At 41.8% G+C, this 288,358-nt stretch overlaps 1 protein-coding gene across 6 annotated transcripts; it reads left to right on the top strand.

Annotated features, from left to right (window-relative positions):
- Nucleotides 1-79,019: 79,019 nt before the first annotated feature.
- FSTL4 (follistatin like 4) lies at nucleotides 79,020-287,941 on the top strand. 6 transcript variants are annotated; one of them, XM_071443205.1, is made up of 17 exons: nucleotides 79,020-79,305; nucleotides 83,643-83,778; nucleotides 93,737-93,770; nucleotides 128,127-128,213; nucleotides 145,745-145,993; nucleotides 188,375-188,565; nucleotides 191,973-192,093; nucleotides 249,267-249,433; nucleotides 260,331-260,451; nucleotides 266,657-266,818; nucleotides 267,845-267,979; nucleotides 269,515-269,541; nucleotides 274,686-274,804; nucleotides 277,431-277,580; nucleotides 278,171-278,278; nucleotides 281,248-281,357; nucleotides 284,570-287,941. In XM_071443205.1, the coding sequence occupies exons 1-17, from the start codon at nucleotides 79,022-79,024 to the stop codon at nucleotides 285,270-285,272; spliced, it is 2,904 nt and encodes a 967-aa protein (XP_071299306.1). In that variant the 5' UTR covers nucleotides 79,020-79,021; the 3' UTR covers nucleotides 285,273-287,941. The 6 variants fall into 6 exon arrangements, with proteins under 6 accessions (XP_071299306.1, XP_071299308.1, XP_071299307.1 ...); XM_071443209.1 differs by lacking the exon at nucleotides 79,020-79,305 and adding an exon at nucleotides 79,322-79,488; XM_071443210.1 differs by lacking the exon at nucleotides 79,020-79,305 and adding an exon at nucleotides 80,992-81,095.
- The last annotated feature ends 417 nt before the right edge of the window (nucleotides 287,942-288,358 follow it).

Genomic DNA, 288,358 nt, shown 5'->3' with positions numbered 1-288,358 from the left:
GCCTGGCAATCACTATTTACAACAGTCAGCACAAAACTATCAGTCTGGAACTTTGAAGGCATTAAGGCAATTAACTTCTCATTTTGTGCTCAAAAGGAATCAGACACTGTTAATGAAATCCTAAATCTATGTTTAAAACTCTCCTCTTGCATGGAGACATGGTATTTGGTGCAAATATCTCTCCCAATTCTTCTGTATATATAGTGCAATGCCTACCTGAGGCTATCTGTGCATAAATCCAGCCTCCCCAGGACTTTTGGCACAGCACCATCCCCTAAATAAGTGGTTACTCTGGATATCCTCATTTCAAATGCAATTTACCCTGAGTGCAGCCCAGATGATGCCTGCAGGACTTGGTGATGTGCTGAAATACAATGAACATTTTTCTTGCATCTGCTGGTTGTTACCCCAGCTCCTCTTGGTCTGCCTTACACAAAATTGGAATTTGGTCCAGAGAAGTGGAAGGTCAGGCCAACTTCTACCAAGCAGATGTTGTAAAGGGCTTGTTTTATCTTCTCAGCCTGTGTGAGTTTGAAAAGAACAAGTTGTGAGTTTTAGGGGTTCTCTAAAAGAGCTCTGTGAGGTGCTGATGAAGAGCATGTTGATGTGTTGAACACATGGAGAGTGCCTCTTATTCTGATGTACATTGCATGTGGTTACTGTGTTTTCAGGCTTCGTCCCTTACATAACCAAGCCATGAGCTGCTCAAGTGGCCACTAGCATGGACAATTTCTAGCTGGCTGTTGTTTTGTATGCACAACTCCATGCCTAAGTTAAATGTTGGGCAGAGTTTTAGTACATCAACAAACACGATGGCCCCTCCTGAGCCATCCACAAACCCTTCCTCCTGTTGGTGCAGATAGCAGCAAGCACAGTATTCCTCTGGATGGACAATTTGCATGGTCTGTCATCTGTGAAAGTGAGAAGATTTAAAATGCTCCATAGTAAATTATTGGAGAACTCAGGCATTGATGCTGTGGGACTGCTGGGACTTTGTTGGGTGTAGTTGATCTCCCCACTGCTTCACTTATCTTCCCAAGCACATCTGCTCAAAATTCATCTCTTCTGAGTGTGCATTTTTGTTCCGTGACTTGTCAGATTCACTAATGTTGATCACATACTTCCATTAATGTCAAGACAACATCTATTGACACAACTGGACAGACACGTCACTGCAATTGGCCAAACCATCTCAGAAATGTAGGCATTTTTCTAGAACTGTTCTAATAAAATATTATTCAGGTTTGCGTCAAGAATGTAGAAACAAGAAAACCATTTACCTTGATCTTGCAGAGATTTTGACTAAGGGATACCATTAGGGTTGAGGAAAGTGGTTAACCACAAAGATTTATTCACTGTGGCATTTCAGTACTTAAAAAAGAGGGGTTATAAAAAAGAGAGAGTGACATTTTACACAGGAGGATAGTCATAGGACAGTGGGGAATAGTTTAAAAACTAAAAGAGGAGAGATTAGATGTTAAGAGGAAATTCTTGACTATGAGGGTGGCGAGGCCCTGGCACAGGTTGCCCAGAGAAGCTGTGGCTGCCCCATCCCTGGAAGTGTCCAAGGCCAGGCTGGACAGGGCCCTGAGCATTCTGGTCCAGTTGAAGGTGTCCCTGCCCATGACAGGGGGCTGGGACTAGATGGTCTTTAATGTCCCTTCCTACCCAAACAGGTCTGTGCTATACTCCATTAGATGTTAAAATTTTGTTGTTATAATTTTTAATACTTCAGGTTTTATTGGTTTTCTGTGAAGTTCTTTATTTGTGAGATACATATACTTCTGAGATGTTCTAAAACTTGAAAAAATGCACTTGCTCTGTCATGGCTAAATGTTTGTCCTACTAATCCAAACAACATGGATGTTTTACTGATTACAGTTCATGCTCTAGGAAGCAGGGAGAAGCTCTGTCTCCAGATGTCATGGTTTGGGTGAGAGGGTGTTGCTGGGTTTTAAGTACAGCTAAAGGTGCAATGAAAACCCTTTTCTGTTGTGTACATGGCCACAGAAAGCTGGATAGAGCCTAGAAACTCCTCTGACTGCTCTGCAAATAATCATGGCTTGCAATGTTTTTTTATTGCAGACCTATGGACTAAAATTTTCAAAAGCAAGTCAGGCTCTTGAACCTGTGCCCTGATGGGTCACTAGGATATAGTCTCCATAATTCTCAAGGGCCATTGCTTTAAAGGTGGGAAGTCAGGGGAAATCTGGCCCATAAAAGCTTGTAAAGCTCTGGCCAGCACCAGTTTTGAAAACACTCGAGTGCTGGAGTGAATTATACTGATACACTGACAGGCAACACAGTTCTGCCTCCCATCCCCACCCACACAATAAAGAGAGCTGTTAATTTTCATATGCCAATTTGTGAACTGTGATTTCCTGGGAGCTGCTACACGTTCATTTCATGGGAGCACAAAGCCATGGGCGGGCAGGGTTCAGAGTGAGCAGCAGGAGCTGGCTCAGCCCTTGCAGTAAAATCATCCACCATTCCTGAACCCACACCAGAACATTGCTTAGCATATGCCCTGGACTGCAAACAAATGTGTGAGCTCTCTTATTGCATCCCAAAGCACTCCCTTTCCTGCTAGTTTTAGTTCTTGGTGTTTTAATTATATTTTTGCAGTTTTATTCTACCCCAAATAGCCACACCATCATTATTACAATAAATGGAAACAAGCATGCTCAATGCTGTATGCTTTTTAATCAATATGGAGTCACTTCTACTTGCAAAATTTTTGTTGTTGTTGTCAAGAGCTAAGCCAGCAATCCATGATTATAATGGAAAGACTAACTGTAATAACTGGGCATTGTATCACACTGAATGGCTTTCATTTACAAAAACAAGCAGCAATTCAGTGATATAGATGCTGGAGTTGCTTTGAAACACGGCCAGACCTGAGGGATAAATAAATATCTCAAAAGAATTGTGGATTATTTCACTTGCAATACCTACAACAAAGGAAGGAGCAGAAATGGTTGGGGTTTTAAAAAGCCTGGTGCTTGGTCAGGGAAGGCATCCTGCTCCACCTGGTAGAGTTGTGGTGCAGAAGGGGCAGACTGTGGCAATCTCCCAGCAGATCTTACATTGTTGCACACGGTAGAGTCTTCTGTAACAAGACTTTGAAAAAGCAATTTTAAAAATTTCTGCAGAGAAGTGTTATGAGCACACTATGCTGTTATTTCCCTAGCAAGCCCAGGTGCTTGATTTGGCATGCAGTGTGGGCATTGGTACTAAAGCCATTTTGTGCAGTCTCTACATCGTGGGTTGCCCCATGTTCATGGTTTGGGCTGGAAGGGACCTTGAAGATTGATTTGTTCCAACCCCTCTGCCACAGGCAGGGACACCTTCCTCTAGAACATGTTGTTTCAGGCTCCATCCAGCCTGGCCTTGAACACCTCCTGGAATTAAATGTGATCAACTCCTTCACCCCTGTGAAAGAGCAGATGGATGGCATGGAATTTAAGGCAGCTTTGTTACCTCAGAGAGATGAATGTTGAGACCTACAGTGCAGCTGTTATGGCCTAGCACATTGTTTTTTCTATTGGCACATTCTTCTCAGTGATAAGACCTGTAATATTTGGTGAAGGAATGAGGTTAAAATCTGACTCATTTTCTAATAGTTGCTACATGCATAAAAACAGAGTGAGGGGGGGAAAAAGAAAGGGGTTGGTTTTACTGAAGTGTTTAAGGGAATTTATGTCAGGGGTGGGGAGTTTCAGCAGATGAAAATGGAAACTGAAGTCTGAGAAGGTCCAGCTTAGCCAGCAGGTTGTCATAGACTTCTCTCACAGATGAGGCTGACGTGCAGCCACATCACTGTCACTGCCTGTTTCTGCTGCGCTGCCTCACTGCCCTCAGCCCATATCAATCATCCCCACACACCAACAGCAGCAAATTCCCTCCACCAGTGCTTCCTCCGTGGGCTGGAATGAGGAGGAAAGGCTGTGAAGCTCCAAGGGATGCGTTGCATGAACAAAGCTCAGTACAATTAAATTAACCTCCATGTTGCTTAAATTAATGATGCTCTTGATGGTGACAAGCCAAGGTAAACTGGAAAGGTTCACCTTTCCTAAACAGGAGCGCACATTGTGCTTTTTAGATCTGTGAACTGGAAAATTAATGTGAGGTTTTACAATCTCCTGTTGTACTTGGAAATGTAGGGCTTTGATGTGCTTCTCAGAAATACATATTTTTAAAATTATACTTTGAAAGTATTGATTTCTTCAAAAGAACTCTTTATGTCATAATGATTTTTGCTATACACTTTATGTAAGTGTATAAATAATGTTTACAGAATGATAGGATATTTTATAATGTCATATATAGGCCAGTATTCCCCAAAAGCATCTTCAGAGCAGAATGAAAATTGTTATTACTATATGAGCTCTTCACTTGTACACATAAATCTACCTTCCACGTGGGTTTTTCGTACCCTGATGGGGTTGCTGCATTTAACTTCTTTCTCAGTCTCAATGTACCTTAATTTCAATTGGGAATAATAAATTATCATGGTAATTTGAATTATTCTCAGGCGCAGATTTACAAATAGCAGGAGGTAATCAACATTGTTTGTTACTCACACTGGAAAGAGGCCCGAGATGATGATGGTGTAAGGAAACTTGAAGAAAAGTGAATTATGTGCTGCATGTGAATTAGAGATGTGACAATCAGGAAAAAAAAACCTTAAAAGGCATCTGCTTTTTCCAAGGAAGGTAAATGTGACACAGACACACAAACTAGAGAGGAAAATGACAAACAGAAGCTTGTCTGCACCCTCCAGTGCTTAGGAGTGCTTTCTCTAATGGCTTCCTGTATGATTTCGTTCTTCCACTAGTGATTATTTAAGTGACTATCAGGCCTAAATCTGATTTTAAAAAGCATTTTTCTGTCTTAAGTGGGGGGGGGGGGGGGGGGGGGGGGGAAGTGAATATTTGTCCAGGTTGTTTCTGATCTGTGCTTCCCTCTGAATTTCTAACATTTTTGCCCTGCAAAAATATGCACAGTTTAAGGACTTGGTATGAAAAAGAAAGAACAAATAGCCCGTTGTTAATGATACCTCATCTGTTATTCCACTATCTACCTAAATGGTTTATAGCTCCACCTGTTCCCCTATTGTACCTTTATTTCTGCTGCTACTAGACTAGAGGGTGAGGTAAACCTTTTAGCACTCTCCATTGACTTTAGAATAACAGTTATGTTGGGTTTGCTTGCTGTTCTTACACTTGTGCACATTCTGTACTGTTTTCAAGGAAATCTTTCCCTCCCTCTTTTTACCCGTCTTTTATCCCCCAGCATTCACTGTTCCCTTGCCTCCTGCATGCAGAAAATGAGAAGTCTGCCTTGATGTCTGCTAGATTGTGGGTTGCCAGTTTTCTTCTTCCAGTAATTTTCTAATGTACAGAGATGCAGGCGCTGGAAGAGCTTTGCTTGACTCCAGTTGCTGTCTCTTAGCCCAGTCAGGATCTCCATAAAGGTTTGCTATTCTATCTCCTGAGATAATCCACATTTAGCCTTTATCTTATGGAGGCAATTTTGTTGAGACTATCGATGGCTTTTTCAAAGTCGATAAAGTTAATGATGATGGGTGCACAATACTCCTCTGAAACCTTCTTGTTTTCCTCTTAGCTGCTTGTGTGTCTCTGATTTCACCTGCGATAAAAATATCCTCTAACCAAGTTTTTCCTGATGCTGACAGCAAGTCTATGCTGCACCAATGGGTACAATCTGTCAGATTACAGTAATTTGGCAGTTTGGCAATTAAAGCCATTTTCCAGTTGTTTGTTGCTTTCTTGCCTCTCTGCGTTTACTTGTGCTGGTTTAACAGCCCCACAGTTGTTTTCCTACATCCTCCTTTTATGGGCTATTTTGCCAGCCCCTAAATGGTTTCTGCTGCAGCCTCTACCTTCCTGACTGTGGAGAAACTCTTGGAAAGACTTTTCCTTCTTTACTAGTTCCTTATTCCAAATGTTGGCATATACCACAGGAAATCCTCCACTGGCAGTTTTTCCTTCATCTGCAACATTTTTCAGTCTCTCTATCAATTTTTTAAGGTTTTTTGTGGTGGTATTTCTCAGCCTGGCATGGGAGGACATCAGGCCCAACAGAATTACCACTGCTGTGGCATCTTTCTCAACAAAACAGATTTCATTCTGCTGAACTAAGACAGAACAGGCAATAATCAAGGGGGGCAGGGTAAGGAAGAAAATCACAGAGCCATAGAATGGTTTGGGTTGAGTGGATCCTTTAAAAATTATCCAATTCCAAACCCCTGCCATAGGCAGGAACACCTGTGACCAGGTTACTCCAAGTTCCCTCCAGCCTAACCTGGAACACTTCCAGGGATGAGACATCCACAGCTTCTCTGGGTAACCTGTGCCAGGGCCTCATCACCATAAATTTCCTGCTTTCTGCATCAGCTCTTATTTGATTAACACATAAAAGAAAGAGACAGAAATAGGGGAAAGGTTCCCTGAGTACAGGGAGAAATTCTCTCAGTGCAGGGTTTATTGTCTTACATCAAAAAGCACAAGCAAATATTTCTGCCTTCTTGTCACTGGATGTTTTGCTTTCTTAACCTCATTTGCTTCACCCCTGGAATCCACACAAGGATTAACATTACTCCTATGATACTGGAAAACCTTGTCCATCCTAAATAATGTTCTTGTTTCTCAGAAGGCTGCTGAGAGCTGAGGCTTTCTCCTTCCCCTCTGCTCCCTGACCACAGTTGTGACTGTCTCTCCTCTGGGTGCCTATGCTGCACCATGGGTGGTTTTCCCATTAATCTGACATTTGGGTGAGTGATTATAGTCTTTCTGTCCAGACTCAGTGGAATGGCTTTGTTCTGTGTGATTTTTTTATTGATGTAAATAAGTGATGTGGGTCCTTGTAAGTAGGATCCACACTTACGTATTCACTGACTATAAAACTGAGATCAGATCTTCCCTCATTTGTGAATTTAGCACATGCCTGATGCTTCAAAGGATCAAAAACCACACATAAAAGTCAAGTTGGAATTTCCTTCCTATTTTAGACTTGTACTAATATTACTTTAATTGCTGTTCTGGGGACCTGTGAATGCAAATGGGCAGTTAGACATTTTGGTGCTTATTAACACATGCTGGTCTACTAATGTCATGCAAATTGTTAAATCTGCATGGGAAGATTAGACAAATAGTAGCAGATGTATTTTTATATGCTGTGTTATGTGCTTGTTTTTTTTTTTTTTGAAAAACAAATATCCCTAGTGGGAGGACTGCCATATTTGAAATTCCTTTTTTATTCTTTTCTGAATGCTTGAGAAAGAAAGTTTTGGTATATCTCTCACAGTAACTACATCAAGGATGACTTAGGATCACTGCTAGACAGGAATACAGGCTGGTTTGAGCACAGAGACTTTACTGGATCCAATTCTAAAATATAACCAGATTATATTTCTTTGGGGATGAAAAGTGAGAAGGAGGCAATGCATCTATAAAATGCTTGGCATGGAAGAGAGAGCAGTTTTGGAAACAGTAATGATAGGAATGATGTAGAAATCTGTACAGAGAGTTTAAATAATAGAAGGAGTGGTGGCAGGACTGTGCAGAGCATCTTGATCACATAGAGATCATTGCCACTTATTATTTTGTTAACTTTTAAAACAAGTTCTTTCCCATGTCAGATTTTGATCTTGCACTAGAGTAAGGTGACTAAGCTACTGAGGAATTCAGAAGTTAATTGTAAACTTTGGTTTCACAGCTATGGATATAGACACACAGGCACACACCCATATAAATATCACATTTCCAACAGCTAAGGCATATATACAGAGAGATTTTCAGTAGCTTGACAAAAATCCTGGTAGACATTGCTCAAAGCAAGCAAAAATATAATTTTTCTTCTGAAAAACATGTAGCATGCTGATATCTAGGCTGATACCTGTTTTGTTTGAAAACAAGACAAAAATATAGATGGTAAATCCTTAAATATTTGAAGCCATGGCTTGTGGCAGCTGATCTGTGAGCAGGGAAAGGAGCTGCTTGTTTGTCCTTTGACTCAAGGGCTTTCTGCTGCAAGTGATGAGGGCTTAAATGTGACTGAGGATGAGATTTTGTCCAAAGTAGGTCAAGGGAAGAAAATCTTTCGTGTTTGCCCAGAGCCCATCTCATCCCTGGAACAGGAGAGACCAATGAGAACCACCAGCTTGTGGCCCCACAAACACAATTATTGTGCACTGTGTCTTCATTTGGATGCCACGCTCAGTTAATAACCAGATCCCCACCATACTTTTTTATTGCTTAGGCTGAAGGAGAAAGTAATTAAACTTAATAGGTATTGCCCTTGTTTTAAGGCCACTATACATTTTAAGCTGCCAGCAAAAGCAATTAATACTAATAGAAGTCATGATTCCTAAACAAAAACATTTGTATGCCAAGTAATCTACAACATGTACTTTTGGGAATTTTTTTTTTTCATTCCTATGCATGCTTATGACCATAAACTTGCTGCTTCATGGTGTTCATTCTTTCTCCAATTTTTAGTGAATTTTCTTTTTTTTTTTTGGTGTGTATCTCCAAATGTCAATTTCCCCCTAGGGTTTCTTAAGAGAACCTGTAAGTTCACCATCATTTGAAATAAAAACTATATTAACAATTTTTAATTTGAAGGCAAGTAGGAATTTAAAAATACTTATTTTGTATTGCAAGTTCTAATAATGCTGGGTAAGCATTGGGCATAGCTAATTGACCATATGGCTCGTTGATATCCACATGGTGGAAGATTTGTATCATCATTAGAAATATGATGATGTCAACATCTTCATGCAGCTCAGCAAAGAGGAGGGTACAGCCAGCTGAAATACCCATGTTCAGATGTGGCTATATGATCTTTGACTCATAATAGACAAGGTCTAACCTAGAATTAGTGCCCTGTTTTTCCATCATAAATCATTTTCTACTTACCTGCCAGACTTTGCTTGGTTGGCTGCTGCATGGGAAAAGATCAATTTTTGCATAGAAGGAAGACAGAAATTGCTTCTAATTGTTTTCTGGGGCAGCCATTAAATCATCCAAGTGAAACCTTGGTATATTTCCATGAACAACCCATTGCAATACTTTAATGACCCAATTATTTCAGTTCTTGAAAAAATGAACAAGTAACTCAACTCTCGCCAGCTTCCCAAGGACAAAGAGCCAGGTACGACACGTATTGTCTGTTCTGTCAGAAGGATGCCAGAATTCCAGTCTGCTGGGTGCAGAACTCCCTGCAGAGCTTGGCTTGCTTGTGCTGAGCAGCAGAGAATCAGCACAGCATCAAGTTGTGCAGAGAGGAGAGGAAAACTCTTCTCTGCAGCTCTGAAGCTTAAAAATTCTTAAGTGGCAAAAAGGGAAACACTCACCTTGGGTTACAAACCTTAATCAGTGCCAGGGAGCTGTAGGTTTTCTTTTGAGGGTGAGTTTGTCCACCTTCCAACACTAAATTGTCATTGTACCTTTTCCTCAATGTCAAATGTTCCCTAATACCAAACTTTCCTCTGTGTGTTTGCCACTATTCTGTGCTGCCCTTAGTCCAACTCAATGAGCTCAGCTCCAGGAGCTTCACACAGAAATAAAGATGTGCTTTATTTTTGTGCCACTGGGTACAATCTGAGTCCTTCTACTTTTTGGGTGTTTCTTGTAGTTTCTTCTCCAGGCCAGGCTGGGCAGGGCTTGGAGCAACCTGGTCTAGTAGAAGGTGTCCCAGCCCATGAGAGGGAATGAGATGAGCTTTAAGGTCCCTTCCAACCCAATCCATTTTGTGATTCATTGAGCTGTGAATCCTTCCATGTCCTTCTTGATGTGTGAACTCAGAAACTGAGCACATTTCACAGCAGTTTTCCTAATGTTGCTTTAGGAGCAGTATTACCAGTATGTCATACTTCCTGCCTGTTGCAATTTTCAGGGAACTGGGTAAGGATAGTCAGTCTCTGCTGGAAAAAAAACTTAGTGACAAATGCCCCTAATGTTGTTTTAGGTAATATGTTTTCTCTGTGAGGATATTGACCAAAAGGCCATTAAAAATTACTAGGCATCAAGAAGGTTACTGAAGGAAAACAAAGATCTATTGATTTCTTGCTTTACAAATATGCAACTTATCCTGTTTAGCAGTTGCAGTTTTGCAGCAATATTTCTTGTAAGGGCAATTACCAAACTCATGAAATTAGTTATCAGTGGCCAGGAAAATCCTATGGAGATGTGTATGAGGAGAGGGAAGGAAGGCAGGAAGCAGTCCTGTGGCTGCTGAGGAGTGTGCCTTCTGTCTGGCTGTGTGGAAACCATTTATCTCTGGAGGTGGTGTTGGGCTCCACTGTCTCCCTTTGATGTCTGAGTGCTGGATTCAGAGCTATTACTGTGAAAGCCTCTGCTCAAAGCTTTGCAACAGGGCCTCCTCATTTACCATGCACTTGTGTGTGTCTGTATGTGCCTACATGTACCCTCAGTCTTTATGAAAACAACAAACATGACTTTGAAGAAGACCCCTCCAAGCAGGACAAGATGCCATCTCTGTTTTGTTGTTTTCATTTAAGAATCACAGCATAGCCTGTTCTTGTTGCTGTCCTCCATCTCTTCTTCTCCATAGACTAACAGTGAAGTTCAGTTTAGGTTTGTCTTTGCAGTACTCTCCTCTCCTCTCCTCTCCTCTCCCAGTTTTGCCTTTTGAACACTGAAATAGATATGATAATGATTTCATATGACTTCTTACTTCTTATTTTTGTTTGTACCAAGCAAACAGATGGAATCAGAACACCCTCTCTGACATCACAAATCAATGAAACATGTAAAGGAAACTCCCAGAAGCTGCTCTAAGCAGAGTCCCATGAAAATCTCTCCAGATCTGCTACCAGAAATTTCAGAGCAAAGGAGATTGAAAGAATAATGAACTACTAGCTACTAGGTTGCTGGGATGTACATGAGCCTAAAATCAGTGGAAGCTCATGAACATGACTTTGATTTTTTCAGGAAGTAAACATTCCCAAGAGGAAGTGACTAGAACATGAATTTCTTCTGCTGGCAGGGTCCCACTGGCTCTGCCATCTGCCCCTGTGCCTGCTAACCCCCTCTCCAGCTTGGGGACAATCTGCCTCTCCACTGCCCTCTTAAAATTTGTTTTCTCCTTAGTGATCAATGTCTCTCAAATTCCTTCATAATGTAGTGTAAGCATTTAATTTTTAAAGACTTGTCTTTTTATTAAGTTCCTAATTAATTAGAGTTAATAATTCAGACCTTTCTTCTGTCTCTGCTGCTGGTGTCTGACAGGTTGTTTCATTGCCTCTTTTCACTTTCATGCTCTTCTGGGGTCTTCATCTCTCTGCCCTCCCTCCTTGACTTTTCCTCATAGCTTGAAAAATTTGACCCTGCTTTTAATATCTCTGCTGGCATTTCACTTAATGATCCTATTACAAATTCCTGAAGCCCTTTTCACTTAAGATTCTCAGGGCCCTACCAGTATCAATTAATTCCCAAACACCTACATTTTATCATGAAGATATTACACGTGGATAAATTGGGACATGGAAAAGTCAGACAGGGCTCAGCATCACAGCCAAAAGTAGCACAGCTTGAAAAGGGGGGTGATCTTCAGCACTGCTGAGCATCTCTGACTGTTGCAGGCTTCACTTGGGGCTCTAGGTGGTGAAATTCAAGCCGGGGTACATTTAATACTCTTGCACTTATCTGTTTCCTGTGTGTTGTTGGGAAGGAAGGATCTCTCTTGGTCTACACACTTGTAAAATGCATAGCTGAGGTTAGCATGCTATTAAACTCAAAGATGAGCTAGAGTGCAGGGTAATATTTAAGCTCCTCAGATAAATATCAGTGTCCCAAGCATCCAGTGACATAACATATAACATCAGGAAAGCCACTCTTATCATATCATTTTTGTCTCTTGTGCTTTATCTTTTTCAAACACATTTATCATGAATGTATTCATCATGACAGATCTGAAATTTGCCACCTCAGTACCAAAACCTTTAATGGCTTTTTCATGTGATGAGCACTGCAAAGGTCTTGTTTTGATGTACAACAAGATGGACATATAAATATAAATGCCTTCATCCTGACTCTTACTTATTCTTTTAGATTGAATTAATGAGTTTTCATGTCAATACAAATTAGATAAACAGCTGAAAGAACTTGTTAGACTGTTTCTGGTGGTTTGGATTTTTTAGTTTACTAGAATTGATTAGGCACTTGTTGACAAAGGCAAGGGAAAGAAAAAATCCATCACAATTATGCACATTTTGCTGCAAGGCTTGAAAGGGCAATTTGGAAATCAAATGATAAAATAGTTAAACAGATATATTAAAAAATTGCAGTGAAACAAAATGCCTGCATTTAAATTGTCAGGCAAGTGTTTATGCACTTGCTCTATGTATGTCATCAAATAAACAGCAAAAAATCTTCAGGTCCTAAAATGCCCAGCTGATATCTGGAGGTAACATGAGGGGTTCTCCTCAAATCCGTGCTGGGCCAGGCATGGCTTGGTGATGGGAAGGGGCTTGAATGGAATTCTGAGCTATTCCCTCCCATGCTGCTTGAAGTCAATGACAAAGCTGGTGGTGGTCAGCTGTGGCAGCCAGGGGCACCGAGGAGATCCACACTGGGGTGATGCTGAGGGTGAGCAGGGAGCAGGCACACAGCTGGTGACTCTGGATGCTGTGCAGAAGGAAAAAAGAGCAGCAGTTTTTCCTTCTTGTTTAAAAGCAGAATAATATGGACAGCCAACTTTATTCTCACACTTTGAGATAACAACTTATTTGCAAACAGTCAGCAACTGCCAATTAAAAACTAATGTGCAGCAAATCCGGTCACAGTGTGGCACCCACTTAACGAGCTCGTTCACCAGAGGTTTTGTGTTGTGGTCAGGGAAAATGCTCCTCAATTAGGACTTTCCTGCAGGAGGAGAAGGAAGTTCATGAAAATTAATTTGTCTCTGTGATCATTACCTTTTCTGACCATTCATAGTGCATGACACTCTCCCACTGATGGCATGTTTTTCTCGTGACCTTTCTCCAGCCCCGTCTGTGGAACTTCTGCCTGTGTTTCAAAGCTTGTTTTCAAGGTCTAACAAGGAGGGTGGCAGGATCTGAGCCAAACCCTCTGGTTGGAATCACTCAATGGAAAAGACATGTGCCCATTCATGCATATTTGATACACCTCTTCTAAAAATAAGAGGACTTTTTTTAATCAAAGAAGAATGGATTTTCCATTTTAAGTCAGAAATAAGTCAGGTGGCTCTGCTATGCTGAGCTGTGGTCATACACCTTTTTCTGCAGGGTTCAATTCTGAAACAATATCTACAGAAAAGGAGGGTAGATGTTGATTTTCAGCTTGTTGTGGGGATTTTTCCTTTTTTTTTTTTTTTCAGGATGTTGGGATTAGCCTGAAGGGAACAATGGGTTTTCCAAGTCCTATAAGAAAAAGTTGGAGGACACAGCAGAGCCTTGGAAAATAAACATAAAATTTCAATACTAAACATAAATTTTCACATCTTTCAGGTGCAGAGCAAGGGCCTCCTCTCCAAGAGCAGGTTCTCTTCCCCAGGCTGCTCTGAGTCTTTGTCTCTGGCAGCTTCAGGCAGTGACAGGGGCTCCTCTGTGCTGTGCCAGGCTGATGCCTTCATGTCTGCAGGTCGTTGTGCTGCCACCACAGCTTGCTGCTGAGCTACAGGAGACACAATAATTAAAAGAATTTATCTCCTCTTCCCATGATCCTGCCTACCACAGCAGAAAAACATCCCTAATAAAATAATCTAAATGGAATGGGAAGGAAAGGGAAAGCTCAGTGTTACTCCTCAGGGATTGCTCTTTTTTTGGGGTGAAAGTGAGCTTTGCTAGCCTGAACATCAGAAACTCGGGCTGAAACTCTGAGTTAAAATGAATTCATAAAGCAAGCTGAGTTAGGGGGCTGGCTCTGGCATTCCCACCATGCAGGAAGGACACTGTGTCACTGTGTTTCTCCTCTCTCTGCATGTATTTGTGCCCTTTTATTTTTCCTGTAATTGTAGAGAGAGGCTTTCTCTCTATTTTCCCCTCAATTCATAGAGATCTTGTAATTTATCTCGGGCCCCATAAAGGCACTTTTTCATGCTTGCTGACCCTGTAATGATGGTTTCTGATATGCAGGAGCTACTTTCTATCTGCTGCTGTACTCTGCTGCTTGTGGAAGGATTGATGCTGTTCATTTTTCTGCCACACACCACCATAAGGAGAAGCGATGGAAGGGGTTTCTTCCTGAGACACAGCTCCTGATTTCTTAATAGGAGAGCAATAAATACAATGTCTTCCAGGCATTAAGAGAAAGGGAAGAGAAAGCCAGAGCAGCATATTTTTTCTCCATCTGTTAGTGTGTTTTCTAGTTCTGAATTCCCTTTACCTGCACAAAGGGCTGAGTTGTGTCTTTGTGTGCATAAAAAATAAATGCAGATAATTCTGTTAAATTTAGCTTTTTTGTTTGGTTTTTTGTTTGTTTGTTTGGGGTTTTTTTTGCTTTTTTTTGCATTTGCCATACTTTGTCTGAACTCTTAGTTAAGCCTCTGCTCTTGGTTATTCCACTGTATTTTTTTATAGACTAAATAAAAAAAAAATCAGTTTATAGTGGCTGGCTCCAGCAGCATTGAGGGCAATCCTGGACTGACTGGTGCACAGTTTAGAAGGTTGCTAGAGAGGGCTGTAAATTATGTCATGTGTGGGTCATCAATTATATAGATAAAACTGTGAAGGAGAGTGGTTTGTCAGAAAAGATAAGAAAAGAGGGACTGAACCTAGATATATTTTCTGTGCTGATAATCTGGTCGTTTTTAGAAGTGAGAGGAGTCACTTGTAGAAGCCACTTAATAAATTTAATGACTATTGGAAGGGACAGGATAAAAAAAGAGCAAGGATAAAATGTTAAGTGTGCTTGCAATTGCAAAATCAGTGCCACTTTTCTTTAAGTTTGCTAATGACTGTAGGTGCTGTCTGGAAGGAAAGCAGGGCTTGAAGAGGATGTGGTTCCCCTCCTCTGGCAGAAGGGGAAGGGCCCTGTTTCAGGGATTTTGGCAGGGGTTTGGGCATCACTCAAGTGCTCCCAGGCTCATCAGGTGTTGTCTCAAGTGATTACACTGAAGATGTGACAAGATCAAGCACTTTCCCCCCGGGGTTATGGATGCTTCCAGATGTGAAGCAGCACAAGAAAAATGGGGACGTTTTTATCATTTTTCCTCCCTGTTCCAAATGGAAGTAGGAAGGAAGAAGAAGGCAATTTTCACATCCAAAAAAAAAAAATACACAGAAACATTTTGAAATATTGAACTGAGCTTGGTCTAGATTTATTGGCATTTCTCTTCTTCCTTTACCCAGAGGTGTCCCTTCACAATGGTGAAGGTGTGGGGCAGAGCCTTCAGTCCTCAAATGCAGCTTTAAAGAGAGGGAAGAACAAATCCCTCCTTCTACCTTGTTGTCCATCTGGGGTTTTCCAGAGCAGGAGACAGAATGACTTCCCATGTGTCAGTGACAGAAAGTCCTCAGAGCTGTACTAGGGAAGGGCCCTGGGCAGGGAGGAGATGAAAAATTTATACCAACCCTACTTTTACTAATACCCTTGAGAGTGCTTCTGCAAGTGACTGAAACCACTCACTCCCCACATGGGGGTTCTCCTGCACCAAGTTGCTCTACAGCTTTAAAAAAAAAAAAAAAAAAAAAAAAAAAAAAAAAAAAAAAAAAAAAAAGTGGGAATTGGAAGGAGGAAATGGGGAAGGCTGAAATGCACAGTTGTCTTTTCAGTTTTAGTAGGCTTCCTGTCCAGTCATTTAATGGTCCCATTTCTCATGGAAATTAATTGTAAAACTCGTGAATTCCATCCATGGGCTGTTTCACCAAGGCCCTTTGCCTTAAAATTCAACAACCTTCTTCCAACACCAGCCTAGTAATTATAAAAAATAAAGAACTTTGTGGCTTTACTTGCCAAAAGATGGCAATATTCAAACAGAAAATTTCACAAAGAGTGAGAATTAGAGGTTGTCCCTGCACTTTGACCACTGCCACCTCTGCTCTGTCCTGGAGGGAGGACACTGCCACCATCCAGGGGTGAATGGCATCGTTGTCACCAGGGTGCTCTCTGAAACCATTCAACATAAAAAGCTTTGCAAGCTCCCGTGTCTGAGGGAAGACTTCCATGGGCAGCTTTTCATTAACAGCAAATGTGTTTGAGAAAATTCACTTCTGCTGCAAATCTGCATGACTCTGTTGAAATTATATCAAGTTACATCCTCAGTCAATGTGGATTATTATTTGATTTTATGAATTGTATCAAGACAGTATTTTTTTTATATATTAAACCCAAGCATTTCCCTTCTCTTATTGCTGACAGAAGGCTCTCACACAGCAAAGTTTGCCTTTCATTTGTTCCTGTGTAATAACCATTAGGTCTGCTGAGAAATACCACGTTTCTTATGCAATGTCAACTCCTACTTCCATTTACTCTTTCTCTTCAGAAAACACAGCATGAATCCCAGATGCTGCAGCATGCTGGTGTCCTTGACCCATTGGATTGCTAAGAGAAAGTAATTAAAGGGAACAATTTGATGACTTTTTAAGGCTGGTAAAACATACAGCTTTTTGCTTTCTTTGTCCCTGTTGCAGTGGTGAAGTTCATAAGGCAAAGGGAGGTTGAAGGATTGCCAGGGGGGTCACAGACTCACTGTTGGCACTTCCCAAAGGCCAGAAGTCTGAATAAGTTTAGGAATTCTTAGTTTCATATTTTAAATTTACTTTTTGTAGTTTGAATCAAACAGACTGCAGAGACTTCCTCTGTTACTAAATAATTTTCTCGGCTTGGAGAGAAGATAGGCAAGGTTAAACAGGAAGATCCCGTCTAACATTTTTATCTAGGATGTTTACCAACTGAATCTGCCAGCAATTTGTTTTCATTTTTAACTCCTATCTTTAGATAAAAGTCCACAGTATTTTTTGTGGAATGTATCAAAGTCATGAGATGCATTTCAGGTACTTGAATAATTCAGGCACTGATGCATGCTACAGCTCATATTTCCATGATAAAGTAACACAGACATTATGCTCAGAGTTTTAAATTTTTTATTCCTGTGTGTTAATACAACAATGATTCTGAAAAACTCTTTCAGTCTCCTGTAGTGAAATCTCCAGTACTCCTCAAAATTTTCACAGTAATCGTCTGCCACGTCTGCAAATAAATCTGATGCAAACATATGGTTTGGGGGTTTCTTTAAAAATATACTCTAGCTTCAAGTTAGACTGATAACAGGTACAAGATAACTTCCAGAAGCTGCAAAACACAATTTCACCTAGAATTAATGTTTCTGGTTTTGGTATCTTTCTTTATTTTATCTTTTGTTAAATAAGGAAATAGGGCAGGGGCTCACAACCAACCATTTTGAACTTTGAAATTGCTGTGTGAGAAATCTTATTGGACCCCCAAAAAAATCATTAAATCTCTTATATCCTTCCCATCACAAGAGTTACTCAAAGCAACCAGAAAAGCTCTAATAAGCAGTCCTTCTGTATGTGCTGAAATGGATTTATGCCTTTCAGATTTCTTACTGACAGGTCCTTTAGGCTGCTGTAGCTCTGGCTTGATGGTGCTCAGCTGAAGGGGCAGCTTGGAGTGGAGCTGCTGCCAGGAGGACATCAGGGAGAGAGCAGAGGGAAGATGTGAGCCTCCTTGTAAAAATGGGAGCTGCAAAGGTGGGAGGGTGCAAGGGATATCAGGGGCTCATATTAAAACAGAAATCATTTGTAGGAATTATTGAATGAGGGAAAGGAAGGTTACTGGGGACTTTGTCTTATGTTGGAGGGGTTGGTTGCCCCTCCAATATGCCATGCTGGGAAGCTTGGGAAGTGAAGCAGAGGGAGCAGTTTCTGGAGGCAGAGGAGCTAAGGGGAGTCCTGGGGGTTTCTGTATAGTGAGAGGCTGCATGAATCAAATAAGCCCTGAGAACTGCCAAATACCAGGTGACAGTGAACAAAACTCAGTGGTGTGGGCTCAGAAACTGGGGAAACCAGGGGCTGGGGGTAGGCACAACTGGGAAATTGCCCCTTTTACCCAGGGGTTGTATCTGGGAAGCTGCTTGCTTTATGCAGGGGCTGTGGGTGGAGCAGGAAGCTGTGGGAACTCATTTCTGCCTTTCCATGCTGGTGGCAGGAGCAGTGGGGTCAGTTCTCCTTCCTGGCTGAATGTCCTTGTCCCACAAAGGGCTTCACCAGGCACATGCAGCTCTGGGCAAAGACCTGCTGTTGGTTTGGCTGAGATGTGCTGCTGAGACTTCAGATGTGGATTGTGGGCAGGTGACTCTGCAGAATGCTCCCTCTTGCATGTTAGAGATCCCCTATTGCAACCCCTTACTCTGCAGAAACGTGGCACTTCTGACCGTGACCTCCTGCCAGGAGTGCACAGGGAGGGTGCTGGGGCTCAGGGAGAACAGGGATAACAAGTGAGGTGCCAGAAAAGGTCATAGAATAAGAATGGAGACTTTCAGATGTAAATATTTTGTGTAGTGAATTAATATTGCAGATATGTCTATTATAAAACTAACTACAGCCATGGAGGAGAGCACTGACCAACAGATACTCAGCCTGACCTAACACTGATCAAAGGGGGTTTAAGCTCTGGTGCATAAACTAAAGCAGCTGATGTGTAGGCACTTGATTAAGCAGCACTTGGGTACATTTCTTGGTTAACTCACCAGGTGCTTGAGGAGGGTGACCTGTGCAACTTGCTCCAAAGTCATTCCCTAAGTCAGACAGGAAATTCAGAGCAGACCCCAGGAGTCTTCTTCACCCAGCCCAAGCAATGTCATTTACACCCTGCTCGGGACTTGCTCTAAATCAAGAGTAAGAAATTTTATATTTATATTGTACCATTTGTGTTTTTAATATGATTTAAAAGCTGGAATGTTATTTCCACTGAAGACTGGGGTTGAAAAGTCCCTTGAGCACTGAAGCAGTTAGCTTTCAACAAAATTTATGTCCTGAAGAAGAACCAAATTGCGTCAATTTAATTCCCAGGTCACTGGATTTCTCCTGGTTCAACCAAAGTAGCACAGAGTGTGTTTTTAGAATTTTCTCTAGTTCATTTGTTCATTAGTTTATTTTGGATTTGAGCCCACAGAAATCCCTCTGGAATGTGAACATTGCACAGCTTTTTATATTAAAATTCTGCTCTTTTTAGGACAGGTAAAATGAAGCCATTAATCACGTACCTTAGGACACATCAGTAAATGTAATATTTAATATGCACATCTTCCTATGCAATTACATTGAAAATTATGTGTACTTAAAGACCCTCATAAAACTGGTGGAGGAGAGAGTTGCTTTATGCCAGTAGGACATGGTAGGACATAAATACTTTGAAGTGAAATCCCGAGCAGACTACAGATGTAGTGCAATGGGCTTATTTCCCTGGAGGATCAGTGGCCATTAACCCAAATTGCAGAGTTTGTTCTGTACTCCCCAGAGCTGCTATATTAATGCACCTTTTGGGTTACCACCTCAGGTACTCTGGGGCTGGCTGGGAGGTGCAGAGCTTGTCCTTCAGCTGCTAAATGCTGTTTGAAGAGCTGCTCCAGGCACAGCACGTTAAGGAGCTCTCATCTAGGACAGGAGGCAATGACTTCCCACTGACAGAGGGCAGGTTCAGGTTGGGTACTGGGAGGAAATTTGTACTCTGAGGGGGCACTCTGGTTGCCCAGAGAAGCTGTGGCTGCCCCATCCCTGGAAGTGTTCAAGGCCAGGTTGGGCAGGGCCCAGAGAAACCTGGGACAGTGGCTTGGAGCAACCTGGAAGTCCCTGCCCACAGCAGGAGGCTGGAATGAGATGATCTTTGAGGTCCCTTTCAAACCAAACCATCCTGTGACTCAGTCTATAAAGCACCACCACGCATACAGACACCCATTAATTTATCTCCTCTTTCTTTCTCTCTACCTGGCTCCATTTTCCAAGCCATCCCCAGAGTGGACCAAGGATACTGAAGCTTGTGTGTTACATAGAAACATGTATAAATGGGCATTTGAAAGCCAGATGGGATATCTCTGCCTTGTATTTCATAGTTTTTTCTCACTCTTCCAAAGTAACAGAAATATTAGAGAAAGAAATAACCCCCATCATGGCCACATACAACCTGTCTGGGCATATCCCTCACATTGTAGGAAATATAAATATAAAACAAAAAAAAACCTGCCTGGACTTTTTTTATTTCCAGTGGGCAGTGATGCATTTCAGCCAGCCCTAATAAGGGTCTGGACTCTGGTGGGATCTCAGTGCTACTTTTCCTGTCACTAGGAAACTGAAGGGAGTTCTAACTTAAACCAAGCTATCTTCTGTTTCATAGCAAATTCAAAAGTCTGCAGTAAGGAAAGCATTCTAGGTTGAATGGTTAAGGAGAAAGGAAAGTCTTTTAATCCATTTCTATTGCATCTTTTGGAACAGTCTGAAGTCAAGACTTCAGACATTTTTCCAGCAATGAAACCTTTAAAGACTGTGCCTCATTCTCTAATTTTTTCCTTTCTATTTCATTCCCTAACACTGAATGTTAAGTAATGGAATTACTAAATTTGGGTGTTGGGACCCTGTCTATGAGTTTTGTGGTGTTTTTGCAGTAAATCAGTAAATTGACCTGGGGGTTCACAGGTATGGCTTGATGGAACAAGCGACCAAAGAATCTGACAGTCTGATCTTGAGGAGTTTTACAGGATGTTCTTGTGGCCAAGGACAGACCTTATAAAAATAGAAAGGACGATTGTAATTCAGGTCTCAAAGACAAACAGAGAATTACTGCTCCATTAAGTATTAAAATTCCTGCTCTCTATCTAGTCTATGCAGGGGTTTGGATGTGTATTTAGGTTAAAGATTTTCACATGTGAATTTCTAATTCTGAATATATTTTGGAGCACTCAGGGAACACTGAAGCCCATGGGACAGCTCAGTGTGGATTAAATCCTGCAGGCCCATATGTGGGGATGAGAGTCCATCAAAGGATCTTTTATTAGAGGAGGTCTTGGATAAGGATTTGTAGACTACATTTTTAGCTCAGCCACACACCTCATGTCCAGTCAGTCTGTTCCCTTTTTGCTAAAATAGGATGCATGTTTCCATTTGTCAGGAGTGGTATTAAGAAAACAAATCCAATAACTCTAAGTGTCTCAGATGCTGGTGATACAAAATGTCCAGCTGTTTGTGCAGAGAGTTGGGGTCACTAAAACCAAAAAGTTTTCACCTTCTGTCTTTAATTTCACCATATGAAAAGAAAAGGAGTATGTGAATGATACTCTAAACAGGAAAACAATTATATTGTTTGTTTTTCAAGCTCTCTTAATTTTACCTTTTTTTTTTTTTAACTTTCGTATATAGAAAAATCCCCAATGGAACTATCCAATATCTGTTATTTTTTGAAAGTATGTCTTGTTTGGCAGGTGTGTGTAAAAACTTGGATTTTGTGGAAGGTGTAAAGATTACTTTCTCTGCCTGGGCTTGGCTGATGCTCTACACCCACCTGAACCTCACTCGAGTGGCTGTGATGAGGGGGGAGGCAGCTGTGCCCTGCTTGGCTTTGGGTATAAAACACACTTCCCTGGGTGCCTCCCACTTGTTCAGTATTTGAGGTTTTCTCCACGGGGTCTGATTTTTCAGCATTACTCTTAGTCCTTAAGTCACCTTTCGTGCATTTTCAACTCTGCTGCCTTATTTTCTACATGTTAATGAAACATGGGCTGTTTGTTACCGTTCCCTAATCAAACTTCAGAACATCTGTGTGTTTAATGAGTAGTACTGCCAGTCTTAACTATTCAGGAAGGCTGGATGATGAAAACATTTAACTTTCTGATTGAGGTATATACAAGTCAAAGCTGTGCTTCAGCAGGGTGGAATTAAATCCAAGTGGTCTCTAGTGTTCCCAGACAACAATCCACTTCTCTTAGTTTTTAAATGTACATCTCAAACAGAGAAAGTTGAGGCAACCAAAAACTAATCACAGTCAAGGAACTGGCTTTAAAATTCATGATCAGCCCTGTACAAAGAGCTGTACACCATGGAAGATAATTGGGAGATGCAGGTTTAATGCAAGTGGAGGATCTGGTATTTGTGACCTTCTTATGGTTTCCTAACTTTACCTCTTTTATAACATACTGCAAAATTTTTGAATTTGAGATGCTCCAGGTGGTCCTGACCTGCCATCCCAGCTGGGGGATGGTGGCTGTGGTTGGGTGCATGACCTGGACTCTGACCTGGCCTGGCCAGGAGAGCCAGAACTATGGAAGATGAGATGGTATCATTCCTCAGAAATTCCAGAAAGAAAATATGAAATCAGAGGTGAAAGGTGGTTCAGGAAAGCTGAAAGGAAAGGAGCAGGACAGGCACTTTTTGATTGGATTTTCTACCAAAACATAGTGAAGGCTTCACATGTTCATAAAATGGTGTTTTAAAATATAATCTCTTCAGGCAAGAGAAGCAATGGAGGGGGCTCCTCTGTGATGGTAAATCAGGCTGGTGACAAGAGCCAGCAGGTCCCAGATCAGCTGGGCAGGAGCTCAATTTCCTTTTGGAGCCCGATTGCAAGCACAGAGGGATGTGTTCAAAGATACAGCTATGCTCCTAACTGAGCTTTGAAAATGTCCTTCCTAAATTTCAGTGCAATCTCCCTGCTCTTGGTAGATCATGAGAGAGTTTATAGTCTCCTTTTATGTTTACCTCCAGGTAAACACGGGGGAGAAACACCTTTTATTGCTGCAGATTACAGTGAAATGAGGCCATGGGATACTCAAGACTTATAACCAGGATTTCTGACTGATAGTTCCAAGAAGTTCATTACAATAACAGGATATCATCATCAACTGATGAGGGATAAACTGATCTGGTTAATGGGGTCCTCCCCTACTTGTGGCATCCCTGGATCACCTGCACCTGGGGGGCTGAATGGCTCTGGAAAACTTATGGCTGATGACTCTTACTGAGAAGGACAGATACTAGCTGAAAAAATTAGAATATTTGGCTTTATTGCATATAATTGAAGTTTTTGTTGGTTTTTTTTTATTCCATCTTGATAGGTGTTAACTCCCTCTTAAACTTTAAATATGCATATAAACATTGCTGAAATAAAGTTGCTGTATTTAACAATTCCCTCTACCCCCCATTTTCTTTCCAAGACAAAATGTTAGAGAACTTGTAAAGATCTTCAACAGTTTCATGTTATGAAAACATACAAAAGAGTTTTCAGCCCCCAAACAGGCAAAGTTCAAAGTTAAAGAAGATAAAACAGACACAAAGCAATTATTAATATTCAGATTTGCCTGTCAGACAGTTAATAAAGACAGTGATATTGAACATGGACTTTCCTGTATCAAGTAGCTGCATTGCCTGCTGTATGGTAGGACATAGTGATATCAAGGGTCTTTCTAACCTCTATAAGTCTATATAAACACATGAAAATCTAACAATATTAAAGAAAGACAAGAGCAATGCACTATATTTTTACTAGCACTTGGAGAATTCTGGATTAAAAGAAAAACCAAAATAAGCATCTTCTAGGGCCTGCTGTTTCCTGAGAGAAATCTATAACCAATCACCCCAAAAAACCATCCTCAGCATCTTCTGGCTTTGGTTTGATGATTTCCCTGTACTAACTCAACACTGAGGAAAGAGCAATTAACAAGAGTTGAGGTTGAAGAAGTTCAGATTTATGGAGGACACCTGACTAGCGCAGCCCCAAACCTGCTCTTCATTTTCAAGAATGATGCCGTTCCCTCTGCAGTTACCGCTAAACAGTGCTGCCAACAGGAGTTCATTCCAGGTGTGAAGGGCTGTCCTAACCCTAAGAGATGAAACATTACTGCAGAACCTCATGGGGTTTAAATTGAAGAGGTTTTAGTTGCAGGAAAATCTCTTAATGACTGGCATCAAGTAACATCTTGGAGCTGTCAGTAAGAGGCACCCGAGCTCCCTTTTGGGAATATTCTGGGAAGCTCCATTTCAACGAGGAGCTCCAGTTGTTGGTGAGAGAATGGGTAGGTCTTTTGATTAAAGTGGTTAAAGTAATCCTCTGATACAGAGATTTCTTATTTGATATGAGTCCTTCTATGATTATTTTAAGAGCAACTGTTTATTGGACTGAAGGGATTTGGTAATTTAGGGATTGCAGCCCTTGAACTCAGACCTCCTGTATTGCAGGGAGGGTGGTAATCACCATGCCACAGTGAATATTGCCCCCCTTTCTGTCTCTATTCCTCCTTCTTCTGCTTCTCTCAAAGTGTCTCGTTTCAATTATAATGCTAATTAAAATCCATTTGCATTTATTAAATGAATCTTTGTTTTCCAGCCTGTCCTAATCAAAACCCCAAGCCAGGCTCTGTTTCTGTACTTCTCTTTGGGGCTGATTTCACTTGTCTTTAAGGAGACTTGCTGCCATTGCAGCGTCCTCAAAGTGCTGGATATTTCAAACACCATTTTAACTTGCTGGAAGACCAGACAGTTTGAAATGCTTTAGCAGTTTTATCCAATCCTTCTGTGGTTGAATGATGTGTCCTTGAATTACACACATTTACCATAGACCCTCACTAAAAATATGAGATGTTTCTTGGATTTTCTCCAGAGATTTCACTCACTAGGAATACTGTTTCCTGTATATAGCTCTCAGTTGTCTCTCTGTCTTCCTATATGTTTACTCCTTGTCTGCAGTTTTGCCACTATTCAAGTTTATATCAGCTGCTGACACCATGATTTTTCCAGGTTTGAGGAGAGGAAGCAGTGTTGGTCTCCCTTCCCAGCCCCACCATTTTGATGCACAGTTAAGCAAAGCTAAAACTAGAAATTATTTCAGAGAAGCACATTGGAAAACATGGCAAGAAGGAGGCAGCTCGGTCCCTCATCCCTCCAGCGATGGAGTGACAGTTTCAACAGTGAACTTAATCCCTGCTTAATCCAATCTTCCCAAGTTAAATATTTCTTTGATCTTCAAAGAGAAAAATATGTCATTTTCTCAAATTCTTTATGTCAGAGGAAAATATTATCTGGAGATGAAGCCCCTCATGTCAGAAGGCCTCCATCAGCTATTGTTGCATTTTCCATCTTCCTTCTGTGGCCAGCTTTTCTCAGCCTCTTCCTTTTGTCAGTGTCCACCTGGAAGAAGCTGCTCCAGCAGATCTGTGATACAGAAATACTGATAGCTAATCTATGGCAAACAATGGTGTTGAAGTTATTCTGTGCTGTGCACTAGGCCAAAACCTAGAGGAACCAGGGTGTTCCCAGGTAAGCCATACCAAATTAGCTCTGGAAATGATGCTGTGTTGCTCACCAGGGGCTTATTTGCCAGATTTATTTTCTTTTCCTCACCTTGCTGCCATGATTGTGGAAATTATGCTGAGGGAGCAGGAACCCTGCTTTCTGGTCGTGAGGAATTGGGTTTGCTCCTAAAAGCTGAAGGGAAAAAAAACCTCCCTAGCACTTACTAGTTCTATTACAGGTCTAGAATTAAAAATAAGCAGGAACCAGAATAATATTCTGCCTTAGAACCAGAATAATATTCTGCCTTAGCTGGGGTCAAGTATTTTATTTCTTAAAAAAGATTTTAAATGTCCATAATATGATGCTTAGGATTTGGTTTTTTTTTTTTTTCCCATGAGTAATCTGCTCTACATAATAGGCAGCTGCACTTTGTATGGGGAAAAGTTCAATACAGTCTCACATGTGAAAATGAACCCTGTTTTTACCACGTCTGGCTGAACTATCTCCATGTTCATGGCATTGATATGGTCTTGACCTCAGACTGCAGGCTGGAGTTTGCTATTTAGAGTCATGTCAGTACAGTGACATTTAGATTTGACTTGCTTTGGTCACTCTGTTCCCTTATTGATCAAACCTGCTGTACTGTGAATGGGTTAGTCTCCTAAGCTGTATATTGTATTAATACTAGTGATAAGAGAGCATCTGTTGGTGCTATTACTGATATACATCTTTAGTCCATTAAAATGCAAATTTTAAGGTGTGCAGCAGTAGAAATCTCTGCAACTTAAAGCACCGAAAAGCCTGGCTAATTATGACTCCAACTATTTTTCAGATAAGTGAGCAGTAAGTCATTATAAAATTCGTAATGTGAATCCTTTTATTTCCCTTGTCCCCTGACTATAGAGCTGCAGATAATCTCATAAGGCAGTCTCAGTTTCCAGAATGAGTGCCCAAGGGTTTATTCATTATTCTAAATTTGAAAGCAAATAGAGCTATGAGAACCAACCCATAGTTCCTATTATTTGTCTAAAGCTACATAAATATATGCAGCCCCAAGATGTGTAATTTATATCAACAAGACCAAAGATCAAGGATTTTCTTATCATGTAACTATCAGATGCCTCTTCAGTTTTCAGAGATGATTTTTGGGCAGTCCTGTTTCTGGTGTCTTCTATTTCAAGTCTCTGCAAGTACTTAGAGATTTATGCCATTAAATATGACTCAAGGACAGATCTGGCCTCTTTGCCAGCACAGTTTTGCCCTTAGAGGACAGATATTTCAAAAGTTGCCTGAAACCCTTTCATACACAAGTACCCCATGGTCTCCCAGGAAATTCCTCCCTTGAGCACTTAACTCTGGTGAGCCATTGCACCACTGCAAACATGTCAGCAAAAGAACATGGTTTTATCATAATACAGTCAGAAATTTCCAGGATCATTTTTGCAATGGCATTTAGGTATGCTCAAGCCTGAACATCAATTTTTATATGTGTGAATACTCAGCAGGCAAAGTGTGCTATAGATTTCACTCCATCTGAATTTACTTTCCCACTGAAGCATCTCTTGATCTGGTTGTCTGGTATTTTTATAGTTATTCCTGTTTGAACACAGATGGCCCCATTGTGTTGCAGTCTACAGAATGAATGCAGTTGCTGTGATTAAATAAAGATACAGGAACAATTCAGCCTTCTACTTCACACTTATGATCTTCCCCTTTAATATGACATTTATGATGGCCATTTTTCTCATTTTCCCAGGTTCCAACTCTTTTGGCCAGGTGATTAACTGTGTATGTGTTAAGTCAAACATAAGCCCTTGGCAATATGGCAGAGTGGCTTTGTAATAAAGCAGGTCTCAGTATTTGCTCCAAACTGAAGAGAAAACTTTTCTTTGAGTTAAAGTTTAGTTAACTTTCCTCATGTCGATTTTTCTTTGACTCTATTTGAAGAGTCCACCTCCAGCTGGCTTTTGAGACGCAACCAAGATCTTTGAAAGATCAGCAGCTACATTAAAAGAAGAACAGAGAGCAGTGCCAATACAGCAGGTTAAACAGGAAAGTCAATGTCAGGGGCTTTAATTACAAAAATGACACTGTATGGCTGCACTGATGTACTTTGTGATAGTTATATGCAGCGCTGGAGAAAGGCAAGCCAGATAACCTCTGCATAGGGTGCAAACAGGGAGAGATTTATAAATGGCGCTTATTGTTCCAGCTCCTGCTGACTTTAGGGCACAGAAGGAAGCAGTCCTGAACCCCTTTTCAGTGGGGACTGGGGATCATGTATCATCAGTGTGGGTTTGGGGTCCTCTCCCACAAAAATATTCTCTGCCACTGGGACTCAGTGAGAGCTGGAAGGCAGCAGGCAAGGGCTCCTCGGCCACAGAACATTTGAACTCCTCTCAAAAGGCAAATTCAGTTCGATGGTCCTGGAAAAGGGACTCTTTAGCTCATTTGAGGGATGGGGGACTGGAGGGAAAAAAGAGTTTCTCTGTTAAAAAAATATGTTCTGGTTTTGAGGCATTTCCTAAATGTAATTGGACAAGTGCAGCTCCCTCAGCGACTGCTGCTGGAGACTTTACAAGCAGAGAACCAAACACTTTTATGCAAGATCCCCTTCCATGCACATAGCTGCTGGCCCACCTGCAGGGCCCTGTGTCCTGGCCTTCCAGGGTACCTTATGTAATGGGGATTTTTACTTTTAAGCTATAAAGTAACAGAATAGAAGTCTGGGCTGCAAATGCTTTTGCAAATTAAAAATAAAAATAAAAAGGCGGAGGGAAAAACCCATTCAGACCTCAATGCTGCTTCTGCATGGGTGAGTTGTTCCACAATTTGCACGTGGCCACTGCCTGGAGCCTTTGCCTGCAGGAGTGTGTGGGCTGGTACCAGTTCAGGATCTCTCCCTCCACTGGTTTTGGGAGCATTTGACTTTCAGATTTGAAGTGCCTGGCTTGAGTCCTGCTTTCTGAGACAAGCCTTTGGCGTGGAGTCGTTCTGGGGTGTGGGTGGCATTTCTCTTTGTGTTAAGCTATAGTGGAAGGGAGACAAGCTAATGCAGACAAAATTGGCTTTTTCTGCCCCTGGCCACTTCAGATCAATGAGAAGATCTATGGAAACCCTCAGCCTGGAGAAAATAAAGAAAAAACAAAGGGAGAAAAGAAAACCTTTCTCCTGAGTGATTGTTTAAATCCTTCTGACAGCCTTGGAAATGGAATTTCACTTTCTCCTCCACAATTCCAGCCCAGATTGTTTACTCTTATCTGCAAGCTTGTCTTCACTAGTTTTTCACATTCAGTTAATTGATTGATTGCCACAAGATCGTTAGTTACCACAATGGCAAATCTGCCTGGGTGCTCCCCAAGCACTTGTGGCAGTGCTGTTACCCTGAGCCATGTCCCCATGTTAACTCTGGAGAAGTATTTGAATAGAAAAACCTGCAGCATCTTTCTACCTGTTTGTCTGTTCCTGTATAATATCCACAGACAATCCCTAGATGTAACAAATATTGGGCCAGATTTGTGGCAGAGGAAGTAAAGGTGACCTTTCCTAATAAGTAAGGTCCTTGTAATTTTAGTAGCTGAAGTAAACCTTAGCAGGACTCAAGTAACATGTTAAAATACTGATTCCCACAGTGGAGATTGTTTGAATGTATGCTGAATAAAGCACAGGCAGCAGACTGTGGAGGAGCATCTTTAAATTAAAACTATAAGTTTAACTATGTCTTAGCAGAAAGCAATTACCCAGGCTGAAATTTGACCCAGCCATCAGAATTAATACACCATCATTCTTGAAGAAAAAGCCTTTGTATATTTAGATTTCATAAGCAGATAGAGGACTGGGTTTATATCTCAGGGGAAAAAGACAAATAGTAAATAGGAGTAGCTCTTGCAGTTGGCTTATTACAGAAAACTATTAAGATGTCATTCTTTGTATGGCTAGTGCCACATTTCCCATCACCTCTGTGGCACTTTACAGTGTGATTGCAGATGTGGTTAACACCTTTGCCCGTACAGCTATGACGTTTGCATGCATAATATAAAACATCTTGCCCATAAAACTTTTTTTTCTCCTATATAATTTGTTGTGCCTGCATACTGGTATATATTTTTATTCAATCTTCTACATATAAATGAGTTTTATTGAATAAATGTTGCCATTGTCCATCCTCCACACCATATTTTAGCTCTGTAACTTTAGTGAGTTTATGATTTGTCTTCGATTCTATTGCAGTAACAAGTTTGTTTATTGCTTTTTAAATCTCTTGCACTGACACTGTGTAAAATTAAGGACATGGTTAAATTCTTTATAGTTTCAGAGTGTTTTCAAAATTTCACATTTCCATAAAATTGGATGATCAGTGCCACAAATCAAACCCAAGATACCATGGCTAGGTAGGTCCGAGCTTGTGGCAAGTTACTGCACAGATTTAGTCAGAGGATTGAAGTACTGTATAAGCATTTTCATCTAGTTTTATTGTTTTTCTTTTGTTTTACAAGTCCACGTAAATCCAAGCTGGGAATCAGTGTGTGGTTGGCCATATTTGAAGATTTTCTGAGTAAACCAACCTAATTTCCTCTTGGAAGGCAGAGGATGTTTGTGTGTATATGAAACATTAATGCCAAGGCAGTGTGGATTTGAACAGGCTCGTCAGTTCCTATTATTGACAGAAACTAATTACACAGCCCAGTCTCAGGGCTAATACATGCACAAATAATGTAACTATAACAAGAGATGTCTGCAAACATTCAAAATAAAATGAAAAACCACAGGTCCTAATCCTCCTCTTCCTTAAATCAACAGGAGATTTGCCTTTTGGTGTGACAGGTTGTAGTGGTATTTGTAAACCAGCACCAGGTCTGAAAAGTGGTGAGGATAACTCTGTTCTCTGGCTGGTAGAGCTCAGGATGGGACTGCAGCAAACTGGGCTGGAATGGGCTGGGCAGAGCCCTCGTGGGCTGTTGGAACAATCCAATATCATGCTGAGGGCAAGGTCACATCTTCAGAGAGGACAAGCATTGTGCTACTTTCAAGTGTCCTATGCTGGATGCTGCTAGGACGCTTCATAGGCCATTTCCAGGATTTTTGTGTCATCCAGGTTTAATATAAAGTTAATTAAAATGTGATTTATCACAGATTTTCTAATTTAGAAAGGTGTGGGGTTTTTTTAATAGTGCCATAATGACTAAAATTGTGCTTGTATGTGCAAGCACAGAAATGTATTTGTGTATTTGTGTGCATCTCAGGTTTTGATGGCGAGACTTGTAATAGTCAAAATGTTGATTATTACAGGAAAACCCAAGACTTAGGCAAGTGAAAGGCTTTCAAACAGCCTTTTCAATAATGTAATGAACGCACATTCTTCCTTTTTAATTTTTGATCTAGTAAATGGGTGATGTGTCCATCCCTTTTATTGCAGCACTGGGGATATTTCTCAGCTTAAAAAGATCCTTGTGGCTATTTGGCTCTATTTCATTTGTGCTCTCTGAGCACAGAAATGCTCTGCCTGCTAAAGGTGGTTGTTGAACTCCTCTTGTGCTCTATAGCCTTTCCTACAAAGCTTTACATTACAGGGTCAAGAGAGAGGATATCAGATAAAAAATGAATCACAGCCCCTTTATTCTCAGGTAATTCAGTGTGTTAAGGAAATAGAGGAATTTCTATGGGAGTGAAATGGCAAATAAATACCCAGTGAAACTCATGGCAGGGCTCCCACTGCCTCAAATGGTGTGAGAGCCTGACCATAACTCAGGCACCACTACATTAGCACTGCTGTTCCAGGGAATGTGAGTGAGGTTAGTGACTGCTAGCACAGTGATAGGGAGGAATCCAGGGCCAGGAGAGATGAGCCAGGGTGAGAGGAAATAGCAGAACGAGTGAGTCCTTCTCTCTCAGCTGGGGAGTGAACAAAGGATTGGGAGCTGATTCCTGACTGAGGGCGATGGGGAAACAAATTAACTCCAGCAACAAGGCGGAGGTGAGTTTCTCCTTCTGCCTCCCCAGAGCATGAGAGAACCAGGACCTGAACTGCAGCAAGGATGGCTTGTGTCTGCTTCCTGTGTGAATGCTAATTTTGACAAAGCAATATTGGGAGTTTTTTAGGTGCTGAGCTTGCTTTTGTTTTTTATGTGCCTTAGCTTCAAAAATAAGGGCACTACATTAAACATCTATAGGTTGGATTCAGGTCTTTACACCTAGAGGTTGGATTCAGGTCTTTAAAATGAATCAAAGTGCATTTAAAAGCTTTGCTTAAAAATATAGATGCTAATTTCCACTTTTACATCATCCCTCTTGCTGCACTATCTGCGTTTCTTCCGTGCACTTTAAGTGTCGTGGCTAACATCCGACACGTGTTTCCTTCTTCCTATCATGCAGTATTTCAAAACCAACAGTAAATTCTTTGCATAATGTATGGGCTGCTTCCCTTGGAGGAATACTGAGACCTGCTTTCCCTGCTATGCTTCAGGGACCAGGCTCTGCCTGTGCTCAGCGATAAAGCCCTGCTCACAAACCCCAGCTCTGCTCCCTGGCGAAATGTTTCATGTCTATAAATGTGGGGATGCTTTATGAGGTCCACACTCAGCCTATGATCTAGACTGCTCCCCAGCTGCTTCTTTTGCTGTCTTTCCTAGAGATAAAGGTGTGTCTGAAGCCCTTGCAGGTAGATCCCAGTGGGCCGAGAGGTTGCTCAACTTGGCTAGCAGTGACTGCAGGGAGCTCTGAGAAATCTTTACTGACAATTCTTCCTCTGAAAATCTGCTGGGAATATAATTAGGTAGCAAGTCCAGGGTGAGTTGCATGCTGTCAGAGTCAGCCTAGTTTAACTAAATAGGTTATCCTGAGTGAGTGTAACCCCAGCTTTGGCACTGATGCAGTGGAGCGGTGTGGCCGATGGAGAACACGCCCAGGCTACAATGACCAGCCCGTCCCCAGCCTAAGGGGGCGCTTCCCAACCCGAAGCTGGGTATTGCGCCTAAGGCAATAACCTGCCTTCCGGACGGTGGCCGCTGTAAAACTCCCAGCCGCAGGATGAAGAGGCGTCTCTCAGTCTCTTTGGTTTTATCGGGTTTATTAGGTCCCGAAGCACCAAACACTCCCAATGGGGGTAGGGGAAGAGGGCCGGGAGCAGAGAGCTGAGAGCCCCGAGGGGTGAAAGACCCCGAGTTTTAAAGGAGATGGGAGGGGTGAGGGGTAACAAATCAGAAGAGGGAAGGGAAAGATACACTGGGGATTGACACAACAACAGAACCAATCATGTATAACTAAGGGAGGGGTCCCGGTCCCTGAGCCAATCACCCGACACCCTGGCCAGAAGCTTCTGGAAAAGGAGGCAGGGGAGCCGAGTGACAGGCAGGCAACCGGGGGTGGGGAATAAAAAGATACATTTGATAACCATAGAAACTGGGGAGGGGTTTGGGGATTGACAGTTAACCGGGATAGGGGCAGGACCTTTTAACATGAACAGTGGGGGTGAACAGAACAAACGAAAAACGAACCACAACAATGCAGGAATGCGATGGGAGTGCAGCCACGCATAGGGCAGTCGGGGGTGTGGGGCTGCAGCAGTATCCCAAGGATTCCTGCACTTGGCTCTATTGTAAGAGGAGAATGACATTGAAATTACTCATACAGAAACGACAGCTGCTGGGAGGATGCTTATTTGCAGTGTGTATGTAACCATATTTTGGAGCTGGCAAATGATGCTAGGTCAAATACTCCAGGGGTCAGGCCTAATTAAGATGTTGGGATCAGATTCCAAACTAATTATGCAGGGAAAGTGAGCTCTGTATCGTTATGTGTGAGTTGCTGCATTCAAAGGTAATGCACATGGGTTTGTGAAGTGGAGGGAGATGTGATCCATGGAGCAAGAGCTGTGCTGGGGCCAGAGCAGCCACCCAGCCTGAGCTGAGCAGCAGAGGGGCCGAGCAGCCTTGGTCAGTCAGAGCTACAAAAGCCAATTGATCACTGACTTACTTTTTTGGGAAACAGTGGTGTGCCAGAGGATGTTCCACAATCTGTTGGCTGCCTTGTTCATTGTAAATAATTGTAATAAATACTCTGGGAATTGTATCTGTGCACTGAGGGCCCTCTGCAGCCACCCTGCTGGGCATCCCCAGAGCACAGTGGCCACTGCATCCCACCAGCACCAAAACCACCACAGATTATTGAAACACTTTCTAGGAGTCCTTCCTCCAGCCTACAGCAGATACTTACACTGTGGTGATGCTACTCCTGTTGTAAAATTGCACCAAATATTTTACATTGAGCCACAGCTCATTTCTTTTGAGAAGTGGCATTTAATAATTATTCTTGCTCCCATGGACACATGTGGCCAGTTTCACTGAACCCATGAGCAGGTCTTAACTGGCATTGCTTAAAACAAGGGGCAGACAGTGAAGATAGAAATTATGAGTCTCTAAGGATGTAAAAGGTTGCTACAGAAAAGATTGGTATAATTCTTTTACCCTTGTATCAAGAAGAAACCGGTTCATACTGAAGGAGAGCAAGATTGGACATTAGGGAACAGCTTTTCTAATGTTGAAGAGAAGAAAAGGTGGGAATAGTGCTAAAACAAGACATCACCCTCCCCATGCAGTACATTTTAAAAGGCTTCAAAACTAGGTTAGACAAACATCTGGGACTATAACCCTGTGACAGCCATGGAAACAGTCTCTTTATTGCAACTCTTCCTCCTAATCTGTGGCTTTCCCTGCTGCAGTTTTACAAGCCCACATTCTTACACAAATTTCTCATAGCTCATCTTTGTAAATAACTAACAAGGGTTTGAAAGGGCAATTGTGTAAGGGTCTTTCCTACAGACTGGTATAGAATGAGAACTTCTGAAACTGCCATTGTACAAGGGACTGCTCAAATCCTAATGACATCATTTCAGCCAACAAATTTCTCCTCAGGCCAGTCAAATTTTGGAGTTACTGAGTAAGTTATTTGAACTCTCTGTGCTTCCTGGACGAGAAGACAGCTATGTACAAATGGAGAGCAGGACACTGTGTCCTGGTTTCACAGAGGCAGCCCATGTCACTGAGTGTGCTGTCCCTCTTGGTTTTCATCAGGGCATTAGAATGACCCAATTTTCCCCTGCTTTGCTATTATCCTCCCTTGCTTATAAGAACTGGTGAGATATAAAATCATCCTTCTTTGAAGACTGTCAACTGCTAAGACTTCAGGACAGGTAGTGGAAACTGCTCATAGAGAAAAGCTTCCAAAAAACCACAGTTTCTGGACTAAGTGATGTGGTTTTCTGTGGATAGGCTGCTTGGCTCATGTCCATGGTATGTTGCACAGGGCTCACTGCTTTCCAGGAGAAACAGTGAATAAACAGGCAAAGGGTCTGGGGAGGTGGCAGCCAAAATAAAGACATGGGTAACAACAGAGATTGTCACCATTACACATTTAGACCCCATCTAATACAAGGAAAAAAACCCAATACTGACATTGCATAAAAAATGCAATATAATCAGATGCTATTACAATCTAGGTCTGCTTGAAATTCATATGTTTTGGACTGAGGTTTACTTTATATATGCCTCTAAATAAGTTAATGTGTTCCCTACTTCCCCCTTACTCCTGTATCTTAATGAATAACAGGCTTAATCACTCCAGTATCAAGATAGCCTTTTTACAGCCATGCAAATGTTCTTTGGTGTATAATTTGTATATGCTTCACTCATCTATTATCATTGTTCTTTCTAAATGAGAAAATGCAAATGTTGCACCAAGGGCCTCATCTTCACAGCTTACCAAATGTAATTCCTGACAGTAACATGAAGTTGTTTAGCATAATTTTCCTGTTAATAAGCTGCCAATTACAGTAATTTAATTCTTAGTTTCCAAAGACCAAAAGGTATATGATGATTTCCAGTGCCCTCCCAATTAATGTCTCGGGTTATTATTTTGGTGTGTCTGAGAAAACAGAGAAATGGGGAGGACTCAGTTGTTTAAAGATAACACCAATGCAATTTCCTTTCAAATATTCAGAAGTTTTTCTTATCTAAGAAGCAAAACGTGATTTTGTGTTTGTGCAATCCCCCTTGCATGTGCACATTCATAGGTATAAAACAACTAAAACCAGCATCAGATATCTGTATTATATATGAATGTGAGTCAGCTTGAAAAACTACCAAACAAAACTTTGTAAAAGCTCTTAGAAACACCTGCCAGCAATGAAAAACTTTTTTCTTCTCCCAGTAACTTCTGTTTGTTGCTCAAATGCTTCCAAAACTCAGGTGATTATACAGCACTTTATTAAAGTCAGTGGGAAATACTGCAAGAGAGAAGGGGAAAGAATACTTAAAGAAATGTTTATAGTTGCTGGGAAAGATTGAGAAGTATTATGTTTAGAAGCAATTGCATTTGGAGCAGCTCTTCACATACACTGTTTTCTGCTCAGATCTCAACTTTTCTTATTAGACAGAATTTGCATGAAAACAGAATCCTTGTTTCTTAAAGAGTTTGTCTGCTCTTCCTGTTTATTTCCCATCTGCTCCTGACATCATCATTTTCCTGATACAACCATTTCTGAGGCAAGTCAGGCTGATTTTTAATTGAGGAGTAAGCAATAGAGAGTATCTTGGGAATTAAAGGTGCTATTTTCAGTGCAAGTATCTCAGTGAGTAAATGTGGGAAACAAATGGTTTGATTTAGGAGGAGTTGAAGGAAATAACTGAGGTGGATGGAGGCTTTCAGTTATCTTGCTTTGAGTGATGACTTTTCCCATCCTACTTGGAAGCAGTTAAGAACCTGTCCCATGTTTTCTGATGTATTATTTATTTCAAGAATACATTCACTGACTCTTTGAACAGATTCTGCAAATTTTGTCTTGCATAATTGCAGCTCAGTTAAAAAAAAACCTCACCAAAACTCCCTCCAAAATCTAAACCCCCAAACCCTAACAAACAAAAAAGGCAAGAAAGATTCCACCCTTCTCCCACTGTGGGATTTGCAATTGTAAGAACTTGGGTTGACCCTGCAGGAGGACAGAGGCAGGCAGCAAGTGATTAGACCCAAATGCAATATTTATTGGACATGCAGGAGTCAGGTTTGGCAAAGAAATTTCCATAAATTGTGCTGAAGTCTGTTCTGGTGTCTCCAAACACCTGGAGTCGGCTGTTTCAGCGTTGTTGTCACTGGTCCCTGTAATGAAAATGAATGAACTCCTGTGGAAGCATGGAGTTCCTTAAATTCCACCTTCCTGCAAGCTGTGTTCAGAGCACAAAGCCCAGGCAGTGCCATCACCAGGTAGTGGCATCTGCCCCATTCCCCTCTCAGGTGGATGCAGCACCCAGGAGCTCCATCAGCTGAACCCAAGCATTCCCTGTGCCTACAGAGCTGCCCAGGAGCTCCATCAGCTGAACCCAAGCATTCCCTGTGCCTACAGAGCTGCTCAGGAGCTCCATCAGCTCAACCCAAGCATTCCCTGTGCCTACAGAGCTGCTCAGGAGCTCCATCAGCTGAACCCAAGCATTCCCTGTGCTTACAGAGCTGCCCAGGAGCTCCATCAGCTGAACCCAAGCATTCCCTGTGCTTACAGAGCTGCCCAGGAGCTCCATCAGCTGAACCCAAGCATTCCCTGTGCTTACAGAGCTGCCCAGGAGCTCCATCAGCTGAACCCAGGCATTCCCTGTGCCTACAGAGCTGCCCCTGCCCCGTTTCTGTAGCCAGCAGAGCAGTTTGCTGGCCCAGCTGGCTCAGTGCAAGACCAGCAGAGGTAAGGGCTGTCCTTCACCCAGAGGTGGTGGCTGAATCCAGGGTCCTGAGGCATTTGCACAAGCACTGTGAGCTGGGGTTCCTCAGCCTGGGGAAGGGAAAGCCCTGGGAAGGCCTCAGAGCCCCTTCCAGGGCCTGCAGGGGCTATGGGAGAGCAGGAGAGGGACTATAGGCAAGGGCCTGAAGTGACAGGACAAGGGGTCTTCCCACTGCCAGAGGACATGGTTAGATTAGATCCTGGGAAGAAACCCTTGGCTGTGAGGGTGCTGAGGCCCTGGCACAGGTTGCCCAGAGAAGCTGTGGCTGCCCCATCCCTGGAAGTGTCCAAGGCCAGGTTCAATAAGACTTGGAGTAACCTGGTCTATGGAAGGTGTCCTGCCCAAGGCAGGGGGTGGTAGGAGATAAGCTTTAAGGACCCTTCCAAACTAAACTAAAATTTGATGATTAACACCAGGACAATCTTGCACAATCCAGTGTCTACATTAAGGCATGCTCGTTGCAAAGAAATTGCAATTCTTTTCTTTAAGGAAAAAAAATCCAAGTGAGCTTCTTGGGAGACTTTATTCAAACATGAAGCACATTACTAAGCTGGTTGCACATCTTTGATGTTGATGCTTGGCCAACTCCTCCCCAGTGTGAAGCCTCAGGCAAGGGCTCCAACAAGAGAGGTTCTTCCAATGCCCTGAAAGCTAAATTGAAACTAAGTTATTGAAGTTATTAAAATTTAAGAAGGTGCGAGTGCCTGTGCTAGCTAGGTACTTTTTGATAAGTATGTACTATTAATAGCACTTTAAAAATCCCAACTCAAGATCTGCAGTATAGGTACTTTTCAAGATGCTTTTGACTATTATGAGATTAATGGATATGGGGCAGTTTGAAACTGGTACATTAATTTTAATCACTTATCTCCGTTTGTATTAATGAGAGAGAAGTGGGCAAATCCTACAGAAAGACATGAGAATATATATACCTTATATACCTTAAAGGCACAGATGGTGCTTCTGCATTTTGGGTTCAAAATTTCTTGCTAAGCACAGTGGACATGGAATGACACAATGACAATGGATTTTTTCAGATATATGCAGCTGGGAAGGGCAGTGATATCTGTAATTGTGGCAGTGCCTCTTCTCTATTAGGTTAAGCAAATTCTGAAATAAATCTGGAGAATTAAATAATTGTATTTCTTCCTACTGAACACCTTCCTTATGTGGACATTGGGAGAGTGCTGGGGTATGTTTGCCTGTGTTTTTACTGTGAGTGCAGTTTTATGAGCATGTTATGGGTTTTTTTCACTCACTTGAGTGTGTTTGGCTGGTACTTAATAACTCAGATCAATCATATCACTTTCAAGTGCCTTTGATATAAATTTTATTTATTTCTTTTGGTTTATAGACTTGAGACTCTGTGCTGCTTCCTTGCTGGCCTTGAAGCTAGCAGGTGCTCCTCTTTTCCAGGCTGACCTCTCTGCCTTGCTCTCACTGTGAGCTCACTGCCACAGCCCGAGGCTGGAAAAGCTCGACAAGGGGCTGCCCTGGAACTGGTGTCAGGATATTAAATGGAACAAGGAAAGCACTTTGTACGGGAGTGACATCCATGTGAATCTGACCAGGGGCACCACCTCGCTGCCCACCCGCGTTAGGTCTGTGCTTTATCAGCCTGAGGAGCAGAACCCCGTGTCAGTCACTGCTAAGGATGCACCCAGTGCAGGGCAGGCTGAGGGCTGCTGCCATCCTGCTGGCTTTGTGCCTCCTCTTCAGGCAGCCCCGAGGTGATTTAGCACAATGGGATGGGATGAGTGCTCATCACTAGGAAGCCTGCAAATGTTTGTAGTTATAATTAGGAAATGTTCTAACACTCCTATTAACCTGATTGATGTGAAGTCTTGCTTAGGCAGAAAACTGATTTTTCCCCAAGTGACTCCAATAGAAGATCCATTTAGTTTGAAATGGAACTTAAAAGGAGTGCAAATTACTGCTGATCCCTGTAACCAATGAACAAATGATTGGTGCATCTTCAAGGGTTTGTAGTGATGGGAGGAACCCCAAAATGAGGATGTATGTTAAGAGAGGGTGACACTTTTTTACAGCACTGTCTGCATGAACATGTGCTCCATCCCACACCAGGCTGTGCCACTGGTCCAAAGCAAAGCTTGCTGACACTGCCCCATCCATACTCACTCTCTAATTTAGGACATGTCTGTCCTAAAAGGACAAGATCATTCTATAACTGAGCAGAAGAACCAAGTAAAAAGCTTAGGCTGGCTTTACCAGTGCACTGACAGAGGTGTGTCATTCAGGACCAGGCTGGTGTTTGTGTGGTGTTCAGCTGCCCTTGCCACCTTCGGTCAGTGCTATTTCTGATGCCTCTGTACCACCTTCCATGGGACCATGAAGATGTGCCCTTGCTGACCTAGCAGGGGGACAAAGAAATCTGCTTTCTTTTTAATATCATTCTAGGAGGAAATGGCTGCTTTTCAGAAATAGAATGGTTTCTGTTCAAGGTTTACCCAGTACAAATGCAATAGTGATGCAGCTGAAGCTGTGCTCTGGACCTCTGCACAATGCAGAGTTTCTGACCTAAAGCAAAGCTTGTGTGCCCAAAAGCATTTTTGTTCTTTAGGTGTATTCACTAGTTTAATAAAAGCTCATAACTCTCCATGCAAACCTTGCTGTCTATGACATGAATTAAACTCCTCTGTTCAAAAGAACTTGGCATTGACTGTAAAACCCCTAAAAACCTGTTAATTTTAGGCAGACTGAAGAAGATATGTAGAATCAGGGTGCATCATGCTTCCCTTGTAAACAGGCAAACAAAGTTCTGTAGTATAATGAAAGGACAAAAATGAGCTCTAAGTAGAGGCAATAGAGAGCCACAATGACAGTTATTTGACACCACTTTGTCCCATGATTATTTATGTATTAGTTGAAGCCACAATAATGTTAAAGTCACCCTCACTAAACATACAACACTTTGTATTTTGACAGCACTTCATAAACATTAATGAATTAAGCTGAAGTAAACACTTCTCTAAGATCAACCTTTCCTGAACAGAGCTGCAAAGGCAGATTAAAGGCAATGAGGAGCACATTGCAGTTCAAGCACATAAAACCACTCATCACCTGTTCAGAACTTGAGGGGAATAAATTTGGACCTTCTGTATGCTGCAGATTCATTAATGAAGTATCAGAAGTGACTTTTATGTGCCTTGTAATTTGAACATTACACTAACATAGGGTAGGAAGGGTCAGGATAAAACTATGGTTCAAAAGGACCTTGCAAATCTCAGTAATTTTGGACTTACAGAAATAATCTCTGCTTATGTGCTTGGGGGAAAAAAATGGAAGTTTTACCCCAAGAGAATCTTGTATCTCAATGGTTAGTTGTCAAAATCCAGGTGATGTCACCTTCAGGGTGTACATTCCTGTAAAAAACCCCAAGGTGTGAACCAGTGCAGCACAGCAGCCACTGATGTGAGTGATGTGGGGATGGTCAGCAAAACAGGGGGTTTTGATTTCTGTAAGGAAAGTATGCAGAGCTCTTTGCTGACCATGTGTCTGTTGGCAACAGCTGCTTTTTGGGTGACCCCTGTGCTCAGCAGAAGAGCACCCCTGTGTTTTCTTTGCCTGAAGCTGTGGTCCCCATTCTGAGCCTGGGGCTGCTCCCACCCATGGGCAGAGCCAGGGAGCACCAGACTGGCTGTAGGACGTGGAGAGTACCCACAGGCCAACTTTTTAAAGATTCTTTACACAAAAGTGCTACTTGTCTGAGTTTGGGGCAAGCAAACTCAAATATCTGAAAGTTTTTCTGCTGAACACGCAGGAACTCCTGGGAAGCAGACTAAATTCCCCAAAAAATACAGACAAAAAACTTTCTTAGCATCTTAATGATCCCTTTGGGAAAGCTGGCCAAGTCAGACAGTAACATTCAGTAAATCCTTGTTATCTGTGCTTGCCTTACTAATGAGCCTGAGTATCATATTCAAATCCCTGTAGCTGTGTCTCATATATTGGCTGCTGTGAAAATAAAATATTTCCATTCAGCAATTGGTGTATATCACGGGCAGCTTGGCTGTGCTCCCGAAATGCCTTTCCTGTTATTAGTGTTCTGTGGGCCTTCAAATGGTCACTGTGATGGATAGCATGGTGGAGGCCATCAGAGGGCAACATTTCAAACCAAGAATGCTGCAGCTATTGGAGGGTAATTGAGATATTGTGTATTTACACAGGTCTGCCTCAGAAATATTCCTTTAGCAAAGGCTACATTTGATTAAGGGCTTTCCTCCTCAGATCATGGTGAAGTCAAATTCAAAGAGCAAGAGGAAAGAAATAGAAAGGGAAGCTGGAAAAAATTAGATGGAGCATTTCTAGTATAGCCCAGCTAATGACTGGAGATATTGTTTGGAAGCAGATGGATGAGACTTCCTTTTGGAGGCAGGATTTTTCAGTGATATGACCCATATTCTTTTGATCAAGTTGATCTTTTTGATCAAGAAACATTTTGGGTAAGGCTTTCCTTCCTTGGTGTGTTTTGCTGCTTTTTTGAGCTGAATTAACAGGAAAAAAATTATTATTTGTAGATTTATCTAAGTCTGTGTCCCCTAGGACCATAAGTAAAATCAACAGGCTGAAAGCTCTGCTGAAGTTGTGTTTGGGAAGCTGTGCTTGGTCCCTCTATCCTAAACAGGGACTGGGACTGTGACTGCTGTGAGGAAGGCAAAAGGATTTTAGAGTGAAAACACCCAGCCAGCCTAGCAGATAATTGTACTTTTCACTTCCAACCTCTGGGAATACTCCTAAATGAGACAGAGGAAACAGCATGGGTGGTTATGAAGAGGCTTGCAGGGAAGGTGTGCTTCTAAGTGAATTGTTGGTTCTGGGAGCACAGGCTGTCTTTGTGTGCAGCTTTTATGTCCTGCTGCTTCATTATCTCAGTAACTTATTATAGTTTTATGTCTGTGTTGTGCTGCAAATGGACTGCCCATAATCCCCTTTTTATAGACTTAATCTGGTGGGTGATAAATGCCTATGGATTCAGCACAGCATCCTCCTCTTGGTGGTGGGGCACAGTGTGAGCAATTCCTGGGCTAGCTGAAAACACCCCCCAAGCCTGTATTTTAAAATCCCCTCTATTCCAATCTGACTTTAAATAGGTGTTGGTGCTGACATTTCTGTGTGAAATACAGCAGTGTGTTTACTTCTGGAAAGATCACTGCCAGCTGTCCTAGCTGCAGTATTCTGTATGCACACTGTGCTAATCTAATTAACATCCCCTCTGGAACCTGGAAGTTAACATTGGACAAGACTCTAAAGCTGTTTTTGAAGATTTTGGCAGCTTAGGTACTTGCTGAGACAGGCTGGATGAATTCTAGAAACTGCCTTCTCAAACATTCAGTGAAATAACTATTACGATTTCACATTACCTGTACACACAAGCCAGTTAATTTGTTTTCAGTGAACATTTGTACAAGTGAATTATTCACCCATCTGCAATATTTATCTTTAAAATGACTAGACAATTCAGCTCTGTGTGGAGATGTGCCTCTGTATGAATTCATAAATCCAAGATCACTGGCAGGACATTTTCTGCAGCAGCTGATGATCTATTTATTCTCCCTTTTCTTCTCTCCAAGGGTTAGCCCAGACCCTCCTGCTTTGACATGAACAACAGCAAACAGCCTGTATAATATTTAATACTTCCTAGTTTGAATATGAAGGTTCAGCAATGCTCCCCACCACTGCAGAGTGTCAGGTGAGCAGCTCAGATTATTATAAAGCAGTTATTTTGTGCTAATTTTTTTTCTTCCCACACTGCAGACATAATGAGTATAAGGGATTATGTGATGAGCTGAAATTACTGAGCTAAGTGAGGAATTGAAAATGCAAATGTAGAGCCTTTGCTACTATTAATGGTCAGCTCTGAGCCTGCTAGCAGAGGGAATACTTTTGGGAGGCAGTGTTTCTTTCTGTTCAGAGATGCTCAGAGCTCCCACACTCTAGGGCAGCACAAAGAGGACACAGAGGGACATAAAATCACTGGTTTAGATAATCCTACCAATATTGCATTTACTGGGATTGCCCCAGGGCTGGCACTGCCCCTGGCAGGGAAGCAACTGGGATTGCTCTGTTTTTAGATGGCCAATGCTTTTCCTGGAGGTAAAATGGGAAGAGTAGTACTGGCAATTGATAGTTGGCTAATGTAATGACTCAGAAAGTTGTTTCAACAGCTTTGCCTTAAGAGAGTCTCAGCTTTAGAGAACAGTAAGGATCTTTTTTAAATGCCTTTTCTGTGTGGTCATTAATAAAGCCATTCTTTGCCAGGGATGATGAGCTGGAGGGGGAGATTTGGGAGGCTCCACATGAGTCTGGAGATTTGGGGTTTAATCTCAACTTGTACAAACTAGAGCAGTTCCAGCCAACTAAGCAGTAATTTCCACAACCTTAGGAAGTGTCCTGAATATCCATGGTTTTGAAGAGCAAATTTGTTGAAGCATTTACTTAAGATCTGCATTCTGTGGATATCTCAATGCTTACTGAAGTGTTGAGGACTGAGCAGTGCACTGAACTGTGCTGAGTGAGGGACAGATTTTACCAGCAGTTAGTAATTCCTACACTGACCCTTGGGTCTAATTGCTGACATGCAGCATACAAAGAACTCTACCTAAATTTCTCTCCAAAGAGTCTCTTTTTTCAAATATTTTCTTCATCCCTCTCCTGAAAAAAATGAGAAAAGCAGGCTTCTCTGAGACAAAAGTATTTTTTTCATCAGGAAGGAAAGGTTAGATTTGGCCTAGCTTTAAATTATTCTGAAATGACTCACAGATTTTACCTTGAAACTGAAGTGGTTTGCTGCATTAAAGAGACTTGTGAAGAAAGCAGCTAACACACAGTAACCTATTTCCACCAATTTTAGGATTTAAGTTCTGCTAATGTCTGTGTACCCTTTGTTAACATCTACATGGAGAACAGAGTGTTTTACACTTGAACTTTAGTATCTGAAAGTGAGAACAGTGCAGCTGCAGTTGTAGTTATGGAGCAGAAATGATCATACCCACTCTGGCTCTGACTATTAAGTACCCAAAAAAAAAACCTGCTAGAGAGTAGATAAGTCATCTCCTGTGACAGGAAAGATTTGCCTAGTAAAGGGAGAATCTAAATCAAAATTCTCCTGGATTAACTAGACACCAGCATTCTAACCTGTGTAATTTTGTTATCTGAGCTGCTTTCCCTCCCGTGCCCCTGTCCATGCTGCTCTAATTAGCAGGATAACTAACAGAGCAGTGTGACATTGCTAACAGGGACACTGAAGTTTTAGTTGAACACGCAAATTAGCTTTGAGGTTTCCTGCAGTCCTAAAGATTTTATGGTAATTTTCCATTTCTGCATAGGCATATTTGCATTTAGCAAGACAGTTTAGCTCTAATCATCTGTCAGGTGTTCCCAATCTGCTGTCACTTGGCTAGAGCCATCAGCTTAGAGAGTTTTTGATATTACTGTGCCCATTGTCTTTACTGGGCATCTGGAAGCTGGTTCCTGGGCACTGCTCAAGGATATTCCAGAGCCAAAAGGGCATCAAGGCATCAGTCTGACCCAGTGAACCTCCCAGACCAAGTCTGTAAAATGCCATAGGCAAACTGAGCAGCAGAATCTGACTGCTGATGCCTTGTGGAGCATTCCTTACCTCCCACTCTTGTTTTTCCATTTTCCTTTGATCTGATCTGCTCAAGCACAGATCATGGTGTAACCCCTGATTTTGCCACAATTAGAGGCATCTATAGGTACTTTCCACAGGTATCATTTGTATGAACACCTCTTCATTTGGCTATTGCTATTGGAAAAAAAGGAGCAAATCAAGAATATCTTCAGAGCATAAATTCTCTGGATGTCTCCTCTCTCAGCCAGGTTGTGTTTTCATTACAGAGGCTGGGACAAGGCTCTTGTTCCTTTGTTCTCCTGCTGTGCTGAAATGCAGGTTCTATTATAATGAGGCTTTGAGCGACCTGGTCTAGTGGAAGGTCCTACCTACCATGGTAGGGCTGGATTGGAACTAGGTGAGATTTAAGGTCCCTTGCAACCCACACCATTCTAGGATTCCATGAATATCAATCAATTAAAAACATGGCACCCCTGTAACCTGTCTTTCATTTATTTTTCAGACTGGAGTGGTTTTTAGTGCTGCGCAGTGTCCCTCCTCCTTTCAGCTATCACCTTCCAATTTCACAGTGTTACAAATGTCATAAATTTCCTTTGCTTTTCCAAACTATCTCCATTATTATCTTTGGACACAACCTGCGCCTCTTCAGACCCCAGACAGCCAAGCTGTTTCCTTGTCCCTCCTCCACTGGCCTCCTCTGCTGCTGCAGCAGGATGGAGTCTCCTGGCCCCTTCCTGTGGCTGTAGTCCTCTGAGTCAAAGGCACCAAATCCTGCCCCACTGCCCAGGGTGTTTCATGCCAGCTCACAGTTCCCCCTCCTGCAGCCCTGAGGGAGCTGTGACCAGGTGCTGTCACAGCCCAGACCTCCTTTGTTAGCCAGTTCCTTGTCCAATTGATTATTTCACCAGCCTTGCTGTTTTAACAGCTCTATTGAAGTTCATGTAATTCCTGTTTCCAGTCTCAGTCTTGCTGCCTCTTGCTGTCCCTTTCTCAGAAATGTAAATCAAACATTAATATTGACCAGCATCTAATGCCAGGCACAAAGGAAAATCTGCTTTCATGTGATATGAGCTATTAATAAAACATTAATGAGGGCAAAGGAGAAGGTTTCAAACACGATGGCCAGCCCATCTTTCCTCCTCCTTAAACACAGGAGGCAGGTGCCTGGACTTTCAGCTGCACTGAAATTTGGATTTGACTTTTAAATCCAGATTTGGAAAAGTCAAGGGACTTATTACTCAAAAGGACTGACTGAGGGACCTCAGATGCTTTTATCCTCTGTATATGCAGGATGCTTTCTCAAATACCAATGCTCTGAATTTTAACATCAATCATTTTATCAAAGTTGGACAGGTTAACCACTTCCAAATGCCTTGCCTCATTTAGCCAGACATTTACTCATGTTCTGCTATGTGTTCCCCATGAAAGTACAGTCAGATTTCTAATGGTGTGGGCTGGTGCTTAGAAAGCAGCAACTGAGCTCTACTGGTGAAAGGGACTTTTACAGCTGAGTGCCTGCTGTGGTTCAGGGAGACATGGGCAGCTGGACACTGCTTGTCAGGAACCTCTCACATATAACTCAAAGGCTGAAAGTACTTTCTTGTTATCCCCCTATTATCCTGAGAATATGGGGAGGGACAAAATAAGGAATTCAAGTGTAGATAAAAGAACCAGAAAGTTAAATCTGTTTGGAGGATTATGAAATGAATCAGATTACTTTGGCCTCCTCATAACCAAAGCAGAGGTATCATAGCTCAGAGAGACAAGAAACCTCACTCTTTGCTGTATAAAGGGAATCCAGAGACAAAGCCAAGAGAAAATTAAAAGGCAGAAAAAAATGAAAAGTGGAAGAGAAATATAAGATGAGAAGAGCAGAGGACCCAAAGAGAGGAGAAAGAACACAAGCATAATGAGAATTGCATCTATAAAATAAAAAGACCTAAGGCTACTCTATTGTAAAATTATTTTTTTCTGGGCAGACTGTGAAGCAACTTCACCAGATAGATCCAGCTACTCTGGCTCCACAAAGGCATTGCTGAATGCACTCCTGGTGCATTAGGTTTGATGCTGTCCTGGCTTATACCTGGCTTTGATGTGGTTTATGCTGGTGTGTGTGAGAGAAGATGTACTCTGAGAACAATTGTCAACTAATAACAGTATATTAGAAAAATAGGGCTCAAAAGGTTATGAGAGCTGCCTAATCTGAAGATCTATCATTATACTTCAATCATCAGACCCTGCTAGGGGAAAAAAAGCTACTCCTGGCTCTTTTTTTTATCATGAACTTTGAAGAAGCTCCAATGTTTACCAGTATCTGCTGATTGTTTGATCTTCAAGTTAAGTGTAGCCCCTGATAGATTTATGAGCTGCTGAAAGAAAGTGAAGAAGAGTTGTGTTTCTATCACACTATGGAGTAGCTAGAGACACTGAAGTCCTCTAAATCATTATTGCTTATTAGGAAAACTTTTGTTTTCACTGCTGCTGGATGACAGTTCATTTTAATTTTGCTTTCTGAGGATCCTCTCCATCAATGACCTGCAGTCTGCATAAGTGGGAATATAAAACAATTGACATAAAATCAATATTAATTCAGGAGTGTGTTGGGTTTTTTCCTCTGTTTCTAACAGGTATTTATCAGGCTGTTATGACCTGGCAGCCTGAGGCAGATGAGCTTCCAAATGCAGGACCCTGGGGCTTGAAGGGAGGCTTTGAGCCACTGTTGAGTTGTGTGCTCAACTCCATATTGAGATTAAGTGTCACATTTTTGTTCATAACTTTTATCAAAACTGGTCACTGTAGTTATTTCCAACACTTAGAGACACTGGTGTAAGTTTCACTGCTGATTCACTCAGAAATTTCTTGAGCAACTGCTTGGTTTTAGGATGTGTTTGAGTAGTGTGAATTTGGCCCAGTTCAATTTTTTATTGTTTTAGGTGAAAGTGAAGGTGGAGAAAAATATAGGTTTGGTTAGCTGGATTTTTGGTCATGTTTTTTAAGTAGGTCTAAAGCAGAGTTTGTCACTTGTGAACTTAGAATCAGGACTCAATTTTCCAACCACTATGGCAGAGATATTAGAGGAAAACTTAAAGGAAGATCGAGCAGATGTTCTGGGATTTTCTTGAAGTTTCTCCTCACATGTAAGAGGTGAAGTGGAAGGAATCCCAGGGATTTGGGAAAGAAAAGCTGATGCCTATGGATCAGTTTGGCACTGAAATCACTGCAGGATACACATGGTCTCTATGCTGAAGGCTGAGTTACCAACAATTTCCTATTTAAAGACAGTACAGTATTTAATGTAGATTTGAAGCAGGTAACACTGGGAGAGCTCCAAGAGGAACCTCTGCAAAGAGCAATGAGCCAAGGTGGTTCTAGGCACAACATCTCAGGACCCTGAAAGGGAAAAAAGCTTAAATGCAGACAACAGGGGAAAACCTCCCAGCCTTTGATCAAGCACTAATCTAAACAGCCTTGTCAACAGAGGTTGGAGCTCAGGGGCATTAGGGTTTATTTTTGGCTTTTCAACCCTTTTTTTAATCTTGAGCAAATTGTTTTATTGCTTCCAGCCTCAGTTTCCTGCTCTTGAAAAGGGGATTTGTGGTACTATCTCCCTTTACAGCACACTTTGCATCCTGTTCCATAAAAGCGTGTACTAAAGTTTAGCCCCCTTTGTTGCACTCAGCTAATGGTTTTCCATTAGCCATAACCAGTGGGGAGAAAAGGCTCATCATCCAAGGAAGCTGATCATGGAGCCTGTCTCTCATAAGTGAGAGGAGAGGGACAAGGTCAAGGCTGCTGTGCATATCTGCCTCTGCATGCCTCTGAGAGAGATGGAGGAGTTGAGTTGCTAGGGCTGTTAATCTGGCACTTTTAACCAGGTATCTATAAAAAGTGGGAAAAACGATGAATCAGCAGTCTCAGGTCCTTCTCAAGTGCTCTTGTTAGAGGCTGTTTGCAGTAGTCCATAGCTCTAGTCTGCTAAGAGCAATTCTGTTCATGGTCCTGTCTGCCCAGCAGATGAGCAAAATTACTGACAGCAGAAATATTCCGAAACAGAGGATATTAAGCAAGCACAGAGATGACTGATGTCTGCTGTTCTCCCAGAGGAGTTATCACTCATGTGATTTAAGTTCACTTCAGTGACATTTCTGCCCTTGAGGATTTCTCTCCTCCTTTGCAGAGCTGTGTGCACTTTACTTGAAGTTTTGTAAAGAGCTGTGGGGAAGGATCTTCCCGTGCAGGGCTGTGCTTCCATCAGCATCACAGGCATCAGTCAAGCAGGGCTTTTCCAGTGAGAGCAAATGCCCCATGTGTCCCAATGCCTGAGTCACTTCTCTGCTGTTCATTTTACCAAAGCTCAGGTCCTCATGTCAGGCTGTAGAGTCCTCAGCTGCCTGAGAGTCCACAACTTCATGTCACCCTGCAGCAGCGCTTTTTGCCAAAGGGGAGTCAGGCTGACTTCACAGATAAAGGCAATAAATACTGGGGAGGATCTTTAGATCTGAAATGGGTTTCCCTCAAAAATCTCTGGTTTTAAGAACACACTGCTGGCGTGGCCTTTGTGGAGGTTACCCATAACATGGCTTATGAGAACAAAGAAGAGGCAGAGGAGCTATTCCTGCTATATCGGCCAAGGCAAGGAGTAAACCCATCTTCTTACATCAACGTATGCATCAAAGCCTGTAAATAGACAAATAAAGTAAGCTCATACAGTATCAAACTAGAAAAATGTGATGTAACAGCTTCATTATCATATTTATGTCTTCCTAATTAAACTCTGCTGAGATCACTTGCAAGCCTAGCATGTATTTCTGTATAATAGGATCAAATGTATTTGATCTTAAGCTGTTTTCAACAGAAAGCTGAAATGAAAGGTGAGAATCAGAAAAGAGCATGAAAATTATTGCCTAACATTAATACTAAAAGTATTTTCTCTTAAGAAAACTTTCCTTCTGTGACCCATTTTCTAGAATCCATCTGTATATTCATAACATGCTCTGGGAGCTGGGACTGAACACCAAGAATCTCACAGGCTGGGTTGTCCACATGCTAAGAAAAGCAGCAGCTATACACGGGGAAGCAACTTGTGGCAAAGGGAAAACTATGCCTCCTGCATAAATCATAATATTAACCAAAGTAATAGTACCTGGACTCAGAGGTCATCTCCAGCCTTGAAATACTTTTGCCCTCTATGCTCGGTATTGGTTTTAGTCACTGGTGATTGTGAGTGAGAGTTGTCAAAAAGAAAATATAGAATTCCTCATTTGGGAATGATCAACTCTTACAGTAAACAGACAAGGAAAACTATCTGATCTTTATCATAACATGATAAAGTGACTCACAGAGTTTAGGAAAGGATTTTTTCAAACTTCTTCTTGTCACACTGTGCTTGTCAGAGTCTGACAAGCAAGTCTCGATGGCTGCAAGTGCTGCTGATAAGATTGATGTGTATTAGGAAAGCTGCTTTCTCCTGGGCATGAAATTACTCCAACAATTGCTAAGGAAATGTACTCCAGTAATCTATGGCCACTTCACATGTGCTGCAGATCACTGGCAATTGCTTCAGCAAAAATAACAGCTGTATTAATCATGTGTGAATTCCTCAGAAAACAACTACTTGCTTTATGCAGCAATTAGAAAAGTGAATTGATTTAATTAGTGGATGCACATTTTGTTGAATGTGTGCATATTATTATTCTACCAATTTCACACATGCAAACCCTGAGCTCACAAAAAAAAGGTATCTTAAGAAACCATGATATCAGTTGTGTGCTCAGTGTGGTCTGCACTGTGGGCTCTCACACCAGCAGGATCAAATCCAGCTGAGCCTCAAGGCCCTGGACACCTGCCTGGTCAGTGATCCTCCTTGTGAGGAAGTTGGTTCTGACAAATTGGTTCTGACAAATGGGCTGGTGTAGAGGACAGTGGCCCTACAGTGTGATATAACTTTACATTAGAAGCACTGCACTGAGATATGCAGGACAGCCTTTCCAAGAGGTCCTTGCCAAGGAAGCTGGTTACTGGGACAGTGAGCGATGACTGAAGAAAATGAACAGGAAAAGTTAGAGGAAATGTTCTGAAGAGTCTTACTGAAGTTTTTTATTCAGTGTTAGTCTTATCCAAAGCTGCAGTAAGTATGAGCATTGCTGGAAAGATATGCAGAGTTCTGGCTTTGGGAACCACCCCTCAAAGTTAGTAAATAGTCCATTGGCTGGATCAAAACAAAGGGTAATGGATTCAAGCTGAGAGAGGGTAGATTAAGATTAAATTCTAGGAAGAAGTTCTTCCCTGTGAAGGTGGAGAGGCACTGGCAAAGGTTGCCCAGAGAAGCTGTGGCTGCCCCATCCCTGGAAGTGTTCAAGGCCGAGTTGGATAGGGCTGGACCAACCTGGGATAGTGGAAGGTGTCCCTGCCCATGGCAGGGGGCTCGAACTGGGTGAGGTTTAAGGTCTCTTCCAACCCCAGCCATTCCAGGACCCCATGATTCCCTGACTGTGTTATTGCTGCCCACTCCAGCTCACTGGAGACTGCCCAGGGCTGTGTTTCAAGGGATGCTGAGGGATGCTGTACAGCTGAACTGTGCAGTCTGTGCTCCCTGTGTAGCATCCCAAAGTGCTTCCAGGGTGGCTGGCAAACTTAAAAATGCCTTGGCATAAGACTACCAGGCTTTATCTTCCCTATAAATTTGTCCAAGGACTAGGAGTGTTTTAAGGCACATCAACCTAAAGAAGTTTTAGAGTGCACTGGAAAAGAGCAATAGTGCTGCAATTTACAGCCAGGAACACTCACCTGGACAATAAGAATCCTGGTGCATTGAGCTGAAAAATATGCTGCAGTGTATGGTATTGGCTTGTTTGTAATAAACCACTAGCCTGGTACATTTTATTGGTTTTACAGCCATTTATTGTTTTGTTTCCAGAAATACAGTATGTAAGCAAAACCGATAAAATAGTTTATTACTTAGCAATTGTTCAAGAAGGGGAAGACCTATCAGAAGAGGTATCTCTTAAAAAGTATTTAGTGGGTGCCATGTATTAGGGGCCAAAATAAAAGGGATGGTTGAAGACCATCACAAGTTCCCTGACTGTCTTTAGTCAGGCTGGAGAGAGAGCTCTTCACAAGGCCTTGGACAACTGTGAGCTTTATCAATTGAATCTCAAATAAGAGCACACAGCAGAAGAACAGGGTTTACTGTTGGTTATTTATCATGCCTTTATTAAAAGGTTACCCAGTGAGAAAGCAGAGGGAATCACCTCTGAGATCAGACAGATCTCTCAGAGGAAAGCAGCAGTTTGACCCAACATTGCATTCAGGCGGCCAACTGTGGTTCTCCTACCCCTCCCTTTGGATTCTTCTCTTATATTGTTTTATATGCTTGTTTACACACAAGTAAACTCTTTAAAGTATAGTTTAAAAGTAAACTCTACTTTCTTACCTAGGTAGCATATTAATAGAGTGCATATAATGAGCTAACAAATCCATGTGTATGTTTGCAAGATGGGGACTCTGGATTTCAGTATTTGTACAGTGAGGCTTGTTAATGACAAAGGATCAATTAGTGTCAACCTCACAGGACCAAACCCAAGGAGATGCTGTTGTAAGAAAACCACCAGAGTTCTGATGATTTAAGACAGAGTAGAGTTTACCATGGTTTATGCTGGGGATTTTACCAGAAATGTACAAAATAAATGGCAAAATGTTGTGTCAAAGCAGTTAGAGATCAGATAGCCTTAGAACATTTTTTCTCTTCTTTGTCTATGGTTAAATAATTTAATGTCAGTCTTCAAGTGCTCCAGAGCAGCTCAGCACTAATGTCCAGTGTATTTCCAAGAGCAATATTATCACTCTGCCTCTTCAGCATCCATACACCCTGTAAGGAGCAGCTTTTCCAGGAAACAATGGAGTTCTGTGGTGTAGTGTTTGTCTTTCCAGCCCCATTGAACAAGACTCTCCTTCTTTATATTTCCATAGGTAGGTAAGAGATCAGCTCCATTGGTTGGAGAAGGGTGCTGGTAACACCAAGGTTTTGGATTCCATTTGGGTCACTCACTCCAGATTTGGACTTGATGATCCTTGTGGGTCCAACTCAGAAAATTCAGTGATTCTCTGTGAAACAAAATAAAAGAGCCTCCAAACAAAAATTCCCTCCATTTCATGAGCTCCCAAAAGTGCAGGTGGTTTTGGTTTCAGAGGTACAGAATGGTCATGGACCACGATCCCTGGCTTTGGACATGAGAGTTGGGACTATCAGCCATAGAAGGGATAGCTCTCTCCAAAGGATGCCTTTGAGAAACCAGATTCTTTCAACACATGTCAAGTATTTGACACGAATCTGGGAGGAATGTTTGGTGGATACTTAGTTCCACCTGCAGCCTTTCAGCAGCTTGAAATGTTCTCTGAATACCAGGTCCTATTTAACCTTTCTGTTCAGCTGTCTGTAATTGAGCAGCTCTTCCCAGCACACCCACTACAGCTTCATCCTTAAACTGCAGGAAGGAGTTCCAACCTATTATTGCACTGCTTAATGAGCCCATTCAGGTTGTTTTGGAAGAGTAGTCCTCATCGTCTTACCCCAGGGATTTAAATAGGCTCATATATCAAGGCCAAGCCTTGATAATTCCTTTATTTCTGGTGGCATTTTAAATCACACAGAAACCAGCAGCTTCTGAGCAGGGAAATAACTTCCTACCATTAGGCAGCACCTATCACCAACCAAGAACACTCTTGAAATTTATATTCTTAGCTGTGACACTTGCTCAGAACTAATGAATTGGGCTGGGACAAACAAATCACTTTTTCAAATATTAAGTATCTCATCAAAGGATTTGCTTCCAATGATGTGTTTTAGCAGTAAGAGGCTAGGGTTTTTTCCTTTTATTTGCTGTGGTTTTGCTTCGTTTCCAAGCACATATGCAATTCTGTATTGCTTTTTCCAAGTGTATCTCTTAGAGTTCTCACACCAAGCCTTTGTTTTAGTATACTTTTCCCTGTGTGCCCACATTCTCTGGTTTCTTCCTTCCCCCTTAAATTTCTTTAGCCTGTGAGTCAAAGGTTCATTATAGTGATGAGGGAGCAAAACACTAAACCCTTCAAATCAAAATGAGAGCTTTTGTTTTGAAGAAATAATCTGCATTACGGTAATAATGAGCAATTACAGGAAGTTGGTGGCATTTCAATAATTGTACTCCTATTGTTTTGCTCAATAGATGTTAGTTCACATTCTAGAGAACTCCTTTTTGTACTACTAAGATCATCCTTGTAAAATGACAGATTTCCTGACCTTTTTCCTCTTCAAAGGATTTTCACCAAACACGCTTGTTCCACAGAATAATTGTTGATAGCACTCCCGAACCCCAGGTACTTTCAGTTGAACCTCTAGCAGAGTGAAGTTTTTCAGCAGCAGAATGTGAAATTCTCTTGACCCCTGTTGAGAAAATCCTTACAGATGGATTTCTTTATAAATATTGTTGTAGAAATAGAAATTTATTAGAAAGGCAGGAGAGGATGATACAGCTCTTTCCTTGGAGTGATTTTTATGGGGTTTGGAGCTTCCCTTGCATAAGGGCAGGAGAGGATTGTGGCTGGAAGATAAAATTGTCTTCCAAAAAAAGACAGAGGTTGGAAGAAGTAGAAAGAATAATTATTGTCCAAAAGTTCTTATTTAAGCAAGAAAATCAGGTCTAGACTTGTTTAGGATTCAGCTAAAGGCTGACAACAGTCTGAATATAGCTGTAATTTTAACATAAGATTTGTTGCACAATACATATATTCTAACATTAATTGCTCAGTATTATTGATGGAATTGGAAATTAACTCACTGATGTTACTCTGCTGCTGCTGCTGAATCCCATAGTGACATCCAAGCTCTCCCTATGAATCCTTCTCCACCATTTTCTCCATGAAGTTCTCAAAATATATCCTGGTGTCAACATGATATCCCTCTGCAGCCTTGCTCTGTGACCATGCTAGCTCGTTCCTCTTGGCCAGGTTTGCCATGTATCCCTGAAGGGATTTGACCCATGGACATGTGATGATGAGAAGTGCTTTGAATTCATTTCCTTGTTCTTCTATTCCTGATGCCAGCTCTTGAACTCAAGTAGTTCTTTAGTCTTTCTTTGTAGTCAAGTTGATTGAGAGGGCTGAGCCATATACAATATTCAAATTGCTTTTATGCATGAAGAGATTTTCAAGAAATCAGTGCACTCTTTGAGTGACATAATTAATACATGAACTGGCTGCCCTTTAAAGACAGCAGTAATGTTCCTTACAAAGACCAATGCACTAATAGTACATTCAGTAATGTACTTTTTAAAAGCTAAATTCTTCATTATTGGTATTTGAGTAGGACACAGAATTAGGCATGCTGAGCTGTATTTATTAGCAGAAAACTGATTATTATTACTGACCAATCTGCTTTTTAATGATTCAGTGAGCATGTTTTTTTTTATAGTAATGAATACGGAGCTCTTAATCAGGTGATCTGACAAGTGTGCAGTTTGCCTGGAAAATTATGCTGGATTAAAAGTGCTTTTATGAAGAATAAAAGAGGGGAAAGAACCTATAAAATGTTGGCATTTAAAGGAGAAAGGGTCAGGAAATGCTGAAGGAACAGAGCAATTATTTGTGTTTATCATCTGTATGCAGGTATTGGCCAAAATTCCCAGTTAGTGTCGAGATACATTATGCTCAACTCAAGACAAATTTCAGTTCTGGTTTTAACATTTTCTACTGAAGTCCAAAGGAGGAGGACTGAAATGTTCTTTACAAGCAGGAGAGTAATATGGTTCTATGAAAGGCCTCTGTAAAGATCAGATGATTGCAACTCCCCTGGGCTTTTGGGGTATGTTTACCTTCCTCTAGTCAAAAAAGGAAATATTTCTTTTTACTTTGAGTACATATTTGTCTCATTTCTTACTCACTTATGTGCCCCTAAGGTATCTTAGTCTTTCTACCAGCCTGATCTATTTTCTGATACTGATCTTCTCTTACTTCATACCCCTGAAAGTGCCTTCCCCTCTACCCAAGGGCCTGGCCTGGAGGATGCTGATGGGTCTTGGGGGCTGCTCTTCACACTCACCACAGTCAAAGCAGATTTCACTCTGACAAGGTCTATGAAAGGGAATAGCTGGCTTGCACCTGACAACAGTGATCGAATGAGGCTCCTTGGAGACTTCTGCTGACTTTGATGGCCTTTGATCAGTCAATAATGAGTCACTGTCACCAGTGACCTTTATCAATGTATAACCTGAAGAATGAATACACTGCTAAAAAATACATCAGACTTCTCTTTTTTGATTTGCCTTTATTTAGCAATCTGTCCCTGTTCTGATCTTCATGATTGACTAGAGTGTACTTTTGTATTTCATTCTGTTGATCCAGCTGTAAGTGGGTGTCCAGTTCTGAGGTTCAACTTAAGAGGGATTGGTCACCTTCCATTGCTATTTACTTTATAAAGAAAGCAAGAAAAAGCAATTTTTAAAAGAATGTTCCAAAGAATTCATTCATGTAGGACTTAATGTTCTAAGAAGGTAGATAGGAAACACCCTAGGGAGCAGCTTCTAGGATTAGCACTACTGCTTTTCAAATTCTGGCATAACAGCAGAATTAACATGCCAGTTTCTGTCATGTGCTCTACATTCCATTTGGATAATCAGTGTCAGTCTGTGGCTGTTGTTTCCCAGGCCACTCACATGCTGAAGACTGACCAAAGGCTCATGGGGTCAGAGTAAAAAACCCCATTGATGCCAGTATGCTTGTGTCAGCTCTAACTCACAGCACTGAGGCCCTGCTCTTTGGGCACAACTTGATCCAAACAGTGTGTGCTGCCTGCAGGAACCACCTTTGACTTCATAAACTTTCTTCTAAGCTTTAGGTCTGAATTTATGCCTCAAGAGAATTTCCACTGAAGCCACTGAAAATGTGTGTATAAATTAAACTCTTGGAAACAATAGTTGTCCGTTACAGGGGAGGACCAGGTATGCCTATTCCTCTTTTTCCTTCAAATTTCTCCTCTTCCACAACCAATATGCAGAATCTCGATTAGAACTTCAGTGTAACAGGTATGTTTTCTTTATTTGTTTTGGGAGAAAAGTCATCAAATATGACAGACAATGGAAACAAGGCATGAAAGAATTTTCTGCTTTATGTTCTTAAGGAACTAAATGGAGCAGGGAGGCAATTTCAACTCTAGTCTCACAAACAACCTTACTTTTTTCCTCCTAGCTTCAGTATTATCTTTATATTGTGCACTGACCTCTTAAAAAAGGGGGTGTGTGAGGCTGATAGAGAAAAAAGACCATCAGTGAATCAATATTGGTGAACTAACTCCAGAAGTAAAAGTGCATTGGAGAGAAGCAATATTACATTATTTTTGTATCGTCTGCAACACCTGAGCCTTGAGTATCATTTGGAAATACAAAAATGTCCTTTTATCTATATTGTGAGCCTGAAAGGATTCCCTGTCTGCTTGCTTTTTGTCATCAAAAGCTCTTGTCTATCATTGCACAGTATTTTGTATTGTCTTCTGTAAAAACTCTGAAATTACTGTTTAGATTAAATGCCTCAAGTGAGCACTAGGTAAGCCAAAGAACATTGTATTTCCTTTCAAGACCTGGGAGACAGATGCATCACTCAGTACCATCTTTTCTCTGTATTACAATCACAAGGTGCTTTAGTGCTTTTGTTTCACAATGAGGAAAATTGCTCTTCTTTTAACCTTTCTTGAAAACCACTTTGTGGCACTTGTGAAATTTAGTGTAGAGATCCTGTAAAGTTTAAACTTATGGTTTTGTGAGCATTAGACACTGATGTTGTCTGCAATGGTCCTTCCCAACAAGCAAGTAGATGAGAAACATTCTCTGCAACCTCCACCCTCAAAGACTGAACCCCCACTGCTGCTATTGTTATTTGTTATGGTAAAACTGTCAAAAACTGGGCTGCATTCTGCCAGGAACCATGTAAGTTCAGAACAGTAGATGCTCTATGCTCTGATGAGCTCAAAATTTGAAAAGACAAGGCAGCCTTGATGTGAGGTTAGGAGTATAATCATGTTTTTCAATAATCTCACATCAACTGATGGATTTGTGATATTTTTTAAAAGAAGAATTGAATCCAGTCTTCAAATATTATGATTCCCTGAAAAGCTTGTTCAGTTAGCTTTGAACACTAAAAGCTTTTTAGTGTTCAAAGTCCCCTGGGTTGGAACTGGATGATCTATCAGGTCCCTTCCATTCTATGATTCTATGATCCTAGAACACTATTCTGTTGAAAAACATTGATGGTGTAGGGAACACTTCTACACACACAGCCCACTAAAAACAAACTCAGCTCTTTCTCTGAGCTACCAAGGCTGAACACCAGAGCCATTGTCCTCAGATGGCTGCTGTCCCTACCATCAGAATCTGTAACTTTCCAGCACAGGTTTAAATCACACCACAAAGCACTACCAGACCTGACTGGTCCCATCATGAAACATTCCAGACATTAACAGTTGCAGGAGTTGTGTGCTTTGATTACAATATTTGTTTTGAAGTACCTTTAATGCTATAAAACGTTTTTTAAAAAGCATGTTACCTGAAGTTAGAACACTTTTAGCCTCCGGGAATGAAAGATCCAAAATTAATCTTTATCTAGGCTAGGCCAAGTGAGCTCATGTTTTACATTATTTATTATGAAGGTCAGCTATTATTCTTTCCAGTGTCACAGTTGTAGACATTCACTGTTTCCCCACATCCTCAGTGGAATAGCTTTCTGGTAGGAGCAAACTAGGAACCAGTAGAGATTCCACAAGCAGAGGTGGCTCATTTTTGCATAACATTGTGTTGATTGTCTGGAAGTTTTGTAGTAAAAATCAATAGGAACCACAAGATGGGGAATTGGACATCTAATATTCTATTTGCATTGAGTTGGCAATGAGGAATATTATGGTAATTAAGAGATTTTAACATGATATTTGTGTTGTTTTCCCTGTGGAAGACATGGATGCCTAAGAACACCCTGTGTACTATTCCTGGAGATGCTAAGCAGCTGCCTGTATTTTGTTCCATATTTCAGTTGTACTTTGAGAACTTTTTTCTGTAGTTAATGGTTTTCTCACAAAGCACATATTCAGTCTTCTGTGCAAACCTAACTACTTCTCCCTGAATAAGAGCCTATTATGGCAATTAAGAGCTGCTGGTAGCCATGGAAATAATCATGTTTCTTGACCTGATAAAGGTGTTCTTCTGCTCTCCTGCATCTCAGCTTTTGGGATAATTTACACATTCCTGATTTAGATGATGCAATGCTATTATTGCATTTTTGAAAATATGGGCCATAAGTCAGTTAGAGTTGTTGCTTCATACAGAAAGAAAGCCAGCTCTTGGGTGCACACACACATTATTTCTGACTGCAATCAATCCTGATTGCTCACCAAAGGACAGAACTAGTCCCGTGCAACAACACAGAAACTGAGCTGACCAATAAACAATGGGACCTGCAGAAGGAGAAAAATATTGACCATACTCTGATGTAAAAAAATAAAATGTGAAAATTCCATAATTTAAAGCTGCCCCAAGTCAAAATAAATTATTCCATCATCAATTATATACAATTTCTCTGTAACATAGAACTATCTTAACAGGTTTTTTTGTAAAAATCAGTCCATAGATCCTTAATATCTATGCATATGTATAAATGCACACATATAAAATCTCATGCCACGGTAATAATTTACTTTGATTTATCAAGATTAGCTCTTTTTAGTATGTGTCCATGAATAGCAATCCTGTTGGACTCTTTGTACTATATGATCTGCAATAACCCCAGCAGTAAAATAAGGGTTTCCAAGTGTGACTTCTTTGGATTTACTCCCATATTCTGTATGTATAGTACAACAGCATGAAGCAGTGCCACCATGAGAATTAGCTGGAACAATAAAGCTGAAAGCATCCTTTGCCAGTAGCCTTAATTCACACCAGCTTTCCCTTCCCAGGATTGTCACTAATAGGCAATGACTACTTCTTAAATATTATTTAATAGCTGATTATTATTGCTAAATTATATGAATACTTTTTTCTGTAATTGGACAGAGAAGCTGCTTTGCATTTCAGGTTCCTGAATGGATATGTTTGCAAACATTTTGCCTAGCACATTTATTTAGGAAGAGCTGAAATCCACATTTCATGAACATGCTTTCTGAGTCCTTTAAATCCCTTTTTTACAAACACATCAATTACTCCAGGAAAGACAGTGAACTTTTCTCAGATATGAGCAAAAATAATTTAAAATTTGGATGAATATGGGCTTATTTCTTTGCTTCATAGCTTCTTCAGTTTTATTTGAATAGAGGAATGTATATTGAATTAGGTAATAGAAGCTATGTTGGAAAGTCTTTGTCATTCAGCAGTTGCAGAAGAGCAATCTCAGGCAATGTGGCTTGGCTCATCCCACCTAATTTTGGGATTTAACTGGGCCACACAAGTGAACCTTGGTTTTGGCATTTCCTAGCATTGCCCTCCTAGGACAGAAAAAGGCATGTTTTATCTGAAGAAAATCATCTCCTTCCCAAATGGTCGTGACATAAAATGCTCATTTTTCTTTTTTTTTTTTTTTTTTTGCATACCAGATAAGTCAGGTCTATGGAACAGAAATCATAGATTAGCCAGACAGCAGCTTTGTCTGTGGAAATGGGTAAATCTCACTCCTACAGAGAGGCTCGAGTAATTAAATTTGTGAGCTCTTCCACAGAAGAATGACAACATTCATAGACTTTCTTCTGATTTTTTTCCCTACCCCATCTTCACTCAGCCCCGGACAGGCAGGACTGACTTCCATCTATCCATGGTGCTTCTGGAACTGCCAATGCATTTGTTAAATTGTGATAATAATTTTTAGGCTGTTAGCCACACATTTGTTATAAAATGAAGTAACTCTCTTCACATGAGCTGTCAGACAGAAATTACTTTTAGTCACAATCAGTCTAAATTTCAAGTGGAGGCTTCAAGGTGATGGCTGTGAACTTTGTCACCTTTTAAAGGACCGTGAAGCATCCAAGCTTTTACATTTTTAGCTAGAACAGGACTTCTAAACTCCTGTGCTGGAGAAGGTATTGTTTATATGGCAAAATTCTATAGCATTAAATGAAATACATCTATATTTCTGCAGATTACTTCCATCAAAGTTGACTTAATTTCTTTAGGCCAAATTCTGTGCTCTCTTCCTTCTTCTGTTGAAAGCAATAAATTCTTTATATAAACTCTTGGGAAACTTTCTGGCCCCATGGCAGTAAAACTCAGAAAAGTGATCAAAAACTTATATATTTATCGATTTTATTAGGCTTAAAAGTACCTCTGTTTTCTCGGTGAATGTTTAGGATCTATTAAGTACACGGCAATATTATGCTCGTTATAACATTTCACCCTTAAACCATTGGAGTATTGAGCCCATGAACTGAGGCTTTGAGATCTTTAAAGCCAGTGGAAGGAGCTCGAATAGGAGAGTGAGCATCCATAAACTCTGTGTTGTTACACACACAAGGACCAACACTGTACTTTGCATTTGAACATTTCTCTTCAATGCCTTTTGCTTACACTTCATTTTTAATCAGGCACGTTGAGCGCAACCCAAAACAAGACCTTTACCTAATGCTGAGTTTAATGACCCTTTTAATACCAGCAGAGCTGTCCTCCTTCACTCCTGCTGCTGTTCCCTGGTAGCTCTGGAGCGTTAAACGTGTTATAAAAATGTCTTTTTGGTACGGTTCACAAATTAACTGAAAGGCACAGAGAAGCAGTATACTCATCCAGCATGAAATCAAAATCTAATCAATGCAGATTATGTTAGATTAGCTAAGCAAGTAAACAATTAGCCAAGTTAATGTTACCTACCATGTCCTTCAGCACTGAACAGTTAAGGAATTTGTCTTCCCAGACATGTTTAGCTCCAGCTCCTGTTTGTGACATTGCAGGTTCTTGGATGAATTTTTCAAACTACTGTCTCCTGTCAGCTATTTTTTTTCATTCTGTTGTGAGTCTTGAACAAAAGGGAAGGAAATGTTGGTAGGAAGAGGGGAGTCAGCGGCTTTGGAAGGAAATGTGGGTTTTGATGTGAACATCATGATGCAGTGTAAGGAATTGTCCTCAGGCACGCAGCAGCCTCCCTCCAGGCTGAATTGCACAAGATGGTGATGTTGCTCACCCCTCTAGCAGGGCTGAGGAGCTGTGCATCTACACCCTACTCTTTCAGAGGCAAAAAAGCTCTAACCTCATATGACTGATTTATGGCAAATATGAAAATTAAATAGGCAGCTGGTTTTGATTTTTGTAAAAACCTACAATAGCTTGGGTTGGAAGGAATGTTGGTCACCCTCTGGTTCCATCTCCTTTGTCACAGGGAGGGGCACCTTCCACTGGCCCAGATTGCTCCAAGCCCTGTCCAGCCTGGCATGGAACTCTTCCAGAGAGAGGCAGCCACAGCTTCTCTGGGCAGCAAGACTTTTTGGGGGATTGTTGGGGGTTTTATTATTTTTTTTGTTGATGTGGCCATGCAAGTCTCTGAAGTCCTCTCTCTGAATTCCCATATTGTTCAAACTGACTTTTCATATTAAGGTCACAGTCAAAGTGGAATTAGCAGCTGGAAGTTTGGTACAAAAAAACCTGCTCCATAGCTCTGCCCTTTCTTTTAAGTCTCCTGAAATTCACTGTTTAACTGGTGTGGACTGAGGGGTTTCAATACCTGGGTTGTGTATGCACAGATCTTATAAAATATTGCATTTCTCCTTTGATTTTTCTGCCTTTCTTTCATTTGTCCCCGGATTAAGATCAGCACACCAACAGAAATAATTAATTTAGCAATCTCAACCCAGTTTCTGACCATCTATTTGTTAATATCTCTGTTACCAAGCCACAGAAAAACTTTGAGTCTCACTTCAAAGTTCTCACAGAAATGTAGGAATTAAACTGAGTTTATTTGAACAATAAATACCCAAAAATCAAGCATGATCAGTTTTTAGCTGCTGTTTCTACAGAATTGTTGAATGGAATGGATCCAGTGGTCATATCTAAAATATTACCAATATCTTCTGTCATTAACATGAGCTGTTTCAAATTTCTCATTCTAAAACTCACTTATATTTCTGTTGGGTCCATCACTTGCAGAATCTTACAGAACCTTAAATTTTTTGTATGCTTTGTGAAGGATTGCATCCCATGTTAAACAGTATTATAGATGGTAAAAATTTTAATTCACAAAATGGTTAGTATTAACTCTAAACCGTGACTGCTATACCTGGGCAACTGATCCATCTTTTTCAGTGGGATGGAAAGGAAATCACAGAAATTTTAAGATTCTTTAAACCAAGTTCAACTCACCACATTTTTACACTTCTCTTAGAAGGGAGGATCCTGCTGACATTAAGTAAATAGTTTGACTTTGCAGCATAAAAATGAAGAAGGTTAAATACAGTTTTATTAACAAGTATTTGGGATATTTTCCCACATTAGCAAATTAATTATATTTCTTTTGATCTTAAAAGGCTTTGCTGAATCATTGCTGGTTCCTCTTTTTCTGACAGAGAAATTTTTAGGAATTCTGAGGAATAAATTGCAAACACCCAAAGCCAAAACCTGCTGGTGTTTATGTGTTTCCAGATGGCAAATACATGAGGGATTGGAAAGAGTAAATAAACACCAATGTCTATATAATATTTTTGGTTTTAAGCAAAAACAAAAAGGAGAAATGTGTACAGAAAGTCTTAATGGGCCAGATTCTGGCTAAAATTTGTGATCATAGTTTCTTAACAGTGAAAGGAAGGGCTGTGTGGCTGGCTGGCAGGGGCAGTGGGGTGGGGATGAAATGAATGTATGCAATGATTTCCATTGGTTCCAGAAGGTTTCCAGAATCTTCTGCCTTTTTGTCAGCTGGCAGGTTATCACCATGTTGATAATGGAACAAAATCTGACCCAGTGATGGGCCAAAGAGGGCACAGGATATTCCTGTGGAGCTGAAAAAGCCGTGGGAGGAAGAGGAACAGGGTGGGGATGGGCATTTTTGGGGCTCAGCACCAGCTGCCTGCTGTGTTTTACCCCTCCTGCCTTTGTGCCATCCTGGGGAGCTGGCTGAACCCCTCTGGGCTCCATTTCAGTGAGAAGAACAAGAACAACTCTGTGGGCAGGGGTAGAAGCAGAAGTGAGGGTCTTCATGAGCTCTGAGACCTTCCCTTCCCAATGGCCTTGGATCCATCAAGGATTGCACAAGGATGCTTTTCCCTTCACATTGCAACTCATATATAGTGTGCCTTTTCAAAAAAACGATGGAAACTTTCCCATCCATGGCCTTTCCCCCGTGTTTATCATTTGCTTCCAGACTTATTTTAAAGGGTATTTGGTTAAAACCAGTAACATTTCCAAAGCAGTCTGCCCCTCTCTCCCTTAAGGTGCAGCAGAGGAAGAGACATCCCTGGAGAACCTTGAACCCCACATGCCACGTGCAGCTTCTGGGATGCCCAGTTAGTCCTTACTCTGCTTCCTTTACTCACCCTGTGAAATCTTATCCAGCAAATGGCCAGTTTGAAAGATGAGTCCAATCCCAGGGTAATGTATTGTTTCCCTTGTATTTAACTTTAGCTGATCCCTACAGTGTGATTTTTTTAGCAGGAAAGTGTAATCTGTCTGGGAGATCTTGACAACAGGTTTCATAAGGACAGTGGAAACTTCTCAATCTGAAGAATTAAATGCAAAGCCATGAGGATGTGTTGTGATCAGAGGTGGTTTGCAGAGAAGTCCAAATCCTGCCAAGCACCACTGAAATTTTCTCCTGAGAAAGGAAAATGTTTGGCATCATCTGGACATTCACCACAACCATCCAGCTCCTTGGGGGCCTTCTGCAGGTGCTCTGTCCAGCTCCTGGCCCTGCTGCTCTGTCACAGAAGCACAGAATGGTTTGGGTTGGAAGGAAACTTAAGGATCATCTAGCCCCAGTCCCCTGCCATGGGCAGGGACACCTTCCACTGTCCCAGGTTGCTCCAAGCCCCATCCAGCCTGGCCTTGAGCACTTCCAGGGATGGGGCAGCCACAGCTTCTCTGGTAACCTGTGCCAGGGCCTCCCCACCCTCACAGGGAAGAATTTCTTCCTAAGATTGAATCTAAACCTCCTCTCTCTGTTTAAAGCCATTCCCTTGCTCTTCCACTGCACACCTTGTAAGTCAGAGCTGCAATATGGACATCAGGAGCAAGAAACAGAAAAGGGTTTTTAGCACTCAAGTCAAAATGAGATTTCTTGTTGTTGTAATGTTGCCAAGTGTAAAGATGAACACTTTCTAAGCAGATCTTGGGGAGACATGGATTTCCATTTATTCAACTGCTTGACAACTCTGGGGATCGTTGCAATTGATTGTCATATTAACAGTAGCAAGAATGTTTATCCTGTGATGTGGGTCTCTGGAGGCCACAATGATACAAACAATCCAAGGAAAAATAAAGGAAAATGTTACATGCCATAGCCCAATGCCAAGAGAATTCTAATGCAAAAGAACCTAAATACAAAAGAAAATTTTGAATAATACAGTTTTGTTCGATTCATAAATAAGACTGATTCATAGAAAAGGTTTCAACTTTATCAAGTAATAGTCATAGGCTGATCTCAGAGACCTAAAAGTTTGAAAGGACTCAAACTTTAAATCGTGTTGCCTTTTAATTTTGAATTTAAAAATAAACCCTCTTTGAACAACTGAACTTGTAAGGAAATTGTGTTGTGGTTCATTAGAGAAATTTTGTAGTCTCAGCACTTTTTTGTAAAGAAGAAAGGCAATCAAAAATTTTGCAATCTGTTTTAATTTTAAGGCTTTAGATTACTTAAGTACTTTGATAATGTAAAGAAGTCTCTGTTAGAAAAAGGGAGCAAATTAATTTCTTGGTCATTTTCCAAAATTTCTTCTAAGACACATTTTCTTATTTTATGCTGGTCAAGAATCCAGATTATGAGATCAGTTCAAATTTAACAAGTGTTGAAGTCCTAAAAGTGTAACTGAAGGCATATAAATGAAGAGAAAAGTTACTGGGCTCAGGGAATTGCAGTTAGGGTGAATTACATGTGATTTTGGCAAGGATTTACACCATTTTTGACACTGACTTTTCAATTAAATTCTGTTTATTTTGATTTTTTTCCCTATTTTATCCACTTCTAGGCCTTGATCTTCATTGTACTCCCTCATTCCTGTTAATTTATTTTGATGGAGTAAGTCTTGATTCACAGAGTTATGGAGGTGGAATGCTAAAATATTCCAAATGAGCTGGGTTTGTGTACCTGAGGATAGGTAAAAGAGTAACCACAAGTCGAGATTTACAGGTTCTTCCTTTCTCTACACCATTTTTAGGATTGTTTTGGAGAAATAATATGGAACAGAAAGGATCAGAGTAGCTTCTGGTCAAGAGCAGATGCCTCTTGCATCCTGAAAGTGAGAGGACTTCTGCTGGCTTGTTTCTATGGCCCCTCCAAACTCCAGCAGGTGCCTGTGAAAGTTTGTGTGCTCTGATTCACTTCAAAAAATGTGTTTTGCAATGACTGTAAAGAACAAAAGCCTATCAATAATCAAGGGGTTGTGGTTAAAAAAATTAATGGCTCTCAATATAAAATTGGATCTCCAGGTCTTCACTCATCCACTTCAGAACTAGTTCGAAGCTATCCGAGGTAATAAAAGACATTGCTAAAATAAAAGACCTATCCAAGCTAATAAAAAACTTGACAGAGTTACTGTGTGTCATTTTCCAGGGAGCTGTAACTACTGTGTTATAGCCAGTTCATTGGGAACTAAGTACAGAGCACAAACACTGACGAAGCTTTGGAAGAGGGATGAATTATGGGTGGATCAGATACAGACACAAAAGTGCTGTGCTGGAGGTTAAAGCCATTCCAGAAGCTGAATGCCTTTGCTTCATAGAAAAGGATGTGACAATGAGTTTCATTTAAAGACTGAATTCATTTGCCACGGGAACAATGAGGTTTTGCTTTTTTAATCAAAATGCAGACAAGTAATTTCTTAGGCAAGCAAAGCTCTGAATTATGCTAGGGAAGATACAACGTGAGTAAACAGTCATTTCTGTAATATAGCTATAAAATATTATATTATACATATACATGAAATAAAGAAGTGATTGAACTTGTCATTTAATTGTATTATCAGATTTGTAGCTTGTGAAAATGTCAGGGAAAATAACACAGTGCATAGGAAGGGTCGATTTATTAATTGTGGATAATTTTTGAGCCAACTCCAGTCGCTGCTATTGTATTTCTTATTTATAGGTATTCATCAAGTTGCTTGGATAAATAATTTCAACCAGCACATCAGTTTTTTATGGTCTTCCCACTTTGATTGCATCCTGCTTTTCTACCAGTATCAGTGACTGTTTGTGAGGCTACACAGCATCATTTCTACCTGGGTGCCTGTTACATTTCCAGTGGGAGGGTAACCTTGAATACCTGGTGAGTTTGAGCTTTTTATGATGTGAAATTTGTGGAACTCTAAATATTTGTAATCTTTGAAAGAACAGGAGAAAAGCGGTAATTTATTCATGTGTGTTTTTCTAATTCTTGCCCACTTCCTTGCAACTCTATTACAGCTGGCTGCATTTGCTTCCTAAAGTTGAATCACAGAAAAACTCCAGTTAGACAGTTGAACTGAGGGCCAAATCTTGGTCTAGTTATCCATTTTCACTCCCACAAAACTGGGAGGTTTTTATCAATAAGAACTAGGACTCAAACCTATCACCTAACAAAGCAAAAATGCCAGTTGGAGCTTGAACCAAGATGTCCATATGTGCTTGAAGCATGTTACTGTCATTATTTTCACAGAAAAAGCACAATTACTGGGAGGTTTCTTCTCATGTGAGGAGAAACATTCACATCCCTGCTCTTGGCAAGAGTGCCTGAAACAAAGCCTCACCCACACAGATTTCCTGGACAGGCTGTTTCTGTGCTTTCTTGGAAATGCAGAAACATTATGAATGTCTAGAAATAATTTGGAGGAAATTTGGTCATCTGAGATGGAGCAATCAAGTGCTGCTGGAGAAGGGCTGCATGCACTCTCCTGCAGGATTTCCAAAACTACATCCATCCAGCATAGGTCTTGGAGCACAGAGGTGCGTGGATTTTCAAAATATTTCAAGGCCAGATATACTTCTGGAAATCTTGCCACATCTGTAAGTGAATGAGAGCAAAATGGGGGAGCTAATCAGGAGCTCTTCCTTCCTTCCCAGGGGAGAAGCTCTCCACATGGAGCTAAAAGCTCCCCACAAAGCTCACATCTTCCAGTGGGACAAATTATTCTTGTGTGAGGTGGAAAGACATTTGAGAGCATGGAGAGTGGGGCAGGAGGAAAGTGGAAAGTTTTATCTACTTCACATGGGAACAATGCTGTAAAAATAGGTTTTGTCCTGGTTTTAAAAGTCTTTTATATCAAGTTTCATCAGGTTCATGCCTTGACTCCAGCATCCCTATAAAGGCAAAGACCTCTAAGCTTGGCCATATTTCCTCTTTATGCTGTGGCTTTTTTAGTTTAAAACTCTAGTTATTTGCAGAAACTTGTTTGTAGGTTTCTTGGTATGCCTGGAGTGAACAATTTTCCTGGTTTTGAGATTTCAGTTTGGGGCTTCAGACAAGGAGAGAATATTTAAATGATGGTGCTCATTGCCCTGGGGAGACAGGGTTCAAAATCTTCATTAAGGCCATGTGAGAGGCAGAAGAAAAAAAAGGAAGGAAAGGATTAATTTCTTCATGTTATTCATAGACAGGAATATATTGTCTTGAATATTAGTTGTGGGTCTTGTCCCTCGAGACCTGAACACACTGACAATGAGGAGTCTTGAACAGGTTCTCAGCCATTAGGGAGTTACACAATGCATGAAGAAGGTGAGATGAGAACAGGGACTAGATCTGTCCCTATTCTCTTATTTCTTCCTGTTTAAAATTCATCAATATTATCAAAAAACCAACAAAGAACAAAAAAGCCCCACCAAGCAGAATAGTGGCAGATTTTGTAATTTGTCAAAGAAAAAGTAGAAATACCATTTATAGAGCCTGCAGCTGACACTAACTTTTTCCTTTCTTTTTCCACCTGAATCTAAGCTAATAGGAATAATAACTATTTTTTCTGCCCACTGACCCAAAAGATATGTGTTCTTGTGCTAATCCACTTCTACTGGTATTGACTGCTGGTCCCCATGGGTTTGCCTTGCAGAGTCAGAAATAAATTACCCATCCAAATCAATGAAACTCATGCCTGTGGTTTACACAGATGTAGCTCTATCACCCATACACAAGTGATAAGTGCTTGCAAAGTACTTCCACACTTCATCCTTCGACCATGTTTAAGCCACTCTTGGGAGAAAGGCACTCATCAGCAGCTGGTCCCTTTCAGACCACGCTCTGCTCTGTGTTGCTGTTGGGTTAGAGAAATTGAAATCTCTTCAAAAACAGCATGGCTTTTGCTTCTTGCTACAGAAACAATAAGTTAATTGAGGGTTGTCCTGCTGATGTCTTGGTGACACTGAGGTTACTGCACTCCCTCAAAGCTCAAATCAAACTCTGAAAGCACAGCTACTTCACAGCCTGTGTTGTGTCTGGTACACCCTGGTTTTTACTTAGGTTAGTACATTATTTATCAGCTGCCAGATGTAGAGAGTTCACTGACTGCAGGATTTGTGCTGTGAGTTAAAGAAGAACTAAGTCACCTCTTGGGCTGCTGCCTGATGATTTGAGAGATCCTCCGGTAACATTAAAATACACAGAAGAGGGATGTATGTACCAAGTTTGTGGCAGTAAGTTGTGGAAGTGATTCAAGAACTCAACAGCAGCACTAGTATTATTTAAAGCCAAGTCAAGAAAGCTCAGGCTGAAGGGAGCTCTGTGAGAAAATCCTTGCAGATGCTGAGTTTGTGTGTTGGAAATCTCTGCTGAAGCACAGGCAGCCACATGGAGCAGCATCACCCAGAACATCCACAACCACAAGAGAGCAGACACAGTGTAGGTGAAATATCTCAGTTCAGACTGCATCAGGAGCTGTTGTGAGGGTGAGAATGAAATAAGAGACTTTTTACAAGTATTAATCTTATTTAATACCTCAGCCGCAGCTGTTCATCATAATATCCTACATGTGTTTTTCATCAGAACTTCTGCTTCTAGGCATAAAAAAGACTTTGTAGATCAGTTTTCACTATTGATTTAGAATCCAAGCCTCTGCTTGGCTCTTTTAGTTACAAGTCAGCTGGAGACTTGTTACTTTCAATAGCATCAAAATATGCATATCCCAATCTGATTGCCTGAAAGTGGTCATGGATATAGCTGGTTATACTCACTAAGTGATGCTTCTTTTTCCAGAGGCCAAAATCAAAAATTATTTGGAAATTAACAGAACTGTAGACAAAATGATGTGGATGGCACCTGTGGAGGTGATTCAGCCCAACTCCCTACTCAAGACAGGGTCTGCTAGGACAGGTTGTTCAAAGACTCATCAATTCAAATTCCAAATACCTTGAAGGAAAGATCCCGAAACCTCTTTGAGTCCTTATTCCTGCAGTCTTTAACTGCCCTTGGGGTTACTTTTCCTTCCCTTTATCCACCAGATCATGCATCCTGCACCCCTGGCCATGCACATTCTGTGTCTGGCCATGGGACACACTTGGTTCACCTTGCTGCCCTCCCTCTCTAGCTTCAGGTGCAGTCATGTCCCTCCTGAGTCTTTTCCTCTAAAGGCTGAACTTATTTAGATATGCCTTTATTCCTTTTAGGACATTCCACTGTAGCAAGCATAACTATAAAGAATTCTGGTTTAATTCACTATAATATTTTTTCAATCTGTATTTGTAAATAGCCAAGATAGGAAGCTGTACTTGTGTCATTTCCTTTCATACAAAACTTCTATTGGCTCTGTGCAAGCTGTACACTTTCAATTCGTTCATTCCTAATTTTGACTTTGCTCCCATTGTGGTTCCTTCCACTCCTGAGTAATCCCCAGCAGTGTGACCTTGCCATTCCTAAAGGCAAGAACATGACACTGAAATTTATCCTGAGGAGCTGAATAAGAGGCAGGTGGTGAAAGCTGTGTTCAGCTGAAAGGATGCTGAAGGAAGAGGCCTCAGCCTCATGGCACAGTGGCTGTGTCAGCACACAGCTATGCACCAGTTCATGGTGCAAACAAATCCTTGAGTCTGGGCTGGGGTTTCCAGGCCTTCTCTCTGTTCTGCAGGGCTGCAGCTGCTGGTGCCTCCTTTAAACCAGCTTAAGTACCTCCGTGTGACTTGTAGTGCCATATTTGCACTGCAGCACAGATGTACCCAGTGTAACATCACATATACCTCTGCAAAGACAACATCTGGTCCATTAAGTGCAGTAGAAATACTGTTATTGGTTCCAGTAGGCCTGCTAGCTCATTTATTTATTTTGCATTGTTTTCTAGAGAAAATAAAAGTCATCCATATGATTGAGTGACCTGTCTGAACCAGTGAGAGCTCTGACCCATAGGTTTGGTTGCTGAGCAATGACATGGCTGCTTGAATGACTTTCCCAGATTTTATGCTTTCTTCCAGGTCGCTATTATTCTCACATCAGAAAATTCAAAGATCTGAAATCACCTAATAGTTTGAGGGAGACGATGCCTTATAAAAATGTCATTGCTATTGACTTTGTGGAAGATTTGATTACAATGAATTGTCAGGGAGATGATATAATACTAAACATTGACAATGTAATATCCAAGTGTAATTCTGAACAATAGGAGACAAGAGAAAAAATACATTTTCTTTTATTGCAGCAGAGGCTGTTGCTAAATGGATAACAGAGACTCAGTGTAGCAACTACTGAAAGTAATATGTTTGTATTGGAAGAGTTACAGTAGCATTTTGCCCAAACATGAAAAATATATAAGGAAAAAAAATTCCATAAGCAGCTGAAACAAATCTAAAACTAATTTTTTACCCCTTAAAATATTTTATCAAAATGTGCCACAAATGAGTTGCCATATACAAGGCAAAACAACCAAAAACCAATTTTCTATACATGGTCCCAAGACAGATTTGTTGAAGCTCTTTAGCACCTTACTTTCTCATTGGTGTGTGCTTGAGCCTTAAGCATGAGGAATTTTGACTACTGGCTCAAACTGTGGTCCCAAATATTCTCTGTCATGCTTGATTATTTCCCCACTTCCTCTCTTCTCCCTTGCATTCCGTCCCAGCCAGAGATTTGTAACCCATTGTCTCGCTTCAGCTTGAGATTGTGCTTCAGAGCAGCCAAATAGCTGTCCACAAGAAAGTAAAAATCCAGAGAGGTTTTATCTTTAAAATATGGCATTCTGAAGCCTAATGTCCTCTGGTTTTATTAGCTCTTCTAGAGGGGTGCTTAGCTGAAAGTGCAGCATCTGCCACCAGCTCCTCGCAGCTTTAAAGCCTCAGTGCCAACTTCCCAGCTTGGGCACAAATTTTACAGGGCACGAATTTTACAGGGCACAGTGGGTGCTGGTGGAGGTGTTTTGCTGTTCCCAGCATTCCAGATCCTCCAGGACCCAGGCACTGCAGCAGTGCACAGGATGGAACCCTTTCTTGAGCCAAAGGGAACTTGGTACCTTGGTCACTGCAGAGAACAGTGGGTCCTGCCTGTCTCTGGGAAACTGTCACAGACACGTTTTATGAAAAATCCTTTCCTTAGGACTTTTTCTCCTGAGAAGCTGAGAGGCCTCAGGAACAAAATGTAAACAATGATTATCTGCTGCTGTGGAATGCAACAGGTGCATCTGTGATTGATCCCATGTGGTTGTTTCTAATTAATGGCCAATCACAGCCCAGCTGGCTCGGACTCTGTCCGACACACAAGCTTTTGTTATCATTCCTTCCTTTTCTATTCTTAGCTTAGCTAGCCTTCTGGTAGCTAGAAGAAATCCTTTCTTCTATTCTTTTAGTATAGTTTTAATATAATATATGTCATAAAATAATAAATCAAGCCTTCTGAAACATGGACTCAGATCCTCATCTCTTCCCTCATCCTAAGACCCCTGTGAACACTGTCACAGGAAACCATCCTTTTTTGAGGTAAACAATCCTTTTTCAAGGTAAACTATCTTTTTCACCCCATTTCATGGGAAGCAGAGTGGCTACTGTTGTGCTTCAGGGCCAAATCTTCACCTGAGCACAGCAGGTATAAACTCTGCCCAGGAGCCTGTCATGTAGAGGGGACTCTGCATGGCCAGCAGCACTCATTTAACACAAGAGGAATATTTCAGCCTAAGTGGTCTCTACTGTGTATAAAACACTCAGTACCAGTAACATTTGCTTCTTCTCTCAGTAGTAAAATATATTTATTTGTGAAGTGGATCCTAATCTATCTCAGAACAGTGTTTTTAGTCTTTCACAGTAGCATTTATAATGATTGAAAGTGTAGGCTGGAGAGGACATCTTTCTGTAGCAATGAACAAAAATAAGAATAACTTTTCAGTATTACCATATATCAATAGCCAATTATTTTTGTAAGGATGGGTTCTGGCTGGCTGCTAATGGACTGACAATGAGATAAGTCTTTCAGGAGAGAAACCATCGTTTTAAAGATGGAGTGGCTGGCCTTTTAATTTTAAGGCATTACCAAAATCACACCTTTCACCTTTAAAAATTGTAAATGATCACAGACTTGTTCTAAATCATTTAATTGCTGTTTTAACTGAGCCTGGCTCATGCTTTGCAGGGGTTTGTCTTTCTTAGCACTGATGGTGCAGCTTAATTTCTTAATTTTTCTTGAAGAACGACAGCCTCCTTGCTTGTATTCTCCCTCCCAGCTGCTTTCTGGCCATCTGTCTGTAAAGGCAGTTTTAGGAATCTGCAGACAATTCACCCTTGCTCATATGCATTTCTAGCATCTGATACACAGCACAGATATGCACAGGCGCAAATGAAAACCTATTCAACGAGATAAAATGTGAAGATGCTTTAGAAAGCTTTTTCCAATGTTTCAGATAAAGCAGGCTTATGTTTCTTGCTGGTTTTTTTCTTCTGCTTATTCTTTTATCTTCACCTGTTTTATCTATCTGCCTCTCTCTCTGACACAGGGAGTATGATGACTTGGATTAGGAGTCCTGTGTGTCTCTCTATCTTTGCTATAGCTCCTTGCTTTAAACTTCCTCTCGAAAACAAACTTGAAAGAAAGATCACCAAATGCTCTAGAATATGCACCAAGACTTGACTATGACTTGACTGTATTTGCAAATAGCCAGCAAGCTTGGGAAAAATCTAAACACCTTGTTATTATCCATGTTCATGGATCAAAGTCCCTTCTTGTTTTCAGATGAATGCTGCCCGCTGCTTTTGATGGTGTCTGGGAGAAGAGACCAACAAAATATTCAGAGATGAGGAAAAAAAAGAGGAAAATTGGTGCCATTCCCAAAGCCACAAGTTGGATCAATGGCCACGGGACCTGCTCCCACTGGTCCCTCTATTAACCCTATATTTGGCCATGTGCTTGTGGCTCCCAGGACAATGGAGAAGGGGGGAGCTTCTCAAAATTGCCCCAGCAATTTGAATTCAGGTCTCTGGGCCCATTTATTTGAACATGTTCCCTACACAGGAACAAGCCAGCTGCTCTGACAACTCCCAAGAAATAAGAAATGTGCCTTGAGTTCCTGTGACATTTTATATTCCAAACTTTGCCCAGTGGCTGATGGTTCCTTCCTCAAAGAGACATATTGATTGTGGTACACGTAAGGGTAAGTGTGATAGTGTTCAGTATTTCGAGCTCATCATCTGTTATCCCATTCCCATTGTCATCTGATGCCCAGACACTATCAAATTGGAAGCAGTAGCGTAGAAAATTACAAACAAATCAAAAAAGACTACAGCTGTGAAATGAATCAAACCACTGTTTCTACCCTTCGTATTTCCTTCAGTATAAAACCTCTTTTACAACAAAAATAACAATTTTTTGTATTCTGGACCTACAGCTATGAAGGCAGGGGTGAAGCACTGCAACCCAATACCCACCAAACATTTAGGAAAACACAACAAAGACAGAGGATAGGTCACCAAGGCCAGCACCTTGCCTAGATCTGTGCCTCAACCCGTTTTGACCACCCAAAGAACATTCCACTGCTGCAGACATTCATCCATAGGTATTTCAGCTTGCAATGATGTGGGAGAGCAGCACCCAGAGAATCCTCTTGTGTGTTTGAAGCTCTTGACCTTGTTCCTCTCCATTTGCTGCATCTTGAACAGAGTGATGTGATTAGAAAAGTTCAAGTCCAAGCTCCATGTCAGCTTTTCAGAGCAGCCCCTTGTTGTGTGCTTGCTGTACCCCGAGAGCAGGCTCTGAATAAATGTGTGTTTGTATGAAGATGACCACATTAAATTTAAGCAGAAATAAATGGTAATTTAACTGGCACAGATACACAAGGCTGACATAATCTCTAAAGGTTTGAGGCTGCTATTAAATTTGTTCTCCTTGTTAATTTGTGAGCAAGAGGATAATGAAAAACTGGTAACTCTGGAGTTGACATAAAAAGTAAGAGAAATACAGTTGGCAGGGATAATTTTATGCACTGTCAAAGTGAAAAGGCTTTGCTAAATGTACATAGGCAAAGATACACACTGTCATCTTAATGAGTAATTAAAAGATGGACTTCTAATAATTGAATCATGACTCTTGTCACATCTGTATTTGTTTAATATCTCTAGTTTTGATTGAATCTTGTTTTGAGTTCCAATCTTAATCAGGTCTGATTTAGGCTCTTGGTTCAAATAACTCAAAGTGATGAGCATGAATCTTGTTGTCCTATTACCTCCTCAGCTTCTTGTTCCCAGTGAATACAACGTTCTTTTGAAATATCATTATTAGTCACTGCATTAAGCTAGCAAGACTGGACAAGTGAGGTAGGTGGGTGATATGCTGATGTTTGAATTTTCAAAGAGGAAGCCTTCTTCTCTTCTTCTCAACATCATTGCTTGATTTTGGAAGTACTTCAAATGGCTGACATGGTTAAAAGTTAATTCCTTTCCTGGTATAATTCAGGGAGCCTTGGCTATTTGCATTGCTCTGTTCTGCAGGTTTTTTTTTGTAAATCAGGAAAGAAAAGCTGTGTAAGAGACAATCATCTCTTCTTTAAACCTATTTTCCTTAAACCAACTGTCATGGTCACCCTGAAATGGGATCATATCTTCAGTGACACAGAGCTGTGCCTCTCCAATCTGTTTAAAATTCCTCATCAAATTCCTGAAGTCCCATCAGTCAAAGCTAACAAGAGGTTGCACATTTCCAGCTTCTCTCACTGAAGTACACAAGGCTGGGACTGATACAAGTCTCTCCTTCTTCACAGTCCTCAAATTTGCCCACATCATATTAATCTATTGTCTCTTGCTTCAATTCCTCTAAACTTTCAGAGTTTTCTGGTTCTAATATATTTTTTTTTTAAACAGAAGGAATGGGATGATGCTTTAAATCTCATTACAATGAACAGGTTATCCTGTGTGTTGATGAAAAAAAAAAGCTTATTTCTCCCCTTTCTCTGCCTAAGATTTTTTTAGGTGCTCAAGTCTGTCTCTAAAACCATCCATTTTTTCTCTTCTTTTTAACTGCAATCATTGTTTTTTGGGTCTCTTCAATTCCCAGTTCAAAAGAAAGCAACAATTATTTTGCTTCAAACTCATCCAGCCCTAAAGATGAGGAATTTATCACCTTTTCATTGCCAGCCTGCTCAGTTTATTTTTCCAGTTCTCCAAGAAAGCTCTTCTTTGCTGAGCTTCACAAAGGTGGGTGAACCAGGGTAGGGAGACAACCAACTCCCTCCCTGAAAAGTGCACACAGCATCTGTTCAAAAACACCTCTTGGGGTGCAGACACCCTTGCACAGGGCTGCTAAAGGTCTCAGGACAGACTGAAAGTGTTTGCAGAAGTGGGATATGGGGCTGGCTGGAGCTGAGGGTGTGATGAGGGGTGCCTCCATCTGCTTTTTATAGACAAGACTTGGAAAAGGTTGGAAACATTAAAAGATTTTCAACCAGAATACTGGAGAAATGCACAGGACTCAAATGTGTGAGAGGAGGCACTAAAAATGCTTGTAGGTACCTGCTTCTGTCAGTGGTGGCAAAGGGATATCTGGCTTGGGAACATGGACACCCTCAGCACCTGGGAGCTGATGGAAGAGCAGACCTTGTTGGGCTAAGTTGTCCAACACTGTGCAGGGCAAATTTATTCCTTATTTAGCTGTTGAGATGCTCAGGGGGCTTATTTAGAGGTTCACAAACAGGTGGGGAAGCAGGACCAGCACTGCTGGTGCAGGAGGTGGTGAGCCCCAAGAGCTCCAGGGAGGGACCTTGTCCCTACAGGACACGAAACAACAGAGCACACACACCACTGCTCTCAAGGTGAAAAAAGGGACGTTTTATTTCTGATTCCAACATTTATAGATTTCCAAAAGTGACACTGGATTGGAGGGTGAAAGTGCCACCTCTCCAATGACACTGGACAAACCAACAATCCATCAAATTTCTCCTCCATAAAAGAATGCAAAACAATAAGTTATTTACAGAAAGTGTGTGAGAAAGTTTGTTACAAGCATGTAAACATCAGAAGGCTTAGAAAATCTTTAAAAACCAGGGCGACAGGACCCCACAGCCCCTCACTGGGGGTACACAGCTGGTGTCACAGGGAGGCCCTGGCAGGCTCGTGGCACTGCCCACAGCTCACTCTCCCACCTGCCTTGGCTGCCAGCCTCTTGAAGAAACACAGCAGCCCCAGCCCATGCATTGAAAACTGCATCAGATGATGTAAAATGAGCAAAATGTTCCTCCTGCTACAAAAGTGAGGTGGCAAATATCACCCAGGCAAGCTGCTGGTGGGGAAGGAACCCTGTATCCTCCAGCATGTGTGGATATAAATAAACACAGGCTGTGCAGATACTTCAGATGTCTACTGATGCATCTTGTACTTATGTTCGACTTGAAGAGATACAGAGAGATTAGTAAATACTTCAAATTGACAGCACAGACATATTTTCATAGAATAAATGATGCTGGTAAGTGGAGAGACTTTTCTTCCTTCCCTTCAGGAAATGGGGAAGAATTGTCTGCACTGATATTATTTCCAATTTTTTTTTTCTCTCAGGAAAGAAAAAAAGATCTCACCAGAGATATCCTATTTGTTGCTGATTAGATTTCAGTGTTATTTTTTTAAAACCTCAGATCTCTTAAACCTATAGGGCACCTATGAAATACAGACTCATTTCTTCCAGGACACTCTGCAAAGACCTCTCTTATGTTGCCTGGGCACAATTCACTGTGGATACTCCATTTTTTAAATTGTATTTGTGATTTCTTTTTAAAATCCAAACCTTAAATCTGCAATTTCTTATCATCCTAAAGAAGGTAACCACAAAATAACAAATCCCTATGAGCCTTTGTGATGATTTGGGAGAAAAAGCTCCATTTATTTGCAAACACTGAAAATATTTTAGTGATATTGGATTTAACAGGCCAGAAACAAAGGTTCTGGAAAACCAACTAGTCTGATCACTTGGTATTTCCTGCAGAGAAAAAAAGAAAATAAAATCCCCCAAATTTAGTCATGAAAGAGCCACTTCTGCAACTTTGTGCTCAGTTTTCTGGAATGATTTTTTACTAAGCACATTTTCTCCTGGACTTAGACCCAGTTTCCCAGGGTAGCCCATGTCTACTGGCCATGAGGGGGATTCCGTCCTTTTCATGCTGAAGCAAATCCCAACTAATTCTGTAGGCTGTAAGATTCTTTATGGGAAGAAACACAAAATTTGACATGTTTCATCAAGTCTTTTAGACTGCTCCTCTCCTGTTGCTAATTCTGAGCGCTCCATCACATTTGCCTAAACCTCCTTGCAGCCTTTGGTACAAATACCCACATATTCTGGTTCTGTGCTCCTGCCATGCCTCCCGCTCATGCAAACATTGTTAAAAGCTAGATAAGAAATTATTATATTGATTTTATTTTTTTTGGAAATGAGATGAGGAAGAGGAGAGTGTACGCATTTTAATGTTTGCCTCTCTTTATAAACAGGGTTACGCGGGAATCGAAGGCAACACCTCCAGAGCAGCCCAATGCCGTGCAGTGCCTGCTGTGGCAAGTCCCGGCGTCCCACCGCAGACAATCCGGTGTCCCTCGACGTCTCCCCCGTTTGACGGCCACACGGCGAGGGGCCACCGGTCCCGTGTCGCCCAGCTCCGGGCACGCATCGCCCCGCAGCAGCTCTCCGAGCACGGGGCTGCGGGGGGCGGTCAGAACGAGGGGCAGCTCAGCAGCCGCACCCCGCGGTACCACCGGCCCCACGAGCATCCCCCGGTGCTGCTGACCCCCCGCGCTCCGGGCACGGCTCCGGGATGCTCCCGGCACGGCTCCGGGCACGGCTCCGGGATGCTCCCGGCACGGCTCCGGGCACGGCTCCGGGATGCTCCCGGCACGGCTCCGGGCACGGCTCCGGGATGCTCCCGGCACGGCTCCGGGCACGGCTCCGGGATGCTCCCGGCACGGCGCCGCTGCCCCCCCAGCCCCGGGGCGGTCCCGCCGCCCGCACAGGTGCCGGGATTGGGCGGAACATGCAAATGCGGCGCTGACGTCAGGCGGCTCCGGCCCGGAGAGCAGAAATAGGGCCGGCCCGAACCGCGCCGCGCACTGCCCGCACCGGCCCCGCCGCGCCCCACCCCGACCGGAGCGAACCCGGCTCCTCCCCAGGTGAGTGCGGCCGGAGCGCCCCGCGGGTTCCGCTGCGCTCCGCGCTGCCCCACGCTGCGTCCCCATCCCCGCGTCCCCATCCCCGCTTCCCTATCCCCGCTTCCCTGCGCTGTCCGCTCCTCGGGGGCCGGGGGTCTCTGGGTGCCGCCGAGCGCTCACCCCGCGGGCCGGGCCAGGTAACAGGTGTGTGCCCGCCGCGGGGCCGGGAGGCGGCGGAGCGGGGCGGGACGGGCTGGGCTGCGAGCGGGGACCTCCGCGCCGTACCTCGCGTGTCGCACCGTGGACCTGCCGCCCGTGGGCTGGGCTGGGGTGAGGCGGGGGCCGCTGCCGCCCCGGGGGCCGCGGTGCCGCAGTGCTCGCCCGGCGCGGCCGCCGTCGGTGGGCGCGGGTCCGGGCGCGGGTCCCGGCGCGGTCGCGCGTGGGGCCGGCGGTTCCCGGCTCGGCCGCCGGGTGGCGCCGGGCGCCGGCGGTGGCGGCCCGGGCTGGCCCGAGCGCGGGGAGCGGTGCCCGGTGCCGCGCCGGCCGCACGCTGCCCCACGAAGGGATGCTGGGCGATTCCTCCGCGTGTCACCTCGGAACAAAGCGGTTTTGAATCGTGTCGTGGGGCCAGCTTTGAAAACTGAGGCGAAATCTCTGCGTGGTTCACGAGTTTCTTGCTAGTCCTGCATCCTTGTTGGATTGATGCTCCCCAGATTTATTCCGGAGCATTGAAGTGTCTTGGAGAATTTCAATGAAATGAAATCTTATTAAATTTAATCAAATGAAATATTTTTAAGTAGCTTTTGCTCAAATGAAAAGTCCGGTTTGTACTTAAACATAAAAGCTGATTCCAATGAGTTTTTAATGTACCCAAACTTTAAGTATTTAACTGCGGACAGCTGACCGAGTAATTATTCAGTTTCATTATGTCTTGCCAAAACGATTGGCTTTTCTACTTAATTTTGTTGCTTAGTTCTGTAGTACTTAACAAGAAATTATGGATGTCGAAATTATTTTGCGAGCAATGGAAACGCTGTTTAGATAAGGCTGGAGCAATTGGAAAGGTTGATGGCAGGAGCTAAGGACCAGATTCTTATCGGGTTTTAATAGCATCAGTTTGAATAGAGGTAATAGTTATGTCCAAATGTTTTCTTTTTGCTATAGCAACAGTCAGAACTTCAGATAATTAAGTTCGGTCCCTTTCTGATGTGAAGCTTGTTGGAAATTATTGAAAGCTATTGCAAACCAGTAATTTCTCAAATAAACTGCAATTTAAGTAGCCCTGAAACAAAACCAATAACTGCTTTTGGCAAATTTTTTAATCTCATTGTGGTCACCGTAATTGAATTTTTAAAGCTTTTGTGTTACAGGGGAAAAAGTTGTGGGATCACTGCAGGATCTGGTTGTTGCCTGTCACAGAAATGCTTTAAACAGTTCGTGCTGTTCCCCACTCAGATGGCCAAGATGCTTGGTCCCTGTTGTTTTTCAAGGTGACCCTTTTTGCTTGAGTAGCTCCCAAGCCTGTACCCTACAACCTGTGCTTGTCTTTGGCTGGCATCTGCTTGCTGCTCTTCCACTGGAGACATTGCAGCCATTTGCTTTAAATTCGAGGCTCTCCCTGTGTGTTGGTGCCTGCCCAGACCCATCTGGCCTTGGGATGGGTGTTTTGCTGTTGCCATCGTGTTTGAGCTGCTTCAGATGACAGTGCATAGCCTGGTGCTGCTGTACTTGTGATTCTTGCTAGAGCAGAGCCAGCTGCAAGGAAAGCTGGAGGGCTGCTCTAGCTCAGAGGAAGAAATCACAACCTTCAGGTAAACTTTTTGGCTTTGCATAGTATATTCTTTATCAAGAGTCAATATTTATTCCTTCTTTTGAGTACAACTGCTTGTTTTATGCAGACATTTCCATATGCAGGCTTTGATTTCTCTGGACAGTGATCTCCCTACAAGCTCAAATCCAGCAAATCTGTCGCTCCCTCGAGCAAGGAAAGGAAATAGTAAAACTTGCCTGAGCTTACAGTGGTGGTCTGGATCTATTCAATCAATTTGAGTTTTTCTGTTGACTTCAGGGAACTTGGAACCTGCAGTCTGATAGTGCATTGTATGGTGTAGCTGCAGACTGGGTTCTGCAAGGAGCCTTCTCTTTAGCTCAGGGTAGGGCAGTGCTGAGCTCTGGTTAAGGATGCCAAGTGCCATGAAAATGCTGTGTGACTCCAGAGTAAGCTCTCTGTTGATATTTATGCTACGTATTTATTGCTTGATTGAGGCTATTAAGATATATAATGTGTATTAATGTGTCCTTCTCTTACCGTGACTGAGAGCAATTAGTGTGCTGTCAGCATGCAATAAAAATAAGCGATTTCTAAACTGAGTAAAGATGTTGTAGAAATTCTATTTATAAAGCAAACAGAGTTTCTATCAGGTAGAGTCTGCCCTTTCAGTTTCATCAGTGTTACAAATCCTGATCCAAATATCTTCATGCTTTCTGTCAGTTGTTTACTAAATATACGTTAAACTAGTGATTTCCCTGTTTTGCTCCAGGATTGTAATTTCAGACAGGATATGATTCAGAGGTCTTTAGAACTGCATTGTTATTTGTTGTGATGGAATCAACTGAGCACACAAAATACCCCTATTACAGGAAAAAAACCCCCAAAACCCTGTGAGAAACAATGTTGCTGTGCAAGAGCAATTCATAAAGTAACAATGCACTTGTCTCTTATTGATGTAGTGACTTTGGTTTATTAAATATTTATTTGTAGCCCCAGTAACATTACATCTGAGGTTCATAATTGGAATTTAGAAAGACTAATAAATTTTGATTTCATCCTGAATGCTGTTCATTCAGTGTGTTTACATTAGTGCCAAGAAAAGGCATTGCCTGAGCTCTGTGGGTGCTGTATGCTGTGCTCAATCTAGTGATGGGGTGTCTTTGAGCAAACAAAATACCTAAAATTGTCACTGCTGGTGTAAATGGCCACAGCTCCAAAATTAGGAGTGATGCACCATGGCTTGGACGTACCCTGTGGCAAACACATGGCATGAAAACACTGTAAAATGAGTCTTGTCAAGACAAGGTATGTCATGGTGAGTTAATTCAGCTTGGCTGAATTTTGCCATTAGCAGGTAGCCCTCCTTGTTGATGTGCATGGCTCCAGCCAGGCAGCAGCCTGTAGAAATGCTGTCACTTCATTAAGGGTCATTATGCTTCATTAACGGGTCCATTTTAGCCTTCCTCAGCCATCTCAGAAATGGTTCCAGGCCTGAATATTCCTTTGGTATTTTAATTGTAGAAAGTAATGACACAATCTTGTGTTATTGTTATGGAGGAAGCAGAGCTCCAGGTTGAGCACCAGCACAGGGTTGTGGTGTGTGAAACACAGGAGTTCCTTCTGACACCACTTTGGGTAACTGCTTTGGTGTCCTTTCCTAATTCATTAAAAAACCACATGAGACAAGAACCACTGCTCAAAGTGCATGCAGATTTAGTGGGAATCCCTCCAGTTCCCCACAGATGATGTGGGACTGTGGTGAGCTTTTGCCAGGGAGATGGTGCTGCTCTTGAGTGGAGTGAGTGTGGGAGGGATTGGAAATGTCTCTGCTGGGACAGAGGAATATGAGTGCAGAAATCATAGGTAGGACTCACCTTTGTCATGGCTGGAGAAACACATCAGCCCTCTTCAGCTCAGGATTTGTCTTGTGTCTTTCAAGTTTAGGTGTGTTTGGTGACCATCTGGGCAGGTATTCTCATTGGGAGGATGAACACTGTCCCTTGGGTGCTGGTGTGAGCTGTCAGTCCTTGCTCACCCCTCACACCTGATTGTGTAGCCAAGGGGGCTGCCAGTGGCTGTGTCTGACTCCCCCTCTGAGTCAGAGGGGAATAATGAGATTATTTTCTGTCATATTGCTGGGAGCCTTCAGCAGTCAGAGAAGCAAAGGTGTGTGTCTGGCATTTTCCTGAAAATCTGCTGAGGGTGCAGGTGTGAGTGTCCCTGTGCTGCTGGGGCTCTGCAGAAGGGACAAAATTCACCCTTTGGCTTCTGCAGTGCCACAAGACCATGTTTTGATGTGGTTTGCTTTTGGCCACAGTAGTGACAGAAATCCCAGGACTCTGGTTCTGCAGGTGCTGTGTGGCAGCAGGCTGAGAGCAGCATGTCCTGAGGAAGAGAGTTTTGGGGTAAAACTGCTTCAATATGGGGATATTGTACAATACACTGGAGTCTGTAGAGCTCTGTAGGCACTGAGTGTGGATGGACACTGTCAGCTGAAGCTTCTGTGTTACCAAACCTGAGCTGGCTTTTGTTGTAAGATGAATGTTCTATAACTGTTCCTTTTTGTTTTGTTTTGTTTTTTTAACAGACTCGAAATGATGACACCAAGGAGCTTTTGGTGCTCTCTTGTGCTGCTGGGGGTTTTCCCACTGGTCACAAGGGGATGGATGGATGTGGACCAGAGCAGGAGCCTGTATTCAGATGTGGGGAGGTTGCATCAAGAGGTACTGTACACCTGCTGCTGCTGCAGATACAGCTCTTGGGTTTCTGTTCTTGGGCTGTGGGCAGGCTCTCCATATTGCAAACAGAAAACAAGTGTGGGCTTCTCTGTGTGTATTTGTATTAAACACCTCCTGAGGAGGTCAGTGAAAAACAGTGAAACAGAAACTCCTACACTTATTGGGTATATTGACATCATCTGGAAGTGAAATTGTGCATCTGGCTGTTGTGGAGATGCTGTCTTGCCCCAAAGACTTTACAGTGTGCTGTGTCCTGGGGCTGCTGACATCAGTGAAGCTAAATTTAACAAGCAAACTGTCCTGGCTCTTCACTTGGGTCAGTGGACAATTAGGTGAAACCTAAAAAAAGCTCTTTTGAAGGAAAGCTGAGCCATAGGTGGTTCTGAGAGAATCAGCAAAATTCCTGCCCGAAGTGTTTTCCTCCAGACTTCCTGATGTGACACCTTCCTGAAGCACAGAGGAACAGAAGAGGGAGCAGGGAACAGTGACTGTAGTGGGCAGTCACTGGGGCTGGGGCCAGCAGTGCCTCCTCAGGGCTCAGCCCTGGCCTCAGGGAGTGCAGAAGCAGCTGAGCCTGTTCCAGTGCTGAAGGTGACAGTGTTGGCTGCTGTCACAGGGGTGTGCATGGAGCAGGCCCTGTCCCAGCAGTGTCAGAGCAGCTGTCCCAGCTGGACTCTGGATTTCTGAGCCAGAGCTCAGCACTGCTGGTGGCACAGATGTGCACTCAGATTTTCACAAGTCTCAAGCTGAGACGTGTGAATAAAGCCACAAAAATCTGGAACTGTGACTTTGTTGAGCTGTAAATGATGAATGAATGCTGAAACAATTTTAGCTATTTAATTAGTTCCTGTATGTTCCCTAAATGGTTGCTCAAATGTCTGAAAGTGAGAGATGGTGCAGAAGGACAGGAAAAGGACACTTGGCTATTTTTTAGCTGCCATTGCCTTGAACACTTATGTGCTGGCAGACACATCAGTCAGTGCCAGGCTAATGATAAGCCCTTGATGGATTCATGTTGCAATTGGATCTATTTGAGCCTCAGGATTTGGTTGTAGTTGGAGGATCCCATTTCTCCCAGTCACACGCTGTCAACAATTACCCAGTTATTGGCATTATAGTTTAAGCCAATTAAAAAAGTGCTTTTTGCTGCTTAGCAGGGCTTAGAAGTAATTTCAGTGGTGTTGGATGTTCTACAGCTGTGAGGTGTGTTTCAGGTGTATTTTGTCCTTGAGGTATCCAACCTCTGTTCTGTGAAAGTGAATAACAGCTCCCTTCCACACCTCCACTGTTATTTTGCTGCTGTGTAGGCTCAGGTAGTACACTGGCACTTTGTTAAACCTGTTCTTGCAGAATCTCTGATCAATTTTGCTTTTTTATTAAAAATTATTAAATATTTTGTATGCTTGTGCAGTTTAAAAAAGTCTCATTCTTAACTAATGCACATTAGTTTTGATTTTTTTAAGAAAGTTGCTCTGAGGAATTAAATTCGTTACTCAATTTACTTTAACATAAATCATAGAATTATTATATTACTTGAAAGACATTAATTCATTTGCTCTTTCTCTAAAGACCATAATGTTATTGTACCAATTACTTGATCTTGCTTGAGGTGGAAGGATCTCAGCTAAAAATATATTTGCTCAGGTTAGCGCAGAATTTAACAAGTGTAAATATTAAAATTATGAATGTACAAAGAATGCAGTAAAAATAGATTCAAGAAATGTAAGTTATAAAGCAGGTTTTTGAAAAAAAAAAGTATCTGTACAGAAAACTTGTTTCCACAAGAAATAGTGTTTATACAGTGTGGCACCAAACACCAAAATGAATCTGAAAGCTCTGAGCATAACTTTCAGGTAGGTCAGTGAAACTGAGATAATCACCTTTTGAGAGTAAACAGCAGTTACTTTCTCTTTCAGAAAATAGTTTATCCATAATACCTTTCTAATAATAAAAATCACCTGAAATCCTTTTCTAGCATTACAGGCCTTTGTTCAGTTTGGAGCTCCTTATCTGTGAGAAGTTTGTTAGGTTCCAAATTTTATGGTTTGATTAATACATAGATCCATTAACATGCATTTAAAAATATTAAATCACAACTAGAAATGCTCCTAGCAAGTCACTAAAACTGCTTTAAAAATGAGTAAAATGTTAATTTGCAGGTCAAATAATTTTGAAGTCTGCTCTGATGGAAAATTCCTGTGAACCTCATCAAAGCAAATACGTGGGTATGGGTCACTGACCTTCACTAATACTTGTTCTGATCTACATAGGAACAAGTTTACTGAATCAAAAACATTGCTTAATTTATGTTCAGATTGCAAAATCAATTTCTTCATGGTATGTGGTAGAATTATTGCAGCTGTGCTTTGAATTTATTAAAGAAAATAAGACTACAAGGCTTTCTGATCAGAAACCAGCCCTCTAATATAACAATGCTGTGTTTTTCTTCACCCCTCAAGTTTATGGGGTGTTCCTGAGAAGGGGTTTCTTTTCTGGAATATTTTTAGTCCTGATTAGAATAATTAATAATTATGTATATGCAGTATGAAATTCTAGTTTCAATGAAAGAGCTAAAATAGAAAAACTAATTAAAAAAAAAAAAGACAGCATTAGTGTTTGACTGGAAAGCTGCAACATTCCTGGTTTGTATTAATTTTGAAGACTACTGCTGTGTTGTGTGAAATGTCTCATAGGCTGGTTCCAGGGGTTGCTGGAAAGCTCCTGAGGCTTCTGGGCATTGCATGTGGACTTGGGCAAAGCTTCTCAGGGCTGGACCACCATGAGGTTAAATCCTGTTCAGTGGAATATATGCTGAAATATCAGATATATAGAGCTCACTGCTCTGGGGTGATGTTTTTGACAAGTTTTTGCCTCTGCCTTCAGCAAGGCTGATTGCATGTAGAGTGAGCAGAGCACTAGCAACCTAGAGTGAGCAGAGCACTGCTGCAGGTCTTCATCAGCCCTTCCAGGAGCAGAGCTCCTCTAACACATCATCACAGAGCTGCATTTTGGAAATTTAAATTCTGTGTTATGTTTTCTGGGGCACTGCTGGTGGGTAGCTTGAATAATATTGTCCTAGCTTGATAGTGTGAAAGTGGAGAATAATTCTGCTTTGTGGTACATGGAGAGTTGTTTTGTGCTGCATTTTTGAGTATTTGGATGTCACCAAGCCCCTAAGCAGTGACAGTAAAGGCTGGCAGGCATTCTGTGGTCTGTTCAGGGCTACAGAACCATTCTGTGGTTTCTAGAAATACTTAATTGCTTTAATTTGCCTTTCATGCTGTGCTATTTTTGCCACCCATCCTCCTCCTCAAGCAGTCTCAGGAACCCATGCAGAGCCCCCACGCTCCTGTGGGGAGAGGAGCTGTGTCCCTGGGGAGGCTCCTCTGCACAGAGCTCACAGGTGATGCTCCATGGGCTCATTTCTCAAGGCACCATAACTTTTTCCTTGCTGGCATTTGGCAGGTATTGGCTCTGTTGGCTATCCATTGTTTTTGTTCATTAATTGTTACTTGAATGAGAACACAGGTTCCCATCCCTGGAGGTGTTCAAGGCCAGGTTGGAAGGGCCTCTGTGCAACCTGCTCTAGTGGAAGGTGTTCCTGCCCCTGGCAGGGGGTGGGAATTGAATGATCTTTAAAGTCCCTTTGAACTTAAAGCATTCTGTGGTTCTGTGGCACCTGAACCTGCTCAAAATCTCCAAGTATAAATGGACAGCAAACAGCTGGATCAGACCAGCCCTTCAGGGCCCTCATGGCCAGCTGGAATCCAGCCTTTCTCTGGAGCCCACTCACAAGCCTCAACTGTGCTTGTCTAAGAGGATCAATTATTGCTGAAATTTCTAATTATATTCAGATTCTTAAATGTTGCATCACTTACTGCTGCATCTGAAGATGACAGTGGGTTATTCTGGGCAGCAAGGGATTCATAGGGATGATTCTGGGCTCCTTCCCCCAGCAAAGTCATGTTTCCTAATCTGACAGACTAGGAAGGGATTTTTTTCTGAAGCAAGTTAAAAAATTGCAAAGGGTTTTTTTTGATAAAAGCTTTTTGCTTCTAATTCAAATACAGATGCAATTTCAGAGGATGAGCTTGGAATAAAACAAGCACAGTGTATAAATTTTATATACAGTTGAAGATCTAATATCCTGGTATTTATTTTAACTGATAATAATAGTAATGTATTGTCTACCATTTGAGTGTTCTTCCTGATTTTCAGTTTGGAGAAAGGAAGAAAAGAATCAGATTTAAATTTAAATCTATACTGTGCTATAGCCTGCTGCTGCTTCAAGCATTAATGAAAGTACAGGGAGACAAGACTGAAGTTTATTTTTCTATCACTTTGGTATGTAGTGATAGTTCACTTCTTGTTACCTGCATTTATGTGGTATCTCTAACAAGCAGTAATTGCTTTTTTGTAGAGCATCCTAAATCTTATCCCTGTGGAGATGAGAAGCTTTTGCTCTGAGTGCTGGTTACCAGAGCATCTGCAGCTCAAGGTGCTGTGGAACATTTTGATAATATTTATATTAGGCATGTTGAGGTCCTTCCTCTGCATCCCCAACCTTCCCCTCCACTTTCTTCTGTGTACTCACAGGGCTTAATAAATGTTGTATCTTACTTGTTGAATCTTGTACTGGAAGTACTAGAAAATGTGACATTTGGAACAAGGCAGGTACTGTACACTTGAATGACAGCAGAAAATTAGCAGAATTTTGGTTTACATGAGTGGTTATGGCTCAATGGTGAGTGTCAGGGATTGTCAAGCTGCATCTAAAGCACAATCTGAAGATGGAACCCACTTGTTTGCCATCCCTTACAGAACAGAAATCCTGTTTCCTTTGTTTTTTTAAACTTCTGGTGGGATGCAGTGTGTGATAGCTCATGGTGGCCCTGCACTGCCCATTTTCCTGGGGGCTGTCACCTTTCAGCCAGAACAGGTCCCCTGCTGCTGCATGGGGCAGTTTGTGGTGCATTGGATGGTGATGCCCTTGGATTTTGGGTGCTTGGATGCTGTCTCTGGGAGCAGAGGGATGAGGGCTCGTGGTGCCTGGCTCTGTGCTGAGCTGTGCCACTCACTGACTGCAGGAATCAAATTTCAGGAAGTTTTTCTCATGTCACAGTTGAGCAACTGTGAAAAATCATACTGAGATGGGGAAATGCTGGTATGATTCTGAAGAAGAGAATAAGACCAGAGTAAATCATGTTGCAAAAATGAATCAAGGCAATCTTAACTTGGTTATGATGTGACAGAGGGTTAAACTTGGATATTCTGTTCAGAAGCCACTCAGCCTTAAAAGACTAAATGTTGAGCAATATTTTTTTCCAAATGTAGCATATTCTCCATTTGAAAAAAAAGTTGTAGCATTAGTTTTTAAAGGAAGACAGTTTTACTTGAAGTACTTTTGACCACCAAGCAGGGCAATTCTCAGTTTTTAGATTAGAAAGAGCATATCCACCAATTTGGGATTTTTTAAAAGCAGCTATCCCATGGGCTTCTCCATCACAATGTGGAAATTTATGGAGCAATACCTGGGTTCTTCATCTGGAGTCCAGAACTAATAGTGAGTAAAATCAGAGATGCAGTAATTATCTCAATTAGCTGCCGTATGGATGAGCAGATGATGCTGTGTGATGTGAGCCATCAGAGTTCCTCTGTGTTCATACCAGACAGTACAAATCTAAATTGCCACTGTCTGTCCTGATAGCAAGCTTTCTCCAAACAGCAGCATGTGATCGATTTTTTCCTCATGCCTGATCAGAAAAAAAAAAGGGAGAAAATGCTGATTGTCAAACCAAGCTGTGTATTAGTCATATCCTGTGCTGATGCTTCAGTCCCCATGCAGAGTGTCCCAGCAGCCCTGTACTGAGTGTCATTTCATAGAATGGTTTGGGTTTGGGTCAAAACTTGTCTAATTCTACCCCCCTGCCACAGGCAGAGATGCCTTCCACCATCCCAGGTTTCTCCAAGCTCCATCCAGCCTGGCCTTGCACACTTCCAGGGATGGGGCAGCCACAGCTGCTCTGGTGTGCCAGGGCCTCCCCACCCTCACAGGGAGGAATTCATTCCTAATATCTGATCTAAATCTGTCTTCTTTGCATGACCCCTCCCTGGAGATAAGGAGGAGAAGGCTCTGAAGGGAGGAAAAATGTCCATGGCATGGTAATCTATTAATAGGAACAGCCACTTCTTTATTAATTTGCTAAATGAGTTAGGACTGTATATTTAGAAATTGTACAGCAGTTAGGCTGGTCCTGAGAGCAGGTCCCTGGAGACCTGGAGTGTGCAGAGGTAACACCTGATTTATTGTGAGACTCAGCACGAGCCCAGCTGCAGGGACTGGGTTTGATTTATCTGCTTGCACTGCCCTGCTTCCCACAAAGGGTCTGGCAAGGCCAGCCATGCAGGGAGCTTGTGGATCTGGAGTGTTAGCTGTTCTTCTGCATCTCTTCTTCTGCTGCATTAATTGTTTTATTCTTTTTGCTGCTGGCTGTGGGGTTTTTTTGATTTTTTTTTTTTGTAAATTTTGGAGTTATTTTTTCCCAAGTCTCCTATATAAAATTTTGGTTATAAAAAGGGGTGCATTTTTACTAAATCTAAATCAGTATTAAAGGGCAAGAGACTGAAACCATTGCAAGGTTATCTGATGGAATATTGTGCTTGAGGCAGTAGGTATCTCTTTGGTATTTGCTTTGGTGATCCATGCTCAGCATCATTCCCTACTGGGATCAGAGGCCAGGAACAAACAGGGATGGGAAATGCACAGCCCTGGGAAAATCTCTTAATACTGAATTCATCCTGGGAAGTGTTCAAGGCCAGGCTGAACAGACCTAGTGGAAGATGTCCCTGCCTGTGGCAGGGGGTTTGGAACAAGATGAGCCTTTATTGTTCCTCCCAACCCAAACCATTCTGTGGTTCTACCCAAAACAACCCCAAAGTGCTTTTGTTGCTTGCATCCATTGCTAACAACCACAGGAAAACCTGTTTGTGGCACACTGACTGCCAAGCACTGTTTTATGTTGTGTATTCCCTCTGTGGTGTTGTGTTTTAACTCTGCACAATGAAGTTCCCAATGCTCTGTCTTTGTTATGAATGAAATTTGATTTCTCATTAGTGCTCTGCTCATCCATGGACCCATGACTCATCATTAATCAGGAGATATAACATAAACTGGCTCTTATGCCTTGGCATCCTTTTCTAGGAGCAGAAAAGGTCTTTGTGCAAACCAGTTGTTAAAAGGCATCAGGTTCACACAGGTGTTGGTACAAGAAATTTTGGCAAATGGCATTGGTGCAACACACTGCAGCTACAGGGGAGTGAAGCAGTCTGACAGCAGCTGCTGAACTCGATTTGATTTTGATTCTCACCCTTCCTGATCCAGGTAGAAATATTTATCATACTTGATGACTCTGGGGTGCTTGGTCTTTTGGAGATGCAGTTTTTCTGTAGCTACATGCCTGGTGAAAGGCAATCCTGAAGCAAACATACTGCATTGATTTCCACCTAGTGATTAGGTACTTCAGACACAGAACAGAAGGACCTTTCATTCTGTATTCAATTGACTAGCATTAAAAAGTAGGAAATAGGTGCTAAAAGTGAACCTTGACAAATAAAACTGTTGTATTGCACTAATGAAATGCTATTTAAAGTGGTACATGAAGAAGCTTTTTAGAAGGAATGGAAAATCCAAAACAGTTTTTTCCCTTCAAAGCAGATGATTTAAGCTCTGATAAAATTAGATTTTTAGTTAAAGGAATTTGCAGTCATTAAATGGTGCCCATGAAATAAGTCTCATTTATAACCATCTGCTTTATGGCTTCTGCAGGAAAGTATTCCTCAGGCAATGCATTCAAGAACTTTGGTGTCATTTTTATCAAAATAGTTTGGTTCTCTACGGGTGACACTATTAAAATCTTTGAAACCTCTATGTGATTTTTTTTTTTAAGCTGAGATCAGTATCATCTTCAAGAGAAGCCCACCTGGAGCTGCTGCCTTTTTGTACTGTACTTTGGGCCCTGCTGTGGCTGCCAGGCGTTTTACCCTTTTTTTTGTCTATCCTCCTGAAATCTTGAGCATTCTCAGTGTCACTGGAGGTTTCTCTGGGGAAGGGATGGTTTGGGGACACACCAAGTGCTGCTGTTTTCCCAGGAACAAGAAGTGATGCCTTGCAGCCTGACCTTGTGTTCTCCCACTGTAGTTCTAACAAGCTTTTCTTCTGAACCCTACATCTGTTTTTGTGGATAGTTTATATTCATCAGAGCTTACAATTATAAGGGGAGCAGAATAAAAGAAGGGAAACTTTGAAGACCATCCTTTGTCTTTCATGATGTCTGTGCAGGCGTGGAAATAACAAAAGGGCATTTTATAAAAGTGAGATGAGACTTGGATGTTTGTTTAATAGAGCCTTGATAGTCGATTTCCTTTTGATCAATATAATAGTTGTAATTAGTTTTAATATTTCTAAGCTTTTGAACTGCAGAGAATTCAAACAGCTTGTTAGTGTGAGGGACTCTAGGGAACTTTAAAAGTATTCTTCTCTTTTGCATATATTGCATGTACACAGGCCTAATCATAGCAGCTGTAGCTGAGTTTTTTTATCCCATGCCCCACCTCTCAAACTAATATTTTGAAAAGCTCAGAGAGGTCCCTGGAGTATAACTGCCTGCACAGCTCAGAGTTCTGCTACATAAAGAGGATAAATGCTTTGAAGTCTGTATTAATCCTGAGTGCCATTTTATATATTGCTGAAGATCACTGAGGTGGTATCCTACAGGGAATAATGACAGTATTTTTATAAGCAAATACCCTTTTTTTTTATTATCCCCTTCAGCTGACTTGAAGGGTGCTAAGGAGACAATTTCTGGTGTTCTGATCCTTCTCTGATGTGGTGGAAGCTTTGTTTTGGGGAAGGCAGCTTTGGTTGTGGGAAGGAAGGAGCAGCAGCATCTGCTGCCTGCACGGGGGATGACAAAGGGCAGTATGAACTGTCACCGTGCTTGGGCAGGACATGGGTGATGGGAGATGGCCCCTGGGCTGGAGGAGACCTCAGCTGTGGCTCTGTCCTGCCCTGGGACCTTCCAGAAGGTTCTGGGAGGGGGCAGGAGGCAGAAAGAAGGATTTCTGTGTCAGCCCATGGGGATCTACAGCACAGCAGCCTGTGGTGCCCAGAGCCTCTCTCAGCCTGGCTCCACTGCAGAGCCACTCCAGATGGTCCCCACGATTCCACCAGTTCTAATACTGGCTGCAAGAAATAGCTCCACTGATGGAAATTTGGACGTATTTGTAATTAACCCATAAATAGTGTTACTGTGTGGAATTAAATATTTATTCCTCTGAAGTCTCACCATTAGTATGAGCAGATAGTGTTGCCTGGGAATGCAATACCTTTAGAAACACTGTTGTTTTAAAACAAGTGTCTATATTAGAGATGGTTGTGATGATTTGCAAAAAAAAAATTATAGACAAAAAAATGATATGCAAAAATATTATGTAGGTGTGCATGGATTGAAATGAGCAGTCAGCTTTCAGCATGAGTAGTCCAGTGGCTTTGAAATTATTCAGATATTTGCAGAAGTCTCTGCTAAAAATATCTTTAATGGTTTCTCCTCAGCCCCAAATCTTTGGTGTAGTAATAATAACCCTCCTAACTGCTCTCTTTTAACATAAATAGAGGGAAAAAATCAATTTTCAAGACAAATGTTGTGCTTTGCAATGTAATTTATCACACAGTGATGAGTCATTTTAGGTGTTATATTTATCCATTAAATATCTGTGGACAAACTGAAATGTGTGCTTGTAATTCCTCCTCAGTTATTGTATTGAGCTTTATAGATGCTTCCCTGGGTCAGTAATTGATGTTTTTAGGGGGGGTTGTTCATCCTGCCTTTGAACAATTCTTGCATTTAATAAAAAACACCACAAAAAATTCTCTTTTTCCTTATAGGACTCCAGAAGGTTTGAAGTTACAAGAAGAAAAGGTAGGAAAACTGGTTTTCTTTCAGTGTGTGTGTTGGTGTTGAGTATCTTGCAGTAACTTTTTAAAATAAGCATGAGTTCACACACTTGAAAGGTTGTGCTGCTGTGGGTTTTCCAACAGTCTGTGCCTGGTGCTTGTCTGACAGTTCTTAAGTGTTGCAAATTGTAGAATTATTTTTTTTTCCAATGAAAACCTGCTATTTTAGCACACAACTTCATGATGGTGTTTGGTGTGCATGTCAAGGTTTGGGTGCTGGCAGGGCATCTAAATGGCTTTAAGCTGAAGGAAGATAATTTAGATTAGATATTAGGAAGGAATTCTTCCCTGTGTGGGTGGTGAGGGCCTGGCACAGGCTGCCCAGAGAAGCTGTGGCTGCCCCATCCCTGGAAGTGTTCAAGACCAGGCTGGATTGGGCTGTGGTTCTGATTTTTTAATATTTTCTAAGCCTTCTGATGTTTACATTCTTGTAACTTTCTCACACACTTTCTGTAAATAGCTCATTGTTTTGCATTCTTTTATGGAAGAAGAGAAATTTCATAGACTGTTGGTTTGTCCAGTGTCATTGGAGAGGTGGCACTTTCACCCTCCAATCCACTGTCACTTTTAGAAAACTATAAATGTTGAAGTCAGATAATAAACAAGCAGCAGTGTGTGCGTTTGTTGTTCCGTGTCCTGTAGTGACATCGAGCTTGGAGCACCCTGGCACAGTGGAAGGCATGGCAGGGGGTTGAAACTGGATGATTTTAAAGGTCTTTTCCAACCCCAAACATTCTGTGCTAAACTCAAAGCCTGGAGAATTTCAGGGAGAAAAAGGTGCAGATGAGGCTCTCCATGCTCTGCCCAGCACAGCAGCACCCAAAGGTGCTCTGAGCTCAGCTCCTGGGCTCTCTGCTGCCTCAGAAACCATTGTCCTCTGCCAGGAGAGGCTCTTTGATGGCTCCTGGCAGCTGGGGGAGAATTGGCCATCAAAGAGCTCATTGTGGTTATCATTAATTTTGATTCTGTTCAGCAGATGTTTTCTGGATCAGGCAGTTGCTTTCCTCATCTGTCTTGGTAGAATGTGAAGCAGGTGGCACTCTGCTGTTCAATGGATTAATGCATTCCCTGTTCCCTTCCAGAGCTTCTTGAATTGTTTCAGGCATCCCATATGTTGGGAAGAGGTTGTAACTACCAAGGTTTTACTGCATAAGCAAAGAAGGTCAGGTCCAAGGGTAAAATGTCATTTAGGCAAATAATTTTTTTGTGGTTGTTTTTAGTGTTTTTCTTCTGTGAGGCTGAGGCAGCAGAGAGGCTTGAATTAATTAAAAATGCAGCTATTGCTAAAGGTGAAATCTGTTTGGCTTAGGTGTCCAGTGAATGTGTCTGTTTGATCAAACTTCTGCCACTCTTCGTGAAGAAACCCAGCTCTGTTGTACTTCCCTCAGTCTGAAACTGAGGAGGGTTCTCGGGTGGGTCAGGGCTGCTTTGGGATGCAGAAAACCTCTTGGTGTTGTGGGTGTGGACACTTTACAGTCATGCCCTGGCTGTAGTTTTGGTGCAGTTCATTATAGGCACAGAGACTGGGTCCAGTCTTGTGGATGTACCTCCAGTCCTTTTTCAGATATGAGTTCTGCTTCCAAAACTTTCTTCACAGTGAAAGTAACCAATACATATGAGAGCTTAAAGATAGCAATTCTTGAAATCAGGATTGAGTTTACAGATTGTGTACTTGGAGAATGTTACTGCAGAGCAATAACTGAATTTGGAGATCAGTGCCTCGAGACACAGAATTTCCAGGCTAAGTGAGGCTGATTTCTCACTGCTTTCAGAGGATGGATAAGACTTAACTTTTATTTTGAGTGGTAGAACTATAATTTTTTTCAGAAGTGAATTCAATGTAATGGACTTCTGTTAGAAGCTTCTTAGATCCATGGCTGGAGTGAAGGGGATGGAAACTGGGGAGTTAAGATGTATAGATAAATTGGCTTATGCCCAGCAAGGCAATATGTGGATTATGAAGTCTGTCTGAAGAACTGCAAACTCCTCAAAAGTCAAGAAAATGCTAACATGGTAAATACCTCTTGATAACAAAAGCCTGTGGATTTGCAGAGCTACCTGGGGATTTTCAGCAATGTTTAAGTATCTTCCTCTCTGGAGTTATTCCTCAATAGTGCCTGTAAAATAATTCAACTAAAGGCTCCTTCAGAAACCTGTTCAGTATTAAAATGTGCACAGAGCAGATATCATTTGATGTCAGGAAGAAAATAACAGGAGGGTCAGAATGTTTATTATGCACACAGAAGGATTTCTTCTAAGTCTTGCGATTGGTATGAGGTGATTTTGATGAGGCCTTTTCCCCCCTAAAAATGGTAATTTTTGCAGATAATGTTTTTTACCCGAGGAAATTAGATGATTGGAAGAGATTGGGAGTTGGGGGTTTATCCTTGTTCTATTCCCTTGGTAGAAATTTTGGCTTTCTCTTAAAAAGCTGAAAAACTAAAAAATATCTCATAGAAACACCCACAAATGTGAGAGCTCAGCAGACTTACTCTGTATCTACTTTTATTATCCCAGGCTTATGGATGATCCAAGATGATTAAAAAAAGAGCTTTTGGTGAAAGGAGGGGCAATCCTGGTTTAGACTTTTCAGAATTTTTCTTTATTTTGGGACAAAGTGTTTGAATCCTTTGATTTAAAGCAGACACTTTTCTTTCAAAGGGAGCAAAGCCTTGATTGTTGTTGAGCATGAAAACACTTTTTTCTTTTTTAGTTGTGGATGAGTGTAGTTAAACTGTGAGGGTTTGGTTTCTAAAGTGTCAGGATTACATAGGCTGGAGAAATTTTGAACCTGCTCCAAAGCCCATTACAGTCAATGAATGGTTTTCCTTTGACTTCCATGGCATGGGATCAGCAGTAATTACATGATCTTTTAATTGCTGTGGTATGGAGGAGAGATGCTTCCCTAACTGCAGCTGGCAGCCACCTCTCAGTGATATTTGGAGACTGATTTTCTTCTCAATTGGAATGGAAATGGCTGCAGAACTCTTTTGTTCCTGGGATGCCGAACTTGTGTGCAAATATTGCCCTTTTTGACTAAAAATAATTTTTTAATTAAAAGCCCCTCAATCTGAGATTTGATTAGAAGATGCAGGAATATTTTTCTACATTCACTTGAAATTTGCCTCTGAGTTGGTCACACATTTGACCCACTGTGGTGGGTCATATTTTATTATGTTATCATCCATATTATGCCCATGCACTGGTAACCAGAATATGGGGTAGGGTGCCAGGTTTGGCATTGTGCTTTGAAAACAACTCCCAGCCAGCCAAAAAACCAGCTAAATACAAGCTCAAGAAATCTCAGCATTGATAAACAAGCACAGGATTTGAATACCGTCCCTCTATATTGCTCTGTTGAACTAAAATCACAGGACAAGTTTGGACAGGCAGCTCTTTTTTCACTAACTGAATCTTTTTTCTCATTTTTGTATTAATTTTTTCATATTTTTTCCTGCCCTTAGTGCAGAGGAAAGGGGAATGGAGCCAAAAGGGGAATAACCTGCACACTCCTTGTTGGTGTCCAGGGCAGTGTAATAGTGCAGGAGAGCAGATGGGGAAGGGCAAAACAGGAGTAGGGAGCTGGGAAAAGCAGCAGTTTGTGCAGATCATGTGGACACAGCAGGCATTGAGTGGAAAGGATGAAGAGAGTAGTGAAAAGGATGAGGTGTCAGAATGGTTGGGAGGAACCTCAAAGCCCATCCCATTCCAGCCTGGCCTTGAACACTCCCAGGGATGGGACAGTCACTGCATTGCTGGAAAACAAGTGCCAGCATCTCACACCCTCACAGAGGAGGATTTCTTCCTAAAATCTACATAGTCTGAGGGGAAGTCCCTGTGCAGGAAACTGGGAGACTAAAGGGAGTGTGTTAGATTGGAAGAAAGAGGACCAAGCTTGCAGAGAGCACCTGCAGATGTTAGGCTGGACAGTGGCAGGGTTTAATTTTAAAGATTGGTGACTTTTCCCTGTGTAATGAGTGTACATGAATGCATAATACTTACCTGTTGCTGTAAATTACACCCATATAACTTATCTATGTAAAAGCCACATACATTTGTGTCTATCAAATTCTCCGTGTCTGGCAGAACAGAGCCTCCAGTGGTTTCCCCAATTATTTTAATGGCAAGGACACAGGAACTAATTCTGCAACTTCTGGAGCTAACAAATGTTCCCATTTCAGTTGGCACTGTGGGGCTGAAGGATGCTGAGTATTAGAACAAATTGTCTGCTGAGTAGAACTGTGCCCAAGCATATGTATAGTCACATTAAGCATAAAGAGCCAGGTCTTCAGTAGATAGAAATAAGCAAAGCTCTGCTGAATTAATGGACCACCTTTGCTTTTTACTAGCTGAGAACCTAACCCAAGCACTTAAAACTTTTAATTTGTTTTTATGTTGTTCACAATCATCCGTTCAACAAATTAGTGTCAAAAGATGCTTTTGAAACCATTCAGCCAAGAAATGTTCAAGTAAATTGCTTCTGCTTTGACCATATAATCTTATTAAATGAGATGTAACTCTAGATTTATTCAGACAGATGACATCACACTGCCATAAAGATACAAAGTTTAAATATCTGCTTTGAATTAAAACTTCTTTGAATTGACACTTGTCTCAAGTTTTCCCAAGCTCTGTGTTGTGGATGTCCTGTTTGTATATATTTATTGCAGATACACAATCCCCATTGTCACACTGTGATCCCTAATCACAATGTGGAACAATAGAATGTAGTACAACCCTGAGCTTTCTCAAGTTGCTACAGCTCTATTGAAAAATCTCTGCATCAATTAGCAATGGTAGAGGATCTAGCCAACAGCTTAAGAAATATTTCATTATTCTCCACTTGACATCAATTATTATGTCCCACACAAAAAACTGACTCATGGTTATAAAACAGTAATGCCCTTCAGAAATTCTATTTACTTTGTCCTTTCTTTTCGCCCACTTCAAATGTTTGCCTCTCCATGGAAGATGACAGGCACTCCAAAATTGGCAGGAATGATAAGTTGCTCTCCTGAAATCCTTCAGGAGCACAAAGTGGTCAGCTGTAATTACTTTTGTAGTAAATCACCTATTAATTTCCCATTATGTTGTTTTTTTCTGTTACTGGAATCCAAAAAAAATCTGCGTTTTTTTCCTTATGACTTAGACAAAACCCACCAAAAATCAGTAGCTGTGCCTATGTTGCTCTTTAGAAGAAACTGTGCCACCGGGATCTTGGTTGCCTGGCTATCCCAGTTACATCCAGATGATATAATATGAAAGTAAATATTTGTATGTGTATGCTCTGTACACAGCTGGGTGTTCAGAAACACTGGCTGAATTTCAGGACATTCTTCCAAAGTCTGAAGGACAGCTTTTACATTAAAACATCCCTGTTTCGTTGAATCACAAATTGGAATATTTTCCATGTTTGTTATGCTAGTTTTAACAATTACTCAGTCTTTACTTCAAACAAAGTTTTTTGTCTCAGCCCATCTCAGCTGCTTTATTTTTTCATAGAAAGTTTTATTATCTCTGGCTTTGCCATTCACTGACAACATATGCTTTGAAATCTGTTACTCAGGGAATGATGTTTGGGTCAAGATATTAATCTGATGTTTAGTGCCTGTGTTTCCAAGGTTATGAAACCACAGTTTCTCAGATTTTTTTTGTACTTCATCCTATTGAACAGCCTAGCCCTAGTTGGGAAGGGGCAAAGTTGTTTGCTCCCACACACCTATCAGCAGTGGTGTTTAATTTTAACTTGGCATATTTTGTGCTCTTAGATGGCAGGAATTAAAAGAGGGAGTAAAACCCTGTGGAGGGGGAAGAACCTCAAATAATCAACACATTAGCCATTGCTGGGCACAGCAGTAAATTAAACAGGAATGTGAATGCTCCTGGGCAGTGTTACTATTGCTGTTTGTATTGCACATGTGTCTGGGACAAGGAGCAGAGAATTGCAGCTTAGCCAGGGAGTTTCTGAGCAGCTCCTGAACCAAACAGGGCTGGTCCTGGTGGTCACATTAGGCTGACAAATGACTATTCACAAAGGTAGAATACTTCTGAAAATGTGAATGCAGCCGTGGCTTAGTCCAGCTTTGCCATAGGCATAGCAAACCCCTTGCATGCCCATCTCTGACTGGTGGAAACAGAGTGGTTTTGCAGAGTTAAGGTTTCTGTAAAATGGATCCATCAGTTTGTGTAGTTGAGTACTCTGGGGCAGCAGGAGGAATGAATTCTCTTCATGGCAGAATGGGCAGGACTGTTTAGCAAGTAAATAAAATAGAGTGTGGCTTTGCTAGAGCAGCAGATTGATGGACCTGAAGGAGCTGGAGTGAAAACTTCTTGAGTGGCAGGAAATCAGAAAACTGTTTCCCAGCAGCAGCTGGATCAAGCAGATTGTGGACAAACTTAGGAAGTGGACAACTTCAGTTCCCACTGTGGGAAGAGGGAGAAGACGGAGATGAGCCAGAAATCTATGAGACCTTGTGAGGATTTACAGGGAGATACAAAATAACATATATATGTATTCCATACTGCTGTACATCATAAATAAGCATCCCCAGTGCAGAATGCTGAAGCAGGATGTGCCTGAAGGCATCTTTCTTTTTCCATCTGAAATCAGAACAAACTCTGCTGATTTGGCAGCTGAAAAAGCTGCGTGTGGTGTTGGCTTCAGTCAACCTTTGACTTCACAAACTTCTCTACTTTTTCCATCTAAACTGGGAACTCTTTTGAAGGTGCTGCTTTGTCCTACAAAACTTGTTTTGGCTGCATCTTCAGCCTCTCCAAAGCACTTTTCTCCAGCTGCCCCAGAGCTGTAAAGCAGGATTAGTTTGCACTGGTCTTCTAAGATAGCCTGTCTTTAAGAATAAGAGAACCTAATATTTTTAGGCAAATGGACTTTTCTTGACTTAAGTATCATTAGCAGCAGCCAGGTTGAAATACAGTGAGGTTTGAAGTCATGTTGGATTTGATTTTTTTGGTTGTTCTCAGTGGTGCATTGTTCTTTCTATGAAATTCTACTTTTGTCTCCAGCCACATAACTGTGGTGAAATGCTGTTGTCACAGAGAGCATTGCATGATGTGGAAGCCCCTCTCATATGGAGCAGACATGTGATGCTTGTACATGATATTGAAAGGTGCAAATGCACTGTAGACCCAGAGTTTTCAGACCAGCTATAACATAAACTCATTTGTAAGGGTTGAATAAAAAACTGACAGCAGATGTTTCTGATAATGGCAATATAATATGCAAACACTGTCAAACAAATCAGTTTATCCAGCATGTCTTAGATATTAGGAAAAGGAGTAAACTCACACTTTCAAACAAAAGACCCAAAGTCCAGGATCACTTCTGGGTCCAGTCAGATTTTTGAGTCATGATTTTTGAACATGCTACTAGTCTACTTAATATGTGTAAGAGCATGGTGCATTTTCAATTTCAGACTTAATAGGTTTCAACATGCCATTTCTTCTTGAACTGAGCTTTAACTGTGAGGCAGAGCAATTAGGGTAATATTAATGGAGCTCCAACTCACTGCTCAAGTATGAGCTAAAAATAAGAGAGGAATAACCCTCTTTGTGCTCTCTTAGTTCAGGTACTTACTCCCAGGTGGTCATGGCCTCAGCCTGTGGAAGATGGAGGTGCTGAGACTGTCACTGGGTTAGCCCAGCTAGGAGGGATGGTTTAAGGCAGGGGAGCTCTGGAGAGGACATGGACAGTGGCTGAGGCCAGCACCAATGCTTGCAGTGCATAACTGTGGGACTGTTACAGTCTTGCACCATATCCTGCTCTAGCCAAACCCAGCAGAATGATAGAATCCCAGGATGGTTTTGGTTGGAAGGGATTTGAAAGGTTATCTCATTACAGCCCCCTGCCATGGGCAGGGACACCTTCCACTATCCCAGGATACTTCAAGACATGTTCAAGCTGGCCTTGGACACTTCCAGGGATGGGACAGCCACAGCTTCTCTGGGCAACCTGTGCCAGGACCTCACTGCCCTCTCAGGGAAGAATTTTTTCCTAATAGGATGTGAAGAATGAATCATTCAGGAGTTTGGGGCCATAGCCTTGTCCCTGGCTGCTGTTAGAGCATGTACTCTGCTTAAGTGAGTGATTTCCAGGGGGGCCCTACTTTGTGTGTAAATGGTCCTTTTGGACTTCGCATTTCTAAGCAAGATTTCATTTCAGTAATTAGCATGTGTCAGTATATTTTTAATAAGAACTTAGGAGCCTGTGAAATGGTCCAGTTCATGGTGCTTGGGAAAGAAAAATCTGCTCTGTATAAGGTAATGTAATTACTTTTCTAAAGGAGTTTTTATTATGCATCTAACTGCACATTTACTGTTCTTGATAGACCCAAATAAAACCAGAACAGAATGAATAAGCCATTGGGTAAATAAAAGAGGTAAAGCATTTATAAATATGTATTTAGTCAACAGAGCTGATTGGCCACTGTGCAACTGCTCCAAGGTCTCAGTAATCCAAGTTTAATAGCCTTCCATAAATATTTCCTTGTTTGTCATGAGACAGGAGTGATTTATCCATGCCATGCTGCTTGCTTGTGTTTGATGAGAATTTTTGAAGAATATTAGGCAGGTTTGTTGTTTTGCATATAGCATAATGGGCAATGTGTGTTTATGAAGTAGCATGAGAGTGATCCTTGTATTTTTGTCCTCATCTCCTCCTCATCATTATCCTTGCCTCTCCCTCATAGGTGCTATGTCTTTTTGTCATTCTTTTTACTCTCTCAATTTTAGTCAGGTTAAGATGTGCCTTCTTTCTGCCGAATTTCTAAGTTCTGTCTGATAAAGGGTCTGCAATGATCTGACAGTCATCAGGGCTGAATATCAGCCCAGATGCTTTTTCTAATTGAGTGGAAAACTATTTGACTCATTTCAGGTATCAGGAAACTCATGCAGTAACATGTTTAACCAGGATGAAACTAACATATGTGCAAAGTGATTCTGGGCCTATAGACTTCAAAGCTGGTTCCTTCCAAAGGCATAAGTTGGATTTTGGCTTTAAAATTTGTTCAGCACAGGGGACCATGTCTGGTCATTATTGTATCTGTTTCTGGGGTTTGTGTGCACAATAGTTGTTGCAAAGGCTGAAATCTTATCTTGCACAGCCAGCAGATAATAGCATCAAATTATGCTCTAGCTTGGAAAATAAAAAAATACAAGAAAAAAGTGTTGTGTTTTCTATCTGCAGATTTGGAAATTTTTCAAAATGTCACTTCTTACAAGATTTCTATTTACTTTCTCATTGCAACTGCAAAGTAGGTGACAGTGGCATGCAGTGCTCCTGCCTCTAGTTGTTTTGTTTTTCCCATTGAAATTCTATGATGTGAATTGCCTAAAACAGGATATTTTTTCTTTACTTTTCATATCTGAATGCTTTAAAGAATCATTTTTTCTCAGTTACTGAAGTTAGGTTTTTTTATTACCCTGTTTTTTATTTCTTCTTTACCCATAATTGTTTTTCAAAAATTATTAGTTTTCCCTAAATTATATAATAGCCATATTTAGGTTTGAACTCCTATTGCCTGTTAAATACAGAAGTTCATCAGCTGCTTTTAACAGAATCAACATTGTGGCAGCCCTTATTCCCTGGGAAATAGAATCAGTGAAGCCAGAAATTGGAAGCAGCCCTGTGCAGCTTCTCTGCTGTTATCAACGTGTCCAACTCTGTTGGCACCAGTGTCAGTGAGGGCTGATCCATTGCCAGAGACACTTTCATGGGAAAACACCAGTTTGGGAAAAGAGAGGGTGGCTGTGCTTGGGGCAGGTATCCCAGCCTGGGAGGTGCCTGTGTGTGCACTCCCAGATGCTGGTGGGATTTCCAGGTGTGCAAGAGTTGGGATCCAGGCTACATCTGAGCACTGTGCAGTGATGAAATAACTGTGTGACCCACAAAAGTTCTGATAAATGAGGAAGTTAATTCTCCTAACTCTGTCATAATACTTCAGGCAGTGACCCTCAGCAGCAGACAGGATGAGACCCTGAGAGGGTCTGTCAGAGAGGGGCTCATGGTCTCACTGCTCAGGGCAGCTGGATTAGTGTGCCTGTTCCTGATGCTGCTTTTGGAATGAGCAGCTGGAGTCATAGGAAAGTTGGACAGAAGTACAGGTTCCTCCATGCTTGTAAAACCAAGCTGGATTTTGCCATCATGATGATGACCTGGCCAGCCAGGGCTGCAGTGTGTGTGTGCTGGACAGAGGACTGTAACAACTTCTAGTGGGCTGGGGGTCTCACAACCAGTAAGGAGCAACTCTTTAAGGCAGAGCACATGGATTAAGTCAAAGCCCTTACCAGTATGTTAAATTATCCAGAAAGCCCTGACTTCTCTGTACTACAAGGTGTCCCAATTAGATCTAAGACTTCACAATAAGGTAGCAGTAAAGGAGCAGGGACAACTCTTTTCCTTTTGGATATATAATAAATGCTTCCTGCATGGAGAGGTTTGCATTTGGATGACACTTTTAAGTATATTCCAAACAGGTCAGCTGGATTAGAGAGAGTGCTAAATGATCATTTTTGGTGAGTCACAGAGTTTGTATTATCACTGGATCATCCTAACATGTCCTGGGAAGTGTGGAGGTGCTGGTGAAGTAATTGGGTTTTGAGTGAACTTGAAAATGGTTTCTTGATTGACTGTGACACAATGCTGAGAATGACTCTTTCACCCTTTTAATGTTCACCCAATATAAATAACACCACCAGAACAAGTCCTGCCTGATCTGTGTGTTGGGCATTGCAATTCCCTTCTCAAAGGAAGCATGTTCATCAGGCCTTGTTCATCACATCTGGGCTGTGTTCCCTCTGATTCGATGATCCCATCATCGTTCACACTTCTTTAACTGAGCACCCCCTAGTATTCTAAAACAGAAATAATAATTGCAGCCCTCTGTCTTTCCTTTCACCCCTCTGCCTTTCCAGCAGACAGAAGCTCTAATGTGATTATTTCTCAGGATGCTGTTTGCTCACTGGAGGGTGAGAGGCTGTTCTTGTTGGGAGAATGGCCCTGCTGGCCTCGCTGAACCCCTCTGCACAGCACATGGAGCTCTCTCTCTTTGGGGAACAACCTGTGGGATTATTTTCAGTTTCAAATGCAACAGCAATTAGTATTTGGAATTACATAACTGAAGCATATTTTATTGTACTCATTTAACAACAGGAATGATGATGAAAATAATTTGAAGTATCCAGCTTATTTTCCTTTGCATCCAGGAGCTAATTTTGACTCGGCCCCCTACCAGTGGAGTTTCCATTCCACTTTCCTGATTTCGCAGCAATAATTTTCAGACTTTCCTTGAACCAAACCTGTTGTTCGTTCTTTCAGTGCATTCCCAGGGGGCGGGAGGATTTCTGTCAGAACAGCAGAGCAGTTCCTTTCAGGAGGGTGAGTGGGAGCGGGAGGGGCAGCGCTGGGCGCGCGCGTGCCCCCGTTGCTGATGTGCTGATCAGCACACGGCTGCTGTGAGCAGGGCTCTCCAGGGACAGCCAGCTCCAGCGGGAGAGCCATTAATATCCAGCAGCTCTGGCAGTGGGAGCTAAGCATAGTGCACTTATTTAATTTAGACGTTAAATCTCTTTCTTAGCACAAACAAACACTCCTTTGCTGGCTTAAAATTCTCCTCGGCTGCTGTGCGGATGGAGCTTTTGTCTGCAAGCCTGCACTTTTGGCAAGGGCTTGGAGGGGGATGTGGTCACAGAAATATGGAATTGTTAAGGCTGGAAAGAGCCTCTAGGATCATCGAATCCAGGCATTAACCCAGCACTGCCGTGTTCCTGGGAGCTCTCCCAAGCTCTGTGCTGACCCATGCTGGCTGGTCACTTCTGGGGTGAGAGGTCTGCATGTCTTTGGTGGCTCCAAGGGCTTTAGGTCATTAAGGAGTTAAAGGTGGTTGGTCAGAACTGCTCTGTTGGGTTTGCAGTTGAAATAAACAGGCAGAAAGTCAACCCCAAACGAGATGCTTTTAGCTTTCTTCCAAAATCCCATCTCCAGTGTGTCAACAGGCACCCTCTAGCATTACTTGTAGGTGAAGTGTATTTGAGCAAGAATAAGATCAGATGAGCTAATAATTATTGAAACTGGGATTTGTGCTGGCTTAAATACAATGAACTTTTTAGGTATTTTGGGTTATTTTTCTTCTGGTAAGAAAGGTGAGTTCAGATTTTGCCTCTTTGTAAAGAGATATGAGGCTAAGTAAGCATTGTCTAGATCTTCAGTGAAACAAACTCCTCACTACTTGATGCTACACGTGCCTCAGTAAAAATAAATATTATTTCGCACAAATACCACCTATGTTAGCATTTCTCTTTAATTACTGGGAAAATTGCTGGTACTACCCTTGTTTCCTACAGGCAATGCCATATGACAAAAAGAAGGTCTGAGGTTCCCAGGAACATATGCATGAGCTACAGGCAAAGTTTTCTAAAGCCAAAAGGGTTGGGTTTTGTTTCACAAGATTCATTCAGTCCTTGAGAGAGCACACAAGCTTTCTTCTTTAAGGTCAGATAAAAATCTGTTTTCTGTGCTGCAAATTTATCAGGCACTAGAATATGAAGGTCATGGTTTGTAGGGAGAAGTAACTTTTACTAGGCCAGCTGAGAAATGTGGGAAGCTGTTGAGCACAGTAACTGTTCATCAGGTCTAGAATGTTAATGGCAACTGTCAGATAGTGAGTTCACTCCCTTTATACTTAAACAGAATTTGCTGGTTTTAAGGTTAGTGTAAACACAGTCTTTTTACTTCTTATTGGAATCTAAGGATGTGTGTTTGCCAGCTATTAAGATAAAAATGGCTTTCAGGTCTCCCATTCTTATGTCTTTTGTTTTTTGGGGTTTTTTTTTGGTTTTTTGTCTTTCCTTTTGAAGGAAAAAAGTAGAGATAAGTTTGGAGAGTGCATCCTGTGATGTCAACTGACTGTAGGACTTACCCAAGAGTGTGATTGGCAGCAAAAGCTTTGGAGGTACACTGTAATGGGGAGGATGACAGTGGAGTCTGAGATGGGCATATTACCTTTTTCCTTTATTTATTTTCTAGCTTACAATTTAGATTTGGTATATTGGAATTTTCTTGGTGGTGGTGGCATGGATGTGGCCACCCTGCTGTGAGTGTCCCCTGCAGTCCTGCCATGAGTTCATTCTGTCCTCTTGAGAGTGGGGCCAAGGTTTCCATCTGTGTAGGGATAATGTGTGCCATAAGGAGTGCTGCTGTCTTCATGCTGTCATATGAAATGGTTTAGATTGGATATTAGGAAAAATTTCTTCACTGAAAGGGCTGTCAAGCCCTGGCACAGGCTGCCCAGGGCAGTTGTGGAGCCCACATTCTCATTGAGAGATTTAAAAGGTGTGTAGATGTGGCACTTGGGGACGTGGCTTGTGGTGGGTTTGGCAGTGCTGGGTCAATGGTTGGGCTCAGTGATCTCAGAGATGTTTCCCTAAACATTTCTCTGTTTCTGTGCTTCATGTGTGGATGACACCATGGGGGCTCCAGCTGAATGCCCAGTGTGTGGCACAATCTCTGCATTAGCTGTCTGGGATGTTATTTTGCCCAGAGCTAGACCTTATTTGGGAGCTAGGTTGTTAGAAATTAAAATTCATGGAGCAGATCCTTAGAGCAGATGACGTTTGCCAGGGTGTGATGCTGCACTCCCAGATCCCAGCTCTCTGCCTGCGGCTGCAGCCAGGCTGCAGCTGGCACCAAGGGGTTTAGATGCAATTCTCTACTTGCTTCTTGCACTGAGACCTTGGTCAGGATTTAATAGGAATTAAGGCTGATAGAAGAAGTTAAAAAATAATGATCACTTCTGCAGCGATACATTTTTCCCCTTAAGATTTCCTTCTTCTGCATCTTCTGATAGGAAAAAACACATGAAAACAGGGTTCACTGGAGTGCAACCATCACCAAACCTGGTGTGATTTCAGAGATGAAATCAGCTGAAAACTAATTATCATAATATTTAACTTTCTAATACTATCACAATTGTCAATATCCTCTAAACTGATAGTCATGATGTGCCTTTTTCCTTACAGTGTTAGTGAATCCTTTAGGTCCTCTGCCTGACAGTGGCAGTCTGTCATTGTTGCTGATCCAACTCTATTGACTCTGAGCTCTAAATAATTAAAATTATGTGTTTATATATTGGAGAAAAAAGGCAAGAAACTTTCAGTAGCAGAATATCTTGCAACACTGGAGTGTAGCTTTTAGCATTTCCTTCTTAATTGCTGTCCTTAATTTGCAAGAAATATGTGACCCTCTGAGTGAGATGGGCTGGTATTAGTGAGATATGGAGTCCCACAGTTATTTGTGTAATTACATAATTATTTGTCTGAGAAAGTGAGGTTTTTTACATGGTGAGAAGAAAGCTCTCCTCTCCAGGTGGGACTAATGCAGAGCATGTTTTTAGTGTATCACCTGGAGGAGGAAAATGCACAGGAAGGAGCTTCTGCTGCTGTTTCTTACTGTTGTTTGTATTTTGTTTTTAAGAATAGGAGCACAGCAAAGTGGCTGATCATTGAAGGCCATGAGCCAAGACCCCATCCCTGACATGTCATGCCTTACTAAAGCTTTTGAGGAAGCAAACCAAAACACTGTGAACTAAACTCTTGATGCCCAAGAGGCTTCATTCTCTATGCTGGTACTTCCAGTAGCAGAAGCAAAGAAGAAATTTTATGAGAGTGACTAAAAATAGTCTTATTGATTCCTGAAGCTTAGTAAGTCTCAGTGATTTCTCTATGCAAACCTCATTCAGTTGCTATTTTCTGCCTTTGTCGTGATTTCAGTGAGGGAGGTGTAAAGCAAAGGTAACATCAATTGACCTAAATACAAGCTGTGAGTGGAAAAGCAGGCATAGCATTGGGAAAAGCAACAGGGAGATGCTGGTTCCTCTGGGATGCTGCTGCTCCAATGCTTTATCCTGTATCAGCCCTGCTTGTGCTGTGTGTCTGGATTTACTGGGTTTGTGTGCATTATTTCAGCAAGAAGTTGCTTTACTTTGCACGTCAGGGTGTAACTGCTAAACCTGTTTGGTCTTAATGGGTTTGGACACCCTAGGATGTATCAAGTGACTTGGATGAAGTAATAATTTAACTCCTAGTCACACAATTCTGAAAATAACAGGAATTCTTTGTATATTTATATTGACTATATGTATGTTCTCAGATGGATTTCAGCATTTTATATTGAATGTTATTGGCTGTTGGGTTTTTACCCTAAAAGTCACTGTGTTATCTTAATCATAGCAAGTAACCTTTCTCATGTGTGAAATGGGGATAACACTGGGTAAACTTAGAACTGTTGCGTGGGGTGGTTGAAGTATTTTGGTCTCTTTAAAATAAAGCTCTGTGTGTGTGTGTGTGTGCCAGCAATGTACTTTGCTTTCTGCCCAGGTTCAGCTGATGACACTTTGTGAGTCAGTGGCAGAGCCAGGTACAGAAAGCTGCTAAAATTACTGATAGGTTGGGGGCCACTGTGATAGTGGGGTCAGAAGTTGCCTGATATTGATGTGTGGGGTTTGAATGTACCTCAGCAGCCTCCCTTGCTGGGTCTGCAGGATATCTCTCCCTTACTGGAGTTGCTGAGACAGGAGGGTGGATAGGCTGTCACGCAGACTGATGGATGTGTAGAAGGACAGGTGTGTGGCAGGACCACAATTTACCCATCAGAAGCTTAGAGTGGGGACCTCTGTGCTTGGGGAGGGCATCACCTGCTCTGCTTCTCTGGGCCCTTATCCAGTAGGGCTCCTTTCTGCAACATAGTTCAGACTAAAGTGTGCCTGATACTGTCAGGTGTTAAATATCAAATTATGGGGGATAATCACAGGGACATGACATCTTTGGGAACTTCTTTGAAGTGTCTCTGGTTCCTGCTGTGCTTGCTCTGCAATACTGCATCATGTGCAGGTGGGTAGGGAATGGATTCTTCAAGTCTCTTAAGAAAGAGCTGCAAAACTCTTCTCTGGAAGGAAACCTAATGGCTAAAGGAAAGTTGATGGGGTCCCCCATGAAAACAGCAGCAAAATGAAAAGGCTGCCAAGGACTCTGCTTGCTGCAGGGAGGAAAACTGGAGGGAGGTGCAGGAAGGTGAGGGGGATCTCAATTTCTATCCTGTAACAATTAGAAAGGGTGAGAGGGAAGAGTGAGTGGAACAGAAGGGAAGCAAGTACTTGGGAATGCAAAAGCCCCAACTCTAGTCTGCTTTACCAACCTAAAACCTGATTGACTTAGTTATTCATGGAGGTGAGGCAGTGACTTAGAGGATGCTAGGAGATGGATTTGCTTTCTGCAAAAATTACTTGCCAGGCAGCTGCTGGTGCTTCTGGTGCTTTCCAGTGCTTTTCCTGTGTGCAGATTTGGAGCCAGTGGTTTTCCTGTTGAAGATCTCAAAAGAACGAAGCTCGACATCCTAAAATTCACTCTAAAGGGAAACACAGGGCATTTTAGCATGGCATACCACAACAGATACTGGCATCCTTTCAATGCTGAAAGCTTGCTATTTGCTCTGGTCCACAGGGTATTTCTGGTCTCACTTCTGCATGGAAAACTGTCCTTCTGCCCCAGATTTCCCTGGAAGTCATGGCCTCCTTCCCATGACCCTGCAGCATCGCTGTGGGCCAGGCCTGCTTGCTGAGATGCCTTCACTCCCCTCAGCCCATGCTGCTGCTCACTGTGTGTCTCTGCTGGCAGCAGTGGGAGTTGTGTGCTTGGCTGTGTTTGCAAATTTGGCCTTTAGCTGCTTGCTCTCCCGTTTTGTTGACGGCTGGAGAGATCATACAGAACATACAGAGGGATGGGGCTGTGTGCAGTGAATAGCAATGAAATGCCTGGTTTGTGTTGCTGCTTGAGCACTGTTTGAAAGAGAACCTTCGTGGTGTTTGTGTTCAGAGCTTCTCTTGAAGCAAGGGCAAGCTTAAAAGGAAAGAAGTGTCAGGATTTCACATCCCAGCCACCACCTCCCAGAGCAGCACCCCTCTGGCTGTCACACATCACTGTGCCCCTCCAGAAACCCTCCCTACCTTTAATAAGTAGCACTAAAGATGCTGGAGGTGAATTATCTTTAGAGGAGAACTCTGCTGTCAGAGTGGGCATGACTGCTCTGTTTAGCTGTGCTGAATTATTTTGGATAGTTATTTCTGTGGTATGGACCAGCCCCCAATGACTCTGTAATACACAGCTCTGCAAAACAGCTCCTTAGAGGTGTCTCTGGGGAAGGCAGTGCTTTCCACTGAGGGATGAGATTGCAAGGACTGCACTTACCTCCCTTAAAAACAGATAAACATTTCAACAGCGTGAGGTGACTAAGTGTTATCCTGGTATTTTGTAACTGCTTTCTTTGAATAGAACAAGGCTTTGTTAATACTATAATACTGGAGCAATACTCTGCAGCTGACATTTGCAAAATCTCTCATTGTATTTCATTATTTGAACAGATCTTACTCAACCCTAAAGGTTTTGCTTTAGGAAAGGGAGATGTGTACATGTGATTCAGAGTCATGAAAGAATATGGGTATGCACCCTTGGTTTTTCTTTCAAATAGGAGATTCAGACAGAAAAAAAAAGATCTTTATTTCATGGCCATCTGTGATCCTCCATTCAGTTAAACCAGGGGACCCCAGATCCTGGGAGTGCAGGGATCATGAGCCTATGCATGCATTTAGTGTAAATGCAGTAGTGCTTGAACCAGGAAGGCATGGCAGCAACCCACCAGCTCATCCCACTTTCAGTACTGACTGTCCTGGATTTTGCTGCTGGTTGTTTACCTGTAGGAGGTGAGAGAAGACTGCAGCCTTTACAGATTTGTCTGTGGTCATGGGGAACACAGAAAAGGGCACATGGTGGCATCAGCAGGAATAGATCATGAGCACAGTGCTTTATCTAGAGCTAGTGAAGATTTTACCACAAATAACTCATCCTGCTCTGTCCTTCTTATCTCTCCCTCAGCCTTGCAAAATGTATTTCAAATAGACAGTGTCGCCCTGCTTGAGCCAGTTATCTGCCTCTCAACAGCTACTTATTCTTCCAAAGTACTCTATACTGCTTGGATTTGATTTTTATGTATATACAATCATTTTGCTATTGTGCTGCCTGTGTGTGGATGCAAAACTGCCTTAGCTCCCTGCACTCCATCTCACTGCAGTATTGATGTTGCTATACATGGTGGTAAAATTAATGAAATTATGTTCTCTATTTATGAACTAGTTTATTACTTTAATTATTTATTGCTACTGCAGCTAATTTGATTTAGGCAATATTTAGTTCTGTTTCAGTAACTTCATTTTAAAAACAAGCTGCTAGTTTGAATTCATTGGCATTAAGAACCTGTTATTGATTAGTTTGGCCTCAGAACTGTGTGATGAGGAGAGTGGCTGTGTGCCATGCTAAGCCTTCAGCCCAGAATGTTAACAGCAAGCTGCACTTATTTTTCTGGGAATATTTCTGTGGAAAGTGTATGAAGACTCGCAGGTGTGTGAGGAAAGTCAAAGCCCTTCAACAATTTCTGTGGCTTGAGCTTATCTTTATAAAAGAGAATGAAGTAAAGAATGCAGAACTGAATAACTGCAATACATCTCCCACTTTTGTACCTCCATCAGAGTGTTCAGACATGCCCTTTACTACAGCTTGTTGTTGGGAATTGGTAATATCACCTGTAGTGGTGACATGCAGTCTGCTCATCTGTGCATCTCTTCAGTTCTGCTCTCCAATTTCAAGAGCTTAATTCAAAACCTATTAAAATCAATCCTAAGGCTTCCTCTTTCACTTCATTTCATGCTGTAGCTTCAATGACTCCCTGGCTTTTCTCTGTGTTGCCACTTTCTGCTGCCTCTTCATGATTTAAAGATGAAGAGGTTAAATGGCTTCTCTTCTACCATCTCCAGTTACCTGGGATAAAGCTCAAGGGCTACACTTAAGAGCAGAAGACAAAGTCTTGTTTGTAAATTAGAGTTCAAGGTGGGTTTGCAGAGTGTTCCTGAGAGGTGATCCTGCTTTTCCATTTATCCCATAGGGACAGTCTCTCACATTTGGTGACCCATCCTGCCATGACCCTGCTAGGCTATGTCCAGAGGTGAGGAAATTATCTTGAAGACTTTAATGCCAGTTCTTTTGCTCTGCAGTAGTTTCTCTGACCACAGTTGTTCTCTTTGGAAATGAAGAAAGCCAACATGATCCAAAGGTTGGGGGATCTTTTCAGGTGGTCAGCCACAGCACTGGGTTTGCTTACAGCCCATTTGAACATGTGCCAGCTCCGCTCTCTCCTGTGCCCAAGCCAAGGAGGTTGTGCCAGCCCACTGCTGCCCAGCCAGGGGAGCTGGGGCTCTGCTCTGCTCCGTGGTTCTGACCTTGGGTCTGGGAAGCTGCAGTTTCAGGTCTTTGTCTCAAATGCCACACGTGCTTCCCAATGTGGGTCCTCATGGTTTTCTTCTCTTCTAGAGATGCAAGTCACCTTTTTCTGTTCTTGAGCTCTTCTATGGAGAAGGGAAGGGCTGAGGGAGGCTTTTCAGTAACCTTACTCTGATGAGTATCTGTCATGGTTTGACACGGATAACATATTTAGGACTTATCATCAAAACCACATTAAACACACAATCTTCACTTAGAACAACAAAAACAACTAAACTGAACAGAAGAAAAAAGTTCCCCACACCAGATCCAACAATAATCCCAGCACAGAACAAAAAAGACAAATTACACAGAAATACACTCTTGGACCCTTTGCTGTAATCATAGTACAAATTTCTTACTATAATTGTATTTAATATGAGTCAGTGCTTGCTTTGCCCATTGTTTCTCACAATTAATATCTTTATCTCAAAGTCCTCATGACAGCCTGCAATTCTCCACCAAAAAGAGAATTGTTGTGGTTTGACACTGGCCAAACTCCAGGCACCCATCAAAGCTTCTCACTCGCCCTCTCCTGCCACAGCTGGGCAGAGGAGCAAAACAATTTACAAAGGGTTTATGAGTTTAGATAAGGACTGGGAGAAAACACTCTAGGGGCAAAACAGGCTCAACTCAAAGGTACAAAGTGAATTTATTACTATCAGAATCAGAGGATAATGAGAAGTAAAATAAGCCCTTAAAAACACTTTGTGTGGATCTCTGCATCCCCTGTGGATCCCCAGGGGCTGCAAAGGAATCTCAGCTCTGGCCCCTGGAGCACCTCCTGTCCCTCCTTCTCCACTGACCTTGGTGTCTCCACGTTGTTTCCCTGACATGTTTTCACCTCTTCTTCTCTGACTAGAAGAAAAATGGTGCATGTCTCACTTAATTTTGACTTTCTTCTCAAATCTGTTACCTCAGAGGTGTTACCAGCCTCTCTCATTGCCCCAGCCCTGGCCAGCAGCATTTCCATCTTCAGAGCCATCAGGGATTGGCTCTGCTGGACAAGGTGGAAGCTTCCAGCAGCTTCTCACAGAAGCCACCTCTATGGATCCCTGCCACCAAAAGCCAGTCTGTACAAAACCAGCATCCCCTTTACTTATTCTGTACAGCAGTGTGTTGTTTACAGCATATGCAGTGATATTAAACAGCTGCTACATCTCAAGGCAGAGGTGACTGCAGCAGTCCTGGAGTGCCAGTGTAAGCTCACATCAAATCCTGGTGGATGAAGGGCTCTGTAAAAAATGTAAGATCATTATCACTAATCGTGAAAGTGGACCAATGCATTTAACATATATGATTATAAACTTTGAAACAAGATGATTTCATCTGGTGGAGCATCTGGGAATTGTTTTTTCATTATCACGTTTTAGAGAGTGAAAACTCTTCCCGCTCTCTTGGAGGATTTTGTGGGATTAGTTGCTGCTGTTTGCTGTGTGTATTCCTGCAAATGTTTGTATAATTATGTGCAGCTCTAGTTCACTCTGCATCCTTCTTGGGGGGTTTTGCACAGCCTTCCCCAGTGATGTGCTGGAATGGTTCCCTTCAGATGGCAGGAAAAATAAGGAGAAGCTTTTCCCATGATCAGTTTGAAAAATGATCTGACAATATGTGCAGGAGTTTACTGATGTGGCAAAGTACTTTCTTGTGCAATGAGGTTGGGAATAACCATACTGACTCAGAAAAATCACCTGATAAAGTGATTTATATGAATGATATTTTCAGTATGAAATGTAATAGCAGCTATGCACTGACACTTTCACTCAAGGGTTGTGAATTCCCTTCTAAAGCCCTGACAGCAGGTCCCACTGTCCAGCCAGCAGCTCTGACCACACATTTGCAGAGGTCTCTGGTCCTGGTGATTGAAATTTTTACTGATGAAGAAAATGCTTTCTCAGTTGGATTTTAAGATAAGAATTACAGACAGTCAAAAGTCACTGTGAGAATGTGTTTTTATCTGATAAGGACAGCTTATCCCAGTATGGATTTTCAAACTATAAGGCTATTTGCTATTGTGATAAAAACTGATCTTAGACTTTTCTATTAGAACAAAGCCCAGTAAAGGCAAAACCAAAGCATTTAAATTTAAATTGAGTAAAGACTTCATTTCATCAGTTTAGCTGCCTGGTTGTCGCTCCTCATTTTCAGAACCTTTACTAGAAAGGACATGCAGAGGAAGAGACAAAGAGGTAAATAGTGTGAGAATGGGAAGGGAAGGGGGGTACTTGGAGATGGTGCAATTTCTACTCTTGGCTGAGATATCAAGCTGGTGTGTTGAAGAGATAGCAGAAGCTTTTTGAGAGTGTGGGACCAGGCAAGTGTAAAAGTGGTGGAAATATCTTGTAATGGAAAATTCTCAAATTCCTGCCAGGGAAAGGACTATGGTAGGCTTATAATTTTATTTCCAAAAATAATCTACTTCTGGCCAGCCAAGCATGTTTAAATTTGATCAGTGCATAAGGCTCTTAAATCACATCCTTTCACAGGATGTTTTAAGAGTATTACAAGTCTTTCTTGAGATGTTGCTTTCCTGTTTGCAGAGGTGAGAGAGGAGATACTGATGGGGGAGCAGGCAAAGCAAGGCTGCTTGGGAATAAGGGAGTCTCAAAGAATAAAAGTTCAATGGGAAGTTTCTCCATGTTCCTCTTGCATAGAAACAGTACAGTACAAGCAGAAAGAGTGACAGAGAACAAAGAAACTTGTAAATAATTTGAGCAATATAGTAAACTAGCATATAATAGAATTTGAGCATATGACCTCTCATAATTTCTTGCTCACATTTGAAAGACACCTTAAGGCTTTACTGCAAGGTCTCAACCAGCCTCAGGACTTTGATGTCTTAAATCTTAATGATCTTTTCACAAAGAAGGTGTGAGTAAAATGGAGTCTTTTTGCAGACTTTTAAAACTTAATTATTTTACAAAGGTAAACTTAATTAATAGAATCAATTGACACCTGCAGCTGAACCAGCTAATACATTCTCTTCCCTCAAATGTTTAACCTGTACTAATTGATACTATTGTGCAGTCTGCTATAGCATCCCTAACTTTGTTCAGCCATATGGAAGCCAGGGATTTCTTTTGTAAGAACTCAAAGTTTGGACTCAATGATCTTGGAGGTCTTTTCCAACATAAATGATTCTGTGATTTAACTGTAACATCAATTCCAAATCCCAAATCTACACTTTTCTTTGGAGATAGGAGTGTTTAAGATGCATTTCTTACTTTTCAATGGGGCAGTGTAATTACCAAACCTGGTTCCACTGAGCATGTCTCTGTGGCTCCACATGAGTCATTCATTCCTCTAGAAAAACCATTTCAAATCTTGTCAAAGTCAGAAACTTAGGAGCATGTACAAAATGTGAAGCAATTCAATGATTTAAAACAGAGGAGCTCCTGTTATGCCTCTTGCTTTGCTTTCAAAGCAATTCCATCAAGAGAATTTGAAATCAATGACTTTAAACTCCTCTGTGCATCCACATGTCTCAAAGAACAACTAGGGATATTGCTGAAAATTTAAATAATGACTTTGGAAACCAATAGCAACATGAAATGAGTACATCTGTCAGTCACTGCAGTCCCTGTGTGTGGCAGGAAAGTAGGCTTTAAAATACACCAGATGAGAGTGCCCCTTGTGACATTGCACACCAGGTTGTATTCCTCTTGATAAAGGTAATTTTTAAGGGTTTTTTTTCTATTAGCACAAAACAGGTGATTAAAGTCAGGTGAAGTTTTGTGCTTGTACAGTGGCTTGGATATAACTTTAAAACATGATGGTTAATGAAAAAGATGAGAAGTAAAAGGGGATGTTAATTTTACTTGGTCTGTAATATTGCAGCAGTTATGTTCAATCATTTGTGAGACAGAAGGCTGTAAAATACATCCTGTAATGAGGTTACAGTAAAACCAAACATCATCATCAATAAAAAAATCTCACTATTTATTTACTCATTTATTTACTCATCTTTAAATAAAGTGTGATTGGAGTAAATATGATGGGAGACATTTAATTAAACTGAATGAAGGCGTGTTGTAAACATCACATTGCAATGAAACCAGAAAATTAATATGTTGGCAGACCACATAGTTAAGACTCCAAAACACATTTATAACTATGTCCTTTTGATAAATGTTTTAGTACCTCTTTGAATGCCTTCAAACTGATTCAAGGATGTCCAAGTGCCATAGTACCTTGCCCAGCCTCTGTCAGGGCTGTTGTCCTTCTTATTTTCAGTTAAAACATTGCAAGTAAAGGATGTTTTCCATAAGGAAACCTGGCTAATACCCACAACTCCATAATATGAAAATACAGCTTGCATTGGAAGGATTAATGAGTGTATTGTCACAGATGTCAAACAGTTAGGGTTGTGATGGCAGTAAATCTTTTTCTGAGGATTGCTTCTTTTCTCTTTTTGATATTTTCTGTAAAAACATCAAAACACATTTTAATTCATACAATATTTGCTAATATGGTTCTGCTCTGTTCTTCTGTTTTGTTTTGAAATTGTTGGATGCAGAAATGAGGATCCTATGACAAGAGAAGAAACCTTGTCTTATGATACAGGTCCTGCTAGAGGTGTTAACTTGGAACAGCTGAAGAAAGCCCCAAGTCTTCTGCCTTACTGCAGTCGTTTGCTACTTGTATTCACCATGCAAAACTACTGCCTCTATGTAAATCCTGCCTTCTTTTTTGTCTTTTTTTTTTTATTTTTTTGAGGGTGATCTAGGCAGTCATGCTCAGACTCCAGCTTCCCACTGGACAAGCTGTTGTTGTCTTGTGGCTTTGTAGAATCATCACTGAGGTGTTACATCTGACCCTCAAACACCTCTGCCTTTCACAGTGGGAACAAAGCTTAAGTTTCTTTGCTGCTTTTCCAACCAGACCAGTTCTCAATTAAAAGGAAACCCATAGCCCATCTACAGAGCTGTGTTCATCAAAAATGTCAAAATTCCTCATTACAAACAAAACAGATGCTGTGAGTTGGGTTTCATGGGAAAGGTGTCAGAACCATCAGCACACCAAGCTGGCAAGTGCTGACTTTGTGCTTTTGGAGGACTTTCTCCATAAAAGGAGGTCGAAAGGAGTTGAGGTTGGAACACCAAGTTCACTGCACAGACAGATGAAGCCAGAGACCACTAAAAGCCCTGTCTCTTGAAGTGACTTTGTGATAGAAGTGCATGAACATCCCTTGCTGCACGTCCTCATCTATAAGGGTGTTAATGGAGCTTTGAGTAACGCAGTGTGGCACCGCTGCAGTCCCATGGTTTTATCATCCTTTTCTCATTATTTCTACTTCTTCTGTAGGAACCAGACTCATCCTTTCTATTCTTTCTCTTGTTTCAGACATAAAGTGTGCAGGATGCTGCTGGGATGGCATTGATGTGTGTGCAGGCTCACTGCACTGTCCCGGGCAGTCTTGCACGCTCTGCAGCACAGATGGATCTTGTGCCTAGCAATTAATTCCTGTTTCTGCACCTCCTTCCTGCCATTCCCCTGGAGCTGGGCTGAGCAAGATGTGCCACAGCCCTGGGGAAGCTGGGAAGCATAGCTACTTGTTTCTCTCTCCTTGTGTGTTTAAATGAGTTGGGAGCAGAGCTCTTGCTCCCAATGTTGCTCTTGACATTTTATCAATAGTGCCTTCAATAGAAGTTCACTTCTGTTCATTAAAGTTCCCTTTTTACATGTAATGTGTCACTTCTGCCCAAGGGAGAAGGAGGGTGTCTGTAGGAGTGGGGTTGCTGCATCATTTTGATGTTGTCAATTCACAGAGAAATGAGTGATATCAGCACATTGTCTGATGTTCCCCTCCCGTTGCTGGAGCTGATTCACATTCACATTAAAACTCCACAGGTGAAGACCCCTCAGCAATTTTGACTGGTACCAACCATCTTAGCTTGAAACTGTGGTTTTTGTGGAGCCAAAGCATCCTTCTCTTCCCTACCCACATCTTCCATTTGACTTGCCATGGCTATCACCTCAGCAAGGCCAGATTTCAAATTCAGTACATGTTTGTAGTGGAAGGTTTGTTTAGAGTCGTGCTCTTAATGAATGTCTTAATGAATAATGCTTAAATCCAGTGTGTGAATCTTTGCCTGGTGATTCCTAATCTTTTGTGTCTTTTCTAATCTGGACATCAATATGGTGACCCCTAGGCTACTGAACTACTAAGGAAAATTCTAGGAAGATATTCAGGCTTCTTTAAAGGCTTCAAGATATGCTACATGTTTATAGCTGTAAAGGAAGACGTAGTTTTTTCTCCCTAAAACATAAAACAGTCAAGCTGAATGTGGAAAGTTGGATAAGAGCCTCTTACCAATGAAAACCTCCAAATTTGCAGTGCTCTGAGGTTTCCCATTCTGTGCAAAAAATGAGCTATTGGAGGTAGGTGGTTGATCATCCCAAAATGTAAATAGCAGGTCCAAACTACTGGTGATATGTATAAATGCTTGAAGGAAGGACCCAGCTTTCCTTGCTCTCTGAATTGACTATGGCTTGATTCATATTTATTAAGTTACGATAAAAATTCTTGGTGGCTTCTTGAGAAACAAATATAATATTAATGTTGGCAATTAACCCAGTTGTTCTACCATGCAAAAGGTGCAATTTTCCTCTTAATGAAAAATTTAGATCTGCTTTGATCATTTGGAAAGCATGAAGTAAACTAATGAAGCAACTTCAGGACATGAATTCCAACATTCTCACTAGGTAACTACATAGCATCATTCCTCATGGGCCCAGAGGATCTAACTATAAACTCAAAATAGAAAATCACAGAAGAAATTGCAATTAATTTTGCAATGCATTCAAAGAGCTGGAAGGAATTGTGTCAGGCTCGAAAGTGTATCATTTATTCTCTTTGCTGATGCATACAGTCTCTTCCTTCTCCCTGAGAGATGGCACCAGCTCTCCAAGTGAGTAGAAAAGCTGGCACATAGACATTTTCTAGGGCATTAATGGAGTCAAGCACAGAATCAAGGTATTGATAAAGCAAACTGCAACATGTGCAGATGGATGTTTGGGTGTGCATTGTGGGAAATGCTGTGGTGGTGATGATTAACATGCCTGGGGTGTGGATTCCTCTGGGGAGAAGAAAATCCTGTTTGGGCTGTCCTAGGGGTACCTGAGATTGGTGATGAGTTGGGGCTTAACCTACATGTTTGTTTAGCATAAAAATTAATGTCCTTGAAAGGGAAAGGTGGATGAAAGGGCAAGAAGTCTGGCTGGGGTGATTCGGATGGTGCTGGCACAGAGCTGCAGCTCAGGCAGCCTGTGAGCAGCTTCAGCTTACTGATCTGGGACTGCAGGCTGCCAAAATCCCTGCCACAAAGCCTGGCTCTGCCTTGTGTGGCTTAAATGACTCCTTCAGGAATGCATCTGCTGCATCTGTTCAGGGGATAAAGGGATGGTAAATCACAATGGTGCTAATTAATTGTTGTATAAAAAGTTTGTATCACTTTCATAGAATCAGCTTGGAAGGTTGGAAAAGACCTTTAAGATGATCAAGTGCCACCATCAACCCAGCACCACCACCATGGTCACCACTCAGCCATGTCCCCAGATGCCATATCCACATTTCTGAACACATCTGGAGATGGTGACTCTACCACTTCCCTGTGCAATCTGTTTCAATGCCTGACAATCTTTTCCATGAAGAAATTTTTCCTAATACCTAGTATAAACTCCTGGTGCAACTTGATGCCATTTTCTCTTGTCTTGTCACCTGTTGCCCATTTTGCTCTGTAAGTCTTCAGTTCAACTGCTGAACTAACATCAAGCTCTGCCAGGAATGAGGAGCATTCATACCCATCAGCATTTGAGGGCCCTGTTTATTTACAAACCTTTCAGGAGATACACAAATTATTGCTGCTGTGAACCTGGCAATAGGGCTGTGAATGACTTCTTTTTGAGATCCAACTGCATTGAAATTGTGAGAAATAATAAAGGAGACTAGCACAGGAAAAAGCTTTGCAGGCAGCTTGCAGCATTCCTGCCTCACGATGAGCTGAGATGAGCAGATGAAGCTGTGATGGAAGCTGGACCCAAAGCAGGGTGTGACCAGGAGCCACCAGGACCTGTCTGGGATGGAAAGGTGCTCGTGCTGCAATTCATCCGTGCTGTCACTGAGCCTAGAGAGGAAATCCCCACCTGTGGAGGGATAGAATGTAAGAAAATAAAGATAGTGCAGAAGGTAATCTCACCCCTGAGGAGTTGCAGCTGTACCAATCACCAAAGATTAGGAACAGGCCTGCCCTTAATAGGCCACAGCTGTGTCCAATAAGAAGACAAGTGCTACAAGGGAGCTGGAGTTCCTTGGCTGTGCTGTGAAGGGGTATGGAGTTTGTTGGCTGTGAAGAGGGAGTCAGTGCTGTGAGGAGGTGCCCACGAGAAATCACTGAGAAACTATGGACTTTTGCAATAAGATGACAACACCCACCAACAGAAACACAAGGCTGAGGTGACAAGATAGGACAGAGGAACAGAGCAAAGAGAGTTCTGTAAAGTTCATCAAGTTCTGAAAGGGACAACCTATCCAGAGACTTGGTTTTTTTTTAATACTTCAATATGTGCATCCATGTGTATAATTGAAAGAGAAAGGTATTAATTACATTCAGAGAAAAGTGCCAAGATGTGTTTTGAAAAGTATTCAAATATTTTGATAAGTTCTGGAGCACTTCAAGGGGTAGCTTGTTTTTTTCATAGCTTGGTTTGATGTGAAGAGTATCTCTGCAACGTGAAGGAAATTGTATCTTAAAAAGGCATCTAAGCTTATATCGGCTCAACTGTCATTTTCATGCTAATAGCTTATTAGAAGCTGAGTTAAATTGAAGACAGAAAACCTTTAGGGTCTGTTTAAGGCATCATAAATATGAATACTGATGTCTCTTCATGTAACTATTTTTATTAAGGAAAAAAAACAGAGCAATCATTTATCTTGTAAAGACCTTACTAAAAAGAATGATTAGGATGTTAGGTTTATTTTGTGATACTTTTTGCATTCTGGAAGTGAACAGACTCAGTGCTGTGGTCTCACTCTCTGTGCTTTCCTTGCACCAAGGCTGCTGACACGAACCTGAGCAGGGGATCCTGTGCTGCAGGAGCCCTGGCTGTGCACTGAGCCTCGGGAGAGGGGAGGGCTCAGCCTTGGCAATCTCTCCAGGAAACCAGCAGGGAAGCTGTGCACACCTTCTGCAGAAGGTTTCATTTGTCCCCCTTGCTTTGCAGTGTCAGAGCCCAGCAGTGTCAGTTATGTGACATCTGCCATCCACTGTCACGGGGCATAGTGGAGCTGGAAAGCAAGAAACACATCTTCAGAGACAGCTGAGTCTTACAGCATTAGTAGAAAATGTGGTATGGAGACCTGCTCTCTCAGCTGGCAAGGACAGTGTTTCTATTTACTTCTGGTCATTAATGTTTTTCTCTTGCTTCAACATGGAAAAAAAAATTCCAAAGTCTGGGCACCAGAATAGTTCAGGATGAGAGAAGCAATCCATATGTAGTGCTTTAGATCATGATTTCCAATCTCATCACTGTGCCAAGAACCCAGTTATTATTAAGCACTGAATTTTGATGAGATGTTTATGCACAAGGCTGGGAGGTTAAGTCTGTTGTCTCAAAAAATCAGCACTCCTTGCCACTGTCTGAGTCTTGTCCTCCATCTTCTTCTGGAACAGCCCAAATAAACAGTTTTGATAATGTGACACGAAAATGTGAAGGATTTAGAAGGATTTGTTCACTTCGTCTGCAAATAGAAACTTCTTTTCATCAAGGAAAACATTAATTAACACCAACCACAGAACAATTAAGCGTAGTTAATATTTACATGGCATTTTGAATGGACATGGTGATAAATTCCTGTATGATTTTCCAGAGGTAAACTTAATGAGAAATCCATTAATAAACAACAAGCCACAAACAAAACAAAGTGAATGGATATTATCACTTTGCATCCCTGTCACTTCTGTCATTTATCCTTCTTCCTCCTGCTGTATTGGAAGGCAAAGGCAGTGGAAGTTGGGATTCTACATCAAAGTTTCTTGCTCTTTACCCTGATTTCTTTGCTTCATATTGACCATGCTGTCTCCTAGACTTTATATTAATGGATATTTGTCCATTCTTCCATAAATAGATCATGTAGGTGATAAGTAGCTCTTTGAGAGTGTAGGTCTACACACTCAGCAAAACTACATGCAGGGAGACTTGCCAGAAGCAAAATCAATCTGTTAAACTTTGAATATTTCAAAGAAGTTCAGTACTTTGTGTGAACAAAGATGCTGTAATGCACTCAAGCACTTTTTTTGGCTACAAAAGCATATCTGGTGAAAAAATAGCACTGCTCAAATATTCAGTGAAGAATACCACACAAAAATTAATTCTTATAACGGCTGGTCTCATCTAATAATCCAGCTCAGATGCAGGGCTTTGATAGTTTGCAAATTGTTGTAATTTGACTGGGCTGCAGAGCTTGCAGGAGAGGATTAAAGCCTCACCTGTCCAGACTGCATTCCCAGTTGTGTGAATTGGTTGGGCTTTGGGAGGTCCTGGCAGGGCTAACGCCAGCGCTGCTGCCAGCGCGGCTGTGCTCCTGCAGGGACCCCAGCCTGGCCGTGTCTCCAGGCCAGAGAATCTGCGTGTCCTGCTGTGGCACGAGTGCCCCTGCTGCTGCAGGCTCAGCTCCTGCAGGGTTCAGCTGCTGCAGGGTCAGGGCTCAGCTCCTGCAGGGTCTGTGCTGTGAGTGGGTCCAGCAGGAGCAGGGCCTGAGCATTGCGCGGGTGCTGGGCCCCAGCGATGAGGTTCTGGCTTGTGGCCAGAGGGATTCCCCTTAGTGCACAGCCAAGCTGATGTGATGTAAATGATCTGAAAATCTCATGGAATTTTATTTATGGTTTCTTAAGGCCCTGTAGGTGTTTTTTTGTTTTTTTGGTTTTTTTTAAAGAATCATTTTTGTTCTTTATTGGTCCTTAAAGTTTACTAAATATCAGCATTCTTTAGGTCCATGAAACAGCCATAACCACTCCTGTTCTCCAGCAAAGCTATTTCTGTTGTATTTGGGGAGATATTCCTTTCTCTCTCCATAGACTATTGCAGTGTACTCTGGTTAGGGCTGTAGAGCTCACAGGGAGAATACATTGCCATGGGTTTATGTTTCAATTTAGGTGTGATAGAATACCTTGGTCTGCAGATCTCCACTGTATTTTTACTGCATATGTAATGTTCACTGCTTTTGTGAACACTCTTTTCAATCTTTGCTACAAGTTCTTAGTTGCACAAAATTTTAGTCATAGAATGTATTTAAATAATCTTTTGTACAAAGAGATTAATTTTATTCCTTATATTCTACTGAATGTTTATTGGAGAAGACATAAAATAATTTTGCTTTTCTGAATTTCATTGGAATAACATTAGCTTACCAAATGCACTGGTTTTGGAGCCTTTCCATAGTCATCTCCCTTTGCATACAGCTGTATGCATCTTCTCCCTTCCTATATCCAATTAGTTTTCAGCAGCAAGGGATTGAATCGTTCCACTCACATGGCTTCTGCTGTTGCTGTCTATAAATTCTTGACTGTGACACTTTGACTTGTCCCTCCACCTTGCAGGATTCCCAGGGAGCCCAGCAGTGACCAGCTCATGTAACTGCATAGATCTGCAATTGAAGCAGTTTCAAATGCAACTAAACACATCAGGAAAGGATGTCCATAAACCCTCTATGTTTTTACTGTCTATTTTTGATGTTTCCTTGTAAGTGTACTTGTATTCTTCTGAAATGAGTTAACTTGACCCTGAAAGTGCTGCAAAGAAGTCTCACTCGTTAACCAGAGCTGATTAAACAATGGCAAATAGATGCCACAGCCTATCAGGTTTTTGAAGACTGTGGGGAAGTAGCTGCTGCACTTAGGAGAATTTTCTTTGACAGCACAATGATGAGTTTTGGCTCAATATTTGCTTGGAATTGCCCTGATCTGGTGCAGAAAGCAGAGTCTCCCCCTGGGATCATCTTCACTGATGAGGAAACTAATTCTCCATCCACCAATTGTGCTGTGAAGAAATCCCTGCTCTCTGTGTGGGTACATAGAATGGTTTGGGTGGGAAGGAACCTAAAGATGTTCTTGTTCCAACCCCCTGCCACGGGCAGGGACACCTTTCTCTAGACCAGGCTGCTCTAACGGGCAGGGACATCTAACCTGACCTTGAACACTTCCAGGGACAGAGCAGCCACAGCTTCTCTCCCCCACTTCTTGTTTCCAGGAGCAGGAGCTCTGCCTGAATTACAGGGGAGGTGAAACACAAAAAAGATCCTGTGAAATTAATAATTTTCTCATCCCTTTTACCTATTTCCTTCCCTTTTTCATTGAGAAAATGCAACAGTTCTGGCAAAGGCTGGTGCAGCCTCTTCTGGTGCTGATGGTGTCTGACACAGCATTAATGTGGAGTCAGACATGAAAAACAAGGCAAGTAGCATTGATTTGTTGTTTTCCAGCTTGGTTAAGTTCCTTCCGATTGAGGGAAGGGATTTAAATATAGCTTGGCAGTCTGGAGGAAATACACACAACCAGGAGTTGTGTTTCCACTGATCTTAATGGTGACACTCCCACACTACTTCCATGGGATTCTGAAATTATTATTAAGGGTGGGGCCCCAGTAATGCTTCTAGAAAAAAAAGGGGGGGCAAGAGAGGGTGGTTTCCCTTAGGTCTCAGTGATCCTTATGGGTTCTTTCCAACTCAGGGTATTCTATAATTCATCATGGTAGGTGTTAAATGCATGAATGTGGATATGAACATGAATTTAAATCCACTGTCATTAAATTCCACAGTTTACAAATTGCAAATTTTGATTTGTATGTGGGGCAAAAACGCAGGTGAAGGCGAGCAGAGGTATTAAATGCAGTCTTAAATAAATAATCAGAATTCTGCACTCTCTTTGAAGGCACTGCTGGTGCTGCTGTGCTGCTTTCTGCCAGTACCTGAACATTGAGCTCTGCTGGGCAGGGGGCTGTGCTGAGGCCTCGTGGAAGGGCTGTGATCTCCAGGTGTTCTAAAGGGAAAAGTCACTGTGAGGATCAGGAAGGGAAAGCTTTCACTAGGTGGTTCTCAGACAACCTATATTAGTAAGAAAGGTTTCATGAGTAGATTTGCTTTGTCCCTAAATGTTGTGGATTTAAAAGCTCCAATTTTTTAAAAGAAAAAGTGAAAATTTTTCCAAAGTTTCAATTTTTTTTGTGCTTTATTTGAAGTCAAAGAACCCTTTTTGCCATGTAACCTGCTCACACCCTGACTCCTGGGGACCTAGATCAGAGAGATGAGTGTGATGGGGCTCAGGTGTGGGTGGGAACAGGCAGGAAGGCTGAGTCCTGCTGATGCACCACACCTGGTGGTGCTGGTGGGAGGTGGGGTGGGGAACCTTCAGTGCTGGTAAATCTCTGTTCCCTCGATTTGCTGCCTTGGTGTGCCTCTCTACGGTCACATTGAGACACTATGGAAGAGGATTGGGAGTCATGAGCAGGAGGCAATGTACCAGACAGAGGTGGATGTGCCAGCTGAGCAAGCTCTGGAGAAGCACTGGTGAGACAATTCATGTGCTCTGATGTCTGGCTCGACCCAGCAGGACTTTGCCAGGTGTGCAGTGTGAATGGGGGTCCTGGATCCCCTGCAAGGGCTGGTGCTCACCCAAAATGTGTGGCATGGCAAGGTCAAATGTGCATTTGTTCCATGCTCCAGGGGATAGACAATGCCAGGCCCCTTATGGTGGCAGAAACCAGAAATGGGTTGTGTGTGCTGGAAAGCATTAATCTTGCTCCCCCTCAAATACAAACCCAAAATAAGCCTGGGGCTGGGGGCTCCCAGCTGTTGGTGTAGCCTGGGCTGTGCTCCCTTGTGCTCCCCAACCAGGTGGGGCAGAGCCTGGCTCGTGCCTGGTGGGGGCACATCCAAGTGGGATCCAAATACTTTGTGGAGTAGTTTGGATTTGTAATTGTACTGAAGGACTTTCCCCCCAGGTCAGTGAGATGTGCTTCTGTAGCAGGGATGCCCTGCCCTCTCTTGAGCATGGGTTTGGCAGTCATAATCTCATCCCCAGCCCTCGAGGAGCCCACAGGGATCACTGCAGCACTCTCAGCTGCTTTTGGTAATGAGCATCCACTGCTCTGCTGCTCCATGGGGCTGTGAGAGGACTTGGGAAAGGCTGATGGGATGCCTCAATAGAGAACAAGTTAAGGAAGGTTTTAAAGCTTTCGTGCAGAGATACCCTTTGGTGCCTAAAGGAGGCTGCAGAAGTCCTCTGTTTGAATGTTCAAGTTGGAATATGGGATTTTGGTGGTTTTTTCCCTATGTTTTCATGGCTCAGCCTTAGTCTGTCTAGCTCAGAGAGAAGGATTTCATCAAGTCACTCATCGTACTAATTTCCTTGAAATTTTTTGCTAGTTCCATGTGTGCCCTGCATTTTAACACTCTTGTCAGTGTAAGGGGGCAGCAGGGTTGCATACATTGTGTTTTGTTAGTCAGGGGTAGCATAATCCAGGGCTTTTACTGAGCTGCATGGGTGTGTGGTGCTTCAGGTGTTCAAAGAACCACTGGAAATGCCTCTTTAAATTCTTCTCCAGCTACTGAAATAAATCATAAATAAACTTAAATTATGATCTGCCTTCTTTGCAGATTTCTCTCCCCACCTCATGTAGCAGAAAAATCCATGTTGTAAATCCCCTGTGAAGTGCTTTTTGCTGGCAGCTCCCGTGGCTGCATTACAGGGATGCTCACTGCCATATTTCAAATCTTGGGCACCTTTTATTTTCCTCATGCAAGTGTGCTCCTGGGTGCAACTGGGGGAGAAAGACAGCAGTTTGTCTGGATGATGCGCTCTGCAAGCTCAGATAAGAATATCATGACCTAGAAAAGGAGGAAAAAAAAAAAGGCAAAAGAGCCTCCATAACTCAGGGTTTCCTGTTCCTTCAGATAATATGGAGCATGCTCAGCACACCTGGGGATGGAGAATCATCTCCTGGGAAGCAGTGAAATTAAGAAGTGCTGGTGCTGCTGAAGGTAAAAATGAGAGATTGAGTCTTTTGTGTTTTTCTTACATGAGGCTTCAGCTCTCTGCCAAACTTCCCTATTCTGCTCTGAGACAGAGGGGAGCAGCTGTTCCCTCTTGCCACCATACCTGCTCCACTTTGTTGCTGATGTTGTCAGCTGGATCAGAGGGGGAGGAGGGAGTAACTTTTCTTGCTGCTTTCTGTTTACCAGGCTATGTTTCAAGACTAAATTGGGATGTGTCTCTTCCTCTTTGTGCCATGGACATGCTGGATCTGCACGTGGGATGTAAAAAAGGACTTTTGGACCAAAGATTCAGGCTCTGTGCTGATGCCTTTTTTTTTTTTTTTTTTCTTTTTTTAATGGCATAGCTTAGCCAGACTTATCAGCTGATCACAACAGAAAGGAAGCAAAAAAACCCCTCTGAAAATCTGGTATTACAGCACTAACTGCACAAAAGTGGTACTTAGAGTGCTGATGGTATCCTGATAAGTTCAGGGTGCTGTGAAACCAGGTGATTTTTCATCAACTCCTTTTACTTTAGGGATTCCTGTCTTCAAGTTCTCATTTGATTTCTGCAAAATTCCTCTGCTGCAAAGAGTTTTTCTCAATAACAGGAACTGTGGCCAGACTGTAGGCTTGGCTTCGGCTTTCTAGGTTGTGCATTCCTTCAATTCAATTCTACATTTGTGGATAGCATATGTTATATTATGCCACTTCAAGGATTGAAGACTAATAATATGACTAATTGCAGAGAGACTGATGAGACAGAGAATGGATTGGTTGAAAAAGCTAATTTTCAGGTGAGACTTTGGCACCCTCATTCCCAATGCCTGACCCCTCAGGAATTCCTATTTCTGTGAGTTTAGGTTTTCCACTGAAAACAGTATGCTATGGGTGAGCCTGAGAATGGTGGGACAAAGCAGTCACTGTTCAAGCTTTCTTTTGTTTCCATAAGAAATGTTGACTGGTTTAGATTGAATGATCAATTGATGCCTCTCAGCATGCACACACACTGAATTAATTTGATAATTATTTGGGTAAAGAAGAATATTTTTTTTTAGTATACAATAAGAAGAAATCATATCCTGAAAAGTAAATGTCATGATATTGATCAAAAATTTGCAACAGCATCTCCAGAACTTGTTGCCACTGCTGAATACTCTTTTCCTTTCCTTCCTCCTTTCATTTTAAAGGTACCTTTCGATACCAACTGCATCACTAAACATTTCAAGGTTTTGTTGTTGGTTTGTTTTTTTCCTTTTTCCTGCTGTTAGTACTGGGTGGTTTGTGCTTGACTGATCATTCCTGGTGAAGTCTTGTGTGAAGCAAGCTGTTGGTGGGACAAGGTGGGGGTACCCAGCTCAGGAAGCAGTTGCTCCATGGCGTAATGGAGCTAATGGCACTACAGCTGTGGGTACATCTGATGTTAAACTACCATTATTTAAACTTTATGATGCAAGAGACTGCCAACTCTCCCACTTGCAGCATATAAATTATGTCAATTGCTCATGCACTTTTTTTAACCCTGATTTCTCTTGAATTATGGATGATAGACAGGGCCAGAATTTGCTTTTAGTGTTCCCTTGTGGCTGTGTGTGTGCTGAGTGCACTGAGCAGTCATAATCTCAGTGTGTGCAGCCAGGGGATGTGTAACATAATTTGGGCTATGACCATGTAGCTTGTACCCTTACCATTTAGGGAGTTACAACATCTGAAACTTGGAGCTATTTTGGGGCAGGGTGGGTGCTTTGATGCTGGGTTTGACCTGCCGAGGCTGGAAGGTTTCAGAGCTGTGAACTCCACATCCCTGGTGGGTTTTTGAAAGGCAGTGTGATGTTCCCTTTCAAGAGAGCCCTCTGTTGTGGGGATTAGAGCGTGTCTTCCAGGCTTCATTGTGGGGAGGAATAATAGCTCCTGTCTGTAATGAAAATATTATGATTGCCATGCTTTGAAGTTCTCCAGCCCAATGTGTAGCAGTGGAGTGCATTCAGCTATTCATTTAGTTGACTGAATACTCTTGTGTGGGTAGGGAATGGGTTTGCCTGGAGCAAATGAAAGCAGCACACTCCAAAGGTGATGGGGACCAGCCAAGCTGCTGGCTTTGCTGCAGTTCTGACTACTGGTACTGCTCCTCAGCAAGGAAAGCCTTTTAAAAGGTGTCAGTGCTGTGCATGGATATTGTAGAACTTTTGTAGAAGGAAGTCAAGGTGCTGCTGCTTTTAAGATAATTTCTGCAGCATTTATTGAATAATGTGTGTTTTAAGGTGTACTAACAGCAGATGTTTGTAAATTATATGAGGCAGCTATAAACAGTGTGTCTGCACTCCTGTTGCTACATCTGGATTCAAATAAAATTTAAGACTTTTTTTTTTTCTTGCTTAAATATGAAGAAAGCTTCACTCCCTGGCATATTGATTTTACAAGCATTAGCACTTTAATCAAACAGCTCTGAAGTGTTGCACTTCATTAACTGATCTTTAGGAGGAAAGTGCAAACTGTTTGCATTGGGTGAAGCCTGTCCTTGCTGATAGCACTTGAAATGCCCAGTGCTGGAAGATGTTAGACATGAGTCGTGCTTGGAGGGGGGGCAGCAGAGCTCAGAGCTGTGGAAATGGCTGGGTGGGAGAAATTTGTGTAGTCAGGTGTTGGGGCAAGTTTTGCTACAGGAAAACCCACAGCACTGTCAGGGAACAGACTGCCCGGGGCAGTGGTGGAGTCCCCATCCCTGGAGGGATTTTAAGACATGTGGATGTGGATTTTAAGACATTGAAGATGTGGTGTAGTGGTGGACTTGGCAGTGCTGGGGGAGCAGTCAGACTCCATGGCCTTGCAGGCTTTTCCAGCCTAAATGTTTCTATGATTCTGTGATTTCACAGGAAAAGTCTTTAGGCTTGTGAAGCCATATGGAAGCAAATCTTAGTTTAGCTCAGAGGAGATGGGGATGGGATGTCAGATTCTTTAATGTGGCCAAATGAATCCTCCTGCAGAACAAGGTGCTGCTATAGAAGCTCATGCAGTAGGATCAACCACTGGGAATCTGGGCTGGACACTGCTCCCAGCTCTGCTGCCCATTGATGCTCATCAGGCTTCTGAGAGCACTTGGATGGCCAATATTGCATTTCTAATACTGTAATACTGTTTACAGGCATGATTATGAGGTCTTATTAATAGTAAATATTGTATAATGAACACATGTACAAATAATGACTTCATAAGGTTACCTAAATCATTGCTTTAAAAGTGGCTAGAACATTACCTTATTACAGTAATGTTTAAAATCTAAAGTATTCCATCAAAGTTTTATTTCCTTCCATATTTTCCTTATTCTTCTGTTTTCTTTTTTTTTTTTTTTTCTTTCCACACTTTTATTTTTGACATTTTGGTATATGCAGTCACCAGTAAGATATATTTACCAAAAATACCGTGGAAGCACTTCCAAAGTATTAAACCATGTCTGTTGACAGCTGCAGTCTCTCACTGGCACACATATGTGTAAAATACTGTTATGAGACCATTTAATGGGTGCAGTTCATTAAGACAGGAGAAAGAGGTTCCTGGTCTTCCCTTCCCAGAGCCATGTGGTCCCTGAGATGCTTTGCTAGCACAGACCTGTCTGGAGAAAATCCCTTAATCCTTGGGTGAGCAAATACGATGAGAATGTTCCGTGCTTTGTTGTGTGCTATGATCTAATTGAGATTTAATGCATTCTACCATGTCCCTGCTGTGGACTCCCCTTGGACCCTCTGGTACAAAGCAAGGTGTTGGCAGCTTTTTTTTCTGTATCCCAGTTTATGCCTTCCAAGACTTCCAGGTTTTTTTTTTTTTTTTTTTTAGTTTGCACATGTGGAATAGTTGTGCTGGCAGAGATGCCCAAGAAGGGAAGAAATGAGATCTTTGGTCTTCTTTCAAAATGCAATATTTGCTTTAAGAGTATTGAATATGATTCTTTCATATTCCCACCCCTCTGTTTAATAACTATGTATTTGCTACTGATCATGTTAAACACATCTGCACCTCACACAATGGTATCTTATCCCACAGCAATATTTCAGTATAAAATCAATTGGAATTGCCAGTACAAGTGTGTGTAACAAATCCAGTGGGAAGAAGTTTTGGACAGCTTTTGGAGCTTATAAGGGAATTCAAGTCCACAATGGTGCCTGTGCCAGCCTGGGGACACTGAGCCCCTGTCCCAGGTTGTGCCTTTTATTACTAATCAGGGACATGCATTGGATTTTCACATTAAAAAAACCAAGAAAAATAGTTGTTCTCCTTATCCCTAAACTCCATTCCTGAGAATCTGAGCCCTCTTTGTAACAGAGGGGCACTTACAAGGGAAGAGATGCTGTAATTTCTAATTGTTTTATATGTTTTAGCCACTAAAGTGGGCATTGTTGAGGCAAATAGGACTTTAAATGTGAACTTTGGGGAACTTGATTGCAGTTCAGGATCACTCCTGCCATCACACAGAGAGCAATTTGCCTGTTTCTTGTTTTCTTTTTTCTTCCCCTTCCTTGCCAGCTGGTCATTCACTCCATTTCACTGGGAGACCCGAGGAGTTTCGTATTTATTGACAGCCTCAGACCTTTTTTCCTCCAAAATGGGCACTCTGCATGTTGTTCCACCTGAGTAACCTGGAGGCAGCCATTTGGTGCCTGCAGTCCCGTTGGAGGCAGTAAATCACCCTCCAGGATCCCTGCTCTGGGGACCTGCTCTGCAAATGCAGCTCCCATTGGTGTCAGTGAGGATTATGAACATGAATAGTTGGCAGCTCTGGTTTGTCCTTTAGGTAGAGACGAATATTTCCTTTGAAAAATGCAGGTTTTAAAGTCAAAGCTGTGCTACATTATTTAGTTAAATTTTAGAAAATTTTCAAATAATACCTTTTTTGCCTTTTTTTTTTCTTTTTCTTAAACATGAGCTCAATCTCATGGACAAGCCCAGCTGTAGCAGCTCTGAAGTTGTTTGAATCTCCCATGCTGGGTGTTAATGGGAACAGAAGCAGTTGAGCACATGCACATCAATAGGAGACTCGGAAGCATAAAAATTGAGTTCTCTCCTGCCTTTTCCTTTCCTATAGAGAAAATAGGCCCCATTAGTACAGAAAGCTTTGGCAAGGTGGTATTTGCAGTCTAAGACTGGAAAGCAGCTGCCATCCCCAGTGTGTTGTTCAGCAGAGGACTTCACTTTTCATTGCTGCCAGTAATCCTATTTACTGTGAGCACAAAATGCCAGCTGGGTTTTGGCTGCTGGATGTGAGGTTCTGTTGTGAATGGGTTGATGCAGTTTTGTGCTGCAGTGGATCTGATGGAGCCACACACAGGGACACACTGCCCAGCCACTGGCAGGGACTGTCAGCCCTTTCCAAGTCATGGTGTGATGGGAAGAGCCAGGCTGGAGGGGATCAAACACAATTTCTGTCTCTAAAGCAAATGTTTTTGGAAGTGAACTTTTCCCCCCCCGGCATTTGCAGTCATCCCTGTCGTGCTGCTCGTGTATTTCCTTTGCAAGCTTTAGGCTCCTGCATTGCTGTGCTACAGAATATTGCAGCACACCAGGCTGGTGGGGAGGCATTGGTGGGTCCTGGATGGGGTCTGCAGAATGGGGGGACCTGGGTGCCTTGTCAAAGGGCAGTACCAGCTGCCTCTCTGCTGATAATTCATCACTTGATCTCCATGTGCTTATGGAGAAGAGTTGTGTCCTTGCCACAGGATGTTCCTATTTACTGTTTGTATTTATTTATTTATTTCCTTTACTCCTGCAGAGTCAAATATAGTGACTCTCACTGCTTTTTTTCCTTTTTTCCTTTCTGGTCAGACATCCAAAAAGATTGGTGGAAATGCTGCCTCTTTTCTTTCTTTTGATCTGTTTCATCATTCCCTTGTTCCCTCCAACCTGCCCAAGAGCTCTGTGTGCTGATCCAAATGGACAAGTGGCAATGACAGAGGCTGGGGTGACAGACCAGGGAGTTTCTTGAATTGTCCCCCCTTTTTACAGTGAGATTTACTTCATTTTTCTAAGGCATCAGGGAATGAACTTGTATTCCAGTCTCCTATCCAAAATATGGTGCCTACCTGTTCTTGGCTCATGCTGGGCATCTCATGTCTCTGCTTTAAATTGGTGCCATTGGCTTTCTGGGGCTTTCATGGTGTTTATCTGAGCTGTGTGCACATGTACCCACTGCTTTGAGCTCCCTGTGTGTGTGCTCTCCTTGTCCTCCTCTCGCTGTAGTTGTGCTGTATCCGTGTGGATCAGCCCCACGACATGCCCTGCACCAAAATGCCTTTTGTTCTGTTCCCTTTCTTAAAAGAATAAAAAAGCCCCATAATGCTGCCTTTGCCCAATATGCTCTGATGTTGATGACTGATGATTGCTGCTTATTCCAGCTTTTTATCTCAAGCTTTTTCTCTTCTGCTATTAAATGTGACCCTCTTGTTTTCATTTGGTGCCTTTGTATTCAAAGGGAAACAGTGTTCAGTTGATTTTATCAGTTGTTGCTTGTTTCTATTCCGTGTACAGAGCACTTTCAAAGGGAAGGGAGTGAATACATGTACTCTTATTTTATAACCACCCTTTCAGATCTGGCTCTCTCCACGCTTTCCTGGTGTGGGTGACTGAGGAGAGCTCCCACACCCTGAATGCAGGCTGCTGTCTTTGTTTGGCAGCAGGATAAATCCTGGATGGACTCTTTGTATGGTTGTGGACAAGCATTGATGCCATGGAGGGGAAAAAGCTCATTGTGGGGGTGAAGGGAAGGGCCTCTGCTCTCCTGGGCAATTTCCCAAACCAGATGCCCGGCCTTACAAATAAAGAAAATTCAGATTAAACTAAAACCATCTGAAACAAAAATACCACCACTGCAGAAACCCTTAATTAGTTATGGATTTTTGTCTATTTTTTATCTCTTCTGAATTTTTATTTTTAGATAGTGAGTCTCAACCTGAGAAACCAGTGATACATTCTACTCCTCACAATCAAAACGAAAAGCAGCTAATCTCAGCATTTTGGTGCTAATGCTCCATTTCTGCACTGGTACCTTCAGAGCCAGTTTTAACATTATATGAAGTTTAAAGGCTTTTCACTTTCAAACTAGCTTTTTAGTAGGTTTTTTTTTTTCCATCTTACTGTGTTATCCTTTCAGGAGTTTCAGTAGCCAATAACTCTTCCATCAGGTAAATGCACTTTAAAATGCTTCCTTCAGCACAGAACAAATACAGAGAGAGTAAAAGGTTTGTAATGCAGGAGAAATGGCATTAATTCTGCTGTCCCCCTTTGTAGAACAGCACAGGGAAAAGTACTGGGGTTATTTACCTCAAGAGTAGGAAGAGATCTTGAAATGTCATTATTCAGAGGAGATAAATCTTTAATCACAGTCAGAGTGATTTCCATAATTGATGCAAAATCAAAATCCTCAGGGAGGGGCTGAGAAATAGGTTTGCCCTGGGGACACAACCTCAAAATTCTGGATATTAACAATGGCTGTTAGGTCTGACAGGCACTTGCTGACAGACTCAAGGGCTTTGTTCATCATGAGATGAAGGTTTCCATTGGCTTCAGATGGAGATAAACAAAATGGTGTGTCCACAAAATACAGATGTCCTGGCTTAGACCATAAATAGAAAATTAAACAAGTGGAGAATTACAAAATTAGCACTAGGTGCAGAAGAGCTGCATGCAGTTGCTTTTAAAAATAGTGTTTCTCCTTATTCCTTAGTCTTGGAAAGGAGTTCATTAAGGATAACAGAGAATGGGAAAGGGAGTGCAAATTGCTATTGATTGGTGTTGGGCTGTGGAGATGTTTCAGTCTGGTTTCAAGCTCCTGGAGCATGTCCTGCTCACTCCCACTGACCAGCACTGAATTAAAGCTTGGGGTGCTGCAGTCTCTTGTGCTAGAGCAAGGGCAGCTGCTGGGGCACATCTGGAGTCAGGAATTTGGGGGGGATGCTTGTACATTTTTAATATGTTGGTAACATTGCAATTAAAAGCAACTTGCTCCTCCTGGACGTGCACACACCTGAGTGCAGCTTGTGCTCCATGGCTTGGTTTGAGCAATGAGCTGAGCCCAACCTTTGAGCTGCTGAGCAGAACTGGGCTAATCTCAGGGTTATCTGCAGTCCCAGTGCAATCTGTACATTTGTCTTCAGGACTGTCCCATTGGAAGATGTTTGGTTTGTTTGGATTTGCTATCATTTAAATGTGCTTTGTTCCTGAGTTTTTCTGAACCTTAACAGATGAGCACTTCATAATGCATGTAGGGAACATTTTAAAGACACATCCTGCTCTTGCTAATTTTTAAAGGCAGTCCCAAGGTGGGATGCAGTCCTGCACAAGCTGCCAGCAATGTCTGCCTTGCACATCCCTGGCAGTGTTCAAAGCCAGGCTGGAATGGGCTGGAGCAGCCTGGTCTGGTGGAAGATGTCCCTGCCCACAGCAGGGGGGTTGAAATAAGATGATCTTTAAGGTCACTTTCAACCCAAACCATTATATGATTCTAGGAAAACTATTTTATAAGATATCCTTTCTTCTGTATCCCAGTGCAGATATAACACACCTTTCTTCAGTATTTGTGGGATTGTAATTCTCCCCATAATGGACCTGTTTGGCTCCTGCTTCACACTTGTGCTGTGTGGTAACACTCCTGAACTCATAATCTATGAGGCTCTAAGGCATCTTGTTAGGAAAACATAAATGAAATGTCTTGGGGCAAAAAATGTGAAAAGACACTGTGCAGCCTCAACAGTTTCAGGCTGGAGGTTTATGCTGATTTAGGTGTGATGCAGGAAGGACACTAATCCTCTTGCTAAGGCTGCTCCTCAATCAAGAAAAATGTCTGAGTCAAATACAAGTTTGGCTTTACCCAGGAGAAAAAACCACCCAAACACAAAACACCTGCACTAACACAAATCCCATTACAACTTAATAGCTTTAATATTTTTTCCCCTTTTATTTCCAGTGAATGTTAACTTTTGTAGAAAAGCATCAGTTCTCAGAAACAGACTCACAAAATGAATCCAGTCCCTAATTTTCACACAGAGCTCTCTGCCTTCCTTTATGTGTAGTAGTAAATGACAGAAGCATTGCAAGTTGTACATAGATGCAACTATTGATAGATTCCATCTGGAAGCTTTTACCCTTGTAAATTAATCTGCTTGGGACCAAGGGGCAGGAGAAGGAAGGGACAGGAAAAGACTCTACAGATTCATTTTCTCAATAGATTGAGCTGAGTTGTTCTTTGATATTATCATCCTAAAGATTTTTTCCCCCTTCATAGTATGCATGGTCTTCCTTATCTCCAGGGGATCAAGCAAGGAGGGCAGATTTAGATTAGATATTAGGAAAAAAATTCTTCCCTGTGGGTGGGCTAAGGCCTGGCACAGGTTGCCCAGAGGAGCTGTGGCTGCCCCATCCCTGGCAGTGTCCAAGGCCAGGCTGGATGGGGCTTGGAGCAGCCTGGGATAGTGGAAGGTGTCCCTGGCCATGGCAGGAGGTTAGAATGAGATACCTTTTAAGGTCTGTTCCAACTCAAACCATTCTGTGATCCTGTGATTTAATTACTGTATATTTAGCTTGTACCCCCTGCTGACATCCATCGTTTAGTTCTAATCTGCTGTTTCTACCTCTTAAAGACTTTTGGGTTGTCTTTAAGCAAAGCTTTAAAGAAGTTTATCAAGAATATGACTTCATTTGTAAGGTTGAAGTGTGTGACATGCACCTCTTAAAGAAAAGAAAATTAAATGCTTCTGGAAGTGCTGACACTGTGGTGACACTAATGGAGGATTCTAACCTGTCATGATGAAACCTCCTCCGGCAGCATTTAAACAGTTTGGTGCGAGTCAGATGATTTGTTAATTTACATAGAGCTGAATTCAAGAGTAATGTAATAAGGAAACTGAATGGGTATTAATTATAAAAGCTTATCTATTCCGTTTCTAATTAAAAATAAATAATCAGAATAATGTTGGGGTTTTTTTGTTACTAGAATGATGAAATGTCTTTCTGCTTCTCTTCTTTGGCTTCAATGAGCTTTATAAACTGATGTCTGAATGAGAAAATAAATAGAAAACTGGAAAAGTCTTTCTATCCAAGCTGAAATAACATTGCATTTGTGCATATGTAAGGGGAAAATAGGCATGCAGTAAACAATTTGATTTATTTTCTGATAAATGGTCTTATTGCAAAGTAATGAGTCAAAAAATAGAAAAAGAAGAGATTTCTGTGAGACTGAAGAATGCTCCTCAGATGGAAACGGGGTGTCTTTTGGTCTTGAAAAATTGGTAAGATTGCAATTTACATAGGTGTTGTGATGGTCAAGCATGTTCTCTGCCACTGCAGCATGTCCCAGTACACTTGGTTTATTGATTTCACCCTCCACCAAGTAGAAATGTTCCAAATGAGGGTAAAATTGTGAAAATTTTAGGATTAGATATTGAAAAATAGGCGGAAGTGGGAGATCTCTGCCTGGCTCCCAAGAGCTTTGGGGCAGCTGTGCAAAGGTCTCTGGGTTCCTGGTGATGGTGGAGGAGCCAGGGGAGGTGTGAGCGCCGTGTGGGGAAAGCCCTGGGCTGTGTGTCCAGAGGGGAGCAGAGAGCCAGCCAAAGGCAACATCCATGGACAGATTTAAGGGTTAACAGCTGGGAAAGACCCCGGCTGTTCAGCTTCCCTCCAGGAGCTCCACTGGTAATGCAGTTGGAGCAGTCAACATGAAAACAGGCAAGTCATCTGTAGTTATTTTATTATTGGATTGTAACCTCCCCCTGGTCTCTGCCACAAGAATTTCATGACACAAAGGATAAAAGCCCACTGAAAACAAGGAAGGGGAGCCAGGCTTGTACTGAGAGTAGGAGTGAAGAAACAGGACAGACAAAAGATTCATGAGCAAGATTAAAGGCAGCAAGACTGAGTTTGAGCAGCGACCCATAGGAATTTCATTGCCTTCCTTCAGAAGAATCTAGTCTTCTGATATGGAGCTTTGCCAAAGGAACCAAAGTATTAATCTGATCTGTTCCCTCCAGATCTGTGACTGAAATTTTCAGCCTTTTTTTTTTTTTTTGGGTGTGGAATACTGAGAAAATTAAAACCACAGTCAGATAAAATACATGTGTGTGCACATGTGCATATGCACGTTGCTACTATGCTTCACTCAGTTTCTCACAGCACTGGAAATATGGTACCCAAGGAAACATTGAATTTAATCACAGAATCATTAAATGGACTGGGTTGGAAGGGACTTAAAAGCTCATCTTTTTCCATCTGCTCTGCTGTGGCCAGGTACACCTTCCACTAGACCAGGTTGCATCAAACAATGTCCAGCCTGGCCCCAAACATTTAATCCTGCTGACCAATGCAGGAAATATATTAATCTTCTGCTAGCATTGTGCTGTCTCTTGTCCAGCTGGTTGTGGGGACCTGCTAAGCAGCTCACAAATGCAAGGAGAGGTGTGATGCCAATGGGAACTGCACAATTTTACCTTTGTGTCTATACTTGCTGCACAGGAGTATTGTAATAAAATTGCCTTCAGCATGCAGTACCTATCAAAGATAAATTTAGACAAATATTTAATAAAGAGCAATTTTATTAATTGCCTTTTCATCAGCTCTTTTGAGAAGAGAACAATAAGGAAAATTGTGCACAGTGAAGTTTCACGGCAAGGGTCTAAATATATATGGTCTCATACCTGTGTTGGTGTTTCTTCCTCAGTAATCTCTGTATATGCTTTACATAGTTTGGGTCTTTTCATCTCTGTGTCTTTTGTCTCTTTTTTGCTGTTAGTACCCTCACAGACCACAATACTATCCAAAAATAATATTTGATTAAGCTTTTGATCTCACAGTGGTTAGATGGATTTGAAATGGGACAAAATTAGGCTAATCACACTAAGAATAGCATAGTTACTTCTGATTTTCAAATGCCTTTTTCATGGTATGACCTCCAATGGTTTGCAGAGTTCTGACAGATACAGAAAGTAACATTAATTCCCATTTTCAGATGTAAAAAATTGATACAGAACATTTTTCTATAGTGTTGAGTGCTTCCTTGGTGTTATTTGCAGGGTAACTGCTTGCTGTTATTGAGCTTCTGTTGAGAATTACAATTTGTTTTTATTTGGTATTAAACTGCAGATGCAGATTCAGCAGTTCCCTTCATTCTGGTGTCCTTGGTGCAACTATCTGTCACAACCCTTCTTTCCAGAGTCTATTTTCCTTTCCTTTTGGGTCAGTTTTGTTTTTTAAAGTCTGTGAATCCTCCTGAAATAACATGACTATCTGGGAATTCTTACTATCTTTTGTTCTGAGGTGGCAGTCCATTTTATCCTGCCTTTTGTTTCATGTAGCCCATCTAAACTGGTGAAAATTATTGATTTTCTGTTTTTCTGTCCTCCTCTTCCAAGGCTGTTGTGTCCCTCTCCATCCTGCTCATGTGCACAAACCCACAGAGTTATCTCATGGATCTTGAAAGAAAATAGTTTGTACCTATAGCAGATCATATGCTTGAAAAACATCTTATTCTCTGTGTTATTCTCCAGGACAAATCACCATTTTTGCTTTATAAAAATAAATAATTATAGCAACATTAGGTTGGTAACAGAGACAATGAAGTTGCTGTTCATGTAAACATGGCTTCTCTGCCTCTCTGCTCTCATGTCAGGCACACAATGAAAAACCCAGGACCTCTTAGAAAACTCTCATAATGGAGACTGTTATGAAATTCCTGCTTTGTTTCCTTTCTTATTGTACTGTGGCAGTAAGGACATGTGCAGCACACAATTTGCCTGCTGATCATAGCCCAGTCTCCATATGTAGCTCAATTTTGGTTGCTTCCAACCATGAGTTACTCAAGAATCTACTTAAGATGTGCTGGGTAAGGAAGGTTTAGGAAGCTGTGCTGCAGCATCTGACTTTGTGTCCCAGTAAAAATGAGATGTGGAAAAGGAAGTGCATGGGAAGTGTGTGGTTGTGTATAATCTGTCTGTGAATGGATGTATGTAAATACACACTTGAACTATACATTTGTGTGTATCACTGTCATAGAGGGTTGGATTTTTTTTATTTTAATACTACATTTGCAAGGTGCATCATTGCCTTGGAAGGACTTGGTATAGAAGCTTTCAGTTTCAGTAATACATAATTAAAGTTTGTAGTTTTAGCCCTAGCTCTGATGTAATGTCTAAATTTCTTCCTTCAGCAATAAACCTGGATACCCAGCTGCCTGCTGGAGCTCACTGTTACTTGAGGGCAAACTTCCTTTTAACATAGAAATGTAATAATTTACATTTCTGCTGTGTATAAGCCACTTTCTATGAGCAGTGATATGATGGAGCTGTTTGGTTTTTGGGTTTGCTTTCTGCAATGGTTTTGTCTTGTTGGTCCTAAGTGAAACCACTGCTTGTCCTGAACCCAGCCTTCCTTTGGGAATTTTGAGGCAGTAAGGAATAGGATTGTATTTGGGAGAGAAGAAAAAGAAGCCTGTGTGCCTTAGTCTGATCTGTAACACATTTAGTGGTGTGCAAAAGGTAGATGAGGTCCCTGTCTTTAAGAATTAATGCACAGTTAGAGGATGTGCATTCTCTAATGTGGCAGGAACATCTTAATTTCCTCATTAAAGTCTTGCTTTGAGATGCAAGCAGCCTGAGCCTATGAAGTTTCTGAGCTCAGTTATTTTCTGCCTGCACCAAGCTCTTGTAAGTTTTCCACTGGAATTCCAAATTTCTCAGGGGCAACCAGGATCTAATTTGAGAAGTCAGGTGTGTTCATGGGTGTATGAGACTGGGTTTCCTCTGTCCATCCTTCTGTCCTTAGTGCAATATAAGGCCTCAGACTCTGGCCATGGTGAGCATCATTAATTAGTGTTGAAGAGTGGCTTGTTTTGCAAGATGATAGACTTTATACCTATGTAAATTACTTTCTCTGCAACTAATAAATTGAATAAATGATGCCTTCTCCATGCAGTACAGTGGGGCTCATTGTGCAGTTCGTGGTAGTTTCACTTGATTACCTTTCCCATTTCTGTTTTTAATAATCTTTGTAAGAGTGAGGAGTTCAGTCACTTCTAATAATCCCCAAAAAAGCAGTGGAAGGCATGTTTCACAACTGTGAGCTGCACTCCAGTGTCCTGCCTGTGGAATCCACCTTGATGCAATCAAGGAAAGTCTCTTTCCATGGTTCATGGTGCTGCTCCAGATAAATTGGTTACTTGGATAAAGACAACAGTGCTTGCACAGTCGAACACTTCCTTTCCTCTCCATTTGCTCTGTTCTGTTCCACACCTGTTGCTGTCCTTGCTGGCCAGGGGGTCCATTTGTGCAGCTGAGTGAGATTGTGGGCAGCTTTAGTTCTTCAAAGGATTATGCAAATAATAATTGAATTAAAGAGCTGCTGTCAACATTACGAGGTTCTGGCAAAGATAACTGATGTTAGCATCTGCCTGCAGACACAGGGATTTCAGAGTGGACTTGGACAGGGAGAAGCACATCAGGATTCCAGAATGCTTGAATATTTCCTTTCTGGCTGTTTGTGGGGTATATTTTTTTATCCCCTTTCCAAACTAAGCTGTTTAACCAGGAGTTGTCCATCTGGGAACACAGAGTAAATTAAACTCTGAACAAAATGAATAAGGCATAAATATAATCAGGGTTTCTGGGGTTTTTCCATAGTAACTGGGATAGACGGAGGAAAAATGAAGTATTTTATATTTTTATAGGCTGTTTCTTTTACAAATCTTTGTATCATTAAAAAACTGTAAAATCCCATTCTAATAAAAATGTTTGTCTTCAGTTATGCAAATTTAATATTAAAAATCAAAATACCAGAATTACTTGAGGCTCTTAGGAGCATTTTTGCTGCTCTCAGGGCAGGGTGCAGCTGTCACCTACTCAGATGTGACCTGGTGTATTAAATCAGAGCAGTACCTTGAATGAGGAGGCAGCAATAACCTTCAGTGAGATGCATAACACAGTCCTTGGCTGGTGCAAGCTCTGAGGGATCAATTTTTAGTGATCAAGGCAGCCCCTGAAGGTCTTTGCTGTAGTTGTACCTGAATTACATTTATATAGACAATAATAGCTGCTGAATCTTGATTTTTAAATAACTTTAATATCAACCACAGTCTCCAAAACAGTGTTTTTTAAGGAACATTGTGATGGAAAAGGCAAATGCCTGTACTGATGCAGGTCCTGCCACTGAGAGGAGGAAGAGGAAGAGGATGCTGGGCCAGAGCCTCCTCAAGTCCTCATCCTTTGGGCTGCTCTGGTTTACAGCAGGCACTGATAGATAATAGGACCTTTACAGGGAGGTCTCCCTGAGGTCACAAAATTTGCATTTCTGAGGATAATTTGCAAAAATTCTGGAACAATTAGTGAAGTAAGTAAAGAATAGTCAGATACTCCTTCCATGAGCTGTACTTTCTGCACTGCTCAGAGATGCTTTGACCTTCTAGTTTATTACAAGTCAGGAAAAGTCAATATTTCTTAGCTTGCCAAGTTGGAGGAATTTTAATGAGTTATTGAGTCAAATAGGTAATCCTCCAATAACAGACTTTTTTCCCTTTCAGATTTACTGTGATAAAAACAAAGGCTTAATGGGGACCAGGAAAAATGGGTTTTTTGTTAGAAACTCTTGCTTGTCTCTCTGCAAATGCTTTTAACCCCTTGACCACAAGTAGATGAAATGGAGCTTCAACACTGGGACATTTTGCATTGGCATCAAATGCTGGGCAGGCAGGGGCTGTGTTGATGTTAGCAGGGAATTTAACATGATAAAATGAGACTGAAGTAGCTGGTGCTGATGCTTCTCACATCTCTTTTGCATGTGATAAGGGGCTGGATGAGATCTGGTTTGTGCTCCTATGCTGAACTGTTTGGCTGCTGGAAAAATCTTTGAAGGGAAAAGCCCTGGGTGTACTTTAGAAGATGTTGTGGCATCCCAGTTGCTGCAGGGTGTGTTCCACTGGGTGCTGCAGCACATCTGGAGTGGTGCTTGCACTTGAACATCCTCTGAGAGCTGGCACACACCAAAACCTTTCCAAGAGCCAAACCTGCACATGGTAAATGTAGAGAAAAGGGATTTGCTTCCAAACCATCTTGCTGGTCCAGACTGAGTCCCCGGCTCTGGGGCAGCCCGAGTCTGGCTGTTGGAAGGCTGTGCAAGGCTGGCAGTGGGTTTTTGCACAAGGAAAGGCTTGGTCCTGGTATAATTGTGCCTTTGCAATTCCCCTTTGCTCAACTTGGTAAACTCCAATTAGCATAGAATGATGTAATTTCCTGAAAATCTGTTCATTGAGTGTAATGCTAATTACTGCTCTGAGTAGTGGCTTGTTTGGAAGTGCCTTGTCCTCTGTGAATTTTAGTCATGTTCTCTGTAAGCCTTTAAGTGAGGAAGCTTCATAAGCAGAAAATCTTATAGCACAAGGGCAGCCCTTTTAATAATATCAAAGACCACAGTAATATTCAGAATATCATATCCAGTGAATTCTTAACAGTAGTAGAAAGTTGTGTTTCACTATATGTCATTACTCAGAGTGTAGGAGTAGATACTGATGGTCCCTTTAACAATGACTGGTGTTTCCCCATTTCATTCCCTTCAGTGATAGTCAGTAGCATTCCTTTCAGTAGCAGTCTGTCTTTGGGATTATTTTTTCAAAAGCTCTCAACAGTTGTTTGTCTGAGCTTTCCTTGAAACCTGTGTGAATTTTAGCCTGGAGGATATTCTGCCTCTGAGTGGGAGCTTCTGGTTCCCAGGGTGAGAGCTGGACTCTGAATGTGCCCAGGAGCTGAGTGCTGACATTTGGGGCATTTTGCTGAGTTTTGTGAGCTGGAGTAGCGCAGGGTTTTGGAATTGCTTTCTGAATGTAACTCATGGTCAAAGTGTGGGCACTGAAATGCTCTCACTGGGCTTTATTCTAGGCTCTAGTTTTGTGAAGAGCTAACAGAACAAAGGGTTATGTGTCCATCACTTTCCAAGGCAGCACTTTGAGCACACGCTCACTGTTGTGGTAAGGGAAAGGGGAAGGTCTGGGAGTGCAGATCTGAGCACTCTTCAGGCTGCTGCTGCTCAAAGGGGAGCCCTTTGTACCTCCAGCACCTTTGCTGCTCCCGTCAGGGCTGTGCTGCTGTGTGGGCTGTTGAGGCCGGTGTGGCTCATGGTGGCATTTTCTGCTGTCCCCAGTGCTGCAGGGGCAGGAGCGGCAGCGTGGGCTGTTGAGGCCGGTGTGGCTCATGGTGGCATTTTCTGCTGTCCCCAGTGCTGCAGGGGCAGGAGGGGCAGCGTGGGCTGTTGAGGCCGGTGTGGCTCATGGTGGCATTTTCTGCTGTCCCCAGTGCTGCAGGGGCAGGAGCGGCAGCGTGGGCTGTTGAGGCCGGTGTGGCTCATGGTGGCATTTTCTGCTGTCCCCAGTGCTGCAGGGGCAGGAGGGGCAGCGTGGGCTGTTGAGGCCGGTGTGGCTCATGGTGGCGTTTTCTGCTGTCCCCAGCGCTGCAGGGGCAGGAGGGGCAGCGTGGGCTGTTGAGGCCGGTGTGGCTCATGGTGGCGTTTTCTGCTGTCCCCAGCGCTGCAGGGGCAGGAGCGGCAGCGGGCGCCCTGCGAGAGGAGGCTCTGTGGCCGGGGCAGCCGGTGTGTGCTCAGCGGGGACACGCAGCAGCCCGAGTGCCGGTGTGTGGAGGACTGCAAGGCCACCTACATGCCCGTCTGTGGATCTGACGGCAGGTTCTACGAAAACCACTGCCAGCTGCATCGAGCCTCGTGCCTGCAGAGGAAGAAGATCTACATTATCCACAGCAAGGACTGTTTCTTCAAAGGTAGGGCCTTGTTGAAAATAAATACTTCTGTAGGGCTTTCATCGCACGTCGTAATCCTGGTAAATGGCTGAATGCTGTGTTTTATTTCTAAGAGCTGAATTTTTCAGGGATGATTTATTCCAGGACAGCAGAGAACATACGCAATGTTTTATGCAGCTATTAAGCCCCTGAGTGCCATTGCCATGCAAAATGTAATCATACTGGGAACTGGTAAATAATTAACATTACTGTATGCATTGTGTGCACTGTAGTTGTGCTGCTCAGTACTTTCAGCTGCTAGTGTAATAACTTTTTACAATCCAATTCATTTGAAAAGGCTTTGAACAAGACAAAGATGTTAAGAAAAAGTAGATGGTGTAAACAAAAGTTTGCTGCAACATTGAGAAACAAAAACCTAGTCAGGCAAATGACACAGGCAAAGGAAAGGAGCTGCTTAAATGAAATAAGGAATGGGGACAGACTTTAAATAACTTTAAAGACAGTTCTGGTTACCAGTGGGACGCATACATCTGGAGCTCTTTTACTGGTTCAGTAGCAAATTTAATTATCATCTTTGCACCAAAGCCAGTCTCAAATCTTTCCCATTAATAATTTGTATGCCATGTACCATCCTGTCATCATGGGAGACTGCAGAAGTAGGAGCATGTGATAAAATGCCAGGGAATGGAAGAAGCTGTAAATTATTTTACTTCTAATGAGAGGTCTCACAAAGGGCCTCATTCGAGTATATCTTGAAAGCTCATTGTCAAATATGATTCTGTATACCTACAGGAAGATTTGAGTGGGTTGTTGCAAATATATCCAGTGACATTTACGTGATCAAATATGAAAATAATTCCTTTATCTTCAGCTCACTTAAGCCCCCAAGGAGATTGGCTGTATACAGAGCTATCCATCCTGAGTTCTTCTTTGCTAACATGATGCTAGAAGAGCCTATTTAAGAAACAGGAGACCATTTGAAGAGCTTATTAATATGTCCTTGTGATACCCTTTGGAGATAGAAAAGCAGTGCCATTCTTGTGTCTTGGAGAAGACATTGTCTTTTTGTGACTAAAATTTTTCCAGTGGTATGTAAGCACTGCTTTGCAGTGCATTGCAAAGTCTCATTTGTTTTGAAGATCTGGCTGTGGAGAGGACAACACAGCTGGTCAGAGCATTGATTTGGTGAACACCCTGGGTTAGTTTCTCACAGGCAGCCTCTGAATTTACCAAGGCAAAGAGGGATTTTATGGTTGTCACATTAAAAAGGAGCATCTAAAAAGGACACTTGTGCCTTGCTCCAAATGCTGTGCTTCTGCCTCTGGGTATCAAGTCAGATCAGGGTGGAAGCAGTGTCCATCCCTAGTAAGATGCAGGTGGGCCACTGCAGCATGAGAAACCTTGCAAAGAAAGGGAAAGTCTTAATTTCAAAGATGCTCACCAAGCCCCCACTCAGTTCAGGGGATTTTCTTTCCCTGACTACCAAAAACATTCCTTGGGTTTTTCATTCTTGACATCACCCACCTTTTTATGACAGTGTGTCTGCCCTGGGTTTTTATTTGTTCCTTATCACATATAGTGTTAAAGAAAATGAGTTCTTATTGCAGTAATCAGCCCCTGCAGTGGCTGTATTATGCCTAATGATAGAATGTCACGCTTGAATACTTCCCTGAACACACCATGAAATGATGTCAGAAAGTAGGAGTTGTGTGTCCCAGTTTAAAGTAACCCTCGAACTCTTGCCAGGGAGCACTGCTTAAATCTGCTTTTCAGCAGAATAACAGCTTTATGGAAGGGAAGAAAGAAACAAGCTCACTTCTCTTCCCACGTGAATAAATAAAAATGTACTTCACACCTCTGTCTGCAGAGATAACATACAGAAAAAAGTTTACCTTAAGTGGGGAATAATTCCACAGAATGGGACTCCACAGAAATACTTGGCTTCAGCCCTTTTTTCTACCATGCAGTTCCTGAGTAACCTTCTGTGTATTGCTCTGTTTATTGGTACTTTACTCTCCTATTTCTAAATCAAGAATGATAGTGGTTTCTCTTAAATCAAAATTTTCAGTCAGCAATTAAAGTACAGGTTTTTAAGCACCATTGTAAGTGTAAAAAGAAACGTAAGACTTTGACTGGAGAAAAACCTTTAAGGTGCAAAATCACAGAATCCCCAAATGGTTTGGGTTGGAAGTGACCTTAATGAGCCTCCTGTTCCAACCCCACTGGTGTGGTCAGGGACACCTTCTGCTAGACCAGATTGCTCTAGCACTAAGCACACGTTTTCTGTTCGCTTTTGATCAAGTAGATAATTTAATTATTTGGATACAGTCAGACTGATGAGTGGGCTGCTTCAAGTTTTGTTGTCCCTGTTGACTTGTTCAATTAAGATTTAAATTCCTGTGTAGAGCTGAGGGATGCTGCAGACTGGATGTTTGTGTGTGCTCTGCCAGTTTGCCCAGTTATCAGTGACAAACTGGATGGACTTAAAGTAAGACAGAGATCAAATACCCTGATTCTACTTTGGCTGAGCCAGGCCTATCCACAGTAAACTGACAATAAAGCAAACAGCAGAGATTTGTTTTCTTTTGTGTATTTTGGGAAAGGATTTTTTGATCTTTTAGCATATTTATCAAATGTGAAGTGCTCTGTAAATACTAGTGAGTAGCAGATAGTCCTGTGTGAGTAGAAGCATTTGCATTCTGTAGTAGCAATAGTATTAGGAAGAGCAGAAGAGAATTTGTCCCTGGGAAAATGACTGATTTCTCCTTGGTCCAGCCTGGAATAAAATGGCTCCTCGAAATCTTGAGAGTCCAAAACATTGAAAAAACTCATGGAAATGTGAATGAAGCAATGAGAGATCTCAGCAGGAGTGATCTCCCCAGGCTTTATCCTTCAGCCTCTGATACAGCTCAGTTCCCCTTACAAAAAACTATAAATGCAGTCCCTTTTCCTCATTTGATAAAGCAAATAGGTGGGAAATTTCACTTGGGAGTTTGAAGTCACAAGGGAAATACTGTGAAGCAGAAGCCCTAAACCCAGAGATCTCAGGAGAAATGTCAATCCCACTCATAGCCCTTCACATTCTCCTTGATCTAGTTGTCCTTCCTGGTGTGAAATACATTTTGGTTTTCCCATAGGAAAAGGTTCTATTTAGGACTTGTCTACCATGTGGCAGGGTTTTTTTCATTTTCTATGTTTTCACTAGTTTGTGAGTTTCTGTAGTCATTTGATTGAGGTGTTGGTGATTTTTACTGGGTAAGAAAATACATAAATATAAAAGTGCTTTTACTGTGTGCTGAACTAATCAGGAAAGAAGTTTTTCTTCCCCAAAAGTTCTCCCAGTACTTATGAAGACTGGCAAGATAGCTATACTCATAATAACAATTGTCCCATGGATGTCCAGAATGAGCACTTGGTCTGAAATTGTTCCTGTTTGAATAAATGCCTTGGATAATGAGGTTATATCATTTCAACACAGGATTTGGACTATGCTTTGCTTTTTTGTAGCAGTAGTCCCCTTTTTTTTCCACTGCTTTTCATTTTTCTTTCCTTTTGACTGTCTACACTCACTCTGTCTCTTCCCTCTCTTTTCTCTTATTATTTTTGGCCAGAGATAGCTGTGCAGACACCGTTCAATAATTTTTCTTCCCTTACCTTCTTCCCTCCACCAGAAATATCAGAGCAATGCACTTCCCTAGCAGTTTGCATACATTACAGAAATTCTGTTTAGAGCTGTGATTTTCCATTTTCAGGATTTAGGAGTAATTGTCCCCTTTCTTTCTTTCTCTTCCTGCTTTTTTCTGCTTGATCAGCAATCTCAGAGCTCCTGTGCATCAGCCAAGCCCTTGCTGGAGGAAGGCAACCATGTTTGCTTGCTCAAGCTCATTCTTTATTTTCTGTGGTTCTGACATCCTCTCTTTATCCAGGTGGATTGGGTTTTTCATAAAAAGCTCAGCTTTTCTTGCCAGCCTGTACAGCAGCTTTGTGCTTCAGCTGCTCAGATTGACTTTGTGCTCTGGCATGAATTCAGTCCAACTTAGATGACCAAATTCTTGAACTTTCCATTATGTAAATGAACTATACCTGTGTTGACTACTTAAAATATTTTTTTTGTCCATTTGGTCCGCTTGTACCAAAGCTCTAATTTTATGAAATCTGACAGAATTTTATACAGAGAGATGGTGTGCTGTAAAAGCATGTTCATGTCTGGTATTCCAGTCCCATTCTCTTCCTTCCTTCTCTACTGAAATGTCAGTATTAATTTTTCAATAATTTTGTCCCGTTGCTTAAAATATGTCTTTTTTTTTTCTTTTAAGCAACTATCTGGCAGTAATTTCCCTCCTTATACAAGGTCGTTTCTTGTCCTGTAATAAGTCATAATTTTGTACATATTTTGTACAGAATTTTATAAGAAATCTGTGGAAAACCACCTGCCTTTCTCCTTTCTGTTACATACACACAGTCACACTGTTTGGTTTGAGGCTTACACTGATGGTCAGAACAATATTTCATGCCATGAATTTATATATAAAGTGTTCTGGAGTAGTGTGCACGCCTCTGTGGAGGGTTGCTGTGCATGTGCACACATGTGAGTGTGCTTGCACATTGACAGAGCCAGAATAATGTGTTCTCTCAGGACATTTATGCACAGGTAGTGTAGCAGAGGATGGAACCTGGATCTGCATGGAGAGAGATTGAGAAGCAAAGGGCACAGCTGAGATGAGGTGTTCAGCTGATGTAAGGTTATGGCTTTCCCTTGGAGACTGGTTGAGTGCTGGCACAGGCTGCCCAGGTGCCATCTCCATCTCTGGGAGCTTTCAGAACCTGGTTGGGAGCAGCCCTGAGCAACTTAGTCTGAGCCTGCACTAAATGTTTTGATGGAAGCCTCTTCCAGCCCGTATCATCCCATAATCTTATGATTTCATGACCCTAGGTAATGGCATCTTTCATTTTCAACCGCTCTTATCTTTCTTCCAGTTCTCAAAAAGATTTTTTCTAATTAAGGAAAATGATAATCTTCTGCATGTTGACAGAAAATTTTCTATGCTTGAATGTAAATAAATTACAAACCTGGGAAAAAAACTAAACAAGCAGGCTGATAATTTGTATCACTGCAGTAATCTCAAATACATATGAATTCAGCCTCAGGTGATGGTAGTTTATTTCCTCTGTACTGTATTTGTTGTCCATGTGTTAGTTCTGTGCTTTGTTACTTCCAGAAGTAATTTGTTCTACGGAATAGCATTTCAAAACATCTCTGGGAAGGTGTTGAATGTTTTGCCCATTATGTGCTTGCAGCACAGGCAGACCCGCTCCATTGCTGGTTTGCAGACTGGAAGGAAATCTGCTCCATTTAACACTCTCTGTCTTTCCAGCTGGAAAAATTCTGAGTATGAACTAATGGCACTTTTCCCAGCTGGCAATTAATATTTGCTGATTTAACTTTGCAGCAGTGCTGCCAGACTGCTCCGGTGGCAGCGAGCTGGGAAGGGGCGGCTGGGAGGAAGGCAATTAATCCCTGCTGGAGGAGGCTGGGGCTTTGACATGGAGGTGAAGCCTCTAATGATCATTTCAGTGTCCAGTGTAAATATATTAGGAGCTTAAAGCGTTATAAAGAGAGATAAGTGCTGTGTAAAATGAAGGAATGTGTTTGCTGTCAGTAGAGCTGATACAGTTCTTAATAAACTGAATTCCAGAGGGATTCCTTTCTATTCTCACACTGCCTTTTCAGCTCCCTCCACTTAGTCTTTTGGGGAGGGATCAATTTTACCTGGCTTTTCAGGCTGACTGCTCTTAAATGTGATTTATTGCTTTACACCTAATAAACAGACTGCATCAATCTTTGGGGTAAATTATGGAAATTCCACTGATTTATGTAAGGATACGAATAAGGGACTGCTAGTCTGCTCCTAGCTTTGGTAATAGAAATTTTCTAGGAATAGGTTTAGGATCTTGAAAATTATTTTCTGTTTTAAGAGAAAATTGGATGCTTACATTCCTGAAATTCATGGAAAGGAAATCTTGGCTAACAGTCAGTTGTGAAACTCCCTGGTTATAGGTGGGCTTTCACTGGAAATTAAATGCCAATAAAAAGAGTGGGGAAAGTCTAGGCATAAGCAAAAGAATGAAAAATAGCAGAGATCCTAAAGTCTAACAAAAAGAGATCTTTAATTAAATATTAATTACATATTAGTAATAGAAAACCTTTGCTGGGGACCTCATGGCCATAATGGGAATCCCACAGGTGGGAGGGAAAGTGGGACTGGAATCCTGCAATGGGCACTGAGTTTGACATGGTCAATCAAAAGATGAATTATTCTCACTGGAACTCCTCACAGCAGGGCCATTGCTTCTGCTTGGCCAAAAATAAAAATCTGTTTCCCTGGTGCTGGGACTGCATAGACCATTGACAGATTTTAGTTCCAGTCAGTAAAGCCAAAGTGGAGAACACACGCCATGGATGAAGCTAGTGTAAAAAGTGGTGTTATCTGATGTGATCCCTGTCCAGCATTCTTGGTGGTTTTATATCTCCAATTTGAGGCAATAGCCATTTGGGGAGTGCAGGAATAACTGTGATGTGGCTTTTTATTTTTTAGATATGAAATTGTGTAACATTTGCTTAGAGCAGTCATGACCGTGACCCCCATGAACAGTTTTATTTGGTGACTGTTATCTGTCTCATCTTATTTAGGGCCCAGTCTATTAATCTTCTCCACTTGCCAGTCTTGATGTGTATGGCCATAATATCTCCCATAAAACCAAAAAGCTTCATACTGTGTATCAGCTAGTGAACAAAGGAATTAAAGGGTATTTCAGCAGCAGTATTAACATCTTGAAAAAGAAAAGTGAGAATTGATCTTTCTAATTTGTTTCCCCCTTGTAACTGAGGAGGTCCTGGTTGAACTGGAGTCACTGAAGCCATGGTTAATGGAATGGGCAGCTGGAGGACCATGCCAGCACCCAGCACTGTGTAGCAATCCCTGCCCTCCATGAATGTAGAATATGAGAGGAAGTGCTTGCATGTTGAAAATAGAAAAGCTCAGCCTAAATCTCCATGGTGTGGAGGAAGACCATACTCCATGAGGTGGTCTCAGTTTGAAGCTCCCCCCCCAAGTTTCAGCTTCATGTTCTTGAGGGCCAAGAAATGAGATGCAGGTGGCTTTAGGGAGCCATCTGCTCCAAGCCTGGGTCTGCTAAACCTTCACTGCAGTGCTTCAGGAAAGCTGAGAGGTGATAATGAAGCTTTTTTTGAAGTACAGCCTTAGCAGTTGTGATGGGGGACGGAGCAGAGGAGGAGGATGAAGAATCAAAGTGTGTGGGAAGAGAAGCAGGGAGGTGGTTTGTATTTACCAGTGGAAGTTCCTGTGCCAACTTTGGTGCTGCTATCTGCAGCACTCGTTATGTCAAGGGGGTGTTTGTCTTTCTTTTTTTATCTATTTTTGTGTGCTCTTTGCATCTGACATGTGCTTGTTGCAATTTGGTGGCAGTCTGAACTCAGTGTCCACATCACTTTTCTTTGCAAGTCACGTTCATGTTTATTGTACATTCATTTTGGAGCTCAAAACATACTTAAATATTGAAGAGCCTTATGTAGGAAAAGTTTTTGCTTTTTTTAGTGTGTTAAATTTAATATTAGCTCTCACCATTCCGTCAGCGATTTTCCAAAACGCTCCAAGTGGTGTAAAACTGGAGAAATGCCAGCAAAGTGGGGCATTACAAAGTCATGATTAAAAATTGACACAGGTACTGAGCTCCTGCATTGCTGAACCTCTCACAGTCCTGAAAAGAGCTTGGATGCTCAAAAGTTTGTCTGCTTTTTTCCTCAACTCAATTATCTTAAAGATCTTTTCCAAACTAAAATATTCTGTGAAGTTTCTACATCCATAGCTTTCCCAGCGAAAGGAAAGGCCGGCACGTGCCAAATAATTTCAAATGAATGGCAACAAATACTGTAATACTTTTGAAGTTGCCTTTATTTCCCTAAAATTGCATACATTTTACCAATAGAAAAATTGCTGGCTTGCTTAAGGCCCCCACAAATCACCCTTTGAGGAGCAACACGCAGCTTGATACCAGGGGACTCTCCACAGGACACCTCCAGCTCTGTGCTGAGACAGTGGCCAGGGAAAACCTTAATTTCAGAATAAATAAAAAAGCTGCAAACCTGAGAGAGATAGAGAGATTGCTTTAAATGAAAACTGAAAAGGTTAAAAGGTAGAGATGAGCATTAAAGATTAAGATGATTAGATCATGGTAAAGGGCGCTGGAAGCTGAATGAAGAAAAACAAATGGCTGGAATGAATTTTAGGGCTAGGGAGACTGAGGCAGGGAGATTTAGAAGTCCTTTAAAGATAAAAAGAACTGATTGAAAATAGCTGATTAAAAGCTATTCAGCACAAATGCTAATTTTTCTGGGTGTTCAGTATAAAAGTCTGTGGAGCAAATTGAAATTCTGAGTGCCTGGGAATACCAACAGGCTGGATGCTGCAGATTCAATTAGGTAGCTGCAAGGAAAAAGCTGGTCCAGCATCCCCCAGCCTTCTCTCCCTTCCTGCCTCTGTCCACCAGGATTTAACAGGCAGTTCTTACTAATATGCTTGGGAAGGCTGAATCCTACCAGAGATGTCCTGAAGTCATGGGAATATGAGTTGAAATGAGCACTCCCCAGCATGGGGTACTGATAAAGCCCCTTATAATTTCCCAGTTGTTTTTTTTTGCTGTAGAATTGAAGCTGTTCTCTCCTCAGGGGCTCACAGAGTGCCAGGGGTGAGGTTATCTGCCTATGCTTGCCTGCCTGAAGTGCAACTGCTCCCACAAATAATAAAACTTGACATGGGGAGCTAATGAATTATCTGCAGATTTATTCTGTCTGCTCATGGCTTGAAAGCTCTTTGGGTAGAAACTTCTTTTTCCTGCTAATACCCCTGTTAATAGAATTAATGTCAAATGTAAAGTACAGAGTTAATTATCAGTGCAATTGTAGGAATGGGGGGGAAGGGGCTGGCAGTGTGTAGGAGCATCATAGAATCATCATTGACTGCTTTGGGTTGGAGGGGACCCTCCAGTTCATCCAGTTCATCCAGTTCCCACCCCCTGCCATGGCCAGGGACACCTTCCACTGTCCCAGGCTGCTCCAAGCCCCATCCAGCCTGGCCTTGGACACTTCCAGGGATGGGGCAGCCACAGCTGCTCTGGGCAGCCTGTGCCAGGGCCTCAGCACCCTCACAGGGAAGAATTTCTTCCTAAGATTCAATCTAACCCTGTTTTCTGACAGTGTGAAGCCATTCCCCTTTGTCCTGTCATTGCTGGGTGCTGGTGCAGGGATGGGGGTTTGTGCAGGGATGGGGGTTTGTGCAGGGATGGGGGTTTGTGTAGGGGATGGGGGTTTGTGTAGGGGATGGGGGTTTGTGCAGGGATGGGGGTTTGTGCAGGGGTGGGGGTTTGTGCAGGGATGGGTGCTGTGGCAGGGGGGTCTGTGCCCCATCCCTTTGCCCAGAGCTGGTTCAGGTGGTCCCAGTGCAGTCCATCAAAGTGTTCTAGAATGCTTTACAAAGATTAATGAATTAGACCTCACAGCACCATTGCATGCCAGGAAAATAGCAATCCAGCCATTACAGAGGAGCAATTGCAGTCTAGAGGAGACCCAGTGACTTTCTCAAGGTTATAGAACTCATGTTAAATGATCCCAACCCTAAGTACCCTGTCCCTATAAAATCCCCTGGCTGGTTTTTCTGTAGGATTTGACAGGGGTGAAGGAGGGGTATGGCTGGGCCAGGGCTCCAGGACACAGAATCCTTGTGCCCAAGCAGGATGAAACTGGTGGTGAGTGGTCCAAAGAGGAGAGTTGTACCTGGAAGGGTAGGATTGTGCTGTCCTTGGCAAAGCAGCTTTGAGAGCATCTGGCTGCTGTCCTGGCATGAAGAGATGGCCCATGTTTGGATTTGCAGCTCTGGAAGGGAAAGGAAATGCAGGAATCACATAAGTTCAACTGCAGCCTCCTCATCTCATAACGGTCGTGGTGAAAAAAATATCCCCATGGTAATGAGCCCATGTGATGGAGTAAAAACAGAGCTTGGTCTCTTCTGCTCTTTAAGTTAAAAATTGAGAAGGAATGAGCCATGCAATGGAGAGGGAGCTCACAATTGAAATGTATCCAAGTATTTAAATATTTAAATGTAACCTTTGTAGTAAAAAGCTGATTGGTGTGATGTGTCCAAAGGAAGGCATTTTTATTTACCTTTTGAATGAGGGTTGTTTGCACTGCAAACAGCCTGATGGGCTGAGCAAAGGCTCACCTGGAAGAGTTTGCCATGGTGGGCATGGGGTTTGTCTCTTCTGCAAGTGACTGCAGTCTTCTGTCAGGGCTTTCCTCTTCCTTCCTTGCTTTTAGTCTGCCATACTGGCAGTTCAGTTGAGAGTTTTGCTGTTTTTCAGGAATAATGAGGGGGATTTTATTTTTCAAATTATTACAAATTTCAGTATGAAATTTTAGTGGGGTTTTATTTATTAATCCTTATTTACCTGCTCTGGCACAGCAGCTCACCAGGAGGTTTTGTGGCAGGTTGGTGCCTTATGGTCCCTCTGCAGTTTGGAGATTTACAAGGACCCTGAGGGCACAGGACAATCCTGGGCATCCTTGTGCAACACCAGCCAATCTCCTCACCAGTTTTCCAGTGGAATCCATGGTGCTGAATGCTAGGCATTGTTATAGTTTGGGTTTCTTTTCATTTAAACTACAGCAAGCCAAATACTGTGCAAACATTCGTGGTGAATATTTAGTTGTAATGTCACATGTAAGCATTTTGCTGTATCCATGGCCCTGTAGTTTGCTATTCATGAATATTTTAGCAAATTGGTTTACTAACAGGAGTGTTGCCTGGAAGCAAATGTTCCTGAATATTTGTAGAAAAGCAGATTTAACTTTGGGTTTGCAGCTACTTGCTGTGGGAGCATTATCTAAGCCCCATCTTAACGCTCCTCTGGGAGGACCAGCATAGCCAATTAAAGCAAATCTTGTTTGGAAATGGGATTCTCATAACCTGCCCATGATAAAATGATATAAGGAGCTCTATCTCTGTATACAGACTGACAGACAACTGGATCAAGCTTGTGCAGCTCACCCTTGGCACAGCACCTGGGTGCCTTGCAGATAAACTGGGAGCAATAGCAGAATTTCTTGAGGACTTGCAAGAATTCTCTGATATCTGGTATGGTTTTTGGATCAGAGCTGTGAGAGGGAAAGATTTAGAAATACATATTTTTGGTTGGTGTGTCCCATGTAATGTGTAAGTTTTTGAAGGGCAGCTGTGCTCTGGGTTCTGCTGCATTCTTCTGGCTTGAGTTGTAAAACAGTCTTGAAAGAAAATTGCTGCGGTGCTATTTTCATATGGCCAGTGTTCAAGTAGCTATACTTGAATTCTAGAATAACTAGAAAAAATGTGAAGAGGCATGAATACCTGCTCAGCTCAGGCCTGCAGGTGCTTGAGCTCACTGTGAGCTGCACAGGGGCTGTGGCAGTGCAGGACTGGGGTGGGTGTTTCGTGTTCAGGGCATTGAAGGGAGGGGACAGACCTTGGTTCAGTCTCTGTCTCCAGGACTCCAGGGTCTGAGCTGTGCAGACACCACAGCACTGCATGGTGAGGGAGCTGCTCTTTCCTGTGGACTCAATGCCATCAGTGAGGACAGAGACTGGATTTTAGGAATAAATTCTTCCCTCTGAGGGTGCTGAGGCCCTGGCACAGGTTGCCCAGAGCAGCTGTGGCTGCCCCATCCCTGGAAGTGTCCAAGGCCAGGTTGGATGGGGTTTGGAGCAGCCTGGGACAGTGGAAGGTGTCCCTGCCCATGGGAGGGGGTTGGAACTGGGTGAAATGAGCTTTAAGGTCTCTTTTGATCCAAACCATTTTGTGATGATTCTGTGAAGTGATGCTCACAGTGCTGCACCTCTCCATCCACAGCTTCCCATTCCTTTCCCATTTGTTCCCTCCAATGGTTTCCATCAGACTTCATCCCTCACCCTCTGTAGGCATGTGTGAGATGTGCCCATTTTCTTGAGAGTTTTTGCCTTAGGAATTGTTTCCCATTAACAGAAACTCAGGAGTCAGCCTATCTAAATGCAGCTGGTACAGCCCTCACAGCATTTTGGAAGAGCTCTGCATCCAACATTTAAGAGAGGTGCTCAGCACATCTGGAAAACATCTGTCTGAGATTCATAATTTGGCATTGTCATTCTTGGAGTGACTGTAAAACAGGGCCTTGTGGAAAATGCTTAATACTCCTGGACACGTTGTGTTTTGTGTTAATGGGGAAATGGCTTGTTAGGTCCAAACTAACTGGCAGAAAATCTTGCTGCAGCTATACAGTGTTGAGGAAGTAAAAAGCTGTTAAGGCTAAAATTTCAGCCTCTCTGAACCCAGTAGATTTTGGCTGCATTTTTACTGGAACAAAATTGAAAGCTAATGAAGGCATTTGGTGGCCCCACACTGGCTTTCAGCTAGCTTTTATTTTGCATAATGAGTTGGGGAAAATTGGAGTGCAGTTACTCTGGGCTCACTTTAGAAATGTGAACAGGTTGCAGGCTGCTGTTCCGGGCTCGTCAGTTATAGCTAATTCCTTTGGCTCTTTTAAAACAGAAATGCTTTGTTTTCCTTTGCAAAAGGTGGCACAGGCAGCCCACAGGGCTGCTCCAGCTACAACCAGCCCAGGAACATCATTGGAGCCCTGCCCTCCTGAGCAGTTCTCTCCCAAATCCGTCCTCTTTCTGGCCTGATGGGATTTTTTTCAGGTTTTTATTTAAAGCCATATTTCACCACTTTCTTAAATTGAAGGCAATTTCCTAATAGATCGAATTTCTTCAAATTGCTTCTTTTTATGTTTTCAGAAACAGTGTCTCTTTTTAAATTTTTTTTTTTTTTTTGCACTGGGCTGAGGGGTTTTTCATAATATTATGCGACCTGACATCTCTTTTTTTATCTCTTTCATCTTTTCAATCTTGGTTGCATTTATCTACTTCCTTGCAGTCAAGATGAAGAATTGGAGAAGTGTTAAAGGAATGTTTCATTATCCTGTTCGATACTGTTGCACCCATGAATGTGGATCTAGTTTGTGCTGACATCTCATCTGTACTGCCTTGTTCACACAAGTGGAAGCCTTTGGTAACCTGAGCTCAGGGAATGCTGTCCTTCTGAAGTTAGGTTCCCATTGGCAAGTGCACTTTTGCAATAACTTAGTGTCATGAAGATAACTTATTTTTACTGACACTAACAGACATAAAATACTAACAATATTTAGAAAAGAAGCAATATTGAATCCCCAAATCTTGTCTTGTCTTCCTCCTCCTTGGAAAGGCTCCAGACAAAGCCTTTGTCCCCAGCAAGGAGCTGGAGAACTCTGACATTTCAAAGTAATCAGGTAGAATTACTGCATCTCCAGATATCTTTAACCTGTTTACTGACATTTCATTCACATCATCTCATAATGTTCATTGGATCAGAAAACAGCCTGGAGCCACATTTGCAAAATGCTTCATGAAATGTTTTGATCTGGGAATGTTAAAGCATTGTATAGGATAAGGTATAGGCTATTTATAGGAAAATCAAATGGGATCTCGTAGTTCTTGATATTTTTTAAAGTTTTTGTGGGTTTCCCCATTAGTTATTCTAATTTTCTCCTCCTTTTGGTCCCTGAGCAGACATTTCCATACTCCCAGTGTCAGGCAGGAGGCTGCCATGCTCTTTGATGGGATTTCCTAACCAAGCATAAACTGGAGTCAGCCCATGAGAAGTGCAGGGATCCTCACAGACATTTTTAGCTGTATTTCAGGTGCCTGTGTAAAGGGGCTGCTCAGTCAGGACACAGAGCTCAGCATTGCTGCTGGAGCACCACTCAGGAGAGATAAACTGCAAATGGAAGCTGAAATTCAAAAAAATCAGTGCAGAGCAAAAGAGAGCATCAGTAGTGGAAGGATCAGGTGGCTCAGGGTCTTCCTCAGCTGTATCCTGAAGCATAAAAAACTACAGTGGCTTTACCCAAATTCAGAAATGTGCCTGATGGCAACAGGCATCTGCAATCAATAAGTTCAGAGGAAGCTGGGAATATGTTTATGAATGTTTGTTGTTTTCAAAAAAGAAATACCAGTTTTTAATTAAAATGCAGGAAGAGCATTTTTAGGGGCATTGGAAATTATATTTCAGCACTGCAGGTGGTTTTTCTTCATTGTATTCTTTGGCAGGACTGTCGTGGCTTTTGAATTATGGCATTGGAAAACCTTCTAAAAACTTGCTCAAAGAAAGCTAAAAAAAAAAAAATCTAATTTAGTGTGTTGAAGAAAATACTTAACCTTGTAGAAATAATGTTGTAATTAACAGTCTTGGTCTTCATGAGCTTTTGAGTGAGCAGGTGCTGTCTAAAGCCAAGCCAGGGAATGCTTGCCAGCAAGCCAGGTGAGGTTTATCCCTCTTGAGACAGTTCAAATACTGAGCAAACAGGAGCTTTATTTATGGATTAGTTTCTCTGATAAGTCCTGCGTTTCTATGCTGCATGAATTTGTGCATGTTTCTAAGATAAATGTTAGCACCCAAGTTCGTACTTTTTAAAAAGTTTTTAAAACAATAAAAAAAAAGATCTATATCTTCTACTCTGACATTAATGGTAAATACTGTGAAGTGATCTTGGAGGTTTTTTCCAACCTTAATGATTCTGTGATTCTATGTGAGGAAGGTCCCAAGCACTGTGGAAGATGTTGGTGTTAATTTTCTTTCATCATTGCATTTGGCTTGATGCTTATTAGAGTAGGAAAAAAACTACCCCCAAATGTTTCATAACAAAAAGCACAGATCAAGTAAAACAGCAGCTATTGATTTATTGCTGTTGTATTTCCACCATCAGCTCACAGTTATCTTTGATGAGGAAAGCATGAGTCCAATGGTGGAAAGATCTTTTTGCCAATAACAGTTTTTGGTGGGAATTTAGTACCTGTAACAGACAGAAACTGGAGGGAGAATTTTTCCTTCTGTGCCTTTCAGTCCTGTGAATTCTCCCCAGATTTCAGAAGCAGGGAGGAGCTGGATGGATGACAGGTGACACAGGCAGGGTTTTGCACCATGGCTCCCTGCTCCCTCTGGCTTCTATAAAAACTCATTGTGCTCCAGCCCTGCACTGCTGTCCCTTACAGCAAAAGGTGCAGACAAATGAAAAAATGGATTTTGTTAGTGTGAAACAGGGAGGAGAATTGCCATGCCCCTGTATTAGGTTGATTTACACTTTTCTGTATATTATTTGTGTGATGAAGGCTCAGCAGTTTCAATGCAAGACCAGGCTGAAGTTTTGGTCTGAGGGATCCAGGATCTCTTTCAGGGATCAGGGACACTCTGTCAGGCAGGTGGCATAAGGTGTGCAGTGCAAGGTACCAAATAAAGACAAAATAGGCTGTTTCTTTTCTTTTTGGGTGTTATAAACCCATTTTCAGTACACTGTCTTGAAGAAATTATGATTAATTGGGTATTTTAATTAGCTGCTAAATAGTTCCCTACTTGATCACTCTACTTTTTCTTAATGTCTGCTGTCTTCACCCAAGGGTGAGCCTGTGTCAGTGCTGACTGCAGCTTCCCAGGTCTGCCTGTGCCCCTGGAGAAAAGCCCATGGGAATGGGCTCTCTCTTCTGCTCCTTTAGTTTTATTTTCAATTCCTCGTGTGGATTTATGCACTATAATTTTTTTCCTCTAGCAATTGGCTTATAAGCATCAAGCTGAGTAGTGAGACTTTGTGCACTGGAAAAAAGCTCTGCAGCTGTTTTTCCACCTGGCTCTCAGGTGAAGGGCCTAGGGGCACCAAGGGGCTTTTTTTACTGGTTTTCTGTGGATGCTGTTTTCAGGTGTGGTGGTCAGAAGTTCTAAAACAGCAGCACCAGGAGATAGGACAGTCTCCTTGCTTCTGCAGAACCAAGGGAACACTGAAAAGGTGCCATGCTTTGGAGGAAAACCTTTCAATCCCAGTTTCATTAACTAATTTCCCCTAAAAAAACCACTGTGAATGAATATTTCAGTAATAAGTCCATTGTTTTAAAGCAAAATTAAATCCAAATAGTTAAAGACCACAAAATCAGGTTGAAAACTGAGAGAAACTGCAGCTCATAAAAATATTCTTGTCATGAAGGATTTGAGTCAATGCAAGAAGGAATTCTCTGCATAAATAAACTGTAATAATTTTTAAATAATTGCTGTTAACACTTTTGGTGACTACCCAAGTACATGCTGACATATGGTGTGTCAGCATGAAGCACTGATTTAGAGTTTGATGTTCTATACCAGTTTTCAAGCTGTTAGATGTAAGCTGGAGGATGCATTATGTAAGCAGACAGGTGGCAAGGATTCAGCAGCTTGGTCAGCAGGTGGGATTCTGGCCTGCTGCTCGCCATGGAAAACCCGTGCTTTCCTCCTACCTCATTGACCTCTTTTCCCCATCTCCACGTTGGTTTTTTTTTTTTTTTCTTTTGCCACTTTTTTTAGCATCCTGTGTTTTGCTGGGGGAGCATCCCCAGCCCAGCTGGGGTCTTTGAGGCACTACAGCTGTTCTTAAGGCAAAAATCAAAATTTCCTTACAAGACAAGGGTAGGAGGAGGAAGAGTAGGAGGCACATTTTCCTTTTATGCCAATGAAAAAGCTTCTAAAAGCTGCAGGTGAGCATTGCAAATCAACTCTGTGAATTTTGCAACTTAAAAACATCCTATTTATTGTTCTTAAAAGCATGTACATTTTTCTCTGTGAGTTCTAAAGCATGCATGCTTCAATAACACCCTTTATGTTCATTTTGTGTAATTTCTTGCTGTGACAGTTGCAAGTGAGGATGCTCAGAGCTGCCTTTGAAAGCTTCAGCAGCCAGCTTTTGAAAAGGAAACGCTGGCACTTTTCCCAATTTCCTGCCATCTGTTGGAAACAACCTCCAAAAGCCCAAACTTGCACCTACTCTGTAAAAGTTTCCAGGTAGGAAATCAGAGTAATACAAAGACTGGATGTAAGGTAATACCATATTAGTGCAATGTGTGTGCAGCTGCTTATTCCAGTTAGTTCCAAACCACACCTAGTTTGGGCAGAGCCCCCACAGACCACGTGCAAGTGTCTAAGGTTAGGGATGGCTTGTACATCCTGATTTACAGAAATTATCTACAAGAAGGTGTATCCAAGATGCTTGCCATAGAGGAGGAATAGTGGCTTGGTTGATTCCTTCTTTTCCCCCTTGTCTTCCCTCCTCACTTCTTCTCTTCCCCATCTTTTCACCCTGCTTTTTAAATTTATTTTTTTTCTGTAACTCACGAAGCTGCAGTTTATTCTGGGGAAGCTTAACAGCAGACATGTGCTGATTGTGGAACAACATGAAATCTGTGATGTGAGGAGCAATTGAAGACATCTCAGCTGGAAACAAAGCTCCTTGCCAGGCTCAGCACAGCCGAATTTGTCAGTGCTCAGCAAGCAGCAGCAGATGTGGGGCTGGTGTTGAAAGCAGCAGGGCTGTGGGGAGCCTCAGAGCAGGGAATCCTGGAGCTCATCTGTAGGGTGCTGGAATCACCTGTGCTGACTCTGACATCAAAGTTTGCCTAGCTCTTGCCAAAGAGCTCGGGGAGCAAGGAGTTCTTGCACATGCAGGAGACAGGCAGAGTGAGAGTGGGGTGTTGGAGGAGATGATGCTTTCATTCTTCCTCAGAGGAGGGTGTCCTTTCTATCCCCATCATCGACTGGACACACAAACTGCACCCAAAATTTTATATAAATAACCCCCACAGGAATCTCAACTGCTGGGTTGAGCACATGTTTTAAAGATGTTATAGAGTAAGAGGGGAAGGAGGCAATATTAATAAGTAAATTTTACATACTGTAAGGATGTAGGGTTTTTGTTGCACTCGGACTTTTGGGGCCTTACACAACTTAAGCAAAAGTTAAGATTTCATTTTTTGCTTTTGAGTGTTATTATGATTGGATGAAGCCTTAATTGTTGAAGCCTTCAACAATTGCACTGCAGTAAATATCTGAAAAAAATTAATGTAAATAGAATTTAGCAAATGAAATGAGAATATGTTTATTTGTGTAAAATGTGTCCTCATATCCTGCAAGCAAATTTACATTTTTAAGGAGCTGCTTTGAAACACCATCTGCAGAAATCCCTTAATACTAAATAAATAAATCTTCAGACTGGATTCACATGTAGAAATAACCAAATATATTCTTAATACAAAACAATTCTACAGCATCTGATGCACTCTGTCTAATGCATCATCATTTTAATGGATTCTGGTTTAATTGCTTGTACCCCCCCAGCTGAAAGCCACAGCTGAAGGTGGTTTTTGCTGGTTCTTCTGAGGACTTGTTGATATCCTGAAAAATTGCTGGGGTCATAGCCTAAGCTAAAACACTTTTGCTAAGCATTTTCCCTACATTTGGAGTAGGAGTACAGCTCCAGCAAACCAAGCTGCTGGGGCTGTGGGCTGATGCTCATGGAGGAGTCCTTGGGTTTTGCACCCCAAGTCCCTTCAACCTGAAAAAAAGTAACGGATGTGTCATATTTTGCTCTGGAAATCAATGCCATATTCCCAGTGAGCTCAGACAGAGTACTGATAGTTCCTAATGTCTCTGTAAGCCTCAGTATAACAGCAGAGCTTTTCCATTTGATTCTGCAGGCTTATCCCACATCAACCTCTATTAAAATGGAATTATTTGGCAGGAGTAAGTCTGGGAAGAGCTCTTGACTTTTCCTGATGGGTGCTAGTAGCTGTTCCCAAATTCTTGTGGACACTTTAGTACTTCCTCAGATTGATGTATCTCTTACTCTGCCAATGGCCAGAGGTTACCAGAGGGAGGCAGGACATGGGTTTGGGTTTGGTGGCCCCTGTGCAGTGAAAACTCCTTCTGGGATTGCTGACTGACCATCACAGGTTTGGGTTTCTCCTGGTGAGTTTTGGTTTCTCTCGGTGCTGAGATGATGGCTCTGCAGACAGTTGTGGGGATTTGGAAGCTGTGGCTGTGCTTGCTGCTGGAACAGGGAGTGTGAGTCAGAGGGGGTGAGGATGAAAGCAAGGAGTTATAGATGGTGTCTGCTTAAGTCTTTGATAGCTTGTAGTAAAATCTTACCAGCAACTCCGTTCACGTCATGTCTTCAACTGCTTGTGAAATAAATATAACTGGCAGCTCTGCACGCAGCAATGCACTGTTTGTGCACAGAATGCTTTTCATTTGAAGCAACCCAGAGGCAGAAAGAGATGAAACGCTTGGAGCAGCAGCCTGCATACCCACAGCATGTGTCACTGCGCCAGGGATGAGTGACACATGTCCTGATGGATTTGGGATGGCAGTAGCTCAGACTCTTCTCTGTGCTGATAATGAAAACAGTGCCCAAATCTGATTTGAGATCTGAAAATGGGAAAAGTGATATAGGCAGCTGAAGTGTATCATTTAGCTCAGGAAGCCTCGTCACTTGGATTGCCAAGGGAAAGTTAGCAAGAGAAAACACCTTCCAGTCTTCAGCTTAACCCCCCTGCAAGGGGAGATGCCAGGATGTGACCAGGGCTGCAGGGTGAATGTTTATAGGGCAGTTTGCCTTTAATTTACACCAGTGTGACATAAATTCATCTTGGGGAATTCCCCTGGTAAAGCACACAGGTCTGTGGCACAAGCTTCTTTTCCTTTTTTTTTTTTCTTTTTACCCTCTTGCATGTTTTCTTTAAAGAGAGATGAAGATGCATCCTATTCCCAGCTGTCCTTTTGCTCTCTCCTGTTGCAATGTTGTGTTACTTCATGAAGTCTGAGGTTGGAAAGGCCCTCCAAGATCATCAAGTTCAGCCATTAACCCAGCACTGAAACTAGCAAGCCACCACTAACCCGTGACCCAAGTGCCACACATCTGTTAAATGCCTCCAGGGATGGTAACTCCACCACTGCCCTGGGCAGCCTGTTCAAGCCTGAACAACCCTTCCTATGAAGAAATTTTCCCCAGCCTAAAACCTCCCCTTCTGCAACTTGAGGCCATTTCCTCTGGTCCTTTCCATTTGGGGGCTCATTATCAGTGCTGGGGGCTGGAGCTCTGTGTGCTGCTGTAGATGTGTTAATCATCGTGTTGGAGGCAGGGGTGAAGTCAGTATCTGCTCATCAGAGCTTGTCATTAGCTCTGACATTATTAGAATGCCTCATTCCTTCTTCAGTAGGTGTTGTTTAGGATATATAACAGAAAAAGGGAATCTATACTATGACTAAAGATACTCCTGAACAGTGTATTTATGGGTCTTGTTACACTTTGATAGTTGTGGGCTGTTTTTTGCTGGGAAAAAAATGTCCTTTCTGTTGTATTTTATGAAGAATTGGTGACATCTGGTGATCACTTATAATGAGCCCTCTCAAGACTGCTGACAGAAATAAACCTTTTAGTCACAAAGATTTGTCTTGCAACGTGTCTGAGAGAGCGACTGCAATTAGCACGGAATCCCTGCCCCCCGCTCAGCTCGGGAACATTCAGAACCTGTGCCAGGGCAAACACTGGTTTGAGCATATTGCAAAATGAAAAAGGTTGTTCCCTGGCTCTTAGGTCTAATTGAATAAAGGCCTATCCAAATGAAAAGGGCAGCACTGATGCTCTGGTCCCTGTGAGATGGGTGCAGGGAGCTCTTGGTAATGTCAGGGGGGATGTTTGCAGGATCAGAAATACTCTGTCTTCAGCTAAATGCATTTATATTTGTGGGCAGAGGGTAGAGGCTGTTTTACTTCAGATTTTGTCATTTGGTTTTGAAGTCTAATAAGGCAAAAGTGAAATAATGGAAAGCTGTTTTGGAGTGCTGCAGTATATTGATGATGAATTGATCAGGTGGGAAGGTTCCATGAGTCTGCACAGTGCTGGGCTTTCCAGTTGGCATTGAAGCCCTTCAGGTGTACCTGGACATGCTGCCAGCAGCCAGATGGACATTTTGCCTCTCCTGTGAGGAAAGGCTGAGAAAATTGGGGTGGCTCAGCCTGGAGAAGAGAAAGCTTTGGAGAGATCTTAGAGAACCCTCCAGTGCCTAAACTGGCCACAGGAGAGCTTGAGAGGGACTTTGCACAAGGGTCTGGAGTGACAGGACACGGGGGAATGGTTTCAGACTGACAAAGGGCAGGGTTAGATTGGGGATTAGAAAGAAATTCTCTGTGAGGGTGGTGAGGCCCTGGCACAGGTTGCCCAGAGAAGCTGTGGACTTCCCATGCCTGAAGTGCTCCAGTCAAGATTGGATGGAGCAACCTGGTCTAGGGAAAGGTGTCCCTGGCCTTGGCAGGGGTGTTGGATCCAGATGGTCTTTAAAAGTCCCTTCCAACCCAAACTATTCTATAATTTTATAAATAGGATGGCTTACATTAATTGTCTCACCTGTTGATTTTCTTAATCAACACCCAAACTGTTAATACCTTTCTTGGTACTCTTGATGTGGGGAAGGTTGGGTTGCCCTGGGTTGCTCTGTGAATTTGAACAGTAAGGTAGCCCTGGGGTGTTTATTAATATCTTTTAAAGGAAAGAAGTATGTTGTCTTGATTGTAGAACTTAGCCTGTTTTACTGGTAGTGAAACAACCTCTATTTATACTATGCTACCTTTGTTTGCAAAAGAAAGTAAAGATTTAAATGTTTTTCATTTTAGAGCACTTGACTTTGCTTTGTGTTTTGTGATAGCTTTTAAAAAAAATTTTAGATGCTTTCATTCAGTGAAATTCATGCATATGTCTGAAGTCTGATGATATTTTTTATTTTCTAAATAGTAACCTTCCTCATAAAAAGCTATCCTTTTGTTTTAAAAAACTTTGAAGAGAATTGTGGGTTAATTAAAATATTACACTGAAAATTCAGTCTGCTCTGAATGACTCCTTGTTTCTCAGTGTGCTCTGCCTTGGAGCTCTCCTATGGTTTTAAACAAACAAAACTAAGCATTCAGGAAATGGGAAAATAGCCCTCAAGCAAATCCCACCCATTTTGTGCAAAGCTAGTTTTATTGAAGAGATTTGGACACTTTAATTCTTTGAATGCAGGTGCTAAAGGTGGGTAAAAATAGATGTATCTTATGCATATGATGCATCTTTCAACTCAACTTTGCTCTCGGTATTGTGAATTTTGCTCTGTGTTTCAGGAGGGGGGCAGCTGTTCATGTGCTTTGTGTGGTGCCAACCTGCAGCTGCTTTCAATTAATGGAAAACTCAAAAAATCTTGGGTTGAATTTATTTTTAATAAAGATCTCTCCAGATTATCTGAATTGAGCACGTGTAAGGCCTGCATGCATAATCTCTGGAGAAAGTGTGGGTGGTTGTGAATAAAGTGAGTTCTGAAACACAGAAGGAATGGCCACAGTAGCATTTCTTTTATTTCTTTGATAAAGTACAATCTTCTCTTGCTGTTCAGTTTCATAGTCATTTTGGAAATAGCATCTTTCTAATCACATCCAGAGAAGTGCTCTCTCTTCCTGCCTGTGTGACTGTCTCTTTATGATCCCATGAAAAGATAATCAATGGAAGAGGCTCAGTGCTGACCCTCCATTGTTTTCTGGTGCCACAAACAGATGAAGTTATTGATAATAGCTCCAGATTAAGTGGAGAACAAAGCAATAGCTGGCTCCTTGCAGGCACAGGGTAATGTAAACACTGATATAGAAACCATATCCTTATCAGCTTTTTATCTCACTGGTTTGTCAGGGTAGATACCAGTGCGAGGAGCAGCTTGGAAACAACAGTCCCTTAATAACTTGTGCCCTGCTCTGAGCAGGGAGGTGGGACTTAGAGTGGTGTGACCTTGGTTTGTGGCCCTCAGTGGCCAGATACAGAGAATTCTAGGATGGTTTGAGTTGGAAGGGACCTCAAAGAGCATCCAGTTCCACCCCCTCTTCCATGGGTTAGGAGCACCTTTCACTAGACCAGGTGGCTCCGAGCCACACCCAGCCTGGCCTGAAACAGCTCCAGGGATGGGGCAGCCACAGCTCCCCTGGGCACCCTGTGCCAGTGTTAACACCTCAATCATCACTGGTAGCACAGGGCTTTGTCAGCCTGTGACATGGGCAGTGTTGACATTGTTGGGAGTTTTGCTCTGTCTTCTCTCAAAAGGCAGACATTATCCTTGGGTTTTTGATAAGGAGATCATCTGCCTCTGCTAGGGATATCAGCTGCTTGATTCCTGAGACCCCCACAGAAACAGCATTTAGCATTAGAATTACCTATTTAGAAAATGGATACATCTTAAAAAAAATATTTTTAAATTCTGTATTTTTAACACTTTTCCTGTCCAGGAAGGAGAGAGATGCCAAGTCCTCTGGGAACTGTACTGGATTGTGTTTTTCTGAGGATGCCACAGAGGCACTAGGAAGTCACATGTGACATTGGCCTTAGCTCTTCTTGCTCTTCTTTGGGCTCAGCATTCACTGCCTGTGCCAGCAGCCTCCTTGCAGTGAGTCAGGGTCATTTGAAAGCTTGCCAAGTTCTGGGTCCTTCATACGTGCCCTCTAACAAGGTCTTGCTTGCTGCCCTGGAAGGCAGCATCTGATTTCCTCTAATGGCAGATTTGTTTCAGAGGTCAGGAGGGGCAGCTGTGAATTTACTATATGGCTCCTTATTCATTGTCTGTATAAAAGAGATGCTCTTGAATTGGAAATAAAGGTGGAAGAACAGCAGACCTTTCTGAAGACTTTTTAGTATGTGGACTAGATCCTCCTGATCTTGTTTTGTTTCATTTCTGGCATCTGTAAAACCCTCTGCTCTAGCACAAATGTGCCAGCAACAGAGGGGGGGATGCTGGGCCAGGTCAGGGGGATGCTCTATCTTTTCATGATGGCTGGTTGCACCAGGGAAAGCCCCATGTCCCTGGCAATAATTGGGAGGAAAAAGTCTCTATAGGAACACTGTTGGAAGTTGGTTACCCTGCAAGACTGGAGCATTTTTTGGGATAAATTTTATTGCAGGTACGGGGCTGGGAAATGTCTGTCTTGATCCACACAAATCATCTGAATCCCTACGTGTCTTAACTCCCTGGATTAATGTGAACAGACAGTTAATTGAACTGTGTATTTTTTCTTCTTCTGTTAATTTAATGTTTTATTTGTAAGGAATGGGGAAAAGCACTGCAGGAAGTATCCAGCCACTAGAGAATGTGGCTGGCAATATTAGTTACTTCTGTCACGTTTCATTCTATACTCCCAACCATGTTTTCCAAAACTTTGTTGCCTTACCTGTAGTTTTGCCCTTTTTATGGTCCTGTTGTTTTATCTACGCTGTTTTCTGCAGACCAAATTATGAACTTGAGTCATCTCTGTTTATTTCTCAGCCAGCCCAGTGTGATCTGGGGACTGTGAGAGAGAAGGTTTTGCTCTAACGTGTTTGGAATCCTGGCTGGCTCTGAACCTCATTAGGAGCCATCATCACCGGAAAGGGTTTTTTACTGGGGGATGTTTTGATTTGTTTTATGCTTTCCACATCTCCAGCACCTTGAAAGGGCACTTGACAGCATCACACCTTTCTCCTGAACCACCAGGACTGACTCAACCCATGAGTTGTGCTTTTTCCACTCCAAAAAATCATGACCATCTAAAACCAAAGGCAGCTCTCTGAGAAGGTCCTGATGATTTGAAGATACCCCAAGGCTCAAGCTGGAGGAAGCAGGGCATGTGCATGTGGACATGAATGTGGTGGTGGGTCCCAGTGCCTTGTTGTGGCCCCCATCACATCCTCTTCTTCCTCAGCACATGAGGCTGTGGAGCAGTGTTGAGGAGGGTGGAATTGATCTAGAGCAATGTACACACCTGCTTACTCAGGTATCAGAGATGGGAATGGTGACACTGACAGGCATCACATGCTGAGCTGTTGCCTTTGTGATGTGCTCAGTATCAAATAAAAACCTGCTTTATGTTTTAGGGACTATGCAGAGAACAGAGCTTGTGATTGCAAACACAGTTCTACAGACTGCATTTTACAGTCTAGCATGTTTGCTGTGTCTGAATAATTGCACTAAAGAGGAATCAATAACCTATAGATTTTATAGAAGTAAAGGATGTTTCCTGTCTGCTCCAAGTAGCCATGACTTGGGTGGACATTGAAGTATTGACCCTCTTGCAGGTAGGCTGGATGGAGTCACTGAAGGACTTGCCATTATATTTAGTTTTAATTTTTGTCTGATTTTGTGATCTGTTAGCTCCATTAAGTTATTTAGGAGTTATGATCACCAGTATTTTGGAAAGAATATACAGATAGTAATCATGGTATTATTAATAAGGCCATTTCTCATTATTTCTTTTGACTTTGATATGCTTATATTATCATTTCAAGATACTGATTTGAATTTAATACTGTTTAGAAAACAAATATTTGTCCAAATTGGCTCCAGATGTGTTTCATTTAATTTTGTGCCTTTCAAGATGTTTTTAACAGCTGATGTATGATTGTGGTGGGAGATTGCCAAAACAGATGCTCTTTGTTTCAATTCAAAGGAGCAGAAACTCTTCATCTAAAACAAGACAGGATTTTTTTCCAATGTTTAAATAGAATCTCTAATTATAAATTTTAATGAAAGGAAATTTCTTTTGGCTCTGCATTTAAAGCAAGTGTCAAACATAAATAGTTCTCCTGCCAAGACATCCATTTCCAGGAATTGCCAGCATTCAGGTTAGTAGAGTTTAGGCTAGAAGGGTGACAAAGTGACCATCTCTCCATGGCATGAGTAGAGCTACATGCTTGAATGAGCTGAAATGGATGGATCCCTGCTAAAGAACACCATTTAAAACACTGCAAAGGGAAACATTTTAAACATTACAAAGGAAAAGAAAAGAATGAAGCAAACAAGTCAAAACCAGGTGCTGGGGATGTTTTGAAAGCTGTTGGTTCTGACTCTAATGAGTCAGAACCAACAGCTTTCAAAACATCCCCAGACTTTTTTTTCTGCAGAAAATACTAATATTTCCCTTGTAATACAGCATTAAAGGACGAGCACTACAGTTCCATTCCTAGAATTTTTATTTTCTAATTTGGAATGGTTTTTTTCTGAGAGTGTAAGATTTCTCATGCAGTGGATACTCACTTGCAAAAGCAGGTGTATGTCCCAAGCTTTACTGCTATTAGGGACCTGGCTGACACAGTTTAGGGCACGATTTTTGACCACAAGGCTGCCAGTGCTGAATTACCAGCAAGCAGCTCCCCTGTGTCCTGCTGTCTCAGAGCCATGGAGAGTTGGGCCCTGCTATTGCTGCACTGTGTCCTTGTGTGTGCATTATGTACATAAATGTATAGAAATGCATTATCATAATATGCATGTCCTGCTGAGATGGTTGAATTTGGGGCCATGTGCTGCCACCAAGGTCAGGATAGTTTAGATTAAAGAATTCCCAAGTTTCTAGGTCATTATGCTCAGTTCTGGCTTTAGCAGATAGAAGGAATAATGGAATTTAATATCTTCATGGTCTGAATCATGATGTGTGTTTGAGTGATGTTTAGTTATGCTTCATATTTAAACTTGTAAGAAATAAAAATAATCCTAGCCATATAGATCAATGTATGTTCCAGGTTCTGAGAGATGCAGCTGATTATTTCATTTTTGTAAGTTTTATAGTCAAAACCTTTATCTGCAGTCTCATAGTGCAAGGCACTAATGGCTGTGAAAAAGCACTGGTAAAGGTGCTCCTTTAGAGAAGGCAAACTCCTTCTCCCCCTACCTCTTGATAAAGATTTGGGATATTTTCAAGCTCATAGGCAGTGTATTAGAAAAGCTAACATGCAGATAAGCAGTAGCTGATGACTGGAGCCAAGGGATTAGTTTCATGCTCAGTGCTGAGCACTGCTCCCATTTTTTATTTACTAGTGCAGCCTCCACAAGGCTTGACACTGTCTCACAGCAGTGCCATCGTGGTGGCATGATGGAGGATGTGGCTGGTGACATCCTTCCTTAGAAAGTGTCCTGATTTCTCAACCTTCTTAGTGCCAAGGCTCCTGCAATTGTACTTTGTCAGCATTCCACTCCTTGAAGGAAATACTGTAGCTGCAGTCTTTTATGACTCAGTCCCATCTGCAGGTACTTCTGCCAGGTGTTGTTTTAAATGTGCCATTATCACCATCTTGAACAGTGCTATTTGGTTTTTACCTGAGGTGTTCATTGCATCCCTCCCTCGAAGAGGAACAGCCAAGGGAGGGAAGTACCATGGAATGAGGCATTAGGCAAAGTGTGTTAACTACACCTCCCTCAATTACAAATACGTTCTTATGGAAAATGTGCTTGTGGAGCATGACTCCTTCTCAGATACAGCCTTCCTAAATGGCTTTTGAGGAGTTCATAAATTTAAACTGGGAAAACAAATTTATTTCTGTGTCTCTCTAGTTTCTAATAATGGCAGGGTTTTTTTTTTCAAAGATCAGGCTTCACTTCCTTAAAATAATTTAACCTAGAATCAAAGAATCACAGGATGGTTTAGATTGGAAGGGAGCTTAAAGATCATCTCATTCCAGCCCCATGCCTTGGGTAGGGAACCTGAAACACCATGGAGATCTTCTACCTGACAGGAAAATTGAATTCTTTTGTAAGATGTAATGAATTAAAGTTTTTACATTTGAATATCAGTCAGAAAGCAATTATGCCATAATATGCCACAAAGCTCCCAAGACAAAAGATCCTGCTAAAGCCTTGCAGGGAAGGGCTGTTCATTAGCAGGAGGAGACCATGCATGGCTTCCCAAGGCAGGGCTTGGGAGGCTCTGGGATGGCTTCTCCTGAAGCTTCAAATGCCCAAGGTTTCCTGTAACAGTTTCCTCAGGTCTGGATGTATGGAGTGGACAGCAGATTCTTTCAGAAGGGAGTGAATGAACTGGAAGTCAAAAGGATTAAATGAGATTCTCAAAGACATGGAAAACATGACCTATGGAGTGGCACAGCCAGAGAACAGTCTGGGTGCTTTGTGTGTCATAGGAAACAATGATCAGATTTTAATGAGTATTACTAAAGATGCTGCTCCTCTGACATTTGCTGGTTTGCTCAGAGCCCTGGTGTGTTGTGCTTTCCATGGATGTGAGAGGTAAGAAGTGCTGAGCACAGTGATGTGCAAGGGAACTGTTGTGTGGGAATGCATTTCTGTAGTTTCTCATTGTGTCTGTGGTACAAACATCTCCAGCTGCAGAGGTGGCATTGCTGGTGACCTTCTGCACCCCTTAGCAGAGATCCAGATGTGTAATCTTTCTGTCTCTTTTTTGTAAAAGTCAATGGGTTTACACTGCTGCTACAAATCTACTCACAAATACCACCATAACATTTCATGAATGGGTCACTTGCAATATCTTTGAAATACGAATTAGACCAAGGAGCTGCTGGCTGGTATATATGGGATGCCAGGATACTGCTTTATGTGAGATAGCAATATATTTTTTTCACAGCTGAAAACAAATTTATCTGACAGCCATAGATATATTTTCTGCTTCAGTGATTGCAGCTCAAAACATTTTGTGGTTTTACAAATTCTAGCATATGAAGCATAAAAATTCATAAAAAGAATATTAGTTTTTAAAGTTTTCAGATATTTGGCTGCCATTGTATAAAAAAGAACAAAACTCAAGAGGTTACTTTAGTTGCCTGAAGAAGTTTGAGCTGGGATCTTTGTTCCGTTATTGTGACTGGCCACTGCTTATCAGAGGGCATCAGCCAACAGAGGGAATGGTTAATTTGTTTTCATTCTGTTCATGTGGATGCAGACAAAGCTATCAAATAATGGCCTGAATGTTGTGTTGTTTTTCTTACAGAGGTCATTCCAGCCCAGGGAGATGAAATTCGGGGAGCCCCTTTCTTTAGGGAGGTCTGGAGGGAGCCTGTTGAGACAGAGCATGAGCTGAAGCCCTGCAAGGCAGGGACAGAAGTGCCAGTGCCAGCTGTGCTCTGCCTGGGCAGGCAGCTCCCTTGGGGCCACTGCTCCCTTTGTCCCAGATCCTAAACTGTCCTATTCCCTCTCAATGTGTTGCTCTCATGGATCAAAACACAGTGATTTGTCATTCATGCTTTACCCTGGAATATGGCACTCTCAGTGCTGAAAATCTTCAGGAAAAACATGTTTTCATCCCCCTATTTCTTTGGTAAGAAGCTTCCCTCTGTAGTTTAGTGACATATATAATGAAAAATCCCACTGCCAGCAGTTGGTGTGGGGATATTGTTATCTTGACAGGCCTCCAGCAGATCTGCTCCAGAACTGGTACCCTGAGCTGCAGAAAGGTTATTTGACTTGTCAGAAGCAAAGCACTTCCAGTGCTCAGATAACTGTCCCATTCATCATCCATCATTATAGTGCTTAAGAGAAAATATTAAAAAGAAATCCCACAAAGAAAGAGGAGAGGAATTAATCCCCAAAATTCAGCCTGTAGCATTGGTGAGCTTTTATTTATTTATTCTGTTGCTTGATCTGCTGTATTTGCTGTTCATAACATGGATTTAGAGCAGAAATAAAAATCTTGTTGTTCCTGTTGCCTGGTCTCTGAAGGGAGAGGACAGGAAGCAGTGATGTGGGTTTGTGGTGTAAATGGGAAGTTAGAGTAGATGAATTCGTGTTTTTCTCTCTGTTGGAGCCCTCAGAGTTGTAAATGCTGCAGGTGCCTTTTAAAGACAGGTCAGGGTCTATTCAGAGGTTGAGTTGAATGCTCTGGTTGATTGGGCAGGTTGGTGCAATAGGCACTGCAGTCCTCATCTGCACTGTTTGTCACATGGAAAGAATTGGGTTTATCTCTACATAGCATAGGGCCTTTGAGTCATTAAGTGGCACAATTTCTCTCTCCAACTGTATTGTTTCTGGAGTGCCATATGTGTATGACACTATATGTGTGTGTGATTATAATAACAAAAATCCAGCTATTCTTTTCTACTAAATGGAGAACTTTTGACCTCATTAAATTCTGGAGGAGTAGGTAGGCTCTGGTGTCTACATGTGCATGTTGTAAATGTTTCCCTTTAATCTGTTGTTTCTCGACTAATTTAAGAGTTTTCTGTGTGAAGTTTCTTATTCCTTTTTAATGCCTTATTTCTCCATTAGAAGTACTTTCTGTCCCTTGTGCATGTTTTCCTCTTCAGAAGTTAACATTTTATAATTGCAGTGACACCCTTTAGGGTGTATGTTACGGTCTACTAATGAGATGCCTGAGAGGTCTCCTAATGACATCTGAACAACAGGCACAGCACATCGTTATCAGACCATTACACACGTCCTTAACAATAATAAATACTCCTGCTTACTGTAATTACATGTGCTGCCCTTTGGTGCTCTGCAAGAGGATAGGGGGGACTCCACAGTTCAAGTGCAAGGTGGGAGGTGCTGTAAATCAGCAGTGTTTTGCAGAGGATTTCTCTGAATGCCTTTGAGGATGTGGAAGGACACACGATTTCTGGAGAATTAGGGTGTTTTCCTCTTGCTTTTGGATTGAAAATGTCATGAGAACTGCTTCCCTGTGTGTGCACATACTCTCTGCTCTCCCTGTTGTAAAAATCACACACCTTCAGGGTAGGGATGTGGGTGAGAGAACAGGTAACCACAGGCAATGGGCTCAGAATTGCTTTAAAATCTCTGTGATAGAGGATGAAGCTGTCCTGTGGCAGATCCTGTGGTCTTGTGATAAAAGTAAAAGTGTCTCCAAGAAGGTATCAGAGAAAATCTGTGCACACAAATACCCACGAAAAAGAAAAAATGTTCTTGACTGCATCCATCACCAAGGATGGTGCACGGTGGCCTTTGTAGTACACATTGCTGGCCACTTTTCCTGTGCATACTTCATACAGATAAGACACCAAACAGTAAAAACTAAAAACACCTTTACCAGAGAGTCAGATTCATGAAATCTCAAGCACTGAGTGATAGTGAAGCATTCCTTCTGACAGTAGAGCCAGTGAATTGTTTGAAAAGGTGTTTCAGAGCAGAACAGAATCTGCAAAATTTACATTAGTGCCGGAGGACTTTAACGTTTATTAAAGCTTCCAAATAACACATTTGCTATCTAGAAGTACTTGATAGATATACCAGTCAGCCATAAAAAAGTGAGCATTGGTTACTTCCCAAAGGAATCCAGACAATTTTGCTTTCTCTAATAGGAATAAGGTAGAGGTTTGTAAAATGTCAAACTGCAGCTTGTGTAGCATCACCAACTGAAGCAGGCACAATGAGCAAACATCCTGTTTATCTAACAAAAACCTGTTTGGTTTGGTTATTTTAAATTAAAGGGTGTCTGCATTAAAGTACTGAAGACATGTTACATAAAAAAATGAGGAATAAGTGTTGGCTACAGTGATAGGCATGTCTGGCTTCCTGCACACTCTTCCTCACATAACTGCTGAAGTGAAGAGTGAGTGAAGCTGATCATCACTGTACATTAATTAACTCTTCCAGTTCATAATGACAGTGGTTTTATCATATATGGTTTCAGGTGCTTCAAATGGCCAGAAAGACCTTGTTTATTTATTTCTGTCCTGCAGATCACTCAGGAAGATTTGGCTTAATTGTTAACAAAGCAGCACTCCCCAGACATTAATGGTGTGAAAGGTTAATTCCCTTCATTTAAAAATAGCAATCTCAGGTGTGAAGAATTAAGCTAAAGCTCAGCATCAGGTGTAAACTGATGCTTACAGCAGATACATTGCAAAAGATATTACTGGCTTTCAAACAACTCCTCTGCTTGATGTATTTGGTTTGGGTTTTCCCTTGTCTGTGGCGATATGCATCAAGCCAAGGGTGATAGCTCTTAACTTCTTGTCCATCTCCTGCTTTTGCTGCCTCTGTATTGAGGCTGCAATCCATCACTGACACAGCATCTGATGCTGCTCTGTGTACAGATAGAAGGGTCCCAGCAGATGTGTTGTGCTGTGTTTATTCTGCTGTTTGTGTTTTGGCAGCGCTCGAGGCTTCAAAGCCATGCCAGGAGCTCTCTGAAAGCACTTTGAGAACCTTATCTCAGAGCCTTTGAATGGATTGGACAGACATGGACAGGGAGAAGTCTGTAGATCAGTACAGACTGCTCCCAACACCCTAAAATTCCCTGCTGACCTACAGCTGTCCTCCAAATACTCCTTCATAGCCCATCACAATGAAACTATGCTGATCAGAGCCTTCCTGCCATTGCTGCTGGCCCAAAGGTTCAGCCCATGGAAAGAAACCTGTCATCCAACCATCCTTACAGCAAAAGCACAAGGAAATATGTAAAATACCGTCAAGTTAATTCTTGCTAAAGGCAGTGTTTAGTTTTACCCCTCTGTACAGACTGAGTGTGGAGGTTCCTGAAGTGTCCCATTGTGCTGCCATGGAGCATCAGGGCTCTGGGATGGATGATTGACCCCAGAAAGTACAAAGCACACAAATGGAGATGCCATACACAGTCATACACAGTAGGTTTGCCTTCAATTACCCTTGATTTGCTGAAGTGATGAAACAGAAATTCAAGCCTGGATTTACAGAGAACACCCCTGTTTTCAGGAGTGCTGCTCAGCTGTTACTATCATGGAGTGTGTCTTTTCACAAATAGGTCTATTTACTTTTTTGTTGGTCATTTTGTTTTGTTTTGTTTTCCATATTGGAAAGCAGTATAATGCAGTATCCCTTATAGGTTCTATTGAGAATCCTCAGCACCCACCTTGCACCTGCCCAGTCACCTCTCTTGTCTTATTTTCTTCTCTTTCTTACCCTTTATAAAAACCTCACTGTCTTCCCAGACTCTTTCAATACAGTGTTTCTCAATCACTGAAGCAATTCATTACACTGTTTGTTTTGGGATGGGATTCTTAAGTAATTAGACATTCTTAAGCTATTTTTGTTGTTATTGTTAAAAGACCTCTATAAGGGACATTTTCCTCTCCTACTCCCCTCTTCCCTTATCTGCACCTTAGGATGCAGCATCACTAATTTAGCTTAATAGCTTTTAAAAAGCAGAACAATACAATCTTATTGTGTATATAATATAATTTAGAGAGAATACACAACAGTCACAGAGAGCTGAGTGTGTGAGAGTGTGTGTGTAAGATCACATCTCTGTGGGGAGTAATAGATTTACAGCAGAATGGGCTGTGTTTTGAGTAAATTAATCATTAGAAACAGACAGTTTTCAGCATAGGACTCATGCATAATTCACTCAGGATTTCTGTTGTATTTACACTCACCTAATAGTTGAGACAAGCAATACAGGAGTTATGAGTTGTTTGCCTTGACTGTGTGGTGTTCCTTCATCTGCATTGATGTTCATAACATTGTTTCTTCCCTCTGGTTTGACAATAATTTTTAATTTTTTAACACAAAAATAACAGCTAATACTCAGCAGGCAGCAAATATAATCAGAATAGCCTTGTTTGCTTTTGTGCTTTCCCAGCCCAGGAATTGCTGTTAGTAACATCTTCTTTATGCTAAATAGTTTTTGGGAATGCTGAGTGGATCTTTGTGAGAGATGTCCTGGTGCAATGAGAGCAATCATTCACCAAATCATCGAGAAATCCCTGGCTTGGGAACGTGTTTGGGCTCTTTGTGGGCAGTGCACACAAAGTAGTGTGTGCCTACTATCACCTTGTAGTACCAGGAACGGTCTGAGCCTGCTCAGGGGTAGGCATTTAATTTTGGAAAAGCCACCCACTGCTGACTAGAAGCCAAAGGTTCTTGCAAACATGGCCACAGTCATTTTGTGCCAACCACAGAAGGATAAAATTCCCAGAAAAGAGAGAAAACCACTCAGTCATTCAGAATGTGAGCTGCCTCAGTGAGAGCCATTGTATCCCACAGCTCCTCGAGAGGACAGGTGGAACATGAGATGAGCAAGCAGACCTGGGATGGTGATGTGGAATATGAGACTTACAGTTTGATGTACCAGATAATATGTGTAACAAAATTCAGTGGATGGAAGTTGAAGCTAAACAAATTAAAAATAAAATGTGTTTGCCCACTGAGACTAAGTAATCATTTGAAAAAATTGCTCTTTGATGCTTAAATTAAGGCTGGAAGCCTTCCTGGGTGGTGTGCTATAGAGCAAACAAATTATGGAACTGCTGCAGGGAAAATCTTGTTGAACTTGGGGCAGGAGGTCAGAGTGTGCACATAATCCCTCTTGGCTTTAAAAATCTATAAATCTGTGGCACACTGCCTAGGTGGTGATAGGCACTTGATAAATTGCATTTATTGTGTGTTTTCCCACCTGCAGGCTTCCTCCTGCCTCCCTCCCTGGGGCTGCTCCTGCTCCCTTCCAGGCAGGACACAAATCTAGAACTTGCCTTTGGACTTGGCAAACCAAGTTGTAATTCTTGGGCTTCCCAAGAAAGGCTGCAAATTCATCCACCTCTTTCTGTGCATTAGGGGCTGAGGCATACGATTCATTTAGCTTTATGCAGTTTGGAAGGTAATTGTTTAAGGTAGGAATAGAGTTTTTGTTTATAGAACTGGGAATTAATATTCTCATGCTGTAAGTTTTTAATATATTTTTAAAACTCGCAGAGTAATAGATGGGTGCTTTTTCTTGTAATAAAATGAAATATTGAAACAAATATACACTGAGGCAAGCTTTAACTCTTCCAGGTTGTAAATGTCTATTGTTTAATAGTATCTACTTCATGGCATATATTCCATTCCATTTCTGTGATAAATTTGGTGAGCTCCCAGTTGCTGCTAAATTATATATGGATACCTGATAAATGTACATCTTATTAGCTGAAACACATCCCTAAGATAAGCAAGTTAGTTTGGATTTTTATTGTTAATTGAATTTTTTCAGCAGAGGCAACTGAAGGATGTTCATGAATTTGCATGAAGTTAAACATCTGCTCCTCTTAGCAGGAACTGAACCAGAGTTTCACTTAACCTGTAAATTCAACTCAGGAATAAAACAGGTACTCAGCCTTTGAGGGGCTTGGTTGTGTGTGAAGGAGGCAGGCAGGTGATGCTGTGAGGGAACAGGATGTAATTAGCAGCTTTGCCTTAATGTCACATCTGTGGTGTGTGGCTTCCTCTGTGCACTGAGATGGTCTTCAGTGATGTTTGGAGGCAGCAGAACACTCCCTGTGTTATTGTCAGGTGTTACAGGAACACTGCAGTGGGGTTATGTGCAGTGTAATTGCTGCAGAACACAGCCTGGTGTTTTATAGGAAGCTTTCTCTGAATGATCAGAAGTTAAATGGTTGTTATCACTGATGTCTATATATTAAGATTTGGGTTAATTTCTCTTCATCCTAAATTGGTTTGCTCAGACCTTGCATAGAATCCTGGAATCATTAAGGTTGGAAAAGACCTCCAAGATCATGAAGTCCAACCTTCAGCCAAATATTCCCATTACCACTGTCCCATTGCAAAGTGCTACATCTGCTCATTTTCTGAACTCTTCCAGGGATGATGACTCTGCCTCTTCCCTGAGCAGCCTCTTCCAAGGTTTAGCCACTCTTTCAATGGAGAATTTTTTCCTAATATCCAACCTGTAGTATTTACAGCCTATAAAAATTAGAGTTGGGAAGATTCAAAACTCACAGATATCTCTAAATTGGAAGAAATTGTCAATTCCAAAAAGATTTCTTGATGTTCTCCTCTTGCAGCTGCACTTGCTCAGAGAAGTCTGTTCATGTAAATTGTTGAGAAAAGCAGTTATTTTCTTCTTTCCAACCACACAGGAAAATTGGGAGGAAAGTCCAGCCAAACTCTCCATGCATGTGCAGAAACAAGCAATTAAAGGAAGAGGAAGATAGATAGAAAGAGACAGGTAAAAAATTTGCATGGCAGAATGGGGATTTGCAAGGAGACCCCTGAAGAACTGAAGTCATCTTTAATTTTCCTGTCCCCATGTAAACTTGTTCTGTGGAGTCAAGCAGGCTGTAATGCAGCAGATCATTGGGGTAAAGAGTTCACAGAATGTCTCACTCAGGTTCAGCAGTCTGATCTTTTGGGACCACATTTCCACTGTTCAGCCAACACTTTCATTTTGTATGTAGGAAAATGGGCTGGTGCTGATGAGGAATTTTGCCATTAATGGCACAAGAATTGAGGAGCCACACTCAGAAATAAATTCATAACATTTTAGTTTAGTCATTTTCTGATCCTTCCAACAGTACCAGGTAAAACCTGAGTGAAACACAGGGAAAGGGCTATTTTGAAAACAGGACTTTTCTCCAACCCCTTTAATTTTGTCTAGAAATGTTATTTTCAGTAACTATATCTTTTTGGCCCTATAGATACGGATGAGAAAACAAATCTTAGTGCTCTCATCTCCTGCACTGAATTTCTTCCTGGAGCTTGAAAACTGCCATAGGAACAGCTGAAAATAGTCAGCATGGTCTGAGAGGATCTGTCAAATAAATTGACACCTCCAGTGCCTCCTGCCTTAGAAATGACACTCTTCAGCCTGCTCCAAACTGCTCTTTATTGCCACATATGGTGGTGCTGAAGGGTTGCCTAGAAAATGAGTGCCACTGGAGTTCCCCCTTCAGTGGTGGGTTATTTGTACTGGGCTGTTAGCATCCTCCCCCACGGGCACAGTGAGCAGGAGCACTGTCCTGCCCTGGTGGGTGGATTTCAGGCAGGTGATGGTGAGATCCAGGAGCCAAACAGGGCTGGCAGCTCTGTGTGGGCTGCTGGGTTGTTATGTCCTATCTCACCTGCAGGGATAACACACTGAGTCTAACCCTGTGCTGGGAGAGGCAGCACAGTTTCAGATTTTCAAGGGCTGAGAGCACATGGGCTGGGTACCTGTGCTCCAGCTGTATGGAGATGCCAGTCAGGGGAACCTTCTGGGGAGTTTTTGAAAGGTCACAAGAAGTTTAAACCTGTGTGTAAGCCTTGTGATGTGTTTCTTGATAATCACACACTCTTAGCCTGGATGCTAATGGCTGCACAGCTTCTCTCAAGGATTTTAGGAAGAGCTGCAGGTGCCACCTGCCATTCTTGCAGCCCGTGTAGTTTTGCTGAGAAATAGCTCAGGAGCCAGTGGGACTCCAATCCCCTAAAGACTCCTGTGTGTGTTGAGGCTCACATCTGCTGTCAGGTGATCTGCACACCAAGGTCTCAGAGATTGGTGCTCTGTAGGTGTTATCAGATCATTTTTGATATTTAAAGAAGTACTGACATTTCGAGTAATCATTGTATTGTAAGGCACCTTGCACAGTAATATTTCACTGGGAGATTAGTTTCCCCATCAAAGGAAGCTCTTCGCTTCCTCAGTTTATTTTTATTTTGTACCCTGCATTCCTTTGAAGGACACTTTCATCTCCAGCCTTGCTGTTCCTCTGTTATCTGCTTTTACTCAGAACTGGGTTGAAGATTGCTGTGGGATCCAAGTGTAAAAACCTGCAGCAATTCACAGAAACCAGGAGTAAAATTTTTAAAGAGGACAATTATTGAGGGAGCTGGATTAATGATCTGTCATCACAATTTAGCTACATTCACCACTGACCTTTCACAGGGAGGATGCTCTTGATAAATGTAGATCATTACTGTGTTCTGACATAAAAACATAATGGCATTCTGTGTTCCTTGGCAGGCTGATCAATATTTTATCTGCCAAAGCATGCAGAAGTGCTAAACAGGATGAATTACGTGGCTGCTGCAAGAAGCAAGAAGAGCAAGAAGCAGCATTGCTTGGAGCAGAGCATGTAAATTTGACAGTTATTTGCCACCTTTTAGCAATCACACCTTCATATGCTGGATTTTTCTTCTACTTTTTCTTCTGTCTTATTGTTTTTCTTTCCCTGTCTCTTTTTTATTTTTTTTTTATTTTTTTTTAATTCGAACAGTTCCAGGCTTTACTGGGTTTGAAAATGCTCTAAACTGATAAGGAGGGCTTGTTTCATTGGAGATCTTCCCCAGCATGAAAAGGGAAATAATGGACTGGAATTGAAGAATCAGTTTAAGGCATGGCAGAATAGCAATTTTAGCTGATCCAGAGTTTGTGTGGGTGTCTCTCTGTGTGTTGGCTCCCAGCTGTGTGGTGGGGATGGTGCCTGAGTACACACAGGGGGTCAGCTGGCAGTACCACACAGGCACCTGGTACACATGTGGTGACATTTCTGATGTTCAGAAACAGGGCAGGGAAGGAACACTTCAAAACCCCTCTCTGAAGAGCAGTGGTGGTCAGCTAAAATCACAGAATCACAAAATCCTGAGTTAAAAGGAGCCCACAAGGATCATCAAGTCCAGCTCCTGGCCCTGCACAGGATAACCCCACAAGTGCCACCATGTGCCTGAGAGCATTGTCCAAATGCTCCTTGGGCTGTCAGCCTTGGTGCTGTGACCATTCCTGGGGAGCTGTTCCTGTGTCCAAGCACCCTCTGGGGGAAAAGCCTTTTCCTAACATCCCAACTAAACCTCCCAATACCGCTTGCAATTGTGAGCAGAATCCAAGTCCCTGGGAAGCTCTAACAAGGAAACCACGCTGAGAGACATCCATTAGCAAGACCTACCAAGGAGAGCAGCCTCAGATGAGATAAACTGCTAATGATGAGTTTGTGTTGCAAAGGAAACTGCTGGGGGCAGTCAGCAGAGAGAGAGGAGAGTGGGGATAAGTGAGAGGGCACGCAGAGAGCTTTTCTGACATTCTTTTTGCTTAACAGTCAGATTTGTAATACCTGGAAGAACAGAACCAGAGGTGGCAGAAGCTTAAAGAGACAGTATTTAGTAGATAAAGTTGGTAGATGCTTGGCAGAGTGTAAGAAGATTACAGATGTCAGGACAGCAGGAGAGATTGAGAGGGAAGGAGGGGAAATACAGAGCTTTGCTCTCCAAGATGTATAAACCAGCTCTGTGTCAGCAGTCTGTAAGGAACTTAGGTTAAAAGATGCAATAATAATGCTTAGTAAATAAGGGGAAGGATCTTTGCTGCAGGAGAATCTTGCTGTCTTAGGTATTGACTTTCCAGATGTCTTGAGTATCCTCCATAACTTGGCTGAGGAGGCAGTGTCTTTTCTAGGACATCCATGTCTGGTTGCTGAAGCACCTTATTTTGTTTGAAAGAAATACCATTAGGTCTGGGTTGTGCAGCAGCACATCAGCTCACACATCCCAAGCACAGATAATTTCTGAGCTTTGGCCAGACTTAGTATAAAGTTAGTTTCAGGTCAGAGTACTTCAACTGACCTGGAGATGTTTTACCTCTGTTCTTTCACTACAGTAAGAATAAGTATATAATTATATATTTATATGCATATATATATATATTACAGTTGTAGTGCATTTCTCTATCGATCTTTTAGTCCGAAGGAGCAAATTATCAATCTCACACCCTGGGACAGAACTTTATTGCTTTTACTTGTGTGCTGCTAAACAGCTCAGCACTGCTGGGCTCTGACCAACTGCTTCTGTGTCACTGCACCCTCAGATGTCTGGGATGTCAGGGAAAATGTGCAAAGGTGTGAGACCCATGCAGTCTGTCACATCCCCACTCTGGAGAGAGGCTTGGGATCCACTTCCAGCAGAGCTGGAGAGTGTGATTTTCTCCAGAAGGAAGTGAAGGTATTGATTTGACAGGGGCTAGAAGCACCTTCTGACTTCCTGCCTGCAACATATGTTAGCAACGTGTGAAACTGGACTTATTTTTTAAATAAGAGACATAATTGTCTTACTGCTGGTTTTCTTTGATGTGTTCACCATGGACTGGTCTTACCCTGCTGTGCAGGATGGGGGTCTGCTGGATCCATGACCCTGAACATAGCAACAGTGTGATGAGGAAAAATGTATTATGGGTTTATAGCAGGATTTGGGAATTGCTGCCAGCAGCTGTCACCAGCTCTGTCCTTCTGTGCTTTCCTTTATTTCACTCTTAGTGCCCATCACACTTGCCTGGAAGCTGCAGCATGGCTGTGACCCCCAAGGTAAATGGGCACATTTACCTTGGGCTGGCTGGCAGCCCAGAGCAGTGTGTAGTTTTTCAAGAAAAGCAGTTTTGTGGTGGCTTTGTTTTCTGAGCATGGAAGAATGCAGGAGGGCTGTAATTCAGTGAAAGGAGATCACTGTCCCCTGGCTTCACACCATGCTTGAGGGAACTGGGGGTTCAGCCTGAGAAAAGGAGGCAGGGGGACTTTCTCCCTCTCTGTAACTACTTGGAAGTTGTAGCCAAGAGAGGGTCAGGGTCGAGCTCTTCTCCCAAGTAGTAAATGACAGGATGAGATGAAATGGCTTCAGGTTGTACCAGGGGAGGCTTGGGTTGAGGATTAGGGAAAAATTCTTTTGGGTTGACTCCATCCAGCCCAGGATGGTGGTGGAGTCCCCATCCCTGCAAGTGTGAAAAAACCCCCTGTAGATGTGACACTTGAGGTAGTGCTGAGGGAGGAAGGCTGGGAAAGCCTTACCTAGATAACAGCAAATATCCAAATATCCACAAAAAGAAGTCCCAGCTGCTGAAAACGAACCTGGAGGGTGTAAATTAAGAACTGCTTTGGCCTGTCCTTGTGGGGAGCACAAGGTAAGTGGGTCAGCCCACCCAGGTGTCACCATGTACATTGCCTGTAGCACTGCTGGTGCCCACTAATGGAAACCACAAAGCAGAAACAGAAGTGGAAGAAAATTAAATCGCTTTCCCTGTCTTCATTAGCCCTAGATACATTTCTGGGATTAACTTTTGATTGAAAATAAAATTCCAGTTAAGAGAAAAAATATTATTGCTGTAGCTAAAACAGTATATACAACAGAATAGCTTGATTAAATGGATACGATAATCAGGTTTTCTCTTAAATAAGCTGGTGATTGAATGGAAAATATATATATATACTGCCTTCACAAACCATCACATGACATGGTTGGAAATAAAAAAGTCAAGAATAATAAACACAACTAATAGTAGCTGAATAGCCTTGTTTTTTCTGTAAAACAAATCTGATCCCAAGCGGGACCCGGTGCTTTTTGGAGGTTGTTTAGAGGGAAGGAAAAATTTATCAGCTGCTTAATATCCCTGAGCAGCAGGAAGCTCTCCAAACTAGATGGGACTGAGTTCAGGGTAGGAAATAAGCCTTGTCTTGCAGTTCTTGTTCGTGTAGCACGAGGGCACTGACCTGGCTGGTTCAGCCTCTCTGTCCTCTCTCACCTTCTCAGGTCATAATGCTTTTGAAGGTGTGAGCACAAAATATGAAGGGTAAAAAAAAACCTTGACAGTAGATGGGTTTTCTATCAGAGAAGTGCCTCCCACCTGGAATTTTAATTGGGTTTCAGTTGGAGTGGGACCAAGAGGTCCAAAATGTTGCAGCTCAGCATGAAAGGGACAGGAGCATTAGTTGTCACTGTGCCAGAGTCTTCTGTTATTTTTCAGAGGAATAATGTTTAGAGTCTTTAGGGTGCTGATCTACAAGGGTATTGCCCCTTAAACTGATGTGGGACCATCTTCTCTTAGATTTAGGTTTCAATCTTAGATTTAATCCAAGAGGATCAGTGATGGGATATAAAGGAAAGGTTTGTTTTAAACCCAGTATTGCAGAGAGTAAGGCTTTTACATTATAGGGAAGTTACATTATAGACATAAGGACATCTGAGGGGAGCAGCTGGAGGTGCTGATGCTGGTGGTGGGGTGTGGTTGGTACCCACAGAGTGTGGGACAGCTGGAGCCTGAGGGTGCTCCAGGGTCTGCTCCAAGGCTCCTGCAAGGCACCAGCCACTGTGCTCTGCACTAAAGAAAACAGATTTGCACAGAAGGACAGCTGCCATTTCTCATTCTGCTGAGCTCTGCCAGCCAACAGATGAGCAGAAAAGGGTCATAATATCTTGTACCACTTTGGGCATGTGGATGCATTTCCTTGAGGAGGGGAAGGGCTGGATGCTGCAGGCACAGCGTGAGCTTTCAGGGTCAGGAGGATTCAATCTGATTTCTTCAGCCAAGCCAGAGTCACTTCAGGGAGAGTGGCTTGAGGGCTTTTCCCTGGTAATAACCTTTTTCCCTGGTCAGGGACAGGACAGTGTTTATTTCAGCCTGCAGCGGGGTGATGAGAGCAGGCACTAGTGACACCACATCTGCAGGGGCTCCCCACAGCCCTGCTCTCCTCACTGTCCTTCCTCTGGCTTTCTACCACCTCAGGCTGCCTCTGGGGATTCCCTGAGATCAGCCCCATGTTTGACACAGGGTGACAGTCTGAGATACCAGGTACATTAGGGGAACTTTCTAAACATCAGCTTCCCCAGGTTTATTTTTTACTTTATGGGATAAATTTATTCACATAGAAAAGCATAGAGCCAACTTAATATTTGTTGGAGTCACAAAACTGAGTGTGGCAGTCTATGACTGAAGCCCTATAAAATCTGGATGGTAACATCCTGAAGAGTATCCCTGACAGCAGGATTTAGAAAATCTGCCAGCTATTACAAAAGGCAACGACCACGGGAACTCCTCAAGTGCAGAGCTGAATATGCAGACATATGTGCCTAATTTTTCCTTTTAGGCCCTCAGTCCTTTGAAGAGATAAGGATAAATGCACATGGTGCAGTAATGCTGTCTTATTTCTCAGGGGACAGGTGCACGATGGCAGACTACAGCCGGCTGAAGAGCATCCTGCTGGACCTGCAGGCTCGGCGCCAGAGCCCCCCTGGCAGCCTGGCCAAGGACAGGCCAGCCCAGAAACGCTTCCTCATTGGAGAGCTCTTTAAGCACTTGGACCTCAACAGCGATGGGCACCTCAGCAGCTCTGAACTGGCTCAGGTAGGTTTATTGTTCAGTGAGAATGGAATTATGGAGTGGATTTTCATTCAAAGTGTGAATTGAATGGAACGCGGCAGCACTCGGGTGGGAATGGTCATTTGTACCTGACCAGTCAGCAGCAAGTACGGGAGGAAAGTCTAACACAGTCAGTGAGTCTCTCTCTGCATCTCCCAGGAGTCAGCATTGTCTCAAACATTTGAAGCTCATCTCCAAACAAAAACATGGCAGCTTTCCAGCCCCATCCATACTCCTCAAAATAGATAATAATCCTTGCTCTGCTAACTGACATCTTCTGAAGTATTTCTAGTTGGCTGGCTTGGGGAGAATCAAGTTAGATTTTTTAGGTGCATGTAAGTTAGGCAGCAATCTCTCAATTCTTCTCCCTGCCTTCTGGACTGTGCATTAGCATAGAGTAATGTGACAGCAAAGTTGGGATGTTTGTCAGCAGGTATATTGTCCTAAAATCCCTGGGCAGATGCTGAAATGATTGGGATAGCAGAAATTAATAGAAAAGGTAAGAGCTTGAAAAAGCTATTATTTGTAATTTCAGGCATGCTGTGCTGTTGGAATTCATCTCCTTGGTAAAGTGAATCAAACAGCCATCCTGGGCACCCAGCCTGGGTACTCTGTGTCCTCAGCTTGCTCTTTGCACATGCAGACCTAGGAAAACAGTCCTGTAAAATATCTTTCCATTCCATTATGTCATCCATGAGAAGAATTAGAAGCAAGTGCCTTCTAAGAGCCCTTTGGAAGCCAGTCCTATCTAGGACCTATTCCAGTTTCCAAAGCTGTTCCTTCATAGAATGATGGAATGGTTTAGGTGGGAAGGGACCTGAAAGCTGACCTCATTCCACCCCCTGCCATGGGCATTGACTCCTGCCACTAGACCAGGTTGTTCAGAGTAATTTCACCCTTGAGTGTCTCATCTGCACTCTGACTTCCCAGGGAACACAGAGTGTGTTACAGGCACGAGCCTGCTCCTCCCTGAGCTCACTCCTCTCCAGGACAGTTTGTGCTGCATTTTAGTCCTCAGGCTGTTGACAGGATGCTTGATCCTTTCCACACAATGCAAATTGTCAGTGTAAATTCCCTTAGATCTCACAGCTATGAATATATGCAATATTTCCTCTGAAGGCAATGATTTTTTTATAAAGACATGGTAGCTATAAGAAAACACTTTTATCTTAATTCAAAGCCAGATTTTACATAGTGGCATCTAAGTGTCTGTTCTATTGTCCATTTTTTTTGCCCTTTTTACATGAAATTAATTTTATTAGGATTTTAAAACTCTCATGGAAATAAAGGTTTGGCAGCCTGCAAGCAATTGTTATTGCAAAGGAGCTCAGGCAGTGCTGTAAGCTCTGCCTCAAAGTTCCTCTGGGCTTTGTTTGCAGATGTGCCTGGAGCCTGGGTCTCTCTCACAAGTGCAAACACAGACATTGGCTACTCTTATTTTAATTCTTCTCACTGTTATCAAAATCAGAAAATATGCCTGAATATCTGGAGCCCACTGCAGTTTGATAGACCAGAATAAGTTCAGCCTCAGCCAGGAGCCCTCTCACCCAGGCATTCTCCACACAATCTGGCCACCAGCATGGCTGAGCTGACAGTGGGATCACCTCTCAAAAGACAAAATAATACCTTTTAATGCACAATTTAGATAAACCATGAGTGCTTTTAGTCCTGAGCTGAGTGTCTCTGCTCTTGGGCCCCTTGGTGGCAGCATGGCTGAGGACACATCTGTGGGCAGCTCTGGGCTCTCACAGGAGCAGGATTCACAGTTTATTTGTAACATGCCAATTCTTTATTTTTCTCTTTAACAAGATGATTTTTATGTGCTCTTACAAGAGCAGTTTATCCACCCAGGTTTCAAGGGACATTTTTTTAGGTAATGAGCAATTGTTAATTACCCAGGTTATAGTCTTAACAGAACTATTCTTACCTCTTTCTTAGGTAGATTTGTAATTGATTTGCATTAGCTCTCTATTTTGAAGCTCTCTGCAACTTTAAATTTCCCCCAAAGATGGGAATTTCGTTGCCCATGGGCAGAGGAAGCTGAGCTGAACGTGATGCAGTGAGATCTGACTGCTGGATGAGCTGGTGCTGTGCCTTTCCTTTGTTTTATTTAAAAGAAAAATAGTCTCTTGAGCACTATAATTTTGTCTGCAAGCAAAAACTCAAGGCAGGTAACTTGCACTGCTGCAGTAAAAAGTGATTTTTAAGACCTGGAAGTGGATCTTTAGGAGGCTCACTGCAGAGGGATTCACCCCAAAGGAGAGTCCTCCAGGGGGATGTTCCTTCATGGATTCAGCACCCATCTGTGTGTTCTTCACAACACAATTGCTTTGAACAAAACAACGGCAACAGTTGGCCCAGCCCGTTCTATTTAGAGCTGGTTTGCCTCCTGTCTGCTGGTAGACCCTATCCAATATTTTCCCTCTGGACCCAGCAGTGAAATTGCCGTGTAGTTTTGCAACCATGGATAAAGTATATTAACAATGGTGGTAACTGGACTATTATTTCCATTTAAATCTTTAATGTATTTTAAAGTCAGGTTCATAAGGTTCATCTACTAAGTGTGTCACAGCTGAAGTGTTTTCCACTGTTTTTTTTTCCCTGACATTAAATCAAAAGGACTAGTAAAAACTTGTCAGTCTTATGAAAAGTTAATCAATTCTCTATACAAAGGGTAGACAAAGGGAAGTTTCCATCTTTAGAGGATTGATCTTGGAAGTTATGGTTGATCTCACTTTTATTGAATACTTTTTACTTGCTAGGTGAAGGGTCATTTTTTTAGCATTATTACTCTAAATTGCTTCAACATAATGGGTCAAGACTAGAATAGTAAATAAAAGAATCCCTGGCCTACAGGAAAAAGCTTTCCTGTCTGGAAGATGCAACTGTTCAGCAGTTTTCTTCATGTTCTACAATAAATTCAGAGAACCCAAATGAAATGCTGAAAAAAACAAAAGAAGCAAACTCTCAGGGGTTGGAAAAGCACATCAGTGTTGAGTACACCATCCACTATTTCCTGTTCTAGTCCTAAAATCAGGGCACACTATTTTGTCCTTACTTAGAGGAGAAAAGAGAAACAGACTTTCCTTTTTCCCTGTTGAATATTTATTTTTCAGTCCGTTTTCAAAACGAAAATGCATCTCTGTGGTGCTGGTAAAGGAAGGGGCTCTTCAGTCCATGGTCCATGAAGTGCTGCAGGAATACAAATATCTTGATAGAAAGCAAATATATAATTATAGATATGATAATTTATCTGTGTGTCTGTCTGTCTATCTATCTATCTATCTATCTATGTCCCCAAAGGTCATTTCATGGAAAATCTGCCAGGTGAGCCAGGCCAGCAGTGTGTAGCATTGCATTACATGTAAGGTCACCTGTTCTCTTTGCTGCAGTTGATGAAGAAGGAGGACCTGGAGGGTGATTTTCTGGGTTGTACACTTGAAGACCTTCTCCAGTTTGATGATTACAACAACGATGGCCACCTGACCCTGCAGGAGCTCTACACAGCCTTCCGTGAGTCCCTGCTTTGCTCTGTCCTGGCTTTTGGAGCATGGCAGTATCTGTGAGGGCACTGTTGTCTTCCTAGATGTGGTCAGCCAAGATGATGCCTTTTTTGTCTTTAATGCCATGAAAACTCTTTGGAAGGCTCGCTTCCAAGGTGTCTGTGCTCCACAGTGTGGAGCAGGAGGTCGGTACAGGTGTGTCAAGTTTATTGTTTCTTCTGTGTCTTGTTGTGCTTCTTGTTGATGGCAAGGGAGAGATGGTGGCCTGGCCAAGGTCTGTAGACCTGAGTATGTGGTTTGATTAACCCTAAAGAAACAAGATGGAAACCTGTCTAAAGGTCCTGTGGTAATATGAGTTAGTTTGCTCTGGCAAAGGTGTTTACTGAATATTTTGCCTGGGAATTATGTTTTCTACTTTTTTTTTTTTCCATGTTAATGAGTGTATTAGAGTTTGCAATCATGATACAAATCTCAGCATCCTGTGCAAGGATCTGGGAATCACAGAGCTGCTTAAACAGTGGGATATAATCAATATTTCTGTTATCCCATTGATCTTTATAAATAATTCTTGCTTCAAGGTAAGCATTTGTTGAAGTCCTTCACTGGAAAAGGCCCACACTGTTCCCTTCATCTAGGTGATAGAAAGTTGTGTTGTTGCCCATTCCTTTGGGATACTAAAGAAAAAAGCAAATGGCTAAGGTTTTTCATTAATCAGGACAGTGAGCTACAGAGAACTTGGGTGTGGTTAAGACATTGTGGCTAAAGCTGGAGCAGGATTCAACCATTGACTCTGCTGAGTGCAGGGAAAGGGCCAATAACAATGTGGTTACCTCTTAAGCAGGATTCTTTTCTAAAGAGGGTGATGTCTGTTTTCTTGATTTACAGCTTTTCATTAAAAAAAACCCAATTTAGATAATAATAACAGAATGGTTTGGGTTGGAACGGGCCTTAAAGATTATCAAGTTCCATCCCCTGCCATGGGCAAGGACACCTGGCACTAGTCCAGGTCACTCCAAGCCCCATCCAACCTGGCTTTGAGCCCTTCCAGGGATGGGGCAGCCACAGCTGCTCTGGGCAGCCTGTGCCAGGGCCTCAGCACCTTCACAGGGAGGGATTTTTTCATAAAATATCCAGTCTAGCCCTGCACTCTGTCAGTTTGAAGCCATTCCCCCTTGTCCTATCATACCATGCTCTTGTTAAAAGTCCCTCTTTACCTCTCCTGTAGGCAGCCTTTAAATAATGGAAGGTGTTTAAAGTGCTTTAAGATTAGCCCCAGTTGTCGCCATGGACCTGTTTGAGCCACACATGCATTTAATTCAACACAGCAGATACACAGTGAAACATAAAATCTCATACATTAAGAAGGCATAAAGTGTATTAAACCAGCTATAAAGGCTTGACATGCAGTTATTTGGGAGCATATTTAGATCAATGGGTTCTCAAAGTCACATCAACTTAGAAATAATTCTTGGAATTTAGGTTTATGGGTTTTGGTTCAGAGAGTTTTAAGTAGGCAAGGAAGATAAGACAAGTACAAAATATGAATCAATTAATAGCAATAATATTGACAAACTGCACAATTGATCTTAACAAAACACAAGGTGTAACAATGACTGTTTGTCAGAGGAATTTGGTATCTGAACAGAATTGCTCACCAAGTGAAGCTGAAAACTAGATGACTTCTCCATTTTCAGTTTTCCCAGAATCCTGACTTTTATCAAGAGCAGGTAATGGCTCACCAGCTTTTAATTTAAAACCAAAGTTAATTTGCTTGCAACTTTTGAAATTTTAGGGAACCTGGAAGCAAATTTTATGCCTGGTTGAAGTATATTTTTTCCCTTTGCTTTATTAAATGATGTAGGAAAAATACTTTAAACACTTAAGGGCACACTTTGGTTTATGAAAATTTTGTTTATCAGATTTCTGCTTTGTTATGAGTCAGAATTTGGCTTGCAGCACTAGTTTAAAGGAACATCAAATGTGCATCCTGCGCATTTCCCCTATTTTTTGCCTATTAGAGAGATCTTTTTGTTGCTTGAAGTTCACCCAAGCCATGAATTGTGGCTGCCACAGGCTGGCAGCAAGGTATGGGCACGGCTGCACAGCAAGCTGAGTAACATAATTACCAGAATTCAGTGACATCAGAAAGCCTCAATCTAATTTATCCTCTCAAACTCTGTCACATCTGTTTTGGTGCTCTGTGCTCTGGTGGAGTGTCGCAGTGTTGGAAAGGTTTGAAAATGACCTTGATAATGTGAAGAGCTTCCCCATCTGACATTCTTGTGCTGCATTACAAGTTGTATTTCATTTTAGAGAGTCTTGTGGCCTTGCTGTAACTCACAGAGCCACAAAATGGCCTCTTTCTCTCACTCCATGTGTGTCTCTTGCTTTCCCTTGATCCATCCTCTCACTCTGAGACCCTCAGGGACCCAAAGGTTATTTTTCTTCCTCATCATGTTAATCATCCGTAAATAAATGAAAAGTGCATGAATGAGAGAAATCCAGTCTTACATTTTCTGAAATGTGGTTTTATCAGTACAAGCACTACATCTAATAGATGCTATTTTTAATCATAACTTCTAACCATGCTAATAGTTTTCTTACACATTTTAATGCACAGTTTTGGATTATGGACAGAAATAGTGGCCTTCCTTCTAAACCTACCATCTTTCTTCTGGTTTTCTGAAAGTTCTTTTGTTCCTTAATCCCAAAAATTAAGCTGTTAAGCATTTTCTTGCATCTATCAGAATGACTAGAAATATCTGTTAACACAGGATTAAAGTGTCAATTTTCAAATTGTCTTAATCATACACAAGTAGTGCATGAGACAGATGAAACACTCTCCTGGCAGATCTGGTAAGAACCACTTGTAGGTGTCTTCTAATTCCTCATTAATAAATTTTTATTAGATAAGGAGTCTCAGGACCATAATTAAAAAAAATTGGTATGATGATCTTGAGATTTTTCACGTGCCAAAAATAGAGCACTAGAAAGATTATTTGTCTGTTGTCTTTTCTTTAAGTTGTCACAAAGATTTCAATACATGACTAATAAATGAAAGGCTTAGATGTCATAAGAGCTAAAGCAGTGCATGATCTAATTAATCAGCGCAGAGATGGCCTGGTGAGTTGGCAAGCACATCACCCAGCTGAGTCATACTTCTAGCAATGCTCAGATGGGTGGTTTTTGGATGAAACTTCTGGCACTGTATATGACTGGAGGTCATTAAAATTAGGCATGACACTTCTGGCATTCCTGTTGTCTTCTCTAATGGGCAAGTGGCAGGTTGGCAGATGTGAAAGCCCAACTTAAGAAAAAAAGTCTGTTTAATCTTCTAGATCTGTATCATCATCATCAATATGGACAGGTCAATTTGTAATACAGATAATTGAGGGAGAGGGAAAAGATGCATTCCATCAAAATGCCTTTATCCTGTCAGCACTGTTTAGCTAATAAGGAGTTATTAAACCAACAATAAAATCCCGTTAAATTCTAGATCATGGCCCATTAAAGTACTTTCCTGATGTCATAGCTGGACCAAAACAACCTACAAATGAAGTTTGAAAGAAAAATACTGATTTGTTATTTTTCAGTCCAGTTGTTATTTGCCATGGTCTGTTGCATATAAGTTACATGTAGACAGAAAATTGCTGTTTCTGTAAGATGAGAGGCATGTCATCCATGGATATATTGCTATCTAAAAAACACAAGTAGGGACATTTTTCATGCAGGAATGAATGCAGCAGCAGCTGCAGGATTAATGTGCTCTTCTCTTTACTCCAGTTAAGGAGTATAAGACAATGTTTTTCTTTACTCCCTGATTCTGTTTCAGGTCAAATCTTCCTTTTTTAATATGTCCTTAATATTAACCAAAAAAAGCACAAGGAACAAGTATGAAAATGAGATGTGCACACTTTCAGCAGGAGGTCAGGGAAATACCAGGGAGGGTGGATGGTGCCAGCCCCAGGCCCTGGGGCTCTCCCAGCACCACCACCAGGGCCTGGGAGACCAGATGGAATTTGAATGAACTGGGTGAGAAAATGAATTTGAGAACCTGGGCTGGCCATAGGTGTCAGGTAAATCACTGCCAATGCAGAGGAGCAGTGTTGGACTGGCTCCAGATTTACTGGAGTGATCCTAAAATCTCCAGGAGTTGTACTCCCCACAGCTGTGTGGTGTGGAGAAGGGAGCAATCCATTCCTGATTCCTCCACCATCCTACAGAGGCTCATTAGAAGTGTGGACTAGAAGACAGATTTTTTTTTTTTTTTTTTTTTTTTTAATTTATTTATTTATTTATTTATTTTTGAGTGCATGTTTCTGATTCACTAGAAACTACTTTAGGGCAGAGCTTTTAATTGTCCCAAAATTGTGGAGATTGATACTGACTGGGTAAAAGCAAAACTCTACCTTGAGAAACAGGGAATGAAACATAAAAAGGCACTTGCAGGGTCAAGTGGAAGAGGAAGGTGTTGTGTGAGGAAGAAGCTTTCAGCAGGGTATCTGTTCTTGGTAGATATATCAGCATATCCAACTGTATGGTCTCATAATAAATAAGGTGATAATGGTGAATAAATACTGTTTGAGAAAAGAAATGCCTCTATTTTCTGTGTGTGTGTTTCTGTATATGCACTCCACACACGTGTGGCAAGCCAGCTGTTCCAGCAGCAATTGCACCTGTAAAATCCATGTTTAGGTGAAGTGTTTATCCACAAATTCAGGAAGCTGTTCTTGATGGCACAGCACCTACAGTCAGGTATTTGTTGCTGTTTCCTTCCAGCTGGATTGGTCAAGCCCAGATAATTACATTGGACAAGTATATTGTGAGATAAGATGTTTTGCTTGCAGTGTTTTCTTAAGCAGTGTTGTAGCAACAGTTATCTACAGAATCAAATCATAGCTCTGAAATATTGACAGTTTGTGCCCCATGCTCTGCCTCTCCCGCTGTCATCTCCCTGGTATGTGATTTTTCTTTCATGTTGCTGCAGATATTGGTACAAACTTGGAAATAATTCATTAGCTGACCAGCATTGATTGCTTGTGTGAGCGATGTGATAGCCCAACTTCAAACACGGCTGGGCAAGCAGGGGAGCAACAGCCTCTGCTTCTGGTTTGATGTGGTGTTAGAGGAGCTTCTCAGCAAAGAAATGAGGTTTCTTTTAGCTGGCCAAAGCAGCCCATTCTGGATTGCCTCGAGGAATGGTGTGCAGATGTGTTACTGAGGATGAAGGCAACTTATTGGGCATTTAGTACTACTAGTAGTAATATTTCATTGTTATTGTTACTGTTATTATTTTCATTATAAGTATATTAATACTATTTTAATATTGCAGTCTTATAGTAGAAACAAGATATAAAAGATAAAAAAGTCAAGGGAAAAAGCAGAAATTGAAAACAATTCAGCTTGATTCCTGCAGAAAGTGCCAAGTGGTTGAACAGGGATGACAGAAAAACCCAACAAGCACCCAAGTCAATGCAACAGCCCTTTGTCACCAGCATTCCCATGGCTGAGCTATGACATCATGCTGGATTTGTAGTCATTTTGAGGATGGAGCTGGTGTGGGTTGGAGGCAGACACAGCAGCTCAGCACAGGGGAGAGTGCCCAAAGACTTGTGAGTGGGCAGGGTTGAGCTCTGGGCGTGTGCTCGAGGATGGAAGTGCCTTTGATCAGCTCCTGAGATCTCCCTGCTCGATGTGTTTTGACTTTAGATCATTTTCAGAAGCACCTAACTCCTTGCCTCACTCATAAATGCAGTGTAAGATGCTTGGCTTGAGCACTGGGAATGATCCTGCTGCATCTGGAAATGTAATTTTTGTCTGGTAGGATCCCTCAGCTGGGGATATCACAGTGAGTTCATCTATACTGCATTTTAGTGGGCAGCTACTTCTTGAACGTTGAAAATTTTCTTGCTTGGATTTTATTTTTTTTCTTCCTTTTTTTCCTCCCTTGCTATCAAAGAAGCACATTTTGCAAAGAAAAGGAGTTGATTTCTTTTTCTGTCTCTCTTTTAAAGCTCTTCTCATTGTGAAAACCTTTTGCACTTCAAGTCTAAAATATATCTCAGGGCTCCAGCAAAGTGCCCTGTATTGTTTGCAGTTCCACAAAACAGCTGTCAGAATCAGGTTTGTTGTGTAGGTTCAATTGTTTTGCTGCATTTTGAACAAAATGTATCTTCTCAGAAAAAGAGAAAAATCTGAATTAATTTTTAGCAAGAAAGACAAGTTTAATCTAAGCAAAAAGGTTTCAAAAGCTAAAATGTGGTTCCAGAGAAAAAGTTAAAAGTGCTCAGATCAAGAATAATTATGTTCTGTGTGGATGCATGCTTGCCAGTGGAGAGAAGGACGTGGTTTTGCCTTGGGCTAAAAAGAGAAATGTTTCCATGTTCAGATCAGACATTAATTCATTTAATCAGGGCTGCTGCTCAGCTTTGTACTATACCCACTTTATATATTTTGGCATTATGACTTCAGTTAAGAGAGCCTCCTCAAATAAAATTTTAGCAGAATTACTGGTAAACATAGATGTGGTTAGAGTGATTGTGGTTTCATGTCAAGGATAGAGGCCAGATTTTTTCATGGAAATCCAGGGAGGGTGCCTGACACTGGTTTGGCTGTTCCCATCTCAGAACCCACACACTCAGGTGCCAATTGCCAAACTCCAGTATTTTTTCCAATAGGGAAGCACAGAATGGTTTGGACAGGGAGGGACCTTAACCTGTCCTGTCCTAACCCCTGCCACAGGGACCTCTTCCACTGGGACAGGTTGCTCCAAACCCCAATCAACCTTGAGCATTTCCAGGGGTGGGACATCCACAGCTTCTCTGAACATCATGTGCCAGGGCCTCACCACCCTCACAGGAAAGAATTTATTCCTAATATCTAATCTAAACCCAGGATCTTTCATTTAAAGCCATTCCCCCTTGTTCATTCCAAAGATACCATCTGTAAAATGTCAACACTCTTAATATGCAACCACTGAATAAGAGAAAGTGATTTAATTACAAGTTGTTATTGGAAATTGGAAATTGTCTACAAATTGCAAAGAAAACTCACTATAAGACAATGTAGTGTTGATCCTAATATGTTTTTCAGGCTGCATTGATCTGTTAATCTTGGTTTTAAATGCAAAAATTGCCATGTGGAGTAGTGCTTCACAGGTGATGTAGTACAAACCATATCAAATGTCTACACACACTCTAGCAGGACTAAAATATTTAAATATTTATAAGTATTTATGAGTGACTCACTGGCGCATAAGCCGGGCAAATACCATTACTCAAAAAATTATTTGATCTGCACTGGCAGTGTTCACTGAAGCAATTTCACATGTGCACAAATAATAGTATTTTGGGTTACTTGCAAACACAGAATTATGTCAGTGAGGAGCAAATACAAATATTGGTGAAGTCATAGAATGGCTGACAGTCCTAGACACGTGTTGAGTCACCACCAGCCATTAAACAAATGTGTGGCTGTGGCATTTGGGGACATGGTTCAGTGGTGGCCTTGGCAGTGCTGGGGTAACAGTTGAACTTAATGAGTTTAGGGGGCTTTTCCAACCCAAATGATTCTATGATTCTCTGTGCACCTTCAAGTCATGTAGTTAGGGGTCTAAAAAGTATAATTTTCATTTTCTGTGAGCTGGGAATGAAGAATTGCAGGGGTTCCTATGACTTCCTTATGGTCTTGCAAAACCAGAGACCATTTCTGAATGAAAACTGGACCCAAACTTTGTGTTGTTTTGGTTTTTTTGTGGTTTTTTTACCTTTTTGTCATATTCTGTCTTTCTGAGGAATTTTTAAAGCAAATGCAATATTTTCATGAAGCAAAAATGACATTTTGTTAAAAATGGGCAAAATTACAGTTACAATGCCTAAGACTTTACATGAAGTCAGAGACATGATATGGTAGGATCCTGAGCCAGATCTTGGTTTATTACACACAGTCCAGAACATTTTATCTGCAGTTTTCTTCTTCTTTCTTGTTTTCTCTCCTTGTATTTCCAAGTGGGTAATTGCTAGAGTTTTATTTTTCTTTCAAAATCTGCTTTCATCTGAGGAGAGCTGCTGTGAATGGTCTCTCTGCCTTTACAGGCACCTCATGGATGCTTTGAATTGCTCCTCCATTTTCATGTTCTTCATCTATTCTTCCACTGGTTGACCAGATTCATAGCTTTTAAGGCCAAAAATGTTCCATGATATATATATATAAATATTTTAAAAAAAATTACCTAACACAGCCTCAGTCCCACCTGAGTAGCTGCAGAGGGTAAAACTTCCTTTATTACCCTTCCCCTCCCATGTAACTTCCCTCATCATCCAGGCAGGGATCCTGTTGCTGTTATTTTGTCACTTACTGACCCTTTTCCCAGGATTAGAGATCTCATCTGGTTCCCTTTTTGAATAGATCCCTCTGAGAAATGCTTTTAGAGATCTGCCCCTCAGCCAGTTCTTAGTTCATTTAGGACAGATTTTATTGACACTGTACAGCACTACAGAGCTGCAGTGCTAATTTTGTAATCAAAATGCCAGAGCAGCCATCAGAAAATTATTGAGTACAGTACATATTCCCAGTGCAGTGATACAATTTATGGAGAGCCACAGCTGAGATGTTTTATTTCATGTTCTTCACAGGAGAAAATCTCCTTGACAAATCCAGGATGCCCAGATAGAAACTTTAAAAAAAGAACAGCAGTAGAAAATTGAACCAAGCTGAACTCAAAGGTTGATTTTGTTTTAATACTTCCAAAAAGAATTAAAAAGGGTTCTAGCCTTTAGAAAAAAGCAGAAAGCTTCAGAGATGCTTCAGTGGCATCAGGATTTGAGCTGAAACTCAGCTTTTGCTAATATCTGTCTTTAGCACCACCATAAAAAACTCATTCTCATGATTCTTGATGATCAAAACTTCAGAAAGAATATCAGGAGCCATCAATGGACATAAATAAGGGCAAGCTCAGCCCTGCTGTGCCTCTCAAGCACTGTTCCTGCTGTCAGCTTTTTCATCTGCAATACATAAAATTCAGCTGCAGAATTTTTGTTTCTCTTTTTGCAAACAAGTACAGGCACTACTGAACTCATGCTTTATGCCACACTTAGATTCCTGTAGCTTTCACCACAGTTCAGACACTGATATTCCAGCAGTGTTATTTGAAACTTGCTGCTTAGAGAAGAAATTTGTGGCCATGATTTAACAGAAGGGGGGAAAAAAAAAAGGAAATATGCTAAGTATATGTCTGTTTATAATTTGTCATTCTGTTCACCATACAAATCTGAATAATGTATTAGTAAAGGTCACAGGTCCTGTTCTGGACACTTGGAATGGTGTCCTGCTCTGTGGCCACCTGAAACCCAGCATTGAGCAGTAGCACCATTTACCACAGCCCCAAAAATTGCAGGGGGGTGGGAATGCAGAGGGTGATGGAACAGGGAGTGAGAATGACAATGATTACACAGCAAAACACAAAAAAGAGCGGGGTGAAAAGAAAATGAAAGTATCCTCACCCTGGGATTTCATAGGGTATGTATACACCTTTTAAATATTAAATTAAATGAGAGAAATGAGAGTTTGAAAGACCGGGGTAACATTTCAAATACCTTTCAGACTGTATTTTGACATGAACTGTATTTCAGAGAGTTCTCCCATGTCCTGATTTCCTGTAGTGGCAGGGCAGGGCTCTGGTCTGATGGATTGGCTGCTGGAACTGCTCTCAGATACAGACTGATTCTGAAGATTTTCCTGAAAGATGCTGCCCAGACAGACTCTTCCTGTGGTTTTGTTCTCCTGTCTGGCTCTGTGACCTGGTTCTCCATGTTGTTCATGCTTTGTTGTAATAGTGGAGAAAATTCAGCTTTCTGCAGTGTTTTGGGCTGCCACAAGTGGCATCATCAATCACAGCCCTGTGCTGAAGCTCCACGTGTAGCCAGGGGTGCTGTCCTGCTGTCCCCATGTAGCAGCAAAAAAACCCCAGATTAGTTTGACCCTGATCTGTGGAAACCCAAGAGCTGTCACCAGTCCTGACACTGAATGGGCAAGGTCAGGCACTGTCACTGCACTGTTTGTTTTTCATTGAATCATTAAGGTTGGGAAAGACCTTCAAGATCATCAGGTCCAACCTTTGCAGCAATACATGCATATATTTTATACACATATGTGCATATTTTAATATAACATCTCACAGCTATTATTTGATAGCTCTTACAGTTAAACTCATAAAATTTTTGCTGCACAAATTTTCCATTCTGCTCACTCCAGAAAGGCTGTTGATCTAAGGAACCTGTTGCTGGGGTGGGGAAAAGACATAATTTCTGCCAGGAAAATTCAGGAGCTGTGCATGGAGCCCTTAGCAAGCTGATGAGAGGAAATGCATCTTGCTGCTGCTGGTCCATGCTGAATGTTGGTGGTGGTGTTTAACCTGTCCATGAGCCCATCCTGTAACAAAACTGGGAGCTGGAGGAAAGATATTTGTTAATGTTTGTGTGGTGCAGCAGGATGATATGACACCAGCTGTGTCACCTGGTACTCAGCACCTGCCCAAGAACCCAGAGGTTTACACATCTGGGAAAAGGTTCCTCTAGAGGATGGCTATTGTGGGCATAAGCCCACACATAAAGTTACAATTTCCTGCAGTTTTACAACAGTGCACTTAAAAATAACCATTGTTCAGGACCTAATTTGCAGGACAGGAGTCTCATTTCTTTATTGTTCTTAGAATCCTAATGTGCTTTTCTGTAATCTGCTAGTTCAGCAGCAAGACACTTTGGTTTCCTGTTGAGGACACCTTGGCTGGGGTGGGAGGCAGGGATCTCCCATCCTCCTGCAGCAGGAAAACCCAGGTTCATAAACCATCTGGAACCAGAACTCCTTTTTCTGCCCTAAATACCCAAACAGCAACTTGTCAGTCCTGGAATCTGTAGCTGATATGCAGGCATCACTAGAGAGGACCTGGAGGCAAAGTTCTTTCAGAACAAGTGATAGCATCTGGTTGCATTTGGTCATTATGGATAGTGGAGGCATTTGCCTTCAGTCTCTTCTCCTCAGGGCACTGCAGTTTATTGTAGCTGCAAAAAAAAAAGCTCTGTCCCAGAATCTCCCCCAGTAAACAGCATAAATGTCTGCCCTGTCTGTTCTTAATCCCTGCAACACTGGTAGCTACCAAATTCATCTCCAGCCTTTGAAGCAGTCCACATGGTAATTTACAGGCTTAAGAAGGTATAAAATGGAGATGTTTTAGCACATCTCCACTTATTTGAATACTAATTATTATTGGTTTTTTTCACCATTAATATTTATTCAGTGCAGTATTAAGCACAAAGAATACAAGTGTGTCTCCTAGGTAGACTGGCTTGCAGTCTGCTCAGAGGTGTAGTGTGTCTTCTGGCAAGTCTAGAGAGTTGTGTGGCTTTTAATGCAATTTGCTAAGCAATCATCTGATAAAATATGAGATGTATATGAGGCTAAATTAGTTACAGAATTGCTATTATCCTCCTTATTTTGTTTTAAGATGTATTTTTATGAACCCATTCACTCCAAGATGCACTCATGGAAAGACTCCAGTATGTTAATCAGTATTTATTGAATACCTCAGTGTAATGGGATGGATAGGCACTGTGGACTGTAATTAATACATTGACATGCAGTGACTGTAGCTGAATGGAAGATGAAAACAGCTTAGTCTTAGGACAGGATGTACATTCATCTTGCAGTGCTACATGGACACCCACCGAGTCAAAGACCTCTCAAAAACAATGGAAACGCATTTTCATTGCCAAGCAGGAGTTTTTTGGCAGTAGCAAAACACACTGACCTGGCAGAAATACAGAGTGTGGGCGTTGGAGGGGCTGCTAGTGCATGGACTCCTCTGCAGAGCAGCACATCCCTCCAGCATTATCCATGAATGAGAGGGGTGCTTAGCACATAAAAGAACAAACTTGACTGCTGCCATCCAGGTGAGCACAGCTAGTGTCTCCTTCTTGCCCCCGCTTCCACCTGTCCCTTATCCTGCTGAGTTGAATTCAGTGAAAATAATTGCATTGAGGGAGCAATTTGCCTCAGAAAATACATTTTTTTTCCTTTCTCAAACATAGTGAGAGTAACCCACTTACTGCTGTGATGCATTAGCACAGGTAGGCTCTGAATGCAATGCATTAAACAAATTATATGAGCTGCAAATAATGTGGTTTGTATTCCAGTACATAAACAGGGCTCCAGCAAACATGTAAACCAATAGCCAAAAGCTGCTTTTCAGATTTCACTTTTCAAGCCCTGCAGTGAGGCACTAATACAATTATGTCAAAAGTCTGTTGAGCAGATAGAAGTAATGAACTGTTGGATTCCTGCTCTGTGAGAGCTCTTTAACAGCGGACATTGAGGAATGAAAGATTTCCCCTGCACCAGGCGTCATGTGTCCAAGAGCTTTACAAGGAACAAAAAAAGACAGTGGCAGGTTAGCTTCATCCTTATGGCTCTTGGGAGGGGATCAGCAGCTCTGAGCCATCATTGATCAGCACTCCTTTTGTTAAACATTAGGCAAGAGAAGGCTTGGCAGGTGTGATTTCCTTTAAGGAGAGAGCAGGAGGGAAGGGAGAAGGAAGGCTGGGGGGCTTGGTACCACCCTGTACTGAGCCATCCCCTTCATCCTCCTGTGCAGTCACTCTCTGAGGGGCAGATCTTCCATCAGGCTCTGAAAGTGCCCCATGAAACAAAAACTGCTTTAGTAAGTGTTAGTGATCCACTAATTTCCTATAATGAAAGAAACTTTGAAGAAATCAACAGGGCCAGTGGCAAAGCAATTTCATTACATGTCTCATGTCAGCCCACTGGATAATTTACTCTGAAGAATAGATACAAGTTGCTTGTAGAAGAGGTTGAAATATCTTATGAAGCAGTTATACCACTTGTGGGGATGTTTGACTTCCTATGGTTATTATTGCTTTTGTTATTAGTTTTTGTGGACGATGCCCCATAGGAACTGGATTGTGAGGCCCAGCTAATTTAAAATTCCAGCATCAAAAGCTGTCAGATAAAGTCCATTTTAAGTTGCTTGAAATAACAGATATGTTTCAGTGCAGTGGTGCTGGGCTCTGCAGGCAGCCCAGTAAATGCTGCAGTTGTGGTTCCACCTGTACAGAGCCAGTGGAAGTGCTGTGTGAGACTCACTGCTTCTCTTTTCATTTTCTTGTGAAGAATTACTTAATAATCAGTCAGAGTAATCAAGATAACTTTGCTGTGCTGAAGTTTTATTAGTCTTCTGGGTGGTTGTGCTGTCAGAGCCTGAGTGAGCCCCAGGTTATGCAGAGGCTGCATGGTTGCCCCCAGCTGATGTGCCCAGTCTCCAGCAAACCCAGCAGTGTCTGACTTTGAAGTGTGTTATTTCTTGTAAATCAGTTATGTCTCAGGTTTGTGTTTGACATACAAATTCTGCACACTCTGAGAGTCCTTGCCTATTCCAGTTGTAAGCTGGAATAACAGGTTGCCCAGAGTAGCTGTGGATGTCCAATCCTGGAAGTGTTCAAGGCCAGGTTGGATGGGGCTCGGATGGAGCAACCCGGTCTGGTGGAAGTTGTCACTGCTTGTAACTTTAATCATTTTTAAAAAGCTCATTACTTGGAGCTTTACAATAAGTGGAATTGTTTCTGGGTCACAATTCACCTGTCTATACATATTTGCAGTCTCTTTTAACCCATTTCTTCTGCCCACTCCATAAAATCAACAAGACATTGATCACCAGGGCAGCCTGCCTTAAAAATAAACCAGTAACAGCAATGCAGGAAAAACAGCCCAGGGAGAAATAGAAGCTGCTAATTTATATTTTTTTCACTCCCTCCCTACCTTCAGCAGGCTTATACAGTGCAGGATTAGGGATCCCATGTGGCATTCCATCCCATCCTGCAGCTTTCTCACTGCCACCCAGGGCCTCAGAAGTTCACTGCCTATGGCCACCAGCATCTCCACCCCCATCTTCACATGCCTGGCTTTCTCTTCTCAATTAGCCTATTTTTTCCTATCTGCCTCTTTCTACTCTGATGGAAATAAAGGGAAAAGTTTTTAAATTAAGGCACAAGAGGAACAGGAACAATTCCTATTTTGGCAAATTATTGTATTTCTAAGCCTTGTCCTTGTATAACTCATTAAAAGCTTGACTGTGGATGTCCAAGAGATGTTTCCTTTGTTGCTCAGAAATTATTTTGGGTCAGCAGCAGATGGGTCTCAGCTGTTAGGGGCTATGGCATCTCTCTTCAATTCATGGGTGCTGAAAAGCTGGAAAAGTCAAGGGTAACTTTTGTCTCTAAGCTCACAAATCTCTTTCTAACCAGAGCAAGAAAGAAACCATTTTTTCATCATTTTAAATCCTTCTAAGCATATCTATTGCAGGACTTGCTGTATCCTCCTCCTCTGGTCATGGGCTGTCTCTGATGTCCCTGTGCTCTGCAGTGCAGAAAGAAATACATTGGCTCTACACATGGAAAGGTTACACAATTGCTCATTCCTTTGCTACAAACTTCTTAGATGCATCCACATCAGCCTTAGATGTGGAAATAATAGTGGGATTTTGTCCAAGTGAATTAGATGTTGCAAGCTCTGCTGGTTTCTAAGGAGGGATTCCTTTGGGAGATATCCCTGCTCCAGTGGATGGACAGCATCTCCCTCCTGCAGCAATGTTTGGGAGCTTCTTTTCTCTGAATTAGTTGGGCAGCACATCGAGAGCTATATCCACATTTCCCAATATGTAATTTTATTATGACTGCTCATCCCATTGGTAGCCTGTCCCATGATAGTGGAGCTTGGTGTCAGCCACATGGAAATGCCCCTGCCAAAACACAGAGTCTTTTTGGTCAGTGCTGATTTGTGTGGTCTGTAGCTGTGGGAGTGGTGTTTCCTGGCAGGAATGTGTGTCCTCTACAAGGTGAAGGAGGGAATAATCCATATATTAGATTAAGTCTTCAGGATTTTGTATGCTTGAGCACTGGTACAATGTCGACATCACAATCTCATCAGATCACAGGGTTTTAGTTAAACCAAAATGACAAGACATTTCCTTGGACTTTACTCATCACCTGAAGAAATTGGTTAGAGTCTGAGTTTGTAGAGCAAACACATTGAAATGAATTTGAAGTACTTCTGGAAATAACAAGACCTACATGGATAACTTCCTTGCAATTTCTATTATGAAGATTTAATTTCTAAAAATGCAAACTATGACTGGGAATTATTTATTATACTACCTGAGAAATTTCTTAGTCTTCCTATCTTTGTGAATTATTTTCTCAATTTTTTTTTCAATGCAGCAAAGGGATTAACCACTTCTCTGCCATAGCTACTTACACATTTCACTGGGCCTAATTACACATTTCCACTGCTACTTACACATTTCCACTGCTTTCCTAGAATTGAGAGTAATCAGTTTCTGTTTAATGGGATTCAGGCTTCCCTTTGTGCCACAGGACAGCAGGGCCATACAAGGGGAAGGGTTTGGGTGCCCAGTCTGACCTAGCCTCTCAGTTTTCAGACAAGTCTTTGTTGTGTGGGGTTTTAATAGTATTCGACTTTTTGTTTTTTCCGCCTTCCAGCGATGACCTTAGGAGCCATAAAGATGGGCATAAAGATGCCCTCCCTGCCACCAGCACCAAACAGGCAGCTGTTGGCATCTGTCAGTGGAGTCAGAGCAGGGCCAGTGCCTGAGATGGCCCAGGGAGCTCCCACTGTGCCCAGGGATGCTCAGTGCTAGCTGTGGCCCTGGCAGGCACAGATCCCTCACAAGGACATTGTCACTCACTGCTGCAGAGGGTTGTCATGCTGAGCATCGCAGTTTTTCCCCTCTTGGCTAAAGCCCAAACTGCCTTCTAGCTCAAATGAGACTTTTGAAGAATACCTCATTTTCCCTGTGCCTCAGGGTGACTTCTCCCCAGAGTCTGACCTTGCTGTGTCCAGCTGAAGCTGCTGTGAGAGCTGGGGGTCCAGGGGAATCACTGCCACCACCACTGCTCATCTCTGTCTGGAGTGAGACAGCCACGCCCATGTACCACACACAGGGACTGCTGTGACTTTGAAGCTATAGAGATGCTGATAGTGCTGAGGAGTGATTTACAAACTTGGTCAAGGATCATGCTCTGGATTTTTAAAAGCAGTGTGTTTGCTGTAGATTGTTCCTCTCAAAGCCCCCCCCTTTTGCCAGAAAGAAACAGAAAGAAACCCTAGGACAGACGTGCCAGATTTTCCAATTATTTAAATGCCATCATTTCATTGCAATAAGTAACCTGTGATCATAAAAGTTAGAGGACCCTGGACCATGAAAGAAATTTTTTACAAGAGAAGATATTGTTTCATTTTTATAGAAAAGAATAGACTGTTCATCGTGTGCTGGGAACAAAGCAGCTCTGCTGATGGGGGAGGATACAGACTGTTTATAACCATCTTCCAGAGCATGCAGAAAATGAATGTTGGGTCCTGGATGGACACCAAGAGTTAGGGCATCTGATTGGGAATGTTGAGGAGGACATGGGGACTGCTGTCTCCAGGCAGCACCTTCAGGAAAGGACAGGAGCAGCCTCACAGGACAGGGTTGGAGCAAGGAGAGCATGGTTGGTTGTGTGGAAGATGGCAAAGAGGCAGTTCCTGGTGTTCATAACTAAGCAAGACTCTGCTGGAGCAGAGCTGTAGCACAAGGTGGGCTGGTGGCACCCCTGCTCTGGGTACTCTGCAGCTGGCTGCAGCCACTCAGGAGTTGCCTGGTTCCCCTGACTGTTGTAGGGTGATATTTGGGGTGTCTGGGAACAGCTGTATTACCCTCTTCTGCAGCTAAATCTGCTGTAATAGTGGCGGGAGCAGATGAAGAAAGGATCTGTGGCAAAAACCTCAGAGGTAGAAATGAGTAACTCTGCCCTGCAGAATATGGGACTGTCCAGCCTATCTCCCAGAAAAATAGCACCTCTTGCAGAAGATGGTGAGAAAGAGAGCACAGTAGCATCTGTGCTCCAAGGCTCTCTGTGCTTAAATCAGTGAACCTGAATTTATAGAAGTGAACCACCTGTCATTTCCCTTGTAGTGGATTCTTTTTACAAACAGCAACGTTCCTTTACATCACCTGCATGTCAGGGCAGTACAGGGGGTCTTCTTCCATTGTGTCACCTGGCTGGAAACAGCAAGTAAGGACATATGGAAAGATTTTACTGTTTTCTGAGCAAGCTCTCCTACAGGAGGCAGGAAGGAGCCTTCATCTCCATCTTGATGGGCTGTCTGGAAAGGTTCAGTCCAGGATCTTACAGCACTGGTTCAGTATTGATCACTTTCATGCATTTGCCAGGTAGCTATTTGCTTCATCTCTCCTTCCCATTTCCCCTAAAATTGTTGGTCTATGTTCTAGTTCCAGTCACATTTCTTGAAATACAAAAGTTTTAAATGTGCCAAATATCATTAAAAGCAACAGAGGAGGAAAGCAAAAATTGCATTTTTGTCCCAGGTGAGGGGAGCACTGAAGAACAAGCTCACTGCCTGGGTACACATGGGGGAACACAGCGATGAGGTCCTGCCAAACCTCCCACAGGCAGAGAGCATCCTTGGGAGCTCGCGTCATCTCAGATGCCAAAGTCAGCCTACCCTGGGCTGCTGCTGGATAAATCAAAACTGCTTCAGTTCCAGTGCTGAGACATGCTCTTTCAGGAGCATAATCAGATGCTCAGATGGTTTTTTTTTTGTTAAGTTCCTTTCTCACTGTATTAATTTGTAATAACAGTAAGAGCAGAATGACTTTGCTATAACCCACGTTTTACTTTCCCTGGTAGCACATGATGTTTTTTCACAGGGTATTTATTAATCATCTGTTCCTATTTCTTGAAAGATTTTTGAAAATAGGAGTTTGAGCAGTTCCCCCAGTCCAGGTTACACATGTCTCACCACATCTGTGTTTCACTGTTCAGCTCTGCTTTGCTCATTGTTGATTGTTCAGACTCCAAGAGGTTACATATGGCCAGGGAGGAAGATTCATCTTCCTTTAAGCTGTCTCTCCATTTACAGAAGCCAATAGGCTGAACAGCACCCTTGCTGGCTGAAAACATAAAGTCCCATTTAATTCTTTTGCTCTCCCTACTTCCAGAGATTGTAATATAAAATAATTAATCCTGATGCAGCCTATGTGGCAGCTTGCAGTCTTGTTGATATTTCTCTGTTGCTCCAAGCAGAGGGAACTTGCATTGTTGCTTAACAAATTGACTGCTTAGAATTGTTTAGAGAAATAATTTCTCTTTTAGTCTGTTCTTTTCTTGGGGGCATGAAAAGCTTTCAGTAGTCAGCTCTTTATTACACCTGTGGGCAAGCAGAAATATGTTAAGAGAGGACATAGAGTTTATCTTTACTGCATTTGCATAAAAATACAATTCAAACTATTTTCTTTTTCCATACATTTCTCTCCACAAAGAGAAAAATAAAACAGACAGAGTTTTGGTAAATTGGTGTGTGTTGTAACATGGCAAAGTCTTTCACACCACAGAATCCTCAGGGCAAGAATTGTGCCCTGGTTGTTCACATGGGAGTTGGGAAAACCAATTGACTTTGGGTATTCTTGTATTAAGCTAAACTATACACTGCAATCAGATGCTATCCCATGTTCTTAGAAATTGATTGAAATTTTTGAGTCATCTAAATTTGTTCAATGCTAAGTGTTGTGTGACAATACATTCAGAATTTCTGCATCATCTCATGCAGAAAATAAAGAATGAAAGTTGGAAATCTGGTTCCATGAACCTTTTAGATTCAGCCTGGCTGGACTAATTGAAATAAGTATGAAACTGTTCTTATTTCATTACTTTGTTTTGGTTAATATGATGATTAAATACAGGCATGAGATGTTCTGGTAGATTGAAGTTAAGCTAAAACCAATTATTTTGAGTGATTTCAGGTAGAACAACTTTCCATGGTTTTCTCAGGATCCATTTTATGCTGGCTTGCATAGAGATTGGGTCTGTGCCCCTGTTTTGGTAAAGAATGCACACAGTGGGGGTGTGGACTGTCTGAAGCACTGTCTAACAAGGAAATTCAAGAATGGTTTTCCCTATTTTTTCCTAAATACATTACTTCTACAATTCCAACAAGAGTAGATGGTTTCCTCTGTCTTTTTTTCCCTTTGTCCATTACCTCATGAAATAACATAGCAGCTTTCCCATCAAGGTTTTGTGGCCTTGATTAATCACATAAAGTGTATATTTCACAAGAAGAAGTGAATATTTAGGGGCTGTGTTTGGACACCCAAGCTAAGGGGATGGTGAGAACCTGCAGGGTGTGTCCTGAGGCTGAGGTGGGATATCTTTTGCCACATCCTTCATCACATGTTTCAGATGTAGCAATCTGCTCTGGTGGCAGGTAACAGGTGACCTATGGGCCTGTGCAGCTCTCTTTGTAGATTTTTATATTTCTAATAAAATGTTGCTGTTCTTCAGTCAGAGGACTGCATCATTTAAGGATTGCTTGTGTCTGCTTAGAAACCAGAGAGAATAAGCACATACAACTGATTTAAACAGGCGTGTGGTGGTGATGTAATTAGGCATTCAGGCCATTGTTGCCATTTTTTATTTACTTATTTAGTGTTTATCATCTCTATAGATAAAGCCTTGGTTCTTTGCTGCTTCATTAAATGCTGCAGTCTCCTCCCAGCTCCCTCCCATCTCTGTTTAGATAGATTGGACAGATCCTGTTAGCTTTCTCCTGGTGATGATGGGGACGAAAAAGTCATTTAAACATATTTGGCAGGTCATATATCTTAATGTTAACAGTAACAATTCAACAGGAAAAAAAATCTTGTGACTGCAGGCTAAATGAAATGAAATTTGGACTCTGAGTTCCCTGGGGGCCAGAATCCTCTTGTCTTACTTGATGTAAATGAGATGGGCCTTTGAGCTGGGTAATCAAGATGGAGAAATGATGTTCAGGGTTCTTCACTGGAGAGATGTGGTCTGAATTCCCTTTCAGGTGGCCAAATCTGCAGAGAGCCTTGCACAAAGAGGTAGCTCAGTGACCCAGAGTGCTGATGGCTTTGTGCAAACCCTCTGGGAGATGCCAGCCACACCCAGCAAACTGTAAAATCTGCTTTTCCACCAATGAAAATAAAGGAAAGAAACCAAGAGCAAATAGGGATGACAGGCAAGGGTGTTTCCATACTAGGAAAAAATCAAATATGTTGTTCATCACTGCTGTTGCAGGGGGAGCCCCTGAGGTATAAACAGGGCACAGACATTTTTATTACTGTGCCATCAAACCCTGCCCAAGGGGATTTAAGGCATTATTGCCGGAGGTAGCAGTCAGTGTAGTCAAAGAAGCATCTAACCTCAGTGAAGAAATTATCTAAGCTTCTTCCTATAATAAAGTTTATTTTCCCAGCATTAAATAAAAGGGGAATATGTGTGTGTGTGGGGTGGGAGCCATGCCACTCCCAGCACGCTCTGTGCTGCTACCTGCTGTCACCAAGCTTTTCACCTGTGAGCTTTTGAGAGTGGCCACTTCTTCTGGGTTGCATTTATTTACCTGAGCCACACAAATCCTGGGGTTTTATTACCCAGCTTGTGGTTTGTGCCTAATTCAGGCTGCATGCCTGTGCCCAGCCAGGCACAGGAGGGAACCAACTGCCCAAAGCACTGCAGACCTCTTGGCCAGATATTTCAAAGGGTTGATAACCTTATGTGCATCAGAATTTCAGCTTGGAGCCCCAGTTTTGTGTGTCAGGTGTGCTGTAGGCAGCCCAGCAGCAGAGTGAACAGCAGGGGCTGGGGTTCCTCAGGCAGGTGCTGCCCTGAATCAGGGCTGGCATCTCTCTGCCCATCCCCGTAGGACCAAGCCCAAAGAGCATCATTTGATGCACTGATGCTGTTCTGAGGTGTTTAATTGCAAAGGGACATGGAACATAACTGGACTGGCAATGCTGTTGGAATCAGTGGAGTTTTTCTGGTGTGCAGCCAGTGTCTGTCTGGGATGGACACAGGGCTGCCACGCTCTCCATGACCAAGAGGTGGGAAGCACTCGTGGCCACCCCGCAGCTCTCATGGGCAGTGATGTCAGGAGGTCTCTTCCATGCTTCTTTTTGCTGCTGTGAACTAATGTCCAGTTTTGTGTTGTCAACACGTGTTCTCCTCCTTCCATTAAACTCTCACCCTATCACGCTGTTCTCTTGGCTTCAGCAGTGATTTCATTGCTTTTTAAGGATTTGATCCACTTGTTGAAAGCTCCATGACAGAAAATAATCCCAATGCTTTCCAGGCATCAGATATTGGGTGTCAGATTCTTCAAGACTTCTTTTACAAGTGTTTGTGTGGTTGTAAAAAAAACCAACAAAAACAACACGAAGAAAACCACACAAGAAAAACCCTGAAATTAAAATGACAGGAGAAGAGAATACAGGTGCTAGAGAAGAGATCTCAGCTCTGTTGTCATTTTAGAAACTTCATTATCCAGTTATGGGGTTTGATATTGCTATTGATTTCACATAGAAGATATTCAAGTGCTACAAGAATGAGGATTGTATAAAACCCAAAGACAGATCATTGCAAAAATATAATAAAATGGTGGTTACAGCTTACATTTTTGGTGAAAACTGCCACTAATAGAATTCTGTAATGAAATTTCTCTTTAAATGAATTATTATTCCAGAATTTTCTGATTAATATAAATCCCCTATTATGTCATACTCCAATTAAATTAGACAGGATATTATTTTATGTGATATTGTAATTAACTAAACTGGAATTTGGCCAAGTAGTCATAATTTATACCTGGACTGTGAGAAGATGCATGAGGATTTTAATATTTATAGTTGGTTGAGAACTACCCAAGTTTCACATTAATCCAGATGATGATATTTTGCCTTTTGTTCACTGTTCATACTGTAGGACTGATTTAGGACTTTGTGAGTCCTACCTTCAAACTTTACTTTACTTTACTATTCTTTCCAATATTTCTGTGTCTGTGAAGTGTCACCTACACATTTGTTTAAGGGGGTAACATTTCAGCCAAGTTTGGGGTGGTAAAAGTAAAAAGGTGACAGCCCTGGCACAGGTTACCCAGGGAGGCTGTGGCTGCCCCATCCCCTGTTCAACAATAGGTTGGACAGGGCTTGGAGAAACCTGGGACAGTAGAAGGTGCCCATGGCAGGGCTGTTGGAATGAGATCATCTTTAGGGACCCTTCCAGTCCAAGGATTCTGTCCCTCTGTGTCTTGCACATCTGGATCATGGTGTGCACCTGAGTTTGCCATGGAGCCATGCAGGGAACAGGCCCAACAGAGAGAGTGCTTTGAGTCAGGGAGAGAAAAAAAGAAAAGATGCCTGGAATCAATACTTTTTGATTTAGGCTTCTATTTTATAGGATTAAAAATGTTTCATGAGTGACCCAGAGGAAAAATGTAGACTGGAGGCAAAGTAGAAATTATTACTGTATCTAATAACTTCCAGATGTCCAGCAATATTTTGAGTAAAAGGGTGAAGTGCCAGTTTCCAAGCATTATATATTATTAGTTTTGAAGTGAGGTTTTGATTTTGGATTATTGCTGTATTGTGAGGGGTTTTTTAATTGCTACAAACACAATTTTTGCTGGAGAACTTTCAAAATATCTGCCTTTTTTTCTTAGAGATTAATACCTTATAAACAATATTTTTAGTAGCTGGGAAATGGGAAGAACACGGTGTATTTTGCAATGTAGTTTTAAATCATTCTAGTCACAGGTTTAACTCAAAAAGCAGATCTTTTATATAGGAGTATAAATTGATGCACAAGGTATTTGGACCATTCTGTTCTTACAGCCTGGCAAGCTATTTATGGAGCTTTACAGGACTTAATGGATTTGTCATGGACTTAACATTAATAGCAGCCTAATGTAAAGTTGCCCATCTTCATGGTATTTTATTTCTTCACTGGCTCTGCAAGGATTTGCTTGGCTGTTTGGGTGAGGAGGGAGGACCTCTGCATTGTGGCAGTGGAGGGAAAAAAATTCTGGAAAACTCTAATGTTCTGTGTGAGTTTCCTGATAGTGTAAAAGTAGCCCTTTGTGTAGGCCTGGAATAGGATTACCTGTGTGGAAATGCCTGTGGTTCCATTGTAAGACAGGAGTAAACCTGACAGGTCAGAGCCATGAGATCTGTTGTGCACAGCAACTCATTACTGTCAACATCAAAGTCATGGAATCACAGAACTGCTTGGGTTGGAAAGGACCTTGGAAGTTCATCTCATTCCACCCCCCCTGCCATGGGCAGGAACACCTTCCACTATCCCAGGCTTCTCCAAGCCCTGTCCAACCTGGCTTTGTTGGTTTATAACCTCGCAGAAAAAAAAAGAAAAATTAACCAAGACAATCCCCAAAAATTAACAACAAAAAAACTCCTCCAAAATGTTAAACTCATCAGCATGTATTTGTTTAGATGCCAGTGTATGAAAACCTGTTGGTTCTTTCTCTGTGTTTAATAAAAGTAAATCGCTTTTCTCACCTGGCAGCTGTCAGCAATGGGAACTTCACCCTTCAGATTATCTTTTATTGAATCTTGAAGAAATTGAATTGTTCATTGTGTGTGTCAGCTGTAGTTTGCTGGAACACTTCTGTCCCTCCAGGAATGGGCTGATTGCTGTAAACAGAGAATTGATTTAGTCTTAAATTTTAGAAATTCAGATGCAGCCCTGGAGCATGTGTCTTCATCCTATCCTTTTAACATTATTGTGGAATATTTATTACTATGAGTATGTAGCATTAACTGCCCATCACCCATAAAGCAGATCTACTTTAAAATATTAAAATATATTTTTTAATTTGAAAAAAGAGGGGCTTTTTTACAAATATGGATTGCATTAACCTTTTCCCTTTTCTCTCCTTATATCCATACCTCTTTATGCAGATGTACAGTTCATGTCTTCTTGCTTCTGTGTGCAACCCAAACATCCAAACTTCTTCTTAGTCTAAAAGGTCAGAGATCTTTTCAGAAGAAACAGATTTAATTTTCCACCTCTTACTTCTGGGAGACTCAGCTGGTGGTTCCTTGAGCTCCACGTTTGGGTGTTGCTGTGTAGTGGAGTTTATTTCTGATACACAACAGCCAAATCCACGTGTACTGGGCATTGCTGGCTCTGACTCCTCCTGTCACATCCCTCCTGGACACTGTCCCATCCATCCTGTGAGCTGGGGTGTATTTACTTGTGGGCACATCACTTCATCACTGTCCAGGTGCTCACTCTCTTCCCAGGTGGTCTGACCTGCAGAAAGCCACAGCACAGAGCTACAAAGGCCTTAAAATTCATTACCTGCTGTAATTAGTGGGACTGTTAGTTCCTTCTGTGGATGGCACAAATGTGAACTGTTTCCAGCAGGGTGGTCACATCCACTGCACTGCACACAGCACTGGGCTGTTTGGAATGCCTTGATTCAGTGGGAGATAGTGTTTAGTAAAAGTGGCATGTGGGGTTCTTCTGCAAATATTTTACATGAAAGAAAATTACTGTGAACCTGCAGGAAAGGAAGCTTAGAAGCATTCTTATATCAGAACTGAAAACTAAATAAGGATTGAAATCTTGTCTCATTCAACATGACACCATTCTTTTTTATTCTTTAACAATTGTGGAAAATAAATGTTGTGGCAGTAGCTTGCATAGCGTGAGAAGTCTTGTAAGATCAAGAGAAGGTGGTCAGTAGAAGTCCCAGCAGGAACAGATTCTTCCCAAGTTGCAAAGGGTGCATGAGGATGAGGGGAAGGAGAGAGCTGGATGCCCTGTGCATCAATTAAAGGGCTCAGTATGTGTTGCTGGGAGTGCAAAAGGACCAGGTGGTCCCCACAGGACAGAGAAAATGGAATATTGGAAAATGAGGATAGTGATACATTTCTTTTGGAGAAGTTCAGCCTGTGGTTTTCAGTGGGAGATTGAACAGGGGATTGACACTTTAGGAAAGATGTTTCCTGATATCTAAGAACAGGTAGTGTGCAGGGACCCTCTGTTTTGGAGAGAAGCATCATGAGATTTGTACATGGTGCTGTAAGAGCCCATACCTGGTAAACAGCCAGACAGCAATGGAGTCTGTCTGTCTGTCCCATGCCTGAACTGTCACTGTTGGGTTTGTCTGTGCTAGACAGGAATAGCTAATACAGGGCTGAGCAGGGGAGAGAGAAATCATAACCCAGAAGAGATGAGGTTAACTGATTGGCATTGGACAGGGTATTCTGAGACTAGTGCCCCTCTTGGGGTTTTTTTTGATAGTGTTTGTTTTTTTGGTGTTTGCTGCATTGTAGTGCCCTGTATTCCTCACTGGCACAGGACTGGAGACCAAAGACTCCTACTCTGAGATGGCTGGTAAGATCTCAGCTCTTCTGAGACTTCTTTTTGCATCTCCCAGCCTTATTTTTCCTCCTGGCCTCTGTTGGACACCAAAAACAGTTACTTGGTGTGGGGGGGGGGGAAGTGGTTTAAGCCTCCTTGGTTGAATCAGGAAGCAGATTGGTTGTGTTATGTGAGGATCAGCAATGGAAGTGGTAAGTTCTGGGTTTCTGGATATCTGAATTAACACTTAGGATGCTCTATAGCCAGCTGCAGCACAGTAATATGTCTGTATATGTGTACATTTCTTATGGTACTTGAAGAATTCATAATATTAATACAGTAGTCCTCCATATTATTCCAAGTCAGCCTGTTTAAACCTTCTACACAAACATGGATCTATTTGCAAGTGTCTGTATCATGTGTTCTCTTAGAAATATTTGCTGATGTAAAGGCAAGAGCTCTGAAGACAGACCCAAAGCACTCTCTGGCAATCTGGTGGCGTTGTCATTTCATAAATGAAGTGCTGTAGAACTTGTAGAAATAAATTGCTTTTTTCTTTGGTGAGGAATTCTTTGCCAAGTATGGATTGCAAGCTGTTCTCTCCTCCTGATCCCAGCCCTGATGGTGAGAGCCTGCAATGTAACCCACAGCTGCTTCCTCCCTGCTCATTCATTCCAGGACAGTACCACTGCTGTAGGACCCTGTGTTTTTTCTTATCTCATGAGAAACACTGTCATTTAGGGTAAATATTATGCTGTTGCTAATGGGTTTAAAATTCATTTCAAGTTTTCCAATTACATATTTCATTTATTTCATGAATGTGAAATGACACTGCAGAGAGCAGAGCTGTTCACAGGCATGCACTGAGCTGGAGAAGTTTTTACTTCTCCATTTTCCATTAAAACCCACAAATATGATTATTGAAATAAAAACTGTTCTTGTTTACTCTGAGGCTGAGATCATAATGTGCACCTACCCCTGCTGTTTTATGTAGGAGGTAAAAATGGTCCCTAGTGGCCTACCCAAGTCTGACCTTGGGTGATGGCTGGTGGCATGTTTGGGAGTTGGTTTGGAGACAGGAGTACGTTGCATGAACAACCTTTGTGTTCTTCTCAAGACCACGGGTTTATATCCATTTTTTCTTGAAACCTGCCTGGCTCTGCCTGCCAAGCAGTTTCTCAGCATAGCATAATTATTTAATTCATTTTATATATAGCTTTGGAAGCCAGAACGTTTGCTGGTCCTCGCTCTTTGCTCTGGTGAGAGTTAGAGGACAGCACCATGTGATAGAGATCATGTTTTCATGTGCATTTAGACATTCAAAAGGAATGTAAATACCTGATGGGTGTTCAGAAGTGAGAGCAGATTTTTAGTGGTTTCTCAGTGGGAGATGGAGATCTGTTTGGGCATCCCTGAAGTTTCATAAAAATCCAAATGATGCTAAAAAATTAATGTTGATAAATAGCCAAATGAGAATAAATAGCCGGATCTAGAAAAAAAAAATAGAAGGACCATTGCAATTCACAATTCTTCCTGGAGTGAAGCCACAAAATCCTGCCTATTTTTTCAGCTGTTGTTGATTTGTGGCAAGTTCATCAAATCCTGTTTAGGGCCTTAATATATGGATCATCTGCTGTGGTACACTTGGAGACAGAGCCCAAGTTGTAGGTGTGTAAGTGCTGTACACTGATTAAATTTGCAAATCAAGTGTAGGTTCCAGGGGTACAAACCCAGGGACAAGCAAGGAAAATGCCCAGGATGTCTTTATTCCAGCCCAGGATGAAGAGCTCTGCCATCTTTAAATATGAAAGCCTGGTATTCAGGGGTTTATTCTGCAGACTGAAGAGAGAAATCAGATTTCTTTGTTCAGTGATCAGAAATAAAAAAATGCATGTGTCAGAAAAATGCATTCATATCTTTATTTTTCATTTGTGCATGAAGAGGATCAATGAGAACAAATGCTTGGTGCAAACATTACAGATGATAAATTATTTTGGATATCTTTTCTCAAAGCATAGGGAGCACTCAAGTGCAGCAAACTATCCCAGTGTCCCAGGCACTAATAAAATCTCAGCATAATTCTTAAACCCACAATTCTTCACCAATCTAAGATACATAGAAAGATAATTTAAGTTATTTCATCTCAGCTGAGAGTTTTACCTTTTTAAAATGGCAAACTGATTTACAAGGCTTCTCCTCTGAGGTCCCTTAAAGTAAATTACCTGTCACAAGGGTTGTGGATCCCTGTCTGCATGTTTGAATAAAACGTGTGACAGATTTATCGTGTTAATAATGGGGCTGCCATGGAAAGCTCTCAATTTGCAACAGGAGGAGTGGAGAGATGGCAGTTTGGTTATTTAGCACCCTGCTTGTCTTTCCTCTGAAGTTCTGAGAAGAACTCAGTTGCCAATTATTTAAGATGTGCATCCTTTTTCTGATGGGACCTCCCCAACAGTGCTCCTGTGGGCCTTTCAGTGCTCCCCCCCCCAAATCCATGGGTGTCCCTAGCTGCCCAAATCTTTGTCCCTACATCTGGTGGTAGGTGCTGAGCATGTGGAGCACAGTGCTCAGTAGATGAGGTGGGGGTGCACACTTGATTGAATTCTTCATCAACGAAAACCTCCAGATCAGCCAACTGATTCATGTTGGCAATGTTTGATATCATTCCTGCAGGAACAGAAATAGTAAAATTGCTATTTTAGAAGCTCTTTAATAAATTTCAGTATCACTGGGCTAACATCATGTCTCTGCAGAAATTCATATACTCATGTGTACATCTGTGAAATTAGACTGGTGCACTTGAAATAAAATCCTGAACTTTATGAACAATTCTAGCTGGGCCCTGTTGTAATAATATTTCTGTATCAGACAGGGATGAGTGTCTCCACAAAATAGAAGTAGCTGCTCTTCCATCCCTTCATGGGCTGTTTTATATAAATGCTTGCTGCAGAGCCCCATTGAGACAGCCTGTATATCATACTCATCTGAGAGGAGTTTACATTTCATTCTCATTTATCTGTAAAGAATGCACACAGCTCTATGACAAGGGAGAGATGAATGGCGGTGCTGATGGGAAATTTACTGCATATCTGAAATGCATGCAGAGACCTTTGGATACACCTCCTCTTTTTTAACCAGATCAGTTTGCTCCAAGCTTGGACAAAAGCATTGTTCTCTCTTGGTGAAGCAGTGGGTCCTAATGTGGGCAGGGCTGCCTGTGGAAAGGGTAACACAAGGTCCCAGAGCTTGTCAGAAGCTGCCATGAGTCCATACCTAAGCTGTGCCTTGAAGCTGCCCAAAGAGAGCGCAGTCTCTGGGCTGAGGGAGTCAGGTCTTTCTGTCCTGTGAGAATGAACTTCGTTTTTCCATCTTGGGCAATTTTCTTTGTTTAGCTTCATGTAGCTCCTGGTGGCCCATTTCTTCAGTGGGTTGAGGTCCCTCTGTAAATCTCATACAATGTCTGATTCCTCCAGTTCAATAAAATCAGGCTTGTAGTAGTTTAAAATCCAAAAACCTTTCAAGGCTGGGAGGTGCAGGCACATCTGAAGGATATGGCAGAGTTCTTGCTCCTGGTAATAACTGCTGGCCAAGAGCCAAGATGACCTTTCCAACATTTCATTGCTACCCTGAGGTGTGAAAGAGCCACTACTGCAAGACTGTTCTTGCAAAGAGTGGGAAAAGCTGCCTGGGGCAAAAATCCTACCATGGGGAGTGAAGGCAAGTGCTCTCCTCCAGTATCAGTGATTTTTATACATATAGGTGGTATAAACTTGAGAGAGATTTTGCCAGCAGGGCTGATGGGGTAAAAAATTACACTCTGAACTGGATGGAGCAGACCAGTCAGAGGATGCTGCTGTGCCCTCCTGCTTCTTTTGCTGTCTAAGGAAAATTGAATTCTAATGAACTAAATTCACTAATTCTAAGTGAATATTTTTCTGTGCCAGGCAGGGACTTCATTGGAAAGTCACACATTTATTATGTATCTTGTACAAAGTGGTAGTTAAACACAAAAAGAGCAAGATAAAATCACAGACAACCTGGAAATCATTAAAGCATTACAGAAAAAAATAATGGAATACCAACACTAATATTTTTGTTTCAACACTATTAATAGTCCCAAAATACTATTTCTGTATCATGCTATTTATTGAAATACCAGTGCTGTGTGTTGTGGTTTATTTGCAAACCTTGTACCATCTGGATCTGAATCAAGTAAAAAACCACTTCCAGTGGAGTAAGAAATAAGGTATTCTTAGAATATTAAATTTCCACAACCATTTATATTTCATTATTTTTAATTGCATTAGCTTTCTTGCCACGTCATTACTTTGCAAATATGTTCCTGACTAAAAGATGTGTAGATGTGTTTGCACTGTTATCTTCCATCCCAAAGTGTAACAGTTCCTTTTGGTATTTTTTGTATGCGCATAACTTAACTGGGGAATTCGTTAAAACTTGAAAATCAAACCATAATTTGAATATTGGAACCATGTGCGTTCTTTGGCTGCCTGAGGTTGCTTCACTCTTGCTGTTGGCATTGCTGGGTTCATGCTGTGCTGCAGATTTCACTTGGAGGGCTGTACTGACCAGGAAACTTTTATTTTCCTAAGAAAATAAGCAAATGGGACTTTAAATGAATGCAATAAGCAGGTCGCCTTCACTGCTGTTGTAAATGGCAGGTATAGTGAAAAGGCAGAAAGGCAAGTTCATTGGGGACAGGGGGTGATGATGTACCACAGTCAAAAATGTAAAACTTTAGAGAAAGAGATACCTGATATGGACCTGGCCTCGTGATGAATCAATCTGCTGAATTATTTTCTCAGTTGCCCCAACTTTCATTGCACAGGTTTGCTACAATGGGTTTTTATTCAAAATGATGTTTTAACTAGCATGTAGATAACATCTGTGTATGTTACCTTGCAGTAATTTAAAATGAAGAGATAACTATAGAAGGTGAAGCTTGCTTGGGTAATGTCTACATTAAATTATTATAATTGAAGATTAGACTGTTCTAGTCTATAAGAGCCACACACAGAGCTGTCAATTTAATTGCATTACCTTATTGTCCATTCAAGTAGCGTGTACAGTCCCTTCCAAGGGCTGGGACATTAGTAGTGTAACTACAGTGAAAAAGGAAATAATTGCTAAGATTTTATGTGGTTTTCCTATTGATCCTTCATTAGATGTTTTCAGGCATCTGCTGCTAACCCAGGTGGAAGTCCTGGGCAGAGGAAATAAGCTGCTTTGGATCTGGGAAATCAAAATTGTATGCAACATCTTCAGAGCCTAAGGAGGGGTTCTGAGTAATCTTTTCTCTCTGTTCACAACAGTCTAATACATGGCATTATAATGTAGAGAAAGACATAAACTGGTCCCTTAATCAGTGCTCAGCTATGATTCAAGGATTTTGATAGAAAAGTGGATATTCAGGACTATTAAGTTGGGAACATCAAGCAGTTAGATGCATTGTATCCCTCCAAGTGTGACATTGCCCATATTTAAAGGCAAACCTTAGCTTCAATAGTTTTAGAATTCTAGTGCTGCTAGTTAATTAAATATTATTGATCCCTGCTGTGGGTCTTGATACAGTGCTGTAAAAGTTACACCATGCTTTTTCCTGTTTTCCATATGGAAGAAGATTTTGAGATATTTTCCTTACTGAACCTTTATCTGCACTTCCCTTTCCCATCCTGTGCTACCCCTGGGTGCTATTTTCCTGCTAGTAATTTGGAGTTTTACTCCATTTTTGCTCAGTGTGCACTTTTCCCAGTCTTTCTTGGGCTATGCAAGCTTTCGTTTTTGGCTTTTTTGTGCGCAAAGAACTGGAGAGAGTTGATCCCTCTCTGATAAGGGTTGAGTATGTCTATAGGAAACATCCACAGCCTTCCTGTGGGATGCAAACACCAGTGCATCACACTGGCACCGTCAGCATTACTCAAATGCTGTGGGATCTTGCATCCCTCTTTGTTATAAAATAGTTTTATTCATGGCTGTGTAATTAGGGAAAAAAAGCCTCCAACAATCTGTAATTTACCTATCAAGTAATGTGCAGTATTTGTTCCTGGATTTGGGGTTTCTCTGTATTCGTGCAAACTAAATGAAAGTAAGTCTGTAATATCCAGCAGGGTGTTAATGCTAAATTGCTGCTTTACATGTACTGCTGGAATTTAAACACCATGCAAGAATATAACCAGAAAGTTGGAGGTGTGCTTGGCTTAAGCAGCAGTCTGCCAATTAGATCCATGAGCCTTGGAGTAACCTTTTCTGGGGTTTGTTGCTTTTTACAAGGAAAATCTTTAAAACCTTTCTTCATAATCTAAGTGCTGAATGTGCCACAGAGGGTTCTGACCCAGCAGTAAAAACCACACCATAATATTTGTAACATTAAATTTAGTGTGTTCAGTGACATTTATCATTGTCACAGTGATTATCTGCCTCTAATTAGGAAAGAGCAGGGAAATATCTCAGCCCTGGTCACCACAGCAGGCGAGGGGTGGGGGTGGGAGGAGGTCTGGTTAACCTTGTGACTAAACCCCAGCAGCAGATATAACTGTTCTGCTCAATCCATGTGGTTCCCTCCTGACACCTGCAAGATTCCAGCTTACAGAAACTCATTAACATGCATTTTTTAAATATCTGATGCAAATTACCATGAAGTGCCCTTCATCAGTTAAGAGCAGCAAGTGTGTGCATCTTGTTGCTCAAGCTGTGCAACATCCTCACCCTCCAAACCTGATGTGGGATGCAGCTGGGCTTCCCTCTGGTTCTCAGGTGCTCTGCACCCCCTGGTCTGGGGAGGAGCACGAGCCATGGTCACTTGGGGCAGATGTTGTCACACAAGGCAGTCACTGCATCGGTCAGTCACACCCAGGATGAAGAGGCAATGTGCACTGCTGATGAGTGAGTGGAAATTTTGGGTGATTGATTCTCAAAATCAGGGACCAAAGATGCCACTCACCCTTCTGTCCAACCTCCACATGTCTGTGGATGTCCAACCAATATTGAGGGACACAGTGTGATGCCACTGACTTAGTAAGTGGAATTAAAACCAGCACTTTTCTTCTTTCTGTAATTTACATGAAGTTATTCCAGCACAGAAACTGTTTTTGGTTATTTTTCATTGCAGTCAGTGAGACCACTGATCAGGACATGTTCTGCCCTTCCTGGGTTTTGTAATATTTTTATACCTGAAATAGCCCCAGCATCGATGCATTGGACTCAGCACATTTGTGTTTTGCCAGGATAGGTATTTCATTGAGGGCTGCTATAAGCTGTAGCAGCAAAGCTCATTTTATGCCCCTATAAATGGCATGTGGACAAGGCAGATTTGCTGCTGTGGCTTATCACAGCTGCACTTCTATCAGCAGCCTTCTCCTAGCAGGCACCTATCTTCAATTTCCACTTTGTCCCTCAGCCCCCTGTATAACCAGAAGACTTTTGAAAATCTTGGAATAACTTGCTGAAGGCCTTTTATCCATTACTGCTTTTAAGCATTTAATATTTAAATACCATTTTATCATCCTAATATTCTTATTATTGCCTACACATCCTGCTGTTCCCTGGGGTTGTTATGAATGTAAGCTGCCCAGGAAGGCCCCATATCCATCCACTCTGCTTCCACCCTGATGCTGGTCCTGAGTGCATCACCCAACACAATCACATAATACTGATACATTAACAAACTCCCAGTTTAAATGTTCCCTCAGCACAGGGCAGAAAAAATGCAAAGCAAGATGTACCCAGCTCTTCCAATGACAGTCAAGGCATGAAATATAATTTATATTTTTCTGCAGTAGTACTGCAAGTTGCATTGCTGTATGAAAATGCTAACAAGGCTACAATATTCCGTTAGTAATGAGAATGGAATAAATTATCTCCAGATGAAATTTTTAATTGAATTGCAATCTAATCTGACTAATATATTACAATAATAAGAATATTAGGATAATAAAATATATTTAAAACCTGAGTCATCTGAAATGCTAATACTGGTGCTGGGTAAAAGGCCCATAATGTATATATGTCCCATTGATTCTCAAAAATGGGCAAGTAATTTGCTACTGTATGGCTCTGTGGAGTCATAAAGCTCCTCTCTGATGTGTGCTTGAAGTGTTTGTTCTCAGTTTTAAATGTTTCTTCCCAACAGCAGCAGTACTGGGGACCACCTTAAGTGCAGTCATTAGCTATAATATATTTTGTATAAGGCTACCAGAATACTCAGGTAATGGTCACATGGAAAAACCTTAGTTCCATCCCAGTTTCCTCTGGGAGAGGACTGGGTACTCAGCATTGGAGCTAAAATCTTCTGGAGTGAGTGAGAGGGTTTTGTTGGTGTTGCTGATTTGGTTAAACTTGTTTATGTGCACTGGTGACTCTCCCTGGGTGGCTTACCTGAGCAGCAGGGGATGGGGTTAGCCAGCAGGTTGACTCCAATATGCTGGAGATTACTTTTGTTTGCCCTGGAGATTTGATGACTCACTTAAACAGCCCTGTTCTTGTGCTTTTGTAGAGCTCATACAATTCAATCACCCATCATGCTAATGACTGGCAGGTAAAGCCTTTGCTGGGAAAGCTTCGGGTAGGACAAACACCACACTGGCCATGGAGCCTGCTTTGTGTTGGGTACCTTGTCAGCTCCTTGTTAGCAGAAATGCAGCTGCCTTTGAAGTCATTCATTTTATATGTGGGATATGTAATGTTTTATATTTATGTAAGTCCTGAAATGGACTTTTCCTGCTTGACTTCAGTAGGAGTAAAGGACACAACTTTAACTGAATTCCTCAGGGAACTCAAGGACAATATACTGTGCTAGTAGCACAGCATGGAGAATACTGGTCTCTTCCCACCTTCTGCCTTCCTTCTTCACATTTTTCCTCCTTACTGTAACCAAATAAACCATCTTCCATTGAGTAATCCAGGAAAACAAGAAAAACTGTTCATCATTTGACTTTTCCAGTGCCATGAGGTTCAGTCCTTAGGCCAAGAAGCACAAAAGCCTTCTGTTGCCACAATCTGTTATAAAATTTATTGTGCCTTAATTGATCTTTAATCGCCCCAGCTTGGTTAGTGCTTATTTACTGCTGAGTAACTGGTACTCCAGACCCCACAGATATAAAAGCTATTCCAGGAGAGAAATTGCTGACTGAAGACTCCTGCTCCCAGTCACGGGAGAAGCAGCACACTCAGAATCCTGTTAGATGAAAGCCTGTGAAGGAAGAGCCAGCCTTCTGTGAATGGAAAGATAAAGTGCAGTCATAATTTAAGCTGTTTGATGTAGTAAACAGTTAGAATGTGTTTTGCAAATTCCTTACTGTAGGAGTGAATCACTCCCAGTTCAGTCATTGCACAAATAGGCAAAGCAAAAGTGTTTATTGTGCATTTCCATCTGGGAATGGAACAGGTTTAGGGGGAAGTGTCTAAACTGATGTGTGCTTTAGGAGTGTGTAAGCATGTGTGCATGTATAGATACAGGAATTCACACATTCACATACTGGGAGCATCAGAGGCTACCAGTTCAAGCCCTTCAAAATCATCACATGCCAGATTTACAGTTAGAAATAAATAAAATAAATTGGATTGTGAGCAGTGGAAATAGCTCCAACCCCCTGGTTGCTGACAGACTTTGAATCCTTGTTCAGATCACTGAAGCTGCCTCTGTTGGAGGCACAGGGGCAGCAGGAGGCTGTGGGACCCAAGAGGAGAGCAGTGGGTCCTGTGCTCCAGCTGCCTCCTTGATGGTCACAGAATTGCAGAATGGTTTGGGTTGGAGGGGAACTTAAAGCTCATCTCATTCCAAACCCCTGCCATGGGCAGGGACACCTTCCACTAGACCTGGTTGCTCCAGGCCCTGCCCAAACTGGCCTTGAACAGGGATGGGGCAGCCACAGCTTCTCTGGGCAGCCTGTGCCAGGGCCTCACCACTCTCACAGGAAAAAAATTCTTCTAAATATCTCAATAATACCTAAATCCACCCTCCTCCAGTTTAAAGCCATTCCCCCTTACTCTGTCACTCCATGTCCTTGCCCAAAGTCCCTCTCCATCTCTTGTAGCTCCCTCTAGGTGCTGGAAGGGGCTCTAAGATCTTCCTGGAGCCTTCTCTTTTCCATGTTAAAGAGCCCCAACTCTCTCAGCCTGTGATGAGTTTTGTGGAACAAACAGTGTTGGTCACAAGGAGAAGAGATGCAAAACTTGAGATGGGAGGAGAGGACTTCTTAGGAGGTGAATAGGGACAAGGCTTGGAAATTATAACATGGTTTCAGAAGGAGCCACGAAAGGGCAAATGAGGCAAGAAAAGAGGAGAGTTTGGGAAAAAGATGAAGCTTTCCACTCCTGCCCAACTGCTCTAGGTGCCCATGTGCCTTGTGCATGAGGCTGGGAGCAGAATCCACTCAATGCTTCCCATAGAGACTTTGTTTCCAGTCCCATCTTTGCCCATCCAAATGCATTGGCACTGGCTCCATGCCAGGAACCTGCTGAAAATGAATTTGTAGTTTTTATTTGCTTTCTAAAAATTGCATTAAGAATTGCTCAGAAGCTTTTGTTAACAGGATTAGAAAAATGCCCAGTGTTTAGTCTCTACTACAGAAAAAAAAATATTACTACAACAGTGTGAAGGTTTAATACTGGATGTTTTGCAGTACTGGATTTAAACCTGGAAGTTGGGCTGCACTTGGAGTCAGGTATCTCCCTTCAGCTTAGAGCTGGATTTAGAAATGAGCTGAAGGGATACACTCTTGTGCTGTCCTGATGTCCTCAGTCTGCACTGCATAAATGGTGCCAGCCCTGCCAGCTGGGGAGCCTGACCTTTAGGATTACAATTAACTCCTTGACCCTCTGCCTTTTATTTCAGCTTTTCTGGTGAGCAAAAAGTTTCAAGGCTTTAATTTGTAAAAAGCCTGGGAGCTAAGGAACACAACAGAGAAGAAAAAAAGGAATTGTGGCTTTGTCCTCTGAGGGGGAGGCTGACCCTTGTGTACTATCAAATTTAGTCCTAAATATATTTTACCTTTATTTTAAAATGCCCTTCAGCTGGCACAGGAGCTTCTCATGCCCTGAGCTAATGCATTCAACAACACGGGCTGTTCAAGGTGAGAATTGAATCTTGTTGCCCCTTGACAGAGATGGAATAATAGTGTAATGCAACAGAACATATTTGAAATGCTAATACTTGCCACCTGCAACTTAATTTTATTTTTTTTCTTATTGCTTTTTTTCATGACATTTCACAGTCCCATAGTCTCAGTAGATGGATCTGCATCATAAAAATGACACAGCGATGATTTAAGGAGGATAGTCAGTCTGAGTGAAACGGATGGAGTGCTTTAAGAGTGTCAGTTTAGCACCTATTACATAGGGTCAATGTTCATTTTCAATACATCATTAAAGCATCCTGCTAAATCACTCAGAAAATGTTCGCCTTCTCCTTTTGAGCCACCATGTTAGATTACAGGGATAATGAAGTGTAACTGCACATAAATGGCAGTATTGCACAAGCATATTTTATTGTTTTCAGGGCCAGTGTTTTAGGTTGTTCTGAATATGAAACATTAAAAAATCCACAATGAAATACTGAGTACCTTCTTAGGTGATAGTTGCCATACTTAGGTTTGCAGTCAGCTACCAGCTCCATCAAATTTGATAATCTAGTGAAGTCATTTTCCCACTCTATCAGTTTTACAATATACAGTGTTCACTAAACTAATATCAATAAAATCAAAACTACCCACAGCCTAGTATCTAGTTCTTAAATTGCATTACAGAAGATGTATTTCTGTTATTTTGAGAAGAACCTGGAAAGCCCAGTTATTTCAACAGGAGTCACTTTGCCAAGGTCATTTCAACATCAGGGTGATCTTTGCTGTCTCCAGGTGGTATTACCAGAGCAGAGACTCAGTGATATCTCTGTCAAAATTCAAGTTTTGATTATCAGAATAAATTTAAAAGTCAAGCTATGGAAAACAGGAATCATGACTTACAGGTATAAAATGTTAAATCATTTCAATAAGTCATAATTTTTCCCTAATGCTCACCCTTTCTATGATACATGCTGGCAAACACTTGGTATGAACCTGAATTCCATCGATAGCATATACAAATACTGAAAATATTTACTTCTGTTGTACTGAAAGAGGGAGTACACAAAGCTGGCATCACCTTAGCAGGGAGAAAAAAATGTCAGCTCCCCTCAGGGCTATAAAATATTTATTTACTTTTATTGCATTTTGTAATGGAAAACGTGGGTTTTATTTACAGAAAGATGATGTAAGTGTGTCCTGAGGCACCTGTTTTTCATCCCACCTTATCCAGGACATCTGACTGAAGGGCTTGAATTAATACCTTGGTTACTTTGGGCTTTCACTGCCTCCACAAGTCAGAGATGGGCACCTCCAACTTTTTCTGTGTCATTATGGAGGGCACCTCCAGTTTCAAAATCCTGACTTGTAGATCACATTTGTTGTGTAGATCACAGTAGGAGCCACCTACTCGGTTGTTTTGGATAGTGTCATTTTGGTGTATAAATGACACAAATGAAGGCAGAGTAAATTGTGATATGGAAATGGGAATTTTGAGGATATTGTTATGAGGAGTAGCAGGAGCAGGCTGAGGAAGAGGTTAGAGCTGCAGAAGGGCACAGACTTGGATAAAATCTAGCTAATGATTGGGCTGTATTTTCAGGAGAGCATGGTTTTGCCCAGTTTTTTCTGGCTGTCTTTTCCTTACATAGGAAGTTCAGTTGTGGGGGTCATACAATTTTTCTTATGTTGTTCTCCTTCACTCCAGGTTAGTGCAGGGATCCTCCTTGTCTGCATACAGAAGGGACCCACAAGCAGAGCCATGAGAGGCTTTGTGGAGAGTAGGAATCGTGATGGGAAGGGCTCCAGGGTGGATGTGGATGAGCAGATGAATGGAGTTGAAGGTGGCACTGATCATTGTGACATGGAGCTGGAGAGGGTGGAGGAGCCTTCCACAAGTCAGCTAATGATGCAGGCATTACAGGATTTTTAATGCTTCAGTTGGGAAATTCCTACCATTACCAAGACATTCGTCTTAATGACAGGCTTACTTTAGAAAACGTTCAAAGCTAATAACTATACTCAATAATGACAGGGAATGTTACTGAGTTTTCCCCATTCACCTGTAAAGGATTGTAAAAGACTTGTACCCTACTGCCAATAACATCTTCAGCAAGCCATGTCCTCTGCTGCTCAGCTCCTCCAGACCCTTGCTACCTGGATTTGCAGGGAAATGTCACTTGGGAAGCTGCTGGATGGCAAAGCAAGGAATAGTTTTGCAAAGAACTTGAGGAAATGCTTTTTCCCAGTTCAAGTGAAACAAGTGTGGTCTGCAGTGGGAACTTCTTATGTGAAGGGGGTTTTATTCCTGATCTTTGTTCCCAAGAGCTGTGGTTATTTAAGCACATGGTATTCTTTCATTTTCAATCCTTTCAGGAAGGGGATCATGGTTCTTCCATTCTTTTTCTAGGATCAGGTCACAGGCATGGTTCAAGGTTGGCACAAGTCCCCTGTCCCCTCTTTTCTCCAGCTTCAGATCTGTGTGGAATAAGCTCTTCAGCATGAACTGGGGTTGGGGGTTCCCTGCATTCCAGGTAGGGTGAACCTTCATTTGGGTCTGAGGAAGGACATTACATTTGAATTTGTAGAGCAAATTATTTTCCACAAAGTCAGTAGAAGGGAGTCCCCTGAGCTGATTCAGAGACAATTTCTTGTCTTTTCAATTTCTTTTCTAGCCTTCCCTTCAAAAAGAAGACAGTGCTCCTTTCATATTCTTGACTTCAGTTAATTGCCTGAAAAAAATATTTTTGAAGGTCTGTTTGTTTTATTTTGTGAGGCTGCTCTGGGTTCTGAAGTCTGACCATATTTCCTTATGATAGCACTCTCTTACTCCTTGGAAGTGTGGCAATATATCAGTATTATCAGGTCTCAAATTCTTTCACTTTTTGAAAGCCTCAGTGGGTAGTTTCAGCATTTTCCTCATAAGTTAAGAGGAAATGTCCTTTATTTATGCCCTACCCTCAACCTCTCTGATCTTGGGCTGGTTCTGGGGCTGTAGTATCTGTTTGACAGAGCAGTGACACTGCTCCTTGATGTGACTACCTATAGATAGCAATCAAAAAGACAAGTTACAAGGTTTTGTTTGTCTTCTTATGGCATAATAGCTTTGCTTTGACTTTCTTGCTGTGCACTAACTAACTGATGGTCTTACAGGTTTCTGTTCAAAATAGATGAATAAATTACCCCTCATGTCCTGCCGAGAATTGCACAAGTGCCTCAGTCAGCAGCTGCTCCTGCCATGGGGTCTGTGCTTGGGGCTGGTTATTTCACCTTTGCCTGCACTGAGCAGCACCTGATTTCTGCACCTGCAGCTTCTTTGTCACACAAGACTTCTGGAAGACAGCTCTAGTCTTCTTCATGGTTTAATCTGTGCCACTCTTCAGGAAACCGCTTGACATCAGTGACCTTCAGTTTTGCCAGGAAAGGTTTAGATTAGTTATTAAAGTTATTAGAGGAAAGTTATTAATGGAAAGGGTTGTCAAGCCCTGGAACAGGCTGCCCAGCAAAGTGGTGGGGTCACTATTCCTGAAAGGGTTCAAAAAACATGTGAATAGGGTGGACATGGTTTAGTGGTAAATATTGTAGTGGTGTTGAGTTGACATTTGGGCTTGATGATCTCAGAGGTCTTTTCCAATCTTAACAATTCTATGATTCTAGACCTTAGTGGTTTCCTGTTGCATGGAGAAGGGACATCACTTGCCCCAAGTCCAGCTCCACATTTGTGCCCACAACCTCATGGATGGCTGTCCCCAGGACAGCACTGGCCATGGCTTAATTCATGATTTATGATCATGGTCCCAAGGGAGCTGCAGCACCTCTGTGGAAATTGGCACAGCCATGAGGGTATACACAGAGGCAGCCCTGTCCTCCAGAACTGACCTAGGGCACAGGACCTCCTGTGATAAATACAGACAAAGAATTTTAAGTACTACCTTGAGACTTACTAGGCCATCTGATTTAAGTATTCTGGCATTTTTCTGACAGGTCAAAGACAAAAGGTATTCTGTAAAGCAGCACTGCACTTGCTCAGAAATGCTGCAGCTGAAGTTTTTTAAAGGATTATTATTCACCATGTTTTAGGCAACCCTATATACACATCATACCCTCTAGCAGTAGCTCTCAAACATCTCCAAACCTTTGAACCAATAATTTATATTATGCATCTTGTTATTTCTATGGATAAGCTTGTTCCCCAAATGATCTTGAGGTGAATTAGTCATTTAGTAGAAACAAAGGAGCCTGAGCATTGACATCATTTCGTTGTAGAGGCTCAGACATGGTCTGATGGTGTGGAAAAAGTAGCCCTTGTACCTGTGGATGACCACAGCTCTTCTCCAGTGAAACCCAACCCAATGAAAATGCTTTGTCCTGATTCATATACATCCCTGCATCTGAATGTTACACCATTGTAAAACAAGATACTAGGGGATAAAACTTTAAAGGTTGGTCATAAAAGTGGTAATAAGTGGGGATATACAAAAGGCTGATGGGAAACTCATTTATTTCCTTGAGTTATGGATGACCCCATAACTCATGAGTGTTAGAGCGAGGTGGACTTGTGAAAGTCATGAAAGGTCATCAATAACAAGTGGAAATAAATGAGTTAGTCTATTGTATTTTCTGTTTGTGTGCATCACTCAGTGATAAATGTGACACCAATATGGGGATGATGAGGCTGGGAGGGAGCCCAGGAGGAGCAGAGCACCCCACAGCAATGCTGCTGGGACCCCACCCTCCCCAAGACACAGGGCCATCTTCTCAATGAGACCTGAGGAGAAAGAAAAGCTTCCAGCTGAAGTAGAAAATAGGCAGGAAAGGTGCCAGCACAGCAAAGAAGGTGATTTGTTGTTCTTGTCCCATAGACAATATGGTCATGGGATGGCACATCCTGTTTTTCTCTTGGGAGGGGGAGCTTCTCTTCAGAGCACATGGAAAAGCTGAGCAAGGATCAAAAGACTCCAGCAATACCAGCTCAGATGACTTATAAGTGTAATGTAACAGCATGAAGGTGCAGAAAGTCTTGAGCTGACATTTCTTGTGGTGTTAGGCTGTTAGTTCAGTGGCTGTGTATTTTAGCCCAGCCCCCAGTCTCTCCTCTGAGGCTGGTTTTTCAGGTTCAGTGGTAACTTTCCCCCCTCTGCCCTTCTGCAAACCCCACAGGAGCCGTGGCCAAAGCAGAGCGTGACGATCACTGAGCACTCACACCTTGCTCACACTTCAAGAGGAGCAATCCAAGGAGGCAGCTGTGTGTACATGGCTCTTCCACCCATAATGGGATTATAAAGTAATCTCAGAGAGGCTGGAGAGTAACCTTGGGAAATAAGGCATGTGTCTGGTTCTGGTTCAGATATGCTGTGTAACTGCAGCTAAATAACGTCTGTCTCTGCTTCACCTCACCATCTGTAAAGCAAGGATTTTTACATTCTTTCCATAAAGGAATATTACTGGGGAGAGAAAAAAAAAAAAAAAAACAGCTATGAATTGTGCAGATATTCTTGTCCTGGTGAGCCAGCCACAGAGCAGTACTCAAATGGAAAGTCACTGGAGGTAACTAAAGAAACAGTATTTTGATGAGTCAGTTAAAGAGCCAACACTCTTCCTTGCTGACAGAGTATTGAACTTCAAAATTTGGTTAGAAGGCACTGTTTTGCTGACAACACTGTCTTTCAAAGGACATGCAAAATCAACACCTGACCATCTGTAGTCATTTAAGATTCACCCATAAAATTTTTTTGTAATAGAAGGGTTGTTAACCTTGACATCCTGGGCAAATGCCAGCTTCTCCCACTCAGTGTTGATCACCAAGCATAAACAACTCACATCCTCTTCTCTCATGAAATACTCTTTTGAGTTCTTGGACATTGGATGCTGTTCATCCCTTGAGCAAGTGCAGGTTTGTGTCACCCATGGCAAGTTGCAGCAAACCATAAAATTCAGTGATGTAATCCAGATAGTCCTGAAGTGAGGCTGCTTTAGACCTGAAGTGTCCCCAAGATACTGTTCCATGCAGGTTTCTCCTCTCCTGCACAAGTAGTGCCCTGGCAGGTGTGGCAGCCAGGCTTCTCCTTGGAGTGGTCTTCAAGCATGTGCAGGGCTGATGTGCCTGACATTAATGGAGATGGGGAAGAAGGGATCTCTGTGCAACCTGTCAGCAGATAAGGATGCTTTACCCTCTAACACACAGCAAATTCCAGTGAGCAGTTCATTCCCTCTCAGGTGTTGCTGAGAGAAGAAGGAGGAAAATAAAGGTTAACCAAGTGTCCACACCACAGTAGGCAGCATCACAAAAGATCAGCATTTCTGTGCCTCTCTGCATGAAAATATTGGGGAGCAGTGTTGTCTCTGTGTTTGTGCCCTTGGCTTTTCTCCTTCCTTCAATCACTGTCTTCCATAAATTAGGAATAGAGTCCCCATTCAGCCTGAAAGGGGCAGTTCTGCTGCAGTTTATGAATGTTTTGTTTGATTAAACATCTGAAATATATTACTCTGAATCATTAAGAGCCTTTTTTCACAGTTTGTCCCTGACTTCATCCTTGATGTTTGCTGTATCCACATTGCTTTTGATTTACACTGAATTTTGCTGATTTGCAGTGCATTAAGTGAGACAGTCATATCTTCAGCAGGGGGATTTAAAATTACAGGCATAGCTTTAGGTGGAGCAAAGAACAGGGATGCCTGTGGAAGTCAGCCCTTGGTGCACACCCTGAGGTACCACTGATGCTGTTCATTTTCAGGAATAGGTACAGGCTTCATACTACACTTTTGTTCCAGCCTGTCTGGAGAGGTTTGTCGAGCATTACCACAACCCTGCTGTGCTCTGAGCCTGTGTAATCCAAGCACTGCTTTGCAGAATGTCTGAGGGATTTTTCCTGAAAAGTTCATCCTGCCCATGGCTGGAGGTGAGGTTTGCCTGACTCATGGCAGGAGCACTGTCATCTCCTTCTTATAATGAAATCAGGGTGGAAAATTACATCCTCTTTGATCTGACCTGGACTAAAAAGCAGCAAGAAGAAACATTTTTTCCCACACTAGTTTATGACTCTTTTGGGGATTTGTCAGTACACCTCAGGAGTAGGGAGACAAGGTTTGCTCTGCCCAACACAAGTCATTTTCTCTAACTATGCCTTCATTTCTCATTCCATCTTCTGGCTTTGTTGCATATTTTCATTGCAGCTCTCTAGGGCGTGAACTGCATTTCTAAAATATTTTTAATATATTTTTGAACACAGCTTTGGTCTGTGAAGCCCTGGCTGTGGTTGGGCCCTTTTTATGTCTGTGGCTCACATGTAGAATCCAAACCAAACCTTGTCAGGCATCATGTGTGGCACTGTAACAGCATTGGGACTAATAAAATAATAGCTCCATAAATTACCATTAATTGTTTACCAAATTAATAATAACACAGTTGAACCAATTAAAAATGTAGAATTTGATTACTTTGAAGGGGTATAAACCACAAAGGACTATGCATCAATTAAAATACAGCAGAAGGCTTTTCACTGCATGCCCTGCAGGTATGTGTTATATCTGAGTGAATGAATGTCATGTTGTGTTTGTGAAAATCATTTAATTAGCAAAGCCATAATTTACAGAATGGATAATAAATACTGGCATCTACAAGTCAACCACTGATCTTATTAATACTTGTATTGGCTGAGGGGTTTGCACTGGAAAATTTTAACTTTGGCATTACCATTGTGAGCAGTAACTACACTATAATGTTGATTTCAGTAGTTTTCTTGTCACCAAGGTTTAACTTAAATAAGGTATTTCAAAAGCAATTGGGCCATCAAGGCTGATGTTTTGGCTCTTTATGATGTACTAATTTGTATCTGACATCTGGTGAGTCAATAAATATATTGTAGAGGTTGTTTCTGTGTCTCTTCATAAAGGAGACCCAGAGGAAGGGCTGGTTGGAGCAGGTGAGGAAGGCTCATGTTCAGGCAAGAGCCATCTCTGAGGATGGACACCATTTGACCATTTCTGTGGTATGGTTGTTGTGATGTGCACATGGTCGTGCATTCTGAAAGAATTTCTGGGCTCTTCTTCACATTAAGCATGCATTATTTCTTGGGAAAACAGAGCATCTGGCTGACAATATTTGTGATGAGTGCTGTGCTGAAGATCTTAAAAAGAAGCTGTCTCCAGACTCTTGATGTGATGAATACTGTTATTTCTGGTGTTTAGCATATGGTGGCTATGCTGGCAAATAACTTAGCATTAAACAGTCTTTCATTTGGCCCACTGGGTTTCTGGTGTGTTTTAAATTAAATGTATATTTAAAGATTGTGTTGATATTTACTTAATCAACAGTAATTCATTATATATAGTGCACTGTGCATTCCTCAAATGTTCAGTTCGTTGAGCTGATTTTAATTTGTAATCATTAAATGTAAACAAGGCATGTATCTACTGCAATCGGCCTAAAAAGTCAATATTAGCAGCCCTCACCAAAATGGTGAGATCTAGGATCCTGTTCTTTCAGTACTAGAGAAATCTCTGTGCTGTTTGCTTGTATTGGGAGAAGGTGTGGGTAGCACACAGCCATTTAATGTCACACACAAAGAGATAATGAGATACAATTGATGGCAGTTCAGAAAGAAACAATTAAAATATAGGAAAAAATTAAAAGACCATTTTTATAGGAAGAAGGAATGGAAATGTGCCCATTAGAGAGAAGCTGTAGTGGCCCAGTCACTGGAGATGTTCAAGACCAAGTGGGATGGAGCTTGGGGCAAGCTGGTCTGGTGAAAGGTGCAAGGAGGGTGGAACTGGATGTTATTTGAGGTCTCTTCCAACCCAAACCATTCTGTGGTTCTATGATTTTAAATACTGTTGGTTGGAAGAGTTGATGAAACACGTGTTGAAGCAGGCTGGTGGTCTGGAGAGCAGGGGTGGGCCCACAGCACAAATGGGGCCAAGCTCTGAGCTGCAAACTCAGGTGCAGATTGCACAGACTCAGGGAAAAGCTCCTCTGGTTTTGGCAGAGAAATTCCTTTGGTGAGAAGTGGTGGGGGCTGTCCCTGCAGAGGCAGGAGCAGGACCAGGCTATGTTTTGTTCCATCAGCCTCTGCTGGACCTGGGAGGCATCAAATCTGGATGCAAGAGCTCTGCTGGGGCTGTGGGGAAGGGAGAGGGGCAGCAGCTGTCCATGGGATGAATGGTGAGGGCTGTCAGTCACAGTTACAGTCAGTGAGGTGGGGTGACTGAAGCTCAGCGGGAATGGGAGATTTTGGACAGGTCAGAGCTGAGAGCATGCTGAGCAGAAATGAGGCAGAAGGGCTAAAAAGTTCTTTTTGGCAAATAATCCCTCTGTGAGGCCACATAACTCAGCTAAAGCAAACATGTCAAAGGTGCTCACGAGCATTTCTGAAGACGATTTAATGGTGAAGGGTGTTACAGAAAAATCCAGGGAGCAATGAATCATTTCTGCCTTCTGAGCTGCATTTGAATAGTTGAAAATAAGGTTGAGGATATAAGATAAGAAAAATAAAATTGTTGAATAGCTGCTTTCTAACTAAATCCTGTCTGTTCTGTGCAAAGCTGGTGTATGCCAACAGAATGAGAAGGGTGCTGGGCAGCCCAGGTGATGGAGGCTGTCACTGCTCCCCGCTCCTGCAGCCGCTTCCCTTCACAATCAGAATGTTCTTCCAGTGCCAAGGGGTTTTATGTGACATAAGACTTATAAGCCTGAATGATAAAGAACAGCTTCCATACATCATTTTGCTCTGCAGATGTAAAAGTTTCAAGATGCTGATGTCAGGTTGGTACACAAAGTACAGCTGGCCACATTTTGCCAGCATATCTTGCTTTTCAAGATGCTTTTTAATATGGTAGTCCAGGTGATTTGTTTTTCCAGTTACTTTCAAGGAAGCAGCATTTATCATTTTTTTGACTGGAATTCAAGTTTCTTGCAGCAGAGGCTTCAAATCTCAGCTTCAAAGTATTTTTGTGTAATTAAATTTCAGTTTTATATGTGGATTTTATCTGTGAACCTCAGAGGGGCTTTAATAAGAAATCCAACATGCTTGTGGGTATTTGTGTGATACCTATTATTATGGTTCCAAGAAATCTTTTCAGACACCTTATTCCTGGAATGTCCTGGAGAGGTTTCATATGGGGGAAATTGAGGCAGAGTAGGGTTTAACTGCCTTGACAAAGATTAAATCTGCTTCTCTTGCTATGACTACAGCTTGACACTCTCTCTGGAGCTCTCTGCAGAGATTTCTGCTCCACTGAAGAAGCCACTTTGGTGGCTGTACTTACCCATTCCTTACTGGTCCCTTCCAAACCTTTTGTTGTCCACCTTGATTCCAAATCGTGTCCCAAGGTCCAGCTGCCTGCCCAGCATTGCACTGGAGTTCTGATGAATTAGCCAGTTAAAGGCTCTTCTCTGCACAGAAGGGTTCAAGCAGGACAAAACCTGCCCACCAAAAACAATGCTGTGTTTCTGCTGGTAGCAGGAAACCAGGGATTTTCTTTAGGAACTGTACTTTGCTTTCTGCTTTCCCTGCACCATCCTCTCCAGAAAGAAATGTCATTGAATTACCTGGCTCTTTGCTGTTCTTCTGCACATTCCTGACTTCCTCCTTAACTTCAGTCAGGTGGTTCTGAATAAGGGAAGGACGTGGTGAGAGTGCTGATGCCAAAGTTTTTACCAACTAATGTGTTTAGAAAATGCAAGATGTTGGCTGGATAAATGCTGCTGCAGAGCAACCTTGATGTAACCTTGCAGGATCCCCACTGGCCAAATTTGTGCTGTTTGTGCCATCTCCAGATTGGTACATCACTGCAGCACACATTGAACTGGTCACCTTCCAGGGCAGGACCAGCAGCACCTCAGGATGAGAAGAAATGCATCACAGCTGGTTTGGGTTGGAAGGATCCTCAGAGATCATCCAGTTCCAACCCCTCTGCCATGGGCAGGGACATGTGCCACTAGACCAGGTTACTCCAAGCCCCAGCCAACCTGAAGTATGTCAGGTTGTGTCTTGGAATTGGCAGGAGCACAGGAGAGCAGAGTCCTTGCATTTATTAAGCATCCTGAATGTAGCTTTAGTCAGTAAATACACAAAGTCCAGATAATCACCGTAGCTAAATTTGCAGTCATCCATAGAAAGCAATGAAAACTCCATGAAAAACATTACTAATGCCTATTTACAACTCCAAAGGTGTGCTTGCCCTGATTTGGTTGTTTAGGAGCACAATCAATATGGGAATGTGAAAGAAACATGCATACTTGATTTTAAATGCTTGGGATTTTTTTTTACAAACCCTGAGTCTGAGGTTTCGAAGAAGTGCAAGGTTAGTTTCTAGAATCCTTGTTTCCTGATTCATCCATTTTTTCCATGCATTACATTCATTGCAAAATGCTGGCCAGGAACTCAAAGGAAAATGGACAGAGAGTGAAATATCAGAGCAGTTTGATAAGGCCATTTTTGATGACTCAGGGGTTGTAAATTATATGTGAATGTTTCTTGATCGCCAAATGTCCCATGGCCTGACTTGTCTCTATATTTGAAGTAATTTCTGTACACATCTTAGTGGTTCCCACGAGTCATGTTGAACTTAATGTTCTGACAGTATTTCCATGATAAACCCTAGGGGTTTATAGAGCATCCATAAAAATTCACCCGAGGGAGAAACTTGGTGTGCCACATCCTCCACTAGAAGCTATCATCTTCTGCCTTAAATCAGGTATAAATCAATTCAGATGTTGTAACTTAGAAAAGTTACAAAAATAAGTTTAGTGGTTTTGTATCTTTTTTTTTTCTGAAACTCTGAAATACCATAGTTTAAATATAGATAGTGGCTGTTCAAAGTCTCATTGTTTTGACAGAACTTGCCTGTGCTAAAGACTTCCCAGTCTCAAAGCTAAGGAATTTCTGGATTTGGAGAAACTTTTTAACTCCTAAAAATGCTGAAATAAACCTTCTAAAAGAGACAACTATTGCTTTTGTGGCAATGAAACAACTGATGCTAATTGTGTCTTACAGTCCCAGTAGGATAGAAAATGTGAAACTCAGAGAGCAGCTGCAACACTTCACATCTGTCCCCAAAAATTCATAATGTTCTTTATTTTTTGGTGAGGTTAGTGAGAGGTTTTAATTCTGCTCTCCCACAGTTATTTGGAAAGAGGCAGAGGAGGACCCTGTAGTGTGATTTCTAACTGTTTTTAAGAATGAGACAAGTCTTTTGAGTCTCATGTTAAACTGGTGTGAACAGAGAAGCTGTGCCTGCCCCATCCCTGGAAGTGCTCAAGGCCAGGTTGGATGGGGCTTGGAACAACCTGGGATAGTGGAAGATGTCCCTGCCCAGGGCAGGGAAGGTGGAATGAGGTGAACTTTAAAGTCCCTTCCAACTAAAACAATTCTGTGATTCTGTGACTCCCTGAAGGAATTCTGAGAGCCAGTTAAACCATTAGCAATTTTACTTTTCAGATTAATAAAGTGGCTGGGGAAATGCATGGCTGCTGCAATCTCAGCAGGATGCTCTTGGTACAACATGGGAATATTTTATCAGAAATTAATCATATCAACATTGCTCTCAATCTGTGGGAAATAGGAATTTAAAATAAAAACAAATGCTTTTATGTAAACTTTTTTCTAAAATAGTCTACTTATGCCTATTTACATAATGAATCCATCACTACCCTCAGGAGATTAGATAATTAAGCCCTGAACAACTTATATTTATTCATGTACTTTCAAGAATGAATTAATTATCCCTTCCTGCACAAACTCAATGTTCTCCCTCTGATTAGTAGCAGGAGGACAGTGATGGGATTTTGTGATGGAAAGTGTGTTGCTTGTTTCCTTTAAAAAAAGGAAAACAAATTGATCATTAGGATAGAGTACATAAAAAAGCTGTGTTTGGTTAAAAGTCAATATAAACAGTTTTTAGCAAATTTATTAGCAATGTGAATATGCTTCATACAGATGCATATGAGAGAACTGGACTTCTTTTCTTAAATAGGTATCATTTTTGGGAGGACTTTGTGTATAATTTAGATAATTGTTGAAGCAGCTGTCTGAACAGTTTGGCTCTCCAGATGTGACATTTCCAGTGCAGGTGGCTCAGAATCACTCACCTGAAGATTCTCTCTTCCCAGTTCTTGGGAGAGATCACCAAGCCAGGCAGGGTGACCCAGGGTCCCAGGTGGGCTCAGAGGGGGATTGAGGGACCCTCTCAGACATGGCAGCAGCCTCCAAATCTCAGGTTCAGGAGATCTGAATTGAGCCTCAGATGGTCTCAAATCCAGCTGCTGGAAATGGTGCTCATCTTCCCCTGGGCGTTCCTTCAGTCTTCCAGAGAGGAACATGCAGGTATTTCACAGAAACAGGACAGTGTGGTCTCTGTGAAATCCTAATCCCCTTAGAAGCTGGCCCAAACTCTGACATTAAATACTTTTTTCAAATTATGCTTTATTTTCTGTGGCATATCCTCATTATATTAATAATCAACTGCTCTGAGGAGCTTGATTTAGTGGAAGTTGTTTCTGCCTGTGGGAAGGGGTTGACAAGACGAGCTTTGAAGATCTATTCCAACCCAAACCATTCTGTGAAATGTTATCAATAGCATTTTATGGACACAGCTGCTGAAGAAAAGTAAAAGGTATTATAATATTTAATTATTTCAACAGCCGTTTTTCTCTTACATTTGTTCAAAGTCGCAGTGACATTAGATAGGGATGAGAGGCAGTTTCTTTACCACCACACCAGAGCTGAGTGTCATGGGGACTTGCACACATTTATTTTGAATTCCACAACAAGATGGGGTTTAGTTTCAATTGTAAGGTTGGGATCTACCTTGGGGAGTCATAGCCTGTGGCCATCAAGAGTAATGACAGAAGAGTGCTTCAGGTACTAAATTCTGCTAGATATATAATTATGCCTTTTTATGACTTAAAAAACAGCATTAGTAATTTAGTAGAGAATTTACCATAAAATGTTTTCTGAAGTGGCCCACAAAAAGTCCTGAGGATTTATAAATTACATTAAGAACCTGAATTATTGCAGCTACAAAATAAAGCTGAGATATGAACATTTCTACTCAGCTTTAAAATCATTTTCTTGTTTGCATTAATTAAGCTTGCAATCCTTAGAGGTTCGTCTTTTTGAGGGACACCAAGCTCCTGAGATGTCCCACAGTGGCAGCTGGGCAGTGCTGGGTCACACCAAGGGTGGCCAGAGGCAGAGCCAGCTCCTGCTGGTGTTTTTCACAGGTTATAAAGCCAGAAACCTCATCCCAGTCACCTGCACTGAACTGATGTGGGAGCTGTCGGAATGCTCTGGGTTCATTAATTGTGAACTACTTTAATCATGTTCATTAACAACTCTAAGCTCGTTAATTAATAACATAAACAATTTTAGTAGCATGACTGGCTTTCCTCTAATTCTAAGTTGGTGTTCAGAAAATGGAGTTCTTTTCACTGGGTGATGGATAATCCTTTCACCTGACTCTGGGCAGGTGAGAAGATGTCAAATGTGTCTGGGTAAGACCAGCTTGTTGAACCTTAATGACCAGCAAAATGTGATGGCATGGCAATGTTTCTTCTGGAGATAATCCTAAAAAGAGCCAGTGGAAGAGGTGTGCAAAAGCATGCAAACCCAGGGTAATCTGTGTACTGAGGTTGTTAATAATTCATTTATTTGGTCTATAGAGTAGGGTAGAAACTAAATCAAATCCTAATATGAGCAATTTATAAGCATATTATACAATGTTGTACAGATTCAGACTCAGTGTGAATCATCTTCATTGCTTTTAGCCTCTCCCTGCTGTGACTAAGCAGATGGCATCCCATCCCAGTGTGTCCCCACATCCCATCCCAGTGTGTCCCCACATCCCATCCCAGTGTGTCCCCACATCCCATCCCAGTGTGTCCCCAACAGCATCACCAGAGTCCCTCCTTGGCTGGCCAAACTTCTGCTTCACTTTCATGTTTAGAAATGCATCTCACAAATAACGCAGTCATTTTAAAGTCAATTCACTGCAGTTGGCTCAGCTTTAAGACGGTCTAAAATTTCTCCAAACTCTATGCAGAGCCAAATACATCTCATCAAAATTATTGGAGAAAAGAGTAATTATAAAAGGTATATCCTGTTTTTAACTATGTTCTATTATTGTTTTTTGTTTTTTGTTTTCGGAATTCAGTTAGCTCCTCACCTGAGAATGTGTTCAGCTAGAGAACTCTTTTATCTGTTGAAACAAATGCTAAAATCACCACTGACCTTCATAGCCACAAGGCAATAAACAGATTTTACTAATGCAGTGCATAAACACAGCTGCAGGACTTGGGGAATTAAGTAGACACTAAAGTTTCCATCCCATTAAATCACCCCTGACTTGAACCATTGCTGGAGAAACACGATGTATTTAGGGCTGTGTTACCCATGCTTCAGTTCACAAACAACAGGTCTCTCTGCATTAATTTGGGGGCAAGATTCAGTGCTGGAGACTTTCTTTGAAAGTCATTCTCCTGTTGAACATCAAACAAGGCTGTGTTTTGGTTCATTGTCTCCCTTCTGAGGATGAGTTACAGGATTTAAAAAGTATTGCCTTGTCTCATAAGCACAATCTAAGCAATAGAAGAGTAGATTAAATATTATGGGGAAATTCTTCCCTGTAAGGGTGGTGAGGCCTTGGTACAGGATTCCCAGAGAAGGTGTGGATGCCCCATACCTGGAAATGTTCCATTCCAGGCTGGAGGGGCACTGAGCAACCTGTTCTTGTGGAAGGTGTCCCTGACCGCAGCAAGGGATTGGAGTGAGATGATCTTCCAACCCAAGCCATTCTGCAATTCTATGAGACTCTGTTTCAGCAAGGCAAGATGTCCATGAACAACTGTAGCAATGATTGAAGGTGGCAACAATGCATTGAAATGTGTATTTTCTTTAGATTTAAGGGAGGAGATCTAATTAATTATATTAAGCACTATTTAAAGTGTGAAATCTGTTTCTGTAGGTAGTGCAGCATAAGCAAAGGCAGGTGCCCAACATCACCAGGTAAATTATCTCCATGCCATGCTGCATCAGTGAGGTTTTCTCCATAAATGTTCATTCCAGGCTGCTCCCTGTAATGACCTCAATTATACATGTCTTCATTGTGAAATTATGATTGCCTTTGGTGGGCTGCAAATGACAGCAGAGAAAAAGATTTCCGTGATAAACCAGCACAACAGGTAATACCTGCTGCATTAGTATGCAGAGCTTGTGAACTCTGTGTAACTCCAGCTTAGCACCTTAAATAACACTGGAGAGGAGGGACAGAGGAAAATGTTCAGCCAGCAAACTGGCTTTCAGAATTCCTTCAGGGAGTTTAGTGGTTTTGTATCTTTTTATTTTTTCGGAAACTCTGAAATACCATAGTTTAAATATAGATAGTGGCTGTTCAAAGTCTCATTGTTTTGACAGAACTTGCCTGTGCTAAAGACTTCCCAGTCTCAAAGCTAAGGAATTTCTGGATTTGGAGAAACTTTTTAACTCCTAAAAATGCTGAAATAAACCTTCTAAAAGAGACAACTATTGCTTTTGTGGCAATGAAACAACTGATGCTAATTGTGTCTTACAGTCCCAGTAGGATAGAAAATGTGAAACTCAGAGAGCAGCTGCAACACTTCACATCTGTCCCCAAAAATTCATAATGTTCTTTATTTTTTGGTGGGATCAGTAAGGGGTTTAATTAATCTTGACACTTTTTTCCAAGGAAAGGAATTACTAAGATTTCACATTCTCACATGTCACCATGGGACCTGATACTGCAAGAAATTTAATGTAAGACCATCAAGATGGTGACAGCTGGGTCACCAAAGGTGCTCAGTGCTTCAGGCTGAATATCATACCAGGCAGGAAAGGTGGGAGAGGATGGACAAGAGTGGTCCCTCCCCTGAATAACCCCTTGGCACTAACCCCCAGCATGCAGGGAGGGATTCCTTACCCTCCTGAATAAGGGTCTGGAGATGGCACTGCCCTAATTCCTGAACCACGAGGTGTTCAGGCGCTGAGCTGCTGCCATCACCAGTGGAGAGTTTGTGGTGTCCTGGTTGCCTTTCACTGACCTTGATTTTGTTCCACATTTGGTGTCCTTCATCTACATGATCAGGGATTAGTCCCAGTCCTCTGATACACAGGCACATCCTTACAGCAATTCCTTTTTAAAGGGATCATTACAAAGGCTTTACCCCTGTCTGGAACCATTAAAAATTGAGTGAAGAATGATAGCATCCCATCCTCTGATGATAGTATCTCTCTCTGATGGCAGAATAGTTGGCAGGAACTTCTTTCAAGCTGGAATAAGCTGAGGAGCTTCTTCAGCTGAAATCCCAGAGTATCAGGTTTGACACAACTTGGTAACTATGGTCAGCAGCAACTGATACTGGTTGAACCTGTGAAATGTAGAAAAATGGTTTGCATGCCTCATCCTGCGGGATTTCCAAATGAACATAACATTGCTTGATTTTAGTACCAAATTCTATCCCAGCTTGTTTTCTTCTGCAAATGAGCACCCTTTGAATATTGCCTATTTGTTCTGTTCAGTTTTATACCCATGGTAAAAATCCTTTTATCTCCTAAAGGTTTTTTAAAATAAAATGAAGAGTGTTCGATACTTAATCTAGAAGCTCTACACAAAATCATTATGGTGACTTGAATAATTTTTGCACATAAACCAACAGCAGCAGTGTCTAAGCTCTATAACTTAATACAATATTGAGTCTTTTAAGAGTTTTAAAAAGCTCAGCCCTCACATCATCTTAGGGAATCCTGTTTCCTCTCCAATACACCTACTTGTGTAAGGAAATCTTTTTCTATTGAAAACAAAAAAGCAATAACTGAAACCACACAAAATAATTCTGTATTAGTAGAAAGGCTTTTAGATGTTAATTAGAGTCCCTCAAATGTACTGGTAATAAGATGCTGTCAAATATACTCCATAGAAATACTCTAAAAAGGAGTGTGTTTGTATTGTTAAAGTGGTCTGTGCTAATTACATGCTTTAACATAAAAAACTCATCTCTTGGCCTCATATGGTTCATCCAAGAATGGCAGCTGTGCAAGGTGTCTTCTTAATTAAACCTTAATGTATTTTTCATTACTGCTTCTAAAAAGCAAAATCCAAAGCCTCTTTAGCAATTGTTTGCAAGATGGGCAGGAAGCCTTAAATTCCACTGCAAGAGAGCACTGAAAAACCATTGCTGAAGAAGGAGCTTATGGAAGCCCAGCATGTGCCAGGGAACTCAAGGCACCATGAAAAACAGCAGAGGCAATTAAGGAAAACAGCACTAAGATGAAAAAACAATTCTCTTGTAAATGAATGGCCCTCTATTTCATTTCTCCTCAAGAGGAGATGTCCTCATTAGCCCTACTGCATGCTACAAATTATTGTAATTATCAGTTCTTTATCCTGTCAAGTGCACTCCAAATATTTTATTCATTAAAAGAAGCTCTTCATTATGTAGAAAATAACTACATTATTAGCCCCTATGTGCTGTTTCCATGCTTCAGGCAGCTGGATGAGGGTGGTGGGATGAGCTCTCCATCCCTGGAAGTGTTCAAGCCAGATTGGATGAGGCTTGGAGCAGCCTGGTCAAGTGAAAGACGTCCCTGCCCATGGCAGGGGTTGCAAAGATGGCCATTAATGTCCCTTCCAGCCCAAACCATTCATGGTTCCCTGGGACATCTCTATTCCTATTGCCCACTGCCCCTGAGTTGCCACATCCCTGATTTCTTCCAGCAGGTACCTGAAGGCAGTGTGATTTACTCACATGTTATGTCTTCCCAGCTTAGTTGCTAGCCTGATCAGTGATCTTAAATGGGTAATGTTGTCTTCCCAATATTCCTTCATCTCCCCTTTTGATTTTTAAGGTTTGATGGTCAGACTGTGTCAGTCTTCTCATGTAATGCCTCTGGGAGCCACCATAACACAAATAGTAGCACCACATTGGTCAAACATTCCTTATTTTGATCAACCATCTATCAAAACTGCAGTTACCTTTTATTTAGAACAGCTTGTACTCTTCCTGAAATAGCACTGGGAATTTTAAGTGGGAGAAGTGCTCACAGCTGGCAGACACACCAATGCTGTGTGGACCCTGCAGCCCAAAGTCAGCCTCAGATCCACAGTGGTGAACACTTTGTGGCACGTTAGCTTCTCACTTAGGTGGAAGAAGCAGAAGAGAAGGGGTGCTGAGCTGTTGGAGTGTGTTTTCACAAGCAGGTTTTGCACTAATTCTTCACAATCAGTTGCTATACCAGAGCACTGAGTCTGTCCAGGCTGCCCAAGGCTGCTGAAATACTCTGAATATTTTAGTGACAGATTTAAGAGGTTTGCTACTCAAGAGATGTTAAAGCAATTTTTTGATTAGATAATATGTGAAAAGGTGGAAAATTGTGCTTGCAAGTGTCAATACTGGGTGGGTTTTTTTCATTTTTATTCCATGCAAGTGACATTTAGATCTTGTGTGGGATGTAATGACAGAGTTGTGAGGTAAGTGGACAGGATGAAGAGTAACTTTACGAGTTGATAAGTTACTGTGAGTAACTTATCAAGAGTAACCTGACCCCTCTCTGTCATTTTACAGTGTCACCACTGCTTGAAGGGGTTTTTGTTCCCAAAGCACCTGGCCTTGGGTGAGGCAGCATCAGTCTCTTTCATCTATGTCTTACTGCTGTTGTCACCAGTGGACATGAGGAAGGAGGAACCTTAGTGCTGGGAGAGGTTGTTTCATTCCCCAGCCCAGGTTTTGGAGTTGGCTGAAGCAAAGTAACACCAGCTGTGAACATTCCCTGTTCCTCTCAATGGGCCACTGCCTTGAAAGACAAATCTTCATAATTTACATGCAATACAGTTTACTTATTGCAGAGCTTGGGAATGAGAGGAAGCAAAAGCCATGCTGTGAATTACAAAGCTGTGGCTAGGGGAGCTTGGACAATATGGCCTGACTGCCCAGGCACTGGCACTGTCACTGCTGCCAAAAGGCTACATAAAGGCAATCTGCAGCCAGGGTAGTTCTGGTATCACATCTGACCTTTCTGTGTGACCACACATGGCAAAAGATGCAGCCACAACTGATGTCAGTGGCCAGAAGGAAACGATGTGACATAGTGTGGTTTCAGAGAGATGGCAGGAGTTTCTTTTGTGTGGCACACTTAAGTCAAAATAACTAGGATTTTTATTTAAATAAAATATTAGAAAGCTTTTATATTTTAGGACATCAGGTGCCATATGTAGCTGTGTTTGGTAAACAAGTTTTCAAGCTTGGTAACTTCCAGTGTTTGGGCAATTTGAAACTAGGTTTATCTATATTTCAGTGGCAGCAGTTTGTCTGACCTTAATTCTTCCTTAAGGAACAAACATGACTCGTTCTTGTACCTTTTAAAAGGTACAAGAATGGTACCTTTTGAGGTACCATTTTTGGTAGGAGAGCTTTTGAGAGGCTTTCCTACGAAAGAGAGGTAGTGGAGTGAGAAGTGCTGTAGAGAGGAGTGGTGTAGAGGAACAAGCCCAGATGATCTCAAGCTGGAGAGCCTTTACTTGTCCTCCTGTTCCTGACTGCTTTGTATAACCTACAGCAGCCAGGCTGGCCAGCTGACCATCTTAGTGCCCTCAGGCTGTAGCTAAGATGATTCAGAAAAGGAGCACAGGCAGTTTGATTGAGGCAGAATCAATTTGTCTCTCACCTGGCTTTACTGTTGATGGGATTTTTTTGTATAGCATAGGTACCCCATCTCCCTGACAAAATCCCCCGAAGTTATTCCCAGAATGAGAACAGAAGTCCGAGAGGGGAGAACAGGAGCAGCTTCCCTGTGTGGTGTTTGATGTTGTGCCTGTTCTTTTGCCTTTTGCAGAGGTGGTTCAGCTGAGCCTGCCTGAGGAGCAGAGGGTCACTGTGACCACCATCACTGTTGGCCTCAGCACTGTCCTGACGTGCAGCATCCGCGGGGCGCTGCGGCCGCCCATCGTCTGGAAGCGCAACGGCGTCGTGCTCAACTTCCTCGACCTGGAGGACATCAACGTACGTCCTGAGCCTCTCCTGTCGTTGTCTGTCATACCTTCAGTATGGCCCCCGTTAGCAGGTGGTGGTTATAAGGGTGCAGTTTTATCATATTATTACGGAAAGCAGAAGCTGGTGCAATATTTAGGATTTATGTGAATATGTCTCAGGAATAAAAGCAAAGCAGAGTATGTGCAGGGGAGAGCAGGAGTACTTGGAATAAGTTATATGAAATTATGCTCCTTTCACTGGTGCCTCTTTCATTGGTCTGGACCTCTGCTCCAAAGACCTCAAAACTCAGGGGAAAACAGCTCTACAGACCACTCACTCCTCAGGGGTATCTTTCCCAGTACAATCAAACAGGTTTATCAAGAGGATGAAACAAAACATTTGTGCCGTGGCTATGGGTCTCTCCTCTCTTTAAACCAAATAATCTGTTTTTATCTCTGATCCTCCTGTTTCTCTTGCCTTTGAGTCAATTCTCTTTTCTCATTCCTTGGCTGTTATTTCTACCAAGCAGTTTAAAAACGGGATTATTCAGCAGGGTGTGGCAATGCCCTCACAGGAAGGAAGATGAATCTCTTTTAATTCACAGTGCTGGTCTGATCTCTGAGTCATAGTTGGTAGTAAAGACAATACCTGAATGATGGTACAAACTTACTCATTTATTTAATAACATTTAATTACAGAGAGAGTGGAAAGTAGTGTACAAAAAATATGGTCTGTATTTCATTTCTCTTTTCATTAAAGTATATGGTAAATCAGGTTTTATTTTAATTACACTGCAGCAAGAGTTGATTTATATTTTTGTTCAGTTCTTGTTAATTTGATAAGCACTCAATTCAGAGTTGTTACAGTCAATACTATAGCTCCCTAAATTGTTGTGTATCCAGGATTGCTGAAATGGGAAAAATCTTTGGTTTATTCTTCTGCAGTAAAATGTGAAAATTACAGCACATGGGACAGAAATACACACAGAATCTCAGTGCTTTATTTGTTGACTCTTCCTTAGCAGGAAAATCATGTGCACCATGTATAGGCAATTACTGTGTGCACAAACTTAGTAATTAAAACCATCTAAACATCTTTTTATTTTCATCACAGCAAGTATTATCTTCTTAAATTTTTTTGTATTTCTTGTCACTGCTTTGAGCTTGACATAGAAATGCAGCAGAGCCTCTGAAGGCTAAAGAGTGGTCTTAGGATTTGTTGGCCAAAAATAATGAAAATTTCATTTATTTAGTTGACATTTATGAAATTTTGGTTATGATGATGTCTTAAAGAATTGAAGTTTCTGTGTGAACTGGACACAAAATGACAGTTCAAGAACCTGAGTAGAAACACATTATTGAAGGACTGATGGCACTTGGCTCTGGGGATTCATTTGCAACTCCTACTGTTTTAAACAGAATGTTGAATACGTTTACAGACTGAAATGCCAGTTCCTCACATCATTCAGCACCGGCCCAAGTGGATTTCTGATTTGCTTATAAGTAATTCTGTTTCTCATTGGTGATTCTATGTTAAGAGGCAGAGTTATGTCCTTGCACATGAGCTGACTGGTTCCTGAATGATTCAACATTCCCCCGGATTGTAATACAGAAAAAAACCATCAGTTTTTGATCTGTTTCAACTAGTACATCACTGAGAAACTATACCAGAAGAGCACTCTGAGGTTGTTACAAGGAGAAAAAACAAGATTTGTGCCTCAATTTTAATGTGTCTCATACCAGTTTATGACCTCTATCACCTTGTCATAGAACACCTACTACTAGTGAACATCAACCTTTCTAGTCTAATGAACACCTCCACAACTTTTTCATCTTTAATTAGACTCCGTAAATATTTTATGTTCTGTATATACACTGCTGTCCGTATTCTGGTCTGATTGCTTGAGGGGGCACAATTTGGCCATTTTTTATTTTCCCTCTTTCCCAGTGGGTGTTATGTAGGATGCTTGAGCTCAGGCATGTCTACTCTCTGGCTACTGAGGATGGGCACCTGCATGTCTGAAGCAATTGGTGGCAGCAGGGATGGTCCTTCAGCTGCTGAATGCAGCCTTTTATTTATCATAGAACCACAGAATGATTTGGGTTAGAAGGGACTTCAAAGCTCATCTCATTCCAACCCCCTTTGCCATGGGCAGGGACACTTTCCTCTAGGCCAGGTTGCAAAATCTTCATCCAGCCTGGCTTTGGACACTTCCAGGAATGGGGTATCTGCAGCTTTTATGGGGAACATGTGTCAGGCCTCACCACCCTCACAGGTAGGATTTTTTCCCTAATACCTAATCTAATCCTACTCTTTTTTAATCCATTCCCCATTCTCCTGTCACTACATGCCCTTGTTTAAAAGTCCCTCTCCACCTTTCTTGTAGGTTCCCTTCAGGTACTGGAAGGACCCAATTAGGTCACCCTTAATCCTTCTATTTTCCAGGCTGAAGAATCCCAATTCTCTCAGCCTTCCCTTATAGCAGAGGTGCTCCATCCCTCTATTCATCTTGGTCTTTTCCTAAACACCAAACAGCTCAGGTCAGGGGGTGGCAGCAGACAGTTCAAAGCTTCAGCCTTATGTGGGTACACAAACTCACATTAAACAATAATCTATTTAAAGGCCCTGACAGCAGAAAGTAAAGGCAGTGTGCTTCTTAATGTACTTGAAGGTAGTTAATTAAATTACTCCAGTTTTCCTTTAGTACGCCTCAAGCAGAAACTCAATTGCATTTCTGCTTTTCACAATAAGGTTGGCAATTTGGCTAATTGGAAGTGCAACAGGAGATTAATTGTACCTTTTTAACTTCAAGAAAATCCTCCCTGCTCTTGGCACATTGCTAATCACAGACCTAAAGGATAGTCACATACTTGGAAAAGTCCTGGTATTATATTTCAATTAAACTCTTTCTCTTCTAAATGCTAATTCTAGAAATCAAATGAAATTAGAAGCTCAAGTCTGAAAAAAACAGAATCCTGCCAACCAGGTGTGAGAGCAGCAGAGGAAAGGCTTTGCTGAAGTGTCCTTTGTTGCTTTATTCTCTCCAGATTCATGACAAATGTGATCTGAGAAGGTGACCTGTATTCCAGAGAAATACTGGGAGGGACTAAGACAGTCAACAAAAACCTCGATAAGCCTAAATTTGCACAGAAGTGAAAGATTGAAAAGGACTATAAAGCCTCCTTGTTTAACTGCATTAGTTAAATCACTTTTATGTGATATCTTGATTGGCAACAAAATATTTATAATTTTTCATTGCTCTCCTAATCAGAAGCTTTCATAAGCAACTAATAACAATTTGTCATGTCCTGTCTATAGGAGCTCTGTTTATGAGTTGTCACATAGCTATTGCAAAAGAGCCATCCTAATGGTACATGTAATTAAACAGTTTCTCTTGCAAACATTTAAGATTGCTTTTAGCATAAAAATATTATTTCTCCATAAATTACCCATCCATATTATTTATCCATTAGAAGCCCCTTTGCAGTTCCACTTTAATAAAGTCACATCAACTTTTCTCATGCAGAAAATAACTATAATGTAGCTGAAACTGATAAATTTGTTATAGCTATAAATTGATTTCTGACTACAAAAGTGAAGTGGTTAAAATGTGTCATCATTCAAAATAATATACTTTTGCCTCCTAGGAACAAGTGATATGTTTTCTCAAGTATGTGATTATGAAAGCATTCCTCAATTTGAGAATAAAATAAACTCCTCATGGAGTCAAATGCATATAGTATTTATAGGGTATTGTTTCACATGATTTGACATTATCTCCAGAGAAACATGTGTAAATTGATATAATTTATAAATATAAGTTGCTCCTTCAGAAGCATGGTGAAAAATAAGATTACCATAAGAAAACAAATATGGTGAAGAAGTAGATAAGAATTTGGTGAATTACCAAGTGTAATGCAGGTAGCTATAGCCTAAACTCATTAGTGTCTTTAATTACTCATTTCAGTTTTATCTGTACACTTTAACTCACATTGGTGTTGAGTCATTAGTTCAAAAATGGAGTTTATATATTTATATTTACACAATATAAATTGTGTAAATACAGAGTTCTTAATTTCTGCTGTGTCAGGTAGGATGGCACAGCCTTGCTCTCTCCAAACATCCCACCCAGGGACAAGCACAGAGCTCCAGACCACAGCCTTGACTGCTGGATTTCCCCTGGATTCCTGGGAAATCACCTCCATGTGCATCTCATGGCCCCTACAAGAGCTGTGCCCACCTGTCTTGGGACACATTTCATGCATGCTCATGAAAATGTCCCTTTCCCAGGTATAAGATTTGAAACCCAAAGCAAACAGCCAGTCTTTAAAGTGCAAGTCACTGGGATTAGTTTTCTCATTAAAATAGTCTGTATGAAGACAGTGTATTCCTGTTGATGCTTTTAATGTAGAATTTGGGCCATTAAAATGATCAAACCCTGGGCCATCCTAGATCCTGCAGTGATGGGAGCAAGTTACAAAAAGTTGGATATTTACAACCAAGTTTTTTCTTTCAAATCAAATTTTATGAAATTTCTTAGAGCTTCTTAATGCATTTACAGGCTCTAAAATAGAGGTTAAGTGCAAAATTACTACTGACAGTATATTCTGAATATATAGTCTCACATTTTGTCATAATGAAGATTACAGAAATTGTATCCACTTGCATTTTTAGAGGAATGTACCTACTATTCATTTTCCTTGTAATGTTTTCTCTGAGTTTCTCAGGATATAAAACTCACCCATTTTTTGTTTTATTATAATTACACAACTATCTAGGAAGTTCATGTCCATATTTTCAAGGCAAAAAAAAATTTGACTCCGCAGCATGTTGTGTTAAATTCTTTGAGCAGAAAAACAAGAAAAGATAAATTAATGCCCCATCAGGCTGTGTTTGCAGCAGTATTCTAGCATTTGCTTAAGGCTGAATTTCTCTCCATATAAATGACCAAAGTGATGTGTAAAACCAAGAACAAATAATATTAATGAAGCATAAGTTTTCAGCTTGTCTCTAGAAATGAATTATTAAAAGCATCAAAGAAAGTGATTTAAGGACCCATGATTAATTTAGTTTTTATCATTTTTACATGAATCACTCATAAATCTATTGTAAAAAAGATCAGAGGCATTTCATTAGTAAGGAGAAATCATTTCCAAAGTGATAGCCATTGTTGTAGATTTTGCATAATAATAATCTCATTAAATGCTTGGGTACATTTTGTTTTAAAATCCTGTAAACATTATCAGAGAGAGATTTCTAGGACACTGAGGATCAGACAAGCTTTTTTAGCTTGAACTAGTTAATACTGGTTGCTTTGCTGGTGACTCTGAGATCAGGATGGTGTTTTTCTTCATCTGGAAGTGTTCAGGGCCAGGTTGGATGGGGCTTGGAGCAGCTTGGTCTAATGGAAGGTGTCCTTGCCCATGGCAGGGCTTGGGCAAGATGAGCTTTAAGTTCCCTTCCAGCTCAAACCATTCTGGGGTTTTGGTGGAAAACTGGTGACGCCAGCAAGCCCCTTTGCCAGGACTGGTGTTGTCAGTAGCACTGAAACCATGTGGAGAAGGTCTCCAGCTTCCCTGGGCTTGGGAAGGGGCTGGAATGGAAGGGGTTAAAAATGGAGTGAATTAGTAGGAGGAGGAGGAGGAGTAATAATAGTATTAGGAAAGCAAATCTCCCGAGAGGAGAACCACTCAGGGAACTTCATTCCCTCTGCCATTATTTCTGCTATGAACACTTGAAACCATCATGGTGGGAGGGTATTGACTGTCTTTAGGGCTTTCCTCCTGCCCAGTATTTATTAGGAGCATTCAGTATCTGACTTGGATGGATTGAAAATCACTGTGTGGGTGTAAATGGCTTGAGCAAGGGAGGGTGTAACCCATAGTGCCATCCTGGGGGTGAGTGGTGCCAGTGTGCCCTCCCTGAGAGCTGGCAATGTGGGGACTCTGCCTTCAGTGGGATTGACTTCACTGCTTCTTCTTCCTGTTTATGGTTTGAAGTCAAGTTTGGGGTTTTTTTTCTCAAGCAACTGGAAATTAACCTAAAAAATAATAACCATCTATGCTCACTCCTCTTCAAACTTCCTGAAAACCAAGAAACTTTGACAAAAAATTAAAGGGTTTAAAATGTTGGAACAACCCTAAGGCATGTTAGAAATGAACATCAGAGACAGGCAAAAGGTGGGTGGCAGTGCCCTGCACCCTGTGGCATCACAGCCAGCTCAGCATCCAGGGTTAATGTGGCTCCTCTCTGCCAGCTCCTTCCTGGGTGTCAGAGCAGGAGATTTGTGCTGTTACAAACACGGGCTGGAATTCACTTGAGACAGAATGTGAACAAGATTTATAAGTAATATGCAATGTTTTACACATCTCTGAGCACGGTGTCCCTGAACTGCAGCAGAGTGCATGACCAGGGAATGCATTAGAATGGGAATGGGATAAATAAATATGAAAAATCTTGTGTTTGGAAAGACCAATGCCTTGGGTAATCAGTAGTGATGGAAAGGAAATACTGTACCAAAAAAAAGGTATATATCCATTTTCTAGGATCTGCTTTGTTATTTTTTAGAGAAACTTTTTTTTTTAATATTTTATAGATTACCAAGCTGTTATCAATGTAAAATGCAGGGCGATGCATTTTTTAAATCTTGAAAAGTTAAAACATATTCTGAGGTCATGTAGTCAATCATTTGGTTGAAGGGTAAATGCAAGACACAAAAGGAGCTCATGAAGGACAGAGAACTTTTTATTTGAAAAAGGGAGAAAAAAGGTGATACAAACTGCTAGAGAAGTCAATTTATCTGCTGCCACTAGATGACTTTATCAATTATGAGAAATTATAAGCATAGCTTTCTGAATTATTTCTATTTGAAAAATTACTTTATAATGAAATTCATAAGGTAGAGGTGATGAACACCCTGCCCTTATCTGGCTGCTTTGATTTAGGGCTTATGATTCTGTGGAGTTAGATGGGTATTCCCTCTAGTTTCATCACTTCTCTTTCTTCCTCTTCACAAGAAAATGGTGAGATGCCCCATCCCTGAGCATCCACATCCATTCCAGAGACAGCCCATCCCAGGAAGTGTTCAAGGCCAGGTTGGATGGGGCTTGGAGCAACCTGGTCTGGTGAAAGGTGGCAGAGGGGGTTGGACCATATGAGCTTACAGGGCCCTTCCAACCAAAACCTTTCCATGATTCCATGATAATGCACCTATCATGGTAAATGAGGAACACCAAAGTATATCTCAGAACATGCTGGTTTTGCCTTTCTACTGATTGCCTGTTCTTCTTCATGGGATAATACATTTAAATGTCTTTTCAATTCACTGTGGGGCATTACTGGGGTCAGGTAGGGCAGTAACAGCTCCCTGGGGTGTGCAGCACTTGCTGAGCCTCCTTGAGAGCCTCAAAATACTGTTTTAAAGCTGGGATAGATTTGGGGACAGAAGAATTATGTTGCATTAGTTTTATAGATGTTTTTGTTCTGCTCTGTCTGCTTTCAGGCTTGTGGTGACTTGGAGAACTGGCTTAACAAGCAAAAGCCATCTGAACTGAGTCAAAATATGTGAAATTATTTCCTCTGCTTTTTCCCATGAAAATGAATTATTCCCATTCCCTCTGCCCACCCCACCCACGTGTCAGCAAACCGGAGCAGCAGCTCAGGAGCTGTCAGTGCTCACTCACACCCTGTTAGCACAGGGCAGGGGCTGTGAGCAGCTCCCCAGAGCTCCCAGGGGCACTGCAGCCTGGAGGGGGATATGGGACACATCCCAAACACATCTCACAGCTTCCAACTGCAACACAGCACTCCTGGCTGCAGGATGTGAAGTTAGAGGCTATTAAGGAATCAAAGACTCATCATTTCTTAATGCTCCAGGGCTTGGGTTTTTACAGCACTTCCAAATACACCCTTATGAAATACACAAAGAAAGTGCTTGTGCATAAGAATGCATCCATAGATATAAAATGTAACAGTGCAATCCTAATGTACTAACTATATCCACAGGGAAACACGGGGAGAAAACCGTGAGCTGCAATAAACACAGAAAGTCATTAATTTGTTAGAGAATTCAGTCTACTTTTTGCAGCAACAAAAGGTTCAGTGTTAAACATTTAATGCCACAATCATTTTCTCCTTCCCACTCCTAAACACTTTCAATTCTTAACAATTGTGTAGTTATATATGAATTTTCTGTGTGTGCAGGTTCTAATACAGGGTTGATAATTCCCTTCTATCCGTGACATGGTGATATGGTGCTGACCTAAATCATCTTTGATAACTTTCTTTAAACACTAGAAGTCAGAAAATAGATTTTAAAAGTCACAAACTGTGCTTTTACCAATATAAGCCTCTTTTTTCAAGAAAAAGGTAAGGAAGTTAATAATACAATATTGTTGCACCTGTTTAGTTGTGCAATGGCTTTTTGCTTATATTAATACATTTGTATGCACTGGAAAAAAAAACAGATCATCCTTAAAAAGACAATTACAGAGCACAAACCAAGATTCAGAATATTTTTCTGTGATATTTTAAAGGAAGTAACATACTTAAATAGAGAAGATTATATTGTCCTGTTTTTCCACAACTCCTTGAACTAAATTATTCTATTAAAGTAGCCACCCTGCTTTTATTAATCTAAACTCAATTTTAGTTTCTTTTAACATACACAAACTGTTATTAAGTCTCCTCCAGTGCAAGAATTTTCTGTATCTCATGCAAGTATCATTTGAACAGGGTTGGTGTCTTTTCCATTAGCAGTCACTCATGCATCTTTGCTTTCCATCAGGAAAGATCTAACTGACCAAAAACAGACAAATGCTTGAAATGGGGATTTTTGAGTAGATATTTGTAATAATGTATTGGAAAACTTAACCAGCTTATCCCATAGCATAGATGCCTGACACCAAGGTGACAATAATATCTTAGATGCTTTTGATTATAGACAATGGATTTCAGATAAGCTATGGATTTACTCTGATTCTTTATAATTGTTCATACATTTGGAGCAGAACCAGGTTGTGATTGTGGGTGTGTTTGTGCCCTCTCAGGTGAAGGTTTGTGCTTTGGGAAGGGTTGTGTCCTGCCAGTAAACTCCTTATTTCTCAGTGCTCACTTTCAACCTGCCTTAAAATATGTCTAAAAACTAGGCAAGCTCTCAGGATTCTCTCCCCTCTGCCAGTGCTGACCTGCCACTGAGAGGTGAGGCATGAAGATGCTTCTTAATGCCAGACAGAGGATTTTGGAGAAGGTTCCTGAGCTGACAGAAGTAGTGCCAGATCAATCCATACTGCAGGAGATGGGCTGTTTTGTACTTCTCTTGAAGGCTGCCAGCTGGCATTGCACGTCTGCTGCAGAATCACAGCTTCCTTCAAAAACTGTTCAAAGTGTGGTGTCTGCAAAGGAAGGTTCAAACTGCAAAGCACATGCACCCTGAACAGGCAGGAAATGTGAGATGTAAGGAGCCCCAGAAGGTGTGGGTTTAGAAATCAGCCCATGTGCTGATGAAACAACCCCAGCCTGTGATCTCTGAGTCCTGGGCAGCAGCAGGTGGGTGTGGATGGTTCCTTACAGCACTGGGGCTGCCACGGGTGCAGCAGGGAAGGAGCAGCATCAGAACTTGTGTGTGTGGATTCCCTTCCTCCAGCACAAAGAAATCAGGACCCAGGTTCTGGACTCTGAGCCAGCAGATCAAAGTGATGTTCCTGTTTAATCTGTCCCCCTGGTGGGTTCTGCCATGCAGAGGAGGCAGTGAGCTGTCACCTCCTCACTGCACACACTGCTGCACGTCCCAGACACGGGGGTGGCAGCAGGCAGGACCTCCTGGAACGGCTTTCCCTGCACACACTGGGCTGCAGGCTGGCTTCCAGCTGCACTTTGGAGCTTTGAAAACAAATCCTTGTGTTTTCATAAGCAGAACCACTCTCTAGCATTCACCCTGTTGTACTGGGTTTGTGCCACCCTGACCCAAAGCTGAATTTTCCCATAATATTGCAGTGAAATTACTCAAAGAGTTCAATTTAGCGTACTTCACACGTGAGGGTGATTACAGAAAAATCTTTCAGCTCATGAATTATTTTAAAATGTGTCCTCCTCAGTTTGCATAGAAACACAAACACTCTGAAGCTGCAGAGTCTCTGAAGGTTGGTGGAGTAACAAGAGAAGCTGCTTCATTTAGCCATCAGTGCTGTGGTTCTCTTAGCTATAATTCAGTAAATAAACATGGAAATTAACAAATAAATAATGAATTTAAATAAATTCCTAAGCAGGGTGCTTGTACAGCACAATCAAGTGCCAAAATGTGTCTATTAACTCAACTCAGATCCTTCCCTTCTGTAATCAAAAACTGAAACAATGCAAGAGCAGGTCTAGAAAGGTGAAGGGGAGGAAGAAAGAAACTTGTTAAGCAGTTACAGAACTAAACAGGTATGTTTGAGAAAAGGCTTTTTGTCTTCTTCCTTGTCTCCTGCCTAGGATATTGTCTGAGATAAGTAACAAAGAGCTTCAGTTCTTTTTCATCAGGTCTCAAGGCCACAGTGCATTTTCTAAGAACCAGCACAGATAAAGGAAACCTTAACCCACCCAAATGTTAGCATTTTATGCATCTGAGGTTAACAGGTAGATATTAAATTCCCCCATAAATTAAACAGCTGGAAATGGCCATCTTTTTTATGTGCAAAAAGCACCTTGTTAGCAACAAGCACAAAAGTTCATATTCTCAGATGAGTCACTTTACCTTACTCTTAAATCGCTGCTCATTTTCTCCCTGTGTGTTGATTTATGAACTTTATAGCCTACTGTTCAAAATTCAAGCTGTGTCCCCAGGCTGCATTGCTATCAAAACCTCTGAACAGGTAGTATCCATTCATGTAGTGCTTAAAATATTGTTACTAAATAATAAGGCACCTTTCCTGTCTTTTGTTCCATTCAGGATTTTGGAGAAGATGATTCCCTCTACATCACCAAGGTAACAACAATTCACATGGGCAATTACACCTGTCATGCCTACGGCTATGAGGAGCTGTATCAGACCCACATCCTTCAGGTGAATGGTTAGTAAATGGCATATGTGACATTCCATGAAAACATTCCCTGAGAAAAGTGGTGTGTTAACCTCATTCACACAGAGATGTGTAAAGCCACAGCCCAAATTTTCTGTGCATGAGAGCAGATACAGCTTGGGGTTTGCTCACTCGCACTGTCACACAGGCAGTCAAAAATAAAAGTATCAAGGGGGGATGTGTATAATTACCTTGGGCTTCAGGAGGTATTTTCATTGTTAAACAAGCTGTCAGTGACATTTTCATAGAGTTAAGAGCAGCGTTTCCAAGCATCTCTTAAAGTAATTACTACTTTTGTCAACAGAAGTATTGCCTCAATAATTTCTTCTTCCAGAAAATCATTTCTGTTGCATGAAATAGCCCAGCATATTTAAATAAATACAGCAGTGTTTTCAAAAGCAGCTAACCTCCATCTATATATCCAGGCTATTACCTGGTTGTACTGAGCTTGGTTTGCTGAGGGCTGTTTACACTGGCTCACTGGATTGCAAATTGAGGGCAAATCATTTTACAGGTGAGAGAATCAGACAATTCCAGCATTCTCGTGCACCTCCATCCCCTGGACTACATGTGTGCCTAGTGGAAACGGTATTCAGGTGCTCACTATCTATCTCCTGACCTCAAACTCACTCAGTTGGATTTAGTTTAAAATTACATTAGATTAAGCCAGCATTTCATCAAGGGACCAGCCCACAGAGGATCCACCTCCACAGCAGCAACAGCATTTTCCAGCTTCCAACCCTTTTTCACCTGTGCTGATGGTGCCCAGCAGTGTCTCCAGAACAGGGGACAGGGGTGCCCATTACTAACTGTGGGTACATTCTGGTATGAAATGGGATGTACACTATGGGATGCACTCTGGTATGAATGTCTTTATTTTTAAGGAAAATTCAGTAACTTTATTACAGGGTATATATATTATAAGGAAAACTAGTATTCCTTTCTCTAGGTGTGTGTTGACCTGCACAAAGGAGAGCTTTCAGCTGGTAAGAGCAGGTCACAGAGGTGACACAGAGGTCAGCAGTGAGAGGAGAAACAGTAAAGAGGGATACTTATGCATCTTAAGAAGAGTCATGGTGGTTTTGTTTTGAGCTTTTGTTTTGACTTCAGGTCTTCTGGATGTGTTTAAGTGCTCCCCCACACACAAGTACCTGGAGGAGAGCACAAAGTATCTGGTTGATCTGAATGAAAGCTGACTTAATGTCTCTACATAATAATTTGTCATCTTTTTGGGAAAGTAAACTGTAAATCTCAGCAATGTGGATAACTAAGTCGTGTATGCTGCAGCTGAGAAAATAGGTTTCCTTCCTCAAAGTGCTGTTTGTTTGATGAATGGCAGTTGAAAGAAAAGCCAGCTAACAACTTAATCCCATGTCTATTATGTGATGTATTATGAGGCCTGAATGGAGTTTAGTTGGCAGACAACAATGTAGACTTTATCAGCACTGAGAATAGCAGGCCCAAAGGCTTTGAAACTTAAACCAGAATGAGAGGAAAGCTGGATGGAGTGTGGGGAGGGGGTGATCTGTTCCATACTCACGCTTGCCACTTAGATTTAACTTGTTATTGAAAGATCACATTTTCTTTTTAAGTGCAAGTTTCATACCATAGCTGCATGGGGGCTTTCTTACCAAAAGAATAATGCTGTTATACAAAAAACACTATCTGTGTGGGCTTTTTTAATATGCTATACAGTCACTAAATACAGAATAAAAAGACTTGCATTCTGGTATCAACTCAGGCTTGCTAGAAAACACTGCAGGGTCTAGAAATCTTTGTCTCACAGCATCTGATATTCCCTTGTGAGCCATTAGGCTTTGCAAAGCTGGGGTTTTGCAATTCTTGATGTGGCTGCCCACATCAGTATATTCCCTGCTGTTCTGCCTGTGTCACAGTTTCCTCCAGCAGCTGATGCAGGGGTGACAGCCCTGATGGCAGGAGAACATTGTTTGCCTTCAAATGCATCAGAGGGTTCCCAAGGCAGAGCCTTTCACAGGGAAACCTCAGTTTTAGCAACTTAAAGGACAAATTGAGGAATTTTTCTTGACAGGAGTAGAGGGAAGAAACTGAGCCGAGCTGAATTGAGTGAAGATGCTGAGAATCTAAGTGTGGTTGATGGGCTCTGTTCAGCACTGGGGCTTGTCTCTGTCTGTCTGTATCAAACTAAAAACTCCATCTTCAGCATGGAAGGGTTTGTGTTGCTTTCTTGTGTTGGACTAAAATGGTAAGAGAATGTGACAGAAGCAAATCAGCCAGAACTCGGGTGTATCTGCTTGCCTGTCTCCTCTAGGGAAGCACTGATCTACTTTCAACATCAAAAACTTGGGGGGCTTTTTATTTTATTAAAATGATCAGAATTTTTCTTTTCACACCTCCCAAGTTTGTCTGTTGGGAGAGAATATAGAAAGATCCAACTAGAAGTAAAAGGGTTTATCCCCCGCCCTTCCCAAGCCTGCTGTGTCTCTACAGGCTGGTTCTAACTTTTAGACTGTTTTTCAGTTAATCCAGTGTTTTCAAAGCTGGAGTGATTCTTCCAGCATCCTTTGGTCCTTTTCCATACCACCTGGGCCCTGTCTTACTGTTCCATCTAAGACACATCAGTGAGCTCACAAAAGAATCTGATCTTAGTTACATGTGCTCTCCTCCTCTGCTTTTATCCAACAAAGACGCTCTTCAACTTATTTTTTTCTTTGCTTCTTTTTAGAACATTAAGCTAGATTCTTACATTGATTAGGTAATATAGAAAATAGGGAAATACAATGCCTAAATGGAAAGTTTGCAGCCCAATTTTGACAACATTAAATGTTTATGAGATCTGGTGCTCTACTACTGCTCAGCTGCTGAATGCTATGCAATGTTCTCTTTGTGCCAGATGGTTCAGGATATCCCAAATAACATGGGTAGGTCCAGATGCTTATTTTGACAAGCAGAGATGAGAATCCTCTTAGGCAGAAAATGTGATGGTCACCAGGTGAATACCCCAACCTGCTGGCTCACATCTGGGCATGAAGCATGAAGCACATGTGAAATTCAGCCTGTTTGATGGGAGAGATTTGGTTGAGCTCTCAATCTTAGGATTCACAGTTACTGGTAAAAATTAAGTCAGTGTATTTATGCAGCATGCCCTTAAGATCTTTGGAGGAAAAGAAATTGCTGAAAGGCAATGTTTAAACAGTTTAAGAATGAAAAGTTCATCTTGCATTCTGGTATCTTTGATCAGGAGGAGCCAAGAACAGCAGGAAAATTTTGCTCTCTCCCATGTATGGATATTGCTTGGGAAATGTGTGCAGTATACACTAACTGTTGGGAGGAAGCAATTTAGCACTTTCAAAAGGAAAAAAGAGGTCCCAAGGATAAAGAATCTCATAAAATAGTAATCAACTATGAAAATTGGTAAGTCTCTTGGTAAATCAAGAGATTTACAGAGTGTAGGAGATTTGCTGGGTGTAAGGCATCATTTTCCTTGGTCTTTGCACTCAGGAAAACATCAGCATAAATCAGAATATTTTATTCCTTGAAAATAGTTTAAAAAAAGCCATTTGATCCTCAACCCAATTATAAGGGTCCAATAGGACAAATTTTCCAGTAAGGGAGACGTTACAAACATGGATGTTTCATTAATGTGGCTTTTCAGGAGAAAACATAAAATGCTGCAAGCTCCTTTCAAATCATAAATGTAAAACATCTCGAGTAAATGATTAATCTGTTAATTATTGCTACACCCTGGAGTATAGAGCTCCTACAGCAGCAATGGATGTCTTTGGGCCTTGGTGCCACCATCTGTGCTCATCGTGTGCTTTATCACCTGAGCTGTTTTATAGTAATGAATTGGTCTGCTCACCAGTGAGGTGCTGCTCAGTATGCAGTGGTAGGCAATCTACCCAATCTCATGCTTGTTTCAATGCCTCTTTCTTCCTGCTTTGCTTAAGATAATGGCATTTTTATATTGCCCTCAGCTGCAGACACAGTAATGGTTAGCAATGATATATATTCACCAAGGGAAAAAGCAAAAGGTAATCCATATATCCCAAAGTCTGGGACTGAAATCTTTGCAAGTTTAATGTGCTTACTTGGAATGTATTAATTTGTAGCAAGGACAATAAAAATATATTCTGCAGTTTGCTGTTATCACAAGGCATTTGCATGAAATAATTTGCCTGTGCAGTGAATTATGTAAGACAAGGGAGAAGAAATAAAAAGTTTAAAAACAGAAGGAAAAGGAAAAGAGAGCAGAAATGGAGGTGAAACACATACTCTTTGTAGGTGAAAACAAACAGTTTCCTTATTAATCACTCTTGAAAAGATACCTTGCAATAATTTTAAGTTAATTTTCATGCAGAGCATTGATTCAGTGTCTGGGACCTGTGAGCTACCTTTGGCAATATAAATCTGTTGTGCTTGCAGCCCTCCAGGTAAAATAGGTGGATTATTCATGTGTAGACTATCAAGGTGTGAGGCGAAAATGTGAGAGATGAAGTTTCAGTCTGTTTGTAGTGCCCTGATTCTGGGGAGCTGATGGCTGTGGCCAGCCTGGGAAGTGCTGACACAGCTGCCCAGATGAGCAGGAAAGCCTAAAGCAAACAATATTAAGGAAATAACAACCCACAGTGGGTTTGAGAGCATTAAATAGGTGATGACTGGGATGGGCTGTGTCTCTGAGAGCTGGCAGGTGAGAAGACATTTCGCTTGGAGTGAACTTTTTCTGGAGCCTTTGGCCATGTGAGATCTCAGCCAAGTCAGTTGATTTCAGGATTTGAGAATCAGACCTTGTATACTGTAAATCTTTTTCCTCTGCACTTGTAGGAGGCACACTGTTCTTCAGCTGTGAGTCCAAATAAATCATGTTGGCCTTCAATGGACCTCACTTACTCAATCATTTCATTCAAAAAATGTTACTAGTAGCATCCCATCCAGGCTGGGCAGATCCACATTGGACTCTGGCCATGATTTTACAAAACTGTACAGCTTTCAGCAGCTACATCATTAATCCCAAAATCTCCCAGTCTGATAGAAAAGTTGACTGCTTCATGTGAAACAGAGATACCATCAGCCACGGTATGAGACAATGAGACATCCTCACATTTCCTTTTATTTTTCCCTCAAGATGAAAGAGGGAAAAATCTCTCACTGGTATCTTTCACTGATGCTGCAATATTGCAATTTTTTTTTAAGTCAGTCAGTAAATTGTTAAGAAATAGTTAATGGGTGGTATTAAGCCTTGTTGGTTTGAGCAGTGAAGGAAAGATGATTGAAAATCAATGAACATCTCTGAAATTGTAACATAATTAGTAGTTCTGCCAGAGGAGTATATTAAATAGCTCAGGAGTGCCTTTGTGAACAAGGTAAGCCATGTTTTAAAAACCTCTCAGTGAAAAGAAGTAATTGATAAACACTTTATTTGTTCAGAATAAGAAGTAGTGAATACACAGTCCACTTCCTGATGGATAATTAAATACAGAAGATTAAGTTATTTTTCATAGGCAAGAACTCAAATTCCCTCCTAGATTCAGGGAAGATCTGAAGTTTATACTTTAATTTTTAAATATGTGAGTACCCACATTGGATTTTAATCCAACTGTTCAGTTAGTCACTCAATAGAAGTCTAAATACAGAATTGAATTGCAAGGTTGCTCCCTGGCATTGGTATATTAGTTTACTCTTTTCTGTTATAGAATCATAGGATCACAGACTGGTTTGGGATGGAAGGAATCTTAGACACCATCTCAATCATCTCAATCCAACCCCCTGCCATGGGCAGGGATACCTTCCACTGTCCCAGGTTGCTCCAAGCCCCATCCAGCCTGGCCTTGAACACTTCCAGGGATGGGGCATCCTCAGCTTCTCTCATATGCCAGTGCTTGGAAAAGTATTATTTTCTATTTTCTGCCCCCAAAGTCAAGCTGTAGAGAAATCATTCTTGTAGCTTGCACTGACAGCCAGACCAAGCTCACCTCCGTGGCTCTCAGCTCAGAGCCCCTCGTGGCTCTGCAGGACAGCAGTGGCTCTGCAGCCCCGGCGCGGTCTCAAGTCCCCAATTCCTCAAGTCCCCAATTCCTCAAGTCCCCAGTTCCTCAAGTCCCCAGTTCCCCAATTCCTCAAGTCCCCAATTCCTCAAGTCCCCAATTCCTCAAGTCCCCAATTCCTCAAGTCCCCAGTTCCCCAGTTCCTCAAGTCCCCGCTTCCTTGCTCCCCGCAGTGCCTCCGGTGATCCGCGTGTACCCCGAGACGCAGGCGCAGGAGCCGGGCGTGTCAGCCAGCCTGAAATGTCACGCCGAAGGCATCCCTAATCCCCGAATTACCTGGCTGAAGAACGGCATTGATATCATGCCAAAACTATCCAAACAGCTATCGCTCCTCGGTAAGAACAGAATTTTGATTAATTAAAGTATTGTAGGCAGGGATTAAGGAGGATTATTTTGCACTTTAAACCAGAAGTTCTTGTACTTTGCTAAGCCACAGTTGTTGGAAATCGTGTTATAAAACCCCCGTTCTTTCTTTTTATCTCTTTCTCCTGTGAATTTCCTGGGAAATACACTATTGATTGATGTAAGTGGTAATTGCATTCTGTTCAAAGACAGCCTGCCTGTTTCTTCACTGCCTTGCTTCTTGTGTACAGCACAGTAGAAAAGAAATGCATTAAATTATTTGAAGAGAAATTCGTTAAATTATTTGTTCATGTCTAAGCACACACTGGATGCAAGTCAGCTGAGAGTCATTCTCCCACTCAGTCCTGCTGAAGGAATTGGGCTTTTAACTCCTCTAGGTCTCTGTTCGAATGAGGGTGCAACAGGCATAGCAAAAGGCAAAAACATTAATTTGCAATATTCTGTGTAAAAATAGTAACCCCATCCTCAACACATGCCCCAGTCTGGCTTTGGTCGATTGTGCCCTTCAGCCTGTGTTGGTAGCTCTGATATTGCTGCATGACACATACAGTATCTCAACATGTTCCAAAGGTTTTAGCCATAGGTCCCTCTGCAGGAAGCAAAACGGTAGGAGGAACTGTAGAGAGACCCCTTTAAACCAAAGTTTTTTTGTGATCTGATGGAAAACAGTTTGCAAAACTGAAATTAATTTTTCTTCACTAAAGCCAAAGCACTTTTCTAACAAAAAAAAGAAATAAATGAACTGTGATTTATAGTTTGACTTGAGATTTTTTATTTGTTCTTTTCTGGTGTGAAGCGTGTATGTGCTGATGGGAAGAAGCAAGACATCAGCTCCCATGAGAATCCCCAAAAACCTCTAGTTAAATAGGGGGAGACACAGTGGGGTGGAACCACCCTGTCAGGCCATCACTGTGTGGATATGGCAATGGAGGACAATTAAGGCAGGGACATCAATTAGCAGCAGTGGGGAGCACTGTTTTTGAGTGTCTTTCTTACAGCAAATGGAAGTGAACTCCACATCAGCAGCGTTCGCTATGAAGACACTGGGGCTTACACCTGCATTGCCAAAAATGAGGTGGGAGTGGATGAGGACATTTCTTCCCTTTTCATCGAAGATTCGGCGAGAAAGACCCGTAAGCTCAATTTTCCATGTATTTCTTTCTTTAAATAGTGTTGGAATGTGATGGTAAACATGAAATTTAATTTAGTGTCATTTAGTTCAGGCTATTGCATGCAGTAAGTTGGATCTTACATAAGGTAATGACAGTTCTGAATGCACTTTGATCAGAGGATTGGACACTTTTTTTGGGGTAGGAATCATGCAGAGAAGGTAAAATCTTGTCCAGGAAGATGTGCCAGAAGTATACTGGGTGTGTGATGGGTAACAGCTTTATTGGAGTAAAAAATTGGCAATAGTTTCAGATATCAGGGAATCCAAAATGTAATATTTTGTCATATTCTAGAAATCTCATTGATTTCTGTATAAGGCTTCTTTTGAAGCCAGTTACCAGTCAAAATTCTTGAATATTTAGATATCTGAAAAATGTTGTGATTAAATTATTTTACCTGTTTTTACATCACTGACTGGCAAAATAGGTTTCCCTCAGCGTGAAATTATTTTCCACCTCAAAGACAAATACCCTCCCAGTTTCTGTTCCCACATCTCCCATAGGAGTACAGCAGTGTTGTCTTGACCACACTGAGCCCAAAACAGAATTGCTGAAGGAGGTGATCAGCTGTCCCATAGAAAAGCTCCCAGAGGCCTGATCTTTCCCAGTTCTGCTTTCTTGAATGCCTGGGAGATTACCTGGGTTTATGGTGATACTAAAAGTCTAGGTGCAAATGGGATTTTTACTGCTTTTCTGGCTGCTAATATAGAGCAAGAATTGAAACAAAGTTACCCATAAATACGAGCTTTCAAGAAAAAACTTTGGAAAAGATATCCTATTCCTCATTAGCTAGATTTTTGCACTGTTTTAATATTGGTCATTTTCCCTTGAATACTTGAGCAGGGGGAATTACAATATATTGAGAAATAATTGGATCTATCTGGAACAGAAATTCAAATGCAGGTGTACTTTCAAAGCTGGTGTGAATCCTGAAAGAATGCGGTTGCATGAAGTTCCAAGAGAAAAGCAGCCAAGGGTGTAGCTGCTGTGGCTGCTGTGGCTGCTGTGGCTGCTGTAGCTGCCCATCTCAGGCTTCTTCTGAAAGATGCTGGTGGACCTGGCAGTGCTGGGTTAATGGTTGGACTCTATGATCTTAGAGGTTTTTTCCAACCTTAAAGATTCTATAATTCCACGTTGTGTTTCCTTATTGAACCTGCACAGAAAACCACAGGCTGTACCACACCTGCAGCTGCATTTGAAGGTAACAGCTCCTCTTTTGTAGGTCATTGATCTTTGCACAGCTGCCTTCATTTCAGGAAGGATTTTTCCCATATCAGAGTTTCTTAATTGTCTCTAGAAGGAGCAAATATGTTTAGAATTCTCTGTCTTTCCTGGTATTTTATTTGAATGAATGTTAAAAAATTTTCACCAATTAAACAGTTCATGTAAACATGAGTATTTATTCAGTTACTTGATACAATGAAAGTTTTGACATTGTTTTGTTGTTTTTTTTCTTTTCCTGATTATTTTCTGGCTTTCCCAATATTCTGATGCTGCAGTTGCAAACATACTGTGGCGAGAGGAAGGTACTGCAGTAAAGTTCTTTTGTTGTAGTGATAATGTGCTTGTCTGCTTTAATAATTCCATGATGGGCCATTCTCCACTGACTTGCCACTAACCCTATCAACTTTCATAGTCACCAGATTAAGTACAGACCAGACTTTTAAAAGCTAAATTATTCAAATAAGAGATGTCACTCTTGTACCTATAACTTCTTGCATTTTCCCACTATGAAATAATAGATGACCATAAAATATATAAAAATATGAATTTTATATATACTGCCAGAAATGTGAGTAGCCTGAGATTTTCAAGCTGCATTAGCAATCACAGAAGTGTCAGAAGTGCTCCCAAATTACCATAATTGAACAAGTAAGGCATAAATTCAATATACTGCATTTTTAAGCAAGCAATTCAAGCTCTTCCTTTTCAATAGCATGTATTGATGTTTTCTAGGTGAGCAACAGAAATTGTGTTCCTGACTGTTAGGCAAAACAAAAATCCAAACCACAATAGGTTTTCTTCCCTCTATCCTTTGAATCAATGCAGGGTAAAGGTTGCCCCATTTCTCCTTGTTTTAATTGGCAGTTAAGAGCTCTGGTTTGATCAAAGTTACAGTGTGCCCTTCACAAGGTCAACAGCTGTGTATCTTGGAAGCCAAAGTAAAACAAAAACCCATCCTGAGCAGCTAATTGACTCAAAGATATCATGGAGGGCCTCAGAATCACCTTATCTTGTACATGCATGTGCTGTCATAATTTCCAAAATACCCAGTAAGAAGCATCAGCCCAAGGGGCTCTCACACAGGTTTCCATCTGACTCTGTAGGTGAGGAGCCCAGGTGTGCAGAGGGGACCCTGTGACCCTGGGCTCCTGGAGGGCTGTGAGCAGGACACCCATTCCTTGGAGGAAGGTTCTGAGGTTCAAGTGCAGATTTAAACCAGTTTTCTCACACCTGCCAGGTCCTTATGAGGCAGCTGAGACCTTGGTGTGGGAAGGGTTGCTGTGCAGTGACAAACTGCTCTCAGCCACTGCCCCCTGCAAACACCCAAACTCCCTCACCCTGCTCCTCCAAGAAGGGATTCAGGCTCACTCTGCTTTTGGAGGGTGCAAAGCCCCTTTGTCAGTTGTGCCTCCAAAACAACAGCTGGGCTTCCAGCCTCAGCAGGGAGGTTCTGGGTAGCTTGGGCTTGGCACAAAGGATTTTGGGGCAGAAGGAGGGTGCTGGGGCATGGTGACCAGAGCAGCCTGGGCCAGGTGTGCAAACACCTGGTGCCCACTGTCAGTGCCACTGTTGGCCCCATGGAGCAAATACACTGGTTTATTTCTAGAGTCCCTTCCAACCCAGGCAAATGCAGCTCCCTGAGGTCAGAGAGCTGGCTCAGTCACCTAGGAGAGCTCCCCAGCACTTCTTTCTGAGTACCCCACCTGCAGGTTCCTGGTGCAGGGCTGTGAGGAGTCATCACTGCTGATGTTCCTGTAAATGGCATTATGGGCACTAAGAATTGCTATTTCCCTTCTGCTTGGAAATGAAATCTCTAATGCATCTCATCAGTCCAGCATCACCTGCATGATGCTCCGTGGCTGTATATATATAATGTCCCTTATGCTCCTTTTTAAAGAAAGCAATTGGATAATCCTACCAGATGTAGAAATAGAGGAATATTTAAAGAACTGCTGAGAAGTTGGTTGCAGAAAGTCTTATTATAATTTTGCTAAATAGATGGACTTACTGCTTATCAACCTTGCACATTTTAAATGAAAGTATGAGAAATGTTGAGGCAAAACATGGCCAGTAAAGCAGATCTGCTATTGATGTTCCTAAACAATTCAGTATCTGTAAAGCAGGTTTATTACCCTGCTTGTGTTGTTCTGTAGTATTTGATGGACACATTCATTCTAGAATATACTTCAGCATGTGAAATCTTGGCACAAAGAAGCTGGAAGACAGAAATGGTATTTTTGGTTTTACATTTTAATATATTCTTTCAATTCCTTACCATGTACAAGTAGCAATATTAACAAATGCATTGGTAGATTTGAGTTCCTTTAAAATGATACTACCTCATCCCCACAAGGTCTGGAGTAATTAAAACCTTGGGAAAATGCCTAAACAAAATATGGTGCAGAAAAAACTTTTGCTGCAAGTCAAACTTTTAAAACAAGTATTTGGTCATTTTAAAAGTCAGTCTGTCAGTTTGTTCTCAAAACCTTTCAGACCATCCACAAGCAATGCCTTAGGAAATGAGTGCACATAGGGCAACCAGCCAGTTAAACCTGGGGCTGGAAGCACATGCAGTATTTACTCAATGTAGAAATAGTTTTTAATTTTGTCCAGAGAAAACCATGAGTAGCCCAAATGTAAAGCAGAGATTTTTTTTCTTCATGACAGTGTTCATTTCTGTAGTGAGCATTGTTTACTTAATACCTGGAGAAAAGGGGCATTTTGTGCCAGCAGGCAATCAGCAGTTATATGAGTGTATGCACTTAAAAAGCTGAAAGCCTTTTCATTACCAAATGTAAGTTCTAAAATATTTCCAAGTATTTAAATTAAGTTGAGGAAAACTATTTAAGTATAAGATCAGAGGAGAGTATTCCATGGTGAAAAATTTGCCCTTTGATCTCAAGGGAGGGATGTATAAATGTACACTGATGGAGACACTGTATTTCTCAAATAAGCTCTTGTTGATATCAGGTGTCCTCCCAATGTTTTTTTGTTAGAGCCAATTTCATCTGGAGTGGATCAAATAAGAACTGTTATGTTTAAGAAGCCCTCCCCATTCTTAGTGGGGTTTTTTTATATTAGGGATATTTTGCTATATAGGTGAAGTACTTTGTCTTTCATGATGCCTTTAGGTTTTGAACTAGTTGTGTCATCTAACCTGAAATGTCCTTAATTCAAAAGGAAAAAATTTTTCAAAACTCCTCATTAGTCCCTGAGTTCCCAATTTAGCACCTGCCTCACTACTATAAAAAACACAAAATACTTCATTGCCCACCTCTGTACTGAAATAATTCCCAATTTCCTGCACCAAGGAGTTGCATCAGTATAATAAAAAATTGACTCTGTTCTACTGATGTCCATGAGATTGTTTAGGATGTACCCCAACCAAGATTTGGCAAATGTTTCATAAGTCACAATAAAACACCTAGTTTGTCTAGTAAAATCCTGCTTGGTCTAAATATCAGTATGAAGACCAATCTCTGGAGAAAAAAAGTGGTTTAATTTTAACTGACCAACTTTTTTAAAAAGAGAGTAACTGAATGCTCTCGGGAATTTGAAGTATATTTTAATCAGTCTGCACAAAAACTTGGACTCATTTTACTGTAAAATAAAATAGTAGAACTTGCCAAGTCTCTGACTCTAAACCTATTGGTGTAAAATTTTTAATCAAAGTATTTTTGTGGGTAATTCAGGTCTTCTTAAATACACCCTCATTGTAACAGGATCACCATACAAAATCACGCTACTCTTGTGCATGAAAATAATAATAAGCATCTTCACAGTAGTCATAATTGATTGCCTGCCGTTTTTCACTTCTGAGGATTAAAATCCTTTACCCATGAAATGTCGGCACTCATTCCAGGCCAGGGTCAGATCCTACCCTCTGAGTGTTCATCAAATCCCACTAAAGCAGGTGGGAGTTTTGTGGATGCTGGGGGTGCAGGTTTTGGTCCAAAGTGCCTGAATGAAATGTATTACCAATATACTTGGGGAAAAATAACCCTTAGTCCATGGAATAACACTCAATGGAGCTTTTTCTTCTACATGCATGATCCTGCCCTGTGCAATCACATTTGAGGATCACAGCTCTTGTACCCACCTGGTGCCCTGACTGGGGGATTTCTGTGCTATGGTTCAGAGACTCAACTTGAACCATGTCAGTACAGCAAACACCACATGCTGACATATTGTTCTCTGAAATTACTTATTTGGCATCAAAAGAAGGGGGCTTAGCAACAAAAACACCCTTCTAGCCTTACTAAATACAATGTGTTTTACAACATTTTCCAAAAATGCATTTGTCCAAATTATCCCTATTTTTACTGTCAAATTTCCTGTGATGATTTAGATCTCAATCCTGCAGACAGTTAGGAAATGTGAGAAACACTGTCTCTGTGAGCAGTACTTAGAGCTGTCACCACAGGACCAGCAAAGGGAATTTTTAATACTGAACACTGTTCAGAGCCACAGAATGGGGACTTTATTTCTCCATGGGAAAGATGGAATCAATTAAAAGATACAAATTATAGCATCACCATATTGTTGGCAGATAAAGTACACTATCAACACTGCTAGGGGTGACAGTGGTCATTGCAAACACTTAGTAGTGGTGGTGGTGGTGTGAAAAATGGAATGATTGGATCTTTGAAACTAGAGGGTTTGAAAGGATCCTGAACATTTCTTAAAGATCTTGTCACTGCAATTCTGTGTAGCATGACAGAAGTGATAAAACACAATCTCCTAATGGCAAAGCAATGACAATCAGCCAGTTTTCCAAATCTCCTGGAATGCCCTGGTTGGATAAATGAGTGCTAATGCAATGCTGAACTACTCCACATTTGTGAATTAGTTTGCAATATTTCAAAAATGTATTTATTTTGGTGGCTGTAGTTAGTTCTTTCAGATGTTTTAAGAAAAAAATAAGAAATCTATATATTTTCATTCATGGTACAGATGCTAAACACTTCCATTTAACATCACAGTTACCAGTGGTCATGTTGCCTGTAACAGGATGACCTTCACTTTAATTTTAACTAAAGCTTGTCTTTCCATTCTCAAATTATTGTCAAGCTGTTTTTAATGAAATCATAGAAAAAAAAAAACAAATTAATAATCTGAGGGGGGTAGCAGTGCTACAGAGAGGCTTCTTGGGATCAAATCCTGTTTTGGTACCTATTTACAAGACCCAGCCATAATTATTTGGGTACAACCACCGCCACCAAGGCAATGCATTTTTGAATGTGTTTGTACCTCTTCACTCCTTGAAGCCCTTGTTGTGACATGAAATTTGATTTGTGAATGCTCCAACTGCATCCAAATGACCAACTTTTATGTAAGGCAGATTTTGTTTGTCGGGAAAGGAGGACAAGTTCTTTAAAAAAGTCCTAACAGCTATGGATACATACCAAAAAAAAATCCAACTCCTTCTTCTTTATCTCCCTTTAAGGCCTGAGTGTTGGGAATATGTTCTATGTCTTTTCTGATGATGGGATCACAGTCCTTCAGCCAAACGAATGTGAAATCCGGAGACACATCAGGCCTGAAGAGAGGATTTTCACAAGTTATGTAAGTCCTGAACCCAGCAGCTACAGCTGGGAAACTTTCTCTTAATCCCTTCAAAGGTTGCTATTGCTAAAGGACCTGTTTGCCACAGGGGTGTTGGAGCTTGGTGGGCTTCATGCAGCATCCCTGAGGTATAGCATCTTCTCTTGAAAATCAGGGGATCCACGTCAGTTCTAAGGCTGACATGGAGGATTTACTGACACGCTGCAGAGAATTTGGCCAGTTATCACAAAAGCAAAGATTTTCATTTGTCCTTTTGATCTGTTTACTTATCCATGCCCCAAATTTGTAACTGGGCTTTAGGAAAGGTTACAAAAGTCAACAGCAGAGAGTTGTGCACATCATTCACTGGTGCTCCTTTTACTGATGGCTCCATAGGCAAATAAGTGAGTTACTTTGGGCCACTTTCTGCTCTTTGGAAGTGCTTTGCTGTGTTAAACTGCAGCAGAAAATGGTTGTGCCATGAAGATCCTCTGCATCTTCTGTACTGAGAGAGAGACTGCACTGCCTGTGTTTGCTGTGGGCACTTTTCTGTCTGCACTGAATTTACCTAACCCTTGCTTTAGGAATTACAAGGACAATTTTTTCAGGTGTCAGAAATGTCAAGCACTGGCTTGTAGGCAGTGGAGCTCAACATGGCCAGTGGGATAACACGTGCCTGGAGGCTCTGAGAGGTCAGTGTTCTCAGTGACCTGTTATGTACTCCTGCACAGGAACATACAGCAGGCATATCCTCATGAAACTGTCAGTTCTTAAAAAAAAAACACAGGTGCTGAAATACACCCAGAAATGCTTTTTTAGTCACTCCTTTCCTTACTTTCTAATTTTTAAAAGGGGATGTTGAAAATGTGGCTAAAGAATGTGGCTCTTCTTAAAAAAAAGGGCTCAGCCTTGATTTCAATTTTGGGAGGAATCAAAGGCTAGAATTGCTGTCATGGGCCCTGCAGGTTGGGTCAAGATCTTCTTATGAGTCTGTAGTAAGTATTTTCTAAATGTCAATAAATTTGTGGTTGATACTGGGTTTTTTCCACTAGATTTTAATATACCTTAGAAGAAGTCCAGACTGATGCTCACCCCAAGGCTAGTCCTTACCATGGAATTAATGCTATTAAGCCACACCTAAGCTTTACAAAGACAGAAATCCTGTGGTTTCTTTTCTGAAGAACTGTAAATATTGAAGAGGTGGTCCTGGAGAAACAGATTGAAAAGAAAACAGAGAGAGCACTTAAGGAAATCATGTCAGCACATTGGTGTGCATGAGAGGGATTTTTAACATCACTTGGCTGCTCTTCAGAGACATCTCTGAAGGATTCCTACAGATCTCCAAGGACCCTTCCCTTGGTCTAGGGATAACTGACATTTTTTCCTCCCTTTTCCCTTTTGCTATCTTGAATGTTTGCTACATAGACAGTGTCACCACTTTAGGAGTAGATCTACAAAAAAGGTTGCTTCATTTGCTCATAGAGGGCCCAAAAGCAGGTGGAGCAGCTGCAGCTGAGCCCTGTAGCAGAAAGCCTGGTAACTTTTCCCTGCTCCCCTTGGCTTGGGTGGTGCTGCGTTGTGAGAGATGAGGATGAAGAGGGCAGTGTGAAGGCTGGCTATGTGAGTGGCTCCTGGAGGCCCCAGTCTGGGCTTTTGTGTGATCTTCTGGCTTTTAGCATTGATTCCCAGCCTGGCTGGAGGAACAGAAAGGAAAATGCAGCCAAGTTACTGAGTCTTTTGTCTTCAACCCTTACTCATGGTCTCCACCAAGACACTCAGCCAGCAGAGCTGTGCTGCTTAGAGGTGACAGCTTTCTGTCCATAATTGTTGCACATGGTGTAGGTCACTTCCAACTCAGGATATTCTATTCTATTCTATTCTATTCTATTCTATTCTATTCTATTCTATTCTATTCCTCCAGTGCAGGCACAATGCTGACATTGTTTTTTGTTGTACATCCTCTTTCCCTGAACAAGCTCTGATGCAGCTCCAATCACATTTCCCTTAGGTAGATTGGGCCATTATTTAATATTACCCACCACAAGGTCTAAAATCAACAGTTGTGTTCACTGAAATTTATACGTGCTCATTCTCATTTTACCCCATTTCCTCCCCACAGCCTGGTCCCACACAAATGCTCTTTCAAATAAAGTATTTTGACAGAAGGAAGAGCAATGAGAAGTAGCAAACATGCAGAGAGTTGGTGGTGAGACCAAAAGTAACTCTTCAAACTCCTGTGCAGAAAATGAAGACTTTATGGAAAATATAAAGCAGTGACTCAATTAATGTAAATCACTGTTTTTTCAAAGCACAGAGTGATAGTTCTGTTGCTAATAAATGCTGACAGCACTGCAAGTCTTGATGAACCACAGCATGCTTCAAAAGATCAATCCATAGGCTCTGTGGTTATTTAAATTCAATACAGGTTTGCAGGAGGTCCAGCTGTTTAATGTCATTGCATAGAGCTAGGCTGAAATGTGGTACCTGATAAATTAATTATTTCATGTTTTCCAGGAAAGAAAGGGGAGAAATATCATCCTAATGGAATCTCCAGGGATTTTTTCCTGCAGTTTACAAGTTTAAGCTTCTTGCTGCTGCAGACCCTGAACTTGTAAAAATTAAACCTTCTCTTTTTTTAACCCCTCAGGAGGAGATCTGTCCTAGAGTGGAAGGTGAAGACACTCAGTCCTGCCTCTGGGCTTCAGCAGTCAATGTCAGAGACAAGTACATTTATGTGACACAGCCAAAGCAGAACAGAGTAATGATAATTGATATCCAGACTCAAAAAGCCATACAGGTACTTACAAGTGAACACATTATTCACTGATGACAAAAGACTTGATATAGGACGAAAAAATCAGATCTTTGCCCAGTGGATCTGCTGGGCAAAGATCTGCTGATCAATAAAGAGCTGGGCCTGTGTTGCTTTCACCAGTGGCATCACATGGAGTTCACTGTTCTGTGACCTCACTGGCAGAATAAACTCCTCTGTGGGCTGGAGATCACAGACTCAGGGCTGCCTCTGCAGCCAAGCTCACAGTGAGTCTGGTAAAATAACACTGGGATGAATTCCTGGCTTAGCTGCCTGACCTGGGTTATAAGGTTTGGAAAGAATGCTAATAAATGGAAAGAGCTGGTGTGGGTACAATTCAGGCAGAAATTGGCCCTTGATCTTCTGGCTAGAAGTAACAGCAGAGGATGGAGTGATGCCTACCCAGAAAATGTCACCAAACAGCCACATTTTTCAACTGCTGCTGATCCCCCACTTGATTTGAAGGCAAAGCTGCACAGGGAACATAACAGTGGTGCATGAAAATGCCTGCAGGGAACTGATGTGATCTTTGTCATGTTCATTTGAGTAAATAACTCTCTCTGGGTTTTTTTAAGTCCTTGGATGTGGACCCATTACCAACCAAATTACATTATGACAAGTCCCACGACCAAGTGTGGGTGCTCAGCTGGGGGGACATGAGGAAATCATCACCCACACTGCAGGTAAGTCCTTCACCTTGGAGCCTTTGCTCTTCCTGGGCTCAGCATCACTGGTAACACACTGGTGGCTGGTGGGTTGCAGGTAATTAGCCACATTTAATGGTCTGGATATAAAGCTGCTGTTTCATTTGCATATCCAATGTGTTTTATTCACCCCTCCTCTGTCCATCCTCACATATTTTTCCTGCTGTTTAATTTGTTTTTGAGCAAATTTTTTGTGCCACAGGCTGACAGCAGGGCTGCTTTGTGCCAAGGTCTGATTTGTTTTAAGACTGGTGACAGAGCCAAGTGCCAAAAAGTTGCACAGCAAGGGCTGACAGCTGGATCTGAGCAGGACAAGACTGCTGTGCTCTGCAACACTGCTGAGGCACCTCAAATCCTGGGTTCAGTCTTGGGCTCTCACTACAAGACAAACATTGAGGGGCTGGGATGTGTCCAGAGAAGGGCAACAGAGCTGGGGAAAGGTCTGGAGCACAAGTCTGGCAAGGAGCAGGTGAGGGAGCTCAGGGAAGACCTTACCAGTCTCTGCAATTCCCTGAAGGGAGGTTGGAGCCAGATAAAAGTCAGACTCTTCTCCCATGTAAGAAGTGATGGGACAAGAGGAAATGGCTTAAAGTTATGCCGTGGTAAGGTTGAGGTTGGTATTAGGAAAAATTTCTTCACTGATAACTTTCTCAAGCCCTGGAACAGGATGCCAAGGGCAATGGTGGAGTCACTGTCCCTGGAAGGATGGAAAAGACCTGTAGAACTGGGACACAGTTCAGTGCTGGGCTTGGCAGTGCTGGGGAAATAGTTGGACCCAATGATCTTAGAAGGCTTCTCCCTCCTTAACAATTCTGTGATTCTGTGAGTCTCTCACAGTTAAATGCTAGAAGGGCCTCTCTAGGGCATGAAGAAAAAAAAAAAAAAACAAACCAGAAGAAGTAAAACCTCAGGGACAAATTGTGTTATTGGATGTTAGTGATTCCAGTGCAGGGTGCCAGTGATATCTGTGGAACTCCTCCATGCTCAGCACCACCAGACCCACAGTGACACTGGGACACAGCACTGCACATGAGTTTGGACACCCAAATTAGCTTCCACTTCTGCATCACCTTGGCAGATTTACTCTTCTGTTGACAGCACAGAGAACATGGAGAATTGCCATCTAGTGGGGCATTTTTCTGCTGCTGTATGATGTATGACAGAGTTGACACCAGTTGATGGATCTGATTTGATCCATCCAGACATCCCATTCTCTGGTGGTGGCTTTCTGGCGCTTGCTGCCCAGCCCTTCTGGAAGGAGGTGTCATGTGAATAGTCCCTCTGCCAGAAGTGTTTGCAGCTAAGTCTACATTAAAGCATTTCCCAGCAGGCAGAGAAAAAGAGGGGCTGTGCTTTCTGACCTAAAAACCAACAAATTGGAGTCTGCATTGTGAGGCTACCCAAGGCTTCTGCTGGGATACTGCCCCATGAAGATGGGATGGGCCATCCTTACCATCCACATGCTCCATCCAGTGCTGACTGTCAATAATAAACACTGGACCAGCTACTCATCACAGGCAATTTTAGGAAAATATGCCAAAACCAGAATGGAGGCATATAAATGAAGGTTTCCAGGGCAGCAACAACAGGTTGTCTCATCTAGGGATGTGAGTTTCCTGTACAGGGTATAAGGAGACAAAATGGGCTCTTTTTACCCTTTCTGACTTAATTTCTTCCATCCAGCTGTGAGAAGTTTCTGTAATTAAAGGAGAGATGGCACAAGCATGTCATTATTAGGGAGAACACACCATCTGCACAGTTGGAAACTTGTTAGAAAGTTCCAGGTCTCAGATAGTCCTTTCTGTTATCTTTATGATGTGCAGTTACACACATAGAGATGAGATTAGCATCATCATCAGCAGATCCTTTCTTTTTTCTGACCTTCTTTCCTAAAAGATGGTCAGTGACTAATTGGGCAAAGTTCCTCCTTAAAACCTGCAGTGTTCAGTTGCAGAAATGCAATAAAATACCTTCTTTTAATGAAGATGCTGCTGCAGAGGTTGGTGTAAATTTCCACTCCTCTGGAAGTCAGGGATTTATCAAACTGCCTGTGCAGCCAGCTAAGGGGATGCTGTTGTTTGGCCATTACTGGCTTGTTGGAAGCAAATGTCTGGCTTCTTGAAAGCACTGTGCTAGGCTGGGCATCCTTCTTGAGCAATCTAATTGGAAGAAATCTAAATGGCATGACCAGAACAGCTGTCTGAAATAAACCTTTTAGGGATTTAGCATGTCTTTCATGAGTTATGTAGCTATAAATTCAAAGCAACAACTGCTGCAGATTAGAGCAGCAGAAGGTCCTAATGAATGGACTAAAGTCATCTTAAACCCAGCAAACAATTTGAGCGTTTAACATTTTAATTTTTGAACACTTTTCCTTTCTGGAGCAGTGGAGGAGCTGAGTTCCCCTGTCCATGGAGATCTGTGCTGTGCTGGAGGACAGGACCAGGGGACAGCCACAGGGAGCTTCTTCACTCCTCCCTGGACTTTATATTGATGGATGAACAGTTTTTCTCCTTCAAAGTGATAATTAACTGCCGTGAGTTAGTGTTTGATCCTTCAGGGTGGTAAATTATCCCTGTTCATTTAAGTGAGATTAATAAATATGACCATGGAGTAAATGTTTACTTTAGACAGTGAGGGATAAATTATTATGGTCCTACTGTTGTCATACTGCTTCAGCTCCTGCTTGACTGCTCTTTCTCAAGATGTAAACAACTTATAAGAGTCAAGTTGTGTACTTACCTTACAAATGTCATGCCTCAAATACTGTTTGCTTGCACACCTTTTCAAGACAACTACACCAAACAGTGTTTTGAAATCATTAATCAGTTGAGTCTACTAGAGCCTGGAAGGAGCCACTCGGTACCGTGCATGTCTCTAATCTGTATTTACCTTTCTGCCTTACTCAGTGCTTATCCTGTGCTCAACCTTGTGTGTATTTATTGTAGGTGATTCCAGAGGCAAGCACTGGAGAAGATCCACATGTTATCCACACACCCTTTGAAGGAGTGGAAGATTTTTTTATACCACCTACAAATCTTATTATTAATCATGTTAGGTGAGATATTCTTTTAATGAATAATAATGGTGACCATGCTGCTCCTTTCTCATAACCTTAAAGCACTTTACAGATATGAATGAAGAAATGAATGAGTGAATGAATGAGTGAATGAATAAATGAATTTGTGATGAACCTTAACTACATTCATCCCCATTTTCACACATGAAGTGGAGAAATGGTTGAGGAAATTGCCAGTAGTTATTCAGCTAATCAGTAAAACAGTAAGAAACAGTCCTGGACTTCCCTTAGACCATGCACAGGCATTCAAACCTCACCTTAGTCAGCCATCCCTCCTTGCAGCTTATGGCACACTGCCCTGGCTTACTTGTGCCAGGAATTTGATAGCCCAAAAAACACCTTCCTTGCCACAAAACTGTTACACATCTGAGCAGAAATCTGTGTCAAGGATATATTGCTTGAACTGGTAAAAATGTACTCTGCCTGAAGCATAAAATGTGGTTCTTTCACATGCTCCCAACTTGTTCAAGTATTGAATCTCTGTGTGAGCTTTATGGCTGGAGCAGAAAAATTGTATGCCCTGCAGATTAGAAAAAACAAACGTCCATGAACTATCAGTTTTGAATGTTAATGTGATGTAGTGGTTAATGAGGTTGTGTAACTAACATACTAATAACCTGGAGTAATACTGGCTGCTTCCCAGCAGGCACAGGAAGCCTCCCATTAACATTATCAAAATTGATGATAACTGCACAGCAATTTATACTATTATTTCCATGTTATAACAACTGTTTAACCATCTTCTGTCCTCTATATAGTTTAACTAAGTTAAACACTCAAAAACCATAATATAACTCATTACAGTCATCTTAGGTTTCCTGCAGGAAACACCGAGAGAGAAGGGGTTACACTTAAATGATTATATGTTGAGTCTGTTCCAAAATAAATAATTTTGCCTGCTGAAACACTAAATAATGATGCATGCCTCATGGCTGTCATTTGTAATTTCTCCCTACTTCATATTTCCAGTTTTCTTTCACAATTTCATTATGGCTAATAGTAGTGCTGGAAGGTGAATGACTCTGCTGAATGTTAAAGCCTGAGCTGAGAAGGTGAGAACTGGATTCAAAGACAGGAAGGTGGAACAGTTACACATTTTTGTTTGTTTAATTGTCCTTTTGCTTCAGTGTGATTAGTTGGCTGAAATAATAAATATAGATTACTGTCCATAGTTTTCCACATGCAAAGCTGGAGATGCTGTCCCTGATTTCCTGTTGCATTTGTTCAGGGCCAGTTCTTTGTCTGTTCTCTCTCACCCTCAGCACAGAAAAAAAGTAATTGCTTGCAGGCTAATGAGACTCATTGGGATGATTTTCTAAATTCTCCACTCAGAAACAATAAATGGCAGTACCAGCCTTTCCCAGGAAGGTGAACATTTAAGCAATTTCTTCCACTAGCCAAATAATGTTTGTATGCAAATACTCCTGCATATGTATTTCAGCTGCCTCTTATTTTAGATGGGTATCTAGAAATATATCCATTTTTATTAGTTCCAAGGGTAGACTGTTGTCTATTAAAAACTCTCTAAGCACAAGGTTTGCTTTGAGATTTCAGATCACAGATTTCATGAAAGGGCTGAGCTTCTTCTGCAACTGTGGGCACATAAAATATATCCTGACCCACTTCTTTAAACGGAAGTTTATGATAAGGATAATTTCTTAAGTTCTTCAGGCATTTGGCCAAGTATTAAGGAAGTCTTGGGGGGAAAAAAAGAGCTGTAAGGGAAAGCACTTTTTAAAGTGTACTTAAAATTCATTCATCCAGGAGAAATACAAGTGTCATATCCAATTTCCACACACACAGTGCACTATGGCTCTCCACTGCAGATACTTTGTGAAGCCTCTAATGGATGTGAGTATAATGGGGAAATGAAAGGCTTAGCCCAGTGATTTTCATGGGATCACACACTACACTGGCTCATTCTTTAAAAGTGAAATCATTGCTGACTGTCTCATTGACAGATGGATTAAGAATAAAGAAATAAACCTAGTGTTTCAAGCAAAATATGTATTTTCTGCACAGAAGCACGTTGTTCTCCACATTTCACAAGGCAATTTTACATCTTCTGAGGAAGACATACAACACTAAGCACTCACTTCATTTCCCTCTGTCTGCATTGAATGGATGAAAAGATAGTTGATGTAAAATTAGTTTTTGTAAGTCAGTGTCAGTGAATCCAGTGGAACACAAGCAGGCTGTTTCTAAGGGCTCCCTCTCAAATTAAGCAGAAACCTTTCTTGGCTATTCTTAACCTTTTCTTGTCTTCAGCAAAGGTCAGATGTGCTGCAGTATATATCTTTTACGGAACATTTATCCTCTGCTCACTGTTTTTTGCCCTGTCTTGAGACAGAAAATGAAGACCCCTTATCTTCAGGGCACCCTGGTTATGTTCCTCAAGAAATGTTTTACACCTTCCCTGGGCTGGCAGGATGGTTTTTAAGAGTCTGCTCTGCACCACAGCCTTGCCATCTCTTACAGGGGTTCCCAGGCACCACGGGTACCAAACACACACCACAGCTTCCCTCTGGTGCTGTCAGTTAAGAGATGAGATTAGATATGGTCTTCATTCAGTGGTTATGCATTATATTGTACACATCTATACTTATTATATATAATTACTCATAATTATTTATTACTTATAATTATTTATTTATATAATTACTCTCTGGCCCCAACCTGGCAGCAATATGCTTTGTATTGAATGCTTTTCTATTTTGGGATTGAATGTTTGCATATATATTGAATTTCATGACTATAATCTCAGACAAATTAAGTACAAACCCTGGTCAGCGTTAGCCTACTGAACACCCAAACCTTGATTTCACTTCTGTAGAAATTGGTCTTCCCAATAAGTTCCCAATATAAAGCTGCTGTTTCATTTGCATATCCCAATATTTTGTGCCCAATTTTTAAATCCCAAAAGAGGATTTCAGCTCTCAAAAATTCAAACAGCTAAGCAAATGTTCAAATTTCCAGGATCAGGTTGCTGATTTGAACTGATATATGTCCCTCCTTCTAGGATGTTTTAAAAGCACTAAAACAAGACATTTCTTACAAAAAGAGACAGCAGTATTGGACACGCTTCCAAAACCAAGAGAATAAAAGGTCCCCAACTCTGCTGACTGTTGTCTTTGCTCAAGCATGTCACCACATCTCCAGAGGTGACCTCAGTGCCTTGTTTTCCGTTTCAGGTTTGGCTTCATTTTCAACCACTCCAAGCACGTGGTCCACAAGATTGACCTGGAGACCGTGACGCACATCAAGACCATCCACCTCAAGGCCTACGGCTGCGTGCCTCAGGCCATGGCCTACACTCACCTGGGTGGTTACTACTTCGTGCAGTGCAGGAGGAGCCGCCCCGGGGCCGCCTCTCTGCAGCTCATCATCGACAGCGTCACCGACGCCGTGGTCGGCCCCAACGGCCGCGTGGCGGGCGCGCCCCACGTCTCCCCCGACGGGCGCTACCTGGTCAGCGCCGACCGCGCCAGCGGCACCATCACCGTGCAGGCCCTCACTGTCCGGGGGGAAATCAAGTTGATTCATGACTTGAAAACAAACATACACGTGTCCGATCTGACATTTCAGCCCTCTTTCACTGAAGGCAATCAGTACTATATATACGCTACTTCACATTTGCAAACAGATGTGCTATTTGTGGAGCTGTCAACGGGGAGGATGAATGTACTGAAGAATTTAAAGGACCCTATCGCGTCCAAAGACTGGCCCTGGAGCAGCTACAACAGAATTATGAAAGACAGTGGATTATTTGGACAGTATCTCATTACACCAGCTAAAGATTCGTTGTTTGTTATAAATGGGAGGCAAAATACGTTACGCTGTGAGGTTTCAGGTATAAGGAGGGGTAACACAGTGGTCTGGGTTGGGGAGGTATGAAAGGGCAGTAGCAGTGGAGCCTTTGGCAGGCAAGGACCAGTTGGACCTTTACACTGCAGGAAATGAGCAGTAGCATTGTATATTTTTACACTGGGAAAACAAAAAGACAAAAAAACGCTGTATAGGCTTCATGGTACAACACTGGTCTACTTGCAAGTTTTATAATATAAAGTATGCTCTGCTAATAGGAAGTGGTTTTGAAGGGATATTTTTTATTTGTGGGTATGATTTCTGGTTATGAGAAAAATGCTGGGAAGCAAATAATATCTCCACTGAGATATCATACAAGCCGTGAAACCTAATAATTCTGTAGAACAAAACAGATTTTGACTTTCCATACTGAGGAGCTTTTATGTTCTGTCCTAACATCAGTTTTCTTCCCTGTATCCCTTGCCTGTTGGCTGCACTGACTACCCCACCCCAGCACAGGAGACAGCAGCAGCGAGGACTATTCACATTTGAATATTCACCTTGGGATGATGAGGGAAAGTAAACATCAGAGCAGTTTTCAACCCAGAGAATCCTAGGAGAGTGATTTAATGAAAACTGATCAGTTTTCTCTGCAGGATGGCTTTGAGAGGATTCGCTGATGTGATTTCAGAAGGAGGCATCACAGAAATAGTAACTGTCAGCTCGCTTGCTTCTGCGCTTCATTTTGCTCTTGGTCCTACTGAAGGCAATGGGAGGAGTCCCCCCTCTTCCAGTGCACATTTGTGTGATTGTATTTGAGAAATTTGCCATGAAATATCCAGGCCATTACCCATCCAGGCCTGGGTAAAATCTGGAAAATACTGACAGGGGGGTCAGAGTTTATGTAAACAATTTTGTTGAGAAGGTGGCATTAGTCTTTCAACGGCTCATGAGTGTGGTCAGTTTGGGAACAATATGCAAAATCTACTCTTTGGGGGTAGAGAATTAGTTATGGTTATTCCCATAGGAGACAGCAACAGTTCTAGAAATCATTGGTTTCCCTCATTAAATATTTAGGAGCACTGGAATCACTTGGTTCTTCATAAAATAACAGTTAAAATAACAGAGGTTATTTTTAATAGAGAACTCACTCATTTTCTAGTCATAGCCTTAATTTGTCTGTTTCTTTTCAGAACAACTAGGAAACAATTTTTCTTTGGTTTTTTTTTTCCTTTCTGTTTATAGTATACACTTGTTTATAGTCAATTATCTTTTAGTTATGAGCAAAGACATTCATGTAAAAGCAGCTGAATTATCCAAGAATGCAACAGCTGGCATTGAGAAATTTCAGTTGAGTTCCCATAAAAACATACAGCCATTTATTTGCACACTTGGAAGATATAAAAAACTTTTCTATTTGCATTTTTCTAACTTTCTATATCCATCACCATGAAGTAACAAGGGCAAAAGCAGCTGTGGCAGCAGAGCCAGGCAAAAAGTGGTGCCATCCAAGCAGTTGTAGCCATCTCTTGGAAAATGGGGTCTTCAGGTGGGTGAAACCTCTCTGCAGGTAAAATATCAGTAGTATTGGAGCCACCCATTGGCCTCTGGACAGACCCAGCTTGGTTTGCCAAGCACCTTGTTGCCCAGAGTCTGTAGAAAGCTGCCCTTGAGCATATGCAGTGATAGGTAGTGGTGTAATTATTTCCCTCCACAGATGCTTTAAGACACCCATTCCACAACATACACAGAGGGATTTTAAGCAAGAAGGATACAGAATAACACTGGAAATCTTTGCTTTAAATGTTTATCAGAAGAGCAGCATTCTAGCATGGCTGTAGACCTGAGGTATTTTACACCATTTCAGTTCTATAGAGAATATAAAAATCTGTTCCGACAGACGAAGAAGGGAGCTGAATCCTATGAATTCATTAACCATGGAGTCCTTGAAATTGTCCTTCAACATCCATGTGCCGAATCCTACATTTCTTTCACTTATGAGCCATAGGAGTTAGAAGAGACTCTTCCATCATTGCAACACAGACATGTGAAACAGATGGGCATAGCCTTCCTTCAGCAATGCATGGTGTCCATGATTTTGTATTCATCCCATTAGGAAACATATCCCATGTCAAAGAAAGGAGAAGACCAGCTTTGTAAGTACCTTTAAATATGCACAGCTCCTTTCTTGAACAAAGCTGTATCCATACATTGCAGCCATCCTAAATGTGTTTTACCAAGGCCAAACACTGCTCTCGTGTTATCTTTTATGACTTCTTGAGTATTTTATTATGCCTATGGTAAGTTTTCCCTGTAGAGATGTTCATTGTGTCATAGATCAAGCAAATATTACTTTTTTAAGAATATTAAAAAAAAAAAGTGTATATATATGTTCAGGTAAATATTCTTGAGGCTGGTTTATATATAGGCTGTGAAAGATGTGTAACAGACCTCACTTTTTCCTGTTTGTTGCAAAGTATTGGAATAACATTCACTTGAAAAAAATCCCACTTGGACCTTCCAAAGATGTTCCCTTTGTTCCCTCTCCAGCCCAAGTTCCGGTGATGTGTTTTTCTAAAGTATCCTAATGGTTATATATCATACTTAGAAAATGAAGTATAATTTAGATTGTCCACACTACTTGTGAACAGTTCCAATGACAGTCAAATCTGACATTAAAGTGCTGCACATTTGTTACTCTGATATTTTTTTTTACAACACAGAAATTTTATATAGACTCAAAAAAATGTTTCAATTCATATTTGCCTTTCGACTTTGTCAAAAAGAGACTACATTTCCTTGTGGGCAATTTCTTTCACTATCCTTTTGGTTCTCCACCAATTCACACTTAATTCCTAGTTACTAAATTATTAATTAATCATGGTGATTAATCAAAATTGATCTAAATTGAATTAATGATCTTTTCATTATCTTATACACTCATACGTCAGTAGGATGTTCTGACACTACAATCATGGGAAAAATAATCCTTGGTTGCCCACTAAGACTCCAGTGTCAAGATCAGATGCATTTGCCATTCATCACTGAGGTTAAACAGCAGTAGGATAGAAATGCTGGTTTGTCCTAGTATTTCTCTCAATATTCAGAAACCATCCACTTTTAAACTGGAAGCAAAACTCTCAAGTCCCTCATTTGGAATCTGTGATGGTTAACAT

The sequence above is a fragment of the Agelaius tricolor genome, unplaced genomic scaffold (assembly GCF_023055355.1).
Source record: "Agelaius tricolor isolate 1412-34295 unplaced genomic scaffold, bAgeTri1.0.p SCAF_18, whole genome shotgun sequence".
NCBI classification, from domain to species: domain Eukaryota; kingdom Metazoa; phylum Chordata; class Aves; order Passeriformes; family Icteridae; genus Agelaius; species Agelaius tricolor.
The sequence above is the reverse complement of the archived record's forward strand: the minus strand, read 5'-3'. Positions and strand labels throughout refer to the sequence as shown.

Excerpts from the sequence above, each read along its gene's own strand:
- FSTL4 (XM_071443205.1), top strand. The coding sequence starts at position 79,022 with ATGCTCCCGGCACGGCTCCGGGCACGGCTCCGGGATGCTCCCGGCACG. Across the intron at positions 128,214-145,744 it reads AAGTGCTGGTGCTGCTGAAG|CGCTGCAGGGGCAGGAGCGG; the intron begins GTAAAAATGAGA and ends TGCTGTCCCCAG. Across the intron at positions 145,994-188,374 it reads CAAGGACTGTTTCTTCAAAG|GGGACAGGTGCACGATGGCA; the intron begins GTAGGGCCTTGT and ends CTTATTTCTCAG.